The sequence below is a fragment of the Hyperolius riggenbachi genome, chromosome 5, assembly GCF_040937935.1.
Source record: "Hyperolius riggenbachi isolate aHypRig1 chromosome 5, aHypRig1.pri, whole genome shotgun sequence".
NCBI lineage: Eukaryota > Metazoa > Chordata > Amphibia > Anura > Hyperoliidae > Hyperolius > Hyperolius riggenbachi.
In genome coordinates, this window is record NC_090650.1 from 194,126,510 (window position 1) to 194,370,302 (window position 243,793).

At 44.3% G+C, this 243,793-nt stretch overlaps 1 protein-coding gene across 2 annotated transcripts; it reads left to right on the forward strand.

Annotated features, from left to right (window-relative positions):
- The first annotated feature begins 121,786 nt into the window (after positions 1–121,786).
- SPMIP7 (sperm microtubule inner protein 7) lies at positions 121,787–241,188 on the forward strand. Of its 2 annotated transcripts, none has more exons than XM_068236517.1 (9): positions 121,787–122,400; positions 135,537–135,616; positions 154,384–154,454; positions 188,164–188,302; positions 192,474–192,541; positions 193,245–193,286; positions 193,946–194,053; positions 228,395–228,502; positions 238,743–241,188. In XM_068236517.1, exons 1-9 carry the CDS (start codon positions 121,917–121,919, stop codon positions 238,861–238,863), a joined length of 1,221 nt encoding a protein of 406 aa, XP_068092618.1. In that variant the 5' UTR covers positions 121,787–121,916; the 3' UTR covers positions 238,864–241,188. The 2 variants fall into 2 exon arrangements, with proteins under 2 accessions (XP_068092618.1, XP_068092619.1); XM_068236518.1 differs by having other exon boundaries at positions 154,387–154,454.
- Positions 241,189–243,793: the final 2,605 nt, after the last annotated feature.

Consider the following 243,793-nt stretch of genomic DNA (forward strand, 5'->3'; position numbering starts at 1 on the left):
AGGGTTAGTTTGAAGGAATTAAAGGACCATTAACGTGAAAATAAATAGTACATTTCTCCCAGAGTAAAATGAGCCAGAAATGACTTTTCTTCTATCTTTCTGTCACTTTCAGTAGGTAATAGAAATCTGACAGAACCGACAGGTTTTGGACTAGCCCATCTCCTCACAGGGGATTACCAGGGTTTTCTTTATTTTCAAAAGCACTTAGTGAATGGCAGTTGCTCCACCCAACTGCTAAAAAAAAAGTCTGCAGCAAGCAGGGAGGCTGGCCAGCTTCTTTATATAAATTATTTTCAAGGTGTGTCTTTATAAAAAAATAAAGGCCATGTTGAGAATCCCCCATTAAGAGATGGACTAGACCAAAACCTGCCAGTCGGTACTGCCAGATTTCTACTACTTACTGTAAGTGACAGCAAGATAGGTGAAAAGTAATTTATGGCTCATTTTACTCTGGAAAAATCCTACTTCTTATTTGGATGTGTTTACATGGTCCTTTAAAGGGACTCCGAGCTCAAAAAATAAATGAAATTGGTACTTACCAGGGGCTTTCTGCAGCCCGCCGTAGGTCGGGAGGTCCCCCGGCGAGGTCCTGGCTCCTCTCCCGGTCCCTCCGACGCATACCGCACCACCGACACCTGGGCCGGGTGTCGGGCTCCCACTTCCTGAACCAGGACGCTCTTCGTCATCACGTCGGCCGCTGCGCGTCATCATGGCGGCCGGTGTGACAGTACTGCGCATGCGTGATTCAACCGCTTAGGAAGTGGAAGCCCAACACTCAGCCCGGGGGTCCGCAGTGCGGTATGCGCCGGAGGGACCAGGAGAGGAGCCAGGACCATGTCGGGGGGGGCCTCCCGACTTACGGTGGGCTGCAGAAAGCCCCAGGTAAGTACCAATTTCGTTTATTTTTTGAGTTCAGGGTCCCTTTAGTGGAGGGGACTAATCCAATGGCTTGTGGGAGCATGGCCAGATTGATTAAACAGCCAACCTCAGCAAAAAAGAGAAAGAAGCCATTGCAACACTCAAACAACACATAGAGAGCATCGTAAAGTTTGCGGACAAAGGTGGAGCAGTGGTGGTTCTGAGTTACAGCAAGTACTGGTTGGAAATGCTGGAAATTTTAGCAAATTTCACAATGAAAAGACATCTTCCGGCTGTTGACTTCAATGTTAAACGCGAAGGGAAATTTTGGACATGAAAATTTGCGGTAAATGCAAACAGTCACTGTACACCAGGAACTGTTCTTGGCAAACAAATTTGTCCATCACTGCTTACTTGGAGTGGGGAGTAATACGATTTTACTATGTACAATGGACATTAATTCCCTGTACACTTCAATTCCCAAAGAAGGAAGCATGGAGCCAGGAAGATTTTTTTCTATTTAAAGAGACTCCGTAACAAAAATTGCATCCTGTTTTTTATCATCCTACAAGTTCCAAAAGCTATTCTAATGTGTTCTGGCTTACTGCAGCACGTTCTACTATCACCATCTCTGTAATAAATCAACTTATCTCTCTCTTGTCAGACTTGTCAGGCCTGTGTCTGGAAGGCTGCCAAGTTCTTCAGTGTTGTGGTTCTGTGATGCACTCCCCCATCCAGGCCCCTCTCTGCACACTGCCTGTGTATTATTTAGATTAGAGCAGCTTCTCTCTTCTCTCTTATCTTTTATAAGCTGGATAAATCCTCCTCTGAGCTGGCTGGGCTTTCACATACTGAGGAATTACAGACAAAGGCAAAGCTGTCTGCACTCTGCAGGAATAAACAGCCTGACACTTCAGTGGAAGATAGCTGCAGGGGGAAAGAAACACACAAATGATCTCTTGAGATTCAAAAGGAAGGGTGTATACAGCCTGCTTGTGTATGGATGTATTTTCTATGTGTGGACATACTGTACATCAATCTACTTCCTGTTTTGGTGGCCATTTTGTTTGTTTATAAACAAACTTTTTAAAACTGTTTTTAACCACTTTTAATGCTGCGAGGAGCGGCAAAATTGTGACAGAGGGTAATAGGAGATGTCCCCTAACGCACTGGTATGTTTACTTTTGTTCGATTTTAACAATACAGATTCTCTTTAAGTCACCCCTTGAGGTAATACCTACAGATATTATCTTGACAGGCTTGAAGCTTATTCTGTCATCCAATTACTTCAAATCCTTGTTTAAACACACATGGGGACAGCCATGGGGAGATCGGCAGCCCCGGCTTTTGCCAATTTATTGATTTTGATATTTAGAGGAGAACAACATCTATGTATGCTGGGATTACCTTGTCCATGTGATATCATGGATGAGGCCCATAGATTACATTTTCCTGATCTGGCAGGTTATCGAATTTGAACTCCACACCTTCACTGACTACCTAAATAGATTATTTCTAGGGTTTACATTTAATTCTGAGATCTTGGATTGTTTTGTGCCCTTCCTCAATGTTGCAGTTACCCTACAGAAAGGGGCACATTAATAAACTTCACTGCATAGAAAAGCATTGAACAGGAACACTAAAAAACTGTGAGGAACAATTGCACATTATGGAAAAGAAATTTGCTGAAAGAGGTCACCCTGCTGAAATCAGCAGAGCAAAAGAAAGAGCATGGACAATATTTGAAGGTTGGAGTGAACCCATGGGTGATGAAGTAAAGGGTATTCCACTTGTTTGTATTTTGGAGTGATGTCAGGGGTGGTGAAGCAGCCAATACTGAGGAACCAAAGGTTTTGTTGGCAGACAAAAATCTGCCTGAAATTGCATGGTGCAAGCTGATTTTTGCATACAGATCAAAGGGTAATTTATGTAAACAAATGGTACAAGCAGACCCTAGACAGAAACATAAACAATAAATAAGATAGTTACACTGCACGGATTCTTAAAGAGGAACTCTAGTGAAAATAATGTAATAAAAAAGTGCTGCACTTTTACAATAATTATGTATAAATGATTTAGTTGGTGTCTGCCCATTGTAAAATCTTTCTTCTCCCTGATTTTATCATATGGTGACATTTTTACTGCTGGCAGGTGATGTCAGTGGAAGAAGATGCTGCTTGCTTTTGTAAACAGCTGTAAATATCTGTTATTTCCCACAATGCAACAAGGCATCCACAGTGTGATGTCAGAACTATGGTCCTGGCATCACACTGTGGGAGGGTTTTCACCACAATATACATACAGAACCACCTGATAATCCGTTTGTGAAAAGGAATAGATTTCTCATGGGAAAGGGGGTATCATTTACTGATTGGGATGAAGTTCAATTCTTGGCTATGGTTTCTCTTTAACCCTTTGGGGACCGGCTGCCTAACCCCCCCTTAAGGACCAGGCCATGTTACATGTGGGGGGTGCATGGGGGGGTCAGGCAGCCAGATCCCTAGTATGGAAAGCTGGGCATGGTGTCCCCAGTGTGGCCAGGTGTCCCCACTATTGCCAGCAGCCTTTACTCACCTACCAGGCTCCATCGATGAGCAGCTCTAGCCCCCTCCACTCTGGCCAGCATCCTCGCTCGCACTGCTATTACATTTCTGGGTCACGGTTTGATGACATCATCAAGCCGGGACCCGTCACTTAACGCAGAGTGAGCTGGGATGCTGGCCAAAATGGAGGGGAGCGATGATCGCCGGGGTAATATCAGGAAGGTGAGTCCCAGTCTTCTTCTTCCCCTCAGACTGCCGCTGTCAACAGTGATAACTACGATCCTACAATCACTGAGGGGAGATGTCAACTGTCATATGACAGCTTAATCTCACCTCTCCGGTGCGCATGATTGCATCAGGAGCGAAAATGGCGGTTGGGTATGTCAAACCGGTCCTACAAGGGCAGAGATCCTCACACATTTTTGATACAGCTCAAATGAATTGATGTGTCTGAATCAGGAAAGGTGTGGTCCATCAGATAGAACACATTTCTTTCTTTCTCAGTCCATCCTAATCACTGGCATGGATCTGGCCATCCAGGCCTGGAGTTCGACACATGTGCTCTGGGGTGAGGGGTCAATTTTGGCACCATTATAATGTATAGCAGTTTAGCTTTAACGTTACACATGCACTCTAAACCTTTACAAATCAGTATTGTTAGTCTTATACAAATTCAATTCTTACACAATGAAGGAATTCTTTTTTTCTATGTTAAACTGTGCCCCAAAATATACACCATGTTTATAAATAAGTGAACAATAATGTCCTTTGAAAGATTGAACATTTAACTGTAGGAAAATCTCCATCTCCATAGCTTTGCTTGCTTCCAATTAATTTCTATGGAGACCTACTCTAATGCCTACATTCGCTGCATATTGACATAATATTCATATCAAATTCACAGAGGATTAATTAGTAAAACCTTCATTTCCCTTCCCCAGCATTGAACTTCTGCAAGATGTACCAGGATGGTTTATAAACAGTGTGGACAGCATTGCTCATGCAGGTGATTCTATGTAGAGCAATTTGCCTTGCCTAGATACGCTCCTATAAGCATTAGTGTGCATTTAGAATTAAAGTGCTAAACACATTTCTTTCAAAGGTTACAAAACCATTAATGAACAAAGTCAGCCAACAAAAATATAAAAAAGATTAACTAATACCTATCTACTGGTGGACACCATAAGGCTGTATCTGAGCGACCTTTTTTACTGCCCACTTCCTCTCCAACTCCCACACCTTTAGAAAACATCTATGGCTCATTATTTCCTCAACACATCCCCTATAACTGTCTTTGAGCATGTGGGCTTGCAAGAAAACATCATATGTTTCACAGCAGGAGGATGCCATGCTGTGAGCATTTCTACCCACAGCAGGGCAGCTTCTGTGTACAGAGCGCAGGAGAAGAGTCATGTAGAGAAGGTAAAGGGAGCAGCACTCCAGGAAGGTGAAGGAGCAACAGCACAAAATTAATTTTATTAGTTAAGTATGTGTTTTCTTTCCATGGGTTTGATGATTTGTACCTATAATATCAAAAGACAAAAAATATGCAAATATATATATTGCACGTCGAACTGCAGGTGCCAGCACTGGTAATCAAGCAATTTAGATAAACGCACAACCAAGCACCAAACTAACATAAGCTGCACACTGCAAAATGAATGAAAATCAATCAACAGCAATTTGAATCACTGTTTTTGATGTTTCATGCGCATATGATGTGACAACCTGGCTGGATATGCTATTCGACATGCTGCTTGTTGCGGAGGATATGTAATAGCTGCATGAATACAAGGACCACAGTCAATGTGTTTATCAATGGACTAGTAATGGAAATATCTATCTGTCCAACAATTCTGAATGGTCCCAGAGTCTGAGTTTATATGCATGGGGTGTGCTGCTTGATGGTCGCAGTCATAGTTTGTGCCTACTTGAAGTAGAAACTCATACTGTATCTCACTTGAAGGAACATATGCATTGGGCTTGTAATAGATCTGAAGCCCTAAGGAATGGTAGTATAGTCTCGTTTATGCAAACTGTGTTGCTTCAGTGAGACCACCGAGACTAAAATTAACCTTGTTTCAGGAACTTGATGATCCATACAAGTCTACATATAACAGCTCCGGATTGTAATGCATTACATTGGACTGTGTCATTAAAAAACTGGATTGCTGACTGAAGTAACTTTATGTAAATGTCAGTGATATAATGCTCCTATTATGCAGGGCATTGCATTAGATTATATAGGCCAATTGTTGCATAATATAGCATATAGAGGGGCTTATTATTTGGTTATTATCCCTTAATCTATTGATTGTATTGAATTCATGGATTAGCCAATATACTCTATGTGTTTGATGATCCTGGGGGATCAGTTATTATGGCTGTTATATAGTCAGCATATATAACCATCACTGATCATATTGGTCTTAACACTTTTGTACTAACCTCTGTGAGTGTGGTTTTTGTCAATAGCCTGACAACATTGCAATTTTTGTGGACAACCTAGGCCCTAGGGCTGGACAACCTCACAAACATGTTTTGAGGGAAGGAATTACCAATATGATCATGTTATATGGTATTGATAGTCCAATGTACATGATGGTCATTTACGTACTTTTTTTGGATGATCCTGGTGTGAGATCAAATTTTACAGCTGACCTTGCTATTTTGGGACTCTTCTGTCCCAAGTCAACTGTATCACACCTATCCTTATAGGGACTGTCCTGTAATGACCACCATGTAACTTATCTATTTTATTGGGGTGAAGTTTTAGGGAGTTAGGGTGAATGGGTAGTCTCGCTGTAGCACAGTATTGTGGTCTATTGTTGTGTAACTTGATGCAACAAAAAATAATTATGGTACATGTTAATAAATGTACAATTTTCTAGTGATTCAAATTGCTGTTGATTGATTTTCATTGATTTTGCAGTGTGCAGCCTATGCTGGTTTGGCGCTTGGTAGTGGCATTATCCAAATTATTTTTACCTATAATACCCTAATAACTTTCTAGCAAAGTTAAATACAAAAAATCAAATGAGTCAGCACCGCTTTAAGAGTAAGTATAGCTCTTTATTTCATCACACAAAATTGCAGCAGTGACAGACTGCTGTTTGACAGCCCTTCATCGTTGTACAAAACACTTTCATGCACTCCACATCCATGTATGTCCAATCAGCAATCACATGGGTGGAGCCTACAACGGAGCTGATGGGGAACAGGCATGCTAACATGTAAATTCTAAATGTGTCATGAATATGCTGGCCAATCACCCTTAAGGCAGCAAAGTGTGATTTGCCAGCATATTCATAACATATTTAGGATTTGTATTTTAGCATGCCTGTTTCCCATCAGGTCCATTGCAGGCTCCACCTGTGTGATTGCTGATTGGGCATTCATAGGGGTAGAGTGTATAAAAGCGTTTTGTGCGTCGTTTATTATGTGGCTATAGCAGTTTGATAAAGGACTGTCAAGCCCCGAAACAGTGGTCTGTCACAGCTGCCATTTTATCTGATAAAATAAAGAACTATACTTACTCTTAACGCGGTGCCAACCCATTTTCTTCTTTAGACTTTTGTACCCCAAGAGACACTGTGGTAGGAGTCCAGCCATGCTATCCAATTTTATCGGTGCTCCCTCCAACATTGCTTTTTGCAGCAAAGGTAAGTAAGTAGGCTAAATATAGGTTCATTTTAAACCAGTGACATACCAGTAGGGGGAAGTTAGTAACAACTACATCTAGTCCCCTGGACCAGAAGGCTCATCTAGGGCCAGCCTTCAGCCACTTAATTGTTTTTTACTGATGCTGTAGTAATGATCACCTCTATATGTGCTTTGAATATTGGTTATCATTACAAAGCTGCATCCTATGCCCCTGCTATACCTCTCACAAACTCTAGTCATCCTTGCCGGTTTTGCATGATTAGTATAAATGCAGTGCTGCTGGGGAAGGGTGGGAGGAGGAAATAGGCCCTACGGCCTTGTTGCTATGCCACTGCTTTAACTCATTAACCCCTAGTTGTAAGGAGGACTAGATTGCAACTGTCACTGTGGAGCCACACAGTAAACTACAGTTTTACCCCTATATTCATGCACATGTCCATATGAGGAGTCTTTATAATATTTAGCAACCCCCTAATTAAGTATCAGAATATCTTTTCATATTAATCTAGCTACTTTCGCCTCCTGGACGTACTAGCTACGCCCAGGAGGCCATGTTCGCGTCCGCACGCCCCCGCGGCCAATCGCGCGCGTGCACGCGCGCTCCCGGCTGCGGTTTGTTAGCCTGGCAATCAGTGAATCGGGCTATGGTGCCCGATCACTGATTCCTCTCCCCCACTGAAAAAGCGACAGCTTCTCTCAGAAGCTGCGCTTTTTCTGGCTGTAATGTCCCCCATACGTCGCTCTAAGCGTATGTTACGCTTAGAGTGACATCATGTAAACAAACTCATGGCCGCCATCTTGTGGCCAAAAAGTAAAAATACAACTAAAAGTGAAAAAAATAAAACTCAAGATACATTTACATTATAAAACTATGGCTTACATCCCACCCTCCCCAAAATACCCAAATAAAATGTTTAATACAAAAAAACACCAAAAAAACATTGCAATAAAAAAAAACCATGTAAATATTTACCTAAGGGCCTAAACTTTTTAAATATCAATGTAAAGATGAAATATTTCTAATTTTTTTTTATTTTAAACTTGTAAATAGTGATAGATGCAAAACGGAAAAAATGCACCTTTATTTCCAAATAAAATATTGTCGCCATACATTGTGATAGGGACATAATTTTAACGGTGTAATAACCGGGACATATGGGCAAATACAATACATGAGTTTTAATTATGGAGGCATGTATTATTTTAAAACTATAATGGCTGAAAACTGAGAAATAATTAATTTGTTCCGTTTTTTTCTTATTCTTCCTGTTAAAATGCATTTACAGTAAAGTGGCTCTTAACAAAATGTAACCCCCAAAGAAAGCCTAATTGGTGATGGAAAAAACAAGATATAGATCAGTTCATTGTGATAAGTAGTGATAAAGTTATAGGCTAATGAATGGGAGGTGAAAATTGCTCGGATGCATAAAGTGAAAACGACTGAAGGCTGAAGTGGCTAGGCAAGGTATGTGTGATCTATTGTCTTCTCTAGAGTTCTCTGGCAACTGCAAAAATACCATAATAGCAAATTCATAAACTTTGTGGCATAGAAACATCTATTATTCTTCTAAGTACAGTTCATGTGAAAATTATCCCTACCGTGTCTGATGGCGCAATCCAAAAGATGGGAATCTTTACAGTATTGGACACTAAGTAATAATTAGACTCAAGTGTCCTGAAGACAAAACTGACACTAATTCATACGTAGTATGAAAAGACTGAATCAAAAAATGAATGTAGTAAGAAATAATGAGTATTGGTCCAATCTAATTTCAAACTGATCTTGACAGACTATTTTTCACACAAAAAAACAAAAAAAAACGTGTTTTCCAAGACTGAGATCTAGTGAATTACATTGGAATTAATCAGAATCAGAATTTTATTTTCCGCCAAGCACGACTGGGTCGTGCCCGGAATTGCATAGAAACAGTAAATGACACACACCAGAGATAGCAATACATCAAAACAAATCAAATACGGTACGGTACAGTAATTACATAACAGCCATTTCCAAAAAAGAGTTCTGCAGTGCAGGCATGCTTAAAAGACTATTCTAGCTAGTGAAGCAAGCGGCCTAAGGAGGGGCCGCTCTTCTTTTGGTGGTGGGGGATGGGAGTGAGTCCAGAGAGTTCAGTGATTTGACAGCTGAGGGGAAGAAGCTGTTCCTGTGCCTTGAGGTCCTAGTGTAGATGGCCCGATACCTCTGGCCTGAACGGAGACGACAGAAAAAGCGGGAGCCTGGGTGCGAAGGATCATTTGCGATCCGCAAGGCTCTGGAGCACAGTCTGGTGTTGAAGAGTAGGTCCAGTGGGGGAAGTGGTTTTCCGATGATCCTTTCCGCTGATCTGATGACTCTCTGTAGCTTGTGTCTGTCGCTGGCAGAGGAGCCAGCGTACCAGACAAGGATAGAAGAACAGATGATGGATTCGATGGTGGCTGAGTAGAAGCTCGTCAGCAGTTTCTGGTCCATGCCGAACTTCCTCAGTTGGCGGAGTAAGAATAGTCTCTGCTGGGCTTTCCTCTGGATGTAGGTGGTGTTGGCCTTCCACCTCAGATCGTTGGAGATGGTTGTGCCTAGGAGACGGGCGCAGGGGACTCGTGCGACTTCCGTGCCGTCGATGTGGATTGGGGGTGGTGTGGGTGCACGCTTCCTAAAGTCGATGATCATCTCAACGGTTTTTGCGGTGTTGAGAACCAGCCCGTTCTACTTGCACCAGTTGCAGATTTTTTCAACCTGATGACGGTATGCCTGCTCATCGGTTTTGGTGATGAGGCCCACAATGGTGGTATCATCTGCAAATTTGATAACTTTGACAGAGTTTTCAGTGGATCTGCAGTTGTTTGTGTACAAGCAGAACAGGGCTGGTGACAGGACGCAGCCTTGTGGGGCCCCTGTGTTGGTGGTCCTTGTTTGGGAGAAGGTAGTGCCCAGCTTGACGACCTGAGATCTGTTTGTGAGGAAGTCAGTTATCCACAGGCGCAGGGTGGGGTGGACTTTGAGCTCAGCAAGGTTCTCCTGAAGTATTTGCGGGCTGATAGTGTTAAACGCTGAGCTAAAGTCAAGGAGGAGGATCCTGGCAAATGAGTTTGGTCTATCCAGGTGCTCGTTGACTGTCTCCAGGCAGATGTTAATGGCGTCATCAGTGGACCTGTTTGCTCTGTACGCGAACTGGTGTGGGTCCAGCAGGGGCTCTGTGGAGACTTTTAGAAGAGGCATAACCATGCTTTCAAAGGCTTTCATAATGACGGATGTGAGAGCCACAGGTCTGTAGTTAATGAGGTCGGTGACACCCTGTTTTTTGGGGACGGGGATGATGGTCGACCTCTTGAAGCACTACAGTGATTTTCATAAGATTTGCTTCTCCTGTTTATCTTTTTTTTTGTTTTTTGTATTATTGCCTAAAAGAAAGATATTCTTATTTAGAGATCAGCAAAGATGCCTGTTTTAATTCTACATACATTTTTATGATCATAAAGAAAAAGGAGAGCGCCGGCACTGCTGTCATACACTTTAATCCCAGATTGTTAAAATCGTAAACAAGTAAAGAACATTGTCCATGCAAAAAGTTGATAACACATACCATAGGTGTCTGTGGATGGTGCGGTGGGTGCGGAGGGTGCAGAGGCTCTGCACCCTCCGCACCCACCGCACCATCCACAGACACCTATGGTATGTGTTATCAACTTTTTGCATGGACAATGTTCTATACTTGTTTACGATTTTAACAATCTGGGATTAAAGTGTATGACAGCAGTGCCGGCGCTCTCCTCTTTCTTTATGCATATAGATGTCACTCTTTGCCTGAGCACGCTGAGGATCTACTGTGCACATACCTTCGTTTAGGACTGTGTTGCCTCTCCCTCCCTTCTCCTTCCCTGGATAAGAAGACGGCTCCTGCAGTGCCAGCATTCCCTCTCCATTTCTACTTATGTGATACATTTTTATGATGCACCAGCATATTTCATGGAAGCTGTCCCTGTCCGCACTGCTCAGGCTCCCTGTTCAACTTTGTGCCTACGAGTGGTTTTAAAGGATCCCCCAAGTGACATGTGACATGATGAGATAGATATGTGTATGTACAGTGCCTAGCTAGCACACAAATAACTATGCTGTGTTCCTTTTTTTCTTTTTCTGTCTGAAAGAGTTAAATATCAGGTATGTATGGAAGTGGCTGACTCCTGACTCAGACAGGAAGTGACTACAGTGTGACCCTCACTGATAAGAAATTCCAACTATAGAACACTTTCCTAGCAGAAAAGGGCTTCTGAGAGCAAGAAAGAGACAAAAAGGGGTATTTCTTATCAGTGAGGGTCACACTGTAGTCACTTCCTGTCTGAATCAGGACTGAGTCAGCCACTTACATACCTGATATTTAACTATTTCAAGCAGAGAAAGAAAAAAGGGAACACAGCATAGTTATTTGTGTGCTAGGCACTGTACATACACATGTCTATCTCATCATGTCACATGTCACTTCGTGTATCATTTAAACACAGTTAACTGCTGTTTAAAAAATGCTAGGCTATTACCGGAGTCCATTATGGGCCCCTCTTTTGGGGTGTTAATGGGGAATCTGCTAATCCCCTTCTATTTGTAAGCAGACATGGTTATTTAAAAAAGAGCACATTCATAATATCCAGTGGCCCTGGCTAATCAGGGCATTTGTTTGCCTCCAGTTAATGATGTCTGCCTGCACTTGGGCTGTATATATATATATATATATATATATATATATATATATATATATATATATATATATATATATATATATATATATATATATATGAAGCAGGACTGACAGCTCAGATCCAAGTTGGCTGCATCATTTTTTGTAAGATGATATTTTCCCAATGTAGTACACAGTTTTGCTTTGTTGTTGCAGCCGAACTCTTAAAACTCTTCACTGTCGTTAGTGGAAATAATTTTAGGTCTACTTTATCATTTAATCACAATATGCAACCAAGCCTGATATTGCAAAATGAAGCCCTGAACCTACTTAAAAAGTCAGGAATAATGAGAACATTTTTGGCAGAAAACAGTAAAAATGTGGTGAATATGTGAAAGATGTGCAGGGACGGATCTAGACCAAGTTGCACCTGGGGCAAGGTCAGGTTTTGGCGCCTAAAGGTCAGGTTGTGGCACCTAAACTGCCATTCCCCATCCAGTTTTGGCGCCTAATGGTCAGGTTTTGGCACCTAAACTGCCATTCCCCATCCAGTTTTGGCACTTAATGGTCAGGTTTTGATGCCTAAAGTTCAGGTTTTGGCGCCTAAACTGCCATTCCCCATCCAAATTTTGCCGCCTTTTTAAGAATTCAACAAACTGCGCCTGGGGCAAGAGACCCGTCTGCCCCCCCCCCCCCCCTAGATCTGTCCCTGAAGATGTGTAATATTTTTTCTAAACTTAAAGCAGAAGAATTGCATTGGTTTTTAAAATTGGATTTCATGTTAGTTAAATCAAAAATTATATTGAAATATTATGACAATGGAAAATTTTGTGGAAATTGGCATTGGGCGTGATTGTAGGTCTGTACCCCTTAGCCTGCAGCCTAAACAATCTTCCCCAGGGGAAGGGTACAGAGCAGAGTATGTGTGAAGTACCCCTTCCAGTAAATGGATAAAAGATGTATTTTTTGACCTCCTGCCTATACACACTAAATAGTTACATTTACTGTAATTGAAATAGAAACTGACAGTAACATTTTTATTAAAAATAATAATAAAATACATTTTTCATTTACAACCTTTTTTTCCTGTGCATACTTCTATTCTATTACTTCTCTGATATAAAAATATTTCTTATTTTGTATAACCCGTATCCTGTGATATCTTCACTTCTGTATACTTGTATGTTTTTCTGACATTTCTGTAAACTTCTATCTGCTCTTTTAAACGTATTTTCTTCTAGTCTGTTCTTTTTTTATTATTTACAAAAGGTTGACAAAAGTTTGGGACTTTGGGATAGTAGCCATTTAAAAAAAAAATTGTATAACATAAATGTAAAAAATAAATAACAGTGAGGCAGTGTGTGATTTCCATTAGACTGCATAGTATGGGAATTGCATGTCTGTTGCAAAAAACATACATGCCAAACAAACTTTTTCTGCAGAAAATTTAATCCAAAAATTCTTGAAGAAAACACAAAGGGGAAACATAAAGCCCAATATAGTGTAGTATGTAATAGATTGGAGGTAACTACAATTGCATGAGACTTACAAACCTGAGATACCTCACAGGCAACCAATGTAAGGGCTTTTGGGGAGAAAAACCTGACTCCACTTAATCTAAGAAGTCACTCACTGTAGTAGCTGGATAAGGGGGTAACAACCCTCCACCAAAAGTGGACAATAGCCAATAAAAAAATTGGTGAAAACAAGAAGCACCAACTAGAATAGGATGCTAAAAACAGTTTGAAAGAAGAAGGTAGCGGTGGCCTTATTTCCAGAGAGAAGACACTAATGGTCCATTTCAAGGTAAAAACAGCTTTATTGGGGTAAACTCCATTTGTGTCTTCTATTTGGTGATAGATCCACAACTAACTCCTTTTTAATCTGCTTTTGTGTATTTTATTCTAGTTGGTGCATCTATTTTCACCAAATATTTTATTACCTAACATCTGCAAATTCGTACGATGCAGTCAAATGCAATGCCATTGGTTTGTGTAACGATTGTGGAATTCTCTCCATGATCAGCGCACCAGACGTGCGCTGACACTGCGGAAATCCTCCACAAGCGTATAATTTGAGGGAACCCAGCAAAAGGTGCAATGCACCTGTAGAGGGAAATTCCTGACGACAGGTGGAGCTGTGGAGTGCAGAGGAACAGCTCCTCTGCCCTGCCACAGATGCCAGACAGGAATTGTACGAAGGGAATAAACGCAGGGTAAGATAGCCCTGAAAGAGAGAGATCAAACCGACAGAGGGTATGTGTGTCCACCAATCTAGTCGCCACCCTGCGACGATGAACACACAACCAGGAAGATAAAGTGAGAAGGCAATCGCCAGAGATGGCGGTTGCTAACAGCGACACAAGACCGAATGAGCACAGATGAGGAATGTATGTATGTCCACCAATCTAGCCGCCAACCTGCGACGGCGGACACACAACAGAGGAAACCAAGTGAGAACGCAATCGCAAGAGAAGCGATTGCGAAAGAGGATGAGCACAGGGATAGAATGTATGTATGTGTCCCAATCTAGTCGCCAACCCGCGACGGTGCACACGCAACAGCAGATATGAAGTAGGAACTGTAACGATTGTGGAACTTTCTCCGTGATCAGCGCACAACGCGTGCGCTGATACGGCGGAAATCCTCCACAAGCGTATATTTTCAGGAACCCAGCAAAAGGTGCTACGCACCCATAGAGGGAAATTCCTGTCGGCAGATGGCGCTGGGGAGTGCAGAGGAACCTATCCTCTGTACCTCCACAAATGCCAGACAGGAATTGTACGAAGCGCAGAACGCAATCGCAAGAGAAGCGATTGCGAATGAGAACGAGCAAAGGGACAGGTTGTATGTGTGTGCGCCAACCTAGTCGCCACCCCACGACAGTGCACACACAACAGCAGATATGAAATAGGAACGCGATCGCCAGACGTGACACAAGGCAGATCAGAACAGAATACGAGGTTAGCAAAGGCACAGCAAATAATACAATGAGAATATACGGAAAATAACAAACGCTAGCTGAACGCGAACACCGCACTCATTCGCAACAGTGCATGCGTTCATGCGCGTTCTCCACGAGATAAGCACAATAGAGACAAGCACGCCTAACTAACCATCGACAGACAAACATGAAACAGAGGATGCGAGTGCTTGCTTAACGGTTACCTCACCGAGCCTCCAGCAAGCGTTCGTAGCAGACAAGACAGACACACGAAAACAGGGACAAGCGAGAGATAGGATCCACAGCACTAGCGAAAAGTGGCTAGCGCGATCCAGGAAGACAGAATAGAAGGATCCACAGCACTAGCGCTAGGCGAGTGCGATCCAGGCAGACAGAGTAGCAGAACAGAAGGATCCACAGCACTAGTGAAAGTGGCTAGCGCGATCCAGGTACAGAGTAGCAGAACAGAAGGATCCACAGCACTAGCGGAAAGTGGCTAGCGCGATCCAAGGAGACAGAATAGAAGGATCCACAGCGCTAGCGCAAGATGCCAGCGCGATCCAAGTGAGACAGAACAGAAAGATCCACAGCGCTAGCGCAAGATGCCAGCGCGATCCAAGTGAGACAGATCAGAAAAGATAGCTGGTAGCAACCGTTGCACCAGCTATACTCCAAGTACAGAGATCAGAACCATTTCCTGTCGACCACCGCTGGGACAGGACAATAGCAACAGAACAAACAAACAGATAATCAATCCTAACTGCACTAAGGAAACCTGCCTAGTGCAGTTTTCCAGGAATTACTCTAAGCTGATCTTCAAACAGAGAGTAAGGCTGACACTCTCCAGAGTGTTTCACAGGAAGACTCCTTATGAACGGCCAAGCATTGTGGGAAACACATAGTACTTATAGTACACACCTCCAATGAATGTGGCCAGGCAATTTGCATGACAACGTATGCAAATTCCTCAGCAAGCACAAGCTGCAAAACTGACAGAAGCTCTTCTTTCCAGAGTCCTGCAGCATTCAAACCTAAACAATGGTCAAAAAGCTGCCTGCCTGCACAGGCAGCTGAGCAGATCATTACAGTACCCCCCCCCCCCCCTCCAGGTTCGAATTACAGACGACCCTCAAAACTGCTATTAGCAAAAGACTCCAACCGAAGACTCATGAAGGTCGGGACAGCCCGACAAGGTCCAATTCCAGAGTCAGTCCACCCGAAACCGACCTCATCGGAAACAGAACCCACCGAAACATGCCCATCAGCACTACAAGTCTCAGCGTAACACCCATCAGGACTGTGGATACCAGAGAAGAAGCCATCGACACCCTCCAGACAATACCCACCACCTTCCAAGGAGCGTCCGAAAATACCAAATCTGCCACAAAACCTGTTCGAAGTGTCTCTTTCAAAACAAAAGCCGCTGTTGATCGTATTCAGGGTACCAAGCAAAACTTCTCTCGGAATCTCCCAGAACGCCTTGAAGCTCCGCAGAGATTCCAAGAAGCCAGAACGCTCACCAGGCTCACATGGAGAGCTACCAAGCACCCACATGGAACCTATGACAGTTCCAGATTCAGAATTAGCAGGACACCCATCAAGATCAGGACTTTCAGGGACCACTTCTGGGCATGCAAGCAGGCAGGCTAAATCAGAACATGTCTCCACTGAGGAAGCATCTGAGTACGCTGGTAACCGAGGCACACTTGGGCTTTCTGGGTCACAGAGCACACTGGGGTACACCAGCACAGGAGAAACCTCAGGACACGTCGGGGAACTGCCAACCTCAGAGTCCGGCACGACCAGACCAAAACCAGGACCGGGCAGAAAATCATCACGAGTAGAGGTCACAGGTACTGGTATTTCAAAAGAAGACTCGGTCTCAGGCTTAGAGATCTCAATGACTGTAATGGTATCTGACAGAAATTCATCATTGACTACCCATGACTGAAGCTCCACCAGAGCTGAAAAGGTAGCCAGCAAGGCAGCAATGCCCACGGAAGAGGGCAACACCTCAGAAGGACTTAGGGGGCAGGAGACATCTCCTACAAGTTCTGCACCCTTTGGGAGGAACTCGGAGACCTCCAGAACATCAAACAAGACCTCAGGAACATCATTTTCCAGACTTTCTAAGAAGGATTCTGAACTATCCATGTTACAGGGCTGAACATTAAATACCTCCTGCAAGCAGGGCAGATGTCCCAGGAATGGTTCCACCATAACCTAAAACTGAACTTCATCATAATTAGCGGGATGTTTAGGAATATTTACTGGAACACACACTGACTCCCTAACTTCATTTTCACTGTACCCAGAATTCTGTGTGACAGTCAAACTAGCTTGTAACTCCAAAACTGCAGAAAAACAGGTGAGTATAGTGGCAATACCTAGACGAGCCTCTAGGGACACTGCAGGGGATTCTAAGCAAGGCCACATTGACTCATCCAGAGTACAGGGTGCAGAATCAGCACTTCCCTCAGAGCAATAAAGGGGCTCACAAACGTCAGTGTGAAAGGAAAACATGTTTTCATTCATGCTACAGGGCAGGTTCAGAGAAAGCGTCTCTGAATAAGGCAAAGAAGGTTCAGCATCAGATTCGCAAAACCGAAGCGCTGTCTCACTCTTAGATTCGGCTAACAATGTCGAATCCGAGGAACCAGAACGCAAAACCTGCGAATCAAAATTCACTTTAGGTTGTGAAACTGACGCTTCCATAGCGCAAACCTCCGCGATCTGCGGAGCAGACTGCAAGGCATCTAGGACCGAAACACTGGAGCAACTGTCACCAGGCAACGGGCCCTTACAGGTGTGAACAGGGTGAGACAGAGACTCATCTGTAGAAGAAATAGCGACATCAACAGGATAAACTTTATTAGGCATATTAATTTTACTTTTGACGCTGCATAGTCGAGAAATTTTCCCCATAGCAGGGTCACAGACGGAAGATCTCAAAGATCTGTTTCTAAATGAAAAAGGATCCCACACATCCTTGAGGAAACCGGCAGACTCATGCCGATCACAATCTGCAGGAACATCCGAGAAACAGGCATCAGATCGCACAGATTCAAACTGCACACTGTCAGGAGCGAATCCTTCAGGATTCGCACAGGAATCAACCACAGCGGCACACTCATTCATTTCAGATTGCACAAAGTCAAGACTCACATGCTTTACTCCAGAAAGGCAGGAACAATCATCCGAGAACTATGTCTTTTTATTGGAATCAATCGGTTGGTGTGTGTGCAACTCATTCAAAATGGTTTGCCATACATAGATCACCAGATCCACATCATCCTTGTCACATTCATCGGAATCAATCAGAAGGTACATAGAATCGAGACAAGCATTCAAGACATTTTCGCTTTTTGCGATGTAAAAATCGCAAAAGGCTTTCCAATCAAAATCGAATTCCTCCAGCAAGGCCCCAACATCCCAGGAAGCAAATGGGGGTTCAAACAGGCCAGCATCCATAAAATCTCCATATGGGTGGAGATCAGGAACAAAAACAGATTTTTTAACTGCTTTAATATAGTGTGCGATCCTACCTATAGTAGGATACACATAAGCTTTGGATTGGGGCAAAAAACCAGGAGACAGATCAACATCATGGTAAACATCAATAGGGAGTGTTTTATTCCGATGCTTGCGTTTTTTAGTTTTTCTCTTTTTAGCCACTTTGCATGTCTGCTGTTTAAAACCTGAAGTGGCAACAGACACATTGAACTGATTGTCATACTGAAAAGTTTTGCATGGAAGGGAAAGATCAGCTGACTTATCAGGAGCTACACATTTAATCAGAGCAGGTGGTAAGCCAGGCAGTTTAAACCAGTGAGAGAATATCACTGCAAGAAACTGATACAGATTATTATTCCAAGAATTGGTTTTTAGCACATCATATGCCCAGGTGAACAAATCGTCTTTTAAGAGCACATAGGCAAACAGAAGAGCCGACGTGGACGGATCAGAAATCTGAAAGGTGGGATTCAGGCAAAACCTCACACATTCAGAAAGAAATTCCGCCTTGGTCTCTGAATTTAGCCTTTTAAAGCTCTTAAAGACACAGGACCCAAACTCGACAAAATCGTACAAATCAGAAATTCCGTCTACACTGGGGTTTTGGGTTGGGCTGGTCATACTGTAACGATTGTGGAACTTTCTCCGTGATCAGCGTACAACGCGTGCGCTGATACGGCGGAAATCCTCCACAAGCGTATATTTGCAGGAATCCAGCAAAAGGTGCTACGCACCCGTAGAGGGAAATTCCTGTCGGCAGATGGCGCTGGGGAGTGCAGAGGAACCTATCCTCTGTACCTCCACAAATGCCAGACAGGAATTGTACGAAGCGCAGAACGCAATCGCAAGAGAAGCGATTGCGAATGAGAACGAGCAAAGGGACAGGTTGTATGTGTGTGCGCCAACCTAGTCGCCACCCCGCGACAGTGCACACACAACAGCAGATATGAAATAGGAACGCGATCACGAGAGGTGTGATCGCCAGACGTGACACAAGGCAGATCAGAACAGAATACGAGGTTAGCAAAGGCACAGCAAATAATACAATGAGAATATACGGAAAATAACAAACGCTAGCTGAACGCGAACACCGCACTCATTCGCAACAGTGCATGCGTTCATGCGCGGTCTCCACGTGATAAGCACAATAGAGACAAGCACGCCTAACTAACCATCGACAGACAAACATGAAACAGAGGACGCGAGCGCTTGCTTAACGGTTACCTCACCGAGCCTCCAGCAAGCGTTCGTAGCAGACAAGACAGACACACGAAAACAGGGACAAGCGAGAGATAGGATCCACAGCACTAGCGAAAAGTGGCTAGCGCGGTCCAGGAAGACAGAACAGAAGGATCCACAGCACTAGCGCTAGGCGAGTGTGATCCAGGCAGACAGAGTAGCAGAACAGAAGGATCCACAGCACTAGTGAAAGTGGCTAGCGCGATCCAGGTACAGAGTAGCAGAACAGAAGGATCCACAGCACTAGCGGAAAGTGGCTAGCGCGTTCCAAGGAGACAGAACAGAAGGATCCACAGCGGTGGCACAAGATGCCAGCGCGATCCAAGTGAGACAGAACAGAAGGATCCACAGCGCTAGCACAAGATGCCAGCGCGATCCAAGTGAGACAGATCAGAAAAGATAGCTGGTAGCAACCGCTGCACCAGCTATACTCCAAGAACAGAGATCAGAACCATTTCCTGTCGACCACCACTGGGACAGGACAATAGCAACAGAACAAACAAACAGATAAGCAATCCTAACTGCACTAAGGAAACCTGCCTAGTGCAGTTTTCCAGGAATTACTCTAAGCTGATCTTCAAACAGAGAGTAAGGCTGACACTCTCCAGAGTGTTTCACAGGAAGACTCCTTATGAACAGCCAAGCATTGTGGGAAACACATAGTACTTATAGTACACGCCTCCAATGAATGTGGCCAGGCAATTTGCATGACAACGTATGCAAATTCCTCAGCAAGCACAAGCTGCAAAACTGACAGAAGCTCTTCTTTCCAGAGTCCTGCAGCATGCAAACCTAAACAATGGTCAAAAAGCTGCCTGCCTGCACAGGCAGCTGAGCAGATCATTACAGGAACGCAATCGCGAGAGAGGCGATTGCCAGAGGTGACTCAAGGCTACAGCAAGGCTGACACTCCAGAAGTGTTTCACAGGACTAACCCTTATGACCAGCCCAGGTCTGTGATATCACATGGTATTTATAGAGCAAGCCTACAAAGGATGTGGCTAGGCAATCTGCATGACAAACGTATGCAAATTCCTCAGCAGCAAGCTGCAAAACTGACAAAAGGTCTCTCTTCCAGAGACCTGCAGAATGCAGACCTGAACAGTGGTCAAAAAGCTGCCTTCCTGCGCAGTACCCCCCCCCCCCCCCTCTAGGGTCGGATTCCAGACGAGCCTCTAACCTGATATTTGCAAAATACTGTAACTGAAGACTCATGAAGGTCAGGACAGCCCGACAAGGCCCAATTCCAGAGTCAGCCCACCCGAAACCGACCTCATCGGAAGGAGAAGCCACCGAAACATGCCCATCAGTACCACAAGTCTCAGTGTAACACCCATCAGGACTGTGAATGCCAGAGAAGAAGCCATCAACACCCACCGAGCCATGCCCACCACCTTCCAAGGACCGTCCAAAAATACCAAACCTGCCACAATACCCATTCGAAGTGTCCCTTTCCACAAAGCACCCACTGCTGATCTCATCCAAGGTACCAGGAAATATTTCTCCCAGGATCTCTCAGAACACTTTGAAGCTCCGCAGAGATCCCAGGAGGGCAGAACGATCACCAGGCTCACACGGAGAACTATCAAGAACCCCTATGGAACCAATGACAATTCCGGGTTCAGAATTACCAGGACACGCATCAAGACCAGGGCCTTCAGGGACCACCTCTGGGCATGCAGGCAGGCAGGCAACATCAGAACAGGTTTCCACCAAGGAAGCATCTGAGCAGGCTGGCAACCGAGACAAAGACGCATTTGCAGTAGAAATAGCGACAACATCAGGAAAAACTTTATTAGACATATTAATTTTACTTTCGATGCTGCATAATTTAGGAATTTTCCCCATAGCAGGATCACAGATGGAAGATCTTAAAGATCTGTCTCTAAATGACAAGGGGTCCCACACATCCTTGAGAAAACTGGCACATTCATGCTGATCACAATCTGCAGGAACATCCGAGAAACAGGCATTGGATCGCATAGATGCAAACTGCACACAGTCAGGAGAGAATCTTTCAGGATTCACACAGGAATCAACCACAGTGGTACACCCATTCATTTCAGATCGCACAATGTCAAGACTCACATGCTTTACCCCAGAAAGGCAGGAACAATCATCCGACAACGATGTCTCTTTATTGGAATCAATTGATTGGTGTGTGTGCAACTCATCCAAAATCGTTTGCCACACATAAATCACCAGATTCACATCACCCTTGTCACATTCATCAGAATCAATCAAAAGGTACATGGAATTGAGACAATCATTCAAGACATCTCCGCTTTTTGCGATGTAAAAATCGCAAAAGGCTTTCCAATCAAAATCAAATTCCTCCATCAAGGCCCCAATGTCCCATGATGCAAATGGAGGTTCAAACAAGCCAGTATCAAGATAATCTCCATATGGGTGGAGATCGGGAACAAGAACAGATTTTTTAACTGCTTTAATATAGTGTGTGATCCTACCTATAATAGGATCCACATAAGCTTTGGATTGGGGCAAAAAACCCGGAGACTGAGCAACATCATTGTAAACATCATTAGGGAGTGTTTTATTCAGATGCTTGCGATTTTTAAATTTTCCCTTTTTAACCACTTTGCATGTCTGTTTAAATGCAAGAAACGTATCCAGGCAGTTCTCTTGCATCTGCTTAGAAGCTAAAGTGGCCAGAGAAACATTGAACTGATTATCATACTGAATGGTTTTGCACATTTCAGACTTGACAGAAATAACCTCTTTATTTGTGGTTGCTATGGACAATGAATCTTTTGGCTGGCAAGCCGAATCAGCAGATTGGCCTGCAAGCACCAGCTCATTAACATATGGAAATGACAGAGAAATGTTGCATAACCTAATCTGATAAGCATCATGCACTGCAGGAAAAAACTCATAGAAATAACTTGGCATGCAAGTTCCAAGCTTACGAGAAAACACATGAGCCAGAAATCTGCGAGGGTTATGTTTCAGATTCTTGTGTCTGGCATACTCATCAGCCCACACGAACAGATCCCCTTGGAAAAGATTGTAAGCAATCTGACCACTCCAAGTGGAAATATTGGTGGCCTGAAATTCAGGATTTGCCAAGAATCTGGAACATTCTGATATGAACGCATCTCTGGTTTCAGAGTCCAGTATCTTAAACCTCTTAAAGACACAGGACCCATATTTGACCAAATCGTACAAATCGGAAATTCCCTTTACACTGGGAATTTCGGTTTGGCTGGTCATACTGTAACGATTGTGGAATTCTCTCCATGATCAGCGCACCAGACGTGCGCTGATGCTGCGGAAATCCTCCACAAGCGTATAATTTGAGGGAACCCAGCAAAAGGTGCAATGCAGGATGCGGGTAAGGCAGTGGTTAGAGGAAGTTATATGTCTGCGGTCAAATAACATAATGCTAACCTTCGCAAACGTATTGATAATCTGGAGCAAGAACCCGTAGCTATGGAATGTAGCTTTAACCAAACACGCACAATGGAGAGTTGGCGCTCATGGCAGGCGGCCCTGAGGCATTGGAAACTAGCACTAGTAGATGAAACCAAAAACACGCTTTTACACCAGTCACAGAGAATATTCGAATTCGGGGAGAAAAATAGCAAGCTGCTGGCATGGTTATCCAAAGAGAGTAACAGTTCTCCAGCCATATCAACTATTATGAATGATTCTGGTGAACTAGTGGTTGACCCTGAAGCAATTAATCAAACCTTTGTCTCCTTTTATAAACAACTATACACCTCCAGGGCTACATTCTCTGTTGCTGATCTCCTCGATTATTTACATAACATCAATATCCCAAATTTCTCAGAAGAAACTACCTCTATGTTGGATAAACCTATCACTAAAAAGGAGGTTCAGCAGGCCATTTCTGAACTAAAACCAAACAAATCTCCTGGTCCTGATGGACTTCCTGCTGAATTCTACCATACTTATTCTGCTCTACTAGCTGATAAGCTTGGCGCAATATTTAATGAAGTCCTGGATGGTAATACCTTACCAAGCACATTTAATGAAGCAATTATTATAGTGCTCTTAAAACCAAACAAAGACCCTACCCAGTGCGGTTCCTACAGACCCATATCGCTACTTAATTCTGATGCAAAAATCCTGGCAAAAATTCTGGCTAATAGATTGAAATTGGTTATCACTGATGTGATCCACTGTGACCAAACGGGATTTATGCCGGGGCGCAGCACCGATATCAATATACGTAGACTTTTTACCAATATCTCCTTGCCATTGCAAGACACTGGCAGACGCACTGTTGCCTCTTTGGATACAGAAAAAGCATTTGACTCTGTAGAATGGGTATATCTCTGGCAATTATTACATTTATATGGGTTTGGGGGGAACTTCATTTCCTGGGTTAAAGCTCTTTATCATCTCCAATAGCAAGAATAAAAACTGGCAACAACATCTCCCATCCCTTTCCAATGTCTAGGGGCACACGCCAGGGATGCCCATTATCGCCATACCTCTTTACGCTGGCCATTGAACCGCTGGCAATTCTGTTAAGGGAATCAGCAGATGTTAAGGGTATACAAGTTGGCTCACTTATGGAAAAGGTATCGATGTATGCAGACGACACCTTACTATACTTAGGAGATCCGGAGGCCTCTCTACAGTCGGCTCTCCATATCATTGATAACTTTGGGAGATATTCTGGCCTCAAGGTCAACTGGGAAAAGTCCGTCTTAATGCCATTGGACGAATTCGACGTTAGCCGCTATCCTAGTCCATTGCAGTGGGTTAAACAATTTAAATATTTGGGGATCCAAATTACTACACATTTAACAGACTTCCATAAACTTAATATACAACCAGCAGTTGATAAATTTCAACAAAAAGCCCTAATATGGAAAACCCTCCCCCTTTCGTTAATCGGCAGAATTAATATATTTAAGATGATATTCTTACCAAAATTTTTATATATCTTTCGCCAGACGCCAATACTTATATCTAAAACTTTCTTTAAAATGTTGCACTCCCTAGTATCCAGCTGCATTTGGGGGGGGCGATGTGCCGAGGGTGAGCCTCTCTACTTTACAGCTTCCGGCAGATCAAGGCGGCCTAGCTCTTCCCAATTATGTACCTTTATTATTGTGCTGCTGTCTTGGTTACCATAAGGTGGTGGTTCTCGCAGGATAAATATAATGCTGCAGTTGCCATAGAGGCAGCAAGGCTGGGCTCCTACGAGAGATTTACTTTACTGGCATTTAGAGGCACCAGGGGGGATCCTAGATGCACAACCCCTATGTCCACTACAACTAAAGTATGGAAGGATATGTTAGCTTACACTGGGAATGCTGAAAAACTCTCTCCTCACACACCACTTTGGGATAATCCTTATCTCCTTCACTTCTCACAAATACCAGACCGTGGTCTGTGGGCCCGTCAGGGCATAAAAGCCATACAGCACATCATGGGGAATGATGGACTACTTTCTTTCAACACCCTCAAAAATAAATTTGATCTGTCTAATAAGATGTTTTTCAGATATATACAAATCCGGCATGCTTATAATAGCCAGTTTGGAAAAGGTGGGCCACCGCTGGTTTCTTGTGACCTGGAACAAACGTTAATGGTAGATACCCTAGCTAAACCTCTATCAGTGATATATTTTGCCCTCATGAACAGTACAACTCATAGCCTTACTAAGTGTCAATCTAGGTGGAATGAAGAGGTTCCTGGGTTGGATGGTAAGGACTGGGAAGAAATCTTAGAAACTTTTGTTAAAGTTCCTATATCAGCTAGAGACCGATTGATACAATTTAAATTTCTTCACCGTACCTATCTTACACCTATGCGTATGAACAAAATCTCTACTTCCAATACTCCCAATTGCCCCAGATGCAATACTGATCCTGGAACCTACTTTCACATGTTTTGGGATTGCCCCCATGTATACTCCTTTTGGTATAAGATTAATGAATTAATTAATGAAATTCTCCAAACGAGATTGATACTTTCTCCTAGGGTATACCTACTAGGGCTGCTGGATGATATCCCACCAGGCAAACACCCCCAATACTTAATCAAAATATTATGCTTTTATGGCCGCAAAGAAATACTTCGAACCTGGAAATCAGATAAGCCCCCTTCCTTCAATCACTGGAAATGCACTGTAATGAAGTCCTTACCTTTATACCGCCTGACGTATAAAAGCCATAACTGCCCTCGTAGATTTGATAAAATATGGGCTCCCTGGTATAACAACGTAGAAGCTCTTCCTACAGGTCCGGAGGATTAAATACGATATTAATTTAACTTTTCTCCTGCTCACAATCTGAATATATCCTTTAGTGGTCCTGGTCTTAGGAGGTAGGCAATGGAACCTTATCTTCTCTTTACTCTATTCTTTTCTTTTTCTCTCCTCTTCTTTATCTCTTTTCTTCACCTAACTCTCTAACAGATGGTATAGCCACAGCAATGCTGACCAATTTAAAGGAATCATACCTACTTGATGTTTTTTATGCTATGAGTCAATGAGTGTTATTTCAATGCCTAATGAATGTCACACAAATGGCACATACATACTATATATGATACTCACTGTTATTGTTTCTATGTAATTTTATCTCCTATGTATACATATAACATGTACCACTGTAACTATCTTCATTTACTGTCCCTCAGTACCTGCGTGTACTTGTCTGTATGTTTTCTTTTGAAACTCAATAAAATTGAATTGTTAAAAAAAAAAGGTGCAATGCACCTGTAGAGGGAAATTCCTGTCGACAGGTGGAGCTGTGGAGCGCAGAGGAACAGATCCTCTGCCCTGCCACAGACGCCAGACAGGAATTGTATGAAGGGAAGAAACGCAGGGCAAGATAGCCCTGAAAGAGAGAGATCAAAGCGACAGAGGGTATGTGTGTCCACCAATCTAGTCGCCACCCTGCGACGATGAACACACAACCAGGAAGATAAAGTGAGAAGGCAATCGCCAGAGATGGCGGTTGCTAACAGCGACACAAGACCGAATGAGCACAGATGAGGAATGTATGTATGTCCACCAATCTAGCCGCCAACCTGCGACGGCGGACACACAACAGAGGAAACCAAGTGAGAACGCAATCGCAAGAGAAGCGATTGCGAAAGAGAATGAGCACAGGGATAGAATGTATGTATGTGCCCCAATCTAGTCGCCAACCCGCGACGGTGCACACACAACAGCAGATATGAAGTAGGAACGCAATCGCGAGAGAGGCGATTGCCAGAGGTGACACAAGGCTACAGCAAGGCTGACACTCCAGGAGTGTTTCACAGGACTAACCTTTATGACCAGCCCAGGTCTGTGATATCACATGGTATTTATAGAGCAAGCCTACAAAGGATGTGGCTAGGCAATCTGCATGACAAACGTATGCAAATTCCTCAGCAGCAAGCTGCAAAACTGACTAAAGGTCTCTCTTCCAGAGACCTGCAGAATGCAGACCTGAACAGTGGTCAAAAAGCTGCCTTCCTGCGCAGGCAGCCGAGCGGATCCTCACAGTTTGTATTAGATGTTTGTCAAAAGTCAATACCAGAGAAAAGCAAAAATGTCAATATTCTTTTTGGATAGTATTTAATGTTGGATAGTCAAATCAACAAAGCATTCCTTATACTTAGCACCTATGTCTGTGTCTGAAACCCCAAGCGGCAAGATTTTTAAGCTCAACAAAGGCTTTGTTTTGCTGCTGGATAGTAAAGATAAGATTCATGGAGAACAAGAGGGACTAGTTCTTAATCACTAAAACCAGAGCCATAGGCCTCAATTCACCAGAGGAGAGTTAGTAAGAGATAAAAGGTCGGTATTTTCTCTCATGCGGTATTTTAACACTTTGCAATTCACCACTGTGAGAGGATAGAGAGAGGAGTGTTCAGTAGCAGGCGATAATGGTGCGATAATAGAGCGATATGGATGCGAAAACCGAGTGATAAACAGCCGATAGTTATGCGGTGTTAGTGATTTGCATGCGATATTTTGCCTCTCTGGATGCTGGAAGTAAAGGATTGTGGGTAGGAGGAGGAGGTTATTACCAGCATGTGACCGCAGAGGGTTTCCATCCCTGTTTTTTGACCCTTTCCTTCCATTACAAATCCCTCCCTCCGTTCTGCATATTAAGCAATATTAAAGAGAACCCGAGGTGGGGTTCTAAGAATGATATCTGCACACAGAGGCCGGGTCTGCCTGTACAGCCCAGCCTCTGTTGCTATCTCAATTCCCCTCTAAGCTCCCCCTGCGCCCTCAAAAATCACAGCCGCGCTGTCGACACACAGCAGGCTGTGTTTACCTCTGTACTGTCACTCGCGATGCTCCCCCCACCTCCTGCATAGCTCCGGTCCCCGCCCTCGTCCCTTCCCTCCATTCAGTGGGGGCGAAGGGACGTGGGTGGGGACCGGAGCTATGCAGGAGGTGGGGGTGCGGCGAGAGTGACAGTAGATAGGTAAACACAGCCCACTGCGACAGCGCGGCTGTGATTTATGGGGGACAGCAGAGCGCAGTGGGAACTTAGGGGGGATTGAGATAGCAACAGAGACTGGGCAGTATAAGCAGACCCAGCCACTGTGGGCAGATATCATTCTTAGAACCCCACCTCGGGTTCTCTTTAAGCAATATTAAGCATTTACAATATTAAGTGAACGGGTGAAATGGAGGAGGTATTTGGATACATTTTCACACTCACTCCCAATGAAAAATGTATCCAGATTCCTCCTTCGTTTCACCCATCCACTTAATATTGTAAATGCTTAATATTGCTTAATATGCTTAATAGTGTAAATGGGCTGCTCTCTGGTGCCTGAAATATGTACAGTATAAGCTGTTACTGTGTGCTGCTAGTAAACTAGCTGCAGAGTGAGCTCCAGCAGCTGTGCGAAAAAACAGATATCTCCAGGTACATTCAGGGGATAAATAGATGGAAAAATAATGAATGGCCACACCCCCTTTTTCCCTGGTGCATTGTAATTTTGAGAAAAAATAAAGACTAACTATCGCCTATTTATCGCACATTTATCGCATGGATTTCTCTCTGTCGATATTTCGCCCTATACTTCTGGAGAATTGCTATTTGGAGATATCACAGGAGGTAAATTACCTCACATGAGATAAATAGAGTAACCTCTGGTGAATTGAGGCCATAGTTCCAGTTCACAAAAACATTACTTATCAAATCTTCAACTGAAGTGCCACAAAATTGATTTGTTTATTTGCAATATTTAATTAAAAAGAAAAGTAACTCTTTACATTTTAAGTTTTAACACGATGAAAATGTTTTTGTTTTCATGGACAGTCAGACTAGCTGCATTTAAAATGTTCCTTCTGCCAAAAATATTATACCTGTTCCAGACCCCAATCTTAAATAAGTGTTCCTATTTCTTAACTCTCAGGAAATTACTTAATCACTTCATCTGGGATGGAAAGAAGCCCTGAATTGCATATAGCACTCCCTAAAAGCAAAGGAGGCATGGGCCTACCTAACATGGAGACATACTATTATGCTTATGCCTGCAATCTTGAAATTGCTAATGCATGGTGGTCCAACTCCACAGGGAAAAAATTGATAGCTTTAGAGGCCGAATTGTTACGTACATCCCCAAGAGATGTACTATCTAGTATCTTGCTAGGACATACATTTCTTAATACAGGCTTTCAAACAATTCAAACATTTCTACTTGCCTGGGAGAATTTTTTAAAACAGCCCCCCAATGCAGACACCTGCTGTCAACCAAGGATACCTTTACCTACCCTAAAAGTTATGCTTCAAGACATAAATATCCTCCACATTAGTGAGGGCTGGTACTAAAAATATAAATGACCTATTTACACAGTCTAGTATTAAAACCTTTGGTGAACTTAAAACTGAATACAAATTAATCACATCACATACATTCCTCTATTATAGGATAGCCGATTTATTTAAAACCCAGGAAATCTGCATACCTGAAATAAACAGTCAAATATTTACAATGTTGAATTTCACAAAGCCAACTCGCTGAGTAATAGCGTTATGGTATAATGAGTTAAATTCCTCCTCTAATTCTCCCCTCCTAAATTATGCACAAACATGGTCACACGACCTGAACACTGAAATTACGGTCCCACAGATTGTTCAAGCTAATAAAAGACAAACACGACTATCTAGGTGTAACTCTCATTGGGAGCAGTTCCTGAAGATTGTAACCAGATGGTATATGACACCAAGAAGGATAGCCTCTTTCACGCCTAAAGCCTCCCCCCTCTGTTGGAAATGCGTCACCCATATCGGCACCACATGCTGTGGGAGTGCCCAATCATACTCAGCTTGTGGAATTCAACAGAGCGGTTTATCAACCACAACTGGCATTATTATGGCATGATTATTCTTAGACATAGAACACATTGAACCCTCTTATCAGATGAATGTATGCCATTTAATAATGGCAACACAATACATTATAAACAGTAACTGATGATCTCCAGATCCTCTATGCTTCTCTGCCCTCTTAGCTCTATATAAGGGTAACATGTCCTTGGAGCAATCCCTTAAAGCAAAGAATCTAGACCAATTGTGTTCCACAGAAACACTCAGATAATTATAGGTGGCTGCATATAGATAATTTCCTGCAGAAGACTATGCACGTGTATTACTTAAGCGCTGATAAATGATACAATAGGTTATATGTTGTGCTTTTCTTTTTTCTTTAAAATGTTGAGCTCTGCCATAGTGTATCCCCCCAAAATAGATGTAATCTGACAGCATTTCACCAAAAAGACACATAATCTGGTAGAAGTTCCTCTAAAATACAGATAATATGGCAGTGGTTCCCCCAAAATAGACAATGTGGCAGCAGCAGTTCCCCAACATACACATCATTTGGAAGCAGTTCCCCAAAATATGCGAAACCTGGCAGCGGATCACCCAAAATACACGTAACAGCCAAAATACATAATATCTGGCAGCAGTGGTCCCCCAAATACACAATCTGGCAGCAGTTCCCCAAAATACGCGTAATCTGGCAGCAGTCGTTCCCCTAACATACACATAATCTGGCAGCTGTTCCCCAAAATACACATAATCTGGCAGCAGCCGTTCCCCTAACATACACATAATCTGGCAGCTGTTCCCCAAAATACATAACAGCGGTTCCACAAAAATGCAGATAATCTGACAGCAGTTCCCCAAAAATAGGTACCCCCAGCATAGGTAGCCAGGTCTATAGGTGTCCCCAGTATAAGTAGCCATGAGTATAGTAGCCCCCAGTATATGTAGCCAGAGGTATATGTGCCTAGTATATGTAGCCAGGGGTATATATCCTCAGTATATGTAGCCAGGGGTACACGTGCCCAGTATATGTAGCCAGGGATATACGTGCCCAGTATATGTAGCCAGGGGTATACGTGCCCAGTATATGTAGCTAGGGGTATACGTGCCCAGTATATGTAGCCAGGGGTATACGTGCCCATTATATGTAGCCAGGGGTATATGTGCCCAGTATATGTAGCCAGGGGTATATGTGCCCAGTATATGTAGCCAGGGGTATATGTGCCCAGTATATGTAGCCAGGGGTATATGTGCCCAGTATATGTAGCCAGGGGTATATGTGCCAGTATATGTAGCCAGGAGTATATGTGCCCAGTATATGTAGTCAGGGGGTATATGTGCCCAGTATATGTAGTCAGGGGGTATATGTGCCCAGTATATGTAGTCAGTGGGTATATGTGCCCAGTATATGTAGTCAGGGGGTATATGTGCCCAGTATATGTAGTCAGGGGGTATATGTTCCCAGTATATGTAGTCAGGGGGTATATGTGCCCAGTATATGTAGTCAGGGGGGTGTATGTGCCCAGTATATGTAGCCAGGGGTATATGTGCCCAGTATATGTAGGCAGAGGGTATATGGGCCCAGTATATGTAGCCAGGGGTATATGTGCCCAGTATATGTAGTCAGGGGGTATATGTGCCCAGTATATGTAGTCAGGGGTATATGTGCCAAGTATATGTAGTCAGGGGGTATATGTGCCCAGTATATGTAGTCAGGGGGTATATGTGCCCAGTATATGTAGTCAGGGGATATATGTGCCCAGTATATATGTTGCCAGGGGCATATGTAGCCAGGGGTATATATGTGCCCAGTATATGTAGTCAGGGGTATATGTCAGGTGTCCCCCAGCAGGAGGGGAGCAGCGCTGTGGAAGGAGAGCTGTGAGCAGCACCTTAGGGTGCTCTCCTTCCCTCGCTCTCCCCTCCTGAAGTAACGTGCGGGCAGCCGGCAGCGGGCGGGACTTACCTCTCCTCCTCGTCGGAACACCGGATCTGCGTGCCACAAGTCTGGTCTGGTCCAGACCAGAGCAGCGGCACGCAGATCCGGTGCCTGAACGAGGATTGGTAATTCCTGCCCGCTGCCAGCTGCCCGCACGTTCCTTCAGGAGGGGAGAACGAGGGAAGGAGAGCACCTAAGGTGAGGGAAGGGGGGAGATGGCCCCCCTTCTCCACCGCTGCTCACAGCTTTCCTTCCACTGCGCTGCTCCCCTCCGAACACGGCAGGGTGAACGGCGTCCACTCTCTGGAAATAGTAAGTGGACGCCGTTAACCCGCATCCACGCACCACTCGACCCCTGCATTGCGGGTATGATTGAAACCTTGTATGATACATCAATTAGGGCTATATCTGTGTTACCTGTATAATGCAAACATTATCCTTGCAGCACCTTCTGTTAATTTGTTCTATTGACTGTTTTGTCAGCACTGACTTTCAATAAAAATGAATGTTGGGAACAAAAAATGTTTTAAGTTTTATCACAAGAAGTAAATAAACTCATATATGGTATATAAATAAACAGTATACATTCCCTTTCAAGGAGTTTAATTGCAGATTTCGATTCAGTAGACTTTTAGTTTACCACCTAGAGTTAGAGCTGAGATTCCCTAGAATACAGCATACTGTGGCGAGCAAGTGTTATATTCTTTACAAGGTTTAAATGTCAAACATTTAAATAATCTACAACTAAAAAAGAATTGTATGTCAAAGCGGAATTATTCTGCAATGAGTGCTTCTGTGCTTACAAGTAATAAGGTTCGGTTATTTTTTTTTTGAAAAAGCAATCAATCAGTGTTGGCACATTGTAAATTAGAAGTGAGTACGAATAGTACCTATATGATACTTTGGGAAATGGATTGGGGAAATGATGTGTGTGATGTGAAAGCTAAAATTCAAATACCAGTATATGTACCTTATTGAAATGCAAAATTATTTTATGATCATTAGAGGATGGTTGGAAAGTGAGAAATTCTTTCCGTGGAAGAATCTGCAGAGCAAAAAACAGATCCTCAGGGACAATGTTTTCATAGGAACCAATGCAGCCAACACGAAGGTCTGATGGAAGCAATTTAAATGGAAAATGAAAGTGAAGATTAAAAGCAGGTTATGCAAAATAAAATGCATACTATACATGCAAAACATATTCTATGTGTAATAAATAATAATAGTAGGACCATGAATTTCAATATTCTTTTGTGCATACATACATATATATATATATATATATATATATATATATATATATTATATATATATATTTATATATGTATATATACACACACACACAAAATATGTATATATACACACACACACAAAATAAAAGATAATAATGTTTATAATTATTATACCAACAGCTCTAACAAGATCATAACAACTAGTCTGCTAGATGTGCAATCAAATTCTTTAACCAAATAGCAGATGACCAAATCTACCCCCACTGCAGTCACGCAAGACCCAGAGGTTTCCTGTGATCTATGTAACTAGAAGACAGATTTAAAGGACCACTATCGCGAAAAAAACACTATGCTGTTGAAAACAAAGAAACCCTGAGAATCCCCCATGAGTAGATGGACTGGCCCAAAACCTGTTGGTTCTGTCCGATTTTAACTGCCTACTTGTTTCACAATAGTGGTCCTTTAATGCATGGCGTGGAGTGAGGCCAGTTTACAGTTAAACTGCACCGTTAGCAAGCAGGAACTGCTTATTCAACAGACGATCTGCCAGGAATCCTACTGTATATACTAACCAGAGATTGTAAGAATGCATTGACCCAGCATGGCGGCTTAGTGCGGGTGAGCAGCAGCATTTGTGCTGTGTACACCGACTTTGGGTGGCGGGAGCTCTGTGGCAGTTGCAGTGTGTGATTTTTGGGGGAATTGGGTGCTTACTGGTAGTTACTAATAGTGACTAGCAAAAATTCTCCTTATAGGCTCATTTGACCCATCCAGGAGGCAGAAGTTAAGATGTCGCTAGCACGGCGGAGGGGACAGCAGATCGCAGGGGGGTCCTGGGGGCACACCATAGGGCAACAGAGGCTGGTGATAGTGTGCACAACCAGCCTCTGTGCCCCACTAATATAATTAAATCCCACCTTGGGTTCTCTTTAACATCTTACACATATATACATAACACACTATATACCGAAATAAATCTGGTTAGGACTCTATGAAAGGTCAAATAGCCAGTATGTAGAACTACCTACAACAGAAGAGTGGACACCGGGTCTACTTTCATCAACAATACATTCGAAACCAATTTCAGCACTACTAATTGGGGCAAAAAGAAGAGCAGAGGGAAGCCCAGAAAAAGAGGAAGGAGGGGTGGGTGCAGGAAAAAGGCGCAACAAAGAAGTAATTCAAGACAAGAATGAAATAACATAGGAAAGAAACAAGAACCAGCAACCATGTATATTCAACTTATCAGACTTCAAACTTTCTAGTGACAAAATAACTATATTACAGAAAGGACTATCCGTTTGTCCCAATGAAAAATCAACCTTATTTTAACTATTTATTGATCTTAACAACTATGTAAGGAACTTAACATTGAAAAGTATGTGAGTAGTGATCGCAGGCAAAGTGAATGGAGCCGATTACTGCAGGTGGATGCAAAATGGACGAGCACTTACCATGCCCATTTTGCATCTGCTCAAGTGTGAACCAGCCCTTAAGGTATTAGGTAGTCATATGTAGCTCCCCCCCCACCAGCACACATAACCAGATGACCCCTGCAGTATAGGTAGATAGATATAGTTCCTTACCCCAGTATAGGTAGCTAGAATTACCCTTAGTATAGGCAGCCAGTTGCGGTCCTCCCGCTACATCTTAACTAATAAAGTGCCTGGTTTCTGCATCCAGGCATGTGTGTGCTGCTATTCTGCACAGGCAAAGAGCCAAGGCCATTAGCCATCCTAGCGGTAACCCTGTGCTGAGCTCGAGGTAGGAAAAGTTAGCTGGGAGTGACAATCCTGAGCTCAGCTCAGGGTAGTGAAATACCTGCTTTTGCCGGCTGCCAATCAGATCAGCAGAGTGGTGGCAATCTGACGTTGGGGTGGCGTGATGTAGGGGGGGTGCGGGAAGTTTAAGTAATCAAAGGTGATTGGCCCAATTTCTGCATTTACTGGATACGAATGTGTCAAATACATTTGTATCCAATGCATTGTAGCCATTTGATTCCCTGCTGCTTCTGAGCACCTTGTTTGTCACCTCCTCAAACAGCCGCATGAGCCTGCAGGCATTTCGCATGAGTGTCCAGTACTTCAGCCAGAACATCCCCATCTCCCCAGAGCATGTCCTTTGACTGTAGTTGTAGAGATACTGTTTGACGACTTTCTCCTGTTGTAGCAGGCGGTTAAACATCAGGAGCGTTGAATTCCAGCGAGTCAGGCTATTGCACATCAAGCGTCTCACTGGCAAGTTGTTTCTCCGCTGAATATCGGCAAAGCATGCCATGGCCGTGTGAAATTCCCACACACCTTCCTGGACTGCTTTAGGACGTCCTGTAAGCCTGGGTACTTAGACACAAATCTCTGAATTATGATATTCAGCACATTTGCCATGCAGGGTACATGTGTCAGCTTTCCCAAATTCAAAGCCGAAATGAGATTGCTGCCATTGTCACACACCACGTTGCTGATCTCCAGTTGGTGCGGGGTCAGCCACTGATCCACCTGTTTGTTCAGAGCAGCCAGGAGAGCTGCTCTAGTGTGACTCTCCGCTTTGAGGCAAGACATGTCTAAGGTGGCATGACACCGTCGTACCTGGCATGCAGCATAGGCTTTGGGGAGCTGGGGCTGTGTAGCTGGAGAGGAGATCGCAGCACCAGTAGAGTTGAACTGCCACTCAGCCAAGGAGGAGGAGGAGGAGGACAACAGCGAAGAGGATGTAGCAGGAAGAGAGGAGGTGGCAGCAGGCCTGCCTGCAAGCCATGGAGGTGTCACAACTAGGTCCGCTGCACAGCCACGCAGTCCCTGCTTGCCAGCGGTCACCAGGTTGACCCAATGGACTGTGTAAGTAATGTACCTGCCCTAACCGTGCTTGACAGACCAGGCATTTGTGGTCAGATGGACCCTTGACCCAACGCTGTGTGCCAGAGATGACACCACTTGCCTTTCAACTTCATGGTACAGTTTAGGTATCGCCTTTTTTGAGAAATAATTGCGGCCTGGTATCTTCCACTGCGGTGACCCAATGGCCACAAATTTTCGGAAGGCCTCAGAATCCACCAGCTCGTATGGTAACAGCTGGCGAGCTAACAGTTCCACCAAGCCAGCTGTCAGACACCGGGCAAGGGGGTGACTGGCAGACATTGGCTTCTTCCGCTCAAAGATTTCCCTCATGGGCACCTGGCTGCTGCTGTGTGCAGAGGAGCAGGAAGCGCTAAAGGTGGGAGGCGGAGTGGAGGAGGGTGGCTGTGATTGTGAAGGTGCAAGGGAGAAAGTGGCTGAAGATGATGCACCTGAAGGAGGAAGAGGAGGAGGGTGGCTTTTCTTTTGTGTGCTGCTTTTCCTCAGGTGGTCTTCCCATTGCAGTTTGTGCCTTTTCTCTATGTGCCTTCATAAGGCAGTTGTCCCTACGTGGCTGTTTGCCTTTCCATGGCTCAAGTTTTGGTGGCAGAGAGAACAGATGGCATTGGTCTGATCTTAGGCAGACACAAACACATTTCCAAACCGCTGAGCCCCCCTGGGGTGATGGCACTATGGTGGCATCAGCAGCTGACGTTGAAGGGCATGTTGGCTGGCTGTCCATAGGTGGCGATACATGGTGCTGGACACTGCCACCAGCTGTTTCTGAGGACGAGCTCCCGCTACTTCTTTCAGGAACTCGTCTCCTCCTACTCCTCTTTGACTCCCCCTCTGAACTGTCCCCTTGGTCATCTTGTCTATTAGGATCCCATGTGGCATCCGTATCATCATAATCATCCTCTTCAGCTTCGTTTTCCTCAGACACCTCATAAACTGCACCAACAGCAGGTACCTCGTCATTCTCCTCCTCACACCTTCCGTACATTGTGTCGCCTAACTTAGACATATGAGGTGGTGTGTAACGATCTGCTCAGCTGTCTGCATGGGCAGACAGCTGTTTGTCCATTCCTTAAGTCTGAGGGCTGCAGGTCTCTGAAAAAGAGACCTGTCTTTGCTTTGCAAGTTTCAGACCTGCTCTGCTGCTGAGGAATTTGCATACACTTGTCATGCAAACTGCCTAGCTGCCTCCTTTGAAGGCTTGCAGTATAAATACCATGTGCTCCCAGAATCCTTTGCTGGTCATGAAGGTTTGTTCCTGCAAACACTCTCAGAGTGTCAGCCTTGCTGTCGTTTGCTAAGATTATCTTAGAGTAATTCCTGGGGATTGCACTAGGCACCCTTTCTAGTGCAGTCAGGTTGTATTATCTGTTTTGCCTAGTTCTGTCTCTCTGTCTCGATTGCCTTGTCACCAGCGGCGGTCGACAGGGAATCGTTCTGTCTGTCTGGGAGTGTAGGCCAGAGCTGCGGTTGCTACTGGCTGCTCCATCTGTCTAGATTGCATTAGCCCTAATGGTAGTGGCAGTGCTTCCTTCTGTGTCTCGATTGCCTTGTCGCCAGCGGCGGTCGACAGGGAATCGTTCTGTCTGTCTGGGAGTGTAGGCCAGAGCTGCGGTTGCTACTGGCTGCTCCATCTGTCTGGATTGCATTAGCCCTAATGGTAGTGGCAGTGCTTCCTTCTGTATTCTGCCTCAGGGGTGCTAACCAGAACAGTGGTTGCTACTGGTAGCCCCATCTGTTTGTCTGTTTGGATCGCATTTGCTCTAGCGGTAGCAGCGGTGGTTCCTTCTGAATTCTGTCTGGGAGTGTAGGCCAAAGCTGCGGTTGCTGCTGGCTGCTCCTTCTATCTGTCTTGTCTTGTACAAACACTTGCTGTAGGCTCGGTGAGGTAACCGTTTAGCAAGCGTTCGTGTTCTCTATCTCGTGTTTGTGTGTCATTGGTTAGTTAGGGTGGCACGCTTATCACTGGGCGCCTAACGCGCGGTGATCGTGCTTAAACGCGTTCGCTGTTGTGAATGAGTGCAGTGTTCGCGTTTAGTTAGCGTTTGTTATTTTCCTTATGGTTCTTGCTTGCTGTGTCTTTGCTACTCTCGTGCTCTGTCCTGCTCAGTCTTGTGTCACTTCTGGCAATCGCCTCTCTTGCGTTCCCACTTTGTTTCCGCTGTTGTGTGTTCACCGTCGCTGGGTGGCGACTAGATTGGTGGACACACATTTATTCTGTCTCTGTGCTCTTTCTCTATTAGGGCTATCCAGCCCTACATTGCTTCAACTCGTGCAATTCCCACCTGGCATCTGTGGCAGTACAGAGGCTGAGTCCATCTGTACTCCACAGCTCCATCTGCCGGTGGGAATCTCCCTCTACAGGTGCATAGCACCATAGCTTGGTCCTATATAATTACACGCTTGTGGAGGTTTTCCGCAGTGTCAGTGCGCATTCTGTGTGCTGACCACGGAAATAATTCCACAATCGTTACATGGTGTAACTTGCTTAGCGCCTTCATCTTGTAACAATAATGGCTGTGAATCAGTTAATTCTCCACCAAATAACTCCTGCAAAGTGTCAAATGCAGCAGATGTGGTGCTTGTAGTAGCGCTGGTGGCTGAGGAAGGTAAGGTGTTCTGTGTTAAATAGTCAACCACGTCCTGACAATCTTGGGGCGTGCCTTGTTCTGAGCACTATACTTTGGGCCAGGGCCACATGAAATCACATCAGCATGACCTCGAACAGACCTACCGGGTGGCCTGCCTTTGGGTCTGCCTCTGGCTGTGCCTCTGCCTGTTGTTTAGTCCATATCGGGGGGAGGGGGGGAGTGAAAGGTATGCACTGACTTGACTAATACAATGTGCAGTCACACAGGTGCAGTGAAAGGTATGCAGTGACTGGTATTACAATACAATGTGCAGCTGTCACATAGGTGCAGTTAACAGGTATGCATGGACTGGTATATTACACAGTGTGCGGTCACACATGTACTGTGAACAATTATGCAATGACTAGTATTACAAATTTGCAGCTGTGACACACACAGGTACCACAGGTGCAGTGACTGGTGGTATATAACACTGCGTGCGCTCACGTAGGTAGGTAGGTGCACTGAACAGGTGGGTATGCAGTGAATGGTATTACAAATGTGCGGCTGTCACACACAAGGGTAGTCACTGAATGTGCTGGGCCTGGCAGTGGCACAGTAGGAATACCAAGGGGCCAAGGTCCAGCAGCTGTGTCTGACTGACAGGGCTGTATATGCAACACAAGTGTCTGTGGGACACACACACACACAAAAAAAAAAGATCACAAGAACAACATTAGCTCTCAAAAGAGCTGTTGAGGATGAGGAGTGATTTTTAGAAATAAGTATCAGCAAGAAGAAGCAACTTAACAAGCCTAACTAAGCTTCCCCTATGTCAGCAGGTTCTATCCCTTCTCTAATTACTGCAGCCACATGAGTGAGTGAAAAGGCTGACGCTGCCTGCGTTTTATAAGGGGTGGGGGGGGGGGCTCCAGGAGGGAGTGTAGCCTGATTGGCTACCCTGTGTCTGCTGTGATGTAAAGGGTCAAAGTTGACCCTAATGATGTAGTATAGGGGGCGGGTCGAACTCGCATATAGTTTGAGCTTCAGCGCAAATACCAACCATCCAAGTTCGCGCAAATAAGTTTGCGTGCAAACCGTTCGGGCCATCTCTACTCCTGAGTCCTGGGTATCCTCTGTCTGCAGCAGCATCTGCCTTCCTCACACGGCTAGTGGCCGCTTGCTACTCGCACTGTCATACAAACAAACAATATGCATTGCTGCAGTCATTCTGCAGCATGCTGGGGCCTTTGCTCGTCACCCCCATCAAATCCAGCAGCAAGGACCATGGGGGACACAGCTCACAGCCTCCCACATGCAGAGGCGGACGCAGTTGTGGGACAACCAAGGGACAGATTAATGCGGACATCTGGAGGTGATCTGTGTAGTCCCCTGCAGCCATCCTGTGCCCTTGCCGTCCTGTAAATATCCTCCAGTCCCCCGCATCAGCTAAGTTTTGTTTCCAGCCACTGGCCAGTAGCTGGGCCACTGCGCCTGCACGACCTTGGCCGCATGTGTCCTCGCTCGCACTCATGTCGCCTTTGCCGTCCTACTCATGCACAGTATGAGACTTTTTAGTACTGCGCATTTGCAGGACGGCAAAGGCGACGTAAGCGAGAGCAAAGCCACGCAAGGCCAGGGCCATGCAGTCGCAGTGACCTGGCAACTGGCCAGTCGCCGAAAACGAAGCTTAGCCACTGCGGGGGACCGGAGAATTCTTTCAGGATGGCGCAGGGGGCTGGTAGAAGCCCCAGCTAGAGAAACTCTTTTTTCCCTGTTTAGTTACAGTGGACCCAAATTAAAAATACAAGATTTCAGAAATAAAATCTATTTTCTAAATTATAATAATAAATAGCAGCCTTTTTTCAGCTGCATGATGACAAATATAAAATATTTTACATTTATTGGAGGAACCCCTCCATTCCTTTCATATTGCCGGGACAGAATCCGGCAAACTTGTGGATTAGGTGGTGTCTGGCAAAGGAGGAATTGCTAATGGCTGCCGCCGGTATAACCCTAGTTATGAAAAGAGAAGGGTGAAAAGCATGAACTGAAATGCTCATAGGCTTGAAGGAGTGTTTATTTATCTTTGTATGTGTCCGAGTGGTGCAACTAAATATTTTGAAAAAAAAAATGTTTGGTTTGGGTCCGCTTTAAGGTTCACTTTAAAGTTATGTTTTTGTTTCAAATAAACCTTATTTTACTGAATCGTATTTTACAAATATACAAATGGGGTTAATATGACATTTTCATCATGGATGAAATGGTCATCTAGGAGTCCCCTCATTTTTTTCAGGGGGCTTACAGGCTTAACTGTAGCCCCCCAAGGGACTAACCCTCGTGGAAGTATTAGTAGTACTTCCAGGTGCGTCCTCCTGGGCACTAAAGTTGGAATTTCTCCCCTTGTCTCTAACATTGGTTGAAGCTGCTGTGAAGGCCATGTTGATCCTGGAACTGATTAAAAACAGGGAGCTTCCTCAGGGCCCAGAGTCTACATGACCACTGGTCTTTAACAGAAACAGAGCGTCCCACAAGGGTTGATGGATTTTAATGCTAGTGACCACCAAGTTGTAGCCCCCAAGGTTGCCCTCATTAGAGACAGAAAGACCAGGAGGGTGAATTTGTGAAGAGGGCAGGACAGGATCTAGTAGACTGACTACCGGCTGAACTGGCAGGGAACAGAGTGATGGACTGTGGACTGAATAGGTAGTGATGACAGACGGCAGACTAGACTGGTGGAGCAGACTGACAATATAGACTGCATACTAGAGTGGCAATAAGCACTGACTGACAGCACAGACTGTGGACTAGTGAGAAAAACAAATTGGCAAGACCGTCTGCAGATTGGACTGCCAGAGCTGAATTACTGGACACACTGCTGATTGGACTGATGGAGTAGACTGAAAAGACAAACTACGGACTGGACTGGTAGAAAGGACTGACTAACAGGACAGACAAGTGATCACATTATTGGCAGGGACACAACAACACAGCACTAAAACTACTATCCAATCCAATGGTTGACAAATGAAGACACAACAAAGTCCTTCAGACAGCCCTGGGAATCTATGGTGATTTGTGACAGGCAGGAACTGTCAGAGTGATAGCCAGCAGCTCACCCTCCAAAGTGGGCACTCACCCTTGATTAAAGACTCTCTGCAAGATGAATCCACAGCATTTCTAGGGTTTCAAATGTACCTCCGACCTGCCACAGGATTAGCACTGACAACTCTGCAATCACTAGTCTTCTTATGGCATTGCAACCCAAATATAAAAAAATGTGAATCCCTCCGTAGTGTAAAACCATTTCAAAATGTATTAATGTTAAATGTTTGCACCCACATGCTTTTGCAAAACAATGTGGCTTAGAATTGTAATGGACTCTCACCAATGCGTTGGCCACCTGGCCATCTCCCGGCTGTGCTGCTCATTCACGGACACTGTGCACCAAAAGACAGAATGCCAGCTTCCTTCCACATCTGCATGAATGCCCTGCTAGTTTTGTCCCATTAGTGAGGGGGGCAGTGCCTATAACCATGACAGAACAATTATTTCTGGACTCATATTTATAGAATACTGTACCTGCAGAATGAATGGAGATAGGAACCGAGGAAACAATGTTTTAGAAAATCAAACATGTGTGGTCTATTTATGTTAGCATACCCTAACATTTTACTGGGCACCTTTAAAAACACAAAGGATTAAAAAAAAAATATTGAAACCTAAAAGCACAAAGGACAAACTGTTCATGTAGCAGAGACCTGAAATCACAGAGTGATATTTCTACAACTGTTTAAACAAGTCTAAAATGGTTTAATAGCAAAGATAACAGCTAACTCTAAAGATACCATAATAAGTACAGTGGTACATTGCATAGCTAATTCTGATGACATAATTATCAGAAGGAGAATTCTTGTTAGTGAATAGATGAGTGGACTAATGAAATCCAAGATAGCTGAAAGGGAGATAAATATAGGGATGAATAAATACATGGCAGTGATAAAAAGAAAAGAACAAGTTGATGAATACTATGGTATATATTGTGAGGAGAATAGATATGAAACAGTACAGTCCTTCAGCTACCCATATTCCATGATAAACAAGAATAATGATGTGTCCCAGGAAATAAAGTAAGAGTAACTGCTGGACAAAGATGTTATTATTCATATCACACAGTTACAAAACCAAGGACTTTTCACCGAAATCTAAAATTCAGTTTGATGAAGCCATCTTCAGATCTATTGTTATACATACAATTGTGACTTGCCGTGTAAAAAAAAAGCTTAGGTTACATTTAATAGTAGGTGGGAAAGTAATGATTAAGGGTTTTTTTTTTTTAATGCTTTGTGTTCCATTTTACAGTGCAGTTAAAAATGGTAGATGAGTAAAATAAATTATTTTTAATCGGGCTTATTTTTAACACTTAATACATTTTTCAGTTGTGGATGCTATTCATGTGAATGGAGCCACACAAAAGCTGGTTGCAAGTGCCCCTCATTAAGGAGGTTGGCTTTAGAAATTGTTGGCCTATATCCATGAATGGTCTGTGGTGCTGTGACTCAACCAATGGCAAGCAGGAATAAGAGAACCTCACTGCAAATTGAAGTGAAGTTCTTATTGCACCACTGTAATGTGCAGGGGAACAAGATGGTACTAAAACAGTGATTATAAACAGGCACTTAAGTGTGAGTACAGGACAGCTGAAGCGAGAAGACTGCAGAGGCTTCCATATTTATTTCCTTTTAAACAATACTAGTTGCCTGGTGTCCTGCTGATCTTTAATGCATCAATAGTGTCTGAATCACACACCAGAAACAAGCATGTAGCAATTCCAGTCAAACTTCACTCAAATGTCTGATCTGCATGCTTGTTCGGGGCCTATGAATAAAAGTATTAGAGGCAGTGAATCAGCAGGACTGCCAGGCAATGTGCATTGCATTATTTAAAGGGAAATAAATATGGCAGCCTCAATATCCTTTTACTTCAGGTGTCCTTTAATAGTTGAGAGATGAAAATTGTTATATGCAAAAAATTGGTGTATGAGTGGGACAATCAGAAGTCATTTAGATTTCCTATATTAATATTGCCTTTACTAAAACAGAGAAGGCATAAGAGAGTTGGTGTTAGTGCAGTCTGAAGTATCGGATGCGTGTTAGGATGCTAAGCAATCAGTAGGTCAGCGTCTTCCTGGAACATCCTGCTACAGAGTGACTAAAATATGCTGATGAAATCACACTGACATGTCTGTTGCAGCAATTTTCCCTGTCTTTTTCTCTCCTCCCTGGATGTGGCATTTTCATTGCATTTGTTATTGTATACATACATCCAGATGTGACTGTCAGCACAGTAAATTATTTTTGTGCACAAGGCTCTGTTAGGACCTGCACACTGTGTCAATTTTATTAGTACTTCAATCTTGAGTCTATACTGCAAGTAATTGGTCCCTTGCCTTAGTATCTATTATACAAACTAGATTGTCTAGCAATGAAAATGATTGCAAAATAAGGGTCTTATATGTGGTATTAGGTTGAAGTGTCTAAGCCAGCCTTTCTCAACCTTTTTACCTTGGAGGAACCCTGTAAATAACTTTTGGATCTCAAGGAACCCCTGCAAACAATTTTTTGGTCTCGAGGAACCCCTGCATTTATTTTTCAGGAGGCATGGTCTTAAAGTAGGCTAGGCTGCTAATTTCACTATCTCCTATTACACTGCCACTCATTATACTGTCTCCTGACCCTCCAATTTAGTGCTTCTTGTTACAGTACCACCTATTATAGTGTGCTCTATTATACTTCCCCCACGATGGGGGAAAATGCCAAGGAACCCCTGCAGAGTCCTCAAGGAACCCTGGGGTTCCAGGGAACCCTGTTTGAGAAAGCCTGGAAGCACTCAAGTGTATTTTTACCTCAAGGTGATTTTCATACTAATTCACTGTTGAATACAGATTAATGAAACAAGTTGTGTTGTTTAGGGCAAGTTTAGCCAGATTTTTTTTTTTTTTGTTACTCTCGGTAAAACAAATAACAAGTGCAGTAATATACCTCATTCTAGTAATCCAGTGCCTGAAAGAATAAACGCAATGAATACAATGTATTTTTCTAAAGCATACAAATGACCAAATGTTAAAGGGACCGAGCAGTAAAAATAAATAAAATTGGTACTTACCTAGGGCTTTCTCCAGCCCACCGTAGGTCGGGAGGTCCCTCGGCGTCCTCCTGGCTCCTCTCCCGGTCCCTCCGCTGCATACTGCACTGGCGATACCTGGGTGGGGTGTCGGGCTTCCACAGTACTGCCCATGTGTGATTAGGAATTGGGAGGTTAAACTGCGCATGCACAGTACTGTCACGCCGGCCACCGTGATGAAGCGCAGCACAGTGTTTATTTTTTTTACAAATATTTACATTATTTTTTTATTAAAATATTTTGCTATTTTTTCATTTTTTCTGAAACCCCTCCCTCTCCTCACCCGGCCAATCCTGGCGATCGGCCTATGTGAGCTGATCGCTCTGTTGTCCCCAGGGGGACAGCTGTGTCACACGGCTTTCCCCAGTACAGCGCTGCTGCTGATCGCAGCATTGTGCTAAGTGTCAAGAAGGCGGTTTCACTTTCTAACAGTCTTCCGAGCAGCAAGTGCTGCTCGGAGACTAAAGGCGGGGCGGAGCTCCGCCCCCGAGCAGGAGATGCGCACGCGGCCTGCGCGCAATCTCCTGTAGTAGCTCCAGGACTTGATGCCAATTGGTGTTAGGTGGTAGTGGGGCTGCCACCGCGTTCACGCCCATTGGCGTGACGTGGTCATTAGGTAGTTAAATAATGCAATGCACATTGCCTGGCTCTCCTGCTGATTCACTGCCTCTAATACTTTTATCCATAGGCCCTGAACAAGCATGCAGATCAGACATTTGAGGCAGGGAACACACTTGACTGTTTTCGTGCGCGTTTTCTGCACAGAAAAACGGAGAAGTCATGTTAATCAATGGGCTAGTACACACTTAATATGTTGTTCGCGCGCACTAAAAAAACTGACATTCTGCATCATGATTCTGCACATTTTGTCAGTTTTCTCTATCAACTACATCAGCTGCTGTGAAAAAACGCGCGCGTTTTCCTGCATAGTAACACACTTGGTGTGCAGAAATGGTATGCAGGAGAACGTGCGCAGAAAACTGAAAGACAAGTGTGTTCCCTGCCTTAGTGAAGCCCCAGGTAAGTACCATTTTTTGTTTATTTTTACTCCTCGGCGTCCCTTTAAATGATCTACACCATTTACAAATCCTTCTAACATGGCATAAAGACTGACATAGCTGCAGTCAGAAGCATAATTATAACAGAGTTACCAAGCAGCTCGGCGTAACCCCAAACCACTAGGAAAGTATAGGCAGGTAAAAGAGACCGAAAAGCCCTCCTACTAAAAAGCAATGCTTGACACAGGCTGTCCACATGTGGGGTTGATGTGGCTGTGTAAAATGTAAAGCTAAAGGCTTGCTATATACCATATATGGTTCTGGATGCTAGCCTGACTCACAGGGGCATAAAGAGATAATTTGCATATTCAGTCGTGGTGCATTGTGGGTAACCACAAATGTTCACTGAAAGCTGAATTATTGCAAGTTTCCTTCCGTTCTAAAAAAGCAAAATTATAGAGAGGCAGGCCCTGTAACTGCAGAGGGGCCCAGAACTGTGGAAGGCACCCAATTACAATACAAGAGTCCACTCTATCCTTCAGATTTGGTATTGTTGTGGCCTCCCTTGTTCTAGGTGGGGGACGATGGTGGCCACACTTATTAAAGAGGAACTGTCACGAAGTTTTGGGTTAGTCCATCTCTTCATGGGGGATTCTCAGCATAGCCTTTATTCTTTATAAAGACATTCCCTGAAAAAGATTTATACAATGATGCTGGCCAGCCTCCCTGCTCGCTGCACACTGTTTTGGCAGTTGGACAGAGTAACTGCCATTCACTAAGGACTTGTTCACATTGCGTTCTGATCGCATTAGGGTTCACGTTGGGCATTTTTTGACGTGATTTATTTTTTTGCAACACCGCATGGGTGGGAGGTGCGTTTTTGTTAAAAGTGCTTTTCTAAGTGCTTTTCCAGAGCATTTTTTTAATTCACTCCCTGTCGCAAGTCAGGAAGTGAACTCTTTGACCCGGAAAATAATAAATACAATGTATTTATTCTTAAGAAAGCAATTTGTGAGCGTTTTGCATTTTTCCTATACCTTCCATTGAGTAGGAATCGCCCCGAAAATGGTCCATGAAGCACTTTTCAGATCGGAAAGCAAACGGAACGCCCCAACCTGAACTAGCGCATAGGAAAGCATGGTATAAGCGCTTGCAGGGCGATTTTGAAAAATTGCTAGCACTTGAAAAAATGAAAAAGCACCTCTAGTGTGAGTGAGCCCTCAGAGCTTTTAAAAGTAAAGAAAACCCTGAACACCCCCCATGAGAAGATGGGCTAGTCCAAAATCTGTCCGTAAATTTCTACTACTTACTGCAAGTGACAGCAATATAGGAGAAAAGTAATTTATGGCTCATTTTACTCTGTAAAAAACGTACTTCTTATTTGTATATGTTTACATGTATTTTACATTTTAAGATTTTCGTGACAGAGGTCCTTTAAATGTCTGCTGGGTGGCCATCATTTGTAGTCATGCCTCTGGATGCCACTCAGTAGATATACAGGATCTTCTAAAAAATTAGCATATTGTGATAAAGTTCATTAGTTTCTGTAATGTACTGATAAACATTAGACTTTCATATATTTTAGATTCAAATACACACAACTGAAGTAGTTCAAGCCTTTTATTGTTTTAATATTGATGATTTTGGCATACAGCTCATGAAAACCCCAAATTCCTATCTCAAAAAATTTGCATATTTCATCTGACCAATAAAAGAAAAGTGTTTTTAAAACATAAAAAGTCAACCTTCAAATAATTATGTTCAGTTATGCACTCAATACTTGCTTTATGGAGATGAAGATTTCATTTTTCAGCACAACTTGGCACCTGCTCGCAGTGCCAAAACCACTGGTAAATGGTTTACTGACCATGATATTACTGTGCTCAATTGGCCTGCCAACTCTCCTGACCTGAACCCCATAGATAATCTGTGGGATATTGTGAAGAGAAAGTTGAGAGACGCAAGACCCAACACTCTGGATGAGCTTAAGGCCGCTATCAAAGCATCATGGGTCTCCATAACACCTGAGCAGTGCCACGGGCTGATTGCCTCCATGCCAGGCCGCATTGAAGCAGTCATTTCTGCAAAAGGATTCCCGACCAAGTATTGAGTGCATAACTGAACATAATTTTTTGAAGGTTGACTTTTTTGTTTTAAAAACACTTTTCTTTTATTGGTCGGATGAAATATGCTAATTTTTTGAGATAGGAAATTTGGGTTTTCATGAGCTGTATCTAAATCTAAAATATATGAAAGTCTCATGTTTATCAGTACATTACAGAAAATAATTAACTTTATCACAATACGCTAATTTTTTGAGAAGATCCTGTACATGTATCCCAGTAGATCCAACATTTAAAGAGCCTCTGTAACAAAATGTTCAGCCTTATTTCTTCTATCCTATAATTTCCTATACCTGTTTTATTGTGGTCTGGATTACTGCAGCTTTTTGTAGTTGCACTGTCTCTGTAATAAATCTTATCTTCTTTCCTTGTCAGGCTTTGTCGACACAGAGAGGAATGCACTACATCTGCTGTGATAGGGAGAAGTTATGCATGCCCTCTGCACGCCCCCTGCAGGCTCTGTGTGTGTGCTTTGTTTATCCCTCACAGACAGGTCTCTGCTCTCTGTTTCAGCTTGTCATGCTGAGAAACTGTGAGAATCCCTGACAGGCGTGCAGATAATTCACAATGTAATAAAAACGTGTAATATACTGTAACATGATATATATAGACACATACATCACTACCTGGTTAGCGGCCATGTTTTTTGTTTGTAAACACTACCTAAAACTGGCAATTAAAACCAGGATTGCAGCCGGGAGCAGCGGAAATGGCAAAGAGGGATTCAGGAGATCACAGTGACTTGATTGGGATGTTTTTTATTGTACAAATCAGACAGTACAGATTCTCTTTAAAAACATTAAAGTAACGACATGGATAGCTCTCACTCTTGCAGTCAGTAGCGTAGTAATAGGGAGTGCAGAGGATGCGACCGCACTGGGGCCCTTGGGCCAGAGGGACCCCCCTCAACCACAGTGTTAGCTGTCTATTGATCCTGTGATGGTAATAATAACTTCCATAGATGCTCTAAATAGTATTAACCCTTACCAAACTGTTCCCAATCCCCTTCTTGCGCTTCTGATTCTGTGGTTGTACTTGGCACGTTTTGATGCACCATATCAATTGTTATGTAGATTGCTTGGTGGGGGGACAATGCAAAACTTGCTCATAGCTCCTTAGCTACGCCACTGTTTGCAGTGCTAGTTCCACAGTTCGAATCCCAGCTAGGGCACTATCTGCATGGAGTTTTTATGTTGTTTTTTTATATTTATCAGTTCTTCTCAGTCTCTCTGATACTATGATGGCATGAATAGGACATTCTTTGAACATTGCTGTGAAGATTAGTATGTCATCCAGCTACATAATGAAAAAAAAAGGTCAAGAAAGTGCACAAAATTGTGTTAACAAATTGTTGCAATTAGGCATATGCATTGTAAAAGCTGAACATTCTTAAAACTAAGGTCATTTTATATTTATCACCTTTCCTGAATACAACAACAAAAAGAAAGGAAAAGACAGGGATATTGAAGATTTATGCCCAGCTCTATATAAACAATAATGTATTGTTCTCTATGAAACATAATACATGTTAATAATTATAAATACATTTTTAAATTAAAAACGAATTTACAGTGGGATGCGAAAGTTTGAGCAACCTTGTTAATCGCCATGATTTTCCGGTATAAATCGTTGGCTGTTACGATAAAAAATGTCAGTTAAATATATCATATAGGAGACACACAGTGATATTTGAGAAGTGAAATGAAGTTTATTAGATTTACAGAAAGTGTGCAATAATTGTTTAAACAAAATTAGACAGCTGCATACATTTGGGCGCCTCAAAAAAGAAATGAAATCAATATTTAGTAGATGCTCCTTTTGCAGATATTACAGCCTCTAAACGCTTCCTGTAGGTTCCAATGAGAGGCTGGATTCTGGTTGAAGGTATTTTAGACCATTCCGCTTTACAATACATCTCTAGTTCATTCAGGTTTGATGGCATGGACAGCTCTCCTTAACTCACACCACAGATTTTCAGTTATATTCAGGTCTGAGATGGCCATTTCAGAAGGTTGTACTTGTTCCTCTGCATGAATGCCTTAGTGTATTTTGAGCAGTGTTTAGGGTTGTTGTCTTATTGAAAGCTCCAGCCCCGGCGCAGCTTTAGCTTTGTCACTGATTCCTGGACATTGGTCTCCAGAATCTGCTGATACTGAGTGGCTGAGTGGAATCCATGCGTCCCTCAACTTTGACAAGATTCACAGTCCCTGCACTGGCCACACAGCCCCACAGCATGACGGAACCACCACCATATTTTACTATAGGTAGCAGGTGTTTTTCTTGGAATGCTATGTTCTTTTTCCTCCATGCATAACTCCCCTTGTTATGCCCAAATAATTCCATTTTAGTTTCATCAGTCCACAGCACCTTATTCCAAAATAAAGCTGGCTTGTCCAAATGTGCTTTAGCATACCTCAAGCGGCTCTGTTTGTGCTGTGGGCGGAGAAAAGGCTTCCTCTGCATCACTCTTGCATACAGAATCTCGTTGTGTAAAGTGTGCCGAATAGTTGAAGGATGCACAGTGACTCCATCTGCAGCAAGATCATGTTGTAGGTCTTTGGTGTTGGTCTGTGGGTTGACTCTGACTGTTCTCACTATTTGTCGCTTCTATATATCCGAGATTTTTCTTGGTCTGACACTTCGAGCCTAAACTTGAACTGAGCCTGTGGTCTTCCATTTCCTCAATATGTTCCTAACTGTGGAAACAGACAGTTGAAATCTCGGAGACAGCTTTCTTCCCCTAAAACATGATGGTGAACAATCTTTGTCTTCAGGTCATTTGAGAGTTGTTTTGAGACCCCCGTGTTGCTACTCTTCAGAGAAAAGGCAAAGAAGAGGGAAACTTACAACTGACCCCCTTAAAGAGAACCCGAGGTGGGTTTGAAGAATATTATCTGCATACAGAGGCTGGATCTGCCTATACAGCCCAGCCTCTGTTGCTATCCCAAACCCCCCTAAGGTCCCCCTGCACTCTGCAATCCCTCATAAATCACAGCCATGCTGCTGACAAACAGCTTGTCAGAGCTGGCTGTGTTTATCTCTATACTGTCAGTCTGCTGCTCTCCCCGCCTCCTGCAGAACTCCAGTCCCCGCCTGCATCCCTTCCCTCCCTGCTGATTGGAGGGAAGGGACGAGGGCAGGGACCGGAGCTATGCAGGAGGCGGGGGAGCAGCTGAGACTGACACTACAGATGTAAACACAGCCTCACAACACGGCTGTGATTTATGAGGGATTGCAGAGTGCAGGGGGACCTTAGTGGGGTTTGGGATAGCAACAGAGGCTGGGCTGTATAGGCAGATCCAGCCTCTGTATGCAGATAACATTCTTTAAACACACCTCGGGTTCTCTTTAAATACTCTTTCTCATAATTAGATTCACCTGTGTATGTAGATCAGTGGTCACTGAGCTTACCAAGCCAGTTTGAGTTCCAATAATTAGTTCTAAAGGTTTTGGAATCAATAAAATGACAACAGTGCCCATATTTATGCACCTGCATAATTTTATTTAAACAATTATTGCACACTTTCTGTAAATCCAATAAACTTAATTTCACTTCTTAAATATCACTGTGTCTCCTATATGATATATTTAACTGACATTTTTTATTGTAACAACCAACGATTTATACAGGAAAATCATGATGATTAACATGGTTGCCCAAACTTTCGTATCCACTGTATGTAATCCAGTAAGCATGAACTTCTTATGACATGTATTTTGTAGAACATCAAGTCCACATCTTTAGAAGCAACCAATAATCTGGTTCTAACATATGTCTATTAATAATATAAATATTCATCAAAACTAAGGTATACTGGTATGTAGTCAACAAATTCACAGTTAGATGAATAGGTGTCTTCACCTGTGGACCAATTGACCATAAAATGATGGGCTTTGAACAAGGGCAATTCCAGAGAAGAATAAATGGAATGGTATGAGGTCACATTTTGACAGTGCCCTGTATCCCATTTATGTGGTGACAGGAAGTGAAATGGTTTCCTGGAGAACAGGGCCAGAACTGATGGATATGAAAAGCTTGTTCTATGATCAGGAGTGGAATCTGGAAGCTGTTCACAAAAAGCACAGTGACATGCCCCGATTCAAGAACTGCTGAGGTATCAAGGGTTTCCCAGGGAGCTGTATAACAAAAGGAAGGGTGAAATGTCTGGTTTCACAGATGGTTAAATTATTGGTTTCAGATTTATATCTGCATTTTTTTATGCACAGGCCTCACAGGGCATGTTCTGAGGAAGTGACCCAGAGTGTAGGCATAAGTTTTATTAATGCCCTCTTAGGTGTGTTCGCCTGAGTAAGCAAAGTTCGGACAAGGCCAAGCTGCATGGGTACGGGTTGATCAGGTGAAGGAGGTGTTACTGAAGTAGAAGATGCATTCAATTTAGCTGTTGCATAATGATTAGGTCACTGAGAAGGTTACAAAAGCCCGCTTTGTTTCTTAAAGCATTCAAGTATCTTACATCTGAAGTATACATGTAAAGATTGGGGAATTATTTCCATATTCAGCGCACAGGACGCGCGCCGACACTGCGGAAATCCTCCACAAGCGTGTAATTTGATAGAACCCAGTTTGGGTGCGATGCACCTGTAGAGGGCAATTCCCACCGGCAGATGGAGCTGTGGAGTGCAGACGAGCACAGCCTCTGCATGGCCACAGATGTCAGATGGGAATTGTACGAGTAAGCAATGCAGGGCAAGATAGCCATTAAAGAGAGAGAACAAAGAGACAGAATGTATGTGTGTCCACCAATCTAGTCGCCACCCAGCGACGGTGAACACACAACAACAGAATCGAAGTGGGAACGCAATCGCAAGAGTGGCGATTGCCAAAAGTGACACAAAACCAAACTAGACAGAGCACAAGTGTAGAGAACGAGCAAAGAGACAGAATGTATGTGTGTCCACCAATCTAGTCGCCACCCAGCGACGGTGAACACACAACAACGGAAACGAAGTGGGAACGCAATCGCAAGAGTAGCGATTGCCAATAGTGACACAAGACCAAACTAGACAGAGCACAAGTGTAGAGAAAGAGCACAGCAAGCAAGAACAATCAGAACATCAAGGAAAATAACAAACGTTAGCTAAACGCGAACACCACACTCATTCGCAACAGCGAACGCGTTTACAACACGATCACCGCGCGTTAGGCGCCCAGTGATAAGCGTGCCACCCTAACTAACCAATGAAACAGAAACATGAAATAGAGAACGCGAACGCTTGCTAAACAGTTACCTCACCGAGCCTACAGCAAGCGTTCGTACCAGACAAGACAGACAGATGGGGCTACCAGTAGCAACCGCCGCTCTGGCTAGCACACCTAAAGCAGAATACAGAAGGAACCACCGCTGCTACCGCTAGAGCGGATGCGATCCAGACAGACAAACAGATGGGGCTACCAGTAGCAACCGCTGCTCTGGTTAGCACCCCTAAGGCAGAATACAGAAGGAAGCACTGCCACTACCACTAGGGCGAATGCAATCCAGACAGATGGAGCAGCCAGTAGCAACCACAGCTCTGGCCTACACTCCCAGACAGACAGAACGATTTCCTGTTGACCGCCGCTGGCGACAAGACAATCGAGACAGAGAGACAGAACAAGGCAATACAGATAATACAACCTGACTGCACTAGAAGGGATGCCTAGTGCAGTCCCAAGGAATTACTCTAAGATAATCTTAGCAAACGACAGCAAGGCTGACACTACAGGAGAGTTTGCAGGAACAAACCATCATGACCAGCAAGGGATTCTGGGAGAAAAAGGTATTTATACAGCAAGCCATCAGAGGAGGCAGCTAGGCAATATGCATGACAAGTGTATGCAAATTCCTCAGCAGAGCAACTCTGAAACCTGCAAAGCGAAGACAGGTCTCTTTTCCAGAGACCTGCAGCACTCAGACCTAAAGAATGGACAAACAGCTGTCTGCCCATGCAGACAGCTGAGCAGATCATTACAATACAGTATTTGTGTCTGTGGTCTTAAGAACTGTTTCAGTAATACTCTCCCTGTACTGTCAGTTGCTGTGTCTGGTACCCTAGTTTTAACAAATTCTTGTATTAGGCATCAGGCCTATGCAGCACATTGGCGTAGTGCATAGCACTCTTGCTTTGGAGCACTAGGGTCCCTGGTACAAATCTGGGCCAGGACACCAGCTACAAGGAGTTTATATGTTCTCTCTATGTCTAAATGGGTTTTTGTAGAGATGGGGGAGGGGGGGGGGCAAAAGATATATCGCACTCAGAGGAGAACTGTTAGACCTGGCTAGCCAGCCGGGGAATGATCTCACCTGTTTCAGTGGCTGGTAAGCCCATAGGAGTCTATTAGTGGTAAGCCAAGGCCTCGGGCTGTGCAAGTTCTCTAAAGCAATCCCGAGGCCCTGGCTAGAGTGGGACTACTGCCTTAGCACTGATAGACTCACATGGGCATATAAGCCACTGAAAAAGGGGAGAACATTCCGCAGCTGGCTAGCCAGGCCTCACCGCTTCTACATGCACTCCCCCCTCCACCCCTTTGTTCCCCCCACCCCCTTCCTGTCTCTACAGATGTACAGATTCCAAAGACCATTGGTTACTGGTACTAACAGCAGCACTGACCACCATCATCCTCCACACAAACCTAGAACACTCCTTCTGCTCAAACAGGAGTTCATATATGCAACCAGCATATATGGAAATCTCTCTACTCTAAATCGGTTTTGGGCAGTTCTCTGCTTTCTTCCCACATTCCAGAAACATCCAGATAGGTTAATTGTTCCCCCCAACAATGGCAGGAAGACGCGGCGAGAGGAGGAGACCCTGGGGAGAGGAAGGGATCCCAGCGTGAGGAGTCTGCGTGGAAGCGGGGCTACATTAGATTATACTGCGGCACTACTAGATATCTATACTGCAGCACCTATAGGCTCGCTAACTATACTGGGGCACCACCTGTACCTGGCTATCTCTTCTGGGGCACCACCTGTACCTAGATAATATATTCTGGGGCACCACCTGCACCTGGCTAATCTATTTTGGGGCACCGCCTGCACCTGGCTAATCTATTCTGGGGCACCGCCTGCACCGGGCTAATCTATTCTGGTGCCCCACCTGCACCTGGCTAATCTATTCTGGGGCACCACCTGCACCTGGATAATCTATTTTGGGGCACCGCCTGCACCTGGCTAATCTATTCTGGGGCACCGCCTGCACCTGGCTAATCTATTCTGGTGCACCACCTGCACCTGGCTAATCTATTCTGGGGCACCACCTGCACCTGGCTAATCTATTCTGGGGCACCACCTGCACCTGGATAATCTATTATGGGACACCACCTGCACCTGGCTAATCTATACTGGGGCACCACCTTCACCTAGCTAATTTATTCTGGGACACCACCTGTACCTGGCTATCTATTCTGGGGCACCACTTGTACCTGGCTAATCTATACTGGGGCACCACCTTCATCTGGCTAATCTATTCTGGGGCACCACCTGCACCTGGCTAATCTATTCTGGGGCACCACCTGCACCTGGATAATCTATTATGGGACACCACCTGCACCTGGCTAATCTATTATGGGGCACCACCTTCCCCTAGCTAATTTATTCTGGGACACCACCTGTACCTGGCTATCTATTCTGGGGCACCACTTGTACCTGGCTAATCTATACTGGGGCACCACCTTCACCTGGCTAATCTATTCAAGGGGCACCACCTGTACCTGGCGATCTATTCTGGGGCACCACCTGTACCTGGCTAATCTATTCTGGGGCACCACCTGCGCCTGGCTAATCTATCCTGGGCCACCACCTGCACCTGGCTAATCTATTCTGGGGCACCACCTGCACCTGGCTAATCTATTCTGGGGCACCACCTGCACCTGGCTAATCTATTCTGTGGCACCACCTGTACCTGGCTATCTATTCTGGGGCACCACTTTTACCTGGCTAATCTATACTGGGGCACCACCTTCACCTGGTTAATCTATTCTAGAGACACCACCTGTACCTGGCTATCTATTCTGGGGCACCACCTGTACGTGGATAATCTATTCTGGGGCACCACCTGCACCTGGCTAATCTATTCTGGGGCACCACCTGCACCTGGATAATCTATTCTGGGGCACCACCTGCACCTGGATAATCTATTCTGGGGCGCCACCTTCACCTGGCTAATCTATTCTGGGGCACCACCTGCACCTGGCTAATCTATTCTGGGGCACCACCTGTACCTGGCTATCTATTCTGGGGCAACTATAGCTTGCTACCTACACTGGGACACCACCTGTACCTGGCTTTCTATACTGGAGCACCTATAGCTGCCTACACTATGGCATCTGTACCTGGCTACCTATACTGTGCGCACCTATGGCTGGATACCTATATGGGGGCACCTATACCTAGCTAGGACAGGGGGTCAAGAGGTGACACAGGGAGACCTAGAGGGGGACAAAAGAGGCACAGGGGGAACAGAGGGGGAGAAAATAGGCACAGGGGCAACAGAGGTGACACAGAGGGGGTTAAAATAGGCACAGGGAAAACAGAGATAATACAGGGAATGAGGCACAAACTGAGGTGACACAGAGGGGGACAAAAGTAGCATAGGGAGAACAGAGGGGCCAAAAGAGAATGGACACAGTCCTTATCTCATTTGTTAACCAGGGACTACCTGTATTTCGCTAGTATTTGGCTCCACCCACATCATGTAATGGCCACACCCACTTTTCACCGCAGTGCACTTTTTTCAGTAGGGGGTACATTTGCCTAGGGATGACTCACAAAAGGGCACACGTGCTAAAAAGTTGAGAACCACTGGTATATAGTGCTGACATCTTCCGCAGTGCTTTACAGGGAGTGGCCAGAGCTGCGGCGAGGGACGCAGTGACTGTTGGGGCTGGAAGAAGCTCCGGGTAAGTAAAGATAGTTTTAAATACTCACCTCATATGTCCTTTATTTCACCTGCAATGAGAGCTCCTTTGACTATATGTTGTATGTTCACAGCAAAACCTTTCACATGCAAGCACCATGCCTCCTGAAATCAACTCCAGGCTTTTTATCTGCTTAACCTGCTGGGCGGTCTGGACGAGCTCAGCTCGTCCAGTACTGCCGGAGCCTGCCGCTCAGGCCCTGCTGGGCCGATTTGGCTCAAGTAAAAAGCAGCACATGCAGCCGGCACTTTGCCAGCCGCGTGTGCTGCCTGATCGCCGCCGCTCTGCGGCGATCCGCCGCGAGCAGCGGCGAAAGAGGGTCCCCCCAGCCACCTGAGCCCAGCGTAGCCGGAACAAAAAGTTCCGGCCAGCGCTAAGGGCTGGATCGGAGGCGGCTGACGTCAGGACGTCGGCTGACGTCCATGACGTCACTCCGCTCGTCGCTATGGCGACGAGGGAAGCAAAACAAGGAAGGCTGCTCATTGCGGCCTCCCTTGTTTATTCTGGGCGCCGGAGGCGATCGGAAGAACACCTCCGTGGGCTTTCATGCAGCCAACTTTCAGTTGGCTGCATGAAATAGTTTTTTTTTAATTAAAAAAAAACCCTCCCGCAGCCTCCCTGGCGATCTTATCAGAACGCGAGGCAGGTTAATTGATAATGAGATAATGATGGACGCGCCCACACCTGCCCATGAAGTACTCTTTTAGTCAATTGTAAAATTAATTTTGAGCCCCTGAAATGAAGGGACTGTGTTAAGAAAATGCTTTAGTTGCCTCACATTTATATGCAATCGTTTGTTCACTACACTGTATTAAAGCTGAAAGTCTGCACTTTAACTGCATCTGAGTTGTTGCATTTAAATTCATAGTGGTAATGTACAGAACTAAAATTAGAAAACATTTGTCTGCCCAAATATTTATGGACCTAACTGTAGATGGCTCTACACACTGAGGAGAGGGACAAGGTAAAATAGCATACTCAGCACATACATAGCACCAGCCAGTGCATGTTAATATGAACTTAATAGTCATCAATATGCAGAGATGACCTCAGGAGGGCCACAATCATGGTGTGTTCACCTGCATGAGACACCTGTGAACAGCCAAGTCAGGGTCTACAGAAAACAAGCAAGAGTGAAGTGTTCATTGAGATCCTTAGGAACCAGGGTCTCCAAAGAGAACATCCACCTGGCTTCTAACTGACTTAGCTTCCTGTCTAAATTACCACCCCTAATCCCATTATTTCATTGTTGTGCACCCCAGAAGACAATCTCCAATGGTCTGGATTTATGAACTGCATTTATGTGGCGTGCCACGGATGTGTCCCTTTTGTTTTTTAATATACTCAATGTGTTCAAGGACCCGTTCCTTGAGGTGTCTCATTGTTTTGCCCACATACGTGAGGTTGCATTTTTACTTACAGATATAGATTACTCCAGGCCCATGCAATTAACTTTTTCACCAGAGTTTTCTCATAGGTGATATTTTCACAACTCACACAAAGTGCCTCTTAAACCACCAGCAAGCAAAAAAATCTTCAAAATAATTTTGATAGTACTTTTTCACCTAGTTTTTGGTACTTTTTCAATTGCAAAGTGCTGAAAAAAATATTTTAAATACAAGATGAAAAATGATATCCTAGAAGAACACTCAGGAGAAAAGTTAATTGCATATGGGCCCAGGAGTGTTGCAATGAATGAATGATCTCACCTCAAATCTACAGCCATTAGTTGTGGATACAAAATTCTTTACAGTGTGCATATGAGCACAAGCTTTACAATGACAACATTTAAAGGACCCATTAGGTGTATGGGGCAACCAGGTGGAGGCTATAGATGTGTGTTCACACAAATGTACTATGCACTGATAGGTCACGCAAGTTTTTATTCCATCGGTACGTGATTGCTGGTCTTGCAGGAAGGCACATGGTCACATATTTGTCTTGATATAAGATCAGCCATTAGTGTTCGATGTTGTGGAAAATGTAGTGGGATTGGTTAGAGAAGGACTCTTTTCATGAATATGCTTGTGGGTCTGTTGCGTAGTTTTCTCAGTGCGTTCTGTTGGTGGATCTCATGTGTGAAATGCATACTTATGTTGTTACTGTTCAGAACTGCTACAAAATTGAAAAATGCCTCCTTGGGGCCCTCCCACACGTCATCTTTAAAGCTGCACCAGAATGCCACATGAGCAGCGAAAAATGACAAGTCCTCACACCGCGCTGCCTCTGAGCTGGTGGTTGTATGTCCCCCCAAACATAAAGGGTGTCAATTGTGAGTCAGGATGAACTCAAGACACCAAGATCATGCCTGATGTTACCGTGCAGAGCCTCACCATCCAGGCTGGCCAGCCATGTTGACGCAGATACACACAAGTCCTGTAGTCCAGTGAGCACATCTTTTGTATCCCTCAACCAGAAGGGGAGTGCTTCAAAAAAAGAAAGCAGGAAGCTGTCAATATACTGGCGCATCATCTCAGTTAAGTTCTCCCTGCCAGACACAATTGCCCTGCTGTGAATGGGAAGGGAAGGTAGGGGGGGGGGGGGTCAGGGCTTGTTTGTGAATCTTTGGCTGTGCATAGAAGACTGTCATTATAGGATGTTTCGTCAATTTTTTTCAACAACATATAATAATCTTTGTGTAGTGCACTGCTAGCAAACCCTACCTGGTGAACTAATGGTAACCCCTCCTTTCTAATGCCTAACACTAACCTCCCTTTTTCGATGTCCCACACTATCCTGTCTGATGCCTCGCACTAACCTCCCTTCTCAGATGTCCCACACTAACGTCTCTGATGTCTAGCACTAACCTCCCTTCTCAGATGTCCCACACTAACGTCTCTGATGCCTACCACTAACCTCCCTTCTCAGATGTCCCACACTAACGTCTCTGATGCCTACTACTAATCTCCCTTCTCAGATGTCCCACACTAACGTCTCTGATGCCTACCACTAACCTCCCTTCTCAGATGTCCCACACTAACGTCTCTGATGCCTACCACTAACCTCCCTTCTCAGATCCCTTCTCAGATGCCTCATATTAACCTCTTCTCTCCTCCTCTCCAATGCCCAACACTGGTTAGGTGAGGGAGAAGGAGAGAGATAGAGTACCAGGATATTTTGCAGAGAATTTATTTGGAAGGTTTTAAACCTGGTCTAACAATAATAGTCTAGCACAAGGGAAGGTCGATAATAAAAGCTGAAAATTCTGGCTGATGCAAATATTTTTAGCTTGGATTTAGATCAGACAAAAACATTTAGTTCATTTGATTGATCTATTTGCAAACTGCAAACATTTACATAGAATATAAAATTTGCATCAATTCAAAATGATTAGCATATTATTGACCATCCTTATCTTGCACAGCTGTAGTGAGAGGTGTGCACACTCCAGCTCTTTCTTAGTACATAAGTTCTCCAAACATCAGAGCGTCTCTATTTCTGGTGCATGCAGATCTACTTGGAGAACATGATTTTACCAAGGTTAGTTAAACTTAACATGCTCAACAAAAACTAATTTTCAGCTTTTTCACAAAACTGCTGCATGCATGTTTAGTCCAAACTGAATAGCTCTGATAAGGGCTTAAAATATTTTTCATTTACAGCAGTGAGTGACCTACTTCGGTTATGTCATTACGGGCCATTAAATGTAATCCTCTCTTACAGCACATACATTTGATGCTAAGCTTCTTTCAGGATTAATATATCATAATCATATTCCAAGTGTTCAGTGAATCAATAACAAATATTGATTGTTCACAAACTACAATAAAATGATAGGGCACTTACAAGAGTGTTATGTGCAGTCTGCATTTATAATATCCATACCTTGCAAGCTAGTACTGTGCATCTGAAATCATTATTTAAAAACAAAACTGAAATCATTATTTAAAAAAACCAAAACATAATCTAAACGTATTTAGAACAAAGCTTGTAGCAGATTCAACAATAAGTAAAACTAGCTACGACTACTTGATCAACCACTGACCACCTGTGCACCCTTTCCACTTTCACTGATATCCTGCACACATAGAGGGCTTGACTTCCATAGGGCTCTTAAAGCCCATACACTCGGGCTACAACTGTTGCTGGAAACACATGGCGCGTGCATGTTGCGGCAACAGGTCCTCCATGTGTATGAGGCACGCGCAAGCAACTGTTGCTAATCAGAGCTGTCTCCAGGCGATTGACTTGTTCAATCCCTGGCAACAGCTGTTGCAGCAACCGTCCCTAGTCTCAAGTCGGTGCGGTCGTGTGTATGCTAGTCTCTAGCAACTGTTGTGAGTCCGACAGTTCATTGAACCTGCAACAGTTTCCGCTATGTTGCAGACAGGTTGTTGCCGCGTGTATACAATCGTTGCTTGTATACAACTGTCGTTGCTGGAGACTTTCAACTGCTGCTTGTCTCCATGCAACTGCAGACATCCGTGCCTCATGTGTAAGCGCATCATTTAGCCGCCAATTGCCAGGGTCCAGCGCCCTTCGGTTGCAAAATAAAGTCAGTGAACTGCAAATTGCAATCCTTTAGCTCATAAGTCAGGATGAACAACTGCTGGATGAGATGTAATCACATCTTGCCCTGCTCGCAAAACCACCAGTGTGAAGAGAATTTCAGACTACTAAATCTCTCTGCTAATCAGAAGCTGCAATTACCTTAATGGAAGTAGATAAGAACTTTTGCAAACGTGTATATATTTAGCCAATTAATGAGGCCACCATCAAGGCAGTACAACTAGTACTGTTACATGGGTCCCGGCAAGGCTGGAAGCGCAAGAGAGGAGGAGGGCCCAACTTGTTTCAATCCCAACTCTCTGTGGGCCCACCCCCAGTATGCAGAGCTGCAGTGGCGTAACAAGGGGGATTGCACCAGGTGTCACTATTAGAGGGGATGACACCGGTGTGGCTGTTGTGCAGAGTAAGCAGCGCAGCTGGGTGTGCTGGAGACTTACCTGTCAGTTCTTGAGCTGAACTCAATCCTCTGTCCCGTCCCCAAGCTACCTCTCACTGCTCCTCTGTGACATAGCTTCACCCCCTGAAAAGCTTCTGTGTAGGCTGTGTGGTACCTGGGGCTGATGGGGAGAAGTTAAAAAAAGCCCCAGCGAACATGCATTCTGTGAGGCTTGTCACAAAAGCCTATGGAGCATCACTCACTTTCTACTCTCCGATTCTCATGTTCTGCTGGATATGGAGGGTGGACCAGACCACCAGGGAAAGCTGGATGGGAGCACGCATGAAAAAAGGGTGCAAAGAAATTCGGGTGCCCAATTTCAGCTAGTGGAACATGGGTAAAATTTACTGATACTCTACATTTTAACCACTTGAGGACCGCGGGCTTTACCCCCTTAAAGAGAACCAGAGACAAAACACTTTTATTACATTTATAAGTGGGAACATGACAGTAAACACCTACCCTGCTTTTAGTTTAAATCTTCTCTGCTTAATATGTCTATAATCAGCTGTGATAAGAATCCCTGACTGAGTCAGTCGAGGTTTGACCTGGAATCATTATAGCTGAATCACTCTTTTGTGGAGTCTTTTCAAGCCCAAGCCTTCCCCCTCCTGGATCAGATTTCCTGCTTTACATACTGAGAGCTCTGATGATATGGGAGGGGCTGCTGCTGCAGGAAAAATCTCTGAAACAGACAAGTCTGGCTTTGTGATCTGTGTGCTCTGTCTGTCAAAAAAGACATGAATTTTGTCAAAAAAATGATTTTTTTAACTTTCTGTGCTGACATTTTTCAAATAAAGTAACATTTCTGTATACATGCAGCACGAAAAATGTGGACAAACATGTTTTTAATAAAAAAAAAAAAAACCATTCAGCCTATATTGATTGGTTTGGGTAAAAGTTATAGCGTTTACAAACTATGGTGCAAAAAGTGAATTTTCCCATTTTGAAGCATCTATGACTTTTCTGACCACCTGTCATGTTTCATGAGGGGCTAGAATTCCAGGATAGTATAAATACCCCCCAAATGACCCCATTTTGGAAAGAAGACATCCCAAAGTATTCACTGAGAGGCATGGTGAGTTCATAGAAGATTTTATTTTTTGTCACAAGTTAGCGGAAAATGACACTTTGTGACAAAAAAGAAAAAAAAAAGTTTCCATTTCTGCTAACTTGCGACAAAAAAAAAATGAAATCTACCATGGACTCACTATGCTCCTCTCTGAAAAAAGTTTCCATTTCTGCTAACTTGCGACAAAAAAAAAATGAAATCTACCATGGACTCACTATGCTCCTCTCTGAATACCTTGAAGTGTCTACTTTCCAAAATGGGGTAATTTGTGGGGTGTGTTTACTGTCCTGGCATTTTGGGGGGTGCCTAATTGTAAGCACCCCTGTAAAGCCTAAAGGTGCTCATTGGGCTTTGGGCCCCTTAGCGCAGTTAGGTTGCAAAAAAGTGCCACACATGTGGTATTGCCGTACTCAGGAGAAGTAGTATAATGTGTTTTGGGGTGTATTTTTACACATACCCATGCTGGGTGGGAGAAATCTCTCTGTAAATGGACAATTGTGTGTAAAAAAAATCAAAAATGTGTCATTTACAGAGATATTTCTCCCACCCAGCATGGTTATATGTAAAAATACACCACAAAACACATTATACTACTTCTTCTGAGTACGGCGATACCACATGTGTGACACTTTTTTGCAGCCTAACTGTGCTAAGGGGCCCAAAGTCCAAGGAGTACCTTTAGGATTTCACAGGTCATTTTGAGACATTTGGGTTCAAGACTACTCCACACGGTTTAGGGCCCCTAAAATGCCAGGGCAGTATAGGAACCCCACAAGTGACCCCATTTTAGAAAGAAGACACCCAAAGGTATTCTGTTAGGTGTATGATGAGTTCATAGAAGAGACATCTCTCTGTAAATGACAATTGTTTGATTTTTTTTTACACACAATTGTCCATTTACAGAGATATTTCTCCCACTCAGCATGGGTATGTGTAAAAATACACCCCAAAACACATTATACTACTTCTCCTGAGTACGGCGATACCACATGTGTGGCACTTTTTTACACTCTAACTGCGCTAAGGGGCCCAAAGTCCAATGAGTACCTTTAGGATTTCACAGGTCATTTTTGTTTCAAGACTACTCTTCACGGCTTAGGGCCCCTAAAATGCCAGGGCAGTATAGGAATCCCACTAATGACCCCATTTTAGAAAGAAGACACCCCAAGGTATTCCGTTAGGAGTATGGTGAGTTCATAGAAGATTTTATTTTTTTGTCACAAGTTAGCGGAAATTGATTTTAATTGTTTTTTTTCACAAAGTGTCATTTTCCGCTAACTTGTGACAAAAAATAAAATCTTCTATGAACTCACCATACTCCTAACGGAATACCTTTGGGTATTTTCTTTCTAGAATGGGGTCATTTGTGGGGTTCCTATACTGCCCTGGCATTTTAGGGGCCCTAAACCGTGAGGAGTAGTCTTGAAACCAAATGTCGCAAAATGACCTGTGAAATCCTAAAGGTACTCATTGGACTTTGGGCCCCTTAGCGCACTTAGGGTGTAAAAAAGTGCCACACATGTGGTACCGCCGTACTCAGGAGAAGTAGTATAATGTGTTTTGGGGTATATTTTTACACATACCCATGCTGGGTGGGAGAAATATCTCTGTAAATGACAATTGTTTGATTTTTTTTACACACAATTGTCCATTTACAGAGAGATTTCTCCCACCCAGCATGGGTATGTGTAAAAATATACCCCAAAACACATTATACTACTTCTCCTGAGTACGGTGATACCACATGTGTGGCACTTTTTTGCACCCTAACTGCGCTAAGGGGCCCAAAGTCCTATTCACGGGTCATTTTGAGGCATTTGTTTTCTAGACTACTCCTCACGGTTTAGGGCCCCTAAAATACCAGGGCAGTATAGGAACCCCACGAATGACCCCATTTTAGAAAGAAGACACCCCAAGGTATTCCGTTAGGTGTATGCCGAGTTCAAAGAAGATTTTATTTTTTGTCACAAGTTAGTGAAAAATGACACTTTGTGAAAAAAAACAATAAAAATCAATTTCCGCTAACTTTTGACAAAAAATAAAATCTTCTATGAACTCGTCATACACCTAACAGAATACCTTGGGGTGTCTTTTTTCTAAAATGGGGTCACTTGTGGGGTTCCTATACCACCCTGGCATTTTACGGGCCCAAAACCGTGAGTAGTCTGGAAACCAAATGTCTCAAAATGACTGTTCAGGGGTATAAGCATCTGCAAATTTTGATGACAGGTAGTCTATGAGGGGGTGAATTTTATGGAACCGGTCATAAGCAGGGTGGCCTTTTAGATGACAGGTTGTATTGGGCCTGATATGATGGATAGGAGTGCTAGGGGGTGACAGGAGGTGATTGATGGGTGTCTCAGGGGGTGGTTAGAGGGGAAAATGGATGCAATCAATGCACTGGGGAGGTGAACGGAAGGGGGTCTGAGGGTTTGGCCGAGTGATCAGGAGCCCACACTGGGCAAATTAGGGCCTGATCTGATGGGTAGGTGTGCTAGGGGGTGACAGGAGGTGATTGATGGGTGTCTCAAGGTGTGATTAGAGGGGGGAATAGATGCAAGCAATGCACTGGCGAGGTGATCAGGGCTGGGGTCTGAGGGTGTTCTGAGGGTGTGGGCGGGTGATTGAGTGCCCTAGGGGCAGATAGGGGTCTAATTTGATGGGTAGCAGTGACAGGGGGTGATGGGTAATTAGTGGGTGTTTAGGGTAGAGAACAGATGTAAACAATGCACTTGGGAGGTGATCTGACGTCAGATCTGCGTGCGATCTATTGGTGTGGGTGGGTGATCAGATTGCCCACAAGGGGCAGGTTAGGGGCTGATTGATGGGTGGCAGTGACAGGGGGTGATTGATGGGTGGCAGTGACATGGGGTGATTGACAGGTGATTGACAGGTGATCAGTGGGTTATTACAGGGAAGAACAGATGTAAATAATGCACTGGCGAATTGATAAGGGGGGTCTGAGGGCAATCTGAGCGTGTAGGCGGGTGATTGGGTGCCCGCAAGGGGCAGATTAGGGTCTGATCTGATGGGTAACAGTTTGCAATGTGTAGAAAGGATTTCTGAAAAAACTCGTACAAAAAATCTTCAAAGTACAAAGATATCAAAAGACTTTATTGACACAAATTTCCAAAAAAGTTCCGTTAAAATTCTCTGTGAGAAATTCCTTGCAGGTATTTCAAATGCAGAAGATATAGCACAGACATATACTTCACTCATAAACTTAATGCAAATGTAAAAGAGGGCAACGACACGCTCGTTTCGGGCCCAGCAGGACCCTTCATCAGGCCGAATTGCAGAAAGTTTTGTCTGTTAGCCTTGTATGCAATGCACGATTGGAATACCGAAAAAGAGGAAAGGCAAGGAGAACATCTGAACCGACCAGATGTATTTTACACAACCCCAATGGCTGTCATTATATTGAAGAGGTCTGACATGCTGCGAATATGGGAGTGCATATTACCTGCAAGGAATTTCTCACAGAGAATTTTAACGGAACTTTTTTGGAAATTTGTGTCAATAAAGTCTTTTGATATCTTTGTACTTTGAAGATTTTTTGTACGAGTTTTTTCAGAAATCCTTTCTACACATTGCAAACTTATGGAGGGGTATAGTGGATGACCCCAAAAAGGACTTTTTGGTTTTTTGCTTTTTTCCTTTGTAAAAAGCCTAACACTCCCAATTATATTTAAACCTGATGGGTAACAGTGACAGGTGGTGATAGGGGGTGATTGATGGGTAATTAGTGGGTGTTTAGGGTAGAGAACAGATGTAAACAATGCAATTGGGAGGTGATCTGACGTCGGATCTGCGGGCGATCTATTGGTGTGGGTGGGTGATCAGATTGCCCGCAAGGGGCAGGTTAGGGGCTGATTGATGGGTGGCAGTGACAGGGGGTGATTGATGGGTGGCAGTGACAGGGGGTGATTGACAGGTGATTGACAGGTGATCAGTGGGTTATTACAGGAAAGAACAGATGTAAATAATGCACAGGCGAATTGATAAGGGGGGTCTGAGGGAATCTGAGCGTGTAGGCGGGTGATTGGGTGCCCGCAAGGGGCAGATTAGGGTCTGATCTGATGGGTAACAGTGACAGGTGGTGATAGGGGGTGATTGATGGGTAATTAGTGGGTGTTTAGGGTAGAGAACAGATGTAAACAATGCACTTGGGAGGTGATCTGACGTCGGATCTGCGGGCGATCTATTGGTGTGGGTGGGTGATTAGATTGCCCGCAAGGGGCAGGTTAGGGGCTGATTGATGGGTGGCAGTGACAGGGGGTGATTGATGGGTGATTGACGGGTGATTGACAGGTGATCAGTGGGTTATTAGAGGGGGATAGAGGCATACATTACACAGGGGGGGGGGGGGGGTCTGAGGAGAATCTGAGGGGTGGGGGGTGATCAGGAGGGAGCAGGGGGCAGTTTAGGGAATTAAAAAAAGAGTGTCGATAGATAGTGACAGGGAGTGATTGATGGGTGATTAGGGGGGTGATTGAGGGGTGGGCAGGGGGGGGTCTGAGGGGTGCTGTGGGTGATCAGGGGGCAGGGGGGGGGAAATCAGTGTGCTTGGGTGCAGACTAGGGTGGCTGCAGCCTGCCCTGGTGGTCCCTCGGACACTGGGACCACCAGGGCAGGAGGCAGCCTGTATAATAGGCTTTGTATACATTACAAAGCCTATTATACGCATTGATCAGTGGAATTCTGTATTCCTCCGCCCGCCGATGCTGCTAAGTGGCTGGCGAGCTGGAGGCTAAATCCTCGGCCATCGATCCCCGGCGGAGGATCGCGTCACGGATGACGCGATCGTTTCGCTCATGCCTGTACAAGGACCGCCTCCGTGCATGCGGCGGTCCTTGCGGGATCCACTTTCCGGCCGCCCCAGTGCAGTGGGCGGTCATTAAGTGGTTAAAAGTGTAAATTATTTTAGAAAAATATCAGAAAATAATACCGATATTTTACTACAACTTAACCTAACACTACTCTCACACAGAACCCTCCCTTACCGATGCCTAACCTTAACTGCCCCCCATGCCAAACACTTAAAAACACCCCCATGGCTAACCTTAACAATTCCCCACAATAAAACCTTAAAAACACCCCAATGCCTAACCTTAACAATTCCCCACAATAAAACCTTAAAAACACCTCCATGCCTAACCTTTACTGCTTCCCCCTCATGCCTAACCTTTAAAAACACCCCCCCTCAACGCCTATCCTTAACCATTCCCTCCCATGCTTAACCTTAACTATTGGGTGCACACTATAGCAACTATTTATAATGATGCCAATGGCGGCGCCCAAGTATCTTACAATAGCAGGTACCCAAATGTCTTGCTTTGAATGGGGGGAACACTAGGCTACCAGGGAAAGTTGGATGAGGGGACCACTAGTTCACCAAGGCATACTGTAAGCATGAGGGGGGTACTAGACCACATGGAATACTGTGAAAGGGATAGGGGGAACATTACACCACTAGGGAAAGTCATATGAGGGAAGACTGTAAGAGAGAAGACTGCCAGGAATACAATGAAAGGGAGGGCAAATCACTATACCACCATGGAAAGCTATATGCGGGGGGGGGGGGGCGACTTTCGGCACGGAAATTTAGATTAGTAAGGAAGACTATAAGGGGGAGGGAGGAACACGAGCACCAGGGAAAACTATTAGGAGTTAGGCATTAGGAATAATAATAAGCGATCAGGGGCATCAGGGAGGGCAACAAATAAAAAAACAAATGAAAACATTACAGAAAATACTGCTGCAAAGCTGATTGTAATAAATGGTACTGGCTTATTGTTGATACCAACTATCATTTGATAGTTCCCAAACTGAATCGAATAAGCAATGCAAGCAAATGTGCAGTTATGCATCTCAAACTCTGCCCCTTAGGATTCTGAGAGCTTGCAATGGAAAGGGCCGCTGTTCCCTTAACTTGGTAGCTAACTGGACTTAAGTAGGTTGCTCCTTTGGAAATCCTAACACCTTGTTTTTGTTTTGAAGTCTTTTCATTGTGGCGTATATACAACATATCAGTAATACACATCAAGACCAATAGATTACTGGAAACATTTTAACAATTAAAATAAAATAAACATAGCACGTCATAGACAGGTGATATAAGGTGTTATCAACAAATTATGTAAAGACCCAGTATTAAGGTAACAGGCTCCTGCAATTGCACTATAAATGACAATTTAAAAAATTAAACTGTAAGGAGTTCAGTTTAATATGCAGCCCTGGAGATGAGATTGATTATCTTTTACTGTTGGTAAAGAATTGGACACTATACTCAATATCCTTTTGCCTGGACTCGTCATTTAAGCAGAAACAATGACGGTGCTCTTACAGTAAATATCTTCATTTGTGTCAGAAGACAACAAAAATGTTGGTAGGACATCTTCTCTAGTTGGTGACTCAGACACCCTCATTTCTAGTTGAGGTAAATCAGACTTCAAGATGCTTCTTCAGCGGGGAGTCTTAGTCTACCCAAATAGAAAGTGACACATTGCTGGATGTGACAGTATTAAATAAAACCCAAGGACCACCACTGGATTTAGGCCTAAGTGTTGCTCATAGTAAGCAGCCTCTGACACCAAATAGTATGAAGAAACTTTCCACAACTGTCCTGGTGACTATTTCCCTGCCTTAAATAGTTTTGGTTCAATCCCTGGCAGGATGGTGTCAAGTTTTCTAGTGAAAGAAAGGAGAGACTCTCACTTTATGGCTGTAGACTCTAAATAGCAAGTTGCAGCTTCATTCTGATACATCAGGTAACTTCAGTAACTTTTCACTCTATACAACTGATGCCCGAAACACTGTACTGAAGACTTACATAGCAACCTTATCCTTTGGTATCCATTGGTACTACAAAACAGTGGGATCACTAAATATCATTTTACAACATTACCTGTCTGGTAAATAATTTCTGCAATCCAACATGCCTGTCAACTTTGTAATGATATTTAAACATTAGCTTTTATTACCGTATTTTTCGGACTATAAGATGCTCTGGACTATAAGACGCACCTGGGTTTAGAGGACAAAAAACAGGCCCAAAAAAATACTAAACCTAGTGCGTCCATAGTGCAGGGACATCTTATGGCCCTCCACCCCCAATTATGTTTCTCTTGTGCCTCATGTGTCCTCCTCTGCCCCATTGTCCTCTGTTGTCCCCCGTGTCATCCTCTGTCTCAGTGTCCTCTGGTGTTCCCCTGTGTCCATGTCCGTGTGCCCGTCCCTGTGTGCGGTGTCACATTCCTGTGTGCAGTACCCCATGTCAGGAACCGGCCCGCGGCACGCCTGCGTATACGGTTCCCGACTGCGCGTTTGACCAGACTGAGAGGGGAAGCAGTCTTAGTCAAGCTAAAACAAGGCTGGGACCCCTCAGAACACCTCTCACTGCCACCACTAGTGGTTCGCTAGACACTTCCACTCTGCTGTCGAGTCCTCAGCGCGCACTCCGCGTTTTTGTATTTGGGTCAGCTTTGCACTTAGGCCGAATACGAGAACGCCATGCACCCACACACACAGTACAGTTGTACAGTATCACAGCACAATCAGACACTGACTTGTAATGCAAGTTACACTGTCGTGCAGCAAAACCACTAACAGTCGTTCCGAACGATACTGTTAGCTACTCGCACTGGCGTTTCGTACGTTGGGTCAGCTGCGCGCTTTAGGCCAACGTATGACAAACGCCCCCACACACACAATGCAATTACAATTTCATATGGTAGTGTTGCTCAAACATACAACTAGGCACGGACTTATACACAGCTACACTGCAGTCTCCTTTAGGCTATGAGTGTTAGTTTAGTATGGCAGAAGTCAAGCTTATTAAATAATAATTTAATATTCCAGAAAAACATAGAACAATGCAGAACTTAATATATACAAAAGATTACAAAAAACAAAGTAAAAATAGTTACAAGATAAAAGTTACAAAGATACACACGGATACTTGCGTAAAAATAAAAATGGGGATTAAAAACGTTACCAACTTGAAGGTCTCAACGTTGTCGGCAGGAGCATGCCGCTTGTTCGACCAGAAGTCGAGATCAACTCTAGCTATGCGCTATCTCCAAGAGCAGATACCAGTGGCTGTCCTGGGCCAGCTTAAATAGTCCGAAGTGTCCCCCGGGGCATTTAATGTCCAGCCCCCAGGAACTAATGCACTTTCCCCGTTTGTGACATCACCGAACGCTTGTCATAATCTTGAGAACAACAAATATCCTGTTGACACTTACAGATTTCAAAGCAATTCCTTTTCCAGAGATCCAACATCCACTATAGTACCCAAACCCAACAAAAGACTTCCTTAGCCCAATTTCCCCAGGTTACCATGTCTATACATTAAGAGATTGTTAAGTGAGGCTTTCAACTCCAGGTGAAAACTTGATTAAAGAGGAACTGTAACGACAAAACGGCCCCTGGGGGGTACTCACCTCGGGTGGGGGAAGCCTCAGGATCCTAATGAGGCTTCCCACGCCATCCTGCGTCCCTCGGGGGTCTCGCTGTAGCCCTCCGTCCAGCCGTGACGCAATATTTACCTTCCTGGCTCCTGCGCAGGCGCTCTGATGGCTGTCGGCGCCGAAGTAGGCGGAAATACCCGATCGCCGTCGGGTCTGCTCTACTGCGCAGGCGCAAGTTTCCGGCGCCTGCGCAGTAGAGCGGACCCGACGGAGATCGGGTATTTCCGTCTATTTCCGTGCCGAAAGTCGCCACAGCGCCCCCGCTGGAGCCAGCAAAGGTAAATATTGAAGCTACAGTCGGCTCTGTCGCCGGCTGTTCGGAGGGCTGCAGCGAGACCCCCGTGGGACAGAGGACGGCGTGGGAAGCCTCATTAGGATCCGGAGGCTTCCCCCACCCGAGGTGAGTACCCCCCAGGGGAGGTTTTTGTTGTTACAGAGTCTCTTTAAGGCTTTTTCCTGTCTCCTGTTTTTAAAGTCTGCAGAGATTTCCAACCCCCTTCCAATAGATGTAATTTACAGGGTATGTTTGCGTTTCTTCACCACAAGTTGACATGTGTTAGTCTTTTCCTGACTAGGCTTGCTTTGTGTATTGAGACAATGGGCCGTCTCCTGAGTTCAAAAAGCCAGGCAGATAATCTCATTAGCAGAAACTCAAAGCACTTCATATGGTCAAGACAATACCCACTTCCTTGCCCCAAGCAATCAAAGGCAACAGCTCCCTCCATGGAACACAGGCAGAAAAATGAAAGAATATGTCCCTGTTATCTTTACATCATAAGCACCCCAATATATCACCACACCTCCACCGTTAACTTGGTGCAAGGCAGACGATCTTCCCAGATTATCCTGCCAGCACCTACACTGTTGGTTCTGCTTGACGGGACAGCACATCCGCATTCCCATGATTGCTCCCCTTCCTATGTTGAATAGTGAAGCTATATTGTTGGAGAACCAAGCTCCATCTCAGCAATTTTCCATTGTCACCAGAAACCCGATGTAACCAACTAAGAGGGTTGTGGTCGGTGACGACCGTGAATACGCGACCATAGAGGTAGTGCTGCAGCTTTTGTAGGGCCCATACAATTGCCAAGCACTCTTTCTCTATGGTGGCGTAGGCTACCTCCCGGGGTAGCATCTTCCGACTTAAATACAGAATCGGATGTTCTTCCCCAGTCTGGTTTACCTGGCTTAACACAGCACCTAGGCCAAAGGCTGAGGCGTCCGTCTGGACCACAAACCGTCGGCTGAAGTCTGGCGCTTGCAACACGGGAGGGCTGGCTAGGGCCCTCTTCAGAGCTGTGAATGACTGTTCACATTCTGGCGTCCAGAGAATCTGCTTGGGCAGCTTTTTTTTGGTGAGATCTGTCAATGGCTTGGCGAGGGCACTGTAGTTGGGGACAAACTTTCTATAGTACCCAGCCGTTCCTAAGAAGGACTGAATCTGTTTCTTCGTTTGGGGGGTGGGCCAGGACACAATGGCATCTACCTTCCCAGTATCTGGACGAAGCTCTCCCCCCCACCACATGTCCCAGGTACTGTACCTGTTTCATGCCGATCTGACACTTGCTAGGCTTGACTGTTAGTCCTGCTGCAGTGATGCGCCCCAAAACCTGTGACAGCTGCGCTAAGTGGTCGTTCCAGTTGGCGCTAAACACGGCGATGTCATCCAGGTAGGCAACAGCGCAGTGTTCCAAACCTTCCAGGAGACCATTTACAACCCGTTGGAAGGTGGCCGGGCCGTTTTTCATTCCAAAAGGCATTACATTAAATTCAAACAGACCTGAGGGGGTGATAAAGGCAGACCTCTCCCGTGCCTCAGCTGTTAGAGGGACCTGCCAGTATCCCCGACTCAAATCCATGATTGTTAAATATTGCGCGCCAGCTAGCTTATCTAACAATTCGTCGACCCTCGGCATTGGATAAGCATCTGACGCAGTTATCAAATTTAGTTTTCGATAATCTACACAGAACCGAGTGGTCTGGTCCCGTTTGGGTACTAGCACTACAGGTGATGCCCATGCGCTGTGCGACCGTTGGATCAGCCCTAGTGACAGCATTTCCTCAATCTCCTTGCTGTTGTGGGCCTGAACCTCAGGGGAGACTCTATAGGCTGACTGTCTAACCGGCTTGTTATTTCCGGTGTCAACATGGTGTACAGCCAGGCTGGTCAGACCAGGGCGGGCTGTAAAGGTACCACGGTAAAGGGTCATCACATCAGATAGCCCAGCCTGCTGCTCTGCTGTCAACTCCGGATTGATCTGCACCTCGGTAACAGAGTCGGTTTCCTGGGTGGAGGCCAGGATGTCAACCAGGGCCTCTGCTTCACCGTCTGGTAGCAAACTGCAGACAGGGAGAGCGCAAGCAGTTCTAGCATGATGTTCCTTTAACATATTCACATGGTATGTTTTCAGCTGCTTACCTCGGTCATCCAGCACGACCACATAGGTCACATCACTAATCTTCCTATGTATGGTATAGGGCCCATCCCAAGCGGCCTGCAGCTTATTCTGTCGCATCGGGTTTAGGACCCATACCTTGCGACCTACCTCATAAACTCTCTCCCTAGCCCCGTGGTCATATCACTGCTTCTGGGTGGCCTGGGCTTGAGTCAGATTCTCTCGCACTAACCCCACCAGGGTGTCCATCTTTTCCCGGAACTTTAGAAGGTATTCCACTATGGAGACCCCGGGACCCATATCCTGCCCCTCCCAGACCTCTCGAATGAGATTGAGGGGTCCGAGTACCCTCCTCCCATATAAGAGCTCAAAGGGCGAGAACCCGGTGGATGCCTCGGGCACCTCACGATAAGCAAACAGTAAGTGGGGCAGGTATCGCTCCCAGTCTCTCCCTTGCGATTCAACAAACACCCTTAGCATCTGTTTCAGAGTACCATTGAACCGCTCACATAACCCATTTGTCTAGGGGTGGTAAGGGCTGGCCATGTTGTGTTCTACCTGCATTTGTTTACAGAGGCATTCCATTAGGCGCGACATGAATTGCGGGCCGTGATCGGTGAGCATTTCACGGGGAAAACCGACCCGTGAGAATATGTGCACCAATGCGTCCGCAACCTTGTCTGCCCGTATGGAGCTCAGGGCTACAGCTTCAGGGTAGCGAGTGGCATAATCGACCACCGTAAGAATGAAACATTTCCCTGTGCTGCTGGGTATTGCTAGAGGCCCAATTATGTCCACAGCAACCCTTTGGAAGGGCTCCTCTATGATGGGCAAGGGCCTCAGTGGGGCTTTGTCTGTGTCACCTGCTTTGCCGACCCGCTGACATGCGACACAAGACCGGCAAAAATCGGCAATATCTGTCCCCATGTGGTGCCAATAAAAATTGTGTGCAACCCGGGATTTGGTCTTGCGGATCCCCAAGTGACCAGCCAGGGGCACCTCATGTGCTATTCTTAATAGCTGCTCCCTGTACCTGTGGGGCACAATCAACTGCCTGTCTGTCTCCTCCACTTCAGACAGCTCAGAGGGAGTAACCTCTCTGTACAGTCTGCCGTGCTCCCCGTACACCCTCACTTTGTCGCCCTCCACCGGTGCCCTGTCCGCCAGACCCCTGAGCTCTTCCAGGCTGCTATCAAGTCGCACAGCCTTGGAGAACTCAGCGCTGTCGGCCACAGGCACCAGGGAGGTGGCAAACTGAGAGGCCTCGGGGTCCTCAGAGCCAGGCTCTGAAATGGAAGAGCCCGACCCAGTGACATCAGCCCCTTCAGTGGACAATTCGTCTGCTGCAGCCCGGTGAGCACTTCGGGTCACCACTGCAGCTGACGGAGCGTTCACTGTACACATGTCATTATGCAACACATCACATATTACATCAACATTATCTGCATTTATGGTAACAACGTGTCCTCCTCCAGGCCTGGGCACTGGAGACTCACTAGGGCTGGCTCCTAGTACACAGTCCGTAGCCCCTGGGGCCTCACCAGCACTCCCCGCTTGCACAGCATTATCACACAGTATCTTGCAAGAGTCCTGAACTTCTGCGGGGGATGCAGGCTCCATGGGGTGTGGAGTAGGCTCATACCGGGCCACTAACCGTCCCAGGTCAGTACCCAACAAAACGTTCGTGGGGATGGCATCCGTTACCCCCACTTCTTTCATTCCGCTGCTGGCCCCCCAATCCAGGTGGACCAAGGCAGTGGGTATGGCGGGGGTGACACCCCCAACTCCTTTGACAGCCATAGTCTTGCCAGGAATGTACTCCTCAGGGTTCACAAGCTGGGGGTGCACTAGAGTCACCTCTGCTCCAGTGTCTCTTAGACCGGTGGTAACCGTATCCCCAACCGTGACAGGTTGCAGATTCTCTGCATAGCTACCTGCATTCCTGGTGGCACACAACGCATTTCGGGCCCCGCCAGAGTTTGGGGCTTCCTTCTTCTTTTCTGGGCACGTAGCACTGATGTGACCCGGTTTGTTACAGGCAAAACATCTCCGAGGGTCAACGGTGGCTGTTCTACCTCCAGGCGGCTGCGGGACTTGGCTTCGCTGGGTGCTCAGAGGAGAAGGTCTCGCAGTCTTTTCTCCCTTCCAGCTGGGTGCCGTAGTCCTCCGAAAATCAGATGCTCGATTGGACGTGTAGGCATCAGCGACTTTCGCGGCCTCATCCACGGTCTTCGGCTCTCGGTCCCGTACAAACTGCCGGACCTCAACAGGACAAGTGTGGAGGAACTGGTCTTTTATTATCAGTTCCTGCAGGGCATCAAAGGTCTCAACCGCCAGTCCTTTTACCCACTGCTGGAAGGCAGTGCGCAGGTTGCACGCGTGATCCAGGTAACTGTCATTAGGACCTCGCTGCACTGTCCTGAAACGTTTGCGATACACCTCTGGCGTGAGGTGGTATCGCGCAATAATGGCTTTCTTAATTGCCTCAAAGTCTGTTTCTTCCTCCTGGGGGAGACTCACAAACGCCTCCAGGGCCTTGCCTCTCAGCCCTGGTGTGAGGTATCTTGCCCACTGCTCACGGGGCACCCCATACTGCAGACAAGTCCTTTCAAACCCCTGTAGGAAAGTGTCTATGTCAGAGTCCTTGTCCACAGCGGGGAACTTATCCAGGGGGATTCTGTGGACTCGCTCACCTTCGCGTTCTGCGGGTCCAGCAGACCGGTTCTGCTGCTGAAGTTTAGCCAGCTCCAGCTGGTGTCGCTGTGCAACTTGTTCCCTTTCGGCCTGGAGTCTTTCCCTCTCGGCCTGGAGTCGCTGGGAAGCTTGTTCCCTCTGGGCTTGTCGTATTTCCCTCTCTGCTTGCCGATGTTCCAGAATCAGCTTTAGGCGCAGTTCGGGCTCAGCCGAACCTAGTAGCTGTAGGTCGGCTTCCAGAGATGTCATCTCTGTGTTCGGTGGATCATCCAGGACATCGTCTCCACTCGCATCCTGTGGCGGGAGCGATTCCTCCTCTGGCGTATCGTGAGCTGCACCCGCTGACGTTGAAGCACGGGCTCGCTCTGCCTCATCATGCTCCTCGAGCGCACGAACTAACTGCTCCTTAGTCTGGCCGCTCACCGTCTCGATGCCTTTGTGCTCACACAGGTTGAGTAGTATCTCTTTGTTTTGCCTTGCATAGCTGGATGCTTTCTGAGCCATCGTGTTGCAAAAAATAAAGAGAAAAAAGGGGGGAAGGGAAAGCAAATACCAAGTGTGTATCCTTGAACAAAAAAAAAGTATATAGATTCTGCACTGAGTAGACTTCTGTAGGCTAGTTGCTTCTAGCAAGCTTCCAGCCTTTAGTACTCAGAATAGCGAGCTAAACTGCGTACTAATGTACTAAACGATCCCACCACTGCCAGCCAATTATGTCAGGAACCGGCCCGCGGCACGCCTGCGTATATGGTTCCCGACTGCGCGTTTGACCAGACTGAGAGGGGAAGCAGCCTTAGTCAAGCTAAAACAAGGCTGGGCCAGCTTAAATAGTCCGAAGTGTCCCCTGGGGCATTTAATGTCCAGCCCCCAGGAACTAATGCACTTTCCCCATTTGTGACATCACCGAACGCTTGTCATAATCTTGAGAACAACAAATATCCTGTTGACACTTACAGATTTCAAAGCAATTCCTTTTCCAGAGATCCAACATCCACTATAGTACCCACACCCAACAAAAGACTTCCTTAGCCCAATTTCCCCAGGTTACCATGTCTATACATCAAGAGATTGTTAAGTGAGGCTTTCAACTCCAGGTGAAAACTTGATTAAGGGCTCGTTTCCACTAGTGCGGTGCGAATCCCTGGGATTCCACCGCTGACAAAATCGCATGCGGATGCGATTCCGCGTGCGTTTTTTGCCGCGAATTCACATGCGATTTCGCATAGGCAGGGTCTATGCGAATTTAACCATGTCACTGCCTGACTCAATTTGTATTACTTTTCATGCGAATTCGCACGCGAATTCGCGGCAAAAAACGCACGTGCGTTTTCCCTATTAAATACATGGGCTGCGATTCGCCTGCATTCCTCACGCAGGCGAATTCTGCAGGCCCTACCGTGCAGAAAAATCCTGCACAGAAAAACGCACGAAAACAATGACAAGTGGAAACAGTCCCATCCACTTTCATTGCCTATGCGATGTCGCATGCAGGCCACGCATGCGAATTCGCCCTAGTGGAAACGGGCCCTAAGGCTTTTTCCTGTCTCCTGTTTTTAAAGTCTGCAGAGATTTCCAACCCCCTTCCAATAGATGTAATTTACAGGGTATGTTTGCGTTTCTTCACCACAAGTTGACATGTGTTAGTCTTTTCCTGACTAGGCTTGCTTTGTGTATTGAGACAATGGGCCATCTCCTGAGTTCAAAAAGCCAGGCAGATAATCCCATTAGCAGAAACTCAAAGCACTTCATATGGTCAAGACAATACCCACTTCCTTGCCCCAAGCAATCAAAGGCAACAGCTCCCTCCATGGAACACAGGCAGAAAAATGAAAGAATATGTTCCTGTTATCCTTACATCATAAGCACCCCAATATATTACCACACCCCACTGTGTCCCTTCCCTGTGTGTGGTGTCCCATCCACGTGCGCGGTGTCCCCCTGTGTCCCATCCATGTGTGCAGTGTCCCCCTGTGCCCTATCCCGGTGTGCGGTGTCCGACCGATGTGTGCGGTGTCCCCCTTTGTCCCATTCTTGTGTGCAGTGTCCCTATGTGTCCCATCCATGTATGCAGTGCCCCCCTGTGCCCTGTCCCTGTGTGTAGTGTCCCACCTATGTGTGCGGTGTCCCCGTGTTCCATTCTTGTGTGCAGTGTCCCTCTGTGCCCTGTCCCTGTGTGTAGTGTCCCACCCATGTGTGCAGTGTCCCTCTGTGTCCCATCCATGTGTGCAGTGTCCCCCTGTGCCCTATCCCTGTGTGCGGTGTCCGACCGATGTGTGCGGTGTCCCCCTGTGTCCCATTCTTGTGTGCAGTGTCCCTCTGTGCCCTGTCCCTGTGTGTAGTGTCCCACCCATGTGTGCAGTGTCCCTCTGTGTCCCATCCATGTGTGCAGTGTCCCCCTGTGCCCTGTCCCTGTGTGTAGTGTCCCATCCTTGTGTGCAGTGTCCCACCCATGTGTGCAGTGTCCCTCTGTGTCCCATCCATGTGTGCAGTGTCCCCCTGTGCCCTGTCCCTGTGTGTAGTATCCCATCCTTGTGTGTGGTGTCCCCCTGTGTCCCATCCATGTGTGCAGTGTACCTCTGTGTCCCATCCATGTGTGCAGTGTCCCCCTGTGCCCTGTCCCTGTGTGTAGTATCCCATCCTTGTGTGTGGTGTCCCCCTGTGTCCCATCCATGTGTGCAGTGTCCCTCTGTGTCCCATCCATGTGTGCAGTGCCCCCCTGTGCCCTGTCCCTGTGTGCAGTGTCCCATCCATGTGTGTGGTGTCCCCCTTGTGTCACATGCAGGTGTGCGGTGTACCTTAGTGTCCCATCCATGTTTGCAGTGTCCCCGTGTCCCATCCATGTGTGTGGTGTCCCCCATATGTCACATGCCTGTGTGTGGTGTACCCCGTGTCACATGCCTGTGTGTGGTGTCTTCCTGTGTGTCCCCATCCCTGCATTTAGTGTCCCCCTGTGTCCTGCATACCATAGCTTATCTTCCGACTCCTCAGGTTGATAAGTAGCCATCGTCCAATCAGGTGGGGGGCGCTGCCCCCAGACCACAAATTACAGGGCTCACTGCTTCTGCCGGCAGGAACAGTCAATTTGCCATCAGCTGCTACCCACCACATGCAGCCCTAAAACTGCGTGGAATTGGTCCATGGCTACTTCCATCATCTGAGAAGCACGAGTCAAAGCCTGAGGAGAAAACATGGTATGCATGACACGGCGACACAAAACGCAGGGATGGGGATGCATGGGTACCGGACACGGGGACATCAGATACATAGACCCCGGATGTAGGGGGACATCAGACGCTGGCGGACATCGGATACACGGACCCCGGACGTAGTGGTACATCAGATGCAGGGACTTCCGAATCAGGACAGAGAAAGGGGGGAATGCACATGGGAGGGACATAGGACATTGGGACGCTGCACATAGGGACACGGGACTCTGCACGCATGGGTGGGAAATTGCACACAGGAATGGTGGAGTCAGACACAGGGGAATGGAGGACAAACTGGTCTGTACATTCGGACTATAAGACGCACTGACTCCCCCCCCCCCGCCCCCCCCAAACTTTTGGGGGAGAAAAAGTGTGTCTTATAGTCCGAAAAATACGGTAGTTTTTTTCCTTTCACAGTGCTTACTTTAGTAACTGTATACAGTGAAACATTAGTATTGCTCTTGTAACCTCTGAAGGTCTGAGCATTCAGTTGCATCTTATGTGTCCTTGCTGTACAATAAGATAAAAGTGAAAAAATGCATTTCTATGGCTTAACAGAGTTGACAGAAGATTTCCTGATAAAAAGAAGAGCTAAAGTTAAACAATAAATACACTATGTGATGAGAATATTAAAGAGGAACTTCAGCCTAAACAAACATACTGTCATTAACTTACATTCGTTATGTTAATTAAAATAGATAGGTAATATAATCTCTTAACCACCCTGTTTGAAAATATATTGGTAGGTGAACAGAGTCGCCAGAAGGATAAAAGCACAGAGGTGCTCTGCTTGCTATAACTGAATTGCTGTTGTTTATCCCCTGCTTATTGCCTGAAGAAGTGGGCTGTGCCCGCGAAACGCGTTGCATCTTTGGGGTATTTTCAATAAATGTGTATATCTATATATTTACAGTCCTTGGTGTCTGCTTTAACGGAGGCGAGTCCACCACTTCCTCCCAGCAATTTTTTAAATATGGTATGTACTTTTATCCTTCTGGCGCCTCTGTTCACCTACCAATATATTTGAGTCCACCCCAGGTGGAGGGGTGATCTACCCCCTTTCTTCCTATCTACAGAGAGCGACTTCTTAATCCTGAGTGAGGACAGGTCTAATCTCCTCACCTGCCTAATGAGTGGTTACCTAGGTGGTAACCCGTGTTTGTGAGTATTACCATCTCACTGTTTCATTTATCCAATCAATTTTGACATACTACACCATATTGGGCTCTCGATTTCTCTTCAACCCTGTTTTAAAAAAAACAGGCAAATGTTTGTGATTTCATGAGGGCAGCCATCTTTTTGGTTGAAAGGAGGTGACAGGGAGCATGAGACATAGTTCCAACTGTCCTGTGTCCTGATCACCCCTCCCAGTTGCTAGGCAATGAGAACAACAACATCAGAAATTCCATCATGCTTTGCACAGCATCAGGGGGAAAATGTCAGGGCAGTTTTCTTTGATGGGGCGGAGCTTAGCTTCTGTGCAGCTAATAATAAGGCTTTGATAAGAAAATCAAACTTCTGATGCTACAGTATATGAACCTTTTCAGTGCTGCTGAGTAGATTTTTAGTCTGGGGGTTCACTTTAAGCATGTGATAACAGTGTACCTTTGCATCACAGTATAACTCAGCATGTGACTAACGTGAGTATTAGTCACATATGTTACATTGTACTGCTGGCTAACTAGCAAACCTGAAGTGAAAATAAACTTATGAGATGATTAATTGTGTGTATTTCACTAAGGGTAAATTAACCCTTTGGGTGTTACTAAGGGTAAATTAACCCTTTGAGCGGTGAACAAGAGAGTAGATAACAGTGCTCCGGCGTCAGTGGCGAGTTTACATGTTTTTCTCGTAAGCCTATACAGTCATGTGATATTATGAAAGGAATGGATAGCGCAAGTCAGCTGCCATTGATCCTGCCTTCCAGTACTGCTTTCTAGTGAGGAAAAACAGTATTCCACTGCTTACAATCATTATATGCTACAGTCCAAATATTGTAGCTTGAGCCTAATAACTATTAGAATACCACACTTGACTGTGTGATTTTGTTTTTGCATTGCATTTTTGTTTGCATTTTCCACATGCGATTTTAAATTTGTTGTGCAATTTTGTAGTTGTGCTAAACTGCGATAGAATTAGCAATATACAATAGGTGGGAAAAAAAAGCAGAAAGTTGTCCATTCGCTTTTCCTGCATTTAAAAAAAAAATCAAACAGAAAAATTGTGAGTGGCTTATTCACTTTTATTATAGATGTGGCGGTACACGGTTTCACGCTATGAAGCACAATGTGCTACATTTTAACGCACATGCATTGCCAAGGTAGTAGCGTTTAAGCATCGCCCAAACAAATTAAACACTTTTTTTGTAAAATAAATTGGCCTGCTGCATGGAAAAACAAACAGAAGTAATGACCTGTTGAACTTTTCCTGCACTAAAATCTTATCTCAAGCTTTCTCAGTTATTTTGGCTTCTATTTACATTTCAAGGAAAAGACTGAATTTCCCATCTGAGGAAGATAGACGTATAGACGTATATTCTATCGAAACATGTCAATCTGAACTTTATTCTTGTAGTGTGGGGCGCCCCAATTATCCTTTTGGATACGAGAATATATTTTTATTTCCTAACCACTCTAAACGCCGCATGTACACTCATCAAGCGACGCTGGGCTATAGTGGTACGCAAGGAAGTAAATTGGATTACGGGTTGGAGCGCAGATGAGAGGAGGAAGTGACGTCGCACTAACCCACTGCTCGATCGGAAGTGAACTACCGGACTACGTGTGACACTGCGTGTGAGGCTGGGAACGGCATCGTAGAAGCAGGCAGCGGGTGGCGTATGTTTCGGACATCACCAAGCCACGAGAGTCAGCCATCACAGTAAATTGGAGGGTGAGCTTAACCTTGTGCGCATAGTCCATGTAGTGATAACCCAACGTCTGGATGTATAGAAACAGGAATTCTATACGGACTTAAAGGAACAATCTTAGGATTTTATCATATATGGTCTCTCCATTTCTGCCCACAGCGAGACAGTGGAGGATCTGTAGGAGCACTTTTATGAAATTGTTTTATCCATAATACCAATCAGGGTCTATCTGGTTTTGACGGTTTACCCTACCTGCTATTTTATTCTAGATATACACATATCTTTTATCAAACGCATCCTATTATAGTGTATATACACTTTTTATGTTTTTTAAGGAACCAGTGTACTCAGGTATGTGTGTGCTGTGTGATTGTTAGTCAAGCAGAGGATTGACATTACCACGATATGGTCTCTTGTTCAACATACAATAAATATAAATAGTTTACTATATATACTCAGCGCTCCTATTTATTAGTTGTTATCATGAATTTCCCAAGATGTTCAACAGGCTCATTAAAATAGATGACAACTTCAGTTTTTTTTAACTATTGCTGTACTGGAAAACAGAAAGGGACTTCAGACAGTTTGTTAGTAGGACTAGTACTACATGTACCTATGTTTATCACATGTCACTTACAGTTACATGTCACTTCAGTTGTGTTTTCATAAAAAACACAGTAAAGAACTCCATGAATTGCTAAAATGATCATCTTAGGCAGTTAATCAGATTGGCAATTTTGTAAAAATGAAACACATCCTTTTAATGGTAAATACTGTATCTCCTGGGAATGAGCAGGCAAAATTCCCAATGTAAGATGTGTGGTAAACCTAGCTGATTTGCGTAAGGCAAATTGTTCACAAACCTGAAGCTAAAATTAACCTTGAGGTTAATTTTATTTGGGGGGGGGGGGGGGGGTTATTGGTTTGCCTATTTTCTTTTCTACATTAAATAGTTTGCAGGTTTCCTTGCAAAAGTAATTACACCATATAGAACCTGCCCCTAACAACCAATAGGAATAAGAACATGGCCATCCTCTGCACCTCTCACTGGCTGTCAGGTGTCTGATAAGTATTATGCTGTTTTTTATGTCCACTGCTGAATCAGTGCTGATTGCAACATGGTTTTACTCTGAGAAGATAAAATTACAGTGTGGGAGTTTTCATGACGAGTGCTCCTGGATTCATTACCCTTCCGTTGAATTGTATATGGTCTTAACCCTATCCAGAGGTTGCACTGTTTCTGGAACTACTTTTGACTAGCAAGCAATCATATGGTGTACATCAATCTTTTTTTCTTCTGTTGGCTAAATGGGCTCGATTCACAAAGCGGTGCTAACCCAGTTAGAGACTTTAGGCGTGATAACCATTGCACCAGTACGTGGTCTGGCTGCAAGTGGGAATTCAGCCTTATACTGCTCGTAAAGTGTGTATATCTGTTATCCCTATTGATAAATTAATCTACTCTTTCGAGTTCTTCAAGGTAACCCTAAGTGACGTGACATCTGTATGTACAGTGGCAAGCATACAAACATATTGGGCTTGATTCACAAAGCGGTACTAACAGTTAGCACGCTGGTGCAAAGCCCTTTATCACGCCTAAACTCAGTTTAGGCGTGATAAGTGTAGATAAGTTTAGATCGCGCGCAAAGTCCCGCACGCAAAGCAGTGCCATTAAACTCTATGCGAAGTGCACCAGACTTTGCTAGCGCAAAACTTTTGATCAGCTGTGCACTGCGGTGCTAACCTAATTGGTGCTATAGTTATCACGCCTAAACTTATCACACCTAAACTTATCACGCCTAAACTTATCACGCCTAAACTTATCACGCCACTGTACATACAGATGTCACGTCACTTAGGGTTAGCTTGAAGAACTCGAAAGAGTAGATTAATTTATCAATATGGATAACAGATATACACACTGTACTAGCAGTATAAGGCTGAATTCCCACTTGCAGCCAGACCACGTACTGCCAGTGGGAGTGGACACTGTGATGTCCTGTCCGATGGTCCACTGTGGTCTGTCTGGCTGGAGCCTGAAGCAGATGCAATGTAATCATAGTCTATATGAGAAACGCATTTGCCTGTCCGGAAAAATCACGGACTGCATAGAAGTGCAGTCCGCTTACCATAACAGATCCAGTGGATCCCTTGCAAAATGACAAGTGTAAACAGAGCCTATGTACAAAATAGAATCCATTTACTGTCAGTTTTGCAATGCTGTAAAACAGACAATGAAATGACAGTTTTCTGTAAAACAGAAAAAAAATGACAGTTTTCCGCTTTAGTGGGAAAACACCTTGAAAGATTTAGGCCTCATTCACACTGGAGCATTTTACTAGCGATTTCAGCTTGTCTATAAATCGATAGCACTTCAAAAGCACTATGGCAATGCAAATCAATTTGCCCCTTGCAGCCGCTCTGCTCTCCGCCGCCATCCCGGGCTCCCTGCACGCTGTTCAGGCCAACCTCTAGGTCGTCCTTACTGCGCCTGCGTGAAGCGCCGCTGTCAATTATGGCCACGTTGTCCACGACGCACTGCGCAGACGCAGTAGTTCTTTTTTTTATTTATTTTTTTATATATTCTTTATTTATCAAATTCATTATTATAATCAATACAATACACATTATATATTCCATATCCCATACTTCCACATCCTTTAAATAACCAAATCAACACATATTCCAAGAAAAATACATATTAGTCACCTCCCTCCCACATCCCCATAACCCCCCCCCACATCCCCATAACCCCCCCCCCCCCCCGAGTCAAGTCGTCCCCCAAAGGCAATATAACTTCCCCCCTATTCCTTCCGTGTTCCTCCTACCTACGCTTATGTTGTATCTATCCATTAAGGGCATCCCACTTTCTATTTACTATAAAGTTCTTTCTTATCCCTGAAGTACCATATCCAGAGGGGGAGGAGAGGAAGGGGAGAAGGAAAATAAAATAAAAAATAAAAAAATAAAAATAAAAATAAAAAAATAAAAATAAAAAATAAAAAGGGACTCACGGGGAGGGGGGGGGGGGGGGAACAAAGGAGGGTATCCATTCTCACTCCTACCATTCTTCCATCTCCTTTCGTTCCTCATTCATACTTGTCTGTCCGTCCATTCAGAATCCCCCAGGTGACATTAGGGGTCGGCCCTCTAGGTCGGAGTGGTGGGAGGGAACCCCTCCCCATTTTCACTCAACTGTCCCCTCCTGTCTCAGCCTCCCCTTTAGTTAATTTCCATCTCTCAGAATTTCTCTATATCTTTCTGTTTCAGTAAATCCACTCCATTTTACCCATATCTCATCTCCCAGTTCTTCTGTTCCATGTAGGGCATATGTCAATAATTCCATTCTATATATATAGGCGATTTCCCCAAGCCATTCCACAATCGTGGGAGGAGTCGTTGATTTCCAATGCCTCCCTATCAGCACTCTTGCTGCGTCTATCAAATGGCGCATCAATGATCTTTTATACTTTCTAACACTAAAATCGTTACAGTGTAAAAGGAAGAAACTTGGATCGTCCGGGGGGTCGTAGTCCACTAACTCTCTCATTACCTTCCTAACTTCTTCCCAAAATGGTCTAATATTTTGACAACTCCAAAATATATGAGTCAATGATCCTATTTCCCTCCGGCACCTCCAACAGGTCACATCTGCCCCCTGGAAAATCTTCCCTAATCTCTCTGGAGTGTAATACCATCTCGTTAGTATTTTAAAACCTGTCTCCTGAATTCTCACTGATGTAGATGACTTGTGTGCCCACAATATTAACCTCCCCCATTGAGAGTCAGAAAATTCTCTCTGTAATTCCCTCTGCCATTTATCTCTAATTATTGTAGTAAGGTCTCCCTTACTGTTTAGCAAGGTGTATATCTGGGACAAGCCACCTTTCGGATTGGTCTCCCCTCCACATAGGTCCTCGAACCGTGTCTTCTTCCTTGATAGTTCCAACTTTGTGCCCTGTGTGCTCAGAAATGACCTAAACTGTACCAGTGTCCAATAGTCCAGCCTACCCTTCTGTAGGTCTCTTTCTATCTCCTGTAGTGTCTTCCACTTCCCTCCCTCTATTAGCATCTGTGCCTGTATTCCTTTTGGTCCCCTCCACTGTTGGCATGCCTTTTTTTGCATTCCAGGTATAAATCCTGGGTTGTCCAATAAAGGTAACAGGGGAGAGGGATACACCGTGAGCCCCATTCGTTTATTATATCTATACCAGGTTTTCAAAGTATGTCTCAGCAGCTCGCTAGCTGGGTGTACAGGTTTATAACTTCCCCCCAGCCACGGGATGTTCTTCAATGGTATATTTTCTAGGCTCTGTTCGAGATCTACCCACCTCTTAGTCTGAGGCGACCTGTGCCAGTCCACAATTCTATTTAGAATAGCGGCCGTATAATATAGACACGGATCTGGAACCGCCAATCCACCTCTCTGCCTGGGCTGTGTCAGGAGCTTATAACTTACTCTAGGGGGTCTGGCCCTCCACATAAACCTCATAAACTCCCCTCTTAAGTTTTGAAAAAATGACATTGGTACTGCTATTGGGAGAGTTTGGAACATATACAGTAGCCTTGGCAATACATTCATTTTTAAAATACTCACCCTTCCCAGCCACGTAAATTCTGGTCTATTCCACTTCTGTAGGTCTCTAGCTATTTCTTTACTCATAGTTTTATAGTTATGGTGGACTATGTCTCCAAAATCTGTCGCAATTTTAACCCCCAGATATGTTAGTGTCCTAGGGACCCATCTAATTGGGAAATTCTCCTTGATGCCCTCAATTTCCTCTGTCTTCATTGAGACCCCCAGGGCTTCGCACTTGTCCCAGTTTACTTTAAAGTTGGATAACCATCCATATTTTTTAAATTCCACCAACAAACAGGGCAATGCAATTCTGGGTCTAGTCAAAAAGAACAGAAGATCGTCCGCATATGCCATATGCGGCTATTTTATGTTCACCCTTATCTACTTCGATCCCTGTTATATCCTTATTCTCCCTTATATGTCTTAGCAATGGTTCCAGTGTCAATGCAAATATTAGCGGAGAGAGAGGGCAGCCCTGTCTTGTCCCATTTCTTATTTCTAAGGGCTCTGATAGAACTCCATTTATTTTAATCTTTGCCGTGGGGGATGAGTATAATGCCATTATATTAGTCCTCATCTTCTCTCCAAGACCTATATACTCTAATACCGCTCTAATAAAGTCCCAGTCCACCCTGTCGAAAGCCTTCTCGGCATCCGTCGAGAGGCACATGACAGGGATGGACTGGGTTCTCACATATCTGGTCAAAATCAGTGTTCTTATAGTGTTGTCGCGTGCTTCCCTTCCCGGTATAAACCCTGTCTGATCATTATGCACCAGGTCAGGGATCACTTGTGACATCCGTCTGGCAAGTATTCTTGCCAGTATCTTCAAATCCATATTCAAGAGCGATATCGGTCTATAGCTTGCACACTTCGATGGATCTTTATCTTTTTTATGTATTACTGTAATATGGGATTCCAGAGTATCTCTACCCAATCTCTCCCCGCTGCCCCCTCTCTCCGCCAATGCCCCTAGTGTTTTTGTTAAATGTGGGATCAATGTCCCACTGAATTGCCTATAATATTCAATTCCAAAGCCATCCGGTCCTGGGGCTTTCCCCATTGGGCTTTGCTTAATCGCCTGCCGCACTTCTTCCTCCTGAATTGGGCTATCTAATTCTTCTTTGTCCTCCTGAGAGATAACTGGCATCCCCGATGTTTCTATATAATCCTTTATTTTCCTCCTTCTTTGAGCTCCTCCCTTCTGTGTCTCACTCTCAGGTAGTCCATATAATGCATCGTAATACTCCCTAAACACTCTGGCTATGGATTCACTTCAGATATGTTTCCTGGAGGCGGAGTCTGTGATATAGGGGACATAGTTCGACATCTGTTGATTCCTCAGGGCCCTCGCTAGTAATTTCCCTCCTTTATTCCCATTTTCATAATAATTCCTTTTACACCTCTGGACTATATATTTTGCTTTCCCCAATAATAGATTTTTCAGTTTTTCTCTTTCTGCTGTGAGTTCTCCCAGGGTGTCCCTATTCAATGTCATTTTATGTTGTCTTTCTAACCGTGCTATATTATTTAGCAGATCTCTCTTGGTTTTTTCTCCTTCTCGTTTTAGTCTACTCCCCTCCTGGATCAGAATGCCCCTAATAACACATTTATGTGCTTCCCAAAGGGTTGTATACGGGACCTCCCCATTATCATTAATTTCATAATATCTCTGGATGCTCTCCTCAATCTTTCCCCTAATCTCCTCCCTTTGTATAATGGAGGTATTCAATCTCCAAGTACAAGTTCTCCTCCTATTCACCTCCATACTTACCTCCAGATAAATCGGTGCATGGTCCGACGTTGTTGCTACTCCGATTTTTGTCTCCAATGAGTCTGATAGGAGATTATGTGATACCAAAAACATATCTATCCGTGAGTAGGACCCATGTGGAGGGGAGTAACAGGTGTAATCCCGCTCAGTGGGGTGGTGGATGCGCCACACATCTACAAGTTGTTTTTTTTGAAGGAGATACTTACCCTTTTTAATCATTCTATATGGCAAAAATGTTTTCCCAGTTGAATTATCTATCTGTGGGTCCAGCGTGACATTAAAATCCCCTCCCAGGATCACTGATCCTTCTGCAAAGCTCTCCATCTCCTCCAGAAATGTTTCCAGAAAACTAATCTGTTTTATATTTGGAGCATAGATTGCACCTAAGGTGAGCTTATGTTGATTAAATAACCCCTTCACCAATACATATCTTCCCCCTGGATCTCTACGTACACTTATGTTTTCTGTGCTAACCTCTCTGGATACTATAATTGCAACGCCTTTCTTTTTTGAGTCCTCTAAAGAACTATAGAAGGCCTGGGGGAATCTCCAGTTAGTTAGTTTAGGGTGTGAGGGTCCTTTGAAATGTGTCTCTTGTATAAAGGCTAATTGGATCTGCTGAGAGTATAACTCTCTCATTAGGTTCATCCTTTTTTCTGGTATATTAAGACCTCGCACATTTAGGGACATACATTTAAGCTGTTTCATCTAACTTAGGGTCCCCCCCTCCTCCCCGACCAGGCCGCTATCTTCATGTGCGCACAGACAACATCCTTCCCCTCCATTCATCCCAGTCGTACTTACCATCCAGTTACCATCATACTCCCTTATTTTTTCTTGTGGATCCCTTCCACAGAACCTCACGTCTAGGTTCATTGGGTTTACAAATTCCCTACCCGGGTCCAGTTTCTCCTGGGCCCAATACATGGTATTCCTACCCTTAGAGATGAAGTACCGTTTCGACCATAAGGGTCGCTCCATCTCCCGGTCCATATCCCTTCCCCCCATTTCTACACCCGCCTCCACTCTCTCTGTTAGGAAGGAGAGGTTACTACCAAAGAGCGAGGGATAATAAAATTAAAAAAAAAAAAAAAGGTGTCTGATAAGTATTATGCTGTTTTTTATGTCCACTGCTGAATCAGTGCTGATTGCAACATGGTTTTACTCTGAGAAGATAAAATTACAGTGTGGGAGTTTTCATGACGAGTGCTCCTGGATTCATTACCCTTCCGTTGAATTGTATATGGTCTTAACCCTATCCAGAGGTTGCACTGTTTCTGGAACTACTTTTGACTAGCAAGCAATCATATGGTGTACATCAATCTTTTTTTCTTCTGTTGGCTAAATGGGCTCGATTCACAAAGCGGTGCTAACCCAGTTAGAGACTTTAGGCGTGATAACCATTGCACCAGTACGTGGTCTGGCTGCAAGTGGGAATTCAGCCTTATACTGCTCGTAAAGTGTGTATATCTGTTATCCCTATTGATAAATTAATCTACTCTTTCGAGTTCTTCAAGGTAACCCTAAGTGACGTGACATCTGTATGTACAGTGGCAAGCATACAAACATATTGGGCTTGATTCACAAAGCGGTACTAACAGTTAGCACGCTGGTGCAAAGCCCTTTATCACGCCTAAACTCAGTTTAGGCGTGATAAGTGTAGATAAGTTTAGATCGCGGGCAAAGTCCCGCACGCAAAGCAGTGCCATTAAACTCTATGCGAAGTGCACCAGACTTTGCTAGCGCAAAACTTTTGATCAGCTGTGCACTGCGGTGCTAACCTAATTGGTGCTATAGTTATCACGCCTAAACTTATCACACCTAAACTTATCACGCCTAAACTTATCACGCCTAAACTTATCACGCCACTGTACATACAGATGTCACGTCACTTAGGGTTAGCTTGAAGAACTCGAAAGGGTAGATTAATTTATCAATATGGATAACAGATATACACACTGTACTAGCAGTATAAGGCTGAATTCCCACTTGCAGCCAGACCACGTACTGCCAGTGGGAGTGGACACTGTGATGTCCTGTCCGATGGTCCACTGTGGTCTGTCTGGCTGGAGCCTGAAGCAGATGCAATGTAATCATAGTCTATATGAGAAACGCATTTGCCTGTCCGGAAAAATCACGGACTGCATAGAAGTGCAGTCCGCTTACCATAACAGATCCAGTGGATCCCTTGCAAAATGACAAGTGTAAACAGAGCCTATGTACAAAATAGAATCCATTTACTGTCAGTTTTGCAATGCTGTAAAACAGACAATGAAATGACAGTTTTCTGTAAAACAGAAAAAAAATGACAGTTTTCCGCTTTAGTGGGAACACACCTTGAAAGATTTAGGCCTCATTCACACTGGAGCATTTTACTAGCGATTTCAGCTTGTCTATAAATCGATAGCACTTCAAAAGCACTATGGCAATGCAAATCAATTTGCCCCTTGCAGCCGCTCTGCTCTCCGCCGCCGTCCCGGGCTCCCTGCACGCTGTTCAGGCCAACCTCTAGGTCGTCCTTACTGCGCCTGCGTGAAGCGCCGCTGTCAATTATGGCCACGTTGTCCACGACGCACTCCGCAGACGCAGTAGTTCTAACACTAACCAGGTTTCAACAATAACCTAACCATCACCTGTAGCCAATCTCTAATCTGCTACTCACCCAAATAAACCCTAATCTGCACTTCACCAAGTTCAAACACCTAAGGAGTGACCTAATTAACATTTATTATAAAGGATCATAGGAAATTACAGCACTATAGGAGGAGGGTGAGATCATTATCAGTAGCTGCTTTCAAGTGTTTTACGCCGGTGCGCATTTGCATTCAAGTGAATTAGGCTGGTGGCGGCGGGTTACTGAATGCTTTTTATGTAACCAGGATTGGCAGACTGTCTGGGATTCTGGCAGCAATATAAGAGTGGACATCCACATATTTTTCTTGCAGATCCTTGCCGTTGTACTGTGTATATTTTATACAGAGACGTATATATATATATATATATATATATATATATATATATATATATATATATATATATATATAATTTTTATTTTTTTTAATACAAAAGAGAGAATTCGACTTTTATTCCTTTATTTTTAAAGGGGAACCAGCATGCCCAATTATGTGTGGGATTGAATGAGTGAGGGTAATGCATGTATGAAGTGGTTTTATACTGTATTAATATATCTTCTTAATAAATTGGTTTATTGATTGAGCACTATAATTTGCTAGTATTTATGTACAGCGCACCGCCATTGTAATTCAAAAATTATTTCTTGCTTTCAGCTTTCGATTTAAAAGTTTCAGAAAGGTGAAGCTCAGCTTAAAAAGGCATCCAATATAGAGTAGAATTTAATACACTATTCAGGATAACCAATTTTACATTAACCTCCCTGGTGGTAACCTCGAGTCAAGCTCGGGGTTGGAAATCCACAGCTCAGAGCAGTAACCCCGAGCCTGACCCATGGTGACCTACATGAGGTCTACGCAGAGCAATGGTGCGCAGCAGGCGTTTTCACTCACCTCCCCGGGATCCAGGTGCCAGCAGCCATTCTTCTTCCTGTCCTCTGAGGCTTTGCATCGCCCTGGTGAGATTGCCGCCTGTCATCATGACGACTGCCGCTGATCTTACTATAGGGTGACAGCGCCACCCGGAGTATTGGAGGGAGATCTGCAGTGCTGGATCCCAGGAAGGTAAATAAGTGCAGGGGCTACCGCTGATCTCTCTGCGGTATGATTATTTTCACATTTTAGGGTCTGAAAACGTGCTTAAAAATGCACCACTTTTAGACCTTAAAGTCCGGAAATAATCATACTGTCAGGAGGTTGATTATCCAGTTTTCAGCATCAGAGACATTCCCAATATATAATTTTATCTCCATATTGCTATGTAGCCCCCCACTTCAAAGAGAACCTGAACTGAAAAAAAAAAGTCAAAATAACCATACACAGGTCATACTTACCTCTCATGTAGTCTACTCCCCAATCTCTTTCTCCTCTCCTGCGTCCCATTTGTCCACTGTGCAGGAGCGTAGCAATAGGGGGTGCAGAGGTAGCGACCGCAACGGGGCCCTTGGGCCAGAGGGGCCCCGAAGGGCCCTCCCACAACTGCAGTATTAGCTCTCTATTGGTCCTGTGCTCATAATAATCATTCTATAGATACTTTGAATAGTGGTAATCATTAACAAACTGTCCCCATCCTCTTCTTGCACCTCTGACACTGTAGTTGCCATTGGCAGGTTTTGGTGCGCCGTATCAATTGTTATGTATAGAGTGTTTGGGGGACCCCATTGTAAAACTTCCATCGGGGCCCACAGATCCTTAGCTACGCCACTGCCACTGCGATCAATGGAATTCTCCGTCCTCCATTTTAAAAATGGCCATTACCTCATAACAGCTTCTTGGTCAGCGCACTGTTAAACTGTAATATCACTCACTTGAGCCATAGGGAAACATGGACATTACCTTGCAAATTCAGTTGTAACTGACAGCTGCTGATATACAACTGACAGCAACTGGTATATTTCAGTTCTGACAAAATATTGTCAGAACTGGAAGGGGTCATTAATCATAATATTCATTTGCAGCTAAGGTCACATGTTTATTTTAAATAATTTTACTCGCTTCAGGTTCCCTTTAAGAATGTAAATAGGGTGAGGAAAGATTTTACAAAAGGCAAACACTGACTATTTAATTTATAAATGATAACTGTATAGTATAAGACATTTTATTTATTAAGTTATATTCAGTAACGTTCTTTAAGTATTTAAAATGCATTAGATAATACAGTTCTTTAACTTTAATAAAACCTGTAGTTACAAATATGCAGTAAGCTATTCAAAAAGGCTGAAAAACATGAAAATATAATAACCTAGATGGCAAGACATTTTTAAGAGTGGACCAAGTGAAATGTTTGTTTATCCAATATTTTATAGCAGATGCCTGCTGATAGCTGAAAATGCAAAAAGGAACATTGGCCGGTTGCTGTTCCAGAAACATAGCAGTGATTGATAGTTGTGTTCCCAAAGATAGGCCTTAGCTGTCAGATTTTTAGTCTCATGTCACCTCCAATTGTTCCACTTATAACATATATGTTCTTGAGGGTTTGGCGATGTATATATACATCATTTTTTATCACTGTCAAGGGAATTGCAGCACAGCATAACAACAGTTCTTCGTATTTAGGACACACTGTAAAATAAAAACACTATTTACTGTAGTTAAATTAATCAATTAGAGCTGCTGTTTTTCCAGCGTGTACAGTATACAGTATATTAACATGGCCAACTGAGAGAAAGCAAGCTGTGTCTTCTAGATGTAAACACAAGAGCTTGCCAGGCTAAGTGTGATCACACTTCTAGCAAAATAGGAGAATGCAATGAGATATTTTTTACTTCAATACAATACAGAATCATTTGCTTTTTCAAGGAATATAAAATGCACATGAGCGTGCTTTGTTCAGTCTTTCTTGTATTAACTGCATTTCTAAAGGAAAATGCACTAGTTTTGTCCACAGTACCCAAGCTCCATCTAGTGCACATTTAGCATACTGCTTTGATAAGCTGCATAAAACCCAATATTGTATAACAAAACAAATTTCTGATATACTGTATACTTGACATTAACTCCATCAGTATCTAGCCTAAACTGTGTTCCTATATATTTGTTACAGTACAGCAAGTGCTAAGGTTTAAAATAATTAGCATCCTTTTATCTAGATATGTACTCTGTTTATCTATTGTGTTAAAGTGATATTCTGTGATAATCTACTTTTTAGAGAAATAATAACATATGTAGGATATCAACCGATTAGGATTAATCAATAGCCATCTCACCTATATAAACCTCAATTAATAACCAAAAAATTAAAGGGAGCGCAAGGCAATTTATGCATATAACTTTAATTCCAAAAATATCAAAATTTACTGAATAAAAAAACGTTAAAATCATCTAAAAATCTTGTATGCCATACAATCTGGATCTCGCTTCTAATGTCTTGTAGGCATCCCATTTTGGGCTCACATATACATGTACTCTAGAAATTTTGCATGATTTTATGGTAGGGAATAGATTATAAACACTTCTGAGGACAGTGTCCAATAGGGATATGTCCATATGTGGTGTGCACAGCGTGCCGCAGCAAAAATTAATGAGTGTCGCCACGCACTGGAACATGGGCGTGGTCATGATGGGTCATGGGCAGACTTTAAAAAAAAACACACACACAAAATAAGTAGCGGTTTTATTCACCGAGATTAGGTCTGACCAGATACATTTTAGATAAAATAATCAAGTAGTTACATGCCTCATGATAATTCATCAAGTAGTCAAATGGCAGCAGATTTTCAGACAAAATGCAATCAGATTGGAGGCAGATTCTCCACAAAATGCAATCACATTGGCAGCAGATATCCCCACAAAATTCAAATAGATTGGCAGCAGATATCCCCACAAAATGCAATCAAATTGGCGGCAGATTTCCCAACAAAATACAATCAGAGTGGTGGCAGATATCCCCACAAAATGCAATTAGATTGGCGGCAGATATCCCCACAAAATGCAATCAAATTGGCAGCAGACATCCCTACAAAATGCAAATAGATTGGTGGCAGATATACCCACAAAATGCAATCAAATTGGCGGCAGATTTCCCAACAAAATACAATCAGATTGGTGGCAGATATCCCCACAAAATGCAAATTGGCAGCAGATATACCCACAAAATGCAACTAGATTGGCGGCAGATATCCCAACAAAATGCAATCGAATTGGCGGCAGATATCCCCACAAAATGCAATTAGATTGGCGGCATGATGTCATCATGCCGGTAAAGCTATTCCCCGCTCGCTGCCGCTGGCTGAAATTTTGTAGAGAGGGGGAGTGCGGAAGGGGGAGCGCAGAAGGTGGGGCCCCTAGGTGAGGGAGGGGGGGAAGCTTCCCCCCTCCCCGCCGCTCTGTGTGCCCAATTTCCCCCTTTCCTGTGCTGTGCTGGCTCTGGGGCCCCCTGGTGCCCCCAGGAGGTGGTGCCCACCGATGGAATCATCGGCAGTTCGGTGGGTCAGTCCGAGCCTGCCTGTAGGTGCACCTATATAGAAAAGAATCCAGTATTTCTTCAGGCCCTTTTAAAGTAAACCAGTTGCATGATCAATAAACACATAACACTATCTTCAACCCCACCGTGTGCTGTTTAGCACGCCTCTGGTATGTAACCGTACTCTCTCATTACGTGCATGTACATACACAACCCATCTACCACTGCACTCAGCTGGGTCATCCGGACATAGCCGATAATCTACTTTTGTTTAGATAAAAAAAAATACAGTTAATTCAGTTAAATTCTATACATTGCAATGATTAATGGAATACATTATTTAAGCTTCTTGGTTGTGTTTATATAAAACAGAGATCCAAAAGTGTTCATAACATAAACTTCCAGATGAGCAGGTCACATCTTGCTGTTGGTCACTTGCATAGAACAACGGGGTAAAGGTGAGTACCAAGAGGTCTGTTATATACAGCTCATCCCTAGTGCAAAAAGATTAGAATTTCTGACCACTGTTGACTGCAAACAGAGTAATTTGGATGTATGTAAAATACTGAGGAAAGAAAATAGACTTAGACACTGAAAGACAACTTAGTGTAGTATGTATAGTAGAACGGAGAATGTAGAGTAAGCTAATCGAAAAAGTCATATACCTCCAACTAGAAGCCAAAATCCTACAAAATAACAGTTATGACCCATTCCAGTCTGGCTTTAGGAAACATCACAGCACTGAAACTGTCCTAATCAAAATATGCAACCACCTGCTCATGGCAAGAGACAGAGGAGAGTGTTCCATCCTTACAGAGAGTGCAGAATTATTAGGCAAGTTGTATTTTTGAGGAATAATTTTATTATTGAACAACAACCATGTTCTCAATGAACCTAAAAAACGCATTAATATCAAAGCTGAATATTTTTGAAAGTAGTTTTTAGTTTGTTTTTAGTTTTAGCTATTTTAGGGGGATATCTGTGTGTGCAGGTGACTATTACTGTGCATAATTATTAGGCAACTTTACAAAAAACAAATATATACCCATTTCAATTATTTATTTTTACCAGTGAAACCAATATAACATCTCAACATTCACAAATATACATTTCTGACATTCAAAAACAAAATAAAAACAAATCAGTGACCAATATAGCCACCTTTCTTTGCAAAGACACTCAAAAGCCTGCCATCCATGGATTCTGTCAGTGTTTTGATTTGTTCACCATCAACATTGCGTGCAGCAGCAACCACAGCCTCCCAGACACTGTGCAGAGAGGTGTACTGTTTTCCCTCCTTGCAAATCTCACATTTTATGATGGACCACAGGTTCTCAATGGGGTTCAGATCAGGTGAACAAGGAGGCCATGTCATTAGTTTTTCTTCTTTTATACCCTTTCTTGCCAGCCACGCTGTGGAGTACTTGGACGCGTGTGATGGAGCATTGTCCTGCATGAAAATCATGTTTTTCTTGAAGGATGCAGACTTCTTCCTGTACCACTGCTTGAAGAAGGTGTCTTCTAGAAACTGGCAGTAGGACCAGGGGCGTAACTAGACATCACTGGGCCCCCCTGCAAAGCTTTGCATGGGGCCCCCTCCCACCAAGGGGGCTGGGCGCTGTACACAAGAGCCTGATGCACACTGAATGGGGACTGTCTACAGATCTTTATCTGCAAACTTTGTAAGATTCCTTATCAGTGGCTGAGCAGATGCAGTCATTAGAACAATTGTGTAGAGAGTAAAAAGCTTCCTTCTTCTTGCCCTTAGTTGTCAGTCTATCAGGATGGGCCCCCCTGTGGCTTTTGGGCCCCCCTGCAGCTGCATCCCTTGCAGGGCCTATTGTTACGCCCCTGAGTAGGACTGGGAGTTGAGCTTGACTCCATCCTCATCCCGAAAAGGCCCCACAAGCTCATCTTTGATGATATCAGCCCAAACCAGTACTCCACCTCCACCTTGCTGGCGTCTGAGTCGGACTGGAGCTCTCTGACCTTTACCAATGCATCCATCTGGCCCATCAAGACTCACTCTCATTTCATCAGTCCATAAAACCTTAGAAAAATCAGTCTTGAGATATTTCTTGGCCCAGTCTTGACGTTTCAGCTTGTGTGTCTTGTTCAGTGGTGGTCGTCTTTCAGCCTTTCTTACCTTGGCCATGTCTCTGAGTATTGCATACCTTGTGCTTCTGGGCACTCCAGTGATGTTGCAGCTCCGAAATATGGCCAAACTGGTGGCAAGTGGCATCTTGGTAGCTGCACGCTTGACTTTTCTCAGTTCATGGGCAGTTATTTTGCGCCTTGGTTTTTCCACACGCTTCTTGCGACCCTGTTGACTATTTTGAATGAAACGCTTGATTGTTCGATGATCACGCTTCAGAAGCTTTGCAATTTTAACCACCCTAGCGTTCTGGACGAGCTGAGCTCGTCCAAGAAAAAGTTGCTGCTAGTGTTTCGGACAAGCTCAGCTCATCCAGCACTTCCCCCACTCACCGATGTGCAGCGCGTGCATTCGGCCGCCTTCTCTGTGCTGCTGCGGCTGCTGCGGGGCTCCCTCTCCCTCCTGCTGGGCTCTGATCGCCGGTCCCCGGCTCCCCCGATCCTCCGGTCCCCGCTCCCCTCTTCTCTCCGCAATTCTCCGGAGATCCGGCAGTCAGGGAAGATGGCGTAGCCCAGCCACTTCCTCTGACGCCGGCTCCTGCGCCCCCTAGTGTCCGTCGCGGCGACAGCATCATTAGATTACATAGGGAAACAAACTCTATGTAATCCAATCATGCTACTGTAATTCAAAAAGTTGTTTGCACAAACACAAACACCTGTCAGCTCTCAATAAAAGCCCTGAACCGTTACTGCCTCTCCCTCTTTCAGAGTCCCCAGCGTCCAGTGTCAGTCTGTTGTCAGCTATCATCTGTGATTTCTGTGCGATTTCTGTGCGATTACTGCTTTTTTCCAGCCTTAGCTTCGTTCATATTACTGTCAGATTGCATATTGCTTTCCGTCTTTTTCAAGACGCTGTGATCCCTGTGCGTTTGCTTTTGCTGGTTTTTTTTGTTTTTTTTTTGTCGCTGCCCGTGACCCCGTACCCTGCTTGGGGTCATGGCCTCGTCCTCCCGGAGGCGTGTGCGTGACGAGGAGTTGCTGGATGTCCTCGAGGCAAGCGACAGCGAAGACGAGCTCCTAGAGGAATCGACAGACAGCGAGGTTCCCGGTAACATGTCTTTGGAGACGGAGACCAGTGATGAGGAAGCCGAGGAGCCAGTGACGGTCGCACGCACCTGGTGTGAGCTGGGGAGCCCCACTCAAGCTCCGCCACCCAGGTTCCCCTTCACAGGGGCACCCGGGCAGAAGATCGCGTGCGACGAGAGTCTGCTGTCCTTTCTGGAGCTCTTCCTGACTGATGACGTCATCCACAAGATCGTTGAGGAGACGAATCGCTATGCAGCGCAACATCAGCAGGAATCTTCTCTACCCAGGTTCTCGCGGAGCAGGAAGTGGGAACCTGTGACCAGCAACGACATCTGGGTGTTCCTGGGGCTCGTCATCCTCCAGGGAGTTGTTGGTAAGCCGCTGCAGAAGTGGTACTGGACCACTAATAAGATCCTCAGTACGCCCTTCTTTGGATCTGTTATGTCCGAGCCACGGTACACCCTCATCATGAAGTATTTGCACTTCGGAAACAACGAGGAGTTGGATGAGGCCACCCATCCCGCACCCAAGCTGAAAAAAATTTGGGACCTATACCAGATGATTGTTGCGAACTTCAAGGCTGTGTATGTTCCAGATCGCGACATCACGGTTGACGAAAGCCTCATGGCATATAAGGGGAGACTGAGCTGGGTGCAATTTATTGCATCAAAAAGGGCACGCTTTGGGGTGAAGTCGTTTATGCTCTGTGAGGCCAAGTCCGGGTACATCTGGAACTCTGTAATTTACACGGGCAAAGGCACCAAATTTGCCCCTCAGTTCAGGCAGTTTGGGTGTGCCACCTCCTCTGTCCTAACCCTAATTGAGCCATTGCTGGATCAGGGGTACTGCCTGACGACAGACAATTTCTACAGCTCCCCTGAACTTTTTGATTACCTGGTCCAGCATAAAACCGATGCCTATGGTACCTTGAGGGCTAACCGTCGCAATCTGCCGCCGGCCTTTTCTGCCAGGAAGCTGAAGAAGGGGGAGGTCGTTGCCTGGCAGAAAGGCAAAATGATGGCTCTGAGGTGGAAGGACAAACGTGATGTATGTGTCCTCAGCACTATTCATAATGCCGAGAGTGTCCGCACCACCAACAGGAGTAAACAGGAGGTGGATAAACCCAAAGCCATACTGGATTACAACAACACTATGGGGGGTGTGGACAGGGCTGATGGAGCCATGACCTTCTACCCGGCTGTCCGCAAGCAGCAGCGGAAATATTATAAAAAAAATTTCCGCCACTTACTTGAGCAGTGCTTGTGGAATGGCTATGTGCTATACAAGAAAAGCTGTGTAAGGCCTGTACCCCACCATGACTTTGTCTGGCAGCTGACGGAAGCAATCTGCATGAAGTACCCCCCACCAGAGTCAACATCTAGACCGGGGCGCAGGGCATCATATGTCGTGAATCCGGCACGGCTTTCAGGGAGACACTTTGTGGAGTACTTGCCACCGACCCCACAGAAAGCAAACCCTACAAGAAGGTGCGTTGTTTGCTGCAATAAGAAGGACAAGGATGGCAAAAAGATGCGGAAGGAGACCCGCACTTTTTGCCCCGACTGTGACGTGGCACTTTGCGCATTACCATGCTTCAAGATCTACCACACTAAAGAAGTGTTCTAAAGTACACTTGGACCCTGTATAATTTTGTTTCTGCCTTCATTTATTTATTTCTGCATTGATTTATTTATTTCTGCATTTTCTTTATATTTCTGCATTGAGGAAAAATGCAAGGTATTTAAGTTTGTCATTAATAAATTTTATTTTATTTTTGACAAGAATTAGTGTTTGACACTTTTATTATACTCAGAATGTATACTAAACTCTTGCTTGGCTCATTTTGGTAAGTTACAGGAAAAAAGGTGCTGAAAATTAAATGTACCGCTTTTTGCACAGAAATCCTTGGGAATCAGAACGCCGAGGTGGTTAAGAGTGCTGCATCCCTCTGCAAGATATGTCACTATTTTTGACTTTTCTGAGCCTGTCAAGTCCTTCTTTTGACCCATTTTGTCAAAGGAAAGGAAGTTGCCTAATAATTATGCACACCTGATATAGGGTGTTGATGTCATTAGACCACACCCCTTCTCATTACAGAGATGCACATTACCTAATATGCTTAATTGGTAGTAGGCTTTCGAGCCTATACAGTTTGGAGTAAGACAACATGCATAAAGAGGATGATGTGGTCAAAATACTCATTGGCCTAATAATTCTGCACTCCCTGTATACTGCTAGACCTTTCTGCAGCCTTTGATACAGTTGACCATGACATCTTGATAAACAGGCTACAGGAATACTGCGGCATTGATGGCATAGTTCTTCAGTGGTTCCAATCCTTCTTGAGTGGCAGAACCCAAAAAGTGTCTATGGGGCCCTTCCTGTCCACATCTGTTCCACTTAAGTATGGGGTGCCCCAGGGCTCAATCCTTTCTCCCCTGCTTTTCACAATGTACATGTTACCTCTTGGAAAACTAATCCAAGAGCTTAGCCTGACACACCACTGCTATGCGGACGACACCCAACTATATATTTCCTTCAAGCCTGGTGTGACAGACCCAACTCCAACTATAAACGCCTGCGTACGCGAACTACAGCAATAGATGAATGACAACTGGCTGAAACTAAATGCAGACAAAACTGAAGTACTTCTGATCGGAGGGCAGAGCATGATAACAAAACAACTTAACATGCAGTCTTCACCACTGGGAATAGGAGGCACGGATCTACGCAGCTCTGATCATGTGCGTAGCCTGGGAGTTCTAATTGATGGGGATTTAAACTTCAGAACTCACATCTCTGCTGTGGTGAAATCATCCTATTTTCACCTGAAGAACCTCACAAAAATCAAGCACCTCATCCCCCCAGAAGATCTTCCAACCTTAGTTCATGCCTTCATTACCTCCCGACTGGACTACTGCAATGCTCTCTACACTGGCCTTCCAAAAGAGGACTTGTACTGCCTACAGCTGATACAGAATACTGCTGCCAGACTATTAACCAACCAACCCCATTACTGCCACATAACGCCCGTCCTGCACTCCATTCACTGGCTACCTATAGAATGGAGGGTCCTATTCAAGATTGGCCTACTTGACATTTAAATCACTAAATAATCTGGGCCCTGGATACATGAAAGAAATGTTGCAGCTGCGTAGCAATCCCCACAATCTCAGATCCACAGGTTCTAATAATCTAGTCATACCTAGAGTCCACTTGGAAACTTTTGGTCCCAGAGCCTTCTGTCACGCTGCACCTACGTTTTAGAACTTCTTACCTCAACAGATCAGGACAGCTCCATCTCTGGACGTGTTTAAATCCAGACTGAAAACCCACCTGTTCAGTTTGGCATTTGCAGAAATATAACTTTTGTTGTGTGAAGACTTCATCCTCCAGCCCCATAAGCAGCATGGCTTCCCTCGCTGTTCTCCTCATCCCCTCCGTTCTTGCGCTACAACTGCCATTAATCCGGTTAATCAGTGCCAGTTGAGGTCCTCTGTGCATGTGCGGCTCCACTGCCCATGCATGCCCCGCTGCGCTCCTGTCCCCTGGAGCATTAGGCGCCTGCACAGTGGTACTACGCAGAAGCAGAATGCTCCACAGAGGAGCGTGATGAGGGTTGCGTGCGGCCGAACCACACATGCGCTGAAGGCCACAACTGGATTACCGGGAGTCATAGTGGCTTAATGGAGGAGCAGAGAAGGGCGGCGAGGGAGGCCATGATGCTCGAGGAAGCCCCAGGTAAGTATAAATAAGTGCTACTGTGCCATCTCAGGGTTCCTTTAAAATGAGGTAGGTGATGGATGTACATCTGGAAAAATGCCACAAGCATACTTCCTCAGGTTCATTCAAAAAGTGCCTTATAGTGTATGTTGCATGGCCGACTACTTCAGACCCTGCTCAGTCATGCTACATACACCTGTGAGGCACTTTTTGAGTTGATCTGAGGAAGCCAGATTTGCTCATGAAATGTGTTATCCAGGTTCTTATTCAATTCACTTATTCTCCTAAGTTTTCTCCTAAGTGATATTTTCACTCACAAACACTTGGGACTGAAAACCAGACCCTAAAAAGCCCTTTCTCTAAATGGATATAGAGGTATGATAACCCTAAAATAGAACTTTTAATAGATACTAAAATTCAAAGGATGGGCTATTGGAAACCACCACCACATATATACATGATGGAGGGGGGAGAAAAGGTAGAAAGAGGGGTGCATATTATAACGGCGCCGCTCAGTTCGGCATGGGGAGAGCTGAATGACGTCTTTCCCCACTGCCGCTAAACTCAGTGGAGGCGTTAAATACTATTGTTGTTGTTGCAACTCGGAGGGAGATGTAATTTGGGGTCTAGCAGCCGCCAGAGCCCCGAATTACCGATACGCGGGTCACGCATCATAGCATTGCTGCTATGACGGTGCCCAGTTTCAGCGCTCGGCTCTCAGAGCTGCGGGTCGAAATCAACTGATCCGAGAAAGAGACAGGACAAGAGTAGGAGGATCAACAGATAAAGCCAGCATTATATTGGAATTAATCATTTCTTTGTGGTTTCAAACAATCTGCTGTGTTTTCAGGTGAAACATTAGTCATACAATATACAAATCCTGCAATGCTTTCAATTGTATGCAATAAAAAGTGGGAAAATCCACCCTTTGCACATTAAACATACAATACAAATGATCCTACTCCCATAAAATATATGTCAAATGTCCCTAGGAGCTAATAACGAGGTATTTTTTTTTTGCTCCTCTCAGTGTTTCAGGCATCAACATAACCCATTCCACAATAATTAACATACACCCCACAAAACAATGCACCCCACAATTTTGAATACAATTCAAAACCAACATGTTTCACCCCTAAATAATGTGAGGCTTCGTCAGCAAAAAAAAAAAGTGCAGTGCTAACAAAGTACCATGTGACAACAGATATAGAGTATAGCCAATATATATAAAGTCAGAGCCAATCTGATAATGGCTCTAAACGACCATATACACCCCCGTTAGCTCCACATCTTCCTGTTGGTGTGGCCAGCCATCTCATTAATCAGGGTTACATTTGACGCGCAGCCTTCCCCCCACACATCTGTTTATGCCCCCTTAGAAGGTACATCACACCCCACCATCAATCTCATGGTAAACAAGCATCAATATGCCAAAACGAAGGGGGTGAATGATATAATACAATACAGAGATCAAAGCCTCCTCCTCACCCTAAATTTAATACTTCAGTTTCCGCAAGATGTTTCTCCTCCATTCCTCCCGTAGTATCCTTTTTATAACAAACATTATTAGGGATATCACAGCCGAGAGCGGAGATAGTTGTCATAGCAGCCCCATAAGTCCACAGGGCCCATCCAGGAGTGACTATAGTTGGAGCCGATTGACATAGTAGCCCAATACAGCGGAGATACGCACACACGCTTCCCTGCTCTACTAACATCCAGTACAGATGGTTGCAGGCGGACTTAGTTACTTTAGCAACCTCGTAACTCTGCGATCGCTCCTTCCCACTTTTCACGCAAACACACGGTCATAACGTTTGGGAGCTTGAGGCTGGGGAGTCATGGATAGGAGAGAGGCAAAGTAGAAAGTGGGATGGTTAAGCGAAACCTTCTACCCCGAAAGTCTGCTTGTTGGCACTTGTTACAGCTGGGCACAGGGGCACTAGGAGCTTTCCACTCAGGCTCTAGTGGAAATAACCGAGCTGATCGAGCCACCTGCGCAGTACATGGGCTTGATTCCCTAAAGTGTGATAACTGCTATCACAGCAGTTATCACGCGAGCTGTGGCACTCAAAGGTTTGCACGCGAACAGCATCACTTCACGTGATAAGCGAAGGTTTTGCGCGCAATCACGTGCACATTTCACGTGACAATCAAAGTAATGCTGTTTGCGCGTAAACCTTTGCATGCGGCAGCTGGCGTGATAACTGCTGTGATAGCAGTTAGCACACTTTAGTGAATCAAGCCCACTATGTGGCGCAGACACTTAGGTCACAGACACCCTGAGAGCATACAGGAACTAAATAGACAAAACCTGAGAAATAGTGTGATGATTTCACCCAAACCCACAATAGAAACAAACCAATGGGCCCGAGAAGTTAACCAGTACACCTACAGAACAGGAAATTGAAGTAAGCACCGAATCAAACATCACAAGTGTAGACGCATACACAAGTCCAGGGACTGAACCAAGCCGCATTCAACGAGAGAAAATAGAGGCAAACCACCTATAAGACTTTCCTCCAATGCAAATACAGCTCACAAGCATGAACTAACATCCTGGGATAACATATCTCATCTCCCAGAAAGGGAAGCCAACAAGTGGATAAAGGCAGCTGATGAAAAAATGACTTCTCTGGATAAAAACCAAGCCTGGAAACTAACAGAACTACCAGCAAACAAAAGAGCTATAGGCTGTAAGTGGAGTCTCAAGCAAGCAGCTAGTTCAGGCATGGGCAAATTTGGCCCTCCAGCTGTTAAGGAACTACAAATCCCACAATGCATTTGCCTTTATGAGTCATGACTGTGTCTGTCAGACCCCTGCAATGCATTGTGGGACTTGTAGTTCCTCGACAGCTGGAGGGCCAAGTTTGCCCATGCCTGAACTAGAGCATGGAACATGAAAATCAATGATGTGCTCACAAAAGAGAACTTTCAAAGGTGTAAGACAGACACTTGTCTGTACACAAAGAAGCAGAATGGCAGTTGCGCTTACCTACCACTCTGCTCTATCAGTCATGACATCAGTGACCCACGGACACCCTGATGCACAAGAGTTTCCTGTTCCTTAACCATCGGATACCAGATGAAGTGGAATAGAAGAGGAAACATCAAATGCGTGTAGCCCACGATAAATGCTTTAACCCTTTGGGGACCGGCCACCTAACCCCCCTTAAGGACCAGGCGAATTTGCATATGGGGGGGTGCACGTTTGGGGGGGTCAGGCAGCCGGATCCCTGCTGGGGCTTGCTAGGTGTCCCCCCTGTATGCAGCAGCCTTTACTCACCTCCCATGCTCCAGCGATGAGCCACAGTAGACCCCTTGCTCCGGCCGGCATCCCCGCTCATACTGTCTCTCAGTTCCAGGTCGCAGCTTGATGACGCCATCAAGCTGGGACCCAGCACTGACGTCAGAGCGAGCGGGGATGTCGGCCAGAGTGGTGGGGAGCGCCGATAGCTGGGGGAACCTCAGGGAGGTGAGTGGATCCTCTTCTTCCCCCCTACCGCCGCAGCTGTCACAGTGATCACTATGATCCGCCAGCGATCATAGTGATCACATGATCAGAAGCCAAGAGCGATGGCTTCTGATCACTGAGGGGAGATGTCAGCTGTCATATGACAGATTAATCTCCCCTCTCGGGTGCACACGATCGCATCGAGAGTGGAAACGGTGGGCGGCGAAGATCCTACACCTCATCAGGCTAGAACAGCCAGCGTAGGATCTAATATAGGCGGTTCCCAAAAGGTTAAAGAGAACCCAAAAAATGGGCTAAAAAAAAAAAGTAGGCTACCTGATCCGCAGAGCTAAACGGATCAGGTAGCCGCAAAAAACGCCGCTCCTGTGGGCCGCAATGGCCCACTTTCACTTTCGTGTCCTATAGGACACGACGCTGCAATGACAGACAGTGTGTCTCTTACAGCGTGCAGGGAGGTGGGGGAGGGGCAGGGGTGCGGCCAGGGAGAAAGAGCTGCCCAATGGCGTTTTAAACAGGGAATTCCTCTCCTCAATGTTTACCTCTGAGATAGCGAGAAATATTGTCACTAATCTCGGGGGGGGGGGGGGGGGCTATAGCACGGCGGTGGGGGGAAGAGAGCAGCGGTGTGGGGACACAGAGGCATGTCAGAAGGCAGAGAGCATGCCTCTGAGTCCCATCTGCCCCCCAGAAGATCCACCTCGGGGTCTCTTTAACACCCTTTTTTTTGTAAGTGGAAATGTTTTATTACAAACTAGTCCTCAGGCCCATTTAATAACGAATGCTAATTGCACCGGCCCCCGGGCACACTTCTGTCTGCGCTTTCAGCTCACACGGACGCAGGTGGACACAGAACCGTGTGGTTTTATTAGGTGGGATTTTTTAATGAAAGGTAATACTCCATTTGCTGTAGTTGCTATGGCTATTAGGAAGAGAGCTATTTCGTGCCATAAATGAACTCGAAATTTCCCAAGCAATCAGCTCTGCCACTCACAAGAAAGGTCACACTTTGGAACTTATATTCCATACTAGCGTATCAATTAATCCTGTTGTCTGGTCAGACCATCACATGATGCACTTCACCCTTTCAATACCAGATGCCAAACACCAGTTCAAGAATCAAATCAAACACCACAACGTATCCAAGATAACCTCAGCTTTGATAAATCGACAAATTCCAGCGTGGACCCTGATACTGTGGGGTTTAAAGGATACATTCGAGGAAATAAAAAAGCTAGATCTACTTACCTGGCCGATCTGTCCCTTGCCGCAGCAAAGTCGGGATCTTCTGTGCCTGCACGAGCACGGTCACGTGGACTGGAGTGTTCTGCACAGCGGAGCTGCGTCATGGGACAAATCGAGGGAAAGATTGGCTCCATGGGCCTGGAGGAAGCCCCAGCTAAGTAGATCTCTCTTTTTTTTTTTTTTTTATTTCCTCTGACATATGCTTTTAATACAACAAATGTGTGCCCTACACCTTTAACACCATTGCTCCTCTGCACACCAAATATCTTAATCCACACCACCATGCACAGTGGTTTGACAACTCTATAAAAAAGTTGAAGAAACAATGCCACTCACTTGAAAGACTAGGGCGCCAATCTCAGTCCCCAGCAGACAAACATGCCTCCACTTGAAGAACTACCAAAAGGTAATCACCAAGAAAAAGTAATCCTTTCTTTCACATGAGATTGCACATGCAGTTAACAAAGAAGCCCGACTGTTCCGCGTAGTGGAAAGTCTCTGAAGCCCGGCAAGCCAAAAATTGAATATCCATTCTTCAAATTTGCCCATTTCTTCTTTGGCAAAATCTCTGCTATCTGGTTAACTTACAGCATCTGAGCCTAATAAAGTGCCGAAGAACATTAGCAGAGACAACGTAACACCTTGGTCAAACTTCCAGGAAATTGATGAAGAAATCACATCCTGCATCCTCCTTCACCTGCAAGTACTTGGGACCTGGATCCTGGCCCAACATTGTTTATGTTGAACTGCCCCGACCTGTTTATACCAGTATTCCTCAAAATTGTACACTGTTCCTTACAATTGGGGATATTTCCTACTTTACTCAAAGGAAGCAATCATCTGGCCTCTCCTCAAAAAACCTTCCTTGGACCCAGATGCAATGACCAGCTACAGACCTGTCTCTATCGTACGTTTGGAAATAAGGATATACCTTCCACCCTGTCCTTTATTGGTGCATCAAGATTTTTTCCCACTTTGAACATATCAGACCAACCAGCAATAATTAATTTGCAGGAACTGTATGATGAAGGGAATACTTTAAGTGAACAGAGTATTCAGCCTTTGATAACTCAATGTCCTTTTTATGCATGCAGATTAACTATCCCTTATCTGCCTTTGCAGGGTTCAGCAATTGATCTCTTTCAAGGGCAGGTCTTGAGAGAAACCAAGGCTTTGGTATACCCTCGGGACAAGAAAAATCTGACTGAACAAGAATGGCGAGTCATTAAGTGGCTTAAATTTCGTCTTGACCGGACGATAAAAAATGCAGATAAGGGGGGCAATGTCGTTGTGATGTTGACTGATAAATATGTACAGAAAGCAATGCGCCAATTAAATGATGTTTTAACCTATGTAAGACTGAAAGCAGATCCTTCTTTGGACTACCAGAAAAAGTTACACACATTCCTGAGAAGTGGGGTACAGGCAGAGTTCATGGAATCAAAACTCGGGGATGATTTATTTCCCCCGTTTCCCAAGAGGCCTGTCATATTTTCTGCCGAAGATACATAAGTCCCTAGTGGATCCCCGGGGAAGGCCCATTGTCTCTGGGAGGGACTCGGTCACCGAGCCCCTCTCTAAATACCTGGACCATGTTCTTAGACCCCTCTTGGTAAAAATCCTTTCTTATTTGAAGGATACTATGCATGTGATTAAGCAAGTTGAAAATATGGAATGGCACGAAGGGGATCAGCTCGCAACCATTGATGTGGTAAACCTGTACAACAGGATACCGCAGAAAATGGGTGTGGAGGTGATCCTTGACCTGCTCATTGAGACTGGGTATAAGGACGTTCTGGAAAGTGAGTACCTGTGCCATTGTTTGAACTTTGTTTTACAACATAATGCATTTAGATTTGGGGGGAGTGGTTTAAGCAGATATCAGGTACAGCAATTTTGCTAATTTATTTTTAGCCAGGTGGGGGAGGTGATATACTGTACATCTATGAGGAAAGAACCCCCTATAGATGTGCTATAGATGTGACCTGAGAACATGGTCCAGGTATGTTGATTATGTGTTTGTCATCTGGGCATCCACCAGGGACCGTTTTGAGGAGTTTCTCCAATACCTCGAAACCAATGATATGAACATGAAGTTCACTAGTGAATGGGGAGGAACCAAAGTATCCTTTCTGAATCTATCCATAGAGGTGATGGACAATTGGTTGATCACAAAGGGCTATCGTAAGATCATGGCAATTAATTCTGTACTGTATAGTGACAGCTATCAGCCCCTGCATGTAAAAAAGGTTGATTCCCTATAGCCAGTACTTGCGTCTTAAGAGGAATAATATCACTAATGAAGACTTTAGAGCTCAGGCTGAAGAGATGAGGGTTAGATTTCTCCAAAGAGGATAAATTGAATTGTTATCTGAGTCCTTTTAAAAAGTGGAACAGTTAGATAGAGGTATTCTTATATCAGGAAAGTAAAAGGAGGAAGAAATTGAATACATTTGCATTAACCTTTGATTAGGGAGATCATTATGACAAAATTAGGGAGATCATTAGTCGAAATTGGCAAATTTTGGAGAGAGATGATCATATTTCTCCAAAGGTGCTTATTGGTCCTATGCTGACTTTCCGGAGAGGAGCTACTATAGGATCCATGATAACACAAAGTGAATATATTTGAAAGAAGTCTGAGACATGGTTAGGTAAATTTCTGGGTAAAGGTACTTCTTCCTGTGGAAATTGTCCAATGTGCTGTTACATGATAAAAAGAAAATGATCGTGTGCGGATGGGTGAATACGGACATCGCATTGTTGATTTTATCACATGTAGAACATAATTTGTAGTTTATAGCATTTTCTGTCCATGCTCTCTTTTCTGTGTTGGTAAAACAACAAGACTAATGTGAATGATTGGTAGAACATTGCAGATCTATTGAGAAAGGGGGTGAAGTTCCCAGAATGATTAGCCATGCTAGAGAGGTTCATCATGGTGATGCTGATGTTCTTAGAATGGTGGGTCTGAAAATAATTAAAATTCCTAGACGAGGTGGAGTGTGTGTGTGTGTGTGTGTGTGTGTGTGTTTGTGTGTATATTGTGATAGGTGAGTTTACAACCTCCCTTTACTTTGCATGCCTTCTTGTTTCTCCCTTTACTAAGTATCTACATCATTATATCTATTGCTGACCACTAGGTGTCTTGGGCTCTATTCTCATATTCTCTGCACTCTTCTTATTTTCTCTTATCATATTGACATGTTAATTGTACTCTAGTCTTCCTGTCATCTGGTCCCCCCTCCCTCCTTCAATACTCCTCCCATCCACAACCCCTACACAGGAAGTTTCTTCATAGTGTTGGGGACGCAATGCGATCAGCGGCGTGTTGCTGGAGTAACGCACCATGTGACACTACGTCCATCTGTGTGCTGTCAGGATGTGAGCGATAGCCGGAATTGATGTGTTGTGCTCCAAGGTGCCTCACAAGCTGACGTCCGGGTGAGGGACGTGGCGATTGGATGGTGGGAGGTTACAGGGAGTGGCTAGTAGTTACTTATGCCGCCATGTTTGTCACGGCGGTGAGTTTTCTCCCAGCCATGTAGTCAAGTCCATGAGTATGCTCGTTTAGTCGGGGTTACTTGTCTCTGTGGGTGTGCAGCAACATCAGATTGGTGATGCATTACTGTATATCTGCAACTTTGTCATCCAATGCAAAACTGATGTAAAGTCTTTTTATACCTGCTTGGAATCACTAGTGCCCATGCTTGTCTTTTCTATTTGAATGCGCAGACCTGTCTCTAACCTTCCCTTTCTGGGTAAAGTAATTTAAAAATCCATATTCCACCAGCTAGAAGACAAAATATTACAAAATAACATTTATGACCCATTCCAGTCTGGCTTCAAGAAGCATCACAGCACCGAAATGGCCCTCATCCAAATCTGCAACCACCTGCTCATGGCAAGAGACAGGGGAGAGTGCTCCATCCTGCTAGACATTTCTGCAGCCTTTGATACAGTCGGGCATGACATCTTGACAAGCAGGCTACAGGAGTACTGCAACATTGATGGCTCAGTTCTCCAATCCTTCTTAAGTGGCATAACCCAAAAAGTGTCTATGGGGCCCTTCCTGTCCACCTCTTTACCTCTTAAGTATGGGGTGCCCCAGGGCTCAATCCTTTCTCCCCTCCTATTCACAATTTACATGTTACTGCTTGGAAAAGTAATCCAAATCCACAGCCTGGCATACCATTGCTATGCTGACGACACCTAACTATATCTTTCCTTTAAGCCTGTTGTGACAGACCCAACTCCAACTATAAATGCCGGCTTAGCAATGGATAAGTGACAAATGGCTGAGACTAAATGCAGATAAAACTGAAATCCATTCTTCACCACTGTTAATAGGAGGCACAGATCTACACAGCTCTGAGCATGTGTTAAAGCTCTGCAGCTTTAACAGCTTATTACTCAGCCATACAACTTCAAAGCCAAATTAATTTTACTTCCTTTTCTGCCCACCAACAGAGCTTTCTGTTGGTGGGATCTGATTGCTGCTGTGATTATTATTTATTTATTTTTTTATTAATTTTATTGTTTTTTTTTGTTTTTGTTTTTTTAATAAAAGTGCTATTTTTTTCTAGCAATCGCCAGACCCTGAATTACACCTCCCTCCGAGTTGTGACAACTCGGAGGGGGAATAGCATTTAACACCACCGGGAAGTTTAGCAGCAGCAGGATGAGCTGTCATTCGGCGTGCCCTGCGCCCAACTCACCGGCAGCCAGAGTATATCTACACAGGACATCCTACTTTTGTTTCTGCTTTCTGTGCAATTTATCAAATGAACATCTATTAGTAGTGGTGATGTTATTATTATTATTTAGTATTTATACAGGGATGACATATTCCGCAGCGCTGTACAGAGTATATTGTCTTGTCACTTAACTGTTCCTCAGAGGGGCTCACAATCTCGTTCCTGCCATAGTCATATGTCTATGTATGTATTGTGTAGTGTAAGTATCATAGTCTAGGGCCAATTTTAGGGGTAGCCAATTAACTTTATCTGTATGTTTTTTGGGATGTGGGAGGAAATCGGAGTGTCCAGAGGAAACCCACGCAGACTCGGGGAGAACACACAAACTCCATATCAATTGTATGTATAAGTACTTGTGACACTGGTTGTCCTGATTGTACAGTATGGTGAACTGCTCATATATCTATGCTCCTCATTGTTTTATGTATTGCACGTTGTACAGCTCTACGGAATATGTTGGTGCTCTATAATAAAAATAATAACCTTTCGCAGTTGCCTGTGAACAGCCTTTTGATTACAAGATACTAGAATAAAAGAAAAATGCCACAGTGGAATCTCTTGTTGTAGATAAATTGTAATTTGCTCTACAGGACAGTGAGAGCTAAGCCTGAAGGAAGAAACCAAATCTCCAGGAATTATGATTAAAGATATTCCTAGAAATGGAAACGACTTAATATGATACATAAGCCCCTTAAATATTAAAAAGAACAGGCTTAATCTTCTCCTGGTCATTTGTACCCCATACAAATCTTTCTGACTGAGCACATACTGTAATACTTGAAAGGAATTGCTTTGTAAATTAATTTTATGTTTTATGGTTCAATATTGCAGTTAAGGATTTTTACGGTACTATATATTTTCATTGAAGGCCTTAGTGAGTTGAAGTGGACCGATATTCACTTTGCTTATTTACCATTTTTGGCAAGCCAGACCAGTTTCTGGCAAATCATTAATCATTTGCTAAAAGGAAATTTCCAGATGTGCTGCTCAAAAGCTTTTATACTGAAATTCTAATCTAACCCCCTTCCGCTACATTACTATGCTCCCAGCCTGCCCACTAACCCCTGTGGCCATGCATCTGCCTTATGTAGTGATGCAAAGAATAGGACAGAAGTGCCAAACAGGCTAACAGTCCAAGGATGTCCCACACAGAAGATAGATGCACAGAAACACAAATGAGCCCCAAAAGAAAGTAAAGAAGGAGAGGACAGTAAATCTGCTCACATGTAGTTTCACTATCCCATTCTCTCTATGGGTATATGTACACTTCCAGAACTATACATGTTGCTACATACAGGACATTAATGTAAAATCTATAAAAAATCATCATGAGTAACCAAAGGCATCCTGGATTTAATAGAAAATATTCTCACTACAGGTGCTGCATATGACTACAATCACTTAATTCCATTTTTCCTAACTTTCATGCAATCCTCCCCATGGTCTGCTATGGCCGAGGGGATGGTTGGTTTTGTTGGATTACTTTAGTTCCTACTGGTACTGTTTTTCAGTGATCTCCAGCTTTGCACAACCTTAGTAATCAAGCCCATAGTAATTTGGCGTACGGGAGGAATCGGCGCAGGAGACTTGGGCGCAGGATACAGCCTGTATGGCTTATCCTGCTCCTGCACAAATTCCCATTGATGTTAAATACTATTCCCCCTCCAGGCCGCCATTGGATGGTGGGGAATGAAATAATTCAGCTTCCAGCAATTGCTATAGTGTTTTATAAGTAAGTTCAGCTCCGTCTTCCGACAGCACTGAAGTTACTCACTGCTGCGCCCAAGTCTCCTGCGCTGGAATGAAAATGTTCGAGCAATTTGGGCTAGATTACCGTAAAAGGGAATCTTAAGTGAAAATAAACTTAGGATATAATAAATTGTATGCGTAGAGCAGCTAAGAAATGGAACATCAGTAGAAAAGATATGAGTCTCATACTGTTTCCAGTACAGGAAGAGTTAAGAAACTTCAGTTATCTATGCAAAAGAGCTTCTCTGAGCTCTCTGACCCAACTTGGGAACTTGGGTCGTAGACAGTGCTATTTTCTGAAGCACTTATACATCAAAGAAACTGTGAAATACAACTTCAGATAAGATTTTACTGCAGGGAAGTTCAAAGGGTCATTAACTCTGCTCTGTTTCATACTTTAAAATATAGAGCGTGGTTTGTAAATTGCATATATGACAGAATGGTGCAATGTTATTAAAAAAAGAGCTATATAGCTGAAAATAAAAATATGAGACTCTTTTCTTTGCTACTAATGTTCTATTTCTTGGCTGCACTACACATACAATTCATTATATCATACATTCTTTTATCGCTTCAGTGTCACTTTAAGGCATATAAATAAATGATCTCTGGCCTTGTGGGATGTTCAACGATCATGGGGCCTGCCACAGACCTCCTGGAGTCCCCCTTAAACACAGAGTAGTAAGCTCAGCAGAAAGGTAACTCACCCTTCCAGCTGGCACAAGCCTCCTTCGTTATCCAGAGTCTCCACGTCTCCATATGCAGTTGTATCTCTGTCCATGTGAACTGCTTCAATAAAACATGAATTAGAATGTTGGCGGGAGATAGCAACACAGACACAGCAAGGCGACACAACACCTTGTGGCTCCTGTCTCTGCAAGTCATATTAGGTTAGCCAGGGCTGGTTGCCCCCAGTATGGGTTAGCTAGGTAGGTGCCTCCAGTATAGGGTAGCCTGTATAATTGCCACCCGTATAGGTTAGATAGGTAGGTGCCCCCAGTATAGGTTAGCTAGGTAGGTGCCTCCAGTGTAGGGTAGCCTGTGTAGTTCCCACCAGTATAGGTTGGATAGGTAGGTGCCTCCAATATAGGTAGTCAGTATAGTTGCCCCCAGTATAGGTTAGATAGGTAGCTGCTCTGAGTATAGATTAGATAGGTAGGTGCCTCCAGTGTAGGTTAGATAGGTAGGTGGCTCCAGTATAGGTTGGATAGGTATGTTCCCCCAGTATAGGTTAGATAGGTAGGTGTGGCCAGGGCTGCGCAGGCACACTTGCCGTCGTCGGCAGTAATGAAACTGCACCACGGCGGGAGAACCGAGGATCGTGGAGGACCGGCGTGGGACAGAACGGCTGCAGGGGGCTTGGGGAAGCCCCAGGTAAGAGAAACACTTTGATTTTACTGAATCTTCAGTTCCGATTTCAGGTAGGGGTCACACTTGCTCCAGAATTTTTCTTTGCGATTAAAGGCTGGCTGACAAAAGTCCAAATAAAAGGGACTATAGAAAGCTGCAAGGAACAATACATAAAGGAATGGAGAAGTGACATAAAGAATTCTCAGAAACTCAATGTCTACCAATCACTACAGAGGGAGTACACAATAGCTCCATATCTGGAGAGGCTACACCATCACAAGGACAGACAGACCCTGAGTCTGTACCGTCTGAGTGCCCACAGCCTGGAGATAGAGACAGGGCAGCACAGACAGACATGGAAGCCCCGGGAGGAGAGACTGTGCAGACAATGTGACCAGGAGGTCTTAGAGGATGAGGCCCACTTCCTGCTACACTGCAGCAAATATGCACCTGTGAGGACCGCCCACTTCCAGAAACTTTCCGCCCACATCCAGGATTTTACCTCCACAGATGAGGAGAGGAAACTCTACATCCTACTGGGGGAGGATGAAACAACCGTGCAAATAGCTGCCCGATATGTCACAGCCTGCCACCAACTGAGAGGAACATGATACCACATGGACTGTACACCCCCAATACCCCCCATTGACTGTATATCCCAGCCCCCTATATTGTCCCTTGCATCCCCCACACCCTAAGGACTACATACCCCAACCCCTTATACCCTTCCCTTATTCCTAGAGTTGGGCCGAACGGTTCGCCTGCGAACGGCTCCATGCGAACTTCAGTGGTTCGCGTTCTCGTCCCGCAGGCGAAGTTTTGCGGAAGTTCGGTTCGCCCCATAATGCACCATGAGGGTCAACTTTGACCCTCTACATCACAGTCAGCAGGCCCAGTGTAGCCAATTAGGCAACACTAGCCCCTGGAGCCACTCCCCCCCTAATAAAAGGCAGGCAGCGGCGGCCATTAAGCTCACTCGTGTGCCTGCGTTAGTGAGAGTAGGGCGAGCTGCTGCAGACTGTCTCTCATAGGGAAAGATTAGTTAGGCTTAGCTTGTTCCTGGCTGCATACCTGTTCTGTTGCATACCTGTACTGTGAACCCACCACTGCATACCTCTACTGTGAACCCACCACTGCATACCTGTTCAGTGAACCTGCCACTGCATACCTGTTCTGTGAACCCACCACTGCATACTTGTACTGTGAACCCACCACTGCATACCTGTTCAGTGAACCCACCACTGCATACCTGTTCAGTGAACCCACCACTGCATACCTGTTCAGTGAACCCACCACTGCATACCTGTTCAGTGAACCCACCACTGCATACCTGTTCTGTGAACCCACCACTGCATACCTGTTCTGTGAACCCACCACTGCATACCTGTTCTGTGAACCCACCACTGCATACCTGTTCAGTGAACCCACCACTGCATACCTGTTCAGTGAACCCGCCACTGCATACCTGTTCAGTGAACCCGCCACTGCATACCTGTTCTGTGAACCCACCACTGCATACCTGTTCTGTGAACCCACCACTGCATACCTGTTCAGTGAACCCACCACTGCATACCTGTTCAGTGAACCCACCACTGCATACCTGTTCAGTGAACCCACCACTGCATACCTGTTCAGTGAACCCGCCACTGCATACCTGTTCTGTGAACCCACCACTGCATACCTGTTCTGTGAACCCACCACTGCATACCTGTTCAGTGAACCTGCCACTGCATACCTGTACTGTTCAGTGAACCCGCCACTGCATACCTGTTGTGTTCAGTGAACCCGCCACTGTATACCTGTTCAGTGAACCTGCCACTGCATACCTGTTCTGTGAACCCGCCACTGTATACCTGTTCTGTTCAGTGAACCCGCCACTGCATACCTGTTCTGTTCAGTGAACCCGCCACTGCATACCTGTTCTGTTCAGTGAACCCGCCACTGCATACCTGTTCTGTTCAGTGAACCCGCCACTGCATACCTGTTCTCGCCATGGTGCGCACCAGTCCAGCACGGCCGTCACTACACAAACAGCTGTTTGCGGTGCGTTACACGGTGAGTTTGGTGTGTCAGTGTGAAGCAGTACCTTAATTACACTACCTGATTGATGTATACACATGCAAGATGTTTTAAAGCACTTTAGGCCTGTCATTTAGCATTCAATGTGATTTCTGCCCTTAAAACGCTGCTTTGCGTCAAATCCAGATTTTTCCCGGGGACTTTTGGCATGTATCCCACTCCTCCACCTGGGGGTCCAGGTGTTAGACCCCTTGAAACATCTTTTCCATCACTTTTGTGGCCAGCATAATTTTTTTTTTTCAAAGTTCGCATCCCCATTGAAGTCTATTGCGGTTACGCGAACCGAACCTTCCGCAGAAGTTCGCGAACCGAAAATCGGAGGTTCGGCCCCACTCTACTTATTCCCCCCCCATGTTAATGCTTTGTTTTGCTTTGGCAATGCTAAATGTATTTGGTCCTGCCAATAAAGTTTTTTTGGATTGGATTGGATTGGATTGGTTTTCCGGTGCTCTGCAATTGCATTTTTTCCATCCTCAATTTTCTATGTTTGTTAGAGATTTTCTGTATTGCGGCAAAATAGATTGTAATTAGGAATATGCGCATTGAGCGGAATAAAGCAGAACTCTGAAAACGTGGTAAAAAATTCAGAAACAGAACATGAATGAATGCAAAAAAATTCTGATTCCCAAGCGGGCCACTGATTTCAATTACGATTGCAGTGATGCGCGTCACACGCTGCAAAACAAATGCAATTTCAGCAAGTGGGACCCTGCCTGAGGTTTTGCATACATCTAATGCATTGCAACACGGGTCTTCCTGCACTCTGCAACAACCACAGCAATGTGTTTTCATAGCATGCTGTCGCACAGCACATTCCCTTGCTTGAAGCTGAACCATAATAAGGCCTCAATGGGGTCGATTCATAAAGCATTACCGAATTCAGTAATGCAGAAAGCAGCTGACTTTACTGAGCACTTAGGAAAATGTAAATTCATAAAGGTTGTTACCGCATTAAAAAGCTGAAATTACCAAGCAGTGAGGTAAATTACGGACTTGTGCGGTATATACCTCAACACATGGCAGTAAATGTCAATTCATAAAGCCAACATGCGGTAAAGCCACAAAACACTACCATCTGCTTTGATGTGGTGAAAAGAGTACGGAGTCTGTGCGAGGAGACTGGGCTGGGAGCCGTGACTCAAAAGCAGAAGCCGTGAGAGCTGTGACAGACAGGAGCAGGGAGCCAATAGAAACAGCCCCTGTCTTCTGCAAGTCTGGATGATGGAATCTAATAGGACCCGCAGCCTTCTCAGGTGGGACAAGCTTTTAAACAAGCAGCAGCAGAGCGAGACCAGAACAAAACAAGCTTCCCCTGAATACCTTAGGCTGTTTAATCTCTTGGGTTCCTGTTTGAAAATGCGGAGAAGCTAGTGGGAAAAATCACCTAAGCATGGTATGTGTAAAGTTTCTTGGAAGTTAATCTAAGCTGTGGCAATTAAATAGAATGTTATGAAAGAATAATAGATTCAGAGCAAGCAGAGGCGGTACAACAAAACATGTACAACTAATGCTACGTACACACATGCGACAACGATCGTTCGTTGAGAACAACGAACGAACTTTTAATTGATGAAAGAACGACCTAAGTAAAGTTAGTTTTAAAAGGTGTGTAACGATCTGATCGTTAGAACGAACGTTACATCACGTAAAGCAACTATTGCGCCTGCGCATAAAAATGAGAAGTTTCACGGAGAAATTGTGAAATGCGCATGTCAAGCCTAGTACGAACGACCGTTTCCAACGATGTACTACTTTTGCAAACGATCGTCGTTGGTTAAAATCCGCCGAGACAGAACTTTCTTTTGTAGCGATTTGGCTCGTTCGTCGTTTGCCTTAATAGTCGGTGGTTCGTTTTTTGTAACGATCGTCGATGGTAAAGATCGGGGAACGATCGTTACAAACGACTATAGTCGCATGTGTGTACGCGCCTTTAGGGGATGTCTGGGGTGCGTCTTACTATTGTAATGCCCTCACTGCATGGAACAGCTTGTGACAACACAGAGACACTACACTCTCTTCTGCTTTTATGAACAGGTTTTTGTCAATGGGCTTCGGTAATTTACAGAAATTTTACCGCACCTGTAAAAAATTTTATGAATTAGCACACAAAAGTCTAAAATACTGAATGCAGTATTTTCCCAACGGCCTGGTGCACACCAAAAAACGCTAGCAGATCCGCAAAATGCTAGCAGATTTTGAAACGCTTTTTGTTATTTTTCTGTAGCGTTTCAGCTAGCATTTTGCGGTTTTGTGAAGCGTTTTTGGTGTAGTAGATTTCATGTATTGTTTACAGTAAAGCTGTTACTGAACAGCTACTGTAACAAAAAACGCCTGGAAAACCGCTCTGAAGTGCCGTTTTTCAGAGCAGTTTGCGTTTTTCCTATACTTAACATTGAAGCAGAAACGCATCCGCAATCCAAAATCTGAAGCAGCCCGGGAGTATGCGTTTCTGCAAAACGCCTCCCGCTTTGGTGTGCACCAGCCCATTGAAATACTTTACCCTAGCGGATCCGCACCCGCAAGCGGATCGCAAACCGCAGCAGAACCGCTCTGGTGTGCACTAGGCCAACCAGATTTTTTTTCACACAGCCTTTTATGAATTGACCCCTGGATAGTGTACTGGTTAAGGGAACTTCCTTTGATAGGAGACCAGGATTTTAATCCTGGAAAGGGTCAGTACCTATTCAGTAAGGAGTTCAAGGCGAGACTCCCTAAGGGCTCGTTCACACTAGGGGCATTTTCAGCCTTTTTTCAAGCGCAGGTGATTTTATCGCCCACAAAACGCTTCTGCAATGAATCTCTATGAGAAGGTTCATATTAGCACGGTTTGTGCGCTGTGCATTCAGCAAAGCGGTGCCTGTACCATTTTCGGAGTGTTTTTGCTATGATGGAAGTTATGGTAAGAGCGCTAAACGCTCACAAAACCGCTTTATGCTGCAATTATGTTCACGTTTTTTAGAATAAATACATTGGGCTCTATTCTCAAAGAGCCAAATTTTCCGCAAAATTTTACCGCTATATTCCCGCCAGCGGTAAACTCCGCATTTTTTTCACATTCATTAATGTTTTCCGCATGTTTTCCGCATGCGGGAAAAAAAGATGCGGAAACAGCCATTATTCATGCAGGAATGATGCGGTAAAAAAGTCGCATGAAAAAGTGTTTAAAAAAAAAAAAGTTAAAGTCCAGCAAGCACAGCCCTTAAGCCTCCACACTTCATTAAAGTCAATGGGATGCGGAATATATCACCTACTACTTGTAGGTGGTAAAAAAAAAATCGGTAATTAACGACGAAATGATGCGCCTGAACATTTTTGAGAATTGATCTTTTATTGCGGAAAATACCGACTTTTGCGGAAATTTTTCCGCATGAATCCCGCACTTTTATCACACTTTTTCCGCATGCGGGAAAAACATGCGGAATATTTTGAGAATTCCAACTTGACGGTATTTTGGGTGCAAACTTCCCGCATGTAATTTACCGCATGCGGGAAGTCTTTGAGAATAGAGCCCATTGTATTTATTATTTTCTGGGTCAAGAGTTCTCTCCCTGAATTGTGTCAGGGAGTGAATTACAAAACCGCTCTGGAAAGGCGTTTAGAAAAGCGTTTTTACAAAAACCGCAGCACGCAGTGGAGCGACAGGGGAGGGGGGGGGGAGCACAAAAACCGCAAAACGCTTGCGTTTTTAGGTGTGAATTAGGCCTTAGGCCCGGTTCACACTTGCGGTGGCCCTCCGGAATCGCCGTGCCGGAGCCGCACCGCCTGCAGAACGGACGGAACGGACGCACGGCATAGCAATTAAAGCCTATGCGTCCGTTCACATGGGTCCGTTCTGCAGAACCGGAGCCGGACCGGATCCGGGGCGGATCCGGACTCCGGCCTCCGTTCCAACATGCGCTATTTTTTCATCCGGCCCCTCCGGCAGCCGTATCCGGGGCGGAGCCGGACTGCACCATCCGGCCAATACAAACAAATGGGAACCGGAGGCCGCACAACACACTGGCTGAGAAATCCGGATCTTCTAACCCACTTCCTATGCGGATTTTTGCGGCGCTATTGGCTGGGGACACATGGGCAAGCATTTTGGAGTGGAGCAGCACGAGCTGGAGGTGTTGGCAGGATGTTGGCAGCATGTCGGAGGTGGAGGTGAGTGCTAAACAGCAGAGGGCCTGATTCCACAGGTCCCCCTTCTGCTGACCTCCCAGACCCCAACTTTTTTTTTTATTTTACGTATATTTTGCCAAACGGATCCGGATCGCATCCTGATTACCACCTGATGCAACCTGACCGGATCCGGATCGGATCCGGATCAGAACCGTACGGTTCCGATCCGGATCCGGTCCGGATCCGGTCAGGTCATCCGGTCCGTTTGGCAAACAACCGCTAATGTGAACCGGGCCTTACACTGCAAGGTGGCCTCTTGTCTTGAGCGCGTCCCAGTGGCTGCTGCAGCTCAAGTGCTTTTGAGTCCGACAGGAGAAAAGCACTATACAAATGTTTGGATTATTGTACAGAAACAATTAAAAGTTGTATATTCAGCAGCATAAACTTCTACGTCGCACAGAGAGTGAGGCTCGGTTGGAACATTGCATGGCATGCACATCTAAAGGAGTGCCAGAGAGCCTGTTTCCCTGTACTTAGAGAGGGAGTGACTCCTGACCCCTGTACTACACGTCTCTTAGCAACCTGAACGCTACAGCTGCTCTGAAAAGTCTATGCAGACTTCGGCGTTGTTCTCTTGACTCTGCCGCATTTGCTACGTCTAGAAACCGTAATGATATTGAGGGCTGGCGTATCATCATCATGAGGGCAGGTTATGATAAGATCGGTTCCAGTGCTAATGCACACCGGCAGCTCTCTGCAGACACCGAGCGCCATGTCCGCTATGACTTTTCCTGCAATACTGATAGAGCGGATAATAACAGCCAAGAATGCGGCACTGTGAAGACAAAGCAGTCATTTGCTAAGTATAATCCACAGGCAGTCTCTCCTCATCTGACTGGCTACTGCCTGCACCCGCTGCGGGATGACGTGCCTCTTCTTGATCCCTGTTCAGGCTTCCTAAGCTCCGGAGCTGACGCAGATATGAGACCCGCTACTGGTAGAAGGATTCCCTGTTTGGCTGGGCTAAGTGACGCAAAGCACCCCGTACACACCGATCCGCACCACCTGCTGCAAGGAGCCAGGTGTCACACAGTCACCCGCCAAGCGCAAGAAAAATCCTCCAAGGTTGACAAATGGAATTCTGTAGCCAAACCTGAAGCATCGCTGAGAGCAGAGCTTGGAGGTACAAAAGTTAAATGTCCAAATGCAAGTTGGCAACAAGTTTTTAAAGTGAACCTTAAAGCGGATCCGAGATGAGAAAGTAACTATAACAAATAATGTGTCTATATATCTTATCTAAAGTTTAGATAGTTTACACAGCAAATCTAGCTGCAAACAGCTTTCAAAGTTTATGATTATTTATTGCTGTGATACAATGAGGGCAGCCATGTTCTGTTTGTTACATTGTCACAGGCTGAGGGCTGGAGATGCTATCAGGTCGCTTGTGTGTAAATTCAGTCCTCCTCCCTCCTCCCCTCTGCCTCTGAAATCTATGGCTAGTAACCTCCTCCTCCTGCCCAGACTGAGCTCCCATAAGCCCCTGCTACCTGGGACTGAGTGCCAATGCTCTCTGAAAAAACTGTGGGCAAGGCTTGTTTAGTTTATAGGGAATTAGAGTATTAAAACAAAACAAAAAAAGTATTTGGCTTGAGGAATGCCCTATAAACTATATGAAAGAAACACAATTATGCAATGAGTAAAAGTTAATCTCTGATCCAATTTAACTGAACTTTAAAAAAAAAATTCACTTACCTGGGGCTTCCACCAGCCCCCTGCGCTGTCCTGTGTCCTTGGTGTCCCTCGCACCGATCATCCGGTCCCCAGCCGTGGCAGTGCGCGCATTCTCGATCCCACGCCCATCCCTGCGGGTGTCCGGTGACTGCGCAGTATGCGTACTTAGTACTAAGCGTACGTACATAGTATGTGTACTGCGCCAGGGCAGCGGAGGCGCACTATTCAGCGACTGATTATGCACTGAAAACAAAACTGAGCCACAGCGGGGAGCTGGATGATCGGTAAGTGACATTGAGGGCACAGGACGGCTGCAGGGGGCTGGTGAAAGCCCCAGGTAAGTGAAACTTTTTTTTAAGGTTCAGTTACAGAAAGTCTGAAGCCTCACAAAAACATTGTTTTTAATTCTTAGTCCTCTTAAACATTAATGCCCCACATGAAACGCCGCATCCCTGCAGCTGAACTCTCACTTAATCCTCCCGAAATCCCCCGGGGAAGATTTGGGCAGCACTTCTGTGTAGAGGCAGAGCTTTGGGCTGTAGCTCTGCCTCTACTCCCGTCAATCTGTGCGGATCTCCGCCTCCTCCCAACCCCTCTCAGTCTTCTTTCACTGAGAGGGGCGGGAAGAGGCGGAGATCGACACAAATTGACGCAAATGGAAGCAGAGCTACAGCCCAAAGCTCTGCCTCCCCCGGGCAGCAAAATCCATGACTTTGAAAGTCGTGGATTTTTGCTCCGGGATTTCGGGGGGATTAAGTGAGCATTCAGCCACGGGGATGCAACGTTTCAGGTAAGGCATTATTGCTTAAAGCGGAACTGTAAATTCGTTAAAAGCAAACAGTTTCACTTACCTGGGGCTTCCCGAAGCCCCCAGCAGCCGTCCTGTGCCCTTGCCGGTCCTGCTCGAGCCTCCGTTCTCCTGCAAGCTACTTTCATTACCGCCGACTTACAAGTCGACGGCAACTGCTCCTTCGCGCCCCGGGCAATGTGACGCTTTCTTCGCGTTCCCACCTGCTGGAGCAGCTATAGCGGGCGGGAAAGCGATGAAAGCGTCGCATTGCCCGGCTGCTGGGGGCTTCGGGAAGCCCTAGGTAAGTGAAACTGTTTGCTTTTAACGAATTTACAGTTCCGCTTTAAAGCGGTATAAAACCCTGACATAATATTCGATAAAAACATGTTTTCCTACTTTTTATATGCCATACGGTTATCATATTTGCATGCATGCATAAGTATTATTATTCATTTAGAAATTACAAGTTCCCAAAAGTACAGTTTTTTGCTTTGAGAGCTGACTTTGTCTTTTATTCATAACTGATTTTATTCATTATGTATTGAAGGCAGAAATGTTTAGAGTGTCTGTCTGTGTCCAGGAGCTTCTGCACAGTTAGAGAATGTGTCACATTTCTCACTTGATACAGTTACGTAAACACAAGATAACATTATCTTCACTTCGGATGCATCCAGATTAATCTGCCCTGAACTGTCAAGTCCTGTGTGTAACCCTTTGAAAGCTGTTCTAGTAAAAAAAAAATGCTGTAAATAACTTTTTAGAGCAAAGAAGAAATGCTGGGTTTCACTCCGCTTTAAGAGGAATAGAAAATAAAAACAGGGTGTAAGGCTTGCGGGATAATCTCCACAGTCAGCGTGCAATGCGCACGCTGATGCAGAGGAGATTGTGCGCAAGCGCTGTATGAGTAATAGGGATTTCCCCAAATATAGTGGAGGAGCGGAAACAGACACAAGGGGGAGTTGTGGAGCACAGAGCAACCGTGCCTCTGTGCGACCCACAAATCCCAATGGACACTGGTTGCAGGGTGCAACACAGCGCAGCGTGTAAACTGCGCAACTCAGAAAAGAGCAAGGACAGACTGGGTGAATGTCCGCCAATCTAGTCGCCACCCAGCGACTGCGGACATTCAAGAGCAGGACAGATAGAACAAGAGAGCTAATCACAAGAACCGCAATAGCAGACAGATAAACAGAACAGGGTGAAACAGCAAGAAAGGAATAAAGGAACACACAGTAAAATAAGCAACCTAAGGAAAATAACAAACACTAGCTAAACGCGAACTCCGCACTCATTCGCAACAGAGAACGCGTTTAAGACACGGTCACCGCGCGTTAGGCCCCCAGTGACAAGTGTGCCACCCTAACTAACAACAAGTAATACAAATAAACACAAATAGACTGAGACAGACAGAATGAACACTTGCGACAGCAAGCGATCAACACAGACAAACAGAATGCGTAGACGCTTGCTAATCGGTTGCCTCACACCAGGCAACAGCAGGCGTAAACACAGGACAAGACAGACAGATGAGTGCAGCCAGTAGCCACCGCGGCTATGGTCTACACTCCAGGAACTCAGGCAAGGAGGATCCATCGCCGCTACCGCTAGGGCGAATGCGATCCACAAGGAACAAGACTAGAGGAGCCACCGTTGGAGACAATGCGGTCGCAAGATACAAGACAAGACACGGCAATACAAATGATGCAGTGATCTATGAAGGAGCATGCTAATCGCCACTCCACCGATCAAGGCAACCGGGGAATATCGTTTACTGGAACGGGCTCGTAGCACCAGCCGTAGCTGTAGCTATGCAGAGCAATGAAATGAACAGGAAGCAGACTTTTAACCTGGCAGCATTCACTGAAGGGAGATATGCAAATCCTGGCACAACTGAATGGTAATGAGACTGATCAGGAACTGCAGGCAGACTGACAGAACTAGGTCTAAAGCTGAGTACACACGTACGATAACGATCGTTTGAAAACGAACGATAACGACAATCGGACCGATAATCGTGCGCTCCAAATTTTCCAACGATCGTTTTTTTGGACGATAACGACCGTTATCGTTCAATCCGACCGATCCAACCCGGCGGATTTTTTCGAAAGATAATCGTTCAATCGTTGCAGTGTGTACAAAGATCGTCCGATAACGCATGTTCTTATTGCCTGTCATAACGTCACTTCCGTTTGCGCACGCATTTTTTAATCGTTCGTCGTTCAGTACTTTATACTTATATCGCTCACGTGTGTACACAATCGTTCATTACGAACGATCTTTTCAGTCTAATTTGAATATCGTGTAAACGTCACGAATCGTTCGTAACGAACGATCTTTATCGGACGTCTATACGAACCCTAAGGCCACATACACACATCAGACCATAGTCTTTGGAAAATGAAAGATCACAGACCAATCTTACCACCCTTCCTGTAGTATAAGAGCCATACTCTACACAGTCTTTTCTATGGAGCTGAACTCCACATCAGAAAAAAATCTTTGCAAGATGCTGCACACACAGATGCTGTACAGACACAAAAGATCAGTATCTGCAAAAGATCTGTTCCTGCCAAAAATCCATTTGTGTCTGTACAGATCCGTGTGTGCAGCATCTTGCAAAGATTTTTTTCTGATGTGGAGTTCAGCTCCATAGAAAAGACTGTGTAGAGCAGGGGTCTCAAACTCGCGGCCCGCGGGCCATTTGCGGCCCGCGATACAATATTTTGTGGCCCCAAGGCCCCAGAGCTTGTAGGGGCCCCCAGTGGCTACAAGAGGAAAAAAAAAATTTTCAAATCGGCCTTATAGTTTTTGAGAAAATCGATTTTAAAGTTGCAAAGGAAAAAAATACACATTTAAAAACCCGCCGACTTTAATGGTTAATAGCAAATCCACCTTAAATGCTAGAAACCCTAAATTTGCAGGATATGTTAAGGAGATCATTAGGAATAAGAGGAAAAAACAATTTTTCAAAAAGACCTTATAGTTTTTGAGAAAATCGATTTTAAAGTTTCGAAGGAAAATAGTATACTTTTAAATGCGGTAAATGTCACTTTTAGTAGCAAGCCTAACGGTAGTGTAATTTTACATGTATCAAAAGAAAGAGCAATACATTTCCTGACAGAGTTTCCAGGGGGTCCATACGCAGCCGCAGCGCTTTGGCCAGGTATCGCTATACAGCCGTAATATGGCTGTATGAAGATTCCTGGCATTTTTTCCTATTTTCCCAATTTTTTTTTTTATGTTTAGAGTGGGCGGGCAGAGGCGGCGATCCGCCGCGATTGACGTCAGGAGGGGCAGAGCTGAAGCTGAAAGCTCTGCCCCTTCCAGGAAATGCCGGCGGATTGCCCCCGGGGCAATTTGGGGGCTCTGCAGCCCTCGTTTTGCGGCGGGGACACGTGAACTCCCTTATGCGGCCCAGCCTCATCCTGACTTTGCCTCCTGCGGCCCCCGGGTAAATTGAGTTTGAGACCCCTGGTGTAGAGTATGGCTCTCATACTACAAGAAGGGTGGTAAGATTGGTCTGTGATCTTTCATTTTCAAAAGACTATGGTCTGATGTGTGTATGTGGCCTTAGATCCATGGTCAACAAAATAAAACTTGCAAGAATAGAATTACAACTGAGCAGAACATCTTGATCGCAGAAACATCGCGGCCAGCAGGATAAGTCACAAACATGATCATGACAGGACATGATCCTAACACAGGGTTTTTAGGAGGCTTCAGAGTCTCTTTAATGATCAATCTAATAAACAACAGTTAGGGGCCGTTCACATTACAAACGCGGACGGCCACGCATGCGGAACGCATTGCATGCGAACACACGCCATCCGCGTTTGTATGCGTTGCGTGGCTGATCCCATCACTGAAAAGTGAATGGGACAGCCGTGTTTTTTTGCAAAATCTGCGTGCAGCATGCGTTCCCGGACCGCACAGGTGCGGGACGCATGCAGTGTGAACATCAGACAGTGCACTCTATGCACTGTCTGATGTCGTGCGTGTCGGCCTCCCGCACGCGTTTCCAAAACGCGGCTGGAAACGCGTGCAGTCTGAACGGGCCCTAAAGCTTAAAAAAAGACTTTATTTATTTTTAACTTCGTAAACTGGTTAAAGGGGCACTATGGCGAAAAATTTTAAAATTTGAAATATGTGCAAACATAGACAAATAAGAAGCACGTTTTTTCCAGTGTAAAATTAGACATAAATTACCTTTCTCCAATGTAGCTGTCACTTACAGTAGGTAGTAGAAATCTGATAGAAGCGACAGGTTTTGGACTAGTCCATCTCTTCATAGCAGATTCTCAGCAAGGCTTTTATTCTTTATAAAGATATTCCCTAAGGCCCGGTTCACATTAGCGTTCCAGGTTGGCTTCCCCGGACCCGGAACGCTCCGTACACAGCGGATGGTGAATGGATACATTGTTAACCACCTCGGCGTTCTGATTCCCAAGGATTTCTGTGCAAAAAGCGGTACATTTAATTTTCAGCACCTTTTTCCTGTAACTTACCAAAATGAGCCAAGCAAGAGTTTAGTATACATTCTGAGTATAATAAAAGTGTCAAACACTAATTCTTGTCAAAAATAAAATAAAATTTATGAATAACTAACTGAAATACCTTGCATTTTTCCTCAATGCAGAAATATAAAGAAAATGCAGAAATAAATAAATCAATGCAGAAATAAATAAATGAAGGCAGAAACAAAATTATACAGGCTACAAGTGTACCTTAGAACGCTTCTTTAGTGTGGTAGATCTTGAAGCATGGTAATGCGCAAAGTGCCACGTCACAATCTGGACAATAAGTGCGGGTCTCCTTCCGCATCTTTTTGCCATCCTTGTCCTTCTTATTGCAGCAAACAACGCACCTTCTTGTAGGGTTTGCTTTCTGTGGGGTCGGTGGCAAGTACTCCACAAAGTGTCTCCCTGAAAGCCGTGCCGGATTCACGACATATGATGCCCTGCGCCCCGGTCTAGATGTTGACTCTGGTGGGGGGTACTTCGTGCAGATTGCTTCCGTCAGCTGCCAGACAAAGTCATGGTGGGGTACAGGCCTTACACACCTTTTCTTGTAGAGCACATAGCCATTCCACAAGCACTGCTCAAGTAAGTGGCGGAAATTTTTTTTATAATATTTCCGCTGCTGCTTGCGGACAGCCGGATAGAAAGTCATGGCTCCATCAGCCCTGTCCACACCCCCCATAGTGTTGTTATAATCCAGTATGGCTTTGGGTTTATCCACCTCCTGTTTACTCCTGTTGGTGGTGCGGACAGTCTCGGCATTATGAATAGTGCTGAGGACACAGACATCACGTTTGTCCTTCCACCTTAGAGCCATCATTTTGCCTTTCTGCCAGGCAACGACCTCCCCCTTTTTCAGCTTCCTGGCAGAAAAGGCCGGCGGCAGATTCCGACGGTTAGCCCTCAAGGTACCATAGGCATCGGTTTTATGCTGGACCAGGTAATCAAAAAGTTCAGGGGAGCTGTAGAAATTGTCTGTCGTCAGGCAGTACCCCTGATCCAGCAATGGCTCAATTAGGGTTAGGACAGAGGAGGTGGCACACCCAAACTGGCTGAACTGAGGGGCAAATTTGGTGCCTTTGCCCGTGTAAATTACAGAGTTCCAGATGTACCCGGAGTTGGCCTCACAGAGCATATACGACTTCACCCCAAAGCGTGCCCTTTTTGAGGCAATAAATTGCACCCAGCTCAGTCTCCCCTTATATGCCATGAGGCTTTCGTCAACCGTGATGTCGCGATCTGGAACATACACAGCCTTGAAGTTCGCAACAATCATCTGGTATATGTCCCAAATTTTTTTCAGCTTGGGTGCGGGATGGGTGGCCTCATCAAACTCCTCGTTGTTTCCGAAGTGCAAATACTTCATGATGAGGGTATACCGTGGCTCGGACATAACAGATCCAAAGAAGGGCGTACTGAGGATCTTATTAGTGGTCCAGTACCACTTCTGCAGCGGCTTACCAACAACTCCCTGGAGGATGACGAGCCCCAGGAACACCCAGATGTCGTTGCTGGTCACAGGTTCCCACTTCCTGCTCCGCGAGAACCTGGGTAGAGAAGATCCCTGCTGATGTTGCGCTGCATAGCGATTCGTCTCCTCAACAATCTTGCGGATGACGTCATCAGTCAGGAAGAGCTCCAGAAAGGACAGCGGACTCTCGTCGCACGCGATCTTCTGCCCGGGTGCCCCTGTGAAGGGGAACCTGGGTGGCGGAGCTTGAGTGGGGCTCCCCAGCTCACACCAGGTGCGTGCGACCGTCACTGGCTCCTCGGCTTCCTCATCACTGGTCTCCGTCTCCGAAGACAGGTTACCGGGAACATCGCTGTCTGTCGATTCCTCTAGGAGCTCGTCTTCGCTGTCGCTTGCCTCGAGGACATCCAACAACTCCTCGTCACGCACACGCCTCCGGGAGGACGAGGCCATGACCCCAAGCAGGGTACGGGGTCACGAGCAGCGACAAAAAAAAAAAACAAAAAAAACCAGCAAAAGCAAACGCACAGGGATCACAGCGTCTTGAAAAAGACGGAAAGCAATACGCAATCTGACAGTAATATGAACGAAGCTAAGGCTGGAAAAAAGCAGTAATCGCACAGAAATCGCACAGAAATCACAGATGATAGCTGTAAACAGACTAACACTGGACGCTGAGGACTCTGAAAGAGGGAGAGCCAGTAACTGTTCAGGGCTTTTATTGAGAGCTGACAGGTGTTTGTGTTTGTGCAAACAACTTTTTGAAATACAGTAGCATGATTGGATTACATAGAGTTTGTTTCCCTATGTAATCCAATGATGCTGTCGCCGCGACGGACACTAGGGGGCGCAGGAGCCGGCGTCAGAGGAAGTGGCTGGGCTACGCCATCTTCCCTGACTGCCGGATCTCCGTAGGCTTGCGGAGAGAAGAGGGGAGCGGGGACCGGAGGATCGGGGGAGCCTGGGGACCGGAGGATCGGAGGAGCCTGGGGAGCCTGGCGCCGGCGATCAGAGCCAGCAGGAGGGAGAGGAAGCCCCGCAGCAGCCGCAGCAGCACAGAGGAGGCGGCGGAGATCACGCTGTGCACGCTGGTGAGTGGGGACAGCGCTGGACGAGCTGAGCTCGTCCTAAACACTAACAGCAACTTTTTCTTGGACGAGCTCAGCTCGTCCAGAACGCTAGGGTGGTTAATTAATGTATCCATTCACACTCGTGCGCCGTCCGAATCCGATCCGGGAACGCAGCTCCGGGACGATCCAGCTTTTTTTCCAACATGCGCTATTTTTCAGTCCGTCCCGGTGCGGCTGCGGACCCGGGCCGGATCCTGACCCGAACATGCGGCCCATGCTGTGCAATGAGAAATGGATGTTTCTCATCATACTGGCAATAGGACCGGATGCTTCCAGCACCGGTCCTATGCCACTTGGGGGGCCCGGACTAAACGCCGGTATCCCCCATGCTTGCGGTGCCTTTCTGGCACTGCAAAGTATCTAGTTCCGGCTACTTTATTGTAGCCGGAACTGATACATTCCGGATCCGCAACTTGTGCCGCCTTGTGGCCACCGCAGAGACCCGTACGGTCTCTTTGCGGCCCCCGGACCCAGACCCCCGGACACTTGCGGACTCGAACCGCAAGTGTGAATGGGGCCTAAAAACAACAACAACAACAAATAACATTTGTAAAGCGCTTTTCTCCCGTGGGACTCAAAGCGCATAAGCATGGCTCCGATCATCGTGGTACAGAGGAAGAATTTTATAAATCTGGAAATGCCAGGCTAAACAGGTGGCTTTTAAGCAACGATGCTTGCCAGCTTCCCTCCTCGCTACATAGTTTTTTGGCAGTTGAACAGAGCAACTACTATTCACTGAAGGCTCATACACACATCAGACCATAGTCTTTTGAAAATGAAAGATCACAGACCAATTTTACCCCCTTCCATGTAGTATGAGAGCCATACTTTCACAGTCTTTTCTATGGAGCTGAACTCCCCATCAGACAAATCTTTGCAAGATGCTGCACACAAAGATGCTGTACACATTCAAAAGATCAGTATCTGCAAAAGATCTGTTCCTGCAAAATGCATTCATAGTCTATGATATCTGCAGATCATCATACACACCTTGTTTAACAGACATTCATCTGCAGATCAGATCCACCAGGATGGATCTTCAGATCTGCAGATGATTGTCTGATCTGCAGATGAGTGTCAGTTAAACAAGGTGTGTATGAGGATCTGCAAATCTCATAGACTATGAATGCATTTTGCAGGAACGGATCTTTGGCAGGAACAGATCTTTTGCAGATTCTGATCTGTTGCATGTGTACAGCATCTTTGTGCGCAGCATCTTGCAAAGATTTCTGTCTGATGGGGAGTGCAGCTCCATAGAATAGACTGTGTAGGGATGGCTCTCATACTACATGGAAGGGGGTAAAATTGGTCTGTGATCTTTCATTTTCAAAAGACTATGGTCTGATGTGTGTATGTGGCCTAAGTGCTTTTAAAAATAAATAAATCCCTGAGAATCCCCCCATTTCTACTAACTACTGTAAGTAGTACTTCTTATTTGTTTATATTTTAAATTTTAAATTTTTTTGCCGTAGTGCCGCTTTGAGTCCAACAGGAGAAAAGCGCTATACAAATGTTCGGATTATTAAATAAATGTCTAATTTTTCACCAGGGGGCTGGTGGAAGCCCCAGGTAGGTGAAACTTTTTTTTCCAACTCGGTTAAGGTTTACTTTGAGGTCCCTCGGTGTAATCCACTCTGCCCCCGGCAAGTCCGTTAGAGTAGCGACTTCGCCCATCACCGTAAATTTTCTGCGCACTAGCGGTTCATTCTTTCGAGGACCACACGTGCACGGTACGCTTACGGTGATGCAAGTGAGATGGGTGAGCGGAAAGACTGTAGTTGCGCATGAGTATGGCCGATGTCTACACTGTAACAGAGCTGAACGTAGGGAGCCCGAATGACGCTGAGGAACCTCACTGACTATGAGGGGCTGGAGGAGGCCCCAGGTAAGTTCATTGCCCATTTTAGCGACCTGCTCAGGGTTCTTTTAAGGATTTAAGGATTATCACTATTCAATGTACATAAAGAGGTGTCCATTACCAGCACAGCAATGAAAAATCAATAAGATGGATGAAGGAGGATCCCTAGTGGGCCCTTCTAGTTCAGGGGCCCCTCTGCGGTTGCAACCTCTGCATCCCCTATCGCTTTGCCATGGACAGTGCTCCTTTTACATCAGTCTGTTTTGATTTTTTTTTTTTTTTTACAAATGCAGTCATCTGTCTTCACGATTTTTGGTGTGATTGCACCTTAATGGGAAAGATAGGTTCGCAGTCCTGCGCTCCCTGCCTTTGTCCCTTCCCTCCCCGCCTCCGTAATCCAATTGGAGGATGTTTACGGAGGCGGGGAGGGAAGGGACACATGCAGGGAGCCGCGCTATAGAGGAGGCTGGGGAGTGGCGGTGACTGACAGCCTTCAGGTAAACAGCCAGCTAGTGACAATCTGCATGTCGCTAGTCTAGCGTTTTTTTTTTTATGGGGGACAGTAGAGCCGGGGGGAGCCTGGAGACCGTGTGTAAGGACACAGAGGCTGCTCATTGTATACAACACTTGCCTCTGTGTCCTAATAGGATCTTTCAAACCCATCTCGGGGTCTCTTTAAAGCGGATCCGAGATGAAAAACTAACTATAACAAGTAACTTGTCTACATATCGTATCTAAAGTTTAGATGGTTTACACAGCAAAGCTAGCTGCAAACAGTTTTAATAGAATATGATTATTTATTCCTGTGATACAATGACAGCAGCCATGTTGTTTGTACACATTACACAGAGGAAGGCTTATCTGTATCTTGAGCCATCAGCCTAATCCCCTCTCCTCCTCCCTCCTCCCCTCTGCCTCTGAAATCAATGGCTAGTAGCACCTCCCCCTCCTGCCCAGACTGAGCTCTCATGAGCCCTTGCTACTGCCAAGGCTCTCTGAACCTGTGGGCGTTGCTTATTTAGTTTATAGGGAATCAGAGTATTAAAACAAAAACAAAAAAGTATTTGGTTTGAGGAATGCCCTATAAACTGTAGGAAAGGAACACAATTCTGCAATGTGTAAAAGTTCACCTCGGATCCACTTTAAGTTTAAGCCCTGAGGCTAGTTTAACACTGTAAACCAGCGTCAGCGATGTGGTGAGTCGCTTCTGCCACATCACTTCAAACAGGCCTTCAGGGAACACTACATTAGTACGCGGTGTTCCCTGTCTGGCCACCAGCTAAGCAGAAAGTGACGCACGCTTGCGGTCACTTCCTGCTTCGGGGTATGCGTAAGTGCACGGACGCGTATTGTAAAAATACGCTTCTGCGCATGCGTGCCGCGACGTCGCATTAGTAATTGTTTTAAAATCCATGCATCGCCATAGACTAACATGCCTTCTGGGCCAATGCAGTCGACACAGAAGCCGCACGGTAACGTAGTTTTGGACCTGTGATGGGGATGCAGCGAAAAAGTCACTTCCGTCGTGCCGTACCGCGGAAGTATGACAGTCTCTGTAGACTTTCTATGCCCGGGGTGGGTGCGGTAAAAATACTGCACTGCCCCGCTGTGAAAGGGCCCTTAGGGTGGCCAATAACGATACGATGCTTCATTCGATCGATTCTCCGATTTGATCGTAATATCCCCACTAACAGAAGTAAGCTGCTATCCAGATCAATCCGATTAATGTAATCGATCTGGATACCAGATTAATTCGATACATACGATCAAATCAGAGAAAATTGATCATTCAAAGAATCGTATTGTAAATGGCAACCTAAAGCAATATCTAGTCAGGAAGCACATTTTAGGCACATTTTAGGTTTTAAGGTAGCTGTCATTATGGGGGTCTTTGCCAATGGGAGAGAAGGTGAGCTGCCACTGGGAGACTGTCATCTGTCACCGGGGGATCTGTCAATGAATAATCTGCCCTAAAGATATATGTGACTAGTAGTCTGTCACTATGAGAAACTGTCACTGAGAGGCCTGTCACTATAGGCATACCTTTCACACGGATTCTGTAAATTGTTCCTGTAATTTTGCATATTAGTAGGTTCTGCCTGTCAGCTCAATTTGATTGTCATTGATCAGTCTATGTATGCTAGCAGGTGCAATGCTTCTGTGAATGGCAGCTTTCAGTGTAGCAGTGTAGCATTGCAATGGATTCTTGTAGGCTGCTGTAATATTAGGTAATAGCCTCTGTATCCTTGTACTGTAGTCTGTGTATTGTACATTGCTGCACCTTCTCTAGGGGTTATGTTGAGTTATCCACCCTAGTTATTTACTTGAAAGTCTCCCAGATATGGATTATCATGGAGGAAGGGAAAAACAATGACTTTTGTCAATACTTTAATTTCCATTAATCCTTTACAGCAGCCAAAGTGCATTCTGTCCACAATGGTCGAACTTTATGGTACCTATACCTATTTACCTGGAAGAAAATGTTGAGTTATGGTAGGAAAGGTCTATGTACTTCCTGTCAAAACAGGTGGGTGCAGCTGTCTGGTGTGGGCTGTTGTGGATGATACATGACATTTTTAAAATATTTTCAGTAAGGTTTAGCTATTCAAATATACAGTATAGATGTTCATTATTATTTTAACCAACAATATATACTGTAAATTAATGTTTAATAAGCCCTTGGGGTGCCTCCTTGCCTATGTAAATTGATTCTGAAGGGTAGGTGTGGTCTCCCACTAAAGCACCAGCTCTTAGTGTCTGTGAAAACTAAGGTGGATTATTATCAGAAACTTGTGCAGATAAATATATTATTATTTTACCAGGCTGGACAAGCAATGTTAAAATAATTCCTCAAGTGACAAGAGGACATGGAACGTCCTTAGCGCCAAAGTTTGTGCTACAGGTAGATATACATTTCACGACTTTATGTTTTGAGCATGATAAGGATTTGTTTTTGTATTCTTATCAACATCTAGATTCTGTAGGGGTGATATACTGAAGAATACCCAATTATGTGTTAATAACAGGTATTTGTGCAAGCATTCAGACACGTGCATTCCTTAAGCATTCAATCCTGTGCACTCCTCAAGCATTCAGTCACGTGCAGCATCCAATCGTTCACAAATCAAGCATCCAATCATATGCATACCTCAAACATCCAATTATGTGTACATCTCAACTATCAAGTCATATCAGTTATTCAGTCATATGCACAACTCAACCATCCAGTCACATGTACTCCTCAATCACTCAATCACATCCACCTCAATCAGTTTGTCATTTGCATACCTCAAACAGTCAGTTATGCCCACCTCAAGTATTCAATTCTTCACACCACAAGTATACAGTCTTGTGCAGACCTCAAACATCGAATGCACAGTTCAAGCAGTCAGTCATGTGCACTAAAATGAAAAAGGAGGCACACCCAGGGCCAGTGCTGTCATTGAGGCAAGGGGGGCAATTGCCCCAGGGTCCGACCGCTCCACCGGACCCCCCCAGGTCTCCTCCTCCGACTGCTCACAGTGACCGCCCATGTTCAGTAGTTCAGCTGCCTTGAAATATCTCACCTGTCTCAGCAGCTGCTCCACCCCGATCTCTATCTTCAGCCATTCTGCCTGCCTCTTCTCCTGTCTTGGCAGCTGCTCCATCCCGATCTCTGTCTTCAGCCATTCTGCCTGCCTCTTCTCCTGTCTTGGCAGCTGCTCCATCCTGATCTCTGTCTTCAGCCATTCTGCCTCCCTCTTCTCTATGTATCTCACCTGTCTCGGCAGCTGTTCCACCCTGATCTCTATCTTCAGCCATTCTGCCTGCCTCTTTTCTATGCCCAGCCCATGTTTTATACACATAACATGCTCCGGATGGAGAAGACGCAGGCAGCTCGGCTGAAGAAGGAGATCGAGGCGGAGCAGCTGCCGAGACAGGTGAGATATTTCAAGGCAGTTGAATTACCAAACATGCGCGGCCACGGGGAGCAGTTGGGGGAGGCCACCTGGGGGGCCAGCAGCGTGAGGGCCCCAGGTGTTGACTTTAATGGGGGTGACTCAACTTGATTTTGCCCCAGGGCACCCGTATAGCTTAAACTTGCCCTGGGCACACCACCTTAGTAAATTTGCATTTAACAAGTGTATTAGGCATGTCAACCACATTTCATGTTTCCAGGTAAAAAAAAAATGTAAAAGCAACAGATGTAATCTAGTGTAGTTGGCATGCTTATGGTATTTTATGGCGTATAAGACGACCCCCAACTTTTCCAGTTAAAATATACATTTTGAGATATACTCGCCGTGTAAGGCTACCCCTCTTGACTGTTGGAGATTTGCATACTGTACTGTATGTACTGGTGCTATACTGTATAAACGGGTACAGATACTGGTGCTGTACTGTATGTGGTACCCAGTATACAACAACCAGTCAATCATGGCAAGCGATGTACCTTAATTATAAAATAACACAACGCCAAGACTTATGTTGTTATCCTCTTGCATGTGCTTCCATCCACCTCCAGAGATATGCACCTTCGCTCTGCGTTCCTATAGTGCAGCTGAATGCACTCAAAGAAAGGAAGCGGAGAATGGTTTCTCTCAGTGGAAGTAAAACAAACTTTTATTCTAAAACAAGGCACAGTAGGTACAGAATCAAACACTCACATAAAGCGGGTCCTATGCCTCTATAGGACCCTCTCCTGGAAACCTCGCTTCCCACTCTTGTGGTACTCTGAGCCAGAATGCACGATCAATGGTGTCAGTGGTGCCCGGCCCACTCTCGTCCCTGGACAACAGCAGCGGAGCTGGTTGTTAAAGCAGCTCAAAGTTATTTTCTTTTAATTATCTTGCACGGAGCGCCTCTCTCTATTCCGATATTTAAGCGATGTACTTTACTGGCAATTGGCTGATTGTTGTATACAAAGCCTGCTTGTATTGGTCAGCTATCCCTGTCTCCAAGACTATCAGAGCGGTAGAGCAAACACGCCTCTTTCACCCATCTGGCCCGCTCTTGTATACTATTACCTCCTTCTCTGTCTCTCAGATCTCACACTTGCGCGCCTGTGCCGCATTACTGCAGTCCTCAGGAGTGAGATCTGAGAGGCAGGTATGGTAATAGGATATAAGGGTGGGCCCGACGGGCAAAAGAGGTGTGGTTTTCTGGGCACAGCGGCACTCTCTTTTTTCCATATCTTGGGTGTCCTGGACCCTTACAGCTTGCTTCGCCCTTCTCTTACACCTTCCCAGTGAGGTGCCCCCTCACCTCGTCATCAGGACTGCGTTAAGTCACTTCCTCGAATCCTGGTGAGTGGATTTTCTTCTACCATACAAGTACAGCACTGCCGTTATTGCTTTATGGTCACCGCTTACAGATGCGGCCGTGGACGTTTTTGAGCTCCCCCACCATATGTGGCGACCACAGATTCTTCAGTCCAGCTCGGAAGTTTCAGCACCCACCCCATAGGACGACACACAGTGTATAAGATGACCCCAGACTTTTAAAGAGATTTCCCTGAGTTAAAAAGTAGTCTTATATGCCAGAAAATACAGTATTTATTATATGCAAGTTCACATCAGTGGTGTACCGCCTCCATCTTAGTGAGTTCAGTGGGTTGTTCTCCTGGATTGGCACTAGCAAGTCTCTCCAGGATTGAGTCATGGGTGTTTGTTGTCTGACTGAGAGATTTGTTTACGTTACACCAATCATGTGCACACTTCCAACATTCAATCATGCACACTTCATGCATTCAATTATGTGCATACCTTGATGAGACCTCCTTATTGCTAAACTTTGTGCTGTAGGTAGATTTATCTTTTAAGGTTTGATGTTTAGAGTATGATTAGGGTCTTTTTTATTGCATACAACATTTTAATTTATTAGCAGTGATTTACTGAAGAAGTGTTTGCACTTCAGATGTCCAGTCATGTGCAGTTCTCAGGCATCCAGCATCCAGTTATGTTTACCCATGTGAAAACCTCAAGAATCTAAATATCTGCACATCTCCAGAATCAAGATCCAGTGGAGATCAGGCATATCTGTAATAGAGATGGCCCGAACCTCTGATTTTCGGTTCGCAAACCTCCCGCGAAAGTTCGGTTCGTGCAAACTTTCGCGAACAGCAATAGACTTCAATGGGGAGGCGAACTTGGAAAACTAGAAAAATGTATGCTGGTCACAAAAGTGATGGAAAAGATGTTTCAAGGGGTCTAACACCTGGAGGGGGGCATGGCGGAGTGGGATAGATGCCAAAAGTCCCGGGGAAAAATCTGGATTTGATGCAAAGCAGCGTTTTAAGGGCCGAAATCACATTGCATGCTAAATTGCAGGCCTAAAGTGCTTTAAAACATCTTGCATGTGTATACATCAATCAGGGAGTGTAATTAGAGTACTGCTTCACACTGACACACCAAACTCACTGTGTAACGCACCGCAAACAGCTGTTTGTGTAGTGACGGCCGTACTGGACTGGTGCGCACCATAGCCAGAGTGCAGGCCGTGGCGGTTTTCAAGCCCATATGGTCACCGGGCTGAGGTAGCTGAATGACAGAACAGTGACTGTCCAGCTGATCAAATTTGGTCTGTCCACAATGAAGCAACAACCTTATTATCATTGGTCATTGCTTCACTGTGATACGCAAGCCCCTTTACCGCGGTAAGGTAATGATCACGAAGGGGAATTGGCACATGTACATGCCTTTTGTTTTGTTGTTGCAGCCTCAGTGCAGCCAGAAAAATTAGACAGGCATGTGCATGCACTAGAAAATTATAGCAGCCGCTGCAAGCAGAATACTTAAAAATTCAGGAATCCGCCTGGAGTCCTGGACCCTGTTGGTGGTGGTGGAGAAGGCAGTCAAGCGGCCTGCAGGTAGAGATGCTGTGCGGGGACCGACTTAGTCTTGGGGCAGGCAGTCACACGGCGTGCAGGCAGAGATGCTGTGTGTGGGGACTGACATAGTCTTCGGGCAGGCCTGACCGTGCTTTGCAGACCACGTGGTCAGATGGCCCCTTGACCCAACGCTGTGTGCCAGAGATGACAGCACCTGCCTTTCAACATCACGGTACAGTTTGGGTATTGCCTTTTTTGAGAAATATTTGCTTATCTTCCACTGCAGTGTGTGGATTTGCTTTTGTGTGCTGCTTTCCCTCAGGTGGTCATCCCATTGCAGTTTGTGCTTTGTAATCATGTGCCTTCTTAAGGTAGTTGTCCCTACGCGGGTGTTGGTCTTTCCATGGCTCAATTTTCGGTGGCAGAGAGTACAGATGGCATTGCTCTCATCTAAGGCAGACACACAAAAAAAATTCCACAGCGCTGAGCCCTGTGGTGATGGCACTTTGGTGGTGGCGGCCGACTGAGTGTTAAGTGGGGTGCCAGAATCAGAGCAGGAGGAGGAAGATATGTCACGCTTCCGTGCGGAAGCTGAGAAAGATGAGGTGTTCTGTGTTAAATAGTCAACTACGTCCTGACAATGTTGGGGGTTGATGGCACGTGCCTTCTTCTGAACACTATACTTTGGTCGTGGGCCGCACGAAATCACGACAGCGTGACCTCGAACAGACCTGCCAGGTGGCCTGCCTCTGCCTTTTGTTTTGTCCATATTGGGGGGATGAAGTGAGAAGTATGCACTGACTTGACTAATACAATGTGCAGTCAGTCACACAGGTGCAGTTAACAGGTATGCACGGAGTGGTATATCATACTGCATGCGCTCACATAGGTAGGTGGGTGCACTGAAGTGAACAACAGGTAGTAGGTATATGCAGTGATGGATATTACATGTGCACCTGTCACACACTGACAGGGCTGTATATAATGCAAGTGGGCCAAACAAAAAAATTAGATCACAAGAACAAAATTAGCTCTCAAAAGTGCTGTTGTGGGTTGCTTTATTAGCAATAACAATCAGCCAGGAGCAAGCTAACAAGCCTACAAGAGCCTAACTAAGCTTTCCTTATGAGAGTCTGCTGCAGCTATCCCTTCACTAATTACTGCAGGCACACGAGTGAGTCCACTGCCTGACGCTGCCTGCCTTTTTATAAGGGGGGGGGGGGGGGCTCCAGGAGGGAGTGTAGCCTGATTGGCTACAATGTGCCTGCTGAATGTGATGTAGAGGGTCAAAGTTAACCCTCATGATGCACTATGGGGGCGAACAGAACTTCCGGAAAAGTTCCCGGTTCGCCGCGATTGCGAACCATGGAAGTTTGCCGGGAACCGTTCGCCGGTGAACCGTTCGGGCCATCTCTAATCTGTAATTGATTGATTGTAATCTGTGTGCCATGTTGGCACATAACTAATCTGTAGGTGCCAGAATTCTGTCTGGATTGTAGGGAATCCAATACTTATTTCACTCAAGGACATGCAAAACAATTTATAACTTTTCTTTAATGTGTTGTTTATGGATTTTTGGTTGTTTTCATTATAATTAAAAATACCATTAAAATTCATTAAAATGAAAAATACCCAAAAATTACAAACTGTTTTTTTTTTGAAAATTGGCAAACTTAAAAATTTAGCAGTAGCAATTATCCGATTCGATTGTAATATCGATCGCATTGATCTGGTTTTTGGATTGATTCCATTATTCTGATTGAATTGGATAGCAGCTATGCGCTAATGGCCACCCTAAAACACATTGGGCCTAATCCAATTCACTTTTTTCTCTTAAGTTTTCTCCTAGGTGATATTTTCACATTATAAATACAATGCCTTCTAAGCTACCAGCAAGCAAAAAAAGTACTAAGAATTACTTTAGCAGTACATTCAGGGCTGGTTCTCTCATGAAGCAAGATGAAACATTTGCATCAGGCGCATAGGGACAGCATGTTTGTACTGTGTTTACACTAACAGCATGCAGTCAGAGTAGGAAGAGAAGTGAGAGGAGAACGAGGTGAAGAGGTCTTCATTGGGGAAAAGCAGCTTGTTGTGATGTGTGAGGAGTCAGACAGCGAGTGAGGAGGGGGGAGGCAGGAGAGCAGCAGTGTTTCATTTGACTTGCACAGCAGAAGAGAGGAGGTGGCACTGCTGTCCTGACTGAGGAGGAATGGAGTGGCTGAGGGTGAGAAGTTTGTCACAGACTCACAGCCAGCCAGCATGCTATTGTGTTGAGCTGCAGCATATGAGAACATTAAATGAAGCAGAGTAAATTGTCGGGTGCTGTGCGATCAATCCAAATTGAAGGAGGTTGCACATCCTCACAAGTTTGCCTCAGGCAGCAAAAAGTCTAGAACCAGCCCTAAGTACATTTTCACCTATGTCTTGGTACTTTTTCAAGTACAGAGTGCAAAAATTATTTTGAACAGAAGATGAAAAATTAACTACTGGAATTAACTACTACTTATGAATTGGATCAGTCCCATTATGGTTTCAAACCAATACCTAAGTATGTCTATAGCCCCATCTACACGATGGGACATTGCAGCGATCCGGTGGCTCGATTAGCCGCCGGATCGCCTCTTCCACGTGCCCCGGCATCAATATCCGCTCGATTCCCGCTCGTCCCCGCGCCGCTCATCTTCCGCTTGATTTCCTGCCATTGTCCCCTAGCGGGGAGCGAGCAGGGAATCGGCGGAAGCAAGATCCGTCCTGTCGGATCTTATCAATCGAGAGGGGCGTGGCCTGGAGGCTGAAGTGAATGGTTGTCTGAGCCTGCAGCTCCTGCCTATCAAGCACTGATATAAGCGTCCAAAGCAGCCTGGAAGCCCGTTTTTTCGGCGAAATAGGAGGGGAACAGTCACAGAACGCGATGGAGTGGAGAAGACCCATATATCACAAGAAACAAGCTTCTCCAATGCCTAGAAGATTGCCTGACTTCCATGACATGGAGGCCCAAGATGGCCGCCGCAGGTCCTGGCAGGGAGACACAGAGGTTAGTAATCTCAATACACCTCCTCCACTCTCCCAGAGAAACCGCTATGACCCACTAGCCACCCCCTACCACAGAAGGGAAAAAGCTGATTATTCTGAGGGCAGTGACGACGAGGAGTACCGGAAACGTAGTCCCCTGAAACCGTCGCGGCTGTACGCGACCGAAAATACGCATAGCGCCCCTTCTCCAAGCCAGCATGCGTCCAAAAAAATACGCATGAACGCGTCTGAAAATACGCATGAGGAAGGCAATGAACGCGTAAATGCGGCCAAAAGTACGCATCCACAGCATGAAAATCCCACACATCATCCCCAGCATTCATCCACAGAAGAGGACCCTTCAGATCCACTACTCTCTGTTCCAGAATCAGATCAACCAGTCACTCAAGGCTTCTTTAAGCAATTCATGTATTCCTTCAAGAACTTCATACAAAACAACACCAATGAAATGAGAGCTGATATGAAGTTGCTGGCAAACAACATGGCTCATTTTGCCCATGAAACTGACACCAGAATTACCAGACTGGAGAACAGGATTGTACAGATGACAGAAGCTCACAACGAACTCCTTGACTCACACAAGACGCTAACTGAAGAGGTAAAGTGGATGAAGGGGAAAATCACTGACAGTGAAGACCGAAACAGGCGCAACAACGTCAAACTTAGAGGGGTACCAGAAACAGTATCCAATGACGATCTCAGGGGATACGTCCAAGATGTCCTCAAAGCCACTATCCCTAACATCAAGGAGAGTGAACTAGTCATCGACAGGGTACACCGCCTACCAAAGCCTGGATTCATACCACAACACCTGCCACGGGACGTAATCACCCGTATACATTTCTACCATGTAAAGGAGAAACTTTTATCATTCACCAGAGGCGGGAAGAAGCTACCGGGCCCACATAAGGACATATCCTTGTTTCAAGATCTATCCCAGATGACCCTACAGGCCAGGAAGATACTCTCACCCATCACCACCACTCTGAGGAACAAGAATATACCCTATTCATGGGGCTTCCCCACTAAGCTCATAATAAATGACCAAGGAGCCTCACACATCATCAAATCCCTGGATGAAGGTAAAGAATTACTGAAAAAATGGAACATTCCAATGTTCATCCCCAGGGATCCCAAGAAGGACAAACCCTTCAAAACCTCCACCAAATCTTCTCATGAATCCATGGACCTATCCCACCCTCCAGAAGAATCAAACACAGGACAAGCTTCGGCAACTGACAAATAAGAACTATGTGCTTTACCACAAACTTTGATCCCCCACACTAGACGTTTCCTTAGGCGCTTGTAGCCTACCTAGGTGAATCGTCACCTTCAATCCGTTCTGATGGATCCCGGCCAACTAGGCCCTGGAAGTTGGAACTTTTTGTTTCTCCATCTACTTCTTATCTTCCTTTTGTCTCTTAAGGTACCTTGGCTTATATTTATGGCTACTACCTTGGACACCTTTTCCATCCCATGGAAGATAACTTGGACTGATTTTATGGCTCCTGCCATAAATATTTCCTTCCTCTTATGTAGGTATATAACTCGTTTAGTTTATTCTGATAGTTTATGCTTATATGTTTTATTATGTTACTGTTTTTTGACACATTTGTACTACATTTTTCTGTCCCATTTAACTCCACACGATATGCTACTTGTCATGTTATCTACAAATAACAATGTTATACCTTATAACCCCACACGATATGCTAATATATACTGGGTATTACTACAACTACTAGAGCTTTACATAAGCACCTTAATACCCTTAAGATGACGCAAAATGCCAAAATACTCACTATTAATGTGAGAGGGCTTAATTCGTTTAGAAAACGATACCTGCTTCAAAAATTAATCAAAGAAGAATCAGCAGATATTGTATGCGTTCAGGAATCCCACCTAAATAATCAAGCAACTAAAAAACTCAAATTATATCAATTCACAAAGATATACCACTCAAACCTACCCAATAAGAAAAAAAGAGGGACATTTATTGCAATTAGGGACTCATTGGGCTTTGAGCTAACAGATCAATTTTGTACCAAGGATGGTAGGATGGTAATTCTTTCAGGATTAATAAACTCACAGGCATACACCTTTGTAAGTATATATTCCCCAAATACTCATCAAATCAACTTCTTGAATAAGAAATTAAAAAAAATAATGAATATAGCAAAAGGCAATCTATTCATACTAGGTGATTTAAATGCTATAACAGATCCCAAAATGGACTGCACTTCCAATCGGAAAAAATTACCATCCTCGATTCAAAACTCCTTACTTAAGTCGGAATTGTATGATTCCTGGAGATGCTACCACCCTGGTGAAAAAGGATACACATATTACTCACCCATTCATGGTTCATTTTCAAGAATAGACTATTGTCTTACCAGTAAATTCTCCCTCCCATTGATATCCAAAATAGATATAGGCCCAAGAATATGGTCTGACCACTCCCCTATGACAATAAAATTCCATCTTAATTCACCTCATCTCACTCGTTCAGACTGGAGAATGAACAAATACATTCTACACTCCGAACATACCTTTCCTAAACTCAAGAAAGACTTAGAAGAGTTTTTTAAATTTAATGACACCGAGGAAGTCTCCAAAACAACAATATGGTCGGCCCATAAAGCATTTATGAGAGGTGCGTTTATAAAGTATTCTGCAATCCATAAAAAGAAAACAAGGGAAAAGACTGACTCACTATTAAAGACCATTAAAGCTCTGGAGAACGACATCTTTAACAACAAGAAGACAGAGCTAATACCCAAGCTAGAGGAAACTAGGCAAGATCTGGCTGATATGTACTACCTAAAATATGATAAATGGCAATCGATCCTCAGAGAGCATTGGTATCATGATAAAAACAAAGCCGGAAAGGCTATGGCACAGAAAATAAAAGGCAAAAGAATCTTTCAGAGAATAATCAAACTTAAACACCCCATATCCAAAAATGAAGTACACCATCCTAATGAAATAGTAGAGGGACTAGCCTCATACTACGAAAACCTATACAATCTTGAAAAAGACCCAAACTCCCACGTACCATCAGAACAGGAAATAGAAAAATATCTGAAATCTGTAGATATACCAACTATCTCTGAGTTCGAGAGCCAATATCTAAGTGTGCCATTCAGATTACAAGAGGTCGAATCTGCCATTATGTCTCTTAAAAAAGACAAGTCACCTGGTCCAGATGGTTTTATAAACGACTATTTCAAAAAATTCACCCATATTATCTCCAAACCACTATTAGAAATGTTTAACGAAACAGCCAAACTGGGCTCATTTCCCAAAGAACTGCTATCTGCAACTATTACTACAATACCCAAAGAAGGTAAAGATCAATCAGACCCTGCAAACTATCGCCCAATATCCCTTCTCAACACAGACATAAAAATATACGCAAAGATAATTGCTAATAGGATATCACCACTCTTGACCCAACTAATACATCCGGACCAGGTGGGCTTCATTAAAGGCAGATCCACCAGTGACAGTACTAGGAAAGCTCTAGCACTAATACATAGGATGAAACTCTGTCGGACGCCTACACTCCTCGTCTCTTTAGACGCGGAAAAGGCGTTCGACAGAGTTAACTGGCTATATATGTCTAAGGTTCTAGAGAAATTTGGTTTCTCAGGTTTTCTGTTTAAAGCAATAATGGCTCTATACTCTTGCCCCTCAGCAAAGGTTTCATCCTCAGGTTCAGTCTCCTCTCACTTTAACATAAACAACGGAACACGTCAAGGTTGCCCCCTCTCCCCTCTTATCTTCATTCTATCCATTGAACCATTAGCCCAAAGAATCAGACAAAACAATATGATACATGGAATCAAAACAGATAGGTTTAACACCAAAATGGGATTATACGCAGACGATGTCATATTATACCTACAGAAACCCCAAATCTCCTTGCCAAATTTAGAAAAAGAACTAGAACAATTCTCTCTGGTCTCATATTACAAGATAAACAAAACTAAAACAATGATCTTACCCTGCAATATACCCAAATCTACTGTAGAACTCCTCCAACAATCCTGCCACTACTCCTGGGCCACCAAATCTATCAAATATCTAGGCATACAGCTAACTACAACCATAGCCCAACTGTACAAAGAGAACTATGATCCATGGATCTCCAAACTAAAACAATCCCTAGACAATCTATCAAAACTAGAATTCTCTTGGCTAGGCAGATCCTCTGCCTTCAAGATGATGTTACTTCCCCAACTCTTATATCTATTCAGGAACGTTCCCATCAGAGTCCCCCAAAAATTCTTTAATACTCTCCAAAAACTACTTAACAAATTTATTTTAATGAACAGACACTCTCGCTTTTCTAACAAAATTCTGACTACACACATATCTAACCTTGGTCTTGGAGTGCCTGACATAGATAAATACTACAAAGCAACAATATTAGAGCAATCCAGATCATTATGGGAGAACTCCCATTCTAATCAATGGATTGATATTGAAGAAGAGCAATTACATTTCCCGAATCTTAGATCAGTTATACACTCTAGACTTGTATGGAAAGTGGTACAAAATATCAAAAATCCGATCACAGCAAATACTCTACGAATATGGAGGGAAATAATTAGTCAATGTAGAAGAGATAACTTAGCAGTTAATATCCCAACACCTTTAGAAACATTACACGCAGTAATTAGGAACATAGACCTGACCCATTGGATATCATTAGGATTAAAACAATTTGATGACTTAATATTAGATTCAAAACCTAGACCCTTTGATGAACTAGTCTCTACATATAACATCCCTACTTCAGATAAAATGATATATAATAAAATACATACCTTTATCCTTAGACACCCATATACTCCCATAGCACTTACTCCAAAAATTAAAAGACTCCTCAACCCGGATGGAACTAAATTAAAAGGAACCTCGACTTTCTACCTAACACAAATACATCTAAAAGAAGAGACTCCTAAATGGCAACTAGAAGAGTGGCAGAACACTCTACAAAAGGAGATATCTCAGGAAGACTGGGAAATTGCGTTAAGATCTATGAGAAAAACATCCCATTGTGTTGCTCACCATGAAGGCCTAATTAAAAACATCTGGAAATGGTACATGACACCAGAGAAAATTACAAAATTTGATAACTCCTCTTCCCCCTTGTGCTGGAGAGGGTGCAACCAGACTGGCTCACACTATCATATTTTCTACAGCTGTCCCAAATTGCAAGAGTTATGGAAAGATATAGAGCTTTTCTTAAAACAACTCCCTATGTCCTTAGAACATTTACCCCCTGAAATGATCATGTTCCATATCGGGACCATACTTATACCCCCACAAGAAAGATTAATACTGAATCACATCCTCATAACTACGAGACAACTCATAGCTCTCAATTGGAAGTCTCCTTACATCCCTAAAATAGACGAGATATTAAGAACGGTGGAATCGAACCTTATAGCCGAAAAATCCTGGGCAATAGGGAATGGTAACCTAAATGCATTTATGAAAAAAGCCTGCTTATGGCCTATAATCTACAAAACCTCAAAACTGATGGATTTCTGAACCCACCTTATCACACAGTTGCATACCCCCCCTCACACATACGGTTACACACACCCAGTGCATAAATTATCTGCCTGGTAACACCAATACATAAAGGTTAATACTACAATGTGTCTGATTTGTGGAGTTTTATGGGACCATAGCCACAACCTTGATTGTGGCTATACTTGTATATAGTTTAAAAAAGATAGCGACTCATACACCCTTCATAAGATCATCTATAAGTTCTTAAGAGGAAAACACAAAACATAACATCGTACTATACAATTTTTAGTTTTATAGACTAAGATTCAATACATAAGGTTTAATTGTTATTATGCTGATACTGAAAGCAGAAATAACTAACATATATACACTTTCTAGGATATCCTTAGGAACTCCAGTAAGGAGACTAGAGTCCCCTATCATTTAGTGAAGATAATATACACAGACCCAGACCTAAACTACAAACACAGCACCCCTACTGTGGTATAATTCCATCATTTTGGAACTGCTCCTCAGGATACCTGCGGGAAGGCCTTGCCTCCCATTTCCTGAGTTGAGTGGTACCAAATATAACATATACACCTAGATACCACAGTATCAACAATGAACAATAGCTAAACAACGGAAGACATACACACAAATAGACCTAAAAACGAAAATACAGCAATGTACTATAATATAAATCCTTCGTATTGGAATTGCTCCCCAGGATCTCTGTGGGAAGGTCTTAACCTTCCATTTCCTGGGTTGAGAAATTCCACTTATATCACCTACAACAATAAACTATAGTACTAATAACACCTACAAGATAAACTACATAAAATATCCATTATGACATCAAGTATTCTGGCTATTGACTAATACAACATCTATTACCATAGCAATTAAATGGTACCAATACAACCAAACATCGGACTCAAGATCAAGAACAAACAATAAAGACTGAGGTCCTTTCTCCAATTACTGTTTAATAATACTCTACTATTTACTGCCTGTTAATCTCTGTTAATGTTTGTTAATGTCTGTTAATAATAATAATTGATACAACATCATAAGAACTTTCAGTATAATACCCAACTTCTATGTATTCTCATGTTCAACAATGTAAATTGATATATTGTTATCTTTTCTGTCAAAGTTAAAACTTTGACTGTACAAAATGTTTAAAATGTTTTTCTCAATAAAAATTATTGAAACCGGATCTTATCAATCGAGCCGCATCAGCGGCTCGATTGATAAGGAGCATCGCGGCCACATTTACCCGTGTAGATGCGGCTTAAGACATGCAGGTACATCACCCCTTTTAGAATGTTCCACATGATCAGCTGAACTGATAACTTTGCTGATTGCTACATATTTGTAAATGCTACCAAAGTGCTGCTAATGGGTCTAAGGCCTAATAGTACGCTGTAGAAATGTGACAGATCTAACAGGTTTTGGACTAATCCATCTCTTCATTGGGATGCTCAGTATTTTCTTTATTCTTTTCAAAAGGACTCCCTGAAAAAGATATTTACAATGGTGCTAGTAAGTCAATATCTTACTGTGCAGCCACTGGCAGTTGGAGCATGCCACTGCTATCCAGGGAGTGCTTTTAAAAATAAAGTCATTTCTGAGACTGCCCGTGAGGAGATGGATTAGTCCAAAACCTGTCACATTTGTACTGCTTACTGTAAATGAGAAGAAAATAGGGAAAAAACAAACAAAATTGTGTATTTTACTTTGGTACAACTGTAAAAGTTTTGAAGCGCTGCGTAATATGTTGGCGCTTTATAAATACAATAACTAAATAAATATAAAATAAATAAATACATTTTAAATTTTACAAATGTTTACGATAGTGGTCTTTTAAGTTCTTACAAGCCTGGGAGCACAAATGAGAAATTTGGGGGAGTAGAGGAAGATTGTGAGGCTAGGTTCCCACTACAGCAGAAAACAGAGCATTTTTTGACCATTTTACAGCACTGTTAAACAGACAGGGAATGGTCCCTATTTTATAAATAGGAGCCATACTGTTAGGCTTGGTGGGCTTATTCTCCACCGTCAGCATGCAACACATAAGCTGACGTGAAGGAGGTACACACACCAGCACAAGGAATCAGGATATCCCCAGTTTAGTGGAGGAGAGGACTGACTCCAATAGGAGATTGTGGCGCACAGAGCCGGTGCAGATCCGAACAGCAACAAACAATACTTCGTGATAACGTCTCAGCGCAAAGTAGCGCTGAGCGCATAAACCAGAACTGAGGAGATCAGGACAGGTAGACAGAATGAACGCTTGCTTAACTAGCCACTACTTAGTGACAGCAAGCGTCCACAACAAGACAGACTGAAATGAGGCAGCCAATGCGTTGCAGCGATGGCGTGCCTCACAAAGACAGGACAGGATAGTCAGGAAATAGGAGGATCAAGATAAATGAACGTAACACAGACAAATATACAATAAGTATGTTTTCCTAGCGTATTACAATTACAGCTATCAATGAAACTATTTGTAACGTCTGACTAACATATGTATATATCGGCAATGAACCGATATATGACATAAGCAGGAACACTGACTAGGAATGGAGCAATACAGGGAACAGGACTCAGAAGGATTCGCTATCTCTTCGCAGAGATGAACGCAATCCACAAACAGAACCAGGAGCAGGATAACTAACTCAGCACGGGTGATCACGATATGCGCAAACTACCAAAACGCGCTGGAAAGCAAACTAACTGAATACAGGATACATACAGTTCGTGTACGTATACATCAGCAACACGATTTATCAACGTAACACGAATACAAGGAAAATAACAAAACGTGCAAGTATGCCATATATCGGCAATGAACCAATGTATGACACAAGACAAGCAAAGTAACAACTTCTAGAAAGAAGAGCAGAACTAGGAGGACTCGCTGACCCCTTCGCAGGAGTCAGCGCAGTCCACACAGACTAGGAACGAGGTGGGAGCCGCACAGAGTAACAGACAGAATCTGAGACTATGGTAGCCCATGGAGCATTGCAGGAAGCAGTTCTTTATACTGAGGTCATCCAATGGGAGCAGACATGCAGATTCCCACACAAGCGAATGGTAATTAATCACAGGCTGACAGCAGGAAAAGGCAGACAATGATATGCAGCCTGCAGGAAAGGGATTGCCACTCCATTGCAGCAGACAATGTTTGTTTACACAAAAGCATATTAAACTGTCATTAACTTCAGAGCGACTGCAGATGGAATCAGCAACTAGTTTAAGTGCAAACCAAACTATGCAAGCAAATGCATGTAATGACATCAGAACTGCTTGGGTTGCAATACCACTGCAGCCAGCAGTAAATGCTGCAGAAGCGATCGTGACACATACACACTTGTCAGTCTTCGGTAAGTAGACCGCACTCTGTGCTGACCGCGATAATCCCAGACAGGCAGATGCATTTCCCATATAGGCTATAGTTGAAACGCAGCCACCAGACCATAGTGGACACTTCACTGTCCACTCCTGCTGGCCGTACGTGGTTCGGCAGCAGATGGGAACCATGCCTTAGGCCACATACACACATCAGACCATAGTCTTTGGAAAATGAAAGATCACAGACCAATTTTACCCCCTTCCATGTAGTATGAGAGCCATACCTACACAGTCTATTCTATGGAGCTGAACTCCCCATCAGAAAAAAATCTTTGCAAGATGCTGCACACACAGATGCTGTACAGACACAAAAGATCAGTATCTGCAAAAGATCTGTTCCTGCAAAAGATCCGTTCCTGCAAAATGCATTCATAGTCTATGATATCTGCAGATCATCATACACACCTTGTTTAACTGACATTCATCTGCAGATCAGTTCCACCAGGATGGATTTTCAGATCTGCAGATGATTGTCTGATCTGCAGATGAATGTCAATTAAACAAGGTGTGTATGATGATCGGCAGATCTCATAGACTATGAATGCAATTTGCAGGAACAGATCTTTGGTAGGAACAGATCTTTTGCAGATACTGATCTTTTGTGTCTGTACAGCATCTGTGTGTGCAGCATCTTGCAAAGATTTTTTTCTGATGTGGAGTTCAGCTCCATAGAATAGACTGTGTAGGTATGGCTCTCGTACTACATGAAGGGTGGTAAGATTGGTCTGTGATCTTTCATTTTCCAAAGACTATAGTCTGGTGTGTGTATGAGGCTTTACTCCAGGATTTGGTCTTTTTAGGGGCTACTCGTAAGAAGTATGGAGACACTGAAGTGTTTCCAAATAAGCTTGTTTATAATTGAAATCATATATATCATACATTTGACTTCCTATCTGTTATGGATAGAATTGTGATAACCCAAGGTCCATATACACTGCAAGATTTTATCTGTCGAAATGACAGATGAACAATCATTCCAAGTGGCATTGTATAACCATCTTTGAGGCCTGGAACACACTACAAATCACTAGCACAATCGCTAGCGTTTTTAGTAGTGTTTTGTAAGTGATTTCCGGCACTTTTGGGAGCAATTTTAAAAAGTGTAAGCTTTTTGCCAGCGATTGTGTAGTGATTTGCGATTAGCGATTTTAATTCTGATTGGTCCTTTCAATGTAGCATCATTTTTTTTACAGTTTGCATGACCTGCGTTTGCGATTTTGCTAATTACAATCGCTACTGTGGAATTTGTTACATATATTTACATTGGCAGAGCATTTAGGGAAAGCGCTAACAATTTAAAGCGCTCCCTAAACACTCAAAAAAGTGCTCTAGTGGTTGCCAGCCCTTAAAGAGAAAGCAATAAACGATGGTTACAGATGGACAATGAATGATGATGCTCATGCATTTTGAAAGACCACCATGACTGATCTCATTGAATAAACTCCACATCACTCGTGTGTACAGATCTTGAAATGATCTTTCCACTTAAGTCTACAGAACTTCTATCTGCATTAGGCCTGAATGATAAATCGAATTTAAACCCAAATCATGATCACCAAGATCACGAATTCGGAATCGTCAAAGCGGTGATTTCCCGCAATGTTGTCATTTCAGCATGGGGGAAGCTTGAAGAAGTCGTTTCTAAGTCCTAAGTCCCAGCGTGTGCGGCCCGCAGCATTGGCAGCGTTGGACATACCGTCAGACACTAGTCCAACACTGTCCGTCCCCTATGGCTGTCTGCCAGCGCTTGTGCACGGCATACTTCCTGGTTCCTGTATGTCACATGACATACAAGAAGTATGCCGTGCATTAGAGTCTGCAGGAGGCGAAGTGGATAGACGGGCATCGCTGGACTCATGCTGGAAAGTATGTCTAGCACTGCTGCAGCTTGGGGGACAGGGGGGCACAGAGAGATATGAGCGGGCACAGAGGAGACACAGAGCTGACACTGAGAGAGACAGAGGAGATACAGAGTTGGCAGAGAGAGAGTCACAGGGGGGGCACAGAGAGAGACAGAGAGAGACTCAGAAGAGGGCACAGAGAGACAAAAGGGGCACAAAGAGAGACACAAAGGGGGCAATAGAGAGACCCAGAGGAGGCAGAGAGAGAGACACAGGGGGCACAAAGAGGGACACTGACAAAAGGGGCACACAGTGAGATACAGGAGACACAGAGGGGGCACAGAGAGACACAGAAGGGGCACAGAGAGAGACATAGCGTGGGCACAGAGAAAGACCCGGAGGGGGCACAGAGAGAAAAAAGGGGCACAAAGAGAAACACCTAAGGGGCAAAAAAGATCCTCAGAGGAGACAAAGGGTGCACAAAGAGAGACAGGGGGACAGAGAGGCACAGAGGGGGTACAAACAGGCACAGAGGGTGAACAAAGCTTGATCTGAAGGAAATTGTGAATCAAATTGAAATCGCAATTTCGAACAGAAATCAATCAATCCATTTTTTTCCTAAAATCGTTCAGGCCTAATCTGCATCCTTCTTCATTTAATGACCCTACCGTTGGCAATCGTCTTGCGGTCTATTGCTGTTGTCCACATCCCATTTCTAAATGTCTTTAGTAGAAAGATCTTGGAAACTTTGTTCATCGACATTTTCCAGTAATTCAGTCTTGCAGTGGGTACTTAGCTTAATTAAAGATATGTAATTAACATCAACAGCTTATAGTAATCGCAAATGTTACATATTTCATACAGCACACAGGGATTTTCTCCTTGATGCAATCCTAACAATATCTGCAGTAGCACCTCTTATCCACTACTGTGACATCATGTGTTAGAAAAATGTTTGACATTTTCTGTATAAACTATTTCAAGATCATTCAGTGCTTGTGTATTCATGCATGATTTATTTTTTTTATATATTTTAAGCAGCAGTCACAGGATAGTTGTTCAAGAGACAGTTTGGTCCATAGATTTGTGTACACATCATCTACACAAAGGTAAGAAGAATGCATTTTTAATGAAATGTTCAACCCCCCTCTCCAGGAACAAATGTTTTCCTAGATCTGTGTAGGTACTTCCAGAACTTGTTTTTGTTGATGCATACGTTTCTTGATTAGGTATTATCAAATAAGTCACTTGCAAAATACCTGGTCAGGGTCCCATACACTGGCTACTTCTTACTGTACAAACATTTATTGCAACAGGCTGCAATCTTCTCAGAAAGATTCAGTCAGTACAACCTCCAGTCCTTTCTTAGGCTAGAAACCCACTAGGAGAGCTTTTCTGAGTGCTTTGTGATTAGAAAAGCTCTAGCTAATGTAATGCTATGGGTGTGATCCCACTTGAGTGATGTGATTTTATAAAAATTCCCCATAGCATTGCATTACCAAGAGCTTTTTCAAATCACTCATGCTTACAAAGCGCTCCCAGTGGGTTTTTGGCCTTAAAGGGGCACTATGGTGACATTAATAAAAACTAAAAATAATGCTACAGGTAAATGGAAGCTCTGGGATTTTTGGAGTGAGTCTTCACATTCAAAGCTCCACAAAAAGAGAATGTAGCTTAAGGCCTGGAACCCACTGGTGTTGCTTTTCTAAGCCTTTTGTAAGCACTTGTGATTTGAAAAGCTCTTGCTAATGGAATGCTATGTGTGTGATCCCACGTAGCTTCAAATCAGAAGCGCTTACAATAGTGCTGCTAGTGGGTCCCATGCCTTAAGGTCAGTATGGCAGGCATTCAACTCGCTGATTGCCGCTATCAGATATCAGCTTGCCCTTCTACAAATACAACAATCTTAGGGCTAGAACCCACAAGGGCGATTTTGAGAGCATTTTAGGAGCGTTACAGAACGCTAGCGTTTTGCCAAAACGCTCAGCTAATGTAAATGGATGGGGCAACTTCCACTGGAGCGTTTGCGAAGTATATAAACGTTGGCGTAAACGCTCATCAAAACCTGCATGGAGCGATTTTGCTAGCATTTTAAAGTTACCACACACTGTAAAAAATTTAAAATTAATTGAAAGGACCAATCAGACTTTAAAACGCTAATCGCTAATCGCTACACAATCGCTGGCAAATTGATACACTTTGTAAAATCACTTCCTAAAACGCTCATGAAACCGCTGACAAACTGCTCATACAAAATGCTAGCGCTTGCGATTAGCAATAGCGTTTTGCAGTGGGTTCCAGGCCTTAAAGTGGTGATCTGATTTTAAATCGGCAGATCCAATCACTACTTCTTTATAAATAGCCCACTAAGAAAATTTAAATCTACAAAAAAAATGATATGTATGCCATTTCAGTTCATAGAAAAGGTCAATCTAATCTTGATGTTCATAAATACCATTAATTAATTTTACCAGGTAGCATTTCATATATGAGCTACCAGTCTCACATCATCAGGGAATTTTTTTTCTCCACTCCTCTATGCAGAATCTTTTCAGTTACTGTATGTGACGTCTTCACTTCCAAATGATCCCACAGCATCTTGGCCATACCAGAACCCTTCATTTATTTTTTAGGAATTCCTTTGTTAATTTACAGGAACACATCAGGGTCAGTCTAATGCTGCAGAGTCAGCTTTTGGCCATGCTTTAACTCCTAACTTTTCTCCTAGGAGATAATTTTTTGTCTTTTGTTTAAAATAAGTGAAAAAGTACTGTCAAAATTATTCTGAGTGTTTTCTTGCTTGCTGGTGTCTTAACAGACATTTTATTAAAAAGGTGGGAAAATATCACCTAGGAGAAAACTTAGGACAAAAGGTGAATTGAATAAGGGCTAATGTCTGAAATAATACTCAAACCACTTACCTTCAAGTTAACCCTTTCCACTCGTATGTCCCGCATAGCGGGACGTTGCGAATTTCCCGTTCCTGTAGTATTTCCCGCTATGCAGGACATTATTTCAGCGGCGGTTTGCAGGCACATCTGGCCCCCAGCAAAGCCCGATCTCTGTCCCCATGTTTAGTGGGCATGTAAGACTACATGCCCACACAGGTGGTACCCCCTCACCTAAGCCGGAAGTGCACATTCAGCGCTGGCAGGAAGTGGCAGAATCAATTCTGCATTTTTGTTGCTGATTGTTGCTGCTTCTCTGCAGGGTGTTTTTTGCAGTTTCCTGGCAGATTCCTGGCAAATTACTTCTTCCACAATCCTTGCTGATCCCTTGCAGGTTCTTTCTTGCAGATTCCGTGCAGATTCTTTGCAGATCCCTTGCAGGTTCTTTCTTGCAGATTCCTGGCAGATCCCTTGCAGGTTCCAGGTTATTTATTGAAGATTCCTTGCAGATTCCTTACAGAGCGGAGCAATGGCATCCTCTGCAGCAGGTAAAAGAAAAATGACAGCGGCTGAGGAGGGACAGCGGATCATGGAGGACAGCAGCACCGAATCAGATGTGCAGGATTCTGGTGATGACAGTGACTATACTGTCACTGATGATAATGATTATTGCTACAGTGATGACACTGATATTGATGAGGCTGATGAAGGTGAGGAAGCTGCTGAAAGTGGGGAGGGTGATGGTGATCACAGAAAATGGGCAAGCTTCTCTCCTACCAGTGACTGCTTGCTGCATAATTTTCCCTTTACTGTGTGTAATGCAGGGGTACAACTGCCTACAGCTAATGTTCCAGTGGGTTTTTTGAGCTTTTTTTTACACCGGCCCTATTACAAGAAATTATTAATGAAACAAATGATTACCGTATGCAAAAAGGAAGTTAGAAAATAAACCTCCTTCACCCAGATCCATCTGGAGGAGCTTGACTGACGTTACTATGCAGGAAATAAAGGCATACTTTGGAGTAATTCTTAGGATGGCACTGCAAGAAAGGGGATCTATCCAGGATTTTTTCTCAACTTGATGGATCAATTAAACCCCCTTTTTTTGGAGATATTTTTTCTTGTGAGCGATTTAGTCAGATTCATTGGCTGCTACATGTTTCTCCACCCATCAGTGGTCCTGAAGGCCCTCAAACTAGGGGTTAGAAGGTCAGGAACTTGACTGAGCATATGAAAGCATATGAAATAAAGATGCAAAAGTCTGTTTGTACCCCATAGGAATGTAGTAATTGATGAAAGCACAATTAGTTTCAAAGGAAGCAAGTGGGGGCCACAAGTGTTTTCTATGGCTGATTGTGAGACTGGATAGCTACCTCTTTGCATTTGAACCGTATTATGGATCAGCAACTACGGAAAGCTTGCCAAGGCCAGACTTGCCATTTTCAACTCGCATTGTCCTTCATCTTTGTACAAATCTGAAACAAGCCACTCCTGGACATGGATACCATTTATTTACAGATTGATTTTATACCAGTCACATATTGGCACAAGACTTACTAAAAGAAAAAAAATCACATAACTGGAAGGTCTACCAAGTGAAATAAAAAAATTGAAACTGAAGAGCTGTGAAGTTCGTGCTTGGAAACTTGACAGTGAAGAGGTGGTATTGGCATGGAAGGATAAGCGTATTATACACATGCTTAGCACTTTCTACCCTGCTACTACAACGACACAGCAGAGAAAAATGAAAGGTAGAGTGACTGAAAATGTTGAGAAGCCCACAGCAGTCGTAGAATATACTAAACACATGGGAGCGGTTGAACGATTTGATCCTTATACCAGTAGTTACTCTTTAAACAGGAAGTTACTGAAGTGGTGGAGGAGACCTTTTTTTGGTTGTTGGAGCTGGCAGTAGTGAATAGCTTCATAACTTACAACCAGTTGCATCCACATTAACCAAAGGATCATATCAGCTACCGCAAGAACCTAATTCTTGAGTTGGTTCGCGAACAACGAGCCTCTAGGCCTCAGCGGAGATATGGCCGCCCTTCTTCATTGGATGTGGAGGAGCGTCTAAATGGTATCCAGCATTTTATTGCTGATATGCCCAATCGAAACACCAAAGATTGCACAGTGTGCAGTGACAGGAAGACACCAGGTGGCAGGCGAAAAACCACCTATTATTGCGAAACTTGCTCACGCAAGCTAGGATTATTCAAAAACAAAAACTACAGTAGTCCCACTTATATCTGTAATAAAGCCACCGCATCCAATGTAAATCCAGAAGTACAAAGTTCCAGGTCAGCACACCATTTCAAAGTCAAGAAATTAGCAATTTATTGCTTCATGAGCACATATAAATGACAATTGTTTCGGGGTGTTATGATCATGTCTGCAGCATGTATTGTTGGCTGCAGTTTGACTGAAGACAAGCAGTTTTTGATGTCATTACATGCATTTGCTTGCATAGTTTGGTTTGCACTCAAACTAGTTGCTGACTCTATCTGCAGTCGCTCTGAAGTTAATGTCAGTTTAATATGCTTTTGTGTAAACAAACATTGTCTGCTGCAATGGGGTGGCAATCCCTTTCATGCAGGCTGCATATCATTGTCTGCCTTTTCCTGCTGTCAGCCTGTGATTAATTACCATTCACTTGTGTGGGAATCTGCAGGTCTGCTCCCATTGGATGACCTCAGTATAAAGAACTGCTTCCTGCAATGCTTCATGGGCTACCATAGTCTCAGATTCTGTCTGTTACTCTGCTCGTGCCCCACCTCGTTCCTAGTCCGTGTGGACTGCGCTGACTCCTGCGAAGGGGTCAGCGAGTCCTCCTAGTTCTGCTCTTGTTTCTAGAAGTTGTTACTTTGCTGGTCTTGTGTCATATATTGGTTCATCGCCAATATATACGCATACTTGCACATTTTGTTATTTTCCTTGTATTTGTGTTACGTTGATACATCAGTGTCGCTGATATATACGTACACGAACTGTTTATTTCCTGTGTTCAGTTAGTCAGCCTTCCAGCACGTTTTGGTAGGTTGCGCGTATCGTGATCACCCGTGATGAGTTAGTATCCTGCTCCTGGTTCTGTTTGTGGATTGCGTTCATCTCTGCGAGGAGATAACGAATCCTTCTGAATCCTGTCCTGTTACCGTTTGTGGATTGCGTTTATCTCTGCGAAGAGATAGCGAATCCTTCTGAGTCCTGTTCCCTGTATTGCTCCAGTGCTAGTCAGTGTTCCTGCTTATGTCATATATCGGTTCATTGCCAATATATACATATGTTAGTCAGACGTTACAAATAGTTTCATTGATAGTTGTAATTGTAATACGCTAGGAAAACATACTTATTGTATATTTGTCTGTGTTACGTTCATCTATCTTGATCCTCCTATATCCTGACTATCCTGTCCTGTCTTTGTGAGGCACGCCATCGCTGCAAGCATTGGCTGCCTCATTCCAGTCTGTCTTGTTGTGGACGCTTGCTGTCACTGAGTAGTGGCTGGTTAAGCAAGCGTTCATTCTGTCAACCTGTCCTGATCTCCTCAGTCCTGGTTTATGCGCTTAGCGCTACTTTGCGCTGAGACGTTATCACGAAAGTATTGTTTGTGGCTGTTCGAATCTGCACCGGCTCTGTGCACCACAATCTCCTATTGGAGTCAGTCCTCTCCTCCACTAAACTGGGGATATCCTGATTCCTTGTGCTGGTGTGTGTACCACCTTCACGTCAGCTTATGTGTTGTGTGCTGACTGTGGAGAATACACCTCCAAGCTTAACATTATGGTAGCCCCTTTACCAATCCCCATTGTGGGGGGGGGGGGGGGGGGGTTCCCAGCAAAAATGACACTGTTTGTTATGGTTCCTGTTCCTTTAAGAAATTTGAGAAGCTTAATTCTGAAACAGAAAATGAGTTTTTTTCTGAATGTACCAGGTTCCTGGCCAATCCCGAGCTCCAGGCTACTCCTGTTTCAACGTGGGCCCCCCAGCTAGTTTATGTTTTGTTTAAGGGAAGATTGTTCCAGTGGGCCTACGATGTCTTGGATCATACCAATTTAAAAGAGAGACCGCTGGAATTTCTAGCGTTTGTGATCCATAATTGGCTGTGCAAAACCGATTTGCCTAGCCCTTTTGATAAGCTCCTGGCAGCTTGTCAATCAGCTGCTCCTTCTACTGCTTACAAAAATAATCAGCAAGCAGATAATTGTTCTGATAACTTTTCTTCTGCTTTGAATAAATCACCTAAGGCAGCAGGGTCTAAAGCCAAACGTAAGCGCTCCAAAAGAAAAGCGTTACGATCAGCGGAGTCGTTGCCCTTAGCGACTGCGCATCAGATCTGTAATGAGACTCCGCCATTAGCAGATAATGAAATTCAGTCACCATTCAGGGGAGTCAAATGGACCTATGAAACTACTAATGAACTTTCATTGCTAGCCAGGGAAAATAAAAGTTCTTGTTTAAATGAATTATCTGAATATGATTATGAAGATATATTACAGAGTATTGAACAGATCAATTTATTCGTGCAGCAAGGGAAATTTGCATACACTACAGTTCAACACTTGCTACAGGTATTGGAGATCCTTAGGAATAAGAAATCGGCCAATCGCCTGCTAAATAACCCAATGTATGTTTCTGCCACAAACACATTTGCAAACTATGATCAGTCTGAATGCTCAGCTATTAAATATGCATGGGATCCTCCATTTGAGAAAGGAGAGATGGAAGCCCTGGTCTATGAATGGAAGAAAGATGCAAGTTCATTTTGTCAGTTTTACAGTGTAAAAAGTGAATTAGTATTGAATACATGCATTAAGTCGGCTTATAACCTAATAAAGACTGGTGTGTGTGGGTATGACTTTGTGGCTCCATTGATCGATGTGTGGAGAATGATTTTGGACGATTTTTATGCGATTCAATCAGTTGATACCAGGGAAGACACACTGTCAATTGGAGATTGTTCCACTTCCTCAGTTCCTGAGGACTCTCCTGCTTCAGCACCTTTGGCTGATTCAGCGAGTGATTCAGAGCTCCTGTTGTGTGAAATTGAAGTTCCTGTAATTCCACCCTGTACCATGGATAACTCAGTGTTACTTCCCAGTAAGACAGAAATTACTAATACTTCCGTAAAGGAATACTATCGATGTATGCATTTATTTTTAAATGCTGTATGTTGTAGCACACATTAGGACAAGTACTGGGAGCAATTTGATTCCTCACACAGCTGTTCCTCTCAGCTGTAAAATCCTCCGTCAGTTTTGGCGTCAGTGTTGGATACAAAATGTATCTAATACTGAGCTCCCAGAGGGCTAGACCATGTGTCTGCAAAGGGGAGATGCTATCAACTCCTCAGTTTATAGTTTAATGTTCACCTTGCTGAAAGAATCTTGTTGATATGGTGGTAAGGGGTTAAAGATTCTAGCAATGTGTGTTTATTATCTTTGCTTCTCTTGACTGATAAAGATACTAATAATGCTAATTGTAGACAGTGGTCTGCCCCTCTCAGCAGCTTGTAAAGTGGATGCAGCCTGGAGTGAATCACCTCAAGCAGGCAGCCTCTCTGAGTGTAAATACAGACTCTGGTATAGCTAGTTATATTCCAGCAATATTCCAGCTCATTTAGTTACCTGTTACCACCTCAGATCAGCCTATTTCTCCTCATGTCTGCTGCATGCTGTGAGTGACACAGTGAAATATATTTGTGAGCTGTGTGACAGAGTAACCAAGCAGCTCAGGGTGACCCAAACTACTATGAGCTGTGTGAGAAATGAATTTTTAAGCAGGGATAGTGAGAGAGAGACCTGGGTGAATAAATAAAGTGCCCTTAGCACTAGTGGTAATGTGTACACTAATATAGAGTATTAAAAAAAAGTCGTTTCAATCGATAGTACTCCTTTAACCTTGCCCTGCACAAATTTCTCAGCAGAGGACCCAGAGGTCCTGCTGACTTCTGAGTCCAGCCTAGCCAGTACTCATGAGTCTTTGTTCAGTGAAACAGACATTAGAAAATCTTTGCCTGCCTCTGCAAACACTTCTGTAGAATTTACCTGTGTTAATAAAGTTCAACTCCTGTCTGATCCAGCAGATGCCAATAGATGCACTACATTAGTTTCTGAGTCCCAGCAATCCTGTCTAGAAACCTCAGAACCCCAGCATCTGAATTTCCCAATTTTACAATTTAATAGTGATTCAGATGCACAAACATTGTGTCTTGATCTTCCTGTCTCTACACCTCGCTCTAGTTTCGTGAATAGCTCAGAGCATCTGCTATGTGAACCTGAAATCGTAGAATTATTACCTTGTTCAGAAAATGTTCCAGTAAATTTGCCCTGTACCATGAATTGTGCAGTAGATCTTCCCAATGAAGCTCAGGTCACAGAATCATTATGCTGTCCAGCAGGTGCTTCCATGGTTTTGCCCTGCGATATGGCCTGTTCAGTGATCCTGTCCAGTGAAGCTGTGGTCGCAGAGTCTTATGCTTCACCCAGTACTTTGGATATTTCAGATCCTCTAGTAGAGGAGTCTGAGACACTGCTTACTTCAGTGGGTGTTGCAGTAGTATTCACTTGTTTAGCAGCTGTTTTGGAATTACAGTCTGCTCTAATAAAACTTGATGAATCTCTGCCCAGTAAAGCAGAAGCTATTGAAACATTGTCTTTGTCAGCAAGCGTTTTTGATACCTTGCCCTGTACACAGTCTGATTTAGTTAAAGATGTTGAGTCCTTCTCTGATATCACAGTAGTCAGGGAACTTCAGCCCTGTCCTCTGAATGTTTCAGAAGTATTGCCCTGTAACATGGATAATTCTGACTCGCTGGAAAAAGTAATAGAAATCTCAGAATTTCAGTCCGGGTTAATGAGTGTTTCTGAAACCCAGCCCTGTATCCTGGAAAATTCTGGTTCTCTGGCCGGTGTGGCAGAAGTTCCAGAGTCCCCTTCCTGTCCAGTGAGTTCCTCAGTTTTGCCTAGTTCAGTGGGGATTGCTGCAATACTGACTTGTTTTGCAGCCCTTCATGAGCTCCAATCCAGTGTATTTGATGAGTCTCTGTCTAGTCCAGAAGAAGTTATGGGAACCCTGTCTAGTTCGGTGCATACATCAGAAGATTTGTCCTGTCTTGTAAATGCCCCTGAACATGATTTGTTAATAACCTTGCTGGAATCAGAGACATCTAAGTCTGATCCTGCATTTTTTAGTGAGAATCCAGTAACTGTGAAGTCTAGTCATGATGATTTTTTGTCCAGTCCTGGTTTCGGTCCTATCTTGCCTGACTTTGAGGTTCGCAGTTCCTTGACATGCCCAGAAGTCTCTCTTGTGCCGGTGTGCCCAGATGTGCTTCGTATGCCAGAGTGCCCAAGTGTGTCTGTGTTAGCGTGCTCACATGCTTCCCTAATGGAGACATGTTCTGATGTTGCCGGTTGGCCTGCATGCCCGGAGATGGTTCTGGTCCCTAAAAGCCCTGATCTTGATGTTTGTCCTTGTGACCCTGACTCTAGAGTTGCCCTGGGTTCCATAGGGGTTCTTGATAGTTCTCCATGTGAGCCTAAGGGGCGTTCTGACCTGTGGGGATCTCTTTGGAGTTTCCAAGTGTTCTGGGAGATCTCTGAGGAAACTTGTCCTGGTACCTTGGACTGGTTCAACAGTGGGTTTTGTGTTGGTAAGGACAGTTCCGGTGGGCATTGCAAAGGCTTTGGCGTTTTTGGACAGTCCCTGGAAGGCGGTGGGTATCGCTCAGAGAGTTTCTGGGGGCTTTTTTCTGGAAGTCGTGGTTCTGATGGGTGTCACACTGAGGCTTGTAGTGCTGACGGGCATGGTTCTGTAGGTTCTGGTTCTGATGGGTCCAGTCTTGTGGGGACTGATTCTGGAATTTGGTCTTGCCGGGCTGTCCCGGTCATCATGAATTATCAGTCAGATTGTTTTGTTGGGAATTTCAGTTTTGAAAAGCGTCTGGTATCCGCTTTTAGGGGGGGGGGGTAATGTTATGATCATGTCTGCAGCATGTATTGTTGGCTGCAGTTTGACTGAAGACAAGCAGTTTTTGATGTCACTACATGCATTTGCTTGCATAGTTTGGTTTGCACTCAAACTAGTTGCTGACTCTATCTGCAGTCGCTCTGAAGTTAATGTCAGTTTAATATGCTTTTGTGTAAACAAACATTGTCTGCTGCAATGGGGTGGCAATCCCTTTCATGCAGGCTGCATATCATTGTCTGCCTTTTCCTGCTGTCAGCCTGTGATTAATTACCATTCACTTGTGTGGGAATCTGCAGGTCTGCTCCCATTGGATGACCTCAGTATAAAGAACTGCTTCCTGCAATGCTTCATGGGCTACCATAGTCTCAGATTCTGTCTGTTACTCTGCTCGTGCCCCACCTCGTTCCTAGTCCGTGTGGACTGCGCTGACTCCTGCGAAGGGGTCAGCGAGTCCTCCTAGTTCTGCTCTTGTTTCTAGAAGTTGTTACTTTGCTGGTCTTGTGTCATATATTGGTTCATCGCCAATATATACGCATACTTGCACATTTTGTTATTTTCCTTGTATTTGTGTTACGTTGATACATCAGTGTCGCTGATATATACGTACACGAACTGTTTATTTCCTGTGTTCAGTTAGTCAGCCTTCCAGCACGTTTTGGTAGGTTGCGCGTATCGTGATCACCCGTGCTGACTTAGTATTCCTAGTCAGTGTTCCTGCTTATGTCATATATCGGTTCATTGCCAATATATACATATGTTAGTCAGACGTTACAAATAGTTTCATTGATAGTTGTAATTGTAATACGCTAGGAAAACATACTTATTGTATATTTGTCTGTGTTACGTTCATCTATCTTGATCCTCCTATATCCTGACTATCCTGTCCTGTCTTTGTGAGGCACGCCATCGCTGCAAGCATTGGCTGCCTCATTCCAGTCTGTCTTGTTGTGGACGCTTGCTGTCACTGAGTAGTGGCTGGTTAAGCAAGCATTCATTCTGTCAACCTGTCCTGATCTCCTCAGTCCTGGTTTATGCGCTTAGCGCTACTTTGCGCTGAGACGTTATCACGAAAGTATTGTTTGTGGCTGTTCGGATCTGCACCGGCTCTGTGCACCACAATCTCCTATTGGAGTCAGTCCTCTCCTCCACTAAACTGGGGATATCCTGATTCCTTGTGCTGGTGTGTGTACCTCCTTCATGTCAGCTTATGTGTTGTGTGCTGACTGTGGAGAATACACCTCCAAGCTTAACACGGGGCCACAGCGGGTCCCCTTCTTCAGATAGTGCAAACAAACATACTAGGGGTGGGACGACGAATCCTGCGAATCCACAAATCCCTCGAATATTAGGAAATATTCGAGATTCGTGGATTCGAATCCCGACGCCATTTTTTCACTACACGAATCCGCCGAATCCCGACGCTGCATCGCCGCGCATCCGCCGCTCGCACTCGTCCTCCTCCGACCCCCCCCCCCCCCCGCGCGCGCCTCCTCCGCCCGCCCGCATACTGTATCAACTCACCTATCCATAGCGGAGCGCAGAGCGGCAGACCTCTCGCTGACTTCCTGGTTCCCCCTAGTGACCGGCTATTACAATGACGTCATCAGTAAGAGCCGGTCCGGCCACTAGAGGGAACAATTTCTCCAAGATGATCCGTCACAGCTCTTTTAATCAGAAGATTATTTTATTGGATCATAAAAATACAAACATTAAAGCTGCATAGTGGCATAGCCACTATGCAGCTTTAATGTTTGTATTTTTATGATCCAATAAAATAATCTTCTGATTAAAAGAGCTGTGCCGGATCATCTTGGAGAAATTGTACGCTATACCCTGTGGGTACAGGGGTGGATCCGCTGCACGCCCATTCCCCGACATCGCTAGTGTGCGGTCTCATACATCCTTGTGGTTACTAGAGAGAACAGGGAAGTAACGAAGAGGTCTGCCGCTCTGCGCTCCACGGGAAATGTGAGTAGATTCTTATGCAGGGGTGAGCGGAGGAGGCACGGGGGACGGAGGGGGCCGTGGGGGGGTTGGCGGTAAGCGGAGGAGGCACGGGGGGGGGGGGTTCTACCTACCGGACACTATCCTTACCTACCTACCTACAGGCCGCTATACCTACCTAAAGGCCTCCTATGCGTACCTACCTACCTACCTAAAGGACCCTATACCTACCTAAAGGCCCCTATACCTACCTACCTACCTACCTACCTACCTAAAGGCCCCTATACATACCTACCTACCTACCTACAGGCCACTATACCTACCTACAGGCCTCAATACCTACCTACCTACCTACCTACAGGCCGCTATACCCACCTACCTACAGGCCCCTATACCTACCTACCTACCGGCCACTATCCTTACCTACCTACCTACAGGCCGCTATACCTACCTACCTACCTACAGGCCGCTATACTTACCTACCTACAGGCCCCTATACCTACCTAAAGGCCCCCTATACGTACCTACCTACCTAAAGGCCTCTATACCTACCTAAAGGCCCCTATACCTACCTACAGGCCTCAATACCTACCTACCTACCCACCTACCTACAGGCCCCCTATACGTACCTACCTACCTAAAGGCACCTATACCTGCCTACCTACATACCTACCTATACTTAAGGCCCTATACCCTGCTACCTATACTGAAGGTCCCTTTACCTACCTACCTACCTAAAGGCCCCTATACCTACCTACCTACATACCTACCTATACTTAAGGCCCTATACCCTGCTACCTATACTGAAGGTCCCTTTACCTACCTACCTACCTACCTACCTAAAGGCCCCTATACCTACCTACCTACATACCTACCTATACTTAAGGCCCTATACCCTGCTACCTATACTGAAGGTCCCTTTACCTACCTACCTAAAGGCTCCTATACCTACCTACATACCTACCTATAATTGAGGCCCTATACCCTGCTACCTATACTGAAGGTCCCTTTACCTACCTACCTAAAGGCCCCTATACCTACCTACCTACCACCTACCTATACTTAAGGCCCTATACCCTGCTACCTATATTGAAGGTCCCTTTACCTACCTACCTACCTACCTACCTACCTACCTATACTGAAGGCACATGTACCTTACTACCTATACTGAAGGCCTCTATACCTAGCTACCTACCTATACTGAAGGCACATATACCCTGCTACCTATACTGAAGGCACATATACCCTGCTACCTATACTGAAGGCCCCTATACCTAGTTGCCTACCAATACTGAAAGCACATGTACTGTGCTACCTATACTGAAGGCCCCTATACCTTGCTACCGATACAGAAGGCACATGTACCTTGCTATCGATACTGAAGGCCTCTATACCCTGCTACCTACCTATACTGAAGGCACATATACCCTGCTACCTATACTGAAGGCCCATATACCCTGCTACCTATACTGAAAGCCCATATACCTTGCTACCTATACTGAAGGCCCATATACCCTGCTACCTATACTGAAGGCCCATATACCCTGCTACCTATACTGAAGGCCCATATACCCTGCTACCTATACTGCAGGCCCCTATACCTTGCTACCTATACTGAAAGCTACCAATATTGAAGGCACCCATACCTAGCTAGCTATACTGAAGGCACCTTTACCTCGCTACCTATGCCTGTGTACCTATACTGCGGGCAACTATACCACGGATCGCACAATTCTTATGTGCAGGATTCGTTAGATTCGGGATTCTAAAGGTTCGAGATATTCGAGAACCTTTTTAGATTCGGATCCGGATTCGGATTCGAAGAAATTGTGGATTCGTCCCATCCCTAATGTATACCATAAACATATTGTACCAAAGGGGTTAAGTAATATCATGACTAGATTCACAACTACCATTGCTATATACACATGTTGCTCAGTCATTACGCGTCACCATGGATCTGGAAGCCTGACAGATTCTGAGAGAACTGTGCCTGCCATGCCTAGAGGCAGCACCCTCCATGGAGGATGACACTGCCCCTGGTGTTTTTCACCATCCGCTGTTGCCAGCTCAACCACCATTTCATCGCTCAACCATCAATTACATAGATGGCAAAAACATCCCATTAAGGAGGGGACTCGTGTAGCTCCTGCTCAGGCTCCATCCCTGACTCCTGTGCAGGTAACCGTGGTAGCCACAGACACTTCTTGGAGTCACCAGGGAAGTCCCAGGGAACACCCCTCGGCATCCCTGAACATACTAGCGCTATTGGTTGGGCCGGAAGGGGGAGTGACCATGAGCCAAGAGATCCCGGATCAGCAAAATTAAATAAATAAAACTGAGCAACCAGCTGCATTGGTCAATACTGATAGTGTGCAGCCGTGCAAAACCTCAGCAGTGCGCGCTATGATTGAATAACTCCACTGTCATAAGTGTGGTGTGTCAGATGCAGTGGCAACCCAAATATGTTCCTCAGCCCCACATTGGACTTTGCAAAGGCCTTTCACACTGTTCCCCACAATAGCCTGGTGCAAAAGCTGAGGATATAGGGACTAGGAGAAAATGTGCGTATATGGATAGAATTGCTAGAAGAATAGAGGCGCCAGCAGGATAAAATAATCTAAAAACTTTAAAATTGCTTGGGAGGCAGTGGTGGACTTATTTCCAAGAAGCAGACACAATAGCTGTCAGTTCGAATAAATAAATGTATTGTATACTCTCCATCTTTATTCGAGCTGACAGCTATTGTGTCTGCTTCTTGGAGGTAAGTCCACCACTGCCTCCCAAGCAAATTTTTAAAGTTTTTAGATTATTTTATCCTGCTAGCGCCTCTGTTCTTCTAGCAATTATATTGTGTCCACCCTGGGTGGAGGGGTGACCTACCTCCTTTTTTCCGATCTACAGAGAGCGACTTCTTAATCCTGAGTGACGACAGGTCTAATCTCCTCACCAAAGAGTTAAATATCAGGTATGTAAGTGGCTGACTCAGTCCTGACTCAGACAGGAAGTGACTACAGTGTGTCCCTCACTGATAAGAAATTCCAACTATAAAACACTTTCCTAGCAGAAAATGGCTTCTGAGCGATAGAAAGAGATAAAAAGGGGAATTTCTTATCAGTGAGTCAGGACTAAGTCAGCCACTTACATACCTGATATTTAACTCTTTCAGACAGAGAAAGAAAAAAAGGAACACAGCATAGTTATTTGTGTGCTTGGCACTGTACATACACATGTCTATCTCATCATGTCACATGTCACTTCGGGTATCCTTTAAGGATAATTGACCCAGGCCTTGTACCGTCTATCGTCTAACCCTGGATCAACTGGGATATGTGTGGGTTCAGGATGGTGTGTTTTTTTTTTGGGGGGGGGGGCTCTGGTTGAACTTGTTGGATGGATGTCTTTTGTTAACCAACCTAACTATGTAACTATACAGGTATGTGGATGGGAGGCAAAGACTTCAAGATAGAATACAAATATGTGATAACATTTGGAACCTTCAGATACAGATGTAAATGAATAAAGGATAAGCTGTAGTATTCTTTACTTAGTTTAGATTGTTTAGACAGTGTAACAATGGCATTTAAACTGTAGCACCCGTTAGTCAATGGAACAGTTTCCATTCATGTGAGTTTCCCAATGCGAAGCGGCACAATGCGTAGTGGGGGAAATTATGGATAGCATGCTGCAGATTTCCGCTTCACGCATCAAAGCCCTCATTGCTGCTAAAAGGAAGCTGCATGACCTCGCCTCCGGTTGCAGGGGAATGCGAGGCAATGTGGCTATCGCCTCGCATCCCAAATGCCAGTGGAAACAGGCCCATAGTCCGTTCCCTATCCCTGTGCGTGTATTTTCCCCTAATCCATGCATCCTCAGCTTATGCATGTCACAGAGTGGGAAAAAGTGTTACAGTAAAAGTATACCATGTCTGTTGCTTTCCCAAGATGTTGATGTGAAATGAGATTATGCTCTGCTAAATAATTTTGTATAGCTTAGGATACCCTTTAAACAGTTTATAGGCAACTGCTTTCAGTTTTGCTAAGCAGTAAAACAGACCATAAATATCTGTTTTATGCTCAAGTGTGAACACAGCTTAGTTCGTTAGGTATTCTGTGATCTTTAGTTTCACTACATGTTTGCGCTTTTTTTTACTCATGTATACTTAAAGAGAACCTGTACTGAGTAAAATTATTTAAAATAAACACATGAGGTAACTTCAAATGAACATTACATAGTTACCTTGCCATCAGTTCCTCTCAGAAGCTCACCATTTTCTTCTGACAATAATCCCTTCCAGTTCTGACAACATTTTGTCAGAACTGAAATATATCAGTTGCTGTCAGTTATATATCAGTTGCTGTCAGTTACAGCTGAGAGGAGAACTGATGTGTCCATGTTTCCCTATGGCTCAAGTGGGCGATGTTACAGTTTAACAGTATGCTGACCAGGAAGCTGTTATGGTGTAATGACCATTTTCAAAATGGAGGACGGAGAATTCCATTGATCACAGTGGACAAACAGGACGCAGGAGAGGAAAAATAGATTGAGGAGTAGAGTACACAGGATGTAAGTATGACTTGTGTATGTTTATTTTGACTTTTAATGTACAGTTCAGGTTTTCTTTAAGCTATCTGTAAATAGTGCACTATCATTAAAGGACACCCGAGGTGAAAATAAACGAATGAAATAATTGTACCTATCCTCCTCCTCCTAAAAATGACTTTTTAAGATATTCCACAGTTTTGTTATAGAGTTAAATCTACTTTTCAAGTTTTTACTGTTTTATTGTTTTTGCTCAATGATACATTAATTGAAGTATGCTTTAAGGCCTAGTGCACACCAGAGCGTTTCCGCTGCGGTTTGCGATCCGCCTGCGGGTGCGGATCCACTAGGGTAATGTATTTCAATGGGCTGGTGCACACCAGAGCGGGAGGCGTTTTGCAGAAACGCATACTCCCGGGCTGCTGCAGATTTTGGATTGCGGATGAGTTTCTGCCTCAATGTTAAGTATAGGAAAACCGCTCTGAAAAACGGCACTTCAGAGCGGTTTGCCAGGCGTTTTTTGTTACAGTAGCTGTTCAGTAACAGCTTTACTGTAACAATACATGAAATCTACTACACCAAAACCGCTACACAAAACCGCATAACGCTAGCTGAAACGCTGCAGAAAAATAAGAAAAAGCGTTTCAAAATCTGCTAGCATTTTGCGGATCTGCTAGCGATTTTTGGTGTGCACCAGGCCTTAGAGCTTAAATCTTTGAACTATTGCTCTAAGAAGCCATTTACTGCTAGGAAAGTGTTTTATAGTTGTAATTTCTTATCAGTAAGGGTCACACTGTAGTCTGACCCAGTCCTGACTCAGAAAAGAACTGCCACTTACATACCTGATGTTTAACTCTTTCAGGCAGAGAAAGAGAAAAAAAAGGAACACCGCCTAGTTATTTATGTGCCTCGCACTGTACATACACATGTCTATCTCATCATGTCATATGTCACCCCGGGTATCCTTTAATGAACACCTTTTTCACTGCAACTAGTGGTTATGTGGTTAATATTCATGCAAACCTGTGACACACTCCTTATATTTGGTTAATGCAGATACAGTCCCATCATGCTGTAGATGCATTTCTGTTAAGCTTAATCAAGTCCAAGACAATTTCATTTATCCATATTGGCCTTTTTTATATTTAGAATAATTGATCCAGCGTAAATATTTACCCATATTGGCTCAATTTCTTTACTCATAAACAGGGGGTAGAGACTCTATCAGACAGAATAGTACTATCTGTATGACATCTTCATTTTTCCTGCACTGCAAGAATCCTTAAGATTCCAAATGAAATACAGCATAAGGCAAAAATCTCTGTGAACAGTCACAAGGATTTTGTGAGAAAACGCGGAAAAGCCGCCGCATGTGCCAAGAGCAAGGCGGCTGACTCCGCGTCCAACGCGGTGGTTTGCACGCATAGACACGCGTCAGGTAGTATGGTGGAATGCGGAAAAGCCGCCGCATGTCCTGACAGCAAAGCGTCTGTTTCCGTGTCCAACGCGGCAGTTTGCATGCAGCAGCAGCGTGCGCTTGGTGTGGCTGGGTCTGTTAGTGCACATAGGCAGATGGAGAGCTACGCGCGCGCGGGCCTGAACTCAGGACCTTTATACCAGCAGGGGAAGTGTCAGCTGATCAGGAAGATCAGCTGATTCCTGCTGGACTCATGATTGGCTGAATGGCTCGGGCGGGGTGGCAGAGTCCAGCAACTATATTCTGCTGCTTGTCAGTTGCTGGTTGTTCTGCCATTGCTAACACTTACGTGAAGGCACACAGACCATAGTCAGATCCTTACAGTGTGTTTGAACTAGGTGGACCTGGGAATTCACACTTAGCCAGATTCTGTTGATAGCTTAAAGTACTAATTGAATTGTATTATTTGTTAGACCAGTTCCAGGGTGTTGAGATCAAGGCCCTCACACCCCAGACTAGGAATACTGTGTATCTTCTGTGTATTCTCTAGCATAGTTCCAGGGTGTTGAGATCAAGGCCCTCACACCCAAGATTAAGGAACTGTATTGTCTTTGTGTTATATTCCAGACTAGTTCCAGGGTGTTGATGATCACGGAACTCACACCCAAGACTAGGGAATTGTATTATCATTTATGTTATGCTCCAGACTAGTTCCAGGGTGTTGTGACTACGGATCTCACACCCAAGACTAGGATTCTGCTACTACTGTATTACGTTAGCCCAGTTCAGGGCAAGACCTTATATCAGCAGCAGGGCTTCTCGGTCCCTCACTCAGGGGTCCACAGGCTACAGGAATATCACCCACAGTCAGGGGTGAATTCCTCAGGAGTTTTAGGCCGCCAGCTCCTCTGGTGGTCTTCACTCAGAGTTGTTACTGTTGCACCAAACACTTACACTCTCTCAGGTGTCTAGAGGATAGACATATCTGATTATTGACGATTCCGCAGATCCTCAATAATCGGGTATATCTGTATTCTTGGGGATACTGCGGATCGCCAAGGATCAGATTCTCTCTCTGGTTGCTGACACCGATCGTTACAGAATGGCAGACTGAACCCAAATGGACGCACTGTATAGCCATGTTGAAGTCCTGACCACCGCGGTAAACCAACTTTCCGCGGCAGTTTTGAACCAACAGACCCAGATATGTCAGATATTTGGAGCTATTCAAGAACTTCAGTCAGCTGTGAACTCAGTGCGATCTCCTCTAGTTACGGACATCCGTATGTCCGTGCCTGAAAAATTTTCTGGCGACAAATCTGACTTTCGGAACTTTAGAAATAGAGTGTTATCATACTTTGAGTTAAGGCCTAATTCGTCTGGAACCGAGGCACAGAGAATTACGTTCATTAAGACTCTGTTGTCAGGGGATTCCCAGACCTGGGCATACGGTCTTCCTATTGGGCATCAGGCCCTGACCTCGATCGATGAATTTTTTAAGGCTATGGCTATGATTTACGATGACCCAGACATCGCCTCGACTTTTGAACGGAATCTCAGGCTTCTGCGTCAGGGCAAAGGTCCGGTGGAGTATTATGCTGCAGAGTTTAGGAGGTGGGCAGTCTCGGCTAGATGGGACGCATTCGCCCTAGACTGTTTTTTGGCCAGATTGTCAGATACTATTCATGAGGTAATGATAGGCCATCCTGAGCCCGAATCATTGGATGAGGCAATCTCTTTGGCCATACAGATAGATCGCCGTTTGCGTCACCAGAGACAGGTTCGTGGTAGAGTGGCCAGAAGGTCTATCTTACACGACTCTTCTCGGTCTCCCTCACCTCCAGGCGAACCTATGCAGATTGGGTACACAAGGTTGAGTCTGAGGGAAAAGAGTCGCAGGAGCCCAAAGAGGAACGCTTTACATGGTTCCACTAGGCCAGAGAAATGCTATCGCCTAGGTTTAGTCAAAACCATAGGTGAGCAGGGTTCATCCCTGAACGATGGTCGGCTGATCCTTCCTTGTTCGGTTACGTGGAAAGGTCGGACCAAGTCCGCAGAAGCCATGGTGGACTCGGGTTCGTCAGCGAACCTCATAGATTATGATTTTGCCAAAAGTCTGGGGATACCGTTATCTGCACCCAACCAGCAAATTTCGGTCACTGCAGTGGATGACTCTCCATTGCGCAGTGCCCAGTTTCTTTCCTAGACCCCCCTGCTGTCATGTTGTTTAGGGGCATTGCATGAAGAGAGTTTACAGTTCCTGGTCCTGCCGATGAAAGGCTCTGCTGTTGTTCTCGGTATGCCCTGGTTGCAACTTCACTCTCCGCGGATTGACTGGGCTTCAGGACAGCTACTGAACTGGTCAGCCCATTGTCATGAGCACTGTTTGAAGAAGGGTGAGGTGGATAAAACCAAGATACAGGTCGCAGGAAAGGCAGGACAGTGTACAGATATTTTTAATGGTTCCGGTTCCTCACGGTTACCTCTCATGCATAAATCTGATAGCAAAAGCCCCAAAGCAGATGCTTTTAGACAGGGGTTTTGGGCCCAAAACCATTCTACCACCGAAAAGACAGGCTGACAAGAAATCATTTTCTGTATCCCTGCCCGGGTCAGCGCTGCATGTGGATTCCACTCCCTCCCTCCCTGGGTTGATTGATGGCCGGCCTGAGTATGAGATAAAGAGGAAATTCTCTAACTTACATCCTGGAAAGCCAGGAAGGAGATGTCCGGAGTCCACTCCTCAGGGGGGGGGGGGGGGGTACTGTGAGAAAACGTGGAAAAGCCGCCGCATGTGCCAAGAGCAAGGCGGCTGACTCCGCGTCCAACGCGGCGGTTTGCACGCATAGACATGCGTCAGGTAGTATGGTGGAATGCAGAAAAGCCGCCGCATGTCCTGACAGCAAAGCAGCTGTTTCCGCGTCCAACGCGGCGGTTTGCATGCAGCAGCGTGCGCTTGGTGTGGCTGGGTCTGTTAGTGCACATAGGCAGATGGAGAGCTACGCGCGCGCGGGCCTGAACTCAGGACCTTTATACCAGCAGGGGAAGTGTCAGCTGATCAGGAAGATCAGCTGATTCCTGCAGGACTCATGATTGGCTGAATGGCTCGGGCGGGGCGGCAGAGTCCAGAAACTATATATTCTGCTGCTTGTCAGTTGCTGGTTGTTCTGCCATTGCTAACACTTACGTGAAGGCACACAGACCATAGTCAGATCCTTACAGTGTGTTTGAACTAGGTGGACCTGGGAATTTACACTTAGCCAGATTCTGTTGATAGCTTAAAGTACTAATTGAATTGTATTATTTGTTAGACCAGTTCCAGGGTGTTGAGATCAAGGCCCTCACACCCCAGACTAGGAATACTGTGTATCTTCTGTGTATTCTCTAGCATAGTTCCAGTGTGTTGAGATCAAGGCCCTCACACCCAAGATTAGGGAACTGTATTGTCTTTGTGTTATATTCCAGACTAGTTCCAGGGTGTTGATGATCACGGAACTCACACCCAAGACTAGGGAATTGTATTATCATTTATGTTATGCTCCAGACTAGTTCCAGGGTGTTGTGACTACGGATCTCACACCCAAGACTAGGATTCTGCTACTACTGTATTACGTTAGCCCAGTTCAGGGCAAGATCTTATATCAGCAGCAGGGCTTCCTGCAGCCCCAGCCTCGGTCCCTCACTCAGGGGTCCACAGGCTACAGGAATATCACCCACAGTCAGGGGTGAATTCCTCAGGAGTTTTAGGCCGCCAGCTCCTCTGGTGGTCTTCACTCAGAGTTGTTACTGTTGCACCAAACACTTACACTCTCTCAGGTGTATAGAGGTTAGACATATCTGATTATTGACGATTCCGCAGATCCTCAATATTCGGGTATATCTGTATTCTTGGGGATACTGTGGATCGCCAAGGATCAGATTCTGTCTCTGGTTGCTGACACCGATCGTTACAGATTTTTGATAATTTGCCAAACTGTCACTGCATGTGTGAAAATCTTAGTGAATACTTTAAGAAAAATAATTACCACATGTGGAGTAATGGATCGCACATGAATTTTTTCCCCAACAGTTCTTAGTGAATTCAGCTCAAAGTTATTAAGACATTTGGTGATCCTACCTTTCCATTTTAGTTCATTTAGCTGCTGTAGGTGTTCTCCAGAGACCATAACAAACCAGAATTAGATTTTTTTTCTCATTAAGTTTATGATGACCCATCAAACCAAGAATTCTTGTTTAGCTAAACAGAGACAGATTTGAGCAAGATTAGCAGTCATCTGGGACAAGGGATCATAGTGTATAGTATATTCATAAAACATCAGAATCAGAATCGGCTTTATTCGCCAAGTATGCCAGAGACATACCCGGAATTGTTTTTGGAGCACATGGCATAGCATTTGTACATACATACATACATTAGTCCTACGTACGTGTGGCGTAGGGTGGGCAACATAAACATGAACATAGACGTGAACATAGTAAGAGGCATTCAGTCAATCAGTCGGGGGTTATATAAAACCTAAGCTGTCATGTAGGGTTCAAGTTCAGTTGGAGTACTGCTTGGGGGAAGAAGGTACTCCAGCGTCTGGTGGTTCTGGAGGGGACAGCCCTGTAGCTTGAAGAACCGACTGCCTGGGTGGGAGAGGTCAGTCGAGATCTTGGTGGCCCTAGTCCTCATTCTGGCCGTGTGGAGGAGGTCAAGGTATGGCAGTGGCAGTCCGATGATCTTTTCTGCGGTGCTGATTACCCTGTGGAGTTTGTACTTGTTGCTGGCAGATGCCCCTGCATACCAGACGATGAGGGATTTGCAAAGAATGGACTCCACGGTTGCAGTGTGAAAGCTCCTGAGCAACTCGCGTGGGATGCCAAATTCTTTCAGTTGCCGCAAGAAGAATAACCTCTGCTGTGCTTTTTTCTGGGTTATGGTGGCGTTCTGCCCCCATTTTAGGTCCTTAGTGATGGTTGTGCCGAGGAACCGGACGCTGGGGACCCTAGGGACTTCAGTATCCTTGATGAGAATTGGGCGGAGAGGGGGGGGGGCGTCTCCTGAGATCTACAACCATTTCGACTGTCTTTGCTGCATTGAGGACTAAATTGTTGGCCGTGCACCAGTTGCAGATTCTGTTTATCTCACTGCGGTAGGCATCCTCATTGTTGCCACTGATGAGTCCAATGATTGTGGTGTCGTCCGCCAACTTGATGACCTTGACCGAGTCATCTGTTGAGGTGCATCTGTTGGTGTACAGGGAAATCAGGAGTGGGGACAAGACACACCCCTGCGGAGTACCTATGTTAGTAGTTCTCACCTTGGAGTAGCAGTTGCCTAGCTTGACCCTCTGCTTTCTATTGGAAAGGAAGTCCCCAATCCACCTGCGGGGGGGGGGGGGGGAGGGGGGCTACTCCCAGCTGAGCGAGGTTGGCAAGCAGGATGTCAGGGCAGATGGTGTTGAAGGCAGAGCTGAAGTCCAGGAACAGTAGCCTGGCGTAGGAGTTGGGCCTGTCGAGGTGCTCCATGATGTACGCCAGGCTGATGTTGGTGACGTCCTCCACCGACCGGTTTGCCCTGTATGCGAATTGATGTGCGTCAAGGAGGGCATTAGTGGAGTGCTTCAGGGAGGCAAGGACCAGCCGTTCAAAGATCTTCATGATGGTGGGGGTTAGGGCCACTGGTCTGTAGTTGTTGAGGTCAGTGATACCTGTACATCAATAACGTTTACCAGGTTTTACGCAATTTGCATGGCATAAATTCTGCAAATAGCATAACTCATACATGCAATGCCCATGTTGCATGTATAATGTGTGTTACTCATCCACGTAATCCACACAATGTAGAAGTTTCATGTATAACACGAGTTAAAGCGGACCCAAACCAAACTTTTTTTTATCAAAAATATTTAGTTGCACCACTCTGACACGTACAAAGATAAATAAACACTCCTTCAAACCTATGAGCATTTCAGTGCATGCTTTTCACCCTTCTCTTTTTATATCTAGGGTTATACTGGGGGCAGCCATTAGCAATTCCTCCATTGCCGGACACCATCTACTCCACCAGTTTGCCGGAAAAATTCCGGCAATTTGAAAAAAAGGAAGGGGTTCCTCCAATAAATGTAAAATATTTTATATTTGTCATCAGGCAGCTGAAAAAAGGCTGCTATTTATTATTATAATTTAGAAAATAGGTTTTATTTCTGAAATCTTGTATTTTTAATTTGGGTCCACTTTAAGCTATTTCCATAATGCCTACTACATGTATTGTGTAAACCCTGGTACTTTACGTACCCTCTCTGCACACATACATTTTACCAATGTTTTATGTATACATTGCTATTGATTGTAAGCTCTCAAAGTCCTCTCACTAGTGCTCTGTCATACTTCATCAAATTGACATGTGCCAGCATTGGTGATGTTTCAAATGACACATCAACTATGTATGTATTTGTACTTGCTTTTGTTTGATGTCTTGATTGTATAGTGTGTTGATCTATTCATTGTTCGATGCTCCCCACTATTGTCTGTTTTGTACTATGTACAGCACTGTGGAAGATGTTGGCTCTAAATAAATAAATAATAATAATAATAACATACGCACGTAAAAGGCTACCCATTAACAGTACAATTTTCATAGACTGATGACTTTCTGATCCAATAATACTGAATAAATTGGTTAAAATCAGAGGGTGTTGAGGGGGCGGAGCGCAACATGGCCGCGTGAGGTTGTGTTTTCCCTGAGCTCCCGGCCACATGCTAGAAAAGCCTGAATTTCAAGCCCCTTTCGATCACCTTTGATACCCAGATGTGGTATGGCAAGCAAGAGAAGGCATAGAACAGCTAAAAAGGATCCCTCGGCAGCCTCCAAGTCGTCCAAGGACACTCTAGACCGCTTCCTTACCCCACGAGCAACGAGAAGCTCTTCCTCAAAGATGGCCGACACTCCCGCGGCGGGCCCTTCTCCAACCAGCTCGCCGGGTTCCTCGGTGAGCAATCGTGCCCTGGAAGAGCTCTGGACCTTCCTGAAAGGGATGCCGACCAAAGATGATATGCAGCAGCAGACGGAGCGCATAGTCTGCTCTACAAAGGCCGAAATAGCAGGGCTGCGCGCGGACATCGCTTCCACTATGCAGAGAGTCTCAGGCCTAGAGGCTGAACTAAACACTCTGAAATCGGAAGTCTCGAGACTCAGCGCGGACAGGGATCGGCAGGCGCTGCTCCAAAGCGACATGAGAGCACAAATCGAAGATCTCCAAAACCGCAGCCGTCGTAACAACATACGGGTGCGGGGTCTGCCGGAGGCCACCAGGACGGAGGATCTCCAGCCCTCTCTACAGGCCATATTCAATGGCCTCCTCAACAGGCCAGTAGGCTCCACCATGAAGATGGACCGGGCTCATCGGGCGTTGCGCCCGCTTCCAAGAAACTCAGAACCTCCAAGGGACGTGATCTGCAGAATACATGATTACGCCGTGAAGGATCGCATCATGGCTGCGGCATGATCCTCGGGCTCGGTGGATTTCGATGGGGCTACCCTGACAATATACCAAGACCTGGCACCCTTCACCCTGGCGCAGAGGCGCGCTTTGAAGCCTGTCCTGTCGGCTCTACAACGCGCTGGAGCGACTTATAACTGGGGCTTTCCCTTTTAACTTCATGCTCGCCTGGGATTTAAATCAGCAGCATTGAGGCACCCCAGAGAGCTACCGGAATTTTTCAGTACCCTGGGAATTCAATCGGTTGCAGCCCCCGAGTGGAAGCCTGATGATCGGGAGTTTGCTCTCCCCCAGCGGGTACGCCGACCACGAAACACGCAAGCTGACCAAAATGTTTCTACAGACCCTGATCAAAATGCATCTGAGTGAGTACTATATTACTAGCCCCCTCTCACTGTCCCGTGCGGGCATGTGGGCCCGTCCTTTTTCGGATCACCCACACCCATCCCGTATAACATTTTATTGAATGACCTGGCGGGCCTTCCCCATGCACTATACCACCCGGTACTGACTTCATATGTCCCCAGAGTCAGGTACAACTTTTGGCTCTCTCCCCTCGTTACACATGGAGAACTTTTCCAGACACTCGTGCTTGGACCCTATTGGAAATTGCACTATATGGATGCACATCAGGTTTGAACATGATCGCACACACAGTCAGCTCACCTAGCATGGGATATTGCCCTCTGTAATTGGAACCTCGGAACTTATATCTATTGCTAATACCTAACTATCCTGATACCGTTCTTAGAAAGCCTTAGAGTATAGCGAAGCACTATAACATTTCTAATATGATTACAATGTAATTGCATATAACTCTATCCCATATTGGGCGAAATATGGTAATCCTCTAATGCAGGGTTAATACCACTTCATTTTGGGTACACTATTGGATCAAACAGGGGAGAATTAATATTTCCATTTAACTGGGCAGGGGAGGGGGGACCGGGGTGGTGTGCACTCTGCTATTACAATCTTATGAGTACTTTTGGGGATGCCGGGGAGGTTGTTCCCTGCGTGCGCGGGCGGGAGGAGGGATGAGGTCTAACTTACTGTGGTTTAACATATTTTTTAGGGTGCTTATGTTGAGTCCACGGGGGCCCCCGTGTGGCGAGGTCAGGATACATAATCTTATGCCCTGAGGGACCGCCGGTGAGAGACGCGGAGGTTACCATTAGATTTACTAAAAATCCACATTCATGAGAACCTGTGTCTGTCCCGGAGCTCCCTCCATACAATATTTAGGGCGCTGGTTGTGTCTGGGGCGTGCTGCTCGGGGGACTCTCGCTTCTTTCTTAACTGGTTTTCATATATGTTAGGAGTTCAAATTTTGGGTTTCATTCACTAAAGGTTAATTTTGTTAAAAATAATGTGGCTGGGAGGGGTGGGAATCGCTCTCCGAGGAGGTTTGTTTCCTTCCCCTTCCCCTCTTTGGGCTGTCACACGTGACACCCTCTCTCTCTTAATGATGGAGAGGACTAGCCCGGTGTGGGTGGTGGCCCCTGGGGAGGCCCCCTTCCTCAGCTGCCACACCATGGAGCAGGTGTTCCACTTACTGTTGTTCTTGTGTTTTGTTTTGTCTCGTAAATTGTTTGTCTTCTTTCCAAGGCCGGTCCTTTTGTCGGGATCCACGGATTCATTGTGGCACACCTTCTCCATCCATCAATATGGCTACACTTAAGGTACAGACGCTCAACGTCAGGGGACTTAATATTCCTGAGAAACGCTCCTCCCTTCTTTCAGAATTGCACCGAAACAGGGTACATGTCGCTCTCCTACAGGAGACGCATTTTAGGGGAGAAGATCATCCGCGATTGGGGGATAGACGATACTCTCAGGTTTTCCATAGCACATCAAGAGATACAAAAACTAAGGGTGTGTCCATTTTATTTTCCAGCAGGGTGGGTCTGACCCGGGTGCAGCAGTGCTCAGATTTGGAGGGCAAGTACATCTTGGTGAAGGGTTTACTGAGTAACCGCATGATAACGTTTGGCTCGTTTTACGCTCCAAACACCGGTCAGCAGACTTTTTTGGAGCGGTTTCTCCAGGAATTAGACTCCTTTGTTGAGGGGGATTTGGTCGTGGGAGGGGATCTTAACGTGGCGCTGGATCCCGCACTGGACGCCTCCTCAGGCAGAGCTGCACTTCCCTACAGGATAGCTAATAAATGCAGGATGGCCCTTCGTTCTAGGCAATTGGTTGATCTGTGGAGGATCTGCAATCCATCCGATCGAGACTACACCTTCTATTCTGGCCCACATGGGGTGTACTCCCGTATTGACTATATCTTTGTCTCACATAACCTATTATCAGTAGCCTCAAATGTCCGTATAACCACGTGTCCCATCTCAGATCACTCACCAGTAGAAGCTTCACTACATATTTTGGAGGGTAGACAGGGTCCATCTTCCTGGCGGTTAAATACTTCCCTCTTAAATGACCAAACAGTGGCTCCCAAAATTGAAAGAGCCCTGAGATCCTACTTTGAAACCAACACTACTGACGGGATTTCACCAATGTCGGTATGGGCAGCACACAAGTGCGTGATCAGAGGAGTGCTCATGCAAGAGGGCAGTAGAATTAAACGGGAGAGAAATGAGGTAATTGACAAATCACTTCAAACAATACACAGACTAGAACTCATACATAAAGGTACCTTAGCGAGAGCTGACCTTGAGCCCCTTACAGCAGAACGAGAGAAACTGAAATCCTTATTATTCTATAAAGCTCGATTTTCAGCTGAGCGTTGTAAGCGTCATTATTATGAATACGGCAACAAATGTAGCCGCTTACTAGCTAGAGCTCTCAAAACGCAGCAGACATCAAATTATATACCTAGCATACAGGGTGCCAATACAGCAATACATCACAGGTCTCTTTCAATAGCTCGTATATTCCGCGACTACTATAAATCCCTCTACAATCTGCCTGGGGATGCGTCTGGGGGGACCAGGGACACACTATCCTGTAGAATTAAGAACTATATAAGGGAGTTAGGCATGCCCACATTATCTGAATCAGATATAAAAGATCTTGAGGAGCCGCTCACTCTGGATGAGCTGAGTCTGGCTATCACTCAGTCTCCCTCGGGAAAAGCACCGGGCCCAGATGGCTTTAGCTTGGATTACTATAAGAAATTCTTGGGAATCCTCCACCCGTCTTTACTAAAAGCATTAAACTCTCTAACGGACCTAGAGTCCCCCACCTCCTTCCCGAAAGACATGCTCATCTCCCACATAACAGTGCTTCATAAACAGGGAAAAGACCCTAACCTTTGTCCTAGCTACCGCCCTATATCCCTACTCAATTTAGACTTGAAACTGTTCGCAAAAATGTTAGCTAACAGATTGTCCCCAATGATGTCCCAACTGGTTGTTTTTGACCAGGTGGGCTTCATTCCTTTAAGAGAGGCCCGAGACAATACAATTAGAACCTTGGCAGTGATTCACCGGGCACGGTCGGAGGCCTCCCCAATGATGCTACTGTCTACGGACGCAGAGAAGGCCTTCGACCGTGTCCACTGGGAATTCACCAAAAACACTCTAAGTCATGTGGGGCTATCTCGTATCATGGCACTTTACTCTGCCCCTTCGGCCAGAGTGAAGGTTAATGGAGAACTCTCTGACCCGTTCGATATTTCAAATGGGACGAGGCAGGGGTGCCCCCTTTCCCCATTTATATTCGCCCTGTCATTAGAGCCACTGCTCCGTAAAATTAGAGCCAACCCAGATATCAAGGGAATTAAGTTTCCGTCAGCAGAACACAAAATAGCTGCCTACGCGGACGATATGCTCTTTTACATCACGAGCCCCCATATTACTATCCCTAATCTCCTAAAAGAATTCGCTGATTATGGCCATTTAGCTAATTTAAAAATCAATTACGATAAATGTGAGGCCCTGGATGTGGGTTTAAAAGTGGGTGTAAAATCAAATCTGCAAGCCAATTTTGCATTTAAGTGGGCACCCAAAGCAATCACCTATCTAGGAACCAAAATCCCGAGCTCCTTACCTGAGATTTTCAAACTTAACTATGCCCCGTTACTTGCCACAATCCGCTCAGACTTACAAAGATGGGACGTGGCGAAGTTTTCCTGGTTCGGACGGGTCAATATAATTAAAATGAATGTTTTGCCCCGATTCTTATATATTTTTCAAGCCCTACCGATCTCTGTCCCCATCTCCTTCTTTCGAGAGATCCGCAAATGCTTCCAGAAATTTATCTGGAGAGGCAAACCACCTAGAATAAAGTACGCCTTAACCACTCTCCCTAAAGAACAAGGTGGCATGGCGGTGCCAAATCTACAGCTATATCATTCAGCAGCGCTAATGATGCGAGTGGTGGACTGGCATCGCCATGACCAAGTAAAACAATGGGTTGGAATGGAGGGGGACCTTGCTTGTCATTCCCTGCCCGGCCTCCCCTGGGTGAGGAGGGGCGCTGCTGCACCTGGGTCAAAGTATCCCTTGGTTACGGACACTATAAGATCGTTCATCAGGATTAATAGGTCCTCTCAGCTTTCACCTTGGCCATCCCCAATGATGCCACTCTTAGATAACCCTGGGTTCCCACCTGGCATGAACCGTTCAGCATATCAACAATGGAGAGGTGCCCGCCCCTTGCGGGCATATCACTTACTGGAGAAGAGCTCTTGGCTGGGCATAGCCGAGCTAGAGACCAAACTATAATTATCCTCACTGGACCCCTGGTCTCTGATTCAATTTAAACATTATTTACTCAGTCTAGGAAATAGACAATGCTTCACTCGAAATCTTACGCCATTTGAGCTGCTTTGAAATGGGGAGGGCTGTGTCACTAAGGGGATCTCTCAAATATATGTTATGCTTATCACAAATCCCTCATTAACTATTTCTTTAAGGTCCAAGTGGGAGGCTTCCCTAGATTAAACTTTTTCAGACACTCAATGGCGTAAGATTCTTATTTTGGTTTACAAATGCTCTACCTCAGCTAGAATCCAGGAATCGGGCTATAAAATTTTAACGCAGTGGTACCGCACACCAGAAAGGTTACATCAAATCTTCCCTGAGTCTAGTTCCCTATGCTGGAGATGCGGGGCACATACGGGCACCCTGATACACCTATTCTGGAGCTGCCCAGCTCTTGGCCCATTCTGGGATGCCATAAAGACCATTATCACGCAGGTAACAGGGGTTGAGGCCTCCGAAGATCCTGCCTATTATCTTCTGCATAACACACCAAGAACACTTGGGAGATACAAGAAATCACTTTCCAAACATTTGATTAATGCGGGCCGCATAATTATCGACAGACACTGGAAGTCATCCCAGGCCCCTTCAATAGCTGAATGGCTGCTCGAGATTAAAGCAACCGAACGCATGGAGGATCTATCACACACAATCTATTCAAAAAATGAACAGTTCTTGAAGACATGGAGACCTTGGTTTGAATTTACTGAGTCTGATGAATATAAAAATACAATGGGGAATTAACACACTCCCCATCCCACTACCCTGGCGTAGTATGGGCGTCTTGTTGTATATAAGATATGATGGAGACTCTCTGAAACCAAAAATTTATACGGGCATCTGTGGTTCCCTGTACATCTGGTGCCGGCCTTTCTTTCTCTTTTTCTTCTTTTCTTCCTACTGTGCTTGTCTTGTCTTTTGTCCTGTCTTGTATTGTCTTTGTTTTGAATCAGCTCAAACAGGGAAATGAACGTACCTGGATAGCTTGAACCGGGAAATCTTAGGAGGGTGTATCCTGAGTGTATGTTCCCTCTGGGCCTCAGGTGCACCAGAAATATTGAAATCTAAGTGGAATCTCCTCCGGTTTACTAAATCATACACATGGGGGCAGACATGTGTTACAGAGAAGCGACTTTACTGCTAATTTCTCATCCTCCTTTAAAATAGAACACCTGTTATAGCTGAAAGGTTCTAGATATATTCATTGTGTCCTGTTATTATTGGCATGGTGGCGCTGGTTGGTCACCTGGTTATTGTAAAACATGTAAATATCGGGCGCGATGTGAAGCGCTTTGTGTCTTTTTGTTATTATTGTTAAACAAAAACTTTTTTCAAAAATAAAAATCTTTAAAAAAAAATCAGAGGGTGTTGACATTGTTGATCAACAAGAAATGATTATATGATCGATCAGATTTCTTGCCGTTGGTCAATCGGTCTAATTTATTGAAATGATTGGATATGTTATAATTTTTCATCTCATTTATGAACTCAATCAGTGATTTTCAATCTTTTCCTTCCAATCGCATTTATCTGATCAGAAAGTTGGTCATCTAAGAAAATTTTACGGTTGATGGGCACTTAGTTGTTCCATAGGTATTAGGAGGAGTTCAGTGAAATGAGACTGTATTCACTTCCTGTATCTAATCGTGCAGGAGAAGAGCAAAAATAAGAACCTCCTTGCTCATGCTGAAATTAGCAAAGCCTTGCTTCACTGCTCAGTTACTGCATTACTTTTTATAAATTACTCTGTGCATTGTTCCTATTCCCAAATCTGTATTCATACAACTATAAATATATTTAAAAGAAAAATAGGAACATAAACATAAGTAAGGCTTGGTATGCTGCATTTTGTGTGCTGCTCTCTATGAGAAAAGATCATCTATCGCTCTCCATCCTACTCCTGTGAACAAAATAAGTGTCCTCAAGATCACATTGAGGTTCAAATTCTGGGTAGGAAAACATGAATCAATTGTATCAAAACATTTCATGTAATTTTTAGCTGGGAAAAGCTCAGTGATGAAGAACTTTCAGAAACCAATTTCACAGGTGATTAACAAAATGATTATCTTCCTCATGAGGAAAAAATGACTATTTCATTGGTAGCCCATACAAAAAGGCTTTTTATTTAAGTAGTGTCTGCTTGAATTATGGAGTAATTGATTGGCAATCTGTGGTTATTTCCTATAAAAATAAAAGTTTTAAAACCTTCCATTCTTCCATAGGCAATTTATATTCTTATTATCACTTTAAATCTTGATATTACATTTTGTGTTAAACCTGTATATATTACAAATGTAACCCCTACACATACTGTATAGGTTAACATTTATCAAACAATCTCTGCGTGCCATCAGTTCCTAAAGTTTATGTTGTTCTGAAATATTTCTTAAAGATACAATATTACATTTCCCCTTCATTTTAATATATCCTTGTCTGTAAAATATAGTTATGAAAACGTAGAGCCTTTAGTCACCTCCTGCTCAGGGACACCCAGGCCTCACAACCTACCTCATACGTAGTCTCTTTGTTTTATCAGGTACGCACGTGTACAGTATGAATACAGACATATGAAAATTGCCACCATTAATTCAAAATATGCAAATGATTTAGATTGCTCATACCAATAAAAAAATGTTTATCCTGATTTTTACTATAATTTCATCATTTCTATTGAATGGATTCAGATAATTTAAACACAATGTAAAACTTGCGTAAGCACATACATGGAGGTTACTTTTTTATTTTATTTAGTCAATTTATTGCCATTTGTTTGTTTTTGTTTTTTTCTCGTTTTTTTTATAGATTACAGACTTACAGACAGAAATCTGTAGATGTTAAAGAGTTTGTTGTTAATTTGGTACATGCTGTGGTATTTGAACAGATATTCATCAAACTAGTGACTGCATTTTGTATCAAACCCGCCATACCCCCCCCCCCCCCCCCCCCCGGCCCATAGTGAGAGTTGCAGGCTCACTGGTCATGCTGGTGTGACTCCTCACCTGTACCCCTTGTAGTGACATCCGTGCACACAGTGGTGTCATGGGCTATAAGTGCTCATGGTAGCAATGCAGAAAGAAGTCGGGCACAGGGGAAGGCCAGGAGTCACACTGGTGTGACAGGTGAGCCTGCAACACTCACCATGGGCCCGAGGGGTACACATACACTTGGGATGAGACCGGCCATGGGCCCATATTGCAGCATTGATTTCTGTCAGATTTGATCATTATGATGGAATCAACCAGGTATCGATGCTCAATGTATGGTCACCATTAGAAGTGTGCATATACACAGCATAATCTTATTTTTAGGAACTTAATATACAGTACATTAAATTTATATCCGCATTTAAAATTGACAGTTTTTTTATATAGGTAAAAATCAAACAAAAATCAGACAAAATTGTAAGTAAGCATTTTACCCTGAAAATGGTATAGTGGATGCTTTGAGCAAGCAAGCTTTACTTTTATTTTTTTATAGAATATCATAGCATCCATACCGTATGTTCAGTTCTTTACCTTAGGTGACAAGGAGAAAGCAATTCACACTGAAATCTTTATAGGGCCAATGTATTATTTAGTAGTCTGTCTGACTTTGTCTCTAAGACATATAATGCACAGCAGCGAGTCACCAGTGACTGCCAAATAATAAATATTGATTTATCATGATTTATGAATATGCTCAATAAGTAATTTAGAAAAAAGCTTTTTATATTTATGTTTACTCCAAACATTTTGATGAGGATTAATAGCATATATGCAAATGTGATTACTTGAAAAAATGTGAGCAACTGTAAAGAGCTTTTCATTAATATCAAAATCTCATTTTTTTTAAAAAATGTGTATACACAGATCTTATGAAGATGTGCCATGGGACATTAAACTGCCACCAAAGCTAAAACCCCCCGAGTCCACATTAGAGAGATTGCCGGATCCCATCTCACAGCATTTTACCTTGAAGAGATATGAACCAGAACCAGAAATTTGGCAAGTATGTAAATGTTTGTTAATTAACCTTCAATCAGTTGGTAAATTAATTTCCCCAAATATACATTCAATGACATAAGATGAACAAAGGCGAAGGGCTTGATTCCCCTGTGACACTAAACGCCCAAACAATGCATTAGAAATGACAGACCATTGAAAACCATTGGGTTTACATCTAATGCATGTTTTCACACACATTAGACAAGGCACAAGTTCGTCAATTGATCAATTCCATTACAATATGGGATTTTTCCAGCATGCTGGCATTCTTCTCACAACCCCCCAAGTGTTGGCAATTGTAATTTAAGTGCATGCCTATTTTTAAACAGCCTAAGCTAAGCATCACTGGGAGGGCAGAGCTGCATACCAATATACAGTAATATATAGATATAGGTAGCGTTCTAAATGCTGAAAACAGGAAAATTTAAGTAAAAGTGGGTATCTTAAATGATTTACTGCATTCTGCTATATTTAACTACAGTGCCTCTTTGCTGTAACTATTTAACTATTTACCTGAGAGGGTATTATTGAAAATACACTCACTACATGATAAAAGCATGATCAAGACATGGACGAGGGGCTCGTTGCAAGTTGGGTTAAAGATTCTTACGCCCTCTATCCCTCCCCCAGCTAGCTCAGCTGTTCTGGCAATACCAGTCTGCAGGGGACTTAGGATTAAGAGAGGCTTGGAAGGGGCGCATTGCTGTTTTGTTTTTGTTTGTTTGTTTTTTTTACTCTAAAAAAAATAAATGTAAAGAGGTGGCAGGATAAAAGTTATTGGTACTAACACCATTCTGAGATTAGTCATATGTCCTTTAACATGGGTAAAATAGAAGATAACAACAATACCCCCTCATATCTAAGACATTAATTGAACCAAATGAAAAGAACATTGAGATGATTAAAAGGTGCTAAAATTACTTCCTTCTCACATTAACACAAGTTAACATTGTCTGGCAGTGAAGTGTAATTATATCATATACATTCCTATTCACATGAATCAACCGATCATCAGTCTTAAACACAATTGATTGTTGTATATGAATCAGGCCTGAGATGTTTTCCCATCTTATATAAACAATGGGCCTTATTCAATTCAAGCTTTCTCAAAGGTGATACCTTTCACCTACTTTTGGGGACTTTTTCAATTGCTGCGTGCTGAAATTCAAAACAGAAGATGAAAAAATCTCCTAGGAGAAAACTTAGAAGAAAAGGTGAATTGAATAAGGGCCATTGTATATATAAGATGGAAAAAAAACATCCCAAGCCTGATTGTATCAAAAGTATATTCAAATGCTGCAAAAGACAATATACCATCAGAACTTGGAACATAAGATCTATGAATAAAGGAAAGTTGGACACGATCAAAGATGAGATGGCAAGGTTAAACGTTGAAATCCTGGGAGTAAGTGAACTACAATGGACTGGCACTGGTCATTTTACATCAGATATACATCAGATGTCCTATTGTGGACAGGATACTCAATTAAGAAATGTAGTAGCCACTATTATCATCATTATAAAAAGGTGTCAACATTGGTTCTTGTTTACAATCCAAAAAGTGACAGAATGAGCTCAGTTAGATTTCAAGGCAAACCATTCAACAAAATCGTAGCAAAAGTAGGTGCTAGTCCGCTCTAAACCTCGAACCCACCGTCAGTGCAGGAACCGCACTGTTCCGGCCCACAGTAGCAGAGACAGAAGGTGTAGTCCGCACAATATGGGATAACGATAAAAAAATGCTTTATTCATTGTGGCATTTGACAAGCTAAATCCAAAAACACCACATGCTGACATGTTTCGGACGTTGTCCCTCCTTAATCAAACTATTTAACATTACAGTGATTCAAGTTTATGCTCCAGCAATGGAAGCTGATGAGATAGAAGTGGAACAGTTTTAATATGATTTGCAACAGCTACTGGACATATCACCCAAGAAAGACATTACATACATCATAGGTGACTGGAATGTTGAAGTTAGCAGTGAAAAAGAAAGACATACAGGAAAGTTTGGTCTTGGAAAATGTAACAAAGGAGGACAACCAAATTGACTTCATACTTTGCACACTCATTACACATACACACACTGCACATACAGACGCACATCCTACCTCCCAGCACTTGCAGTTATCTCCCCTCTGCAGTTTATATACAGCTCTATATGTCTCTGCTCCTGCTGTGCTCAGGGCCATTTCTGTCCTTGTCACTCCACGCAAGAAAACCCGAGTCACCCCCACTCCATAAAAGATAAACCATGCACTGTATAATACATTTTGCCACCATGTCCTTCAAATAAAATTAACAGAGATCACAGAATAAGCTTGGGAATCATGTCCCCCACAGAAAAGGTGCAGATATTGTACCCACAAAGAACACATGAAGATACCATATCCCTCACATTTCAAGATTAGGTATCATGTCCCACTTATGAAGCAAGACATGATTACATACTCTGTAAAGTGCTGCAGACGATGTCAGTGCTGTATACAGTAAATAATAATAATAATATGGTAGGACATTAGACTATGACTATGGTAGGATTATATTGTGAGCTCCTCTGAGGACAGTCAGTGACATGACTTTGCACTTTGTGAAGTGCTGCAGAAGCTGACAGTGCAATACATAATAATAATGCTGCTGGTGGTGGGCAGAGGTCATTGGGTGCTCCTGAAGGTTGGGAGAGGTCACTAGGTGCTGCTGAGGGAGAGGCTATTTGGTGCTGCTGTGTGTGTGGGGAAGTCACTGGGTGCTGGTGATGGTAGGGAGAGGTCACTGGGTGCTCCTAAGGGTGGGGGAGGTCACTGGGTGCTGCAGTGGGTGTGAGGAAGTCACTGGGTGCTGGTGAGAAGTCACTGGGTACTGCTGGAGGTGGGGAGAGGTTACTGGGTACTGGGGGTGGGGAAAGTCACTTTGGTGCTAAGAGAGGGAAAAGCTACTGAGTGCTAAGGGAGGGAGTAGTCACTGGGTGCTGTGAGAGGGAGAAGTTATTGGGTGCTGTGAGAGGGAGAAATCACTGGGTGCTCGGGGGGGGGGGGGGAGTCATTGCGTGCTCCTGACGGTGGGGAGATATCTCTGTGAGAGAGAGAAGTAACTGAGTGCTCCTGGGTGTAGGGATAAGTCACTGGGTGCTCCGGGGGGTGGGAAAAGTCACTGGGAGCTCCTAGGGTGAGACAGAGTGACCTGGCTCCCTTCAGAGAGGCAGCAGACACAGAGACTTTTTCACCTCACTTTTGGGGGAGAAAAAGTGTGCCTTATGGAGCGAAATAGTGGTACTTTTGTATGGACATTTTGCTGTAAACTACGTATATAGTCATGATAAAAGTACTTGGCTCCTACCTGATAGCATTAACTTTTCCCTATTCACGACAAAAAAAAAAAAAAAAAGAAAGAAAATGGACTGTTGGTTGGGCAATCTTATTCAGTAGATTGTGATAGAGGGCTGAAATCATTCTTCTCTTAAATATGGTTAGTTGCCCAGGATCTGGAGAATCAAAGCATCCCTGCACTATCACTCTATCTTCAGCATACTAACCATGTGAGCTTAATGTTTTTTCTGTGGTAATCATTATTGGCTCTCCGCCAGATTAAACAGTATCCACATCTTCCAAACATTTGATGTTAAGTCATCAGTCCACACTCCACAGAGTACTATTCCAAAACTTTTGAAGAGAATGAAAGTATGTTAGGATTTTGTGTTGACCCTGCAACTGATGTTGGTGAAAGCTGTGTAAAAGCAGTGGCATAAGTAGAGATCATGGGGCCCCATAGCAAAACTTTAATGGGGCCCTCCGTTGTAGGCACTCTTAAGCAATGCCACCTGCCCCTACCCTATGGATACGAGTTATTTGAGCAAGTCCAAGTTACTGATAATCCCAATGTAGTCTTCAGACCTTTTACTAAAGTGGAGAAACACAAGAAAGTTAATAGTGAATACATTAACTACCTCATACATTAACTACCTCCTGGGCCCCCTATGCCCCGTGGCCCCATAGCAGCTGCTATGGCAATGGCTACACCCTTGGGTCCAAGGGGTGACAGACTACTTCACTGATTCATGGCTATATTGGTTCTAGGAATTTTGACAGGAAAATCAGTTCAGAACAAATTACACATATGTCTAGTTTTGTTTGTTTTCACTTTTTCATCCTTAATTATTTTTACTTAATGTTTTTCAGGTTGCAGGTGGAATATGGGATAGATTTCAGACAAGGTTGTTTCATGGTCAGAAGAAACCTCTTACATTGTAAGTCTGATTGTTGATATGTCACATCATCATACTTTTATTGCAGTGCTTTGACTATTGCAACTTCAGCAAATGTGCAATAATATTTTATCTTGGTAGCCAAGTGAAAACAGCAGTGTTACAATGTCTGGCATTTGGCTGCATTTTAATTGCACCTGAATGGCAGCCGTGGGTGGCAGATTGGACACTGAACTGCTTGATAAATGAACAGTTCAGACGTCCATGGAAAAGAGGCCTTAATCTGATGACTCTGAACCTCTTAATAACAGGTTTTGGACTAGTAAATCTCCTGCTTTAGGGATTGCCAATGTTTCCTAAGGTACCCTCTGACAAGGACCTATATTAAAATAATGACCCGCCTACCTACTCCCATGTACACTATTCTGGCAGTTGGATTGTGACTTTGTGACCATTCAGAGAGTTCTTTTAAAAGTAAAGGAAACCTTGAGAATCCACCATGAGGAGATATATTAGTCCAAAACCTATTCAGAGCCATCAGATTAATAATATTGTCTGTAATTCACAGCTGCATAGAAAATAAAGTAGTTTACAATATATTTTACTCTGTGAATCATATGTATTTTTATAGTTTTATTCATAGTGGTCCTTCAAAACTGATGGCTGGAGTTCTGGCAAAAGCTTGTGTAATACTTTCTAAATATATTTTATTGAAATAACAAAATTAATTATTTTTCTCCTGCAGCGTATCTCCATACCCTCATATGGATCATATTCCAGGTTATTGGTAAGAAACATTTTATAACAGAAATGCAGGAGCAGATGTTGCCTACTTTTTTGTACATATTTCGTCCTCTATGGCCTATTCATTTTATGATATTACTGTTTAATAGGAGTGATATATTAAATGAGCTGTTCAGGAAAGAGCATTCATGTGAATCTGTGTTGCCTCCCAGCATCCAATCATGTGCAGGAAATAAAAAGCAGAAACTTAAAATACATTTCCAATATTCTTGCTCACTGTGGTACATTTAAGTCCTAGAGTCTATAGTATTGATTTACAAAGCAGCTTTATGCTGGAAACTATGTAATTATGCACGTATTATTGCACTGCATATGTGACAGCACCAGGTATACCAAGCGGGTTGTGACATGACACAGAACGTAAATACAGGTGAAAAACTGATTTCCAACCTAACAAACTCATGTGTTTGAAACCGAAAATGGATCAGTTTTTACGGGATCAGTTTTTCATCCATCCAATACGAACCCAGCCTAATGCAGACTAGATAATGCAAATGCAAACCTTAACCTCCTCACCTTCAAATTAATAAAGACCTGAATATTAAATACATATCCAGGTCATTTGGGGGGAAATATTTGTTTTGTTTTTGTATCTAGTAATGATTATTGCATCTTATTGATTATTGTATTTCATCATAACAGTGGTTTCACTGGTTCCGTGAATACAGAAGACATTGACGATCCCAATGTAGTCTTCAGACCTTTTACTAAAGTTAGAACACCACAGCCCCGCTACACAACTACAGCACAGTATGTATTCTTTTATGCTTCATAATTTTTTGCAATATTTAGGACTGCAAGGATTAGTTATAAAGTCTAAAATAGATTTTCAGTGTAACTGAGTAAAAAATGTTAAGGGTAAATTGGAGGAGGAGTACACTCCAATAAGATTTTCAGTGTAACATTATGTGTTCTTCAGCACATGCAGCAAAACTATACCTTCAGTACCTTTAATATCTGTATATACCGTACTTAACCACTTTTCCACCATTACAGTATATCTACGTCCTCTGTGACTTCATCTAAGCCATAAAGACATAGATATAAGTCGTGTAGCTGAAGCACAGCTGTGCATAACCTCCGGGACTATCTGCTGCAGCACCAATTGGTGAAAGCGTAAAGATTTTTACCATTACAAATACTTTTATTTGCTCAGTTCATAGTAAAAAAATACACACTGTAGCATTATTTCAGAATCAAATATCTTCACCATACATTGTAACGGGAACGTAATTTAAGTTTAGTGATAAACAGTAGAACTAGCCAAACAAAAGTTGTGTTTTTAATCTACAATAGCACTTTTTATGTTTAAACTTTAAAGGGTAAAACTGAGAAATAATGTTTTTTCTCTATTTTCTTCATCTTTTTTTCTATTAAAATGCATAGAAAACTAAATTGTTTGAGGGAAAAAATGCCATACAATGAAAGCCTAGTTAGTCTTGAAAAAAAAAAAATATATATGTAACATTCTCTGGAGATGCAGCTGCGGGCAGTCAGGATACCCCAGCAGCTGCTTCGGTTTCTCTGTCGGGCGTTTCTCCCGTCCCTCCGGCGTCTAGCACGCCGAGGAGGGGATTGTCAGTGGCTCATAGGGTGGCTTTGTCACGCGCGCGCACACAGACAGGACCTTTATGCGGGGAGGAGGCGCGTCAGCTGACCTGCCGGTCGGCTGACGTCAGAGGAGACTCTCGGCGTTTCCGATTGGCTGATGGGTGTGGGCGTGGCCGAGGGGTCTCCTCCACTTCTTAACCTTCTGGAGTCACTTGCAAACTGTCTGCTGTTGTGAATGCTTTGTGTTAGCACTCAGAACTTAGATAGATCCGGTGTGCTTTGATCTGGGAGGAAACCAGGGATTTCACACAAGACTAGGATTTATTATTACTACTGTTATTATATTGCTTGATTACCTGTGTATGACTCTGGCTCTCTTCTGACTTCGCTTTCGCTTATCGATTCTGTACTTTAGCCCATCTGATTCTGTTGCTGACTCTGCCTGAATATGACTTCAGAGACGAAACTCAAAACTCTCCGACAAGGGCATAACACTGTTGAAACATACGCTGCTGAATTTAGAAAGTGGGCGGTGTCAGCCAGATGGGGCAGTATGCTTTTTTAGACTTTTTTTTTATCGGGGTTATCTGATGCTGTTGCTGATCTGATGTTAAGCCACCCAGAACCTAAGACAGTAGATGAGGCGATCTCTTTAGCTGTCAAAATTGATCGTCGACTTCGTTATCAAAGGCAGACTCGAAGTAGAGGGCTAGGAAGACCTTCTACTGTCCCCTTCTCTGCTCCTGCCCCTCCTTCTCCTCCTCAGGATGAACCGATGCAAATCGAACATTCCAAGCTCTCTGAGGTTGAGAAAAACGGGAGACGTACTGAGAGACTCTGCCTGTACTGTGCAGAGAAGGGTCATGTGGTACAAACCTGTCCCAGGAAGGCAGAAAACTCTATCGCCTAGGTGTAGCTGGAGGTACTACCCTAGGCGATTCAGTATTACCTCTAAAGAATTGTCGCTTACTTCTCCCGTGTTCTGTTACCTGGGAAGATCAAGTCCGGTCTACCCAGGCCTTTATAGACTCGGGTTCCGCAGCAAATTTTATGGATTATGATTTTGCTGTTAAGTTTGGTTTTCCTCTTCTTTTCTTGGGACGTCAGATTGTTGTTACTGCAGTGGATGATTCACCACTGCAGGGCAAACAACCTCTTTCTCACACTCCTGTATTATTGTGTCAGATAGGGGCTTTGCATAAAGAACAGATACAGTTCTTTGTACTTAAGATGGCTACCTCCACTGTGATCCTTGGTATGTCGTGGCTTCAAAAATATTCCCCTCAGATCGACTGGAGTTCCAGGCAATTGTTAAGCTGGTCCTCCTATTGCCATCATCATTGTATGGAGAAAGTCACAGTATGTGCTACCAAGGTTCAAGTGGAAGGGTTGCCTATTCAGTATTCTGACTTTGCTGATGTTTTCTGTCCCAAGGCGGCAGACAAACTTCCTCCTCATCGAAGTTTTGACTGCCCCATTGACTTAAAGAGAATCTGTATTGTTAAAATCGCACAAAAGTAAACATACCAGTGCGTTAGGGGACATCTCCTATTACCCTCTGTCACAATTTCGTCGCTCCTCGCCGCATTAAAAGTGGTTAAAAACAGTTTTAAAAAGTTTGTTTATAAACAAACAAAATGGCCACCAAAACAGGAGGTAGATTGATGTACAGTATGTCCACACATAGAAAATACATCCATTCACAAGCAGGCTGTATACAGCCATCCTTTTGAATCTCAAGAGATCATTTGTGTGTTTCTTTCCCCCTGCAGCTATCTTCCACTGAAGTGTCAGGCTATTTCTTCCTGCAGAGTGCAGACAGCTGTGCCTGTATGTAATTCCTCAGTATGTGAAAGCCCAGCCAGCTCAGAGGAGGATTTATCCAGCTTGTAAAAGATAATAGAACAGAGAGAAGCTGCACTAATCTAAATATCACGCAGGCAGTGTGCAGAGAGGGGCCTGGTTGGGGGAGTTCATAGCAGAACCACAACACTGAAGAACTTGGCAGCCTTCCAGACACAGGCTGACAAGTCTGACAAGAGAGAGATAGGTTGATTTATTACAGAGATGGTGATAGTAGAACGTGCTGCAGTAAGCCAGAACACATTAGAATAGCTTTTGGAACTTGTAGGATGATAAAAAACAGGATGCAATTTTTGTTACGGAGTCTCTTTAACATCAGGTTGTATGCCCCCTAGAGGCCATTTATATAACCTTTCTGGGCCTGAGAAACTTGCCATGCAGGAGTATATGAAAGAAAATTTAGCCAAAGGTTTCATCCGTCCATCTAGGTCCCCGGCCGGGGCAGGTTTCTTTTTTGTACAGAAAAAGGACGGTGGCCTTCGGCCATGTATTGATTACAGAGAGTTGAACAAAATTACTGTGAAAAATCGTTATCCTCTCCCTCTGATTGATGACTTGTTCTCTCAGATTACTGATGCGGGTGTCTTCACTGAACTCGATCTCAGAGGGGCATACAACCTGATTCGCATAAGAGAGGGTGACGAGTGGAAGACTGCATTCAACACACCCGATGGGCACTACGAGTACCTTGTGATGCCCTTCGGGTTGTGCAACGCACCCGCCGTCTTCCAGGAGTTGATTAACCACTTCCCGACTGCCATATAGACAATTGGCGGCCGGGAAGTGGACCCCGCAAGGACCGCCGTATTGACAAATGGCGGCGGTCCTTGTAGGGGCATGGGCGGCGCGATCGCGTCATTCGTGACGCGATCGGCCGCAGGGGACTGGCTCCGCCCACCTCGCGCTGTAACCCGCCGGCCATTCGGAAGCGCTGGCGGGTTACTAGCATCCGGATCGCCGCATACAAAGTGTATAATACACTTTGTAATGTTTACAAAGTGTATTATACAGGCTGCCTCCTGCCCTGGTGGTCCCAATGTCCGAGGGACCACCAGGGCAGGCTGCAGCCACCCTATGTCGCACCCAAGCACACTGATTTCTCCCCCCCCCCCCGCCCCAGATCACCCACAGCACCCCTCAGACCCCCCCCCCTGCCCACCCCCCAGACCCCTGTTTGCCCCTAATCACCCATCAATCACTCCCTGTCACTATCTGTCAACGCTATTTTTTTTATCCCCCCCCTGCCCCCTGCCCCCTCCTGATCACCCCCCCACACCCCTCAGATTCTCCCCAGACCCCCCCCCCTGTGTACTGTATGCATCTATCCCCCTGATCACCTGTCAATCACCCATCAATCACCCATCAATCACCCCCTGTCACTGCCACCCATCAATCAGCCCCTAACCTGCTCCTTGCGGGCAATCTGATCACCCACCCACACCAATAGATCGCCTGCAGATCCAACGTCAGATCACCTCCCAAGTGCAGTGTTTACATCTGTTCTCTACCCTAAACACCCACTAATTACCCATCAATCACCCATCAATCACCCCCTATCACCACCTGTCACAGTTACCCATCAGATCAGACCCTAATCTGCCCCTTGCGGGCACCCAATCACCCGCCTACACGCTCAGATTGCCCTCAGACCCCCCCTTATCAATTCGCCAGTGCAATATTTACATCTGTTCTTCCCTGTAATAACCCACTGATCACCTGTCAATCACTTGTCAATCATCCATCAATCACCCCCTGTCACTGCCACCCATCAATCACCCCCTGTCACTGCCACCCATCAATCACCCCCTGTCACTGCTACCTATCAGATTAGACCCCTATCTGCCCCTAGGGCACTCAATCACCCACCCACACCCTCAGAATGCCCTCAGGCCCCAGCCCTGATCACCTCGCCAGTGCATTGCTTGCATCTATTCCCCCCTCTAATCACACCTTGAGACACCCATCAATCACCTCCTGTCACCCCCTAGCACACCTACCCATCAGATCAGGCCCTAATTTGCCCCGTGTGGGCTCCTGATCACTCGGCCAAACCCTCAGATCCCCCTCAGACCCCCTTCCGATCACCTCCCCAGTGCATTGACTGCATCTATTTTCCCCTCTAACCACCCCCTGAGACACCCATCAATCACCTCCTGTCACCCCCCTAGCACTCCTATCCATCAGATCAGGCCCAATACAACCTGTCTTCTAAAAGGCCACCCTGCATATGACCGGTTCCACAAAATTCGCCACCTCATTGACCACCTGTCATCAAAATTTGCAGATGCTTATACCCCTGAACAGTCATTTTGAGACATTTGGTTTCCAGACTACTCACGGTTTTGGGCCCGTAAAATGCCAGGGCGGTATAGGAACCGCACAAAGTGACCCCATTTTAGAAAAAAGACACCCCAATGTATTCTGTTAGGTGTATGACGAGTTCATAGAAGATTTTATTTTTTGTCAAAAGTTAGCGGAAATTGTTTTTTTAATTTTTTTTTTCACAAAGTGTCATTTTTCACTAACTTGTGACAAAAAATAAAATCTTCTATGAACTCGCCATACACCTAACGGAATACCTTGGGGTGTCTTCTTTCTAAAATGGGGTCACTTGTGGGGTTCCTATACTGCCCTGGCATTTTAGGGGCCCTAAACCGTGAGGAGTAGTCTAGAAAACAAATTCCTCAAAATGACCTGTGAATAGGACGTTGGGCCCCTTAGCGCACCTAGGCTGCAAAAAAGTGTCACACATGTGGTACCTCCGTACTCAGGAAAAGTAGTATAATGTGTTTTGGGGTGTATTTTTACACATACCCATGCTGGGTGGGAGAAATCTCTCTGTAAATAGACAATTTAAAAAACAAAATCATCGCGCAGCATGTCAATCCAATGATGAATACACACTGCGCCTCTCGCGCACTTGGGTAACTTACAGACTCCCTTTAGGGATAGAGTAGCGAGTCATAGCGGCAAGTCTCTCCAGCATCAGACGCGTCTCCAATAGCCTCTCTGCGGCGTCCCGCTATTCAGGCTCCCTAAAGTGAGTCTGTAAGTTACCCAAGTGCGCGAGAGGCGCAGTGTGTATTCATCATTGGATTGACATGCTGCGCGATGATTTTGTTTTATGCTTTTATTAAAGGATTTTTTACTGGAACTGGATATGATCACTGATGCTCTGAGTGATACATATTAATGAATGTGAGATTGCCACCTGAATCACGGTGGTTTACATCTGGTGAGCCTTTTTGACCTCTAGGGTAGTGGGGATCATGTGTGGACACGGTTATCACTCGCACCCGCACTGTGGAATATTTGATCATTGAATGGTTATACAGTATCACACTATGTGGAGATGTTTTATAGGTCTCTGGAGGAGCGCGCAGTGGAGTGCATAGCACCAGAAGGACAGATACCTACAATTGGTCAGCAGAAGCACAGTCTGCATTCTCATCACTTCGCCCCCATTTTGAGCCATGTGGATCAGAGATCGGGGTTGGGGCTGTATTGTCTCAGCACTCTGGTCTGCAGGGCAGGTTGCACCTATGTGCGTTTTTCTCTAGGAAGTTTTCACCCGCCGAGAGAAGTTATGATATTGGGAATCGAGAACTGTTGGCCATCAAACTTGCGTTTGAGGAATGGCGACATTGGCTCGAGGGGGCTGAACATACTATAACTGTCTATACCGATCACAAGAACTTAAAGTATATTGAAGGGGCCAAACATCTCAGTCCCAGACAAGCCCGTTGGTCCGTTTTTCACGAGATTCAGATTCATTAACCACCTTAGCGGTATGGACGAGCTCAGCTCGTCCATTACCGCCAGAGGGTGCCGCTCAGGCCCTGCTGGGCCGATTTTAATGAAATAAAGTGCAGCACACGCAGCCAGCACTTTGCCAGCCGCGTGTGCTGCCTGATCGCCGCCGCTCTGCGGCGATCCGCCGCAAGCAGCAGCGAAAGAGGGTCCCCCCAGCCGCCTGAGCCCTGCGCAGCCGGAACAAATAGTTCCGGCCTGGCGGCTGACGTCCATGACGTCACTCCGCTCGTCGCCATGGCGGCGAAGTAAGCAAAACACGGAAGGCCGCTCATTGCGGCCTTCTGTGTTACTTTTGGCCGCCGGAGGCGATCAGAAGAACGCCTCCGGAGCGCCCTCTAGTGGGCTTTCATGCAGCCAACTTTCAGTTGGCTGCATGAAATAGTTTTTTTTTTATTTAAAAAAAACCCTCCCGCAGCCACCCTGGCGATCTTAATAGAACGCCAGGGTGGTTAAGGCAGATGCATTATCCAGATGTTTTGAACCCGAGACAATACAGCCCTCGACCCCTGAAGGCATCCTTCCCGAGAAAGTGATTCTTGCTGCTACTGAGACTTGGGAGGATTGGGCTTATACTCTGAATCCTTATCAGCAGGAGGTTCCTGAAGGGAAACCGGATGGGATTCTCTTTGTACCACTACAGTTTCGATTAAAGATTCTTCAGGTCTTCCATTCTCATAAGAACGCAGGGCATCCAGGGGTTGCCAGAACGCAGGAGCTGCTGGACAAGTGTGTTTAGGGGCCATCCATTGTGTCTGATTGTAAGGAGTTTGTCGGAGATTGTTCTGTGTGTGCCAGGAGTAAGCCGTCCAGGCGTGCTCCTGTGGGTACTCTACAGTCGCTACCAGTGCCTGATCAACCATGGACCCATCTGTCCATGGACTTTGTGGGTGAGCTGCCCAGATCTGAGGGGAAAACAGTCATTTGGGTGTTAGTCGATAGGTTCAGTAAGATGGCCCATTTTATCCCTCTGGACGGACTCCCCTCTGCTCAGGAACTGGCAGAACTCTTCATTCACCACATTTTCCGGTTGCATGGTATCCCGGAGAATGTGGTGTCAGATAGGGGAGTCCAGTTCGTCTCCAAGTTCTGGAGGGCGTTCTGTCATCATCTAGGTATGAACCTATCATTTTCCTCCGGCTACCACCCACAGACTAATGGGCAAACTGAAAGGGTTAACCAGTCCCTTGAGCAGTTCCTAAGGTGCTATGTGACAGATGCCCAGTTGGATTGGGTGAAATTTCTGCCATTCGCAGAATTTGCACATAATAACTTAAAGAGCGCCTCTTCAGGTTTCTCCCCGTTCCAGGTAGTAACAGGGAGATCGCCCAAATTCTCTCCACTGCCAGTAGTGTCGTCTCCTTTCCCTGCCCTGGAAGAGTGGCAGGGGGCTTTGAAGGAGATTTGGAGTATGGTCAAAAGAAACCTAGGAAAGGCCTTTCAGACCCAGAAAAAACAGACAGATAAGAGACGGTCTGTGGAATGGGAATTTGCACCAGGTGACATGGTGTGGGTTTCTACCCGGCATTTGGCTTTAAAGCAGCCCTCTGCGAAATTGAGCCCCAGATTTATAGGTCCATACCCCGTGTCTAAAAAGATTAATAGTGTCACATATGTCATTTCTCTACCTTACAGTATGAGAGGTGTTAAAGAGAAACTCCAACCAAGAATTGAACTTTTTCCCAATCAGTAGCTGATACCCCATTTTACATGAGAAAGACAATGATTTTCACAAACAGACCATCAGGGGGCGCTGTGTGACTGATTTTGTGCTGAAATCCCTCCCACAAGAACCTCTGAAGACCGCGGTACTCCTGGCAAACAGCCACAATGTAACAATGTTCAGAGACAGGAAACAGCTGTTATTAGCTGTCTAACAGCCAGAGCAGCTAGAAACAGCTAAATAACCTGCCCACAGTAACAATGTCTCCATGTAATAAATGTCAGAATGTGAATCTGGGAGAGGAAAGATTTTACAATGAGCAAACACTGACTAAATCATTTATACATAATTATGGTAAAAAATGAAGCACTTTTTTTACTACATTATTTTCACTGGAGTTCCTCTTTAAGTCATTCCATGTGTCTGTATTGAAACCTGCTGTGCATGTAGATTCCTCTCCCCCCCCTGTGGTGATTGATGGGGAACCTGAGTTTGAGATAGAGCAAATTTTGGACTCTCTGTGGGTGCAGAACTCCATACAGTACCTTGTTCACTGGAAGGGGTATGGGCCTGAGGAGAGTTCTTGGGTACCGGGGCATCGCATGCATGCGGAGGAACTTAAGGAAAAGTTTCATGAATTACATCCTGAGAAACCAGGTAGACCGTGTCCGGAGTCCACGCCTCAAGGGGGGGTACTGTAACATTCTCTGGAGATGCAGCTGCGGGCAGTCAGGTTTCCTTAAAACAAACTTTACATGCTCCCTGTGTTCAGCCAAATTGGGTGAGAAAATAAGTATGTCGTCCAGATAAACAAGGACGAACCGCCCTAGGACTTCCCTGAAGACCTCATTGATCAACTCCTGGAAGACGGCGGGAGTGTTACACAACCCGAAGGGCATGACTAGATACTCGTAGTGCCCGTTGGGTGTGTTGAATGCCGTCTTCCATTCGTCACCCTCCCTTATGCGTATCAGGTTGTATGCTCCTCTAAGGTCGAGTTTAGAGAAGATACCTGCATTAGTAACCTGGGAAAACAAATCATCGATTAAAGGGAGTGGATAATGATGTTTTACAGTAATCTTGTTTAGTCCTCTGTAATCAATACATGGCCGGAGCCCACCGTCCTTCTTTTGTACAAAAAAGAATCCTGCTCGGGCCGGAGACTTTAAAGGACGGATGAACCCCTTGGCCAAGTTTTCTTTAATGTAATCATGCATAGCAAGTTTTTCAGGACCAGATAAGTTATACAAATGGCCTTTAGGGGGCATACAACCTGGTCTTAACTCAATAGGGCAGTCAAAACTTCTATGCGGAGGAAGTTTGTCCCCTGCTTTAGGACAAAAGACATCAATGAATTCTGTGTATGGTGCAGGCAATCCTTCCATTTGAACCTTGGTAACGCAAACAGCAACTTTCTCCAAACAATGATGATGACAGAAGGAGGACCAGCTTAATAGCTGCCCGGAACTCCAGTCAATCTGAGGGGAGTGCTTTTGCAACCATGGCATACCAAGGATCACTGTGGAAGTGGCCATTTTGAGCACAAAAAACTGTATTTGGTCCTTATGAAGTACCCCCACTTGACATAACAGTACAGGAGTCTGGGACAGAGGTTGTTTCCCCTGAAGTGGAGAGTCATCCACTGCAGTAACAAAAATCTGTCTGTTCAAAAAAACAATGGGAACTCCCAACCTCATAGCGAAATCATAGTCTATAAAATTGGCTGCTGAGCCCGAATCTATGAATGCCTGGGTAGATGAAACTCGATCTTCCCAGGTAATAGAACATGGGAGCAGTAGACGATTCTCATTTAGAGGTAACACAGGCTCGCCTAGGGTAGTACCTCTAGCTACACCTAGGCGGCAGAGTTTTCCGCCTTCTTGGGGCAATTCAAATTCACATGGCCCTTCTCCGCACAGTATAAGCAGAGCCTCTCCATTCGTCTCCGATTTTTCTCTACCTCAGACAATTTGGAATGCCCGATCTGCATTGGCTCGTCCTGAGGAAAAGAAGGAGATGGAGAAGGAGAGGTGATAGGGACGGGTCTCCCCGAGAATCTACCATGAGTTTGTCTTTGGTAACGAACTCGGCGATCTATTTTAACTGCTAATGAGATTGCATCATCAGTAGTCTTAGGTTCTGGATGACTTAACATAAGATCAGCAACCGCATCAGATAATCCCGTTAAAAAACAATCCAATAAGGCAAACTGTCCCCATCTAGCCGACACAGCCCACCTTCTAAATTCTGCAGCATACATCTCAACGGTGTTATGCCACTGCCTGAGGGTTTTGAGTTTCCTCTCAGCCGTAACTGCTAAATCGGGATCGTCAAATATAATCGCCATGGTTTAAAAAAATTCCTGAACAGACGTCAAAGCCTGATGACCAGTAGGGAGACTGTAAGCCCATGTCTGTGAATCCCCAGATAATAAAGTTTTGATAAAAGTCACTCTCTGACTCTCAGACCCTGATGACGTAGGTCGTAACTCAAAATACGACAGGCAGCGATTTCTGAAATTCTGAAAATCAGACCTGTGCCCTGAAAACTTTTCAGGGAGAGGTATCCTGGGCTCCATAACAACAGGGGATGGCACTGGTGCATTCGTTGCCTGAAGGGTGCGCACCACCTCAGACAACTGGTTGATCTGTGTTTGTTGAGCGTTGACTGTGTTGGTTAGGCCGTTAACGTGGTCAAAAGTTCAACCTGACTGCACAGTGTCTCCATAGACATTTTCTGGTCTGCTGTTCTGTAACAATTGGTGTTAGCAAGTACAACGTTCTGATTATTTGGTGATCTGCAGTATCACCGAATAATACAGACACTATATCTGATTATATGGTGATCTGCAGAATCACCAATAATACAAATATTGTCTTATTACAGTAAACACCTCACCGGTGACGAGGGCTCACTGGTGAGTAGAATGGTCAGACTAATCGAGTAGGCAACAGACAGGCAGATATAGTACAGAATCGGAAGGCAGAGAGAAAACGGTTAACAGGCAGAGTCGGCAACAATATCAGATGGGCTAAAGTACAGAATCACTGAGCAGAGGGATGTAACGAGATTCAGGAAGGGTTGGCAACAAGATCAGATGGGCAAAGGTACAGAATCGATGAGAGTAAGAATAGTCAGAACGAAGCAGAGTCATACACAGATAATAAACAGTATAATGCACAAATCCTAACACTGTGTGAAATCCCCGGTTTCCTCCCGGATCAAAGCACACCGGATCTAACTAAGGTCTGAGCGCTAACACGAAGTGATCGCAACAGCAGACAAGTTGCCACTGAATCCGCCGTGCTTAAGAAGCGGAGGAGACCCCCGAGGCACTCCCACCGCACTCAACCAATCAGAAGCGGCGAGCGTGCCCTCTGACGTCAGCCGACCAGCCAGTCAGCTGACGCGCCTCCTCCTGGCATAAAGATCCTGACAGTGAGCGCGCGCACGCGCTAGTGCACCCCCTGTGAGCAGCAGAGACACCTGTCATCGGCGTGCTAGACGCCCGAGGTGCAGGGAAACTGTCAGGCAGAGAACCAGAAGCAGCCGCGGTGGTAACGCCATTCACCGCAGCTTCCATTTCACTATTCATTACACTAAGTCATTGAGTCATTGTGTGTTAGGGTTAGAAAAGTGGGCGGAGCCAACACCAGCCAAATACATTCCCGGGCAATGCTGGGTAATCAGCTAGTAACTAATATAATTGTTGGATTATTTTTAACAAACTGTAAGGGATGACGGAGCCGCCGCCAGCACACACGTGGCGGCGGACTCCGCATCCCAGGGGGATTCCGCTCTGCTGCCGGCGGGGGCAATGGGGCAGGCGGCGGACTCCGTAAGTCCGACGGACTCAGCCGCACGCTTGCTGCCCAGAGGGTTCCCCGCCCTCTCGCCGGCTCAGTGTCTCCGGGTAATGCACGCGCGCGAGGAGACAGGAACATTATCGTTCCCGAAGGGGAGTCAGCTGACCAGGCTGGTCAGCTGACTCCAGCAGTGCTGGGGATTGGCTGGGCGGCTGGGGGACGGTGCTAGAGCGTTCCCCAGCATAAAAGGAGCTGTCTGTCAGTTGCTCCTTGTCTGCTGTCGTGAATACACTTGTGTTAGCGCTCAGACCTTAGCTTAGTGCCCTGGTGTTGATACTAAGGATTTCACACCTTAGTTAGGATTGTATTTTGATATTGTATCTGTGTTTTGACTTCGGCTATCCTTGACCACTCTCTCGCTCTACGTTATTGTACCTTTGCCTATCTGATTCTTGTTGCCGACCTCTGCCTGATTTCCGATTACTCTTCTGCCTTCCGTTCCTGTACTGCTGCCGTCATCTCTGTTGCTGAACCCAGAGGCGTATCTAGAGAGGTGCAGGCATGGCTCATGCCATGGGCGCCACAGCACCATGGGCGCAATGCCTGCTCCTGTGCTGCACCACTATGCCTTTTGCTGTGCTGTGCCTCCCCTCAAATCAGATTAATTCTGTTATCTAGGGCTACTTCATTTTATGTAGGGTGCATTTGTCTTAGTGTTAGGAAAGTGGACAGAGAGGGAATAGGAAGACCTATTTCCAAAAAAGTAACTTCAGCAATATCCCGAACCTTAAAAACACAGGCAACCATAGTAACACATGTTCGTGAGAAAGGATGCTGTATTTAGAGGGTGACAGAGGAGGGGGGGGGGCGCAATTTCAGTGTTTGCCATAGGCTCTATATTACCTAGGTACGCCCCTGGCTGAACCCTTGCCTGTCTGACCTTTCTCCCTTCAGTGGAATGTCTCCCACTGGAGGGTTATCTCTGAGGCCTGCCTCTCCGAGACGCCTGCCCCAAGCAGATGATTACTGCTAGGGGTCGAGATTCCTCACTCACGCCTGGTTAGAGGATCTCACTCACGGGGTTCCCATTCAGAGGTAACCACACCTCTGAGGAATTGCCGTGTGGTGGATATTTACACACTTCCGTGATATATTACTGTCTTTATTGTGTTCTTTTGCTGGTGTCCAGAGGTTAGCAATATATCGGATAATCGGTGATACTGCAGATCATCAATAATCGGGTATATGTCTGCATTCTTGGTGATACTGCAGATCGCCAATAATCAGATTCTCTCTGCGTGCTGACACCGATCGTTACACAAACCTTGGAGTTCACCTTTCAAATAATTATGTAATACAAGTAGAAGTAATTTCCTAAGTTATTATTACAAACCGTATACATCATCTATTGACAGATATTTTATAGTTCAATTTTCCACCAAGAAGCAAAAAAAAAAAATGTTCACTATCCCAGAGGGTGAGAGAGTTTCTCCTCTCTACCTAAGCACTGTCTCCTATTCTATTAACCTTTCTTCTGATTTTCTCACAGGAATTGATTCCACACCTTATCAATAAAATACCTTTTAAGATTCTAGCTAAACATAAATGTAATAAACGATGGAGAGGCAGCTGCGGTGAACAGCGCTACCACCGCAGCTGCCTCCAGCTCTCTGCCTAGCAATGTATCCGTGCCTCGGGCATCTAGCACGCCGAGGACGGGTCTGTCAGCCACACATATGGTCGCATTGTTGCGTGCGCGTGCGCACAGACAGGACCTTTATGCACGGGAGGAGGCGCATCAGCTGACCGGCCGGTCGGCTGATGTCAGAGGAGACGCTCGCCGCTCCTCATTGGCTGATAGGAGGGGGCGTGCCGGAGGGGTCTCCTCTGCTTTATAAGCCTAGCTGAATTACTCGCAACTTGTCTGCAGTTGCAAATACTTTGTGTTAGCGCTCAGACCTTAGATAGTTCCGGTGTGCTTTGATCCGGGAGGAAACCGGGGATTTCACACAAGATAGGAATTGTTTGATAGTTATTAAGATACTTCATTACTGTGTTATTATCTGTGTATGACTCTGGCTCGTTCTGACTACTCTTCCGCTCAGTGATTCTGTACCTCTGCCCATCTGATCTTGCTGCCGACTCTGCCTGTTAATACCTTCCTGTCTCTGCCTTCCGATTTTGTACTGCATCTGTCTGTCTGTTGCCAACTCGATTAGTCTGACCACTTTACTCTCACAAGAGGGCCCTGGACTCTGATGAGGGGTGCTGTACTGTTAGTACCCACCAGCTCCTCTGGTGAGGTATAGCTAAACCTATCAGTACTACTGTTGCACCAATCACTATACTTGCTATTAGCCATCACATCAGCTGTCTGGTATACCTGTATTATTGGTGATTCTGCAGATCACCATATAATCAGGTATATATCTGCATTATAGGTGATACTGCAGATCACCTGATAATCAGAACTCTGTTCTTGCTGACACATATCGTTACAATAAATACTCAAAAACAGTTTGACATTACTTTTACCCACTTTTAAGCACCTTGAATTGTTAGATGTTGAAAAGTTATTTTGTAGATAAGATGAAAAATTATCTCCTGGGAGAAAACTCAGGAGAAAATTTAACTGAATAGGGCCCCATGGCCTTTATTCATTTAACCTTTCTCCTGAGTTTTCTCACAAGAGAACGTTTTTATTCTACCATCTTTCCCTGAAAATAAGACAGTGTCTTATATTAATTTTTGCTCTAAAAGATGGGCTAGGGCTTACTTTCAGGTGATGTCTTATATTTCTTTTAGGAAGTGTTTCTCAGCAGAATATTTCCTGTTCCTTTGTACTGTGATGTTCATGGATTTGAAAGTATGCTACTGTACTGATCAGGCACCTGCCCTGTCTTCCCTGCACACAGCTGATAACCTTGCTGTGTGCTGGGATGACAGGTTCAGTGCCCAAATGGCACTGCACTGCTGTGTCCCCACTTACCGGCTGCCTCTTCCTCCTCTTTAACTTCTGTTAGGGCTTATTTTCGGGGTAGGGCTTATATTTCAAGCATGCTCAAAATTTCAGCTAGGGCTTATTTTCAGGGTAGGTCTTATTTTCAGGGAAAGAGGGTATCTGCAAAATAACTTTTCAGCACCTTAGAAGTGAAAACGTTTCAGAAAGAAGTAAAAACGGTAACTTAATAGAGGTAGGTAAAAAAAATATATATTTTGAGTATTTTCTTGCTTGATGGGGATTTAAAAGGTACCTTATTGATAAGGTGTGAAAATAACTTCTGTAAGTAAATTCGGGATAAAGGGTATAGGGGTCAATGGTTGCAATGTGTAGAAAAAGCTACTCCACAGGCTTCAAACTTGCATTTGCTTGTTTAATATGTGACGGGTGCACTGACCCTTCTTCAGGTGTACCGCCACCTACAACACCACCCTATTTATAGGACTACCCACAGGAAGTCCAACCCAAGTGACATTTAGTCTATGACCCGAAGCTACAGTAAGATTGCGATTGCCGTGCACAGGCAGTGCATGACATTTTTACCATTTCTACCGATGACAGCATAGTGCACACTGCCTAATAAGTTTGACACGCATTAAATAATGTGGCTCACGCTGATTGGGCAATGTGCTCTACACTATCTTTGGTGATAACAGTAACATTGTCATGCACTGTTTGTGCTCAGCATTCTTACAGTAGCTCTGTGAATCAGGGCCACATCTCCTGATCATCTCCAAAGCGTTTTTATTGTGCTTTATAAATATTATCTTAATTACAAGATATGTTTGTGATATAGTGAAGGCAGCGATTGCAGAATGGATGATAAGCTTTGGAACATATGCACATAAATAAAACATATTTCTGATTAAACAGAATTCTTGATATTCAAAATAAGTACACATTTACATAACTGGCCACCAGATGTCCCTGCAGTATAGACACAAAAGGGCTTTACTCACTGCTTGCTTGCAGTTTTTTAGATCATAAATGATATGTGTCACATTGTGATTTCTTTGCTTATCAAAATTATGACGCAAAGGCACAGAATGACCCAGCACTCAACAAATGGAGTAACAAAATTATATTATATAGTATATAGCATCAGGAGTTTCACAATAGATTGCTAAGATCATGAATATGCATGAACACTTGTCACCAAGTACAGTGGCTTGCAAAAGTATTCGGCCCCCTTGAAGTTTTCCACATTTTGTCACATTACTGCCACAAACATGAATCAATTTTATTGGAATTCCACATGACAGACCAATACAAAGTGGCGCACACGTGAGAAGTGGAACAAAAAGCATACATGAGTCCAACCATTTTTTTTAAAATAAATAACTGCAAAGTGGGGTGTGCATAATTATTCAGCCCCCTGAGTCTATACTTTGTAGAACCACCTTTTGCTGCAATTACGGCTGACAGACTTTTAGGGTATGTCTCTACCGGCTTTGCACATCTAGAGACTGAAATCCTTGTCCATTCTTCTTTGCAAAACAGCTCCAGCTCAGTCAGATTAGATGGACAGCGTTTGTGAACAGCAGTTTTCAGATCTTGCCACAGATTCTCGATTCGATTTAGATCTGGACTTTGACTGGGCCATTTTTACACATGTATATGTTTTGTTTTAAACCATTCCATTGTTGCCCTGGCTTTATGTTTAGGGTTGTTGTCCTGCTAGCAGGTGAACCTCCGCCCCAGTCTCAAGTCTTTTGCAGAATCCAAGCGGTTTTCTTCCAAGATTGCCCTGTATTTGGCACCATCCATCTTCCCATCAACTCTGACCAGCTTCCCTGTCCCTGTTTATTTATTTATTTATTGTATTTATAAAGCGCCAACATATTACGCAGCGCTGAACATTAATTTAGGTTACAGACAATATTTAGCGGTGACATACAGCAATATGATAATACAGGAATACAAGAAAACCAGATCACACAGCACAGTATGAGTACCAGGTAATGCTTAGTCAGTCACTGGATGGAGCATGGAGATTAGGCAAGTTAGTTTCACTCAGATGCATAGCATGGGTTCACAGTAATGGAGGTGCATGATCAGGTAGGACACAAAAGGAGGACGACCCTGCCCAAAGGCTTACAATCTAGAGGGAGAGGTATAGACACGAATGGTAGGGGACCAGAGTTCAGCTGTAGGTTTAGAGCACTTGTGAGGGGTAGTAGAGAAGCACCCCCAGAGCATAATGCTGCCACCACCATATTTGACAGTGGGGATAGTGTGTTCAGAGTGATATTCAGTGTTAGTTTTCCGCCACGCATAGCTTTTGCATTTTGGCCAAAAAGTTCCATTTTGGTCTCATCTGACCAGAGCACCTTCTTCCACATGTTTGCTGTGTCCCCCACATGGCTTGTGGCAAACTGCAAACGGGATTTCTTATGCTTTTCTGTTAACAATGGCTTTCTTCTTGCCACTCTTCCATAAAGGCCAACTTTGTGCAGTGCAGGACTAATAGTTGTCCTAGGGACAGATTCCCCCACCTGAGCTGTAGATCTCTGCAGCTCATCCAGAGTCACCATGGGCCGCTTGATTGCATTTCTGATCAGCGCTCTCCTTGTTCGGCCTGTGAGTTTAGGTGGATGGCCTTATCTTGGTAGGTTTACAGTTGTGCCATACTCCTTCCATTTTTCAATGATCGCTTGAACAGAGATCCGTGGGATGTTCAAGGCTTTGGAAATCTTTTTGTAGCCTAAGCCTGCTTTAAATTTCTCAATAACTTTATACCTGACCTGTCTGATATGTTCTTTGGACTTCATGGTGTTGTTGCTCCCAATATTCTCTTAGACAACCTCTGAGGCCGTCACAGAGCAGCTGTATTTGTACTGACATTAGATTACACACAGGTGCACTCTATTTAGCCATTAGCACTCATCAGGCAATGTCTATGGGCAACTGACTGCACTCAGACCAAAGGGGGCTGAATAATTATGCACACCCCACTTTGCAGTTATTGATTTTTTAAAAATGTTTGGAATCATGTATGATTTTCGTTCCACTTCTCACGCGCACACCACTTTGTATTGGTCTTTCACGTGGAATTCCAATAAAATATATTCATGTTTGTGGCAGTAATTTGACAAAATTTGGAAAACTTCAAGAGGGCCGAATACTTTTGCAAACCACTGTATATAAACCACACTCCTCCTCCTGTGTGATGCCAAACCCGATAAACACTGGACAGAAGAACCAGGGCAGTTTCTTGGCTAAATTGTTCACAGGGCAAGGGTGTACAAATTGTGCCACTCTCCTTCCCCCCCCCCCCCCCCCCCCCAGTAGGCATGAGAGTGCTATTTGCTATGCAGTATTTTACAGCAGGAGTTAGCCAGAGGTTGGCACCCAGTGTTAGGTAGCCAGATGTAGCCCTCCCAGTGTTGGTAGCCGGGTGTCCCCTTAGTATAAGCCCCCACAGTATAGGTAGTCAGGTATAGGTGCCCCTTGTATAGGTATCCAGTTATATGTAGTCAGATATATATACCCCCAGTATAGGTAGCCAGGTACAGTGCAGGAAGGGGAACCTCTGGCCCCCCTTCTGTCCTCCCTTCTCTTTTGCAGAGCTTTGGCCAGTGGGTCATGGGTTACGGAGATACCTCTGCCAGGCTACAGAGTTGACAATTGTAAGGTGCTCTTTTTGAAGTGGATTATACAGACTAAGACAAAAGTCCCTTTAGTGTTAAAGAAGCTGAACTACTAGACTTGCTTTGTGGCTCTTTGATCCATGTTCTGTTCAGCTGTTCTTTTGTATTGGTGTGTTTTATTGTTATTATTTATATATAAAGCCCAAAATATTCCCTGGCACAGTACAAAGTAAGAAACAAACATGGGGTATAAAACAATATAGACAATGGTGTACACCAATGAACAAAATACAGAATTGGTACAGAATACAGAATTGGTAATTACAGTGACAAAAGTAACATGATGAGTAAGTGTATAACAAAATGCAAGACAGCTTACAATCTTAGTTTACAATCTGTGTATTAAATTTGTCAGCCCCGACACAGAATGACTCACTGTTAGGTCAGACTCAGCTAGTCATACAGCACGTTGAGGGCACTTCTGGTGGCCCTCCGACCCTCCACGATCACCTGCCTTTCCATATAGTAATGTGCTGGTAACTCCACAGGGAAGGTACAATTTGAGAGAGAAACCTCTTAAAGGGGCACTATGGCGAAATATTGTAAAATTTAAAATATGTGCAAACCTAGACAAATAAGAAGTACATTTTTTTTCCAGAGTAAAATGAAACATAAATTAATTTTCTCCTATGTTGCTGTCACTTACAGTAGGTAGTAGAAATCTGACAGAAGCGACTGGTTTTGGACTAGTCCATCTCTTCATAGGGGATTCTCAGCAAGGCTTTTATTCTTTATAAAGATATTCCCTAAAAATGATTTAAACAATGATGCTGGCCAGCTTCCCTGCTCGCTACACAGTTTTTTGGCAGTTGGACAGTGCAACTGACATTCACTAAGTGCTTTTGAAAATAAATAAATCCCTGAGAATCCCCTCATGAAGAGATGGACTAATCTAAAACCTGTTGCTTCTGTCGGATTTCTACTACTTATTGTAAGTGACAGCAACATAGGAGAAAGGTAATTTATGGCTCATTTTACTCTGGAAGAAACCTACTTCTTATTTGTTTATGTTTGCACATATTTTAAAATTTGTCGCCATAGTGCCCCTTTAAGTCCCATACACACACTCAACAGCGGTCTTATCACACTGGTGCGTCAGAGGTGCTAGCGTAACAATAACAAAACACAGTGCAAGAGAGTGAACGTAGTCAGGTTCAGGCCGTAGTCATACACAAAGTCAGAGGTATCGAACTACAGATTAGCTAGGCAATAACGTAATCCATAAACAAGCCGGGTTGTACACGTAAGTCAGATGTCAGTCGTATTGGAAGGATCAGGCAATAGAGAAGTCAGGGACAGACCGAGTCGAACACGAGTATCAGATGGCAGTGGTACAAATAGACAAGAGTGAGGTCGAGAGGCAGGCAAAAGTCGGTACACAGATAAATATACAATAAGATTTTATTTCAATATATTACAATATATATAAATACTACAAAATACAAGACTGACTAACTAGAGTACATATATATTGTGCTTCTACACAATATATTAATGTACTGTAGCTCAAACGATAGCTAGCTAGGCCAAGAACCAGCGAACTGATTAGTATCAAGGCCGACGAGCAAGTGAATGCTCCGTCCTTATATACACACAGGGAATTCCATAGCCCAGCCCCCAGGAGAGGTGTCAGCTGATGACATCACAGCTGACACCTATGGACACGCCTCCTCAGCCTGTAAAGGCGGTCCTGTGCTGTGCGCGTCCTTTTTGTCGCACTGTGCACGCGTGAGTGCCGGAGCTCCGCCGCAGGAGTGCTGGGGATGCCGGAGGAGGACGGCGGAGCGGAAGTCTTCACACGCGAACGAGTCCTGCCGAAGACGCTGTGAGAGACATCGTGGGACTCGTCGCTAACAGGTAAGTTTATTACAGGTCTTTTAGGCTCTCACAACTTTCTTGTGAAAAGCCTGAAAAAAATCTCTTGCTATTGTTTAGTATCTCCAAGGTGATCCAGCACAGCTCTTTTATCAGAAAATTACTTTATTGGATCATAAAATGTACAAAAATATAGCTGCATAGTGGCACTATGCAGCTATATTTTTGTACATTTTATGATCCAATAAAGTAATTTTCTGATAAAAGAGCTGTGCTGGATCATCTTGGAGATACTACACGCTATACCCTGTGGGTACAAGCGTGGATCCGCTGCACGCTTATCCCCAACATCGCTTGAGTGCGGTCTCATACATCTTTTTTGGCTGTTGCTATTGTTCAAGCAGCTGATAAGACTGATAAGAAGGCAATCCAAATGTTGAGTTGACTTCTTATCAGTCTTATCAGCTGATTGAGATTTTTTTTAGGTGTTTCACAAGAAAAGTTGTGAGAGCCTAAAAGACTGCTGTTGAGTGTGTGTATGGGGCTTTATAGTGTAACTCCGTTTTATTGTTAAATTAAAACTTTTAAAGTAGAGCAAACCTGAAGAGAAAATAAATGTATGAGATAATGAATTGTATGTGTAGTACAGCTAAGTAATAGAAAATAAGTAGCAAAGAAAAGAGTCTCATATTGTTTTCCAGGACAGAAAGAGTTAAATAAAAACTTCAGTTGTTATCTATGCAAAAGAGCTTGTTTGAGCTCTCCGACCCACTGGATTGAAAATAGTCCTGTTTTCTGAAGCACTTAAAGGGACTCCAAGCCTTTTAGTTTTCGCTATTTTCGCGATCGAAATTGCGGCTGCCGCGATTTCGATCACGAAAATAATGAAAACTAAAAGGCGTAGGGTGCATCTTTCCATAGTTGCTTGTAGTACACAGGACGAATTTTCCCCAAAGTCGGCAGCTCCTTTCAGCTGCCGACTTTGGGGAAAAGTCATCCTGTGTAATACAAGCAACTATGGAAAGATGCATACCATTTTGAAGCTCTCTTTCTCCTCTTTCCAACGGCAAATAAACCGCCCCCCTACGCCTTTGAGTTTTCAATATTTTCGTGATCGAAATCGCGGCAGCCGCAATTTCGATTGCGAAAATACCGAAAACTAAAAGGCATAGGGCGGCGGTTTATATATCGTCCCTTTAAACAGCCAAGGAATAGTGAGAGGCAGTTTGAGATAAGGTTTTACTGAAGGACAGTTTAAAGCTTAAGGGCCCATCCACAACTAAAGGTGGCCACTAACGATCCAATTTCTAGCGAAAAATCGTTTGAGCGATCAGATGATTCTGATCGGAAGAAAAATTGTTCACTACACCATCAACGAACCAATCTTTGCTTCCTATCTATCACAACCATCAAGAAAATCAAAATTTTGGTTTGACCAAAATCCAATCGGACGACTATCTTTATAATCGTTCATAATTAAATAAACAAAAAACCTATTTGTGCGCTCCTCACGATTAAGGTAACTGCAAAGATTAAAACTTTTCCTGGGTCGCACCTGAAAAAAGTGTGTGTGCCACTCTACAAGAAATATAAGAGTTGGACAGGGCGCTCTACAGTAAACAATTAGGACTATCCTCGACCATCAAGTGAACAATATCAAACATAATAAAACATAAAATTAGACATGACAATGACCATATCTAATTGGCCATATGATAATGTCCCTGATGTTAGAGTCAAATAACAGTCCACAGGTTTCTTCCTCCGGACCTTTTTAGTACATAGGTAATTTTCAACAGTTCCTGAGTGTTATAGTAACAGTATACGCTCACCAGATTCCACAGCTGCCCTTCTCAGGATCAGCAAAACACGCTTCTGGACCAAGCCAGTATTATCTCGATGTCCCAGCCTTTTCCTCCTCAGTAAGCCATGCAGACATAGGAGATAAAAAAACTCCAATAGTGTGATACTGTATACTTTAAATCTACTCCAATGCACCAGTGCACCCAAAGGTATAATATCAGCACCCTGTGCTTCACTGTGCTCCACCACCAGTTAATCAATAAAGCCTCTCACCACATGAACTGGCTGACCCAGCACAGACCAGCATCAATCACTTTTGCCGCTTGCATCAAGCTTATATTTCCATTGACAGCTTTCCTGGAACTCAAACAGGGCCATACATAGTGTAAAATCTTCTTTTATTAAAATGATTAAAACGTAGTGCACTTACAATGTAGTAGAATCAAAATGCGCATATAAAATCCTTATGAGCTCTTCCAGCGTCCCTCGCTCCTTAGGCCACGCCCAACTAGTTTCGTCCTATGACTCATCAGGGGCTAGGGCCAATAGGAGCGAGAGGACGCTAAGTACTTTCTCCCAGGTCACATGTTCAGCAACGGCGCTCAGCGTGGTTCACTCATCTTTGCCTCAGCCTCCGCAATAGGCTGAGAATCCTAACGCTCCACCCCCTCACAGAAAGCAGGCTCATCATAGGCTAGGGCCTCTGTCCAACTAAACTACATCTCCCATGATGCTACTCTGCCTCCCCTACCTTGATCTGATTGGGCAATCCATCTAAATAAACACCGTATGATCTTCCGTGTTCCACACGGAAGACAATGCATATTAGGCAGCTTCCGCCCATGTTGAACTACATTACCCATCTTTCCTCATGTTTATGGTGGCCCAGAGTTGCGATCTCCTCAAACCCATGCTTCTGAACTTCTTAGAATGAGTTTCCGCTTTACATATAGTTGATACCTAGAATGATCAATTAATGAAATAATAAAATGGAAAACAACTAGATTTAGCACCCACAAATTTGTTGACATTGGATGGGAAAGAATGTGTGTGAACACTGATTCGAGTTGCTGTAAAATGGGGTTCAGCAGGGTTCATGAATCATGCAGTCGGATTGCTGGGGGTGTTACGACCACTGTTCTAAATTTGTAGGTGCTAAATGGGCGGAAGCTGCCTAATATGCATTGTCTTCCGTGTGGAACTCGGAAGATCATACAGTGTTTATTTAGATGGATTGCCCAATCAGATCAAGGTAGGGGAGGCAGAGTAGCATCATGGGAGATGTAGTTTAGTTGGACAGAGGCCCTAGCCTATGATGAGCCTGCTTTCTGTGAGGGGGTGGAGCGTTAGGATTCTCAGCCTATTGCGGAGGCTGAGGCAGAGATGAGTGAACCACGCTGAGCGCCGTTGCTGAACATGTGACCTGGGAGAAAGTACTTAGCGTCCTCTCGCTCCTATTGGCCCTAGCCCCTGATGAGTCATAGGACGAAACTAGTTGGGCGTGGCCTAAGGAGCGAGGGACGCTGGAAGAGCTCATAAGGATTTTATATGCGCATTTTGATTCTACTACATTGTAAGTGCACTACGTTTTAATCATTTTAATAAAAGAAGATTTTACACTATGTATGGCCCTGTTTGAGTTCCAGGAAAGCTGTCAACGGAAATATAAGCTTGATGCAAGCGGCAAAAGTGATTGATGCTGGTCTGTGCTGGGTCAGCCAGTTCATGTGGTGAGAGGCTTTATTAATTAACTGGTGGTGGAGCACAGTGAAGCACAGGGTGCTGATATTATACCTTTGGGTGCACTGGTGCATTGGAGTAGATTTAAAGTATACAGTATCACACTATTGGAGTTTTTTTATCTCCTATGCCTGCATGGCTTACTGAGGAGGAAAAGGCTGGGACATCGAGATAATACTGGCTTGGTCCAGAAGCGTGTTTTGCTGATCCTGAGAAGGGCAGCTGTGGAATCTGGTGAGCGTATACTGTTACTATAGCACTCAGGAACTGTTGAAAATTACCTATGTACTAAAAAGGTCCGGAGGAAGAAACCTGTGGACTGTTATTTGACTCTAACATCAGGGACATTATCATATGGCCATTTAGATATGGTCATTGTCATGTCTAATTTTATGTTTTATTATGTTTGATATTGTTCACTTGATGGTCGAGGATAGTCCTAATTGTTTACTGTAGAGCGCCCTGTCCAACTTTTATACTTTTATATTAATCGTTCATAATTGATTGTGCCCATCAATGGAGATTATTTACAAACAATCCGATCAGAATTTCTGATTGCTCGAACGATTTTTCCCTAGAAATTGGACCATTAGTGGCCACCTTAAGAATCGCTAAACATTTTGCGGGAGTGATTTTCCTGCGATAACGCGGAAAAATCAGTGGACACTGCGGCGGTTTTGGAGCGATCGCGATTAGCGGTGCAATGCATGCTAATCGCAATCACTAATCGCGAATTGCCGGCAAACCGCTGCATGTAACACGTTTGTGGTTAATGCTAACCGCAAACGTGGCAGTGAGAACACTGCCATGTGTTACATGTTGTAGCGGTTTTTACAAAACCACTAGCGGTTGGCCTTGAGCGGGAATCGCGCGATTCCCACTCAAGTGAAAACGGGCCCTAAAAGACAGAGTGTGGTTTTAAAACTGCAACTGTGACAGTATGATGCAATATAAAAAAGCCTATATAACTGAAAATAAATAAAAAAATTATACTCTTTGCTACCAATATTATATTCATTACCCATACTACACATACAATTCATTCTTTCATAAGTTTTTTTTTCACTTCAGGTTTGCTTTAAAGAGGGATTGACAGCCACAAAACCAAATTCTATTTAAACACTGCAGTGTTTTAAAAATGCTGCCAGAAATCTCACCCTGCAGTACAGGCTGTACTATCTATTCAGAAATCTATCTGCTGTTATTATATTCTCTCAGTCCCCCAGGCTTTTCTGTGCCATTGCCAACCACAGTGAGAGAAGGGAGGCTTGTCCATCTCCCCTCCCACCTTCCTGCTTCTCACTGATTGGCTGAGCAGACTGCTTCAACAACGGAGCCAACAGTGAGATAAGGATGCTGAGTTCTACCATCCATGCCTGGTCCTCGGAAGAGTGGGACACATGCTCAGGAGTTGGCAGCCCATATGGGTCATACCAGCAATACGGAATAGGTGAGACCTTTCCATTAGAGCATAGCCCACATCTTCATACATTTTTCCAGTGTGTGCTGCATTTTTGTCTCCCTCTCTTATTTTGAGTATGATCCATTTAACACCACTCTTTGCCTTCTGTCCCTTAACCAATTCTCTCTCCACATACATACATATATTTTCTCATAGTCCCTGTATAATCAGCTAAGTATGTGTATCTGATCATACCATGAGTAAGTTCTAAATATATCCTATACAATAAAATGCAAGTGTCCTTGCATCATCAACTGAATGGTTGTGTGCCCCTGGCTTTCTTGTACTGAGCATGTGCGCAGCCAGGGCAGTTTGGACACAAGGCCGGATCTGACAGTTTGCTGTGTGTGGTTCACAGAGGTTCTCATTGCATAATGCCAAAAGAAGTAAAGCAATTCCAGGAGCAACTCATCCATAATAAAACTTCAACTTTTAATTTTCTTCCTTGTTAAAATACAATAGTAACACACGGCTTAAAAAATAGAGAGTGAAAGATACTTATCAGGCCATTGCAGATGAATAGAGGTGTTTCGCCCCACAATGAGGGATTTCTCGAGACCGTTCTCATTGCATTGTGGGAAATAACATCTTTTTCCAACTGCCAAGCAAGCAGCTCCCTGTGTGCATATACTTCAGACAGTGGTGGGGAACGAGCAAGCGGGATGCGTAAGTGCGCGCATTGCGGGGGGTAGCGGCTGTGACCTAGTTTTTAATGGGCAGGCTTTTTTACTAGTATATATACAGGTCCTTCTCAAAAAATTAGCATATTGTGATAAAGTTCATTATTTTCTGCAATGTACTGATGAACATTAGACTTTCATATATTTTAGATTCATTACTCACAACTGAAGTAGTTCAAGCTTTTATTGTTTTAATATGTATGATTTTGGCATACAGCTCATGAAAACCCAAAATTCCTATCTCAAAAAATTGGTCATCACCAATAAAAGAAAACAAAAAAAGTCAACCTTCAAATAATTATGTTCAGTTATGCACGCAATATTTGGTCGGGAATCCTTTTGCAGAAATGACTTCTTCAATGTGGTGTGGCATGGAGGCAATCAGCCTGTGGCTCTGCACAGAATTCCTATCTCAAAAAATTGGTCATCACCAATAAAAGAAAACAAAAAAAGTCAACCTTCAAATAATTATGTTCAGTTATGCACGCAATATTTGGTCGGGAATCCTTTTGCAGAAATGACTTCTTCAATGTGGTGTGGCATGGAGGCAATCAGCCTGTGGCACTGCACAGGTGTAATGGAGGCCCAGGATGCTTCGATAGCGGCCTTAAAGGGATACTTAAGTGAAAATAAAAAAAAAGATTTTTACTCATAAAAATGATTTTTACTCACCTGGGGCTTCCCTCAGCCCCCTGCAGCTGTCCGGTGCCCTCGCAGCCTCGCTCCGATCCTTCTGTCCCCGCCGGCGGCTACTTCCGGGTTTGGCGACAGCCCCCGACAGGCTGGGAACGTGAGTGATTCTTTGCGTTCCCAGCCACAATATATCGCCCCCTATGCTGCTATTGTGGCAAGAAGGCAATAGCAGCATAGGGGGCGATATATTGTGGCTGGGAACGCGAAGAATCACTCGCGTTCCCAGCCTGTCGGCAGCTGTCGCCGAACCCGGAAGTAGCCGCCGGCGGGGTCAGAAGGATCGGAGCGAGGCTGCGAGGGCACCGAACAGCTGCAGGGGGCTGGGGGAAGCCCCAGGTGAGTAAAACTCATTTTTTTATTATCCCTTTAAGCTCATCCAGAGTGTTGGGTCTTGCGTCTCTCAACTTTCTCTTCAAAATATCCCACAGATTCTCTATGGGGTTCAGGTCAGGAGAGTTGGCAGGCCAATTGAGCACAGTAATACCATGGTCAGTAAACCATTTACCAGTGGTTTTGGCACTGTGAGCAGGTGCCAGGTCGTGCTGAAAAATGAAATCTTCATCTCCATAAAGCTTTTCAGCAGATGGAAGCATGAAGTGCTCCAAAATCTCCTAGCTAGCTGCATTGACCCTGCCCTTGATAAAACACAGTGGACCAACACCAGCAGCTGACATGGCACCCCAGACCATCACTGACTGTGGGTACTTGACACTGGACTTCAGGCATTTTGGCATTTCCCTCTCCCCAGTCTTCCTCCAGACTCTGGCACCTTGATTTCCGAATGACATGCAAAAGTTGCTTTCATCCGAAAAAAGTACTTTGGACCACTGAGCAACAGTCCAGTGCTGCTTCTCTGTAGCCCAGGTCAGGCGCTTCTGCCGCTGTTTCTGGTTCAAAAGTGGCTTGACCTGGGGAATGCGGCACCTGTAGCCCATTTCCTGCCTACTCCAGTACACGGTGGCTCTGGATGTTTCTACTCCAGACTCAGCCCACTGCTTCTGCAGGTTCCCCAAGGTCTGGAATCGGTCCTTCTCCACAATCTTGGGCAGCACGGTGGTGTAGTGGTTAGCTCTCTCGCCTTGCAGTGCTGGGTCCCTGGTTCGAATCCCAGCCAGGGCACTATCTGCAAAGAGTTTGTATGTTCTCTCCGTGTCTGCGTGGGTTTCCTCCGGGCACTCCGGTTTCCTCCCACATTCCAAAAACATACAGATAAGTTAATTGGCTCCCCCTAAAAATTGGCCCTAGACTACAATACATACACTACATAATATAGACATATAGCAATGGTAGGGATTAGATTGTGAGCTCCTTTGAGGGACAGTTAGTGACAAGACAATATATATATATACACTGTACAGCGCTGCGTAATATGTCAGCGCTATATAAATACTAAATAATAATAATAATAATAATCTTCCTAAGGGTCCGGTCACCTCTTCTCGTTGTGCAGCGTTTTCTGCCACACTTTTTCCTTCCCACAGACTTCCCACTGAGGTGCCTTGATACAGCACTCTGGGAACAGCCTATTCGTTCAGAAATTTTTCTGTGTCTTACCCTCTTGCTTGAGGGTGTTAATGATGGCCTTTTGGACAGCAGTCAGGTTGGCAGTCTTACCCATGATTGCGGTTTGAGTAATGAACCAGGCTGGGAGTTTTTAAAAGCCTCATGAGTCTTTTGCAGGTGTTTAGAGTTACTTAGTTGATTCATATGATTAGATTAATAGCTCGTTTAGAGAACCTTTTCATGATATGCTAATTTTTTGAGATAGGAATTTTGGGTTTTCATGAGCTGTATGCCAAAATCATCAATATTAAAACAATAAAAGGCTTGAACTACTTCAGTTGTGTGTAATGAATCTAAAATATATGAAAGTCTAATGTTTATCAGTACATTACAGAAAAGAATGAACTTTATGACAATATGCTAATTTTTTGAGAAGGACCTGTATATGCACACACACACATACAATACACATGTTTATCTCGTCATTCATGGCCAAATAGATGCTAATAATATCAGCTTAATGAAAATTTTATGTAAATGGTATCTCTATCTATCTAGCTATCACTATCTGATTACATTTGGCACATTTACCTTTTAACCACTTAAGCGTGAAGGGTTGTTTATTTTTTTGCATCTGAGCAACTTGCCAATAACTTTATCACTATTCATCACAATGAATTGGTCTATATCTTGTTTTTTCTGCCACCAATTAGGCTTTCTTTGGGTGATACAAGAATTATTTTATTCTAAATCCATTTTAACAGGGATATAAAGAAATAAATGGAAAAAAATCATTATTTCTCAGTTTTTGGCCATTATAGTTTGAAATTAATACAATACATTGACAAATTATGTCCCTATCACAATGTATGGCGCCGATATTTTATTTTGAAATAAAGGTGCATTTGTCAATTTGTGTCCATCACTATTTACAAGCCCATAATTTAAAAAATTATATTAATATACTCCTTTGACATGCATATTTACAAAGTTCAGACCCTTAGGTAACTATTTATGTTTTTGTTTTGTTTTTTAATTGTAATTTTTTTTATTTATTTTTTGTATTAAAAATTGTGTGTGGGTAATTTTTGATGTGGGAGGTAAACAGCTAATTTTAAATGTTTTTATAAAAAAAATGGATGTGTGTGTAGTTTTACTATTTGGCCACAAGATGGCTTCAGTGAAAAAGTCCTGGAAGCGTGATCGTACGCTTCCAGGAAGAAGAATGAAGACGGGGAAGTTTTTGTAACTCAGAAAAACCGCAGCCTCTGATTGGAGGCTGTCGGTTTTTCTGCGGGGGGCTTCGATCATTGAATGGGATCTATGATCCCATTCATTGATCACTGGACTAACGGCCGGCGGCCCGCGGGTGTGCGCACAGCCCAACTGGACGAGAATGTTTGTCCAGTTGGGCTTCAGTGGTTAAAGAGGAACTGTAACCCAGGATTGAACTTAAGCCCAATCAATGGCTGATGCCCCCTTTCCCAGGAGAAGTCTTAATCTTTTTTTCAAATAGATCATCAGGGGTCTGTATGGCTGATATTGTGGTGAAACCCCTCCCACAGTGTGATGGCATGACCATGGTCTTGCATTGTGGGTAAATAATAGCTATTTCCAATTGCCAAGCAAGCAATACCTCCCTCGGTGCTTAGAACTCTCAGTAACGAACATTCCGTGCAGATCCCCTGGCAGAACTAAAGATGTCAGAATGTAAATTGGGGAGAGGAAAAGTTTTACAATGGGCAAACACTGACTAAATAAAGTATACTGTAAATGAATATTGTAAACAATAAGCAATTCATTATGTTATTTTCACTACAGTTCCTCTTTAAATGGCATTTGGCACCACCACTGCTCTTTATGTCTGAGCCTTGACTATATAACTGAACTGCTGTGTGTGCTCTTCTCAGCAAGAAAATCTTTCTCTTAAAAGTCTTCTTTAACAATAAAAAATATTGCTTCTGAGCAAAGTTTCATCCCTCATCTTTCTCATTTTTTTCTAGTGGATTATACTGTGGTTTAATATTGCCTTTACACAGAAGAGTTATAAGGGGCCTTATACAATTCCAAGAGATGAAACACTCGCTACATGCATGTAATTGCATTGTCAAATCATTGCTTCTTATGTTTGTGTGAGGTTAACTTGAGCATTATAAGAGGACTTTAATGGTGGCCACTAATGATCCAATCTTTTTCATCCAATCTTACACTTTCTATGTAATATAACTGCCTAAATTATCCATTCAATATATTCACTCAATTTACCCTTATACTACATAGATTTGGTAAAATTGGATGAAAAAGATTGGATCATTAGTGGGCACCTTAAAGGGAGATGCCAGGCAATTTTGAAGCAAGATGCTAGGCGTGTGGATGTGCTAAGTTGTTTTCTGTTGTTTTTTTTCAATATTTTTAATTACATATAAAAAAATGAAATAGCTAACCACCATCACTTTTAAATGGACAAATAAATGAATGCATCTCATTGGTCAGTGTGTAGACCAATACGAAACCACAACAGGAAATTCAGAGATGCTTTTGCTAGGGTTCCTTCTATAATGCAGAAGTACTAAAAGAAGATGAAGCGCGCCATAGTGCATTAAATGTGGAGGAGATTTTATTAACAATTAAAAGTTATACTCACAAACATGAGTGATAAAATCGCTTCTCAGCGGACTGCCAGCCGCTTGCCTCTGCAGTGGGGGATGACGCGCTGTGGCCAGCAGCGCGATTTCCGATGGCTTGGAATCCGTCTCACTGGGAGGTGGGCGTCGCTGGAGTGTCAATCGGCGTGTGACGTCATTACGCGTTTCGGCGCACAGCGCCTTCGTCAGATGACGTCTCACGCTTGCGGAGGGCAACATATAGTGTCGCTCCTGAGGTCGCTATGGAGACCAAAATGCTAAAATAAACTTTATTATCCAGAGAACAACGGGGGGAGAAACATAAGGGCACGATAGCGCTGGAGGCTTATAGCAGCGCGTCATCCTCCCCGGCAGTACAAACATCATGTTGAAGGAACATGTGTTGCATTCAGATTGTCTAGTGAACATAATTACAGTTCGATACTTTACATGGAAACATCCGCATTCTCATATTTAAGCCAAACCATTAATACAATATTACCAACTGGTACAACAGTACCAAAACATAAGACAGTTTAAAGTAAAACGATTAACCCATTCGGAAGCTATAGGGAATAGGATTCCGAATTAGAAAGGGCACAAAAATAAAAACTATTTACATGAACCCCAATATAACAGGATCCAGAAACCTTCCCTCTAAAAAACTTTATTTAGTGGACATCTAAAAACAACTTGAAGGAAGGTTCCTTAATGAACTCTTTTTAGGGGGACTTTTGTAAGGACAGGGGAAATTCTTTACGTTGTGTAACCTATCCCAGCTGGCTTATGAGGCCAAGAGGATATAGGGGATGGGAGAAGGAAAGCCAATGGAAATTATGGATGGGATAACCCTGGGATGAAAGCAAGGGAAAACTTTCGAATGGGAGGACCCTTGGGGGGGGGGGGGAAAGAGGAGGAATTGGGAGGGAGGGGGTGAGGGAGGGGGGGGGGGAAAAACAACAACTCACTGAGGTCCTACCACTAGGACCATAGTGGGAGCAGGAAGGGGGGGGGGGAAGGGGGGGGGGGGGGACCAGGTCGTGTTAGCTGGTGGAATGGAAAAGTAATTCAAAAATATGAATACGATACAGGGGAGGCAACCTACTATGGACCATGCCTATTATACGGTATACTCACCACCCTCATCTAGTGTAAATTTCTGCTACTATTGGGTGTGCTGGAGGGAGAAAGGGGAGAAAGGAAAAACATTAGTGACCAGCAGTGCTATAGGATGTAAAACACACAGTAAAAAACACACAGTAAAAACACAGTAAAAAACTCAAACACTTTTTCTAGTAATACATTTTTTAGTACATCACAAATATGTGGATATCTCTAGGCCTTCATTAAGGCCCTTTGGGCTGAGAGCATCCAGTTTAAAGATCCAAAATGTTTCTCGCTCACAGAGCCTCTTGTATCTTTGTCCTTGTAATAACCTTCTCGAAATTGTCTCTAGGCCTACTATCTTAAGAGTATCCACCAAGCTGTTATGGCACTCCTTGAAATGGCGTGGAACACTATGTTTCTCCACCCCATCAAGTATGTTCCTCTTGTGCTCCCCTAATCTTTGTCTGAGGGGTCTGGTGGTTCTGCCCACATAAAACTTGGGGCAACTACAGGTTAAAAGGTACACCACATAATCACTTCCACAGTTTATAAAATCTTTCAGTTTGTGTACATAGTTATTAGTATCTATTACTTCAGTGGCTCTGTGTCTAATAAATATAGATTTGGTAAAATTGGATGAAAAAGATTGGATCATTAGTGGGCACCTTAAAGGGAGATGCCAGGCAATTTTGAAGCAAGATGCTAGGCGTGTGGATGTGCTAAGTTGTTTTCTGTTGTTTTTTTTCAATATTTTTAATTACATATAAAAAAATGAAATAGTTAACCACCATCACTTTTAAATGGACAAATAAATGAATGCATCTCATTGGTCAGTGTGTAGACCAATACGAAACCACAACAGGAAATTCAGAGATGCTTTTGCTAGGGTTCCTTCTATAATGCCAATAGCAAAGTATAGAGAGCCCTGCCATAAAGTACCTTTAAATCTTGTGCTTGGGCTTCTCATCGGTCCTTTGATCTGACCATATGGGAATCCTTCTCAGGGTAGATTCTCATTGGTCCAATTAAAGGGAAGCACAGGCAAAGGATATAAAGATTCTTTTGCAGAGGTTTGCTATACTCTGTTGCAGCATAGTGTGCTGGTAATGTGAGCAGAAATTCTATCCCCCCCCCCTCCCCTCCCCACAAAGTATTGCAGGAAGCACTTTAATACTGATCTTCTCCATGCTGCATCAGGTCTCCTCTTCCTCCCAGCAGCCACATGCTCTTTGCGCACTCGATGCATGTCGGCTCCTGATGCATAAGGGGGGTGAAATTACTGGCGACTTCTCGCAGGGGGTATGGGGGTTGTGCATTCATCATGACTGGCCACCATGTGTGGCTGAGGGTGACATGAAAGTTTTTTTTTTTTTTTGATAAGCCATTGTTCCGTCAGAAAAGAATCCTCCTCTCCCGGAGAACTCTCAGACAAGGTGTCAAAAAGGCTTGGGATTATGCTGTTTTTGTTTAATTTAATACAAATAATTTGTAACATAAGGTGCAAAAATCACCATTTTGAGATGAACAATATAACTATCAGCTGAGTTATGCAGGTGTTAAGTTTAGCTGTCATCTGTCCACATTTCTAACATCAAAAATTGCCTCTGTTGTCTGAATTCAGTAATTGAATCAGATGGAAAGAACATGACATGAGAAGAAAACAAATGTACATTTCTTTCTCAAACTGCCAGAAGAACTCATGTTCGCCCTTCAGTGCAGTGTTAATTGAGTCATGCGATTTTACAAATCATATGATTTCAACAATCACCAGCACTCAACAGTAGCAATTTTAGGAACTTCTCATCCCAAAGGACTGTTTTACTAATGTTCTATTGTGGTGAACAACATTAGACAACACTGGGGAAAATTATTCTATAGAATCTGTATGGATTTTTTGTTAATCTTCTGCTAAGTTAAGTTTTCAGGACCATGAGTGTTGTGGAAATGTTAATGAAATAGAATTATTATGTGCATGCTACATGCTCCAACTGTAGTCGCTCAGTCACACAGTACTGCTACTAGCCTCCCTCTCACCCCTATTATTACTTGCATTTTCCTTTTTTCCCCCAGAATTTACATGCTTCATTCATTGTGTGTGTGTGTTTACTATTTTCTATGGAAGTTTATTTTAAGCATCACAGTAGTTAATGTACATTATATTATAACTAGAGGTAGAACTGAATTAGACCTTCTACTTAATCAAAAGTAAAGGTAAATTCTGGGAATAGTAAGTTTGTTTATGTCTTTTTGTGTAACCTTGAAGACTGTGTCTCCTCATTGTCTTTGGCATTGCTAATGTTATTTACTTTTTTTCTTTTAGCACTCCAAACATCCCTGGATACACTGGCAGGGTTCATTGGATAGCTATCCACCCAGCAAATTCTAATCTTCTATCTCCCTCTTCATCTGCAGGCACAAAAATGAGTGGGTACGTGTGAGTCGCATTTCTAAAGGAGTTTTCGTACGCTACAGTGTTAACCCTCTGGAGCATTATTTAAATGCACACTCAAGCATGCCTTTACACGTTTACTGCACTTGGGAGTGTTAATGGTTAAGAATAACCACAGATATTATAACAATATTAGAACAGTTTAACTGCACTATATATATTCTCAGCAGTGCTCCTGCAAATACAATTTCCTTCCATGACCAGCTTAGCATGACTTTGTCCCAGGAACAACCCCTTTTGGTGCCAGTTCTGCCTCAGCAGCAGCACTTGATATCATGAAACCAACATGTTAATAGTTCCTTAAAGAACAGTGTAGTATTCCTAAAAACACATTTATTTCCCATATTAACCCAGAATAAGCATTGGTCTTTCAAATAGAACATACTTCCCCAGTACAAGGAAGGACTAGATGTGGTATGTGATCAGTCAAATAGCATAGAACAATAATACGAAATGTACAGAAGGCCTTAACAACACCATAAAAAAATGATTGTCTGACTCTGATGGGTTGCTGAAGGTAACTGTCCTTCCTTTTTTGTTGTTCTTCTGCACAGTCAATTGGATAAGCCTGCATTTAAATCTGGATAGCAGAATTAGCAGGTTATAGGGCAGAATTTACTGCACAGACGTTCAGTTGCAACAGTAATGTAACTGATGAGCAACAGTTTGTAAATGTAAACAACAAAGAGTTATTATGCTACAACACACAAAATGTTGTAGCAGAAATGTAACTAAAATACAAATTTATGCAGCAATGTGCTCCTGTATGCAGTTATTAGCAACTTTTTAGTGACATGTAGCTGTCCTCAAGCACAATGGCCTAAATGTTAGTGGTGTAGAAATTATATACCTGTTAAGAGCATGCTAGGCGGAAGATAGAGGCATCTGGGCCTTCAAGAAAAAAAAAAAAGAAAGAAAGAGACTGAGGCTCCTTGTGGTGTAGTAAATCTGGCAAATAGGTAAACTGAGTTAACTAAATTGTGCACTCATAATTTTAAACCCAGCTTGTGGATGTTAGTGTGCCTATACACTGAAAAGTGGAAAGCTTGATGAATTCATGTGTCTCACTTTAACCACTTGCCAACCGCCTTAAGCCGATGGGCGGCGGCAAGGGCTGGGCCCAAACGACCGCAATACGCCCATCGGCGGTGGCGGCGGCGGGCGTGGTTATGCAGCGATCGCGTCATTCGTGACGCGATCAGCCGCCGGCGTCTGGCTCTGTCCCATCCCCCCCCCCCCCCCCCCCCCCGTGCTGTAACTATGTAACTAACCCGCCGGCCGTTCGGAAGCGTCGGCGGGTTACTAGCACCCCGATCACCACACGGTGTATAATAGGCTTTGTAATGTATACAAAGCCTATTATACAGGCTGCCTCCTGCCCTGGTGGTCCCAGTGTCCGAGGGACCACCAGGGCAGGCTGCAGCCACCCTAGTCTGCACCCAAGCACACTGATTTCTCCCCCCCTGCCCCCTGATCGCCCCCACGGCACCCCTCAGACCCCCTGCCCACCTCCCAGACCCATGTTTACACCCAATCACCCCCCTAATCACCCATCAATCACTCCCTGTCACTATCTGTCAACGCTATTTTTTTTTAACCCTAAACTGCCCCCTGTTCCCTCCTGATCACCCCCACACCCCTCAGATTCTCCCCAGATCCCCCCCCCCTGTGTACTGTATGCATCTATCCCCCTGATCACCTGTCAATCATCTGTCAATCACCCCCTGTCACTGCCACCCATCAATCAGCCTCTAACCTGCCTTTTGCGGGCAATCTGATCACCCATCCACACCAATAGATCGCCCGCAGATCCAACGTCAGATCACCTCCCAAGTGCAGTGTTTACATCTGTTCTCTACCCTAAACACCCACTAATTACCCATCAATCACCCATCAATCACCCCCTATCACCACCTGTCACTGTTACCCATCAGATCAGACCCTAATCTGCCCCTTGCGGGCACCCAATCACCCGCCTACACGCTCAGATTGCCCTCAGACCCCCCCTTATCAATTCGCCAGTGCAATATTTACATCTGTTCTTCCCTGTAATAACTCACTGATCACCTGTCAATCACCCATCAATCACCCCCTGTCACTGCCACCCATCAATCACCCCCTGTCACTGCCACCCATCAATCAGCCCCTAACCTGCCCCTTGCGGGCAATCTGATCACCCACCCACACCAATAGATCGCCCGCAGATCCGACGTCAGATCACCCCCCAAGTGCAGTGTTTACATCTGTTCTCTACCCTAAACACCCACTAATTACCCATCAATCACCACCTGTCACTGTTACCCATCAGATCAGACCCTAATCTGCCCCTTGCGGGCACCCAATCACCCGCCTACACGCTCAGATTGCCCTCAGACCCCCCTTATCAATTCGCCAGTGCAATATTTACAACTGTTCTTCCCTGTAATAACCCACTGATCACCTGTCAATCACCCATCAATCACCCCCTGTCACTGCCACCCATCAATCAGCCCCTAACCTGCCCTTTGCGGGCAATCTGATCACCCACCCACACCAATAGATCGCCCGCAGATCCGACGTCAGATCACCTCCCAAGTGCAGTGTTTACATCTGTTCTCTACCCGAAACACCCACTAATTACCCATCAATCACCCCCTATCACCACCTGTCACTGTTACCCATCAGATTAGACCCTAATCTGCCCCTAGGGCACCCAATCACCCGCCCACACCCTCAGAACGCCCTCAGACACCAGCCCTGATCACCTCGCCAGTGCATTGCTTGCATCTAATTCCCCCCTCTAATCACACCTTGAGACACCCATCAATCACCTCCTGTCACCACCTGTCACCCCCTAGCACACCTACTCATCAGATCAGGCCCTAATTTGCCCCGTGTGGGCTCCTGATCACTCGCCCAAACCCTCAGATCCCCCTCAGACCCCCTTCCGATCACCTCCCCAGTGCATTGATTGCATCTATTTTCCCCTCTAACCACCCCCTGAGACACCCATCAATCACCTCCTGTCACCCCCCTAGCACTCCTATCCATCAGATCAGGCCCAATACAACCTGTCATCTAAGAGGCCACCCTGCTTATGAGCGGTTCCACAAAATTTGCCCCCTCATAGACCACCTGTCATCAAAATTTGCAGATGCTTATACCCCTGAACAGTCATTTTGAGAAATTTGGTTTCCAGACTACTCACGGTTTAGGGCCCGTAAAATGCCAGGGAAGTATAGGAACCCCACAAGTGACCCCATTTTAGAAAAAAAGACACCCCAAGGTATTCTGTTAGGTGTATGATGAGTTCATAGAAGATTTTTTTTTTTTGTCAAAAGTTAGCGGAAATTGATGTTTATTGTTTTTTTCACCAAGTGTCATTTTTCACTAACTTGTGACAAAAAATAAAATCTTCTATGAACTCACCATACTCCTAACGGAATACCTTTGGGTGTCTTCTTTCTAAAATGGGGTCACTTGTGGGGTTCCTATACTGCCCTGGCATTTTAGGGGCCCTAAACCGTGAGGAGTAGTCTAGAATCCAAATGTCTCAAAATGACCTGTGAATAGGACGTTAGGCCCCTTAGCGCACCTAGGTTGCAAAAAAAGTGTCACACATGTGGTATCGCCGTACTCAGAAGAAGTAGTATAATGTGTTTTGGGGTGTATTTTTATACATACCCATGCTGGGTGGGAGAAATCTCTCTGTACATGGACAATTGTGTGTAAAAAAAATAAAATAATTGTCATTTACAGAGATATTTCTCCCACCCAGCATCTGTATGTGTAAAAATACACCACAAAACACATTATACTACTTCTCCTGAGTACGGCGGTACCACATGTGTGGCACTTTTTTGCACCCTAAGTGCGCTAAGGGGCCCAAAGTCCAATGAGTACCTTTAGGATTTCACAGGTCATTTTGCAACATTTGGTTTCAAGACTACTCCTCACGGTTTAGGGCCCCTAAAATGCCAGGGCAGTATAGGAACCCCACAAATGACCCCATTTTAGAAAGAAGACACCCCAAGGTATTCCGTTAGGAGTATGGTGAGTTCATAGAAGATTTTATTTTTTGTCACAAGTTAGTGGAAAATGACACTTTGTGAAAAAAAACAATTAAAATCAATTTCCGCTAACTTGTGACAAAAAAAATAAATCTTCTATGAACTCACCATACTCCTAACAGAATACCTTGGGATGTCTTCTTTCTAAAATGGGGTCATTTGTGGGGTTCCTATACTGCCCTGGCATTTTAGGGGCCCTAAACCGTGAGGAGTAGTCTTGAAACCAAATGTCGCAAAATGACCCGTGAAATCCTAAAGGTACTCATTGGACTTTGGGCCCCTTAGCGCAGTTAGGGTGCATAAAAGTGCCACACATGTGGTATCGCCGTACTCAGAAGAAGTAGTATAATGTGTTTTGGGGTGTATTTTTACACATACCCAAGCTGAGTGGGAGAAATATCTCTGTAAATGGACAATTGTGTGTAAAAAAAAATCAAAAAATTGTCATTTACGGAGATATTTCTCCCACCCAGCATGGGTATGTGTAAAAATACACCCCAAAACACATTATACTACTTCTCCTGAGTACGGCAATACCACATGTGTGGCACTTTTTTGCAGCCTAACTGCGCTAAGGGGCCCAAAGTCCAATGAGCATCTTTAGGCTTTACAGGGGTGCTTACAATTAGGCACCCCCCAAAATGCCAGGACAGTGAACACACCCCACAAATGACCCCATTTTGGAAAGTAGACACTTCAAGGTATTCAGAGGGGAGCATAGCGAGTCCGTGGCAGATTTCATTTTTTTTGTCGCAAGTTAGAAGAAATGGAAACCTTTTTTTTTTTGTCACAAAGTGTCATTTTCCGCTAACTTGTGACAAAAAATAAAATCTTCTATGAACTCACCATGCCTCTCACTGAATACTTTGGGATGTCTTTTTTCCAAAATGGGGTCATTTGGGGGGTATCTATACTATCCTGGAATTTTAGCCCCTCATGAAACATGACAGGTGCTCAGAAAAGTCAGAGATGCTTCCAAATGGGAAAATTCACTTTTTGCACCATAGTTTGTAAACGCTATAACTTTTACCCAATCCAATAAATATACACTGAATGGGTTTTTTTTTAATCAAAAACATGTTTGTCCACATTTTTCGTGCTGCATGTATACAGAAATTTTACTTTATTTGAAAAATGTCAGCACAGAAAGTTAAAAAAAAATCATTTTTTTGACAAAATTCATGTCTTTTTTAATGAATATAATAAAAAGTAAAATTTGCAGCAGCAATCAAATCGCACCAAAAGAAAGCTGTATTAGTGACAAGAAAAGGAGGTAAAATTCATTTAGGTGGTAGGTTGTATGACAGAGCAATGAACCGTGAAAGCTGCAGTGGTCTGAATGGAAAAAAAGGCTCTGGTCCTTAAGGGGCGAAAAGACTGTGGTCCTCAAGTGATTAAAAAAAAAAGTCTTGTGGTTAACCAAACAAAATACTAATGTACAGTACCTGGAGGAAGTGCCCCGATAAAGATAACATAATTAAAATCAGTTTAGAAGGTAAATATAACTTGCTTAAATGACCTCAGTGATGGAAAAGTGCCAAATAGGTGGAAAAATAATACAAGTGTGTATCACTTGACTACACATTACGCAGGTGTCATCCCGCTTCTTCAGTTCAATAAAAAGTGCCTCAACGAAAATAGAAAATGGTTAGGAGCACATATGCCATTTTCTATTTCCCTCAAGACACTTTTTATTGACCTGACCACATCGTCAACTGAGTAATAAGCACTTGCATTATTTCTCCACCTATTGGCCTATTGGCGTTCGTACACCATTGAGGTAAGGTACACCATCGAGGTAAGGTTGTTTTTAAGCATTTTACCTCCATTGAGTCACAACCTCCACCCCTCCTGGTACATTATTAAGAACATGTTCCGGTCAGCTGAAACACATATGTGAAATCACAAGAGCAAAAATTCCTCACATACTCTAAATTATATACTTAATGTTTTCTGTTTGTAGGCTCCTACATGAATGAACATGTAGAAAAATACATAGGAGTTAAGCTGTGAGTTAAGGGCACTAATGAAAATGACCACAACATCGTTCAGGGCATGCACCATAAGCTCTGGAAAGGGATAAAATAATTTGATGCTGTTATAGTCATTGCTTTAAATAAATGAATGCCATTTTTAAGTTGAAATTTCACTGAAGCCGCTTTAACCAGAGCATAAATTGCGTCTGGTTATTGCATTATTGTTATTACTGAACATTTGATTCACATCTCATTCACTACACTAGCATGAGATTATCTCACATATGACATTGTACATTAACAGCACTGTTTTTTATCTCATGACCACCTAAGCATTTTAGTTTAGTTACCACAAAGCAGAAACTTTTCAAGGTTCTTAATGTATTCAGCTCTCAGGTAAATAAGAAAAAAAATGGGGAGTCCCCACTGGAGCTGTACTTGTCCTCCTCTTCTAGCCAAGGAGGGTGGCAATGAGTAATGAGCAGAGAGGGACTCAGCATCCATCTAATTTTTAGCTACCATACCAGCTTATCAACAAACGCATGTCAAGCTTATTGAAATTTTCTGTCACCATTGACATAATGAAGCCACATTACCCAACCGCATGATCCCACTGTATCATCTAAAAAATAAAAAAAATGTATATCAACATTTAGAAGAAATATAATATTACAGCCCCATGTGTTTATTGACTAACTTTTACACTTATGGCAAATGAGTAAGTGGTCCACTAGAAAAGCCAAGTAATTATTAAAAAAGGGGTAAAGAGGCGCCCAAGGTGAATAAAATACATTAAAAGCAACTAAAATATAAATAAATGAGGTGGCTTACCTCAATGATGACACACCCATATAGGAATTGATATTTATTAGTAAAAAAAAGCACAGGCAACGCGTTTCGTGGGAACTCGCCCACTTCCTCAGGCCAAATAAAGTGCCAATAAATGCCGGTAGCCGGATTCAAGGCGCCTATATGGGTGTGTCATCATTGAGGTAAGCCACCTCATTTATTTATATTTTAGTTGCTTTTAATGTATTTTATTCACCTTGGGCGCCTCTTTACCCCTTTTTTACTGTGTCTCACCCCATCCGTGGGGTGCTCCTACACCTGATCACTGGTGGTCTCTGACACTACCCAGTTTGCCAGTGTGTAAGAGTTTTTTCAAGAGAGCGACCTTCGCCAGGTCTCCTGGTACCCCGAGTGGAGTCGGGTTTGTGCACCTCCGCCTGCCTGCAGTGGTCGGTAGCCCTTCTGCAACCCCCCTTTGTGAGTATTATTTCTACACCATTTAATTTATTTATCACTCTCTGTGACGTACTGCAACATCTGGGCTCCCGTTGTCTCTGTGTTTCTTCCCATAGGGTGCACATACTCACCCTCAACCTTCAAGTAATTATTAAGGTGATTGTGCTTCTCTGATTGCTGCATGATCAAGGCAATTTTATAGCTTCTTCTCTCTATTCCGAGCTCCAACTTGGGAAATTTAGCAGTTAGTTGCACACAATAGATCACTGTGGCAGATAGCAGATGTCAAATGTCACTTTCTGTTTATATATATGCTACATAGAGTTAAAGGGAACCTGAAGGGAGAGGGATATGGAGGCCGACATATTTATTTCCTATTAAATAATTTAATTTTCCTATTAAACAGTTGCCTGGCTGTCCTGTTTATCCTCTGCCTTTAATACTTTTAGCCATAAACTCTGAACAATCATGCAGATCAGGTGCTCTGACTAAAGTCTGACTGGATTAGCTGTATACTTGTTTTAGATGGGTGATTCAGAAAATACTAATGCCAGAATGATCAAAAGTACTACCAGGGAACTGGTATTAGTTAAAAGGAAATAAATATGGCAGCCTCCATATACATCTCACTTTAGGTCCCCTTTAAGTAATATGTCTTCAAAAGGTGTCACACCTTCTACAGGATCTTCTCAAAACATTAGCATATTGTGATAAAGTTCATTATTTTCTGTAATGTACTGATAAACATTAGACTTTCATATATTTTAGATTCAAATACACACAACTGAAGTAGTCCAAGCCTTTTATTGTTTTAATATTGATAATTTTGGCATACAGCTCATGAAAACCCAAATTTCCTATCTCAAAAAATTAGCATATTTCATCCGACCAATAAAAGAAAAGTGTTTTTAAAACAAAAAAAAAGTCAACCTTCAAATAATTATGTTCAGTTATGCACTCAATACTTGGTCGGGAATCCTTTTGCAGAAATGACTGCTTCAATGCGGCGTGGCATGGAGGCAATCAACCTGTAGCACTGCTCAGGTGTTATGGAGGCCCAGGATGCTTCGATAGCGGCCTTAAGCTCATCCAGAGTGTTAGGTCTTGCGTCTCTCAACTTTCTCTTCACAATATCCCACATATTCTCTATGGGGTTCAGAGCAGGAGAGTTGGCAGGCCAATTGAGCACAGTAATACCATGGTCAGTAAACCATTTACCAGTGGTTTTGGCAATGTGAGCAGGTGCCAGGTCGTGCTGAAAAATGAAATCTTCATCTCCATAAAGCTTTTCAGCAGATGGAAGCATGAACCCACTTTTGACCCAGAAACAGCGGCAGAAGCGCCTGACCTGGGCTACAGAGAAGCAGCACTGGACCCTTGCTCAGTGGTCCAAAGTGAATGAAAGCAACTTTTACATGTCATTCGGAAATCAAGGTGCCAGAGTCTGGAGGAAGACTGGGGACTCTGGGAGAGGGAAATGCCAAAATGCCTGAAGTCCAGTGTCAAGTACCCACAGTCAGTGATGGTCTGGGGTGCCATGTCAGCTGCTGGTGTTGGTCCACTGTGTTTTATCAAGGGCAGGGTCAATGCAGCTAGCTATCAGGAGATTTTGGAGCACCTCATGCTTCCATCTGCTTAAAAGCTTTATGGAGATGAAGATTTCATTTTTCAGCACGACCAGTCACCTGCTCACAGTGCCAAAAAACACTGGTAAATGGTTTACTGACCATGGTATTACTGTGCTCAATTGACCTGCCAACTCTCCTGACCTGAACCCCATAGAGAATCTGTGGAATATTGTGAAGAGAAAGTTGAGAGACGCAAGACCCAACACTCTGGATGAGCTTAAGGCCGCTATCGAAGCATCCTGGGCCTCCATAACACCTGAGCAGTGCCACAGGCTGATTGCCTCCATGCCACGCCGCATTGAAGCAGTCATTTCTGCAAAAGGATTCCCGACTAAGTATTGAGTGCATAACTGAACATAATTATTTGAAGGTTGACTTTTTTTGTTTTAAAAACACCTTTCTTTGATTGGTCGGATGAAATATGCTAATTTTTTAATATAGGAATTTTGGGTTTTCATTCATGAGCTGTATGCCAAAATCATCAATATTAAAACAATAAAAGGCTTGAACTACTTCAGTTGTGTGTATTTGAATCTAAAATATATGATAGTCTAATGTTTATCAGTACATTACAGAAAATAATGAACTTTATCACAATATGCTAATTTTTTGAGAAGATCCTGTACATTACACTTTCCCTGATTTAAGGCCATAGTATTATTGCATTGTTATCTTGTTTTTCATCTTCTTGTCATTTGCCTAGAAATGTGCACTTACTCTACTCACTCGCTTACTTAATAATTTATTATTATTATTATTATTATTTTTATTTATATAGCACCAACATCTTCCAAAGCCCTGTATATAGTGCAAAACAACAATAGTGGGAAACATAGATACTGTACATGAGAAGTTCAACACATTGTACAATCTGGACTTCCAGCAATACATGTACAAATACATACATAGTTGATGTGTGGTAGAGGTTCATATGACAAAGTACAGCAGAAACAACAAACACTGGGGATTGACCTACCACTATTTGTTATTTGTCTGCCCTATGCTTTGACAAAGGGAACTGGATTGGCCCCGAATGATCATTGGCGATAACGGTCAGATGCTGTTTATTGTGTGTAATAGGACAATAAAAATTGCATATTCCTGAATACAACCCGTGTGCGGAACCTTCTTCACAATTGTCTGGTACTACTGCCATTGGGTTCCAGCACCAGCAACAGCTCTATTAGACCAGTGTGCGATTCTTTCGATTGGATATAAAATAATGCAAACATCTTAATTTAAAAGATAATTAGATAATTTATTTATTAATTATTAATGTAGTTATTACTTCATACAATGTGTTTTCTTAATTTTGTTTCAGATTGCTAACTGAAAGCAGAACTGGCTCTCCTTTTAATCATCAGGCTCCGCTTTCCAAAATGGTCACCACCGTTTCACCATTTAATCCATACAATAAGACGGACAAAGAAATCATTGCCTGAAGACCATAGTATAGACGTTCAGGGAAGAAAAAAGTCTTAGAAACAAATATATCACGTGTCTGTTTGCAGTTTGTATACAATATTGAGTGAACAGCATTGCAGAAAAAAATCACTTTAAGTTAACTATCTGTCTATCTATCCATATCTAGTAAGTACTGTATATCACTGCAAATAGTCAGCTTTTTGAAACCCCAATGTTGGGTATAAAGTAGGGGATCGGCCTATATGCAGGTGACATGCACTTGAGGCTGCCGTATGCAGAATGCACAGTGAGGCATGCTTCAGCATGTATAGCTACCTGACCTCACTTTGGCTTGCACCCTCTAGTGTTCCTTGCAGCTTCCCAAACTGGCCACTAGAGCTCCAGGCTCACTGTGGTCACATGTAAGTGAGCCTTGAACTCTAGTGGCTAGTTCAGAAGCTGCACAGGACACTAGAGAATGCAAGCCAGAGCTATACATGCGTAAGCCAGTTCACAGCACACTCTGCACAAAGCGCACTCTGCGTGGAGGGAGATGGCGGCACATTGGGGGGTGGCCAATCAACAGGTCATAACTTTTGGCTTATTTTTTTACTCCAAAAGTGTGTGTAGGGGAGGCGTATGCGCAGAAGAGCTTATCTGTGTGTATATACAGTACCAATTTATTGTAATAGTGTTCATTAAAGGGTACTTCCATTCAAAGGAAGGCGGGATGGAGTGTCTCTCTCTCTCTGCTCAAAGACTTCAGGACAGGTAATGTATAAAACCCTGCGACCATACCCCTTCCCCCCCCCTCCTCGTCCATTCGTCCGTCCTCATGCTGTCATTACAGGGTCTGTCTGTTTTCACTGGAAGGACTCTTTAATTAAAACTCATTAATGACTAATTTCAGATTTTTAAACACAGGTGATCAATATGGGGGGGGGGGGGGTGAGCTCTGCTACCGCTCGGGTCCCCCAACTGCAAGCTACACCTCATGGGGTAAAATAGGCGGCACTACTAGTGCCCTCGCCAACAGAGACACCCCCCACCACTACTATCCAAATTAAATGCAAAAACACACATGGAAAGGCAATGCTACCTCGCCCAGCAGCATCTGCAATTAAGCTGGCCTGCAGAGCACAGCTAGTTAGCCAATTAAAAGACACAGTATGTTTTCCGTTCTGCAGTACCGATGAATGCACGGGCTGAACCAAATTCACTATCTCCCCTATGCTAGAAGGCAACCTTCAGTTTCACATTGTAATGTGGTAGCAGGGGCAGTACAGACAGCTAGTCTCCAGACCTCCAAACTTCAGATTTTATCTCATAGTTTTGTTGCACACATATCTCATGATTCGTTGTGCAACCTTTGTACAAGTTTTAATACTTATGTCATGCAATAATATACAGTAGACTGATTCTACTGGTGGTAGGGCGTTTCTCACTGAAGAGAATTGACCTTTGCATGTATCATTAGGAGTGAGTAGTACTAATGGCTATCCAGTATTTATTCCTTTATTTTCAGGGTGAAAACCGTTAAAAACCTCTGACTTCGCTCTTACGATTATGCTGACTAAAGTAGCCCCACTCAGTCTCTTCTTTTCCTTAGTTCTGTTTCTAAACAAACTAGCTTTTTTTAAAGCAAGCCTGAACTGGTACAAAAGGGTTGACTTTTACTTACCTGGGACGTCTTCCAGGCCCCTGTAGTCTTTAAAATCCTTCAGTGTCTTCCTGGTCCCCTCTGTTGTGCCGCTATCGCCCCTCATAAAAAGCTCTGAACTGGCTGGGTCACAGCTACGACATTTGTAGGGTACCACCTGTTGCCTCCTTGTCTGTGCTTCATGGACAGGAGCATCTGTGCATGCACGGTTACAATTCTTTGTGAACCAGGTATACGCAGAATGCTCCTGGCCATGTGAGCAGAATCGAGGAGGTGTACGGAGAAGGACTGCAAATGTGCCCTAGCTATAACAAAATATATACATGGTACTAGAGGCAGAAGTGAGCCAGCATACATCTGAAGAGAGCATGTTTGGATTTTAAAGTATTATTAAGTACTTTATTTTTAATTGTGGACGGTGCACCATGTCATTGCTCGGAGCACCACACTTGTGTTACAAGGGGACTTGCTTTTCTCATTGAGACTTTATCGTATTGTGATTTTATTTTGTATTATTTTTATTTTATTCTTATGGATTTTGATTTTCAATATTATGTGGAGTTTTAAAAGAGAGTGATAATTAGATAGCACACGTCATCTGATCTCTTGTGTTCTAGTACATTTGCAGTGCCTAGAATTCAGTGTTATACTCCTCGGTGCAGCCGTTTCTGTAATCTCAACATAAAGGAGTTAATGTACTAAAGTTTGAGAACCATGGTGTGCATTATTTTTTTGAGTATTTACTATAAGTTAGCATATAATGCTTGCAACCCTCATCATATGAGAATATACAGTAGTGCTGTTGCTAAAAGGTTGTCTTGTGACTGCCATTATTTAACGGAAACCTGAGAGGTGTTAATCTAAAAGTTTTATACATACATGGGGCTTCCTCTAGCCCATTCCACACGGATCATTCCCACGCCGTCTTCCTCCGCCTGTAAGTTTGGCCAGTTGGGGCACAGGCACAGAACGCTCCCAGCCACAGTAGCAAGATGGGGGGTCGCGCGCAGCCGCACTGTGTATGCGCCGACTTGTAGGGGGCTGGAGGAAGCCCCAGGTATGTATAAAACTTTTAGATTAACTCATCTCTGGTACACGTTAAATACACTTGCAGTTAGGGATTTTACAGTGGTTTGCAAAAGTATTTGGCCCCCTTGAAGTTTTCAGCATTTTGTCATAGTACTGCCACAAACATGAATCAAATTTAGTGGAATTCCACGTGAAAGGCCAATACAAAGTGGTGTACACGTGAGAAGTGGAACGAAAATCATACATGATTTCAAACATTTTTTACAAATAAATAACTGCAAAGTGGGGTGTGCGTAATTATTAATACTTTGTAGAACCACCTTTTGCTGCAATTACAGAACCACCTTTTGTTGCAATTACAGCTGCCAGTCTTTTAGGGTATGTCTCTACCAGCTAGAGACTGAAATCCGTGCCCATTCTTCTTTGCAAAACAGCTCCAGCACAGTCAGATTAGATGGACAGCGTTTGTGAACAGCAGTGTTCAGATCTTGCCACAGATTCTCGATTGGATTTAGATCTGGACTTTGACTGGGCCATTCTAACACATGGATATGTTTTGTTTTAAACCATTCCATTGTTGCCCTGGCTTTATGTTTAGGGTCGTTGTCCTGCTGGAAGGTGAACCTCCGCCCCAGTCTCAAGTCTTTTGCAGACTCCAAGAGGCTTTCTTCCAAGTTTGCCCTGTATTTGGCTCCATCCACCTTCCCATCAACTCTGACCAGCTTCCCTGTCCCTGCGGAAGAGAAGCACCTTAGTACATGATGCGGCCACCACCCTATTTGACAGTGGGGATGGTGTGTTCAGAGTGATGTGAAGTGTTAGTTTTCCACCACACATAGCATTTTGCATTTTGGCCAAAAAGTTAAATTTTGGTCTCATCTGACCAGAGCACCTTCTTCTACGTTTGCTGAGTCCCCCACATGGCTTGTGGTAAACTGCAAATGGGACTTCTTATGCTTTTCTGTTAACAATGGCTTTTTTCTTGCCACTCTTCCATAAAGGCCAACTTTGTGCAGTGCACGACTAATAGTTGTCCTATGGACAGAGTCTCCCACCTGAGCTGTAGATCTTTGCAGCTCGTCCAGAGTCACCATGGGCCTCTTAACTGCATTTCTGATCAGCGCTCTCCTTGTTCGGCCTGTGAGTTTAGGTGGACAGCCTTGTCTTGGTAGGTTTACAGTTGCGCAATACTCCATCCATTTCTGAATGATCGCTTGAACAGTGCTCCGTGGAATGTTCAAGGCTTTGGAAATCTTTTTGTAGCCTAAGCCTGCTTTAAATTTCTCAATATTTTTATCACTGACCTGTCTGGTGTGTTCTTTGGACTTCATGGTGCTGTTGCTCCCAATATTTTCTTAGATAACCTCTGACGCCGTCACAGAGCAGCTGTATTTGTACTGACATTAGATTACACACAGGTGCACTCTATTTAGTCATTAGCACTCATCAGGCAATGTCTATGGGCAACTGACTGCACTCAGACCAAAGGGGGCTGAATAATTACGCACACCCCACTTTGCAGTTATTTATTTGTAAAAAATATTTGGAATCATGTATGATTTTCGTTCCACTTCTCACATGTACACCACTTTGTATTGGTCTTTCACATGGAATTCCAATAAAATTGATTCATGTTTGTGGCAGTAATGTGACAAAATGTGGAAAACTTCAAGGGGGCCGAATACTTTTGCAAACCACTGTATATGTAAAGCCAGCTATGCTGAATTTAGTAGAGCATTTCTTGCTATGCGAGCATGCTTAGGACTGCAATAGCACAAATTCTAAAATTTTAACCCTTCAACAATCCTTGCCCTACTCTGACAAAGCCTAGAAAAGTGTTGCAAACTTTTCCCAGTTGCCCCAATATTTGTCGAATTTTTTAGTCCAATCCAAGTTTGCCCAATCACTTTTGTTTTTAGCTGTTATTTGTAAAGTCTTGGGCAATGCCCTTCCGGTATTCATGAATCTGTGCTGCTATAGCAGCGAGAGCTACATGACAGCACTGCAAGCTAAGTTCAGGGAGGCACACTACACGCGGTCATAGCGTGCCTTCTTTAGTTACTATGTTAATTACATAGTAGCAATGTTAATTAACATTAACATAGTAGCAGCCGCACTAGTGAAGTTTTATGGTTGCAATACTTCACAGCAGTGGACAGCATTTAAAGGAGCGCATTTTGCTATGTATAGTAACTGTTAATTAACATAGTAGCGGCCGCACTAGTCAAGTATTGTGGTTGAGATACTTCACAGCAGCGGCCAGCATTTAAAGGAGTGCG

What these genes read in the sequence shown, in the direction of transcription:
- SPMIP7 (XM_068236517.1), top strand. Translation starts at nt 121,917, where the DNA reads ATGAGGGCAGGTTATGATAAGATCGGTTCCAGTGCTAATGCACACCGG. An exon ending in GCTGAGAGCAGAGCTTGGAG is followed by an intron (nt 122,401 to 135,536) that starts GTACAAAAGTTA and finishes TTATTTTACCAG; the next exon opens with GCTGGACAAGCAATGTTAAA. An exon ending in CAGAACCAGAAATTTGGCAA is followed by an intron (nt 188,303 to 192,473) that starts GTATGTAAATGT and finishes AATGTTTTTCAG; the next exon opens with GTTGCAGGTGGAATATGGGA.